Raw genomic sequence first — 233,862 nt, 5'->3', positions numbered from 1 at the left:
TTTGCTTTCAAATCTATGTTAACATTAAAAAATCTTCAATTTTACTTATTGTTGTTATGACATCATTTTTGAATCCTTTAATTTTCAATCTGACTCTTGTCTCTTGTAGGTGGCATAGAATTAGGTTTTTTGTTTCAATAATCCTTGTCCTTCAATTTGAGTATTTACAGTTAATGTATTTTCTTATAGACCGTTTACTCCTCGTTTACTATTTGTCTCACCTTGTTATGTTCCTTCTGCTCTTCTTTCTTCCTTTTAGATTTCTTCAAATTCCATTTTCCCTTGTATTAGCTTGTTATTTTTACATAAGTAGCAGTTACACATGTACCATGACTTATTAGCTCTTTTACTGCTTCTCAAGCAATGCTGAGATCTTAAATTTCTTTTACTACTTTTTCCTCTTCCATTTGTTTGAATGCATTCTAATTTTTGATATACCTTTATTACTCTTTTGTGCAGTTAGATTTTATTTAGGTTTATCCACTTATTTATCCTTTCTGTTATACATAATTCTTTATAAAGTCCTTATTTTCATCTGTGATAATCTTCCTTCTGCCTGCGGGTATCCCTTTATAATTTAATTCAGTCAGTTCTGATGAGAACATATTTTCTAAATTTTGTTTGTCTGCAAATTTCCTTATTTCATCTTTCCTTCCAAACAACATTTTCTCTGCCTCTAGAATTCCCAATGGGCAGTTCTTTTCTTTAGCACTTAAAAATGTTATTCCATTATTTTCTAGTATCCAGTCAGTTTCATTGAGTAGAAAGCTGTAATCTTAATCCTATTATTCCTTTGAAAGTAATCTCTCTCTTTTTCCTCAGGCTTCTTTTAAGATGTCACGATTTTCTTTACTATTCATGAATTGTACTGTGGTGATCTTAGGTGTGGTTTTCTTTGTATTTGTTCTTGTTGCATTTTGTAGTGCTTACTGAATTTATGGCTCCATATATTCTTTTTAGTTTTAGAGAACTCTCAGCTGTTAATATTTCTGAAATATTGTTTTCATCCCAATCTCTCTCTCCTTTTTTCTTTGGACTCCAGTTTACACATATGATAAAAATGTTTACTGTGGCCCATATGTCTCAAATGCGCTCTTGTGTACTTTTTATTCTTTTCGTTTCCCATGCTTTAGTCTTAATATTGTTACTATTCTATCTTCAGTTCACCTACCTCTCTTTACCTGTGTCCAATCCACTACCGAGTTTTAAATTTCATATAATTTTTAATTCCATCAGTTCAACTTCAATCAGTTTCTAGTTTCTAGTTGTCAAGTTAAGTTGTCCACCTTGTCATCTATTTTCTTGAACTTGATAATATTTACCAAAATATGTATGAACTTTAATGTTTAGGTCATCTATGATTCTGATTCTGTTTTGTTTTTTATTCTAATTCTCCTTTTCTTGGTAGTCTTGGTGGTTCTTCAGTGAATACCAGACTTGGGATATGACAAGTCGTAGAGAATCTGAATGACATTACAGTTGCCCTTTGAACAACCTGGATTTGAACTGCACAGGTCCACATATATATGGATTTTTTTTCAATAAGTAATACAGTACTACATGATCTGTGGTTGGCTGAATCCTCACATTCGGAACCACAGATAAGAAGGGCCGACCATAAAGTTATATGTGGATTTTTGACTGTACAGGGAGTCAGCGTCTCTAACCCCTACCTTGTTCATGGGTCAACTGTATTTTCTTGAGGAGAGAATTTCCTATTCTTAGGTAGGGAGCAGAGGGGAAGATCACCTCAGTCACTGGACCAACTTCATACTCATTTTCCTTCTTTATAAGGTTCAGTGTAGATGTTGCATCAACCTTCCTAACACACAGACACACACACAAACACAAACACAGACACACATACACACACATATGTAGAGACTTTCAATGTCCTAATTCATATCATTAGCTTTCCATTGGCCCACCAATCTTTCATAGGTTCTGAACCCCAATTTTGTCTCTTCAGCATTTTGAGCCAACTAAGTCTTTGCTTTGAGTTCAGTTAGCTTTTGTTTGACTTCTTAGCATCTTGCCTTGTATACCTATTATGCATGGAAAATACTGCAAGGGAACACTGTTGCTGAATCCAGCTCCGTTCACTGAATCTTTACTCTCTTTGTGATTTTGGTCCTTAAAATTCTAGCTGCCTTGTTATTTCTCAATTCCAACTCTGGTTTCCTTAGTCCTATGACATTGTCCTAAGATCTACTGGCTTTTCTATCTCTTAGGAGCCACATTTGGTTTCTCAGACTTTTGCTCTTCATCAGTAGTTTCTAAATGACTGGGCTAGAAAAGCATGTGCAGAATATTGTTCTCACTTCAGTGAGTTTCTTTCTCTATTTTACTTTTCTAGGTAATGGCTACCTCAGTAGCTTTCTAACGCTCACAGTCCAACGTTGCTTATGATTTATCTGGCCTAATGTAAACGGATATAGTTGGAAACAGAAGTTCATACCCACCATTTTAACAATTCTGTTTTGTCTTTCTATGAATTCTTTTTGTCCCATCTTCTGTCACTTTTTCCTACCCAAACTTCCCATTCTCACAGATAGATTATTTTAAGATTAAAAATTATTATTAAGCTAATATGTTAATTTTGAAAGGAATTAACTTTGCTTTCAACAAGAACACAGATTGGTGAATGGAATACGGAAGATTCCTTAAGACCTTTTTCATCTCTAAGAGTAGTATCCAACCGTCGGTACCATCATAAGTTTGTCAAGTATGGAAGAAAGCAGTCTTTATAAAATCAGCATTATTCAATAATCTCAAAAACTGCTTCACTTTCCTGCTCATGCCACCAATTTCCAAATGTTCAATAGGAGCAGAGAATCATGGTATGGGACGTGGAGAAATGGCCTGTCTTAGTAACTATAAATATTGGAAGAATGAAATTACAAATAAAGAGGGTTTTCTATGAATATATTTGAAGTGTTTGTTCCTAAAGAACTTCTAGAATAAGACTCAGAAGTTTAACATAGAAACACCTCTTGATAAGTATGAAACTCAGTAAAATTTATTTCATCATAGTTTTTTCTTTTGTGTTATGTGATTGTCAGAGTCACACAAAACTGTGTTTTTCTGGACTTCACAGATCTTCTTATTTTTACTATGGGATCAGTGACCCTACATTTTTGAAACGTGGTAAAATCATTAAAATTGGAACATTTCCCCAGAATCCAGGGCATATGACTTAATTTCTGTAGAAGGCAATATTATATTTCTGTCTAGTTCTGGGGTAAACATTTTCATACCTGCCAATCCAATTTGACTAATGTATCGTTTTTACAGTGCATTAGTGTAAATTAAATGGTAAATTCAGTCAAACAGTCATTTCATACATCAAAAAGGAAAATCAGTCAACACAACTGTCTGACTGAAATGAATGAAGAAAACAATTCAAGGCAAACAACTGTCCCAGTAGACTTGTATAAATACAGTAGTGGTGTCATGTGCAGAATTAATCTTCCCTCACCCTTAACTGGAGAACACTCTGCCAGCCAATTCAGTCACTCAAATGATACTGAATTATAATATTCCAGTTTCATTTACTCTCACTTACTGGTGACTGCCCTTCCTTCTCCTTCATCTGTCCATCAGTGGAGAATGTCAGAGCAGGAGAATAGTAATATTGGCCTATTGTAATGTACTGTCTTGAATTCTACAGCTTCAAAATTCTTAGGCTAACTCAATGATCTTAAAGAGTCTGGTGCAGAAAGGATATGTGAATTAAATCGCAGACCACTGGCTGACCCTTGCAGCACTAACACCCCTTATTCCTGGTTCTAATATATCACAGAATACTCAAGAGGAAGGTTTTGAGTGGTCAGCATAAACATGGCTCCAAAGCAGGCACATGGAAAAGAAATGTTGTCATCTCTGATCCACTTTAAAGTTGACTTGTCTTTTACTCATAAACCAGATTCAGTGTGAATTCTGTTCTGCTAAAGGTTAGAGAATCTGTTGGAGGAGTGTGGCTAATTCTTTTGAATTTTTTTACTCTCTAACTTTTTGGTTTTTTAACATCTTTATTGGAATATAATTGCTTTACAATGCTGTGTTAGTTCCTGCTTTATAACAAAGTGAATCAGCTATACATATACATATATCCCCATATCTCCTCCCTCTTGTGTCTCCCTCCCACCCTCCCTACCCCACCCCTCTAGGTGGTCACAAAGCACCGAGCTGATCTCCCTGTGCTATGTGGCTGCTTCCCACTAGTTTGTATTTTACATTTGGGAGTGTATATATGTCCAAGCCACTCTGTCACTTCATCCCAGCTTACCCTTCCCCCTCCCCGTGTCCTCAAGTCCATTCTCTACGTCTGCATCTTTATTCCTGTCCTGCCCCTAGGTTCTTCAGAAGAATTTTTTTTTTCAGATTCCATATATCTGTGTTAGCATACGGTATTTGTTTTTCTCTTTCTGACTTACTTCATTCTGTATGACAGTCTCTAGGTCCATCCACCTCACTGCAAATAACTGAATTGCATTTCTTTTTATGGCTGAGTAAGATTCTACTGTATATATGTGCCACATCTTCTTTATCATTCATCTGTCGATGGACACTGAGGTTGTTTCCATGTCCTGGCGATTGTAAATACTGCCACAGTGGACATGGTGGTACATATCTCTTTTTGAATTATGGTTTTATTAGGGTATATGCCCAGTAGTGGGATTGCTGGGTCATACAGTAGTTCTATTTTTAGTTTTTTAGGGAACCTCCATACTGTACTCAATAGTGGCTGTATCAATGTACATTGCCACCAACCGTGCAAGAGGGTTCCCTTTTCTCCACACCCTCCCCAGCATTTATTGTTTGTAGATTTTTTGATGATGGCCATTCTGACTGGTCACAGAAAGAACTTTGGCATGGTGTTCATCATCTAACTTATCCTAACATGCAGACATTTATGAGAGTAAAGTCAGGTCTTTGCCAGAGTGGGTTGCTTATTTGGGCAACTGGGTCAAATCAAGAAGGGCAAATGTAGGCTGCCAGGGTAAATAAGGAGAGGATAAACAAAAAGAACTAGCCATATCATTCATCAGTGATTTTTCCCCCAATATTCTTAGACTCCACCTATCTCCAACTCACTGGTAACACAGGAACTAGACTGAACAATCAGGTAAAAGGTCTCTACAGAAACTGAGGTAATATACAAAATTTAAAAAACATAAAATTGTACATTTTCTTCCTAGGAATAATTGAGATGATACTTGAATAATAACATAAGATCAGGTGAAGTCTAAAGAAATTTTAGAAAACCTGGATAAAGCAAGAAAACATCTGTCCGCCAGCATCTGAGTGTTAGAGAGACACCAAGACATGTGGGCCAAGTTCTGGAGAGAAGGGAAACACAGACGCAAGCTTGACATTTGGTGCAGCTTTTCTCCTTGGGGCATTTGCTGATTCAACTCATACAGCCTAGGAGCTGAAAAGCCAAGGAGTTCAAAAGACCGTAACCAGAGAAGCCAAACGGCAAGAGCTCAAGCTAAAAGCAACAACTACTGGAATGACAAGCTACACGTATCCTTAGTCTCAGAGGGCTGGGGGAACCATTACATTTAAAGCCTAACAAATACAAGGGTAGTTGGGAATAGGGAGAATCCAGACTTTCACATGGTAATCCCAGAGGGCAACACCCGTAGAGGAAGGACAAGACAGAAATAGAGCACCCTTCACACAGACTGAAAAACAGCTTTGAATGAGCTCAAACTGAGAATGGACTAAGGTTTCCAGTCCCTATAGTAACTGTGTGCCATGGGCAAAAGGAAATCTTTTCAAGAGAACGATAACAACATCCAGAATACGGAGGTATCTTTACAGTTTCCTAAAATAAGCCCAATTTTAATATACAAAATAATTGGACATACCAGGAAAAAGACTAAATGATCAAAAGCTCGAAAGAAAGAAAGAAAAAAGACAATATAAATAGACACAGGAGGACAAGAGTTAGTAGGCGCTGGTTAAAAAACAAAACAAAACAGACACATGGCAAATAAGCATATGAAAAGATGCTACACATTCCATGTCATCAGTGAATTTTGAATTAGAACGATAATGAGATACCACTACACACCTATTTAAATGGCTAAAATCCCAAAACTGAAATACCGAAGTTGGTGATGATGCAGAACAATTGGAATTCTCATTTGTGGCTAGTGGGATACTTGGCAGTTTCTTACAAAATAAACGTACTTTTACCATACAGTGATCTAGTAATCCTGCTCTTTGGTATTTACCCATAGGAACTGAAAAGTTATGTCTGCATAAAAACCTGCACATGGATGTTTATAACAGTTTCTTTCATAATTGCCAAAACTTGAAATCAACCAAGATGTTTTTCAGTAGGTGAATGGATAAACAAACTATGGTATATCGGTACAAAAGAATAGCATTGAGCAATAAAGAGAAAAGGCTATGAAGCCATGAAAAGACATGGAAGAAGCTTAAATGCATATTGCTAAGTGAAAAAAAGCCAATCTGCAAAGGCTATATGCATATTATATGATTGCAGCTATATGAAATTTAGGAAAAGGCCAAAGTGTGGAGACAGTCAAAAGATCAGTGGTTGCCAGAGGTTGTGGGGAGGGAGAAAAGGATGGGTGAAGCATGGAATTGTAAAGGCAAAGAAATTCCTGTGTATGGTTTTGTAATGGTGGATACAGGTTATTGCACATTTGTCAAAAATCATATAATGTACAAAACAAAGAGTGAAGTCTAAAGTAAACCATGGACATTAGTTAGTAATAATGTATCAATATTGGTTCATTAACTATAACAAATGTCTTACGCTAATGTAAGATGTTAATAATAGGGGAAACTGGCTAGAGAGGTAAGGAGGTATGAGAACTCTGTCCTTTCTGCTTAATTTTTCTGTAAACCAGAAACTTCTCCTAACTAGTCTGTTAATTTAAAAAACAAATCTAGACCTGCATACAAAACTTGCACATAAATCCAACCACAGCAGCATTATTATTCATAAGAGCCCCAAAGTGGAAATAACCAAATGGCCATTTACTGTGAATGGATAAATGAAACATAGTAATATCCACACCATGGAATATTATTCAGCCATAAAAAGACATCAAGTACTGATGCATGCTACAACATGGATGAACCTTGAAAACATGCTAAGTAATTGTATGATTCCATTTGTATGCAATGTCCAGTCTAGACAAATCTGTAGAGACAAAGTTTATTAGTGGCTGCCTAGGGTTTGGAGAAATGGGGGAGTGAGTGACCTATAATAGATTCTTTTTCTTTTTGAGGGTGGATGAAAGTTCTAAAATTGATTGTGGTGGTAGATGCATACACATTAAATTGTACACTTTAAATAATATGGAAAGTAAATTATATCTCAATGAAACTATTATTTAAAATTATGATTAATTATTAAAAAAAGGAGAACATGTACAGTTTAAGCAAAAAATTATCTGAAATGCAACCAAAAGAAACTTCTAGAATTAAAAAAGTTGAAATTAAGCACTCAGAAGATAGGTTGAAGAGTACCTTAGTCAAACAAAAGAAAGGAATACAAATGTCAATTAAAAAATAACTACACAGAAATTTGGAGGGAAAATGATGGAAAACAGAGAAGTAGGTACTTAAGACATATAGAGTATATGTGAAACACTGTGTCTAGCCAGCCGCAAGTCACACAGCCTAGGGAGGAGACACACAGCCTACCTGAATCACGAAGACTTCTCCAAAGTAAAAATAAGGTTCTGATGCCAGAAGTGGAAGGAATGAATTACAAAGAAAAAGAACAATGGTAAACTATAATGTAGATACACATCGGTAAATACATAGGTTCCCTGGGGTTGTGATCTGGTACAAACAATAAAAAAAAAGATAAGACTCATAATAGAGGCTGCTAGATTCTGCTGAGGAAAATGTCCAGGGAGGGAAGAGTTGATTTATTTCATTATTTTTTTAGAGTCCGCATATAAGTGACATCATGCACTACTTGTCTTTGTCTTATTTCACTTAGCCTAGTGTCCTCCAGTTTTATCCATTTTGACTTAAATGATAGGATTTTCTTCTTTCTTAAGGTTGAATAATATTCTATTGTATATCTATACCATATTTCCTTTATCCATTAATCTACTATGGACACTTAGGTTGTTTCCATACCTTGGCTCTTGTGCATAATGCTACAATGAACATGGGAGTACAGATATCTCTTCAAATCATGATGATGTTTCCTTTGGATATATACTCAGAAGTGGGAGTGAGGAGGAACTTATGACACAAATCGACCATGTGTAAAAGATGTTGTAGGAATGAAAAAGTCTGAACACCTAGGAAGAGTGTGGAGTATCTGGAAAGGTCATTGTTCCAGGTCATACATAGTTTAAAATTATGACATTTCAGTGAGCCTGTGTGCATGAAGGCTTGCTTATATTTTGGGATTTGAATACAGTGCAAAGAAGTGTTGCTAAATTTTCGATCAACATCAAAAAAAGGGTGGAAATGTTTTTTCTTTGATTATGAAACTGCAGGAAAGGCAAGCCTAGAATTCTAGGCCCACTAGAATTTTCCCTAATGATAGTGCTAATTTAGGAGAAGAAGAAGGATCCAAGGCCATAGAACAATTTTGAAAACAAAATAAGACTGCTGAGTCTTCACCCAGTGTATGAGATTAAGTTTTAATGGCGTATGATGAAGTGGCCATGACACAGCCGGCAGAGCTCGTTGAGTTGTTGAAAATGGCTCTTGAAGCTACAGGAAATGGACAGTAGACACAGAAAAAGAACAAGGTAAATCCCAAAGAGTGGAAGGACAAAATTAATCAAGAGGAAAGTCAAAAATAGAGAAGAAAAGCAGTAAACTTGACAAATAAAACCAAAAGCTTGTTCTTTACAAAGATCAATAAAATAAGCAATATTTGGCAAATATGATAGAGATGGGACTAGCTATAAAACAGAGTTTTTTTTAATTATAAAAGAATACTATGGTAGCTTTATACCAACACATTTGAAAATCTGGACAAAATGGCTGATTATTGATTAGTTATATGCAGCCATTATTTATACCTGTTTTGAGTAGAGAATACAAGAAGCTTTATGAAAATAGAAAATATAATCAAAGATATACACCTTAGAAAGACAAGAGTTATTTTCCAATGTATATAAAAAATTAGACGAGTCCTAATACAAAAATCAGATATGGGGCTTCCCTGGTGGCGCAGTGGTTGAGAGTCTGCCTGCCGATGCAGGGGACACGGGTTCGTGCCCCGGTCCGGGAAGATCCCACATGCCACGGAGCGGCTAGGCCAGTGAGCCATGGCCGCTAAGCCTGCATGTCCGGAGCCTGTGCTCCACAGCGGGAGAGGCCACAACACTGAGAGGCCCGCGTACCACACACACAAAAAAAACTGAGTGACAACTTAAATGATAAATGAAATATTTTGCTGACTTACAAGAACATGCAGAATTAAGTATGACCCAGTTGAAATGTTAATTTTATTTTAATGTGTATGTTGGGGTGGAGTCTTCAAGGTGCCAGAAAACAAGCATTCACCCATCCTGTTTGGAACTGCAGCACACAGACACCTTCAGTTACCAGTTCTGTTCATTCCACAGAATCATCTTGAGAAAACATACTGTTTTTTATGGACCTGGTATATATCTTAATTAGTTTGAAGAATTTCCCAAATACCTGTTAATATGTAGTTCTCCAATTCCAATCTTGTCACGTCCTGTACCAGTGACACAGCACATAGGAGTTTTATTTCTCTTTCTTTCTCTGGGTTGTTCACAACCCAACGAAAGAACGATGGAATGGCATCAAAGAGATCAGGGTTCTTGACTCAGATTTACCATAAAATAATAGTGTCCTCTTGGGAGAATTATAGTTATTCTAGGCCCCTTTCCTTTTCTTTCCTTTGACAGAGCTGCACTAGGTGACCCCAAGGAACACTGCACTCTTTGCAGTCGTAGCTTAGATGTTACTGGTTTTTCTGAAACAAATGAGGACGATGACACGTGAAACTGTGCAGCATCTGTGTAACTATGTGTTCTTAGAGTTGCCTCCATTTTACAGGTGATAAGATGGCTGAGCACAGAAGTAGATGTCTTGACCAGAGGTTCCAGAGTAGACGGAACTGAACCTCAAGTTTCCTTCTTTCCTGAAGCTCACTTAGCCAAAACATAGGCTTCTGAATATTAAGCTGTAAAGCATATTATCAGTATGCTTTAAAAGAAGCGGTTCTTCTAGGATTTCCAATTAATAGCAGGAGGTTTTGAAATTCTTCAAAGATGATCTAATTTTGTGAGATTTACAGCTCTATTTTCCTGTCAAGCAAGTTGTATTAGTGCCAGATAATCACGTGAGCTTCCGGATGCTTCTCTGAACCTCTTGAAGTTTTCTTCTTGCTATCTGAAATTCATGCCAGATAAGCCTTTTTCTAGAGCGTATGTACAGACTTGTGTGTTTTTATACAGAAAAGCGATGCAGTGAGTCAGGACGGGGGTTAAGCCCTCATTCTCAGAGTGGTATTGAGCTCCTGGTGAAATATAATCATCATTTCCTCAGAATCGAAAAGCAGTTATCTCTAGTTTTCAATCCCATTCACTATTTATACATTTATGTATGATACATGTATTTATTGTACCTACTAGGTGTGTTCTCTTTGGGAAGTACAAAGCTCTTTGAGACATAGGTTGTTCATTTTTTTGTTTTCCCACAAATACTGTGACCTTTTGAGCAGGAAGGTCTATATTTTACTAACATCTAGAACCAGCAGTTAACACGGTGTCTAAGATGTAGTCAATAAATATGAAATACATAAATGAACAGATTTTTAAGGAAGGGCCAGGACATGAACAAATAGAAATTTTTCATTTTCAGTCACAAAGCAACCAGAGACATAAAAATGATACAGACAACAAGTGCTGTGGTCATTCAAAGAAGGCGTAGAATAGATACAACAAGGATCTCCTCTATGGCACAGGGAACTCTACTCAATATTCTGTGATAACTTATAAGGGAAAAGAATGTGAAAAAGGAATCACTGTGCTGTACACCTGAAAGTAACACAACATTTTAAATCAACTATACTTAAATTAAAAAACAAACAAACAGACAACAACAACAAAAAAACCCGAAAGAGGTCATAGAAGTTTTTATGAGATTCCATAAGAGAAGCCAAATGAGGACGGGAGAGACGGCTTTTGAATCAATTCGGAGGAGAAGTTACAGAGAAACTTGTCTTTGACCTGAACTTGAGTTTCCATTAAAATTGCATCGCAGAGATATTACAGATGAAGGTAATCACATAAACTTACTACACTGAGACTTGCAGAGGTTATGAGTGTTGTTCAAGATCCCAAAGCAAACGCATTGTGGAATCAGAATTTTAAGTGAGGCCTAATGAACTAAAAACAAACAAAAAAACAAACCCTTTCTGTGATACCATGTTGCCTTTGAAGTCGTTATTTTGGTGGGTTGGTAGAAACTGGTTCCAGTGTTTCTTGCAGGAATGACTAGTTCTGTCCCCACCGCGGCCCCCCACCCCCGAGTTGATCCTCAAAGTTTCCTTTAGAATGGACTTGCTAAAATGCAGACCTGCAAGTATTCATGACGCCTGTGTCCAATCATTTCTCCTGCCATTGCCTACTTCACTTCTGGATTATATGAACAATTCACTGTCTTCATTTATGCTTTTCCCTCCTCCAAGAATTCCTTTCTCCCTATGGGGTACCTGGGCAACCCACTTCATTTTTCAAACCTCAGTTTACATATTATGTCTTTTGTGCAGTCTTCTTTTGAGTGTTGTGATCACACGCTCCTTTTTGCTACCCTTGCACTTCTTCATTCCTGGTTGTTGCACTCGCTACACTGTATTGTGATTGTATTTTTTACATATCTCTGTGTTCTCCTGGGCAACATTCCTTGGGGCCAGGGACTACCTTTTTTCATCTATTGATGTTGCCTTAGCGTGTTACTTGTTGCGAAGTAGTTAGTTATAAAAATAAGATTTGATTAAATTGAAAATTGTTATGCACATATTAGTTATTATCATTTACAGATATAACAGGAAAAAATATTAATGTTGGTGCTGAAAGTCCACTTCTAGTAAATGGTGGTGGTACATGACTTCACTTATATTATTTTCCCCACTATTTTATATCTTTCTACCTAATATCTCTTCTTTATTTCCATCTCTTTCTTTATTACTAAACCAAGAAAAACAGGGATGAGGGTAGGGCTAGGCCATACTTGGCTGGAATAGTAAAGAAATTGTGTGGGGTTTTGGTGAGAAAATCCTGAAGCATACAGGTCTGCATCTTCCCTTTTTTTTTTTTTTGCTGTACGCGGGCCTCTCACTGTTGTGGCCTCTTCCGTTGTGGAGCACAAGCTCCGGACGTGCAGGCTCAGCGGCCATGGCTCACGGGCCTAGCCGCTACGCGGCATGTGGGATCTTCCCGGACCAGGGCACGAACCCGTGTCCCCTGCATCGGCAGGTGGACTTTCAGCCACTGCGCCACCAGGGAAGCCCCTGTTTGAAGTTTTTTGATAAATAAGACTTGATAACACCGTTTTATAGAAACTTAGTTTGGACATTTCTGAACCTCTTTTCTTGTTTCCTTATGGAAGAAAGCTGCTTGTTTAGGGTTAATACTAATTCAATGGGGGTAAGATTTACACAGGACCAACCCTAGCATTCATAGTGTGTGGCACAGGAAACAACTTTGAATGGCCATTTCAAGGAACAATATACTTAAGTGTGTACAATGAATAAAATGGATGAACTACACAAATTTATGAGTTGAAAACCATAGAATCATAGAATTTTCTCACTGTAAAGGCTCTTCCTTTTCCAACTGCTTAACTTCAACCTCTGTTAAAGCACTTCAGTAACAGGGAGTTCTTGAGTTTAAAATGCAGTCGGTCCATTTTAGAGTTGAAAGGTTCTACTTGTCAAAATATTCATCCTTTTATCAACCTAAACCTGTCTACTTGGTCTAAAATCTTCAGTGTGGGACAGTCTAAACCCTTTTTCATAGGACAACTCCTAAAATAGTTTAGAGCGACCACCTACTTCTCTCCTGGTCTTGCTTCATGTCATCTATTCCCAGTTCCTTCAATTACTTCTTCTATAACAATATTTTAGATTGCAGACACTTTACTGAATTCATCACTTTCTTCAGTATAATAGCTCATTTGCTGAATGTGATATTTTGATCCTAAAGGGATTTGTTTACTGTTTTCTGAAAAGAATTAAAACATAAAATGTCCAATCAACCAATAATTCTTCACCTAACATGATTCATATACACCAATTGATAAGGAAAAGTTAAAAATTCAAATTACTTCATTCTTAAAGAGTGATCATAGTATGTCCTTATTTATAATGTGCAGGAAATATGAATTTTCTTTCTGTGCATCTGTAACAGTGCCCTCTTGCAGGGTACAGAGGATACTCCATTGATGCTGCCTAATGATGTGTATGTGATATCCTGATATTTACTAAGAAGTTAGACATTCAAGAGGATTTTTTGTTCCCAACAGACATACATATATGAATTTTTATTCTCTATGTTTTGTGTGTTTCTAACTTTTATTATTCATCTATTGGCACTTAAGTGCATTCACCAAACTGCATCATAAACATCAAAGCAGATTACTTCACTTTACCTTTTATGAGATTATTATACTTATCAACCAATATCTGAGCCCTTAATATGGGCAAATCATCCTAGCCTGTTAAGCACAGAGGTACAGAGCATGGAGTTGAAAGGGCACACACCAAGATTTGAACAAATTACTTAATCTCTCTGAGTCTTCATTTTTGTATGTGAAAAATGAGAATAATTACAACGATTGAACTCATAAGGTGGATCGTAGAAAACATCTAGGTGCTACATGTAAAGAGCTTGTTTGACTACCTGACAAAAATATCCATTCTTTATTAACATGATGGTGATGATGATGATGATGAAGCTACCAGCAGGTGTCCTTCTTAGGTCGGTAAGAATGGTGAATAAGCCACAAGATCATGTCTGTGAACATTTGCATTCTAAGGCTACACTGCCTTTGCCTTCCCAACTCCGGCTCCACTCCTCATCTGTCTAAACATCTCCCAAGATAGCTCAGGTCTTCTCCTCTATGAAGCTATTCTGAACTCCTCCTCTAGAATGAACTTAAAATACATTGCTTGCACTTCTATTAATTTATATCAAGTACAAACTTCTGCAGTGGAATTGATTACACTTTATTGCAATTTTTGGCTCTATATCAACTTGCAACTCTTTTGAGGAAAGAAACTGGGTCTTATTCCTAGAAACGAAAACAGTGACAAGCAAATAAGTCATAAATGTCTAAATCAGCACATTGAAGTTATTTTTTCTAGAATGTTAGGGAAAACACTTAAGGGAAAGTCAGATTCATTGTTGTTCCCACAGTCCTAAGAATGGACTTTCTCATAACTTGTATAATTCTATATGTAGCAAGTGAAGATTAATCAATGGCAGGTTTTCCTTCATTTATATTTATATAATCTTAAACTAATTTAAGAAAAGCCATCTCATCCTTCTGAGTTAAGTTACAAACATTAAGCATTTTAATATTTAAATAAGAGTGAGACTAGCTTTCTTCACAATTCTGTGTTCTCATATTTTAAAAGGGTGTCAAAATTTAAACTTTTTTGTCTATCATCTTCTTCCAGATTCACTTAAAGTGTGGTTCTTAACATAATCCCAAGTTCTGAAACTAATTGAAAGTTAAACATCTAGTGATTTCAACCTCTTTTGGTCAGCCTCAACATTTCCTTCAAAAATAATTCCCATTGACCACAATATCTATACTTTCAGTCTATTTTTCCCTATAAAAACAAGAAAAAGTTCACGGTGACAGTTCCAGATTCATCCATGAGGGGGCAAACATGTCTCATACACACAATGAAGGGAAAACTAGTTACACTGGGGAAAAAATGGACATGGTGTCAATAGCAAGATTTGGCCCATATTAGAAAGAAAACAGTGATCCATATCTGTTTGAAGATAAGATGTTTGTTTAATTGTTACATTTTACTCCTATTTTCAATGCCAGAGGAAGAACACCTGAAGGATGGTGCTCGGTGTAATAGTCAAACAAATGTCTCTTTAGAGAAAAGAAAAGCACTTGAAAACATTGCAAGTTCTGTTAAACTTATTTCTAGTCTAACAACTTTAAAATTAAAAGTAGTCTTGTAAAATGCATTTCTGAAAGACTTTATCAAAAATGCATACCTCCCCTCAGATAATGTCACTGAATTAAGGATCAAGAAATGAGAGACAGGAATTCAGCTGAAAGAAACATGGAGAATTCCTGTGTAACAGAGTGAAATGTGGAGGTTCTAGCTGTGTTTGCCCTTACCATACCATTATCAGTCAAGATTTTCAGTTTTGTGTTCCAACCTGCAGTTAAAATCAAGTGTAGCGCTCAAGGCGTAATTCCTCAGTTCTCTGCTTACCCTGATTTAGAGCCCATGGTCTGTCATTAGAATCACTCTTTTGCAGAGACACTGTGAAGTCCCTTGGCCCTCACTCTTAGTCATATTGGCAGTGCAAAATGCCAGCCCTAGTGAAATAGAACTTATGCCAATTCAGCGTCTGGGCCAAACAACTAAACATGGCTGGAGAAAAAAATGAGCAACCTTTCTAATTTGCCTCATTTAAATTCATAATCATTTTACCCCATGTGAACTCTTAGTACTTACTAGAAAACTGATTGCTGAATCAATTCTCTTTTCTTCTGTCCTAGAGAACAATTTCATAACTCCTCTTTCTTTACGTCTATAACATGTCTTCCTCTAAATTCTCAGCTGCTTCCTAATTCACTGAGAATATAGGAGGGATCAAAATAGAATATCCGTGAACTCCAAACACCAAGTCTACCATCCTACCTGGATCTATCTGAAACCACGTGTGCTGCCTTCCTTCTTCCTTTGGCAGAAGAAATGTTTGTCCTCTGTTCTAAGGCCGAACCCTCTACTCTGCACTGGATCCCTCCCTTCTGGCCGAATCAGGGATTTCTCTTCTACTGTGTCTCCTCTTCCCTGTATCTTCCATTATTTGCTCTCTACCAGATGCTTTCATTAGCATGCAAAGGTCTAATACCTCTCCTCTTAAAGGGAAAAAGTCTTTCTCTCTTCCCATGTCCAATTCTAACCATTGCCCCATTGCTCTGCTCCTCTTTAGAGCAAAACGACTCAAACAACACAGCTCTACTTAACGTTTCATTTCCTTATCTCCCACTTACCTATTTTTGTCCTCTCCACTACACAGAAGCTACTCTTCTTAAGGTTATTAGTGATATCTATTATATGTTGCCAAGTCCTAGATTAAGTGATCAGTTCTCATCTTAATCTACCAGTAGGATTAATAATAACTCCCTCTTCCTTCTAACACCTACCACTTGGCTCATGAGACAGTTCGTCTTATCTCCCTGCTCACTTCTTATATCCTTTGCCGAATCCTCTAGAGGATGGAGTGTCTCCTGGCTCAGTCCTTCAACATCATGTATTCTCTGCCTATGCCTACTTATAAAGTGATTTCATCTGTAAATCTAGAGACTTTAAATACCATGATGATTTACCAATTTTCATCTACAGCCATGATAATCTCTTGCTGCTGAAATTCAGACTAGTATATCCAGTTGTCTACTTCACATGTCCACACATGCCATCACAAACTTAGTATGTCCAAAAACAAATTCTTAATCCTCTAAAGTTCTCTCTTGACCATCGCCTAAAAGACCCTAAGTGATTTTTCGCTAACCTAGCTTTCTAACCTTATCTTCTAACAATTTCCCCTTTGATCATTTCACTACAAACCAACTAACCTCCTAGTCTTTGGAACACATAAAGTATAAGCCCACCCACCTGCATACACCAAGCCTCTCTTTCAGTGTATTCATACGGTTTGCTCCCATACTTCTTTCAAATCTCTGCTCAAATGTTCCCTGACCACCCTATATACTTGCCCTAAACCTTGCATCATTACGCTGCTCCTTCATGGTCCTTCCACTAACATGCTATATTTATGTATTTATGGTGGTCTCCTTCCACTGGAACATAAGATCCATAAAGAAGAGATTTATTTGTTCACTCCTAGAGCCTACTGCTCTAGTGCCTAGAACAGCGGCACATATTAGACACTCCATCAATATCTGCTGAATGGATGAACATCCACTTGCCTGATGACCAAACACAGTTCATTGAAACTTACTTTTTAATCAGATTTCAATTTCCTCTTCTTATAAGCTTAAATTTGATTTGAAAAGTTGAATATTCATTTTTGTTAAAAAATGAATAGTTATAGAGACATAATTCTTTATAAATACTATTTAATAATCTATTCATAACAATGCAAAAGTTTTATTCAAAGTATACCTTTCTCCAGAAGGGATTTTTTGGTTTTCTTAGATTCTTTAAAAACTTAAGGTTAAAAAATTTAAAGAGCAATGCCTAAGTACATTGTTTTATTTCATGACTTCTACATGATGATTTATTTTTAAAAGGGTTTATTTGAGAATTACTTACACCACACTATTGAATGTATCATATGCCATTTACCAAGCATCTCACTTAAGTACACATATATTTCTCAATTAAATCTAGGCTTCCAATTATAGAATACTACCTGTATTATATAGGTCTGGTATTATATGTGAACTCCTCACCAGTAAAAACAAGGTGAATTCTTAGCGATGTCTAAAGAAACAGTTACTGTTCTGTTTGTAGTCATTTCCCTTCTTCCATTTTCCTATTTCTGTTACAGATATTCAATATGAAATATCAATCTTCATATGAATGATCATTTTCTTGTACTCTTGTATCCGTGCTTTCATATTAATGCAGGAAATTTTTAGTCCAGCTATAATTACTTGAACGCAATTCTATTTCTATTACTATAGCTTTGCCATCCCTAGACTACATTTGTGCATATTTTACATGATATAATTTCTGGCCTCATTGAAAGGGTAGATGATTATCATAAAATTTTAAGATTTCTGTAGAGTATGATTAATCAACCTAAGCTGAGCAGCTACCACACACACACACACACACACACACACATACACACACACACACAAAGGTACTATTATTATAGAAATTCTCCTCCTACCCTTTCTCATAAGTCAAAATTATGTAAAACAATATTGATTGTCATGCGGTGAGTGCCCAATTCTTTCCTAGTAAACTAAATTCCCAGCTTTAGGCAGATCCCTATGTAGTGAAGAGGGCAGGAGACCTGGCAGTCAGTGGATGACAGATGCCTGGGCCAAATCACCCTGACAACTCCTCTCCATAATAAATCTGAGAAGCTAATCTCTGCTAAATTGTTAATGGCTGCTAATCAGATACTGGATACATGGTTACCCCTCTTGATAGTATATTTGCATTTAAATGAGTCCTTTCTGGAAGGACTCCTTAAACCAAAGGAGTGGTTCTAATGCTGACAGCTTCAGGCACCCAGGGCCTCTGGCTCAGGTTTTCATATTGTCCTTTGCGGAGACGCATGATATCATGAGGCCATTTGATCTGTAATTCCAGAATATCAGAAAGGAATTACTGCAGGCCTCAAAGTCATGATCCGAAGATTGTTTTTTAAAAAAGGGTTCTTCAATGAAAAGTCATAGATTAAAAAACTGATCTATTTCACCTCACCCTAGCCACTATTCATTAAATTAAATTATCTGGCATACTGGTGTATGTCAAGTTCCAAGCAGATAGATTCAAACCGTACATGTTGACGTAAGACATTTCTCATTTCATTTCTTTTCTTTCTCTTTCCCCTATGTCTCTCGCCATGGTATAGCATCTGAAGCAGTTAATTCCTGCCATTTAATATCTTTAATTTTTGTTTTATCCCAAGCACCATCAACATTGATTGTCTTCTATGAGTAAAAAGCACCTGGCAAGAGTACTTTCATGGATGAAGGAGCCTGAATTATCATGAGAAACTATCTATACCTCCAGTGAGTCTGGCTTCACAGAGTGAAAACTATACAAGGAAGGACAATCCGATATGTTATGTAACTGTCCCAAATCGCCACACTTAATCCCCACTGTCTCAAACAAATTGAAAGAAAAGATTAAACATCTACTTTCACTCTTAAGGACAAGCCTATGTAATAGCCATTGTTCTCCTTATTTCAAAAATGAGACAAAGTCAGGCTGTGAATGGAACGATCCAATCCCCAGTCTGTTCAACTACAAAACCCCTGACCTTCAGGGTCATCCTTGTCTTCTTCTCATCCTCTGTCAACCTTATATGGACCTTTACCTCCAACACTGATACCTAGCAAATCCTTCCACTACATTATAAATTATTAACCATAAGGTTTAGCATGTTCTCTCTTCCAAGGTATTTAGAACTTTAAAGGAGAAAGAAGCCTGCCCAAGTGGACAAAGCTAACACTTATCACGCATGAGCTCCCAACATTTGCACCAGACAATTTCACATCATCTCCTTATAAACTGACAATAATCTTTGTGAGGTTGAGATCCTCACCTTCTTTTTACTGTGGATCCTTTGACAATATGGAGTAGCCCATTTAAATAGTCTTAAAATAACACTTTTAAATTCATAAAATATAATACATAGAATCTCAAAAGAAACTAGTTACTATGTTTTAAATGCAGTGATTAGAATATTTTAAAAACCAAATTTGTGATATAGAAACGAATGGGTATTTAAACTCATTAAATAGCAAGATATAACAGAGACTCTACTAACTACTATACTTAAAAATAGTGATGTTGGGGTGATGGGTTAACAATTCTGATACATGTGTACTGAAATTGAACAATTAAATAAATAGATGGTGGATGGTGGTAGCCACATTTCTCAATATTGAAGTATGAATTTACAGATAAACGAGGAGAAAGCTAAACTAATCTCAGCATTAATGGATTATAGTTGCAGACATCAGTATACACTCAGCTCAATATAGATATAGATAGTTATATATAGAAATGTTTACTGATATGTGTATATACATGGGTTACTATACATATCTATTTCTTTGTTCTCTCAGTTAAGAGAGCCTAATCAAATAATGCCCCATTAGCAACAGCACATCTAGAGCCCAGCTCTTGGTTTCTATTACTACTCTCCAATAGAAGGAACCAGGGCTCCTCAGAGAAATGACTGATTCTAGGACTGGGGCAGGAAATACACAAAATGAGCCTGGAGCACCTTGTGGTACCAGAAAGTCAGGAAGTGTTAAACACACACACACACATGCATGCTAAACACATATACACACAGATACACAGACACACACAAACTCACACACCCCAAAGGGAGTATGTCAAAGGAGCACAGGCGCCAAAAGCAAAAGCTCCCAATGGCCAGAGCTGGAACAATTCAAACAACAAAATAAAGTAGTATTGGATTATAACCCAAAGGATAAAATAGATATCCACGAGTCTATACTGATATAAATAAATATCAATAATTGAATAAATTCATATTTGGGGGGAAATAGACAACTCTGTGTGGAAGAATTCCAAATATTTTATGTACATACTCTGTCCTCAAGGAGGTGGATCATAACTCTCCACTCTTTGGGTTTGTGCTTCACATAGTGACTTCCTTCCAACAAGTGTAGTGTGGAAGGGGTGGAGGAGTGACTTTCCAGTGGAGAAATCTGAGACACGACCTCAGCCAGGTTATCAAGGTCAACATCAACAGTCAAATCACGTGGATAGCATGGACCCTTGATAAGATGTTATAAAAAAGGCACTTTATCTGGTTGTCCTCCCAATAAACCATAATCCCAGCCTTACCATGAGAAAAGCATTGGACAGTTTACATTAGTGAGGTATGCTACAAAACACTTGATCACTGCTCCTCAAAACCGTCAAGGTTGGGGCTTCCCTGGTGGCGCAGTGGTTGAGAGTCCACCTGCCAATGCAGGGGACACGGGTTCGAGCACTGGCCTGGGAAGATCCCACATGCCAGGGAGCAACTAAACCCGTGAGCCACAACTACTGAGCCCATGTGCTGCAACTATGGAGGCCCAGGCGCCTACAGCCCGTGCTCCACAACGAGAGAGGCCACTTCAATGAGAGGCCGGCGCACTGCAACAAAGAGTAACCCCCGCTCTCTGCAACTAGAGAAAGCCCGCGCGCAGCAACGAACACCCAACACAGCCATAAATAAATAAATAAATAAATAAATAAATAAATAAATAAATAAATAAATAAAAAGTGTCAAGGTTATCAAAAACAAGAAAAGCCTGAGAAACTACCACAGCCCAGAGGAGCCTAAGAGGGCACTAGGCAAAAGCCAAGGAAATCTGAATAAAGTACAGACTCTGGTTAATATTATTTTATTAATATTGGCTCATTAATTGTAAAAAAGGAACCACACTAGTGTACGGTGTCAATAATAGAGGAAATTGGGAATGAGATATATAAGAACTCTGTATTATCCCCTTAATTTTTCTGTATATCTAAAACCATTCTAAAATAGATATAGTCTATTAGATAAAACAAAAAAGGTAATGATGATTTGATTGTGACATCAGAGTAGTGATACTTTGAGATATCTATAAAACTGCCTTAGGAAATTGTCTGTGATATCTGCTGGGGATATAGGCACAGGTACTCCTAATATTATTGTGGTTTGTTGTCTGCATTTAGATTTAAAGGACATGCTAAATACTAAATTGCAGTTAGAGGTTAGTGAAATTAAAGATGTAATATTCCCATCCAGATTCCACATACACTTTGATACATATTAAGAATCCCCTGCTCTTTGGTGAGGTCTAATTTTATGAAAGTGAAACACAGAGAGATGAATTAGGTTGTTCCAGCTTTTAAAAAGCCCGCATTCTAGGGTCAAGAATTCTTGCTGAGCCTTGTTGAAACTGTTTGCTACACTACCTCCTAATTTTGGAACTGCTAAACAGAGAGTTGGGAAGGCTTCCTAGAGTAAAAGTACTGCCTTGGCCTTGTGCAATTATACTGTTTAGGTTGCTGGACAAATCCAAGGATAAAACTGGCCTGGACCTAGTGATGGGCAATTCCAAAAGCAAGCTGAATGTGAGAAGTTCACTCACAGAGAACCCTAGTGTCAAAGAGCCTCTCTACTTGGGAATGGCTCAACACTGGGAAAATAAACCCTGGTTCAGCTGTAAAGAGAGCACATCCTTGGCCTTTTTCCCCCCTTAAATCCGGAAACTGATGATCTGGTCAGTTTAGGAGAGGGAGGGAGGGAAAGAGGGAGGGAGGAAGATGAGAGAGAGAGAGAAACCTGTTAATAGCTGGTGCCAATTTAAAGAGAGAAGGAAAGGGCTTATTATATACGTATATGCTAATATGATTCTTAAAGCCAATTCTGATCAATCCTTCGGGAAAGAAAGAGATGCAGCCATCTGTTAATGTGGCTTCAGCTTCTTTGTTTTCAAATGTTACAGCTGTCACCAGACCAGCCATTCCACTTGGGGCGAGGCCAGGGGGTTAGAGGGGGAACATCTGTCCACTAAGGACCCCACAAAACAGCAACAAAATCTTGGGGCGACCCCTCTCTCTTTCCTCGAGTGCTTTCGCTAGCCGGTCCTACTTCCCCACTCCTTTGGGAGTTTCCTGTTCCATTACGTAAGCAAGAGGGCGAGAGGTCCCAGCTTTCCTAATTGTGAGTGGTTTGGCTGGGTGTGTACGTGCGAGTAACTGTGTGTGTGTGGGGGGAGTGGAGCTCGCTACAAGGGGCTTAGAAAAACTAGTCGCCAATTTAAAATATTTTCGGAGTGTCTGAATATCTTAAGAGCTAATCCCACTCTCAAATTCAGCGAAATGAACAATACAGATAAGGCAGATGAAGAGGGTGGAAAACCCACACAGCGGAATGGAGCCGTCCATGCCGCGGGAGTGACAGGGGAGCGCTCAGAGGAAAGGCGCTCTGCAGGGAAAGTCACTCTGGCTCTTCTCTCTCGGTCCACCAGCCGGCGATGCTTCTTCTGTAAAAGCATTCCTAGAAAATAACCCTACAACCGGGAAGGGTAGCGATCGTTGAGCGCAGTTTGCAGGAGCCGGTGCCGGGAGAGGCCCCTCTCCCCCCGCGGCTGGCGCCGCGGAATGTGGCGATCCGGCCAGGGGCGGGGGATGACTTCCGGCGGCCGGAGCTCAGCGCCGGGAGCAGGTGCTGCAGGTGGCAGGTGGGGTGGGGGCCGGCCGAGCTGGCCACACACAGACGCGGCGCGGCGGCACTGCGGCCCCCGGGCAGCCGGCGCCGGGGACATGCGCTGATTCGATCCCTCCGGAGAAGGTAAGCAGCCCGGCTATTATTAGCCTCGGCCACACTGCGCGGTGCTTTCTGCTTGGTTAGTAATGGGGTTTGTAATACAGAGGGAAGAAGGGGAATATCCCTGCCGCCTTCTGCAATGGGAAAAGGAGCAACAACTGAAATCGAAATGTTAATCAGCCAAGTGCTTGAGATTATTGGAGGAGCGGTGTTACTGGGCAAACAAAGAAGGCGGTCAGCCTCTGTAATCTTAAGATAATCAACCATTGCTGTGCTACACTCGCTTAGATATTGAAGAGGATTCCGACGTTGCTACCTTCAACTTTCGCTTGGTTAATTTGTGGTTTGCGAGCAGCAGGTTCTTGTCAGCAGCCTGGGGAAGTAATCGGAAATCTTCCTTCTCCTTTTGCGTTCCTCAGCCTCCTCCCTTTCCAGTTATCAGAATGGGTCTGCACATTTCAACGTCAAACATCCACTTCAATACTGAACCTTTAGAAAGAATCTCAAATTAGAGGAGAAATTTACCTCCTGGAGTTCAGCTTGGGTTGAGCAGCACTTGTCCCCACTTCTCCCTTCATTTACCATCTTCTCTTGTCAATCATTTCATTGATTCCCCGCCCCCCCCCCCGCCGGGGATGCTGTGCTCATTAACAAACCAGCTCTTGTCAGCTCCTGTCCACCACCTGTGTTCCGTGACTGATTTTTCAAGGACCCAGAAAGGGCATTGCCTTATACCACGTTTGGACTGTTATCTGTGTCCTTCCCCAAAATGCATGACATGAAAAATCCTTTAAGCCCAGTACCAATATGGTTTCCGATAACTCCCTTCATTGTAGTCACTGCAGCTACCAGATGGGTTTCAAGGACAGCAGAATCTATTGGGGTGTGAGAAAGAGGGCTCTACCTACATATTTTGTGCATAAGAATAGGTGGAAGTAGAAATGCAAATGTCAGTCTATCCCGTTTTTCTTGAAGGTTTTTTAGTCCAGCTAGGTTGTGAGACAGCTAGCTGGGTAGGGTATGGGGCAAGTCCTCCTGCAAAAGCAAGCAGTGTGTTTGTCCTAGGATTCCCCCAATAACCTCAAAAGAGTTTCCAGAGAGACTTTTCCCCCAGGCAGTCAGAAAGCCAGGGGAGGTGGCCAAGGTAAACCTCAGGTTATTTGGGCATCCTCAAGTTAGTCTCCCCTTTTAGGGGTTCTGACCTAGGATTTCCCCACAAACGCTTTGCTCCTGAGCTCAAGTGCCCATTCTTGTTGCTCACCTAGGGATGTACAATTGAATGATATTCTGTGAAATGGTGAAGATTGCTATGGTGGGGATTGCAAATGTGCCACTTCACCAACAGAGAACAGTTGTAATAAGCCAGACTGTGTGGTGTCTGTGTGCCAATATTCCATTTAAAAAGAGGCTTGTTATCTTTAAATCTGAAATTAAAGAGACGGTTTGACTCAAAAGGCCATGGATTTTATTTTAACAAATTAAAATAGGAGATCAATAAAAAAGAGGGCCAGGGTTTATAGCTAACCTTCTTAGGTTTTTTTTTTTTTTTTTTTTTTTTTTTTTCTCGGTATGCGGGCCTCTCCCTGTTGTGGCCTCTCCCGTTGCGGAGCCCAGGCTCCGGACGCGCAGGCTCAGCGGCCATGGCTCACGGGCCCAGTCGCTCCGCGGCATGTGGGATTTCCCCGGACTGGGGCCCGAACCCGTGTCCCCTGCATCGGCAGACGGACTCTCAACCACTACGCCACCAGGGAAGCCCCTTACCTTCTTTTTTAAATATTGCTTTAGAACAAGATACTGGTTCTGAAGAATCATGTTACTTCTATTATATATCGTTATTGTTTTTCTGATTACAAATTCTCTATTTATAAATACACTTTGGAAAGACTTGAGTTGGTTTCTTTGTCTCTCTCTTCAGTATATGAGGCAGAAGGAGTGGAGGCGGGTGGGCAAATCCCGCTCCAAATGGCCCACTCAGAGAACTGTTCCCCGGACCATGCAAAGCTCTGGACCGAAATTGTTTTGGCTGGTTGTTATTATTATCTTTAAATGTGGTTTGGGTTTGAAAGATTAAATTTTCAATATTCTAAAATTTTGACTCAGGCACACCAAGTAGAAGAGAGAACAAAGAACAAGAATAGCAAAACTATTTTCCACCTTTCTTACCTAATTGTAAAATATTTAATTATATGAATAATTATTCTGAATAATAAGTGAAAAACATATTAAAATAATAATTCATTTTTAAGAAAGTAGCCCAAGGTTTATGAAATACAGGTTAGTGCAATTGATCTTAAGTACAGTAAAAATTTCTGTAATTTTAAAAGGTGTTTTTATGTTGAGTATTAGTACATGAAAATATGCTAATGATGGTTAGAAATTGAAATGTCTGTTACTTGGTTTCTGAAGAAACTGAATTCTTTGGCAAGAAATGGGTCAGGATTAGGGGACTGGAGCCGCCAAAGCCGGCATCATACCTGCCAGTGATTTTATAGGTGAGATGAATGCATTAAGTTATGGATTAGGGTTGGAGAAGCCTTCTGGGGAAGAAAGAAAACAAGATAGAAAATAGAATTTGTTATTTGAGTGCAACTAAGATAATTAAATTTAAGTTATTTCTGAGTTTGGATTTTGTTATATTTCAACAGTTTCTGAGGAAAGTTTCTAAATTCAAAGCCCTAGGTAGAAATAGTTGTATGATTTCCTATCCGAAACTGATTTATGACTCTATTTCCTTTGTTAAAAACGTTTCCCAGAGAAAGGCAAAATTAATTGCCCGGTGTTAAGGAGGAGGAGTAATACCAAATAGAAGGATGTACGCTATTAGTTGCTAAATGAACTGTGGGAACTTTTTTGTAGATTTGACAAGATAGAATTGAAATCAATCTGTTGCTTTCCAATCACGTAAAAAAAAAACATTTAGTCTGGTGGGTGGTCAGTGTTATCAGTAATTTAAGACTTGAGTACCGATTTAGGATTCAAAGTTGCTTCTCCTTACAAAAGGCATTTTCTGGTGCTGCATTACTGCCATTAGCTACAATTGAAATAGACTTATCCTGAGATTTTGAAAAACAGAAAAAGAGACAGTAGGATTAATAAGGCTTTGCCTCCACTGAGAATGGGTAGAAAAAGTGCTATTTTGAAAGTTATCAATGGCCTCTTAATTGCCAGATTTCTGCGCTGTTTCAACCTGCTCTTTATGTCTTTATTTTTAAGTTCTCTTCTAAGTTCTTTTTTAAAAATTTTACTGCTTAGTGTTTTATTCACTAAAATAGCATTTTTAATTGAAGTAGAGTTGATGTGTAATATTATATAAGTTACAGGTGTAAAATATAGTGACTCACAATGTTTAAAGGTTATACTCCATTTATAGTTATTCTAAAATATTGGCTATATTTTCTGTGCTATGCAATATATCCTTATAGCTCATTTTATAATAATAGTTTGTACCTCCTAATCTCCTATCCCTATATTGTTCTTTTTTTAAAATTAAATACTTGTGTTCAAAAGTATTGTTAATAAGTAATATATAAAGAGATATCTCTTTATCTAGTTTCTCACTAATCCCCTTAAATTACCTCATGACCAGCCTAAAACAAGTGCTGTTTATTTCTAGTTTGTGCCTCATGATATCACGACTATATGTCTTCATTTGTTCCTTTCACTCACCCTGCTACACGTTGAAACCTTGCTCACAGCATACACTGCCTCTTCCATGAACCCTTCCCCATACCCACCTTCCTTCTCATTTCAGATGTGTTTCTCCCTTGTCTAAATTCCTATGGCACTTCCTATTTTGGTCTATCCTTTAGTTTGAACATGATTTGCTGTTGTAAAATAACCCTAGAGAGCAGAGTCTTTGACTAACGACTTTTTATTACCTGCAACTCATAATACAGTGCCTAGCTATGTATATGCAAAGTAGATGTTCAGCAGTTTGATGTTAGTGAAGAAATTAGCTATTATTTTCCAGGGGTGTATATCCACCTACTCTGATATCCAAGTTAGGCTCTAAATAATGTGTGCAAGTACATTTTAGTTTAAAATCCCTATATAATAATATAGTGAAAGTACATTCAAACAGTTATATTCAACAAAAGTTATTGTGAGCTTACTTGCCCTTAAGTGGATATTGGCTCATCCGTATCAAAAAGCATAGTAAGCATTACAAAAGAAAACTTCAAAGAAGACATTGTACCAGCTTTCAGTATGCTTTCATTCTACTGAAAACAAGTAAGCAGGGGAAGATGTCTTGCATAAGTAAGTACTAGTCTTAAAGCGCTCTGCTAGGTACTTTCATCTATGGTGTATAATTTCATCCTGCTACTATATGCTAATTTTATGCTGAGACTCAGAGATCTTACCTAAATGGCAGAGATTCTTTCCACATTCACATGCTGTTCTTTGAAGTGTTAACGAGTGAAGGAAAACTATAAAACATAATCAGAGTAGTTTAAAATGGTTTCGTGATCAGGCTTTCCAGTGCTTTTTAAACTTTTGGGTCTTAACATCCCCTTTAATAATTCAATAAAGGCTATGCATCCACTCCCCAAGTACATACACAACACACATACACAGAATTTTGCCTGTAATTGCAGGTGTTTGCGGACCTAATAAAGCCCTCCTTTGCAAATGCTTTAAGGACATCTACGCTGGGCTCAGTTTTTCTTTTTGCTTGTTCTATGCTTAACATTTATTTTTGTACCTATTAAAATTAAACAAATTATTATCTGTTATAGTTGAGGTATAAACCTAAGCAGCTTCGTACTTTACAACTTTTCTTTTTGCATTTTTGTATTCTGTCCTCTCTCACACAAACACACACATTTATATAAATGAGATCAAATAATACTTTTCTGTGAAGAGAATGCTTAGAATTTATTCTTAACAATTTTTCTATATATCACACGTCAGTGTTAGCTATAGTCATCATGTTGTACATTATGTCCATAGTATGTATTTATCTTACAATTGGAAGCTTGTACCTTTGACCGTCTTCCTCCAACTTCCCCTCCCCTGACCCTCTGTCTCCTGTAACCACAGGTCTGATCTCTTTTTCTATGATTGTTTTCTTTTTTTTTAGGTTCCACTCATAAGTGAGATCATATAGTGTTTGCCTTTCTTTCTCTGACTTATTTAACTTAGCATAAAGCCTTCAAGGTCCATTTCTGTTGTCTCAAATGGTAGCATTTCTTTGTTTTCTTACAGATGAATAATATTTCAGTGTGTGTGTGTGTGTGTATACCTATAATATGTATATACCTATAAATATATAAAACAACCTCTTTACCCACTTGTCCATCAATGGGCACTTAGATTGTTTCCATGTCTTGGCTATTATAAATAATGCTGCTATGAACATGGGGGTGCAGATATCTTTTTGAGTTAGTGTTTTCATTTTCTTTGGATATATTCCTAGAAGTGGAGTTGCTAGATATATGTAGTTCTAGTGTTAATTTTTGAGGCTCCTCCATACTGTTTTCCATACTGGCTTTACCAATTTACAATCCCACCAACAGCACAAGGGTTCCCTTTTCTCCACATCCTCACGAGCATTTGTTATCTCTTGACATTTTTGAGGATGACCGTTCTAACAGGTGTGAAGTAATATCTCAATGTGGTTTTAATGTGCATTTCCCTAATGACTAGTGGTATTGAGCATCTTTTCATGTACCTGTTGGCTTTTCGTGTGTCTTCTTTGGAGGAATGTCTATTCGGGTCCTTTGCTCATTTTTTTAATTGGGTAATTTTTTTTTTTTTTGCTATTGATTTGTATGAATTTTTAATTTATTTTGGATATTAACCATTATCAGATATATGGTTTACAAATACGTTTTTCCCATTCTATAGGTTGTCTTTTCAATCAGTTTGTTGATTTGTTTTTGTTTTTGTTTGCTGTGCAGAAGCTTTTTAGTTTGATGTAGTTCCATTTGTTTATTTTTTATTTTGTCGTTTGTGTTTTCAGTGTCATATCCAAAAAGTCATTACCAAACCCATGTAATGAGCTTTATTCCTATGTTTTCTTCTGGCAGTTGCATAGTTTCAGGTCTTACATTTGAGTCTTTAATCCAATTCAAGTTAGTTTTGTGAGTGGTATAAGATATTGGTCCAATTTCATTCTTTTACATGTGAATATCCAATTATCCCAGGGTTCCCTCGTATGTAACTTCTCTCTTTTCTCTTGCTGGTCTTAAAATTCTTTCTTTGTTTTTGACTTTTGGTGATTTAATTGCAATGTGTCTCAGAGTAGCCCTATTTGAGTTCAACATGTTTGGGCTTGTTTGGGCTTCATGGATATGGATGTCCATTTCTCATCCTAGGTTTGGGAAGGTTTCATCCATTATTGCTTTAAATATACTTTTTTTCCCTTTCTCTCTCTCTTTTCTTTTTCTGGAATTCCCATAACATGAACATTGTTTACTTTGTTGTGTCCCATAATTTCCATAGGCTTTCTTCACTCTTTTTATTCTTTTCCTTTTTGTTCCTTTCACTGGGTAATTTCTAAAGTTCTATCCTCCAGTTTGCTGATTCTTTCTTCTGCATGGTCGAATCTACCTTTGAAACTTTTTATTGAATTCTTCAGTTCAGTTATTGTATTTTTAAAATCTAGTGCTCCTGTTTTTTTGATGTTGCTATTTCCTTGTCAAACTTCTTGTCTTGTTCATGCATTGTTTTCCTAATTTCACTTAGCTGTCTGTGCTTTCTTGTAGTTCACTAAACTTCCTTAGGAGGATTATTCTGAATTCTTTGACAGTTCATAGATACTCTTTTTTTTTTTTTTTTTGCGGTGTGTGGGCCTCTCACTGTTGTGGCCTCTCCCGTTGCGGAGCACAGGCTCCGGACGTGCAGGCTCAGCGGCCATGGCTCACGGGTCCAGCCCGCTCTGTGGCATGTGGGATCCTCCCGGACCGGGGCACGAACCCGCGTCCCCTGCATCAGCAAGCAGACTCTCAACCACTGCGCCACCAGGGAAGCCCAGATCTTTATTTTTTTAAGGTCAGTTATTGGAGTTTTATTAGTTTCCTTTGGTGGTGTCATATTTGCCTAATTTTTGTGATCCTTGATTCCTTACTTTGGTATCTGCATATCTGAGTAATTGGGCTCTTCCTCCAGACTTTACTGGGTATTATATTCAGTAGTAGTAGTAGATGGGGCTATGAAGTAGTTTCCTGGCAGAGAATCAGAGCTTGTATAGGACCTGGCTCTGGACAGGACCCAGAGCCTGTATAGTTCATTGTTTGGGAACCCAAATCAGGCCAGAGTGTGCACTTAATTCCCTGGTCAGGTGAGGGCACTGGTTTTGCCCTGCAGATGGGGGAGGCCACAGGCTGTGCTGTGTGTTCAAGTGCCACTGTATCTAGGGCTGTTTAGTGGTCTGTACAGCTTCCCATGTTCTCTGGTTAGGTTCCCCAGTTGGACATGCTGAAGGCTGTATTCAGTGATGAGTAGGGCTATGAATTAGATTTCCTGCCTGGGTGCAGCAGGAGAAGCAGCTCTAAAGCCAGTAAAGCTCTTTGTTGTCTTAACTCAAGCTGATCCACACTCCACGTTCTGTGGCTGAACAAGGCCACTGGCTTTGCTTTGCAGACTGTCAGCTCTGCCTACCCTTCTCTAGGCTTGAGCACTGCTGGGCTGCACAGTTTCTAGGAGTTGTCACCAATCCTTCTAGTCAGATGGGCCAGGAAGACACTCTCCACAGCAGATGGGATGGGGCTAGTCCCAGTTCCTTTGCCTGGGTGGGATGAGGAGGGGCCGCTCTAGGCTACTCTTAATTTCTCAAACAGGCTCCCCAGTTGGGAGGAGCTGGGAGCTCCTCTCAGCCTTGGATATGAATTAATCTCTGTGCCTGTGCATGGTACCGGATCCCTCCACACCTGATACTGGCTCTGCTTTGTACCAGAGCCAGTGATGAGCTCTGGCTGCCTGCCTCTTGGCTGGAGCACGACTGGGCCAAATAGCTTCCAGGATTTATTGCCAGCCCTTTTGGTCAGATGGCCAGAAGACACTGTCCACAGTGGGTGGGCTGTGACTCTGCTCTTTCCCTGGCTATGGGCAAACCAGGTTCAAGGGCCAGATGCGTATCAGGTGGATCTGTAGCCTGAGTTCCCTGGTTGTAGTGCCCCGCCAACCTGGCTCTGTAGATAAGCAAAGGTGCCCGTTGTGATCCCTACTTGGGCACTGCAGGTATGAATTCCATCGGTCACAATCCACGTGCTGGCTGCTGCATGCCCCTTCCCCCTTCATCACAGCCCGACTTGTAGTGGTCAAGCCCTGCAGACTCCCCTGCAGCCCCAGTGGAGCAGGTTAGAGCAGCGGCTCCCACAAAGCAGCCCCGATGCTAGTGGTGGAGCTTGCCGTCCCCCAGTTCTCTTCTCCTACTGGAGGAGCCAGAGGTTCACGGGAGGCCTCACCCATGGTGCTCCACTGGCCTGGGGGAGGGGCAGCGTGGTCAACGCGTAGCTCCTTCTCTCACCCTTCGAATGCAGTCTGTCTTGGTCTCTGTGGTGCACGGGGGTGCTTCAGCCTCACCTCCACGTTCTAGGATTCTCTCAAATAGTGTCCTGTTTGCAAATAATTGTTAGTTGTTCCTCCTGGGGTGGGGGGACGCGGAGCCAGGAATGACCTTGGTGATGTCACCCCACTCTGGGCTTACCTTGACAATATGTGTGTTCTTTATAGCCCAGACATTTCTGGTACTTGAAATGAGGTTCTCCTTTTATTGTTCTCCCTGCTTTAGGACCTAAAATGGGAGCTCTTCCTTAGCACTGGCACAAAGGCTGCTGAGATGACTAGGAAGCAAGTGCCAAGGAGGATAGTGAATCAAAGAACCTTGATTCATGGAAAAGGAATCCCAGAAGGAGCTCTAAACGTTACACATTCCAAAGGATTTATTCAGGGTTTTCCAATCAAAATCATTTTTACAAAAAAGAAACAGTTCTCAGACTTAGAGTAGTATACTGCCAAGTACATGGAAGAACATTGCCAGCAGTTGAGTGGTGTGGTCTGCTTTGAAATATATTCAGTTTTCTTAGGATGGACATATGTCTACTTCAAAGTTACTATTTCTTTCTAGTAATGCTGTCTACAGTAATATATTTGCTTTTGCCAAGTTAAGAAAACAATGACATCCCTCCCAGGTTCTAAAACAATTACCAGCATAAAAATACATTAAAATTTTTCGCTGATACTTAAGGAAACCAGTACTAGCTAGCATTCCTACTGATGCTGGTATTCAAAGAGAGGCGTGACAAAACCATTAATCTGGAAGAAACTGGGTTGGAAAGATGGAGAGAAAGAACTCAAGAGGACTACTTAAGCTGTTGCTTTCTTTACATGTCCCCAAATATGATAATAACCATATAAGCTCCTAAAATAAGTGCAATTTTATGCAAACTTCATAGTATGCCTAGTAGGAGGTAAATTTTTACTTTATTTTATAGTATATTTTTATTTTTTATTTTGGTAAAATGTCCCATAATGTAAAATTTACCATTTTAACCATTTTTAAGTGTATCATTTATTGGTATTAAGTACATTCACAATGTTGAGCAACCATTATCATTATGCATTTTAAGACCTTTCTTATTATCCCCAACAGAAACTGTACTCACTAAACAATAACCCCTTATTTCTCCCCTCCCCTTAGCCTCTGGTTAACTCTATTCTGTTTTCTGGGTTTATAATTTGCCTATTCTCACTACCTCATATAAGTGGAATCATACAATAGTTGTCCTTTTGTGTCTGGCTTCTTTCACTTAACATAGTGTTTTCAAAGTGTATCCATGTTATAGCATGTAGCAGCATTTCATTCCTTTTTAAAGCCATACAATGTATAGTGATTTTTAGTTGCAAAACACTTTTAGTACATTGTGTTTCTATTATATTAATGGTATCTAGCATATATCACTACCATATTACCTTTAGTAGATGCCCAGTAATGTGTACTATGAGTGAGCCATAATTTCATTCAGTCAAAACCCATTGATAAACATTTATTAAGTTCCAAACAGTTTTATGATTTCAAGAAATGTGGTAATGGACATAGAGGTTCATGTCTTTATGTGCTGGAGCTTTTACTTTTGACGGAAGAATTCTTGGAGTGGCATGGAATGGTATTGTTAGGTCAGAGATTATGCAGAAACATTTATCATTTGAATACATACATTTACTATAAAAACCATCAACTTCTTCAACAGATAATATTCCTGTAATTTATGTAACCATTTATGACCATCTTAAAAATGAATGCAAGTAATATAAGGGAATCCACTTCATGTGATTTGAGCAAGGAAACATTCTCACTTTTTTCATTTCTAGTTCATGGAAGAAAATTCCTATACACAAGTATTGAAATATTTCAAGTCTCTGGATCACACATTTCATCATTTCAAAAATATTACGGAGTACATCACGGATGTCAGTCAAGTCTTGTAACAACAGTGTAGAAAACTAGTAACATTTATAGCTAGTTTTTTTTTAAGCTTCAGCAATGGATCATTTCTATCCAGCCTAATCTGAAATTTTAATTAGATTAATTTTTAAAATAAAAAAGATTAATTTTTAATCTAAAACTATTTTTAGTTCATATTTATGTACCTGCATTATGGTAAATCTTTTATCTTGTTGTTTTTTTTTCTTAGTTTCTCTTTAGAGTATCTTTTAAAATTTATTTTTAAACAGAATAATTAAAGCCCAAAGATGAGAATGTCTCATTTAAGCTAAACTAAAGAATGTTGGAATAGCTGAAGTAGGAACACAATTGGCACAACTTTTCACTACCCTCCATAGAAGAAGACTGTTTTGATTTGCATGGTCCAAGAAAGGAGAAACAGATAACTTGCTGGGGATTGCATCCTGCTTTACTTAAATTAGACATTAACAGGCTAAAAGGGCAAGGATGAAGCAACATGTTTATAACATATTTTTGCAAAGCTACTTAAAGGTGAAGGGTTGCAAGAACACAGACAGACACACCCTCGACATTTCACAACAATATTTTAAGGTATGCCTTTTCTTTGATTGATAGGGATGGAGGGACCTATTAATAAACATTTCTCCTATTTACTTTTGTCTTTATTGCTGTCTCATCAAACCCTCATTAAAAAACAGACATAAAACAAATAAGCATTCTGACTTTTGCCGAATAAGCACCAACAAGCTCACATCTTAAACGATGGACTGCAATGGCTGTGAGACTGAGGATGCTTGGTCATTGCAACAGTGGCAGCAACACGACCCGCTTTGTTCCCTCTGTTGTGCACTGCGGAGTCTGAGTATAGAGAGAAGCCAGTGATACCGTTAGGCCATTCCTTACACTCCTCTCCATGCTCTTTCACACTCAGGTTCTCTGGTCATCTCAGTGTAGTGAAACACCACCAGGATGCTAATACCCTCTATCCATTCACACAACTTAATGCTTCTGACACTTGCAGAAATAACGTCGAATCTGAATTGGTGGTACCCAATAGAGTCACTAAGAATAATCCGTCAGACTCACCAAATCCAAATTCAGATTTAAAGGCCATCAAATTTTAAAGATAACGAAGATTTTAAGATCTCAATATTTATTATATATGGTCATATGTAAAAATTTAGAAATGTAAAATTATATGTTTAGCTTTTTAATTATAAGCTATGTTCACTGGAGAATTAATGCATTCTTAAAAGAATTCATTCTGAAAAGATTACATTAGCACTTTTTTTAAACCACTACCCTCAAAAATAAATTGTGACAAATCATTGTTCACCCAAGTTTATCTATCTCTCATCTCAAGGAAGTGAGTTGTTCTTGGGGAAATTGCTTTCATCTAATTTGTGGTTTTCTGCAGTGGATCAAGCTGAAATGAAATGGGGCTGACATTCTTAACTATTATTTCGGGCCCACATTTACCAGAACTACCTAATGATCAGTACCGAAGAGTTTTATAATAAATAAATATGTATGTATTGAGAGTCTCCACTGATAAAAGTTAGTTGAGACATGGCTGGTGATCCCGTAGAAGAGATTTCTAGCTTATATTTCTTACATCATCTCCCTAGGAGAAAGCAATCCAGGATTGCAAAGCAAGGCATGAGACAGTAGCATTTGGTGTATTCTATAAACGTTTAGATTTCTAGGGAGCTCATTGGTATTATATATTGTGGTGAGCACTCAAATGTAAACTGTGACTTTAAAATAGTAAAATATCAAGACCGTAAAAATTCCTGCAACTTAAATGGTCAGTTTGGTATTTGGCTTTATTATAGGCATTTTCAAGATATTTATTAAACAACCAAATGAACCAATACCAGTTAATTTTGAAAACTGCCTTCCTAATACAAAAGAATTGGTATTCTACACAAGTTCCTTGTGACTATTTTTGTAAGTGTGGTGGGAATGAATTATGGATGGCACTACCCTTTTTCCTGTTTCTTGTCTGAGGTTTTGGTAAGGTGCAAATTAGAGGTGATGGACCTTAAAGTTTGAGCAGTTCAAGACACTCAACCAGTAAGTCAGAAAGAGAAAGACAAATACCATACGCTAACACATATATATGGAATCTAAGAAAAAAAAATGTCATGAAGAACTTAGGGGTAAGACGGGAATAAAGACACAGACCTACTAGAGAATGGCCTTGAGGATATGGAGAGGGAGAAGGGTAAGCTGTGACAAAGTGAGAGAGTGGCATGGACATATATACCAAACGTAAAATAGAAGCTAGTGGGAAGCAGCCGCATAGCACAGGGAGATCAGCTCAGTGCTTTGTGACCACCTAGAGGCGTTGGAAAAGGAGGGTGGGAGGGAGGGAGATGCAAGAGGGAAGAGATATGGGAACATATGTATCACTGATTCATTTTGTTATAAACCAGAAACTAACACACCATTGTAAAGCAATTGTATTCCAACAAAGATGAAAAAAAAAAAACAGTGAGTAGAATTCAAATAAGTACTAGTAGATATAAAAATAATAAAAAATAAATTTTGGCAATAAAATAAATAAATAAATAAACACACTCAACCAAGCACAGTCCATTTTCCCAGGACAAGAAAACATATGACATTACTCTTCTTTTTTCAACCACAATGGATTTGAACTTTTAGAAAATTGAAAATGCAAGATACAGATTTTATTGTTTTTAAGTAATTTATTTATTTATTTATTCCTGGTGGTGTTGGTTCTTCGTTGCTGTGCATGGGCTTTGTCTAGTTGTGGGGAGCTGGGGCTACTCTTCATTGCGGCGCGGGCTTCACATTGCGGTGGCTTCTCTTGTTGCAGAACATGGGCTCTAGGGCACACCGGCTGCAGTAGTTGCGACGCACGGTCTCAGTAGTTGTGGCTTGCGGGCTCTAGAGCACAGGGTCAGTAGTTGTGGCGCATGGGCTTAGTTGCTTTGCGGCATGTGGGATCTTCCCAGACCAGGGTTCGAACCCATGTCTCCTGCATTGGCAGGTAGATTCTTAACCGCTGCGCCACCAGGGAAGCCCAAGATACAGATTTTCATAAGAAAATATTAGTCAACAGTTCTCTTATCTCTATGTCTTTTCCTATCTCATTGATTGTGAAGAATACACTCATAGAGAAAGCAAAATCTACATCAGTTGAAAATTCTTTCCACCTACATGCATGTTATAGTGGATGTGTAACATCTTCACAGGGTTTGTGAAATCACTATTTCACCACAAAAATTAAATATGACCCTAAAATGATCTGACACTAATTAGTCCATTGAATAAGGGGAGGAGGATTGGCATCTTGGTCATTGTTTAGAAGAAAAAAAAATCATTAACCTGTTAGGCAAAATACTTGTCTTTAAAATAGCCCTTAATAAATATAATAGAAAATGAAATAAAATGGCAGTACAGTGTTATGAAAGGAAAGCAATTGGGTTGATCTCAAAGTGAGTATAAAAATCAATGTTTTTTGTTTAGTTTGTTAATAATTTTATTCTTAGAGCTCTCAGGCAGCTAGCTTTTGGTCATTTTTAAGATCAATCGAAAAGTCTAAACATTATTTTTAAGGTATGCAGCTCACAAGGCCCTCCTCTCCTCCTTTCTCTCTTTCTTTTAATCTTTTAGTTTATTTTGGGGAGTTTTGGCTACCATTTATGTTCTAATCATGTTTTTCAGGAAGTGAATTTGAACTTTGAACCTCACCTAGTTTGAATCCTACCTCTATTGTTTTCTATCTCTATGACTTAGGGTAAGTTACTTAACCACTGTGAATTGTTTCTGGATATTTAAAACAGGAAAATCACAGGGTTGTTGCGAAGATTAAAGAAGATAACATAAAAGGGAACTTATTGCAGTGTTTGAGACATAGTAAGGGTTAGTAAACATTTCCAGTTTTTATCTTTCTAATTCTCGTGAGCAGTTTACGATGAGATCTCATTACCACAGATTTTCCCTAAAATTATGAACCTTTTCCCACCCCTCTCCATTTTAAAGCAAACCTTGAAATGACTGAACCTCATAGGAAGATGTCTCAATGCAGGTAATCCCAGTAGCAGGAGAGGTTGAAGCTACCACAATGCAAAGTTGTCAGGCTCTGATCTGGCAGTAGCTGTGGGAATTAGTCTTAGCTTCTATTTTTAACTCTTCCAGGAGTTGATTGGATGACCCAGGAGAACTCACGTGGCATCTTATTTTCTTTCTGAATTTCTTTCTGCATCTTATTTTCTTTCTGAATTGTACCATTTGTCTAATCACTCTTTTCACTGACTCATTATCAGAAATGATATCAAGGTTGTTGAATAAGGGTGTTGATTTCAGAAGTAATGTTATAGAAAATGGGAATTGTTCCCTTTCTTCAAAGCAATAGTTGAGAATTTTATTTTATTTTTTTCTGATACAGTATTGAAGTTCCTGGGAGAGGGCAACTTTAATTTATAAAGAGTTGTTAACATTCACTTCCTCTAACAAAAGCCTTTAAAGGTAATACTACTAATTATCTGCCTTGTACCCCAGTCTTTTTTTTAAAATATGTAACTGTTGAAGTTTTTGTTTTTTTTTTTTTTTTTCTTTTTGCGGTATGCGGGCCTCTCACTGTTGTGGCCCCTCCCGTTGCGGAGCACAGGCTCCGGACGCGCAGGCCCAGCGGCCACGGCTCACAGGCCCAGCCGCTCCGCGGCATATGGGATCCTCCCAGACCGGGGCACGAACCCGTATCCCCTGCATCGGCAGGCGGACTCTCAACCACTGCGCCACCAGGGAGGCCCTGAAGTTTTTTAATGTTAATCAGTATCATTAAGTTGTCCAGAAAGGAAAGTTAATCTGTTACTCCATTGTACATCATATACAAAGGAATCTTCTTGGTATATGATATCTTTCTATTTGACTGAATCTCAATGAATTTAGAGAGTACATGTAAGAATTTTAATATTCAGAGTCTTATTCATAACCGTGCACTACTGAGTAGATTCAATCACTAGCAACACCTTTAAACTGAAATCAAAAATAGAGCCTCAGTTAACGTGAAAACTTTAGTACCAGGAACACCTGCCTATGGAAACTGCACTGTTAGCACACGGATGAGCTTTAGTATGAGAACAGTTTTGGGGCCTCCCTGGTGGCACAGTGGTTGAGAGTCCGCCTGCCGATGCAGGGGACGCGGGTTCGTGCCCCTGTCCGGGAGGATCCCACATGCCGCGGAGCGGCTGGGCCCGTGAGCCATGGCCGCTGAGCCTGCGCGTCCAGAGCCTGTGCTCCGCAACGGGAGAGGCCCCAACAGTGAGAGGCCCGCGTACCGCAAAAAAAAAAAAAAAACTATTTTGTTGGGCTTGAAAAGCACATAATTTTACATTTTTTTCTTATTTGGCTTTTTATCATTATGTGGACCATTTAGGTCTAAGGAAACAAGTACAAAAACTGCCTAAAGCCTTCCATTTAATATGTAAGCCATAGTTGTCCACAAGAGAGAATTTTGTGGTGATCAATAACTCTAGCCAAATCGGCAATAATTTATTTCAGTTGGTAGAGTCTAATCATGTGTACCTAACTATGTTCTTTTAAGTAAAAAGTGTAAAACATTTTTAGTAGTAAGTTTGTCCTGAATTTCCAAGTCAATATTTTTAATCCCTGTTTGAATACTGAATTCATTAGCTATTCACCAAAGGCTTGAGGCATAGATTTGGGGCATAGTCTGCTTCTAAGAAGAGATGTAGCAAACAGTCTAAATTCCTGTTTGAAATATACATGTGCATACACGTATACACATATATTATACAAAAATTTATAGACAGACATTCCCCGAATTACAATGGTTCGACTTAGCGATTTTTCAACTTTACCATGGTGTGAAAGTGATACTCGTTTAGTAGAAACTATAGTTTGAATTTTTTCATTTTTTCAAAGTCTACTTTGAATTTAGAGTAGAAACTATACTTTTCCCAGACTACTGATATGCAGCATGATGTTCTCTTGTGATGCTGGGCAGCAGCAGCAAGCCACTCCTCCCACTCAGCGACTCGATCACAACTGACACACTTACAACCGTTCTGGTTTTCACCTTCAGTACAGTATTCAATAAAACAAATGAGATATTCAACAGATTATTATAAAATAGGCTTTGTGTTAGATGATTTTGCCCAACTTTAGGCTAATGTGAGTGTTCTGAGCACATTTAAGGTAGACTAGGCTAAACTATGACAGTTGGTAGATGGGGTGTACTATAAGCATTTACAATTTATGATATTTTCAATTGATGATGGGTTTATCAGGATGCAATGCCATAGTAAGTTAAGGAAGATGTGTGTTTTATGTGTATTATATATATTAATTATATTATCCAATTATGTGTATAAATATATATATGCATATATGTGCATGTATATATGTCTGCTTTCATGAACATTTGCCTTCTATTTCACATATTTGATTATATTTTTAATTTTTTTATTTGGTTATATTTAAAATAAAGAGACAAGTTCTTGGAGAAGCATTTGAAGAATCTTTGTTTCCAGAGTCAAGTTTTGCAAAGAAAACTTATTTTTTCACTAGCTGTTTATTTTTCAATAGTTAAAAAAATATTTTTAAATTTCAAAGTGATTCTTTAATATATGAATACGAATATGTATTTACTTCAGGTGCTATATATGTTATTTATACATATGTGTATTTATATATATTTAAATGTTTTTAAACCTGATCTTACTGGGTTATGTCTACTATCCAATTATGTGAGAAGAGTGATATTGTTGCCTTTCAGCTTGGAACATGCTTCTGTTTCATTTGATTATATTTTATCCATTAAGTGCTCTGGCCTTCCATTAGCTCTTTTGCTTTGAGGAATACATTTTATAGTGCATTAGAAATATTCTTCTCTTTTTCATGCCATAATTTTCCAGTGTCTCGCAAAATCGTAATTTGGAATGTTCTGCCTTGAATAGTGTTTCAGAATAGAGACTTGTCCCTTTTGGAATCATCAGATCTGTTGGTTAGGTACAGTATTTCTTATTTTTTCTGTTGGGGAAAGGGAGGAAGGAAACTGCACTATGGAATGTTCCAGTTTTTTTTTTTTTTTCTTACGCTTATATCAAAAAAATGCACTCTTCTAGTAAAACTAGAAACATGAGAGTGGCAGTTACATAGTTCCAAATTAGGACAACCTAATATACTGTAATTTTTTTCAAGTAAGAGAATAACCCAGGTAGTATACTATTAACTAGATTTTTTAAAATAGCCATTTGTTGATGAATAATTCTATTCTTTTTCCATTCTTAGTTTCATAACATTTTTACACAAAGGTTTATATTAACAAATGCCATCAGTTGTATTGTTGGTTTCCTCCTGCTTTCTGATTAGTTCTATAATTTAAAAATGCTTAAAGTCCAGACTTCTCAACTAGAAAACATAAGCACAGTAAAAGCAGTGTTTTTTTTTTTTTTTTTTGCGGTATGCGGGCCTCTCACTGTTGTGGCCTCCCCCGTTGCGGAGCACAGGCTCCGGATGCGCAGGCCCAGCGGCCATGGCTCACGGGCCCAGCCGCTCCGCGGCATATGGGATCCTCCCAGACCGGGGCACGAACCCGTATCCCCTGCATCGGCAGGCGGACTCTCAACCACTGCGCCACCAGGGAGGCCCTAAAGCAGTGTTTTTAAAATTAATTCTGGAATATATTTCTCTTGATGGTAAAGACATATAAGATTACAGATGTGTATGTTTGGATGCTTTATAAATAAAAGTAATATGATTAATAATAATAATCATGTATTAATTTATACTACCAGAAATTCCCTCTAAATACTTTCTAGGACACAAACATTTATGACATTTCTATATTGTTCTCATTTTATTATTTTAATGAAATATTATACAGGTAGTATTTCATAAAAACATTGCATCAATTGTAATACAAGTTTAGGAATTTTAATTTGTATGTAAATATACTAACTTCTGTTGAAATTGCTACAGCTTAGGGTCAAAATTAATTTGAAGGTTATTACTGTTATTATTCTGGTTTTTCTTAGCTGCTGTCTCAAATTAATTATAAAGATAAAAATATCCCTGGCTTCGAGTTTCTGCACTATTAATGACATACCGAGATGTCTCTTGGGTATCAGTAAATGATATATTTTAGAGCATAACTTACTAAATGACTTGCCAGTTGGCAGACCACCTTTGACAATAAAATATATTTGATAGTCTACCTTTGCAAATTCATTGTACCACACAGATGTGATCTTGGTAATTGACATATGACTATTAAGCTTCAATCATTCTCCATAATATTCCTATTACCAATTATTAACAGAATAAAGGGGAGATAACAATTCTATAGTATTTATTCAGATTTTTGTTTAAAGTCAAGTATAATCTATATTTCTATAGCGCTTTTTTAATCTAACACCTCACTTAAGTAGAAGGAAGTGTTCTAGAGGTTTGTTATTAGCTTTTAAATGAAGTAATCTTTAACTATCTTTTATTTAAAAATACTAAAAAAAAGTTTCATGGTCTTTAATTAAATATAAATATTGGAATTGTCTATGAAACTTTTGAAATGGTCAATCACATAAAAACATAGGGATATCCTTTAAAGCAGGGGTCCCCAACCCCCTGGCTGTGTTAGGAACTGGGCCGCACAGCAGAAGGTGGGCGGCGGGCGAGCGAGCGAAGTTTCATCTGCTGCTCCCCATGGCTCGCCATCGCTCCCATTACAGCTTGAACCAACTATCCTCCCCCGCCCACCCTGTTGGTGGAAAAATTGTCTTCCAGGAAACCGGTCCCTTGTTCCAAAACAGTTGGGGATCACTGCTTTAAAGCATATGAATTTCTAATATATTTATTTAGGTTATATATGCTGAACTTTTTTTTGCATAATAGCTCATAGGTAACCTTCACTATTAAGTATTTTATGATGCTTAGAATCGGAAACAATACAGAAACTAACAAATTAAAATTGTTTTTTGTAAAATGTCAAGTGAGAAGAGAAGAATGTTAAATAATAAATATAGCATATTCACAACTTGGTTCTGAATATCACACACATAGAGAAAAAAGACCCAAAGAAAATTTAAAAATTATTTATCAATGGTTAACTCAAGAAATGAGAGAGTCAGGGTGACCTTTACTTCCTCCCGTTCTCATTCTGTATTTCCAAATTCATTGCAATATATATGTATTACTTTTAGAACCGTTTAAGAAGAAATGTCCCAGTTTGGATAATTTTTTTTAGATGTTGGGGGTAGGAGTTTATTGATTTATTTATTTATTTTTGCTGTGTTGGGTCTTCGTTTCTGTGCGAGGGCTTTCTCTAGTTGTGGCAAGCGGGGGCCACTCTTCATCGCGGTGCGCAGGCCTCTCACTATGGCGGCCTCTCTTTTTGCGGAGTACAGGCTCCAGACGCACAGGCTCAGTAGTTGTGGTTCACGGGCCTAGTTGCTCTGCGGCATGTGGGATCTTCCCAGATCAGGGCTCGAACCCGTGTCCCCTGCATTAGCAGGCAGATTCTCAACCACTGCGCCACCAGGGAAGCCCGATAATTTTTTTTTAACATCTAAACATTGCCGAGTATTGTTAAAATGTTCAGTTTTTATGTAGCTTTCTGGAAGATCTAGCTGGCCATAAAAAACTGAATATATTAGAGGAGGGGGAGTTTTCCCTCATCTTGAAATAATAATGATAAATAATATTTTTAAAGCATTAAATAATTTTCAAAGCACTTTTATGTACATTTTCTCCTTAGACCATCCTAACTCTCTAGAGTCGGTAGAAAAAGGATTATACTCATTTTGCCCAGGGTGGGCGTTGGAGGGTGGGAATTGAAATTCATGAAGTTTAGCAAATTGCCCATTTAAGCCGTACACAGTTATTAAGTGGCAGGGCCAGAATTCTAACCTGTTTCATGCCATGGCCAATCTAGTGCTTTCCTCTATGCTCTAGGAACTGGACATATTTAAGACGTAAGCACAAAAATGGAAATAGGTCTGAATCTTGCTCTAGTTGCAAATTTGCCTATAGACCTCACTGGAGCCTGAACCAGGAAAATCTATATGAATTTCTTTCTTCAACCCAAAGAAATGGCCATGTTAAATAATTCCTAGGTTTAATTTAAAAAAATCTATACTGTGTGTTTTTTCACCATATTCCAGTTTGTGTATCTTGTGTCTATCAACTTCTCCAAAGAACCATGCTTCCTACCTAAAGGATTGCATTGCTTAATAAACAAACATTGACAGTTCTGATGCTAACCTGAATTAAATAATATACCAATCATTTATGAGATCCGCCTTAGTATTTTTACACTCCTGAAATATCATCTCTATAACCTGCTTTTTAAAATAGTCTGACACCTACCAAGTACTCTTTCACTTCCTACAAGAAATCAAGAAAAAGAAAGCATTTGTGTTTTTAATTTTAGTGAAGGGTTCTTGATTTAAGACTTAGTCATTTAGTGTCATTTGAATTTCAAGTGTGCCTCAAGTACTTGAGGTTCTCTCTGTATGACTTCTCCAGAGTTTCCACATATATATCATCATTAATTTCATCTTTCACTTGGGATTAGCACAAGAAAAGTTTTATTTACTACTATTTCTTAGTTTTCTTCATTTCAAATATTCAGTGCCTTGTCAAAAATAATATTATAGTCTTATACTGTTCATTGATAACAGATAATAACAAGAAATTGTGATTCTGGTTTTCAGTTAAAAAAACAAAATGAGAAACTAAAGAAATAATTACTATAACAATGTTTTTCTCCATTTAGCTAATCAGATATTCACATCAGTGAGTGTTAGATTTTGAGACTATGAATCCCAATACTAAATGTTATATATTCAGAGAAGTGAAAAATAATAATTATTATGCTTCCTCTGTGCTAAATACTATTTTAAAGCCAGTTGGAATCCCCCCTCACAACAATCCTAAGAGGTAGGTACTGTTTGCACCTATTTTACAGCCAGACAAACTGAGGCACAGAATGATTAAATTATTCATGGTCACACAGCTAGTAAGGCACAGATACAGTATTTAAAATCAAGTCTGTTTTTGTGAGAGTCCACATTCCCAAGCCCTGTGATGAAAGCGTGTGATCCCTACTATTTGCTATATACCCATTTCCTTGCTTTGTGGAAAGAAAGGGAGTGAGGGAAGAGGAGGGAAAGGGAGGGAGGGAAAGAGGAAAAGCAGGCGGAATGGAGGGAGGCAGGAGAATTGTCAAAATTCTGCCAGCGTGTTGATACTGTGTGTTATTTCTTATAATAAGGTTGAAATTAAGGACTTGTAGAGATTTACATAGAATAAATAATTTTAAATTTCCTTAAGGGAAGTCTCTGGTAATATTATCAGATGGTGACAGCAAGTGAATTTCTGTTTAATTCTATTCCTAATTAAAATGCTACAGCAGGCTCGTATTTGGAACAAACACAGTTCTGGTAATTCTCATAGTAATAATTCTACATTTTCTTAAATTTGTTATCATTTTTTTCACCCTCAACACTCTCAGCTTATTTAATTTTAGTACCTACTCTTTTTCAAAAGTCCATAAATTTTAGTTAGGCTTAAATCATAGGAAAATTGAAGAAAGTTTAGAGCTTGTAACAGAAGGAAACCACCCCCTTCCCACCCCGAGCCCAGCTCTGTCCATTTCTATCAGAGCTACTCCACCAAGAATGGAGGAATTATTCTAATTGGTCAGATTTAGGACACATTCTATTACATAGGGTGACTGTATTTGTTTAGAGGTACACAGCAACAGTTGCACATTTCTTCTTGTCCGTTGCCTGGTCCTGTGAAAGCAGGTAAGTGGAGTGAAGATCCTCAAAACCTAGACCTCAGTCTCTTGTTTCTGTTCCATTCCGTTCCACCAGGGTGAGCTTAATCCAGCAGAAGAGTGAGCTCTTCTGTGTTTCGCCGGATGGTTCCATGCAGATGAGTCAAGTTCCATTTTGAGCCTGGAAAATCTTGCATGCTCTCTCATCAACTTCTTCCTTTTCTGAGTGTGTACTCAGAAAATGGTAACATGCCCCCAGTAAGCCTTTACCACAGCTCTGACTCAGGGTTATTAGGAAGTAATTCCAAATCTCAGACAGGTTCTGTATTTTAATCAACAGATAATGTGTACTTATAGTTAACATTTTCTCTGGATTATTCACGTGTTCTTATGCAGTTGGAACCTATTTCTGTCTTCATGTGCTTAAAGCTAGGATGAGTATGGATTTTAATCAAGATAATTTAGAAATTTTATGAAGTGTTTCTTATGTGGCAGGCACTGTTCTAGGTACTGGTGATAGAGTGTTAAACAGAGTGGTTACGATCCACACTCTAAGCAAGGGTACTTAACATGAAAATTCCAATAGGAAAGATGTACAGAAATCATACGCAAAAAACAAGAGTCAGTTTAATATGCGTGGTTGGCATCTTGGGGATAGAAGAAATCTAACACAAGGAGTTTTACAAGACTGATGATATTATAGTCACTTCAGTTGAACTTTGTTTTATTTAAAACAAGCAACCTTTTTTCAAACCAAGTAAAAAAATGGACAGTAATTGTGCGACTTTATAGCTCCTTATTTAGTAAAGAGAGGGTGCTTTGACTTGTGATATGAGGCAATTTCAGTATTTTGATAAACTAACCTTCAGCATTTTAGAAATTAAGCTTTTTCATTGATGGAAATTCTAATATTTGCCCATCAGTTTTTATTTCATGCCTCTGAAATTAGATTAAATTTTCCAATTTTAAGTGGAAAACTGGCATATTATCTGTTGACACTACAGTTCCAAGTTTTATCATAAGAAAAGGTGGGTGCGAGGAATCCCCAGCTCAAAATCCTATCCAATTTTGAATTCTGAAAGTCTTTTTTTTGATTGATTAGTAGATGTTGGTATCACATTATTTGCAATGACAGAGGACATTGTCAAGTTGTTATTAGCATTCATTGCAGCACCGGCTTCTGAGAATGTAGTAGTTTTTTTGTTTTTTGTGGTTTTTTTTGCGGTACGCGAGCCTCTCACTGTTGTGGCCCCTCCCGTTGCGGAGCACAGGCTCCGGACGCGCAGGCCCAGTGGCCATGGCTCACGGGCCCAGCTGCTCCGAGGCACGTGGGATCCTCCCGTACTGGGGCACGAACCCGCGTCCCCTGCATCGACAGGCGGACTCTCAACCACTGTGCCACCAGGGAAGCCCTGTAGTAGTTTCTTTTAAACCACGTTTTCTCCTCTTGATCCATGACTCCAACTCTAAAAATATCTTGACTCATTCCTACATCATACATTCAAGAAATAATTACTGATCGCATATACTATTCCACATACCTGGTCACTAGGGAGTCAAAATGACTAAGGCACAGGCTTGGCTGTCAAGGAGACCCCAATGTAGTGAACCTTTGCTTCTTTCTCTTCAAGTGGCATTGATCCTGTGTAATCAGAAGTAATAGGGAATTAAGTAGCATTCATATTGTAATTCAATGTAGATTGAGCCAGATGATTTTCCAAAATCAGGGTTAATCAGAGATAGGGCAAGAGTGTTCTTAGGGATTTTTCCTTGATGAGCATTGTTAACTATCCTTGAGATGCAATAATAGAAGTCAGTGAGTAATTTATCAATTTGGTTTCCTATGGGAACCAAGATGAAGGACGTTTTCTCCTTTAGTGATTGACTTTCTACAGAGATAGCAAAGGCGCTTCAACTTTCCCAGACAAGCAACCACCAGTAAACAGCAGTGATGGTAGATGTGGGTTATTTACTACCATGGGGTTGAGAATATTAGTGAGCTGCATTTTGACCACTTGTCAAACATTTGGACATCTTGGAACAGAAAGTGTTATTTAAATATAAAAAGCATTTTCTGATGAATTGCTGTTAGTCATCCCTATGAGGAAATGACCTAGTAAGTAATAGATCGGGAATAAGATTGATTTCTGCTAAAGAGTCCTTAAAGTAGCTACATGTTTCAATTTGTGGGGTTTTTTTCAACCATTTGTGAGTTACCACAGTAAAAACCCCCTATAAAAAGCTCTCTGAATTTACTTTCCAGCATTCTTTCCTGGGCTTTCTCTATCTTTCCCCCTCTCCCTCTCTCTCAGATCAGAAGGAGAGCAAGGGGTCTCAAGCTTTAGTGAGAATCAGAAGGCTTGTCAAAACAATGCTTTCCGGAGCCTCAGCTGGGAATTTGCATTTCTAACAAGTTTCTAGGAGAAACTTCTGCTGCTGTTACATATTTGATGAACCACTGCTCAAGTAAAAGGAATGGGAATTTAGGAAGTAGAAAGATGGAGAGCTATGAAAAGCTGAAGTCAGCTTCTGATCTTCTTCACCAAGCTGCCCACGCTATTGGGAAGATAATCACTACTGCCCCAGGGAAGCTATTGAAAGTCACACCAATTAGAATGGGCATCATCAGAAAATCTACAAGCAACAAATGCTGGAGAGGGTGTGGAGAAAAGGGAATCCTCTTGCACTGTTGGTGGGAATGTAAATTGATACAACCACTATGGAGAACAGTATGGAGGTTCCTTAAAAAACTAAAAATAGAACTACCATATGACCCAGCAATCCCACTACTGCTGGCACATACCCAAAGAAAACCATAATTCAAAAAGACACGTGCACCCCAATGTTCACTGCAGCACTATTTACAATAGCCAGGTCATGGAAGCAACCTAAATGCCCATTGACAGACGAATGGATAAAAAAGACGTAGTACATATATAAAATGGAATGAACTTGGGTCATTTGTAGAGATGTGGATGGACCTAGAGACTGTCATACAGAGTGAAGTAAGTCAGAAAGAGAAAAACAAATATCGTAAATTAACACATATATGTAGAATCTAGAAAAATGGTACAGATGAACCGGTTTGCAAGGCAGAAATAGAGACATAGATGTAGAGAAAAAACGTATGGACACCACGGGGGGAAAGCGGGGCAAGGGTGGTGGTGGTGGGATGAATTGGGAGATTGGGATTGACATGTATACACTAATATGTAGAAAATAGATACCTAATAAGAACTTGCTGTATAAATAAATAAATTTAATTTAATTAAAAAAATAATAATTGGCCTTCCTCTGAGTAAGTGATTGGCCGAGGGCATCATGTAGAATACTCTTGACTGTCCTACTCTTAAGCCCAGGTTTGCCGTGAATGAGCCATTTAACCTCTCTTTACCCCAGTCTTTCTCAGATTCAAAATAGTAATGGTAATTTCCCTTCCCCCTTGTTAAAAAACAAGACAAAACAAAAACTATGCAAATCCTGATGGTGCTTTTCCTTTGTGGAAAATTCTTTGGATTTATCCATCTATTACTCTGATGTAGTAAAGAAGAAATTTAGCAAAATTTCTCTCTGTGCATAAAGATTTTAGGCTTTTAAGCTTAACTCTTTAGCAAAAACTACCAAATGCCTATTCTCCACTGCCTGGGGCTAGACATTTCCTTGATTCTGTCTAAGAGGTGGGGAGCCACACGGCAACAAGTACTTAAAGAGACTCTAAAAAGCCCTATCTTTTCTGCACCCCCTTCGCCACCACCGGCTCTCCAGTTTATCCACTGCTCTTCTCACTCTTTCCACACCAGGAACACCAGCCTCTTAGTTTGTACTTTCAACACTCAACGTTCTCCCATCCAAAGGCCCTTGCATTTACGATTTCATCTTCTGGAAATGTTCTAGAAAAGTAATCCATACACATATAAATAGAATATGATACTAGAGGTTATGATAATAGATAGGATATGACTACCTTCAAGTCTCTGGTCAAATGTCACCACATCAGTGAGACCTTGATCATCCTATAAAAAACAGCTGTTGTGCATCCCCATGCAGGTGCACACATTAACCTACACATGCTCCATGCCATCTCTGATATAGTTTTCTCCATATGTTTGTGCCCGTCTGCCAAACAATATATCAATATTTTGGTATTGGTTTATTTTCGGTCTCTTCCCTAGGTAGAATGCAAATTCTGTGCAGGTAGAGTCATGATTTTTTCACTGCAGAACCTACAACAATCATTGGCACATAAGAGTCACTCAGTAAGTATTTCTAGAGTGAAAAAAAGAAAGGTGATATATCCTGACCTTAGATTATCCACTGCCAATTTTGGTATCTTTTGCATTACTTGCTCAAATGATCTTATACTCCAGTCATACGTACCTATTGGCAGTTGTTTAGGACCACCATTGCTCTGTATGCCCTCGTGTCTTTTTTTAAATTTTATTTTATTTTTTAACATCTTTATTGGAGTATAATTGCTTTACAATGGTGTGTTAGTTTCTGCTTTATAACAAAGTGAATCAGCTATACATATACATATATCCCCATATCTCTTCCCTCTTGCGTCTCCCTCCCACCCTCCTTATCCCACCCCTCTAGGTGGTCACAGGACATATATGCGCTCACTACCAAATGTGAAATAGATAGCTAGTGGGAAGCAGCCGCATAGCACAGGGAGATCAGCTCTGTGGTTTGTGCCCTCTTGCTTTTTAAATCTTGCTGTAGCCTCTGCCTAGGATGTTCATTTCTGAAACTTTTTTGGTGTCTTTCACACTTCTACATTTCCTTCAAAACACAAATCAGGTGTCCTGTTCTTCAAAAATATTTCATGATAAACTTGTTCTTTCTCTGTGTCTTCCTTCCCACCCTGGCACCCTGTCCTGGCACTTATCTACTCATTATGTTATACTATTCTGTCCAGTTGAAACTCCTCCCAGCTTTACCAGAGACCACTTGAAAGCAGGGACTGCTTCTGACATCAAAAGCACAATGCGCCAATGCCTGGCATATGACAGCTACTCATAAATGATCAATAAATGAACAACAATCCACCTTATTCTTTCTTCTTATCATAAGAAGCTACTCTTCCTTGCTTTAAACTTCTAAAATTGCCCTGAGGGATATAATAGTAATGAGTGTTCCTGAAAATCAAGAGAATGGGCACTTATGATAAGTAGCTTGAAGGTCAGCCAAGTGAAAAGTGGAATAGCTCTCAAACAAGGAAGAGGAGTGAGGCATTCAAGCTCCTTTAGGAGTAGCAAGTAGCAGTGATGCTGGTGTTCACACTGCCATGGAGAAAACCACTGCCATGTGAAGCTCCTAACACGAGTAAGTATGTAGTATCTCTGAGGTGTGTGATAGTATGTGAGAGTAGATCATGACAGAACTCTTCAGCAACCTTGTTTCTGGATTTTACCTCATCCAGCATCACTTGGTGTATGTTGAGGTAATGCTCAAATTTTACTAGGTAATTAGTCTAGGAATTATTCCTCTAGGGTAGGAAGATGCGACCTTACTCCAGTCGTGTTGCTATAACAAAATACCACCAACTGGTAGATTATAACAACAGCAACTATTGCTCACAGTCCTGGAGGCTGGGAAGTCCAAGACTAGCGTGTTTGCCTTCTGGTGAGGACCTTCCTCCTGGTTCATAAGCTGACACCACCTCCCTGTGTCCTCACATGGTAGGAAGGGCAGGGGATCTCTCTGGAGCCTCTTGTAAGGCATTAATTTCATTCATGATGGTTCCACTGTTACGACTCAAGCACTTCCCAAAGGTCCACCTACTAATACTATCACATTGGGCATTAGGGTTTCAACATAGGAATTTCAACATAGGAATTCAATGTATAAAACATTCAGACCATAGCAGATACTTGGGAGTCGAAGCTTGTTCTAAACTTTATAGCTGGGAAGACTCTGTGAAGCTAGTATGTGTGGCTGAGTCATGCATGTTTGAAGATGATAAAAGACCCATCCCAGCAGAAAAACCCTACACACAACTGAGAAACCACTGGGCATTGTGAATGAGTGTATGCCTTGGCAGAAAGATGTTCCAGCTGTTCCTCCTCACATCTGTGAGTGAATTATGCATGATATTGCAAGAGGACTTTTTAAATATGAGCAATTTGGAGCAAAAATGACAGAAAAGAGAAGTGCAAAGAAACAAGGTGAGTGAGTATTGAAAGGCAGAAGTGGTATATTGGTAGGCCTGGAAATCAACTGTCAGTAATTTAAATTGATTAAATGTAGCATAGAAAATGTACAAGAAAAGGTTGAGGGGATCAAATTAACAGGCAAAAGAAACAATTTTCTCAACAGTAACATTTTTGCTGTATCAAAGTGAAAGCAATCCGTAAGAGATTGAGAAAATGAGTATATTTTCTCATTCCTTTGTCATGTGACAAATTATTCCTTTGTCACATGACTAGATCTAAGGTGAAAATTAGAACTTTATCTCAATATAAGGAGGCAGTCATTCTTAGGAAATAACATTTAAATTGAACAAGTAAAAGGAGATCAGAGGCATGAACCAAGAGATAAGAACTTGTCTCACTTATTCGTAAACCATGGGGCCCAACTGTCGAACAATAATCAGTATCGAGGCTGCAGAGAACAGTTTTATTTGGGGTCTTGATAATTGCAATCCTGGAGACACAGATTCAGGTAAAACCCAGAGATGCTCTGTGGAAGAGAAAGAGTCAGGGACTTATAAAGATAAAAGGTACAAGGTTGTTAAAGCTATCTGTCAGGGATTATGATTGACTGTGACGCAGGAAAGGAAATATTTGTCCTTAAGGGATTCTCTGTCACAAGTTATTTTAGGGTAAGAGTCCGGTAAGTATCTTGAGTTTCTGGAACGTGGACAGATGCTCTGGATGCCTGTGTCAAAGCAATAGGTAGTCAAAGTTCAGATTCCATCTCGGCTGAGATGTGCCTAAGTCACACTTCCTCAGTGGCTTCCTCAGAGGCTCCATGTGAGAGAGCTCTCCCTACCAGTAATGACTCCATTTCTATTTTCCTTTCACACAACTTACCTTCACTCCTCAGATGTGTTGGGAACTGATAAGCATATTCTCACCATAGTACTTGTTGTCGCTCACTTGCATTAAAGTGGACCATAGCCAACATGAATAACTGATTATTGAGTTTTGTTGTATTTTTCTCAAATTCAGAGTTATTTATTTTAAAGCATCAGTAAGCAAACTATGGCCTAAAGGTGAAATCTATTCTTGAGCTAAGAATGGTTATTACATTTTGAAAAGGTTGTAAGAAAAGAAAAAGAAAAAAGGAAAAAAAGAAAGAATATGTGTTACAGACCTATGTAGCTCATAAAGACAAAAATATTTATTACCTGGAGGGCTTAAATTTAAGGGGATAAAGTTGATATTCACATTCATTATATATATATATATATGAATATAATAAATATATTATGAATAACAACTGAATATAATAAATGTATATAATGAATGCGAAGGTTTATATATACACAGTTAAGTATAAGAGAACAATTTTGTCTTACACATTGTAGGATTTCACGCCCTAAAGGGTGGATTTCTCGATAAGAGAAAGAGAAGATATATATTTACCAGTTCATAGTTTATTGAGGACAAGAAGGAAGAGGACTGAGGCAAGTTCACTTCATTTTTGCAATGACAACATTACAGAGGAAAATGAAGTAAAAAATGTGAAACAGAAGCCTGATTGTGGAAGATGCATGAAGGGAATGAATAAGGCAATGAAAGGGGATAAACTACTTTGAGAGCTCTGATGCCAGGAGGAAAGTGGCAAGTAGTCATGTATGTCCCTGCAGGTATTTGTAGGTTGTCTTCCACTCTGAGATTTCTCTGCTGCTGACCCTCCCCTAAACAAGTGTCAGAGAGGATTGGAGCTCTGTCTTCACAGCGCTTGCTGACTTTTCAAGAGAAACATTGTACAGATCGACCCACAGACATACTGAAATAGATATCCACAGCTCTGCTGGATGTGTAGTATTTAGCTTCTTCAGTCTGTGTGTGAAACACTTCTAACCTGTTTCCCCTACTCCAGTGCCCACAGGGCCACCAGTTTTCAACCTGTTTTCTCTGTCCTGTTAAACACACCTCTTTTTCTAGCAGCTGAATAGGAAGGAGGACCCCCGTTTCAGTTGTTATCTTCCTCGAAACTGTTCATTCTAAACGCATTCTCACATTTCCCTTCAGAATCTATCTACCATCTCCCTCTATGTCCAAACTCCTCCTGATAGACAAATTTATTGAGCGCTTAAATGTATACCAATTACCGTTTGTCAGTGGCATTTAACCCTCACAAATATTATCCACATTACACAGTTAAATACTGAGACTTAGAGAAAGTTAGAAACTTACCAAAAGTTGCAAACTTAACAAGTGACATGTCTAGGATTCAGGCACAAAAGATTTGAGCCCAGAGGCCATGCTCTTAACCATGAAGTTAAACCCTCTAGGAAGAAGTTAACACCTGTTCAAGGGAAATGGACGGTCCATACTAGCTCCCTTATTTATACCAGCCTCCAGAGGGGAAAGTTTAACAGAAAAGTGCTCCCATTTAATTTTTCTATTTCTTTAACCACTGAATTAAACAATAACACATCCTCCTTAAATGTAATCTCTCTTTGATTCAAGCTTTCTGATTATTTCAGAAGCTTCAGTGAATAGTTGATATCTTCATAATTTTTTTCTTTAATTTCAGAACTTTGTGAGAAGGATAATGCTATTTTCTTTTAAGTGATTAGATAATTTTGTAATTTTCTATGCTAAAAAGTATACTTACAGTATATATAAAATTCGATGTATTTAACGTGTACTTTTGTTAAAGCATTGTAAAATAACAACTGAATTGTACTCAAATAAATACATCGTTTTCCTCAACATTGACTTAATGTGCACTATAGTTCATATTTTTTTCTGATTAGTTCAGAATTATCAAATTAGAGAATTATCATTTTGAGACTGGTTTTTACTAACTCTAACTTCCATGTTCCTAATGAATAAACTAAGCTTTATTTATCCTTAATATTTTCTGACCTCTTCACTTCAATTGAAATCTGGATTGTTTCAAATGATTCCCCTACCATCTCCACCACAAATTTACCTCTCTCTTTCTCTAGTATAAGAAGAGCCAGCCTGCTTCTTACATTTATGCCACTTTCTGATTATTATTCTATGATCTCTGCATTCCCCTAATTTTAACTTACTGTTAGGAAGTAAAGTTGGCCCTCTCTCTATGCAAACCACTCCTGTATTCTCCAGAACCAGTGCCCACTTCTACTTTCCTGAACGAGGTCAACTACAGTTCACCAAGCTTACCATTTTTTAATTTTAATTAATTAATTAAAATACATTAATTTTATTGAAGTATAGTTGATTTACAGTGTGTTAGTTTTAGGTGTACAGCAAAGTGATTCAGTTATACATATACATATATCTATTCTTTTTCAGATTCTTTGCTCATATAGGTTCTCATAGACCAAGCTTACCAATTTTATGGTTTCATTGCCTGTCTGCATCTATGCCATGACCTCATTTCTCATTCACGTCTCAAAATTAAACTTTCAGAACTCTACTGCAACAGCGATCAGTGGTCTAATGAACTTGTATAAGATGACCAGAAGTTGAAGTATTGTAAGCATTAGTAATATAAAAGTCCAACTACTGTCTGTTCTACAAATGAATATATGTTTAATACTAAATATATGTTTAATACTAAAAGTTTCACCATGGTAGTGTGAGTCTTTCCAAAATTTATTACATTCCTATTATATGCCAAGCACTGACTTACTCTTTGATTTCATTTTTCCCCCAATTTTGTTTTCCAAACACAGAATGACAACTTGGTGAAAAAAACCCTGCGGCATATACCAAATACCAAGATGTGCATCCTCTGCCCATCCTCATTTCTGTATTCCCACTCATCCCATCGTAATTAGATTCTGCCACTTTTCTCCTGAGCCCTATAATAGTCTCATGTCTACTCACTTCCCATCTCTTCCCCGTCTTTTAATCTCAAATACAGTTCATACATACAGAACGTCACCTGAATGATGTTCATAACTGATGGCTGCTTGCTTTCTTAAGAATGCTTAAAAGATGCAGTGTTGGAAGAGAAAGCTGTCACCACCTGCTGACTTGTGCCCAAAGTCTCTGAGGCTGAAACTTCTGCTTTCATAAATGGGGAGGCCCAGCACAGAAGAGAAATGAAGAAGTGCCATAAAAGAGCTTATGAGCCTTTTAAAGACTTCCCAGGAGATATACACACACACATACATGTACACAAGATGTTCAGTGTGATTTCAGAGAAATTCTCAGAGACCTCATATGTCTCAAACACTGGGTAAGACCTCTGCTTCCAGACATTCTAAAATTTACTCTTGAATAATGCAACCCAGAGAGCGGTGTACTTGGACCAAATTACTTATATCCCTTATAGTATTATTTCTGGCAAATTACCCCATCTGCTTTTGGCTTGCATAACAGACAATTGCAAGAATTTCTTTTCTATCTATTGGTAGAGGTCCTCTTCCATCACATCCTTTATACAAAGACTATATAAATGCACATAATGTCTTACATATTATTTCATAGGTTTAAGAGATACTTGGTGTCCAATGTAGAATAACATGGACTATGGGCTAACAATGTTCTCTAAAGAATAAAGTAGTTCTTTGTAAACTAGACTGTTTATATATTTCATACACACTCTGTTTCCCAGTTATTCTCTCTTATCACTTAATAAATTCTTTTGATGTCTTTTCTATATCATTTGTACTAAAGTGAAACAAAGCGAGATGTTTTTGATTGCTCCATACCTGGACAAAAGTGTTAGAATGGAAGCCTAGAGGCTGCTATGGCGGTAGCAGTCATAATGAAAATGAGAGAACCCCTAAATGGATGTGGTTTTCCTGCTTCAATTACCTGGAGATTGTTTTCCAGTGCTGACACCAGGATGTTCTGAATTTTGCTTTAGTGAAAGGAATTAGTGTTTCCTCTACAGTTTTAATTATAATTTTGTTTCCTCCAAAATTGCTATGTAATTTCATTGACCATTGAGTTAATACAAAGTGAACTCCTTGGCCTGGCCCTCCAGGCACTCCAACTGTTCTAACCTATCCCTGCTGCTCCATCACCTCCCCTTCTCCTACACATGGGCCTGTGCTGCCATCAAACTGCACAAACCTCTCTTCTCTCAAGTGCTGGGGAGTTTTCTAATCTCTGTGTCACTTTTCATTCTGCTGATTATGTCAGGAATTGGCTTTTCTTAGATGTGATGCATATTAAATCTACTTTACATGTATAACATGTTTATATAGTTAATAAATTTGACAAAAAATTATTAAATGATACCTAATGATGACTACATTATAAAATCATATATATATATGCCTTTTCATATATATCCATGTCTTTCAACACTAACCTCACCCTCTACATTCTCATAATACTTAAAATATGCTTGCCTTATGTTTTCCAGGCCATTGCATGTGGTGCTCTCTTTGCCTGGAGTTCTCTCCTTCCTCCGTTCTTCTACTTGCCACCACTTCCCCATGTAATGACCTGATTTGGAGAAGACTTGTTTCTGCCCCTCTTATGGGTTCCCTTAGTACCCTATTCTAAGTTCTATTAATTCAGACTGCATTGTAACTCCCTGTTCATTGCCTTACTTCATCATTGTGTCCCCAATGCGTATACAGCACCTAAGGTTTGGAAAGTACTCAAATAAATGAAAGTTGGTGACATTGAAATACATGTATAACTGGTTTAGAAGAGTTAAATGATCATTGTTATTGAAAGTCATAAAGATACTTATGCCTTTGACCCAGTAATCCAGGAGTCAAAAATTCACATGCTTTCAGGGTCAAGCAAGTAATCTAAATGTGCCATGTTGGCCTGGGGGGGGAAGGCAATGGGAATACAGGTTACTGTACTTGCCTCACCTAAACACATTCAGATTTACACTTTTATAAATACTGTCGATACAAGCCAAACAACCATAACCCCTGTCTCATTCAAAGAAACAATTCTGTAGAGGAAAAAAATATTCATAATAATGTTATTTGTGAATCTATCTGTAATAAGGAAAAAATGAAGACAAATGGCTAGTAATAGGAATCTGATTAAATTAAATAGATTGTATCCATTAAATATCATGTATTCTTTAACATTAAAATAATCCCCCAATTGTAATATATGAAAAATGCTTTCGTTATTGGAAATAGTGAAGGAATAACACAAAACCCTGTGTTTGCTGTAATTGCAACCATGTAAAAATGTACATCCTTGTTTAAAAAAAAGGATTAATCAAAATGAAGATAACTATGTTAGGGTGCTGAAAATAGAAATGATTTTTGTAAAGTGCAGCATTTAATAATGCCGTCGTTTTTCCAATCCCAGTCTCTGGAGAAAACTTTGGCAATATCTCTTGGAGACTTAGAAGATGATACCTAGCAAGCAGAACCAGTTTACTTTGGGTAAAAGCTGAAGAATATGAATTGTGGGCTGAGCTACAAATAACATTGTCATAGCAACCTCCAAAGACTTCATAGAAAAGGCATGACTTGGATTTCTCTTTTTTTTTTTAAGGAAAATGACTAACAAGATCCCTTTTGAAACAGTTCTGATGCAGTGAGGGATAAGATACAATAAGTTTGATAAAGAGTTTTGTTGAGAACTTGGGATAAACTGGCATAACCTTGAGATCAGAAGTGAGACTCCCTAGTGTAGCCTTAGCACATTATTTTGTGTGTGTGTATTGATTAGTTTTCAGTGCCGTAACACGTATGTGATGCCAATCTGCCTTCCATGCAGATAATATTTATTTAATAATAAAATATTAAGAACAATATAATAACTCTATAATGATAATAATGGTTATTATAAGTAAAAAAGTTCAATTCTCCTTGTTAAGAGACATTTCATATATTTCTCTGATTCTTTATAATGAAGGCTTGATTATCTGTTCTCAGGGTTCTTCTGTGATACTATATATAACCTCCTGGAAACAGGACTGTGGAAATACTGATAGTATCAACGGAAATCATTGTAACTTCTTCCTTGGAAAGGGCGTATTCCATCAGTCTCATTGCCTCATTTGTTAAGCTGAATCGCCATCCTCAGTGAGAGATCATTTCAGTGTCCAAACTTCCTGCAAGGATTTAGGTATTAAGCCCATTCTGTTTGAGTTTAGACCAGGAGTGTCCCTTAGGTTATTTTATGAACCCAGGTTTCCTGTAGTTTGCAAAAGCTGGCCCAGCCCACTGGCAGAAAATCTGCTTCTGATAGCATAGTCCTGTGGTAACAACTTTGGTATCTTGCACAGATAAGCAGACTTGATATAGGTCCATGTGGTTAAGGAGGAAGACATTGTCAGTAATTACCTTTACGGGGGATATTCTAGTTAGCAATTTTTTCCCAGTTCGAGGTAAACATGTAAGTCTGGGCTTATCATAAATAGCAATATATGCAAAGTATCATTCTCAGACTACACACACATTTTTGACTCTAGCTTTCTGTGTAACGTTAGAGAAACAAACAAACCAAAAAGCATAGTCAGATCACCTGTTACCTCAAAATAAGGAGCTGTGTGGCAGCATCAGGAGGCATAACGAGTGAAGCCAGAATTAACAAGCAGCGGGCGGAGTGGGAAACCCCTGCAGTTCAGGCCTGACCATTGAAACTGGCACCTGATTGCCCTTACAAGTACTACCTGTTCGCTCAGTTCTTGAAACAATCAAATATGTACCGTAAATATCATGGTTCTGCTAACACCTTTTGTATGTTTTCTGAAGCCACTGGTAGAGCTAACCTTTTTAACCATCTGCTGAGGACAGAAGTCACGTTATAAGTCAAGTGGAACTTTGAGTTCTATTTCCATTTCTAAACGTTTGACCACAAAATTAAACCTCAGATTCTTAAAGAAGAATTCAGTCTTCTGGGTAAGTGGGTTAAAAGATGTTTGAGGAGATTGCTGTCTCAGTTAGCCATCCAACTAATCATCACTCATGCTGAAGTTTTGAATCAGAAAAAAAAAAAAGAGTTGAACCAATATTTGTTAAATTTTGCACACAAATAGCCCTAGGGAGCACAGAAGGGAAGAGTTTTTCCATTGAAAAAATGTATGACTTTTCTGAATAAATTAATATGTATCTTAATCATGTATGTTTCAAATGAGGAAAAGATTAATTTAATAGAATCATTCTGTAAAACCACTACTGCTTTGAATCCTATGAAAACTTGTTGCTAATTTGAGGCTTTCAGATTTAAAGTCATAAGATAAGTTGAGCAATCAATAACCTTGAAATTTAGGAAAGTGACTGACATGGACTAGCCAGAACGTTTTTTGCAGTAATTTGATATCTAAATCTGCCCTAATCACTCTTAAAAATCAGCTAGACAGTAAAAAGTTCTCTACCTTCAAACCTCTTGATAAAGTTTTGCAGATTAATCTGAATGGGTTTAAAATTTGATGAAAGGATGGAGAGCATCTAAATTTAGTTTTTCTGGATAGCCACGTGCAAAAGAATGAGACTAGACCACTATCTTATACCATACATAGATATCAACTCAAAATGGATTAGAGACTCCAATGTAAGATCTGAAACAATAAAACTCCTAGAAGAAAACATAGGCAGTATTCGCTTTGACTTTGGTTTTGGCAATATCTTTCTGCATAGGCCTCCTCAGGCAAGGAGACAAAAGCATAACTAAACAAATGGGACTATGATCAAACTAAAAAGCTTCTGTACAACAAAGGAAACATCAACAAAATGAAAACCTACCAAATGGGAGAAGATATTTGCAAATCATGTATCTAATATCCAAAATAGATAAAGAATTCATGCAACTCAACAACAAAAAAGCTAACAATCCAATTAAGAAATGAGTAGAGAAACTGAATAGATATTTTTCCAGAGAAGGTATATAGATGGCCAACAAGCATGTAAAAAATGTTCAACATCACTAATTATCAGGGAAATGTAAATCAAAACCACAGGGAGATATCACTTCACACCCATTAGAATGGCTATTATCAAAAAGACAAGAAATAAGTGCTGGAGAGGAAGTGAAGAAAAGGGAACCCTTGTGCACTTTTGGTGGGAATGTAAATTAGTGCAGCCACTATGGTAAATTACATGGAGATTCCTCAAAAAAATTAAGAATAGAACTATCATGTGATGTAGCTATTCCACTTGTGGGTGTTTATCCAAGGAATACAAAAACACTAATCTGAAAAGATATATGCACCCCTGTGTTCATCACAGCATTATTTAGAATAGACAAGATATGGAGACAACCTAAGTGTCCACTGATGGATGAATGGATAAAGAAGATACACACACACTTACAATGGAATAATAGCCATAAAAAGATGAAATCTTGGCATTTGGGACAACATGGATGGACCATGTGGGTATTACGTTAAGTGAAATAAACCAGATGGAGAAAGACCAATACCATATGATTTAACTCATATGTGGCATATAAAAACAAGCAAAACAAAATGAATGAAGAAACCAAACTGAAACAAGTAGATACAGAAAACAGAGTAGTGGTTAGCAGAGGAGAAGGGGGTGGAGGGAGGGCAAGATGGGTAAAGGGGGTCAACAATATGATGACAGTTGACAACCTTTTGGTGGTGAGCACACTGTAGTTTATATAAATGTCAAAATATTATACACATGAACCTTATGTGTTATAAACCCATGAAAATATAAATAAATAAAAATTTAATAAATAAATTTACTTTCATTAACTTATGAAACAGTAACATACTTTGCCCAATTTACTTAGCTTCAGAATTTTCATTTGTACAGTTTGAACCAGAAGAAGTACCTTTATTGGTTTATTTTTTTTTCTAAAATTCTAAGACTAAATTGTTATTACAATGTCTTCAAAAAATTATTAATAGAATGCTTTCATAATTATCTCACGTAAATATTTAGGTAAATAGCTATGTAATAGCTGAATTTTCTCAAACTGTTAAAATATTATTTCTAAAGGTATATTTCAGGTTAAGAAGGATTAAGCTGCAGAGATATAACGTTTAATGATATTTCTCAAGTGATAAGAACTTACTATCAGAAGCATGTAATATATTAGTACCCTCATTATGAAGTTCAGATTCTCCAGCAGAAAATGCTCAGGGCATATGTGAGTGATGATAATTTTTTTTCTATGCCTATATTCCTATAGCATTTCTTATCATGATGTCATTGTGTAACTGCATTTAAAGTGGGCTCTTAGGGACTTCCCTGGTGGCACAGTGGTTAAGAATCCGTCTGTCAATGCAGGGGACACAGGTTCGAGCCCTGGTCCGGGAGGATCCCACATGCCGTGGAGCAACTAAGCCCATGCGCCACAACTACTGATGCCCACGTGCCTAGAGCCCGTGCTCTGCAACAAGAGAAGGCACCGCAATGAGAAGCCCGCGCACCGCAACGAAGAGTAGCCCCCACTCCCCGCAACTAGAGAAAGTCCACGTGCAGCAACGAAGATCCAACACAGCCAAAAATAAATAAATTTTAAAAAAAAGATGATTCTTTAATCAATCAATCAATAAATAAATAAAGTGTGCTCTTAAGCATTTGCCAATTAAAGAAACTCAACATAAAGACCCAAAGACCCCATCTGAGTTTGCTAAGGGATGCAGTGTTAATAAAACTGTGGCTCATTGGAATCTAGTGTGTTACAGGATTTTTTGCACACTTAGCTCTTCAACTGATTTGGTTTGGATTCTAGTCAAATTACTTGGTACCTTGGTTAAGTGGGCTTGTGAAAAATACTGATGTATGCAACCAGTTCCTATGGAGCTAATAGCTATGTGTTTGCTAAGTATTTTGTGAGAAGAAAAGATCAGAGAGCAAAGAAAGCTGGATTTCCTTAAAAGCACTGAACTAACTGTAACATGTATGTAAAGACTGGGTAATTACTGGGCAGAAAGAGGCCTGCCAGTAAAAGCCAACTATATGTAGCTCCCTTCTTTTGCTGAAAATCTGTCCTAGTTTCATGTTAAATTATATATTAAAAGAATACTACATTTTTCTATAATGATGTTTTTATACTATAGAGGGTATGTTTCTGACCAAAGACTCTACATCCACAATATATGATAAAAGCAAAGGTATAATGATAAAATATCATACTCAACTCATTTAAGTAGTAAAGTATATTCTAAACCTCATAATGGACAAATATAGTCACTGTGAGGTGGTTCTATAAGTCTCTAATATATTTTAAAACGGTATATATCATATTCAAACGAATTTCTACTATATCTTAAATTATAACTATATAAAATGAACACATTAACTTTAATGACCACTTATTTACACTAATATAAGTCTGTTCCCCAACAAGAAAGATGTACATATGTATATGGGTGTTTGTATGAGTTAGGTAACTGGCATCTTTTAAAAAAACTGTTCAAGAAAGTTTGAAGTAATGAATTTTCATGTAGCATGAGGAGGTAATCAAAATCATTCTCCCATATTTCCTTAATTCTAAGGTACCGTATGTTGTATATGTCCTTAAGTTAGGGAAACTTTTTTTGGAAATAAAAAGCAAGTACACCAAATGTGCACATTAGAAGGAAAATTCTGGTTTTATAAATTTTATAATGAAAAAAGAAAATGGAATACATATTTTTATTTACCTTAGAATTAAATTTGAATTTAAGCTTAATTTCTACAGTAACCTTTAGAAATTTTTATTATGCAGTCTTTCTTGATGATAATTTGTAATTTGCTATGATTGATTTAGAATTTCCAAATTTCCATCCATTTTTAGAATTCAAAATTTTGGCTAAAACCATCAATTATTTGAAATCCTCTCTCAATCTAGACTGTGCCTGAGGCCAGTACCTGAGCTGATCCTCTAGAGAGCTTCATGGAGAGTATAATAAGGGGAGCCCTTGTTGAGTAATTTATACTTGATTAACATCCTCACGAATTGCTCCCAACTTTATTCATGATTCTGAACACTTGAGATAATTGAAATACCAAAAGAATGAGTATAAAGCTATTAGGACGAGTGGATACTTGAGCCTGCTCAGAGTCTCTTTGAGGCAGAGACTCATTTTGTGCATAAGTGTAAAGAAATATATTTTTGGAAAAATAATTCTAGTTCCAGTTAGAAGATGGTGAACTCAGAGATTTCATTTATCACTGCTCAAAGTGTTTAGAGCCATTGAAAACATTTCCCCCTAGACATTGACATGATGGACTTATTTTAATCAGCAATTACAAAAGTTGACCAAGTGCCAGGCATCAGTGAGTAGATTATTGGGCAAAAATCCGTTTTTTCCCCTTGTACACAACCTGGATGCATCCTGTCCAAGGACAGACTTAAACAGGCAAGGGAAAGTTGATTGAAAACGATTGCAGTTGGAGAGAGAGATTGGACTAAACTCTGCTGAAACAAAAGGTGGGACAGTTTATCAATTCTGGAGTGAGCTAGTGGACTGGTACTGGAGGACATTAGGAGGAGACTGGTTAATGTGATTAGGCCATCTGTGTTTGCTAATCAGCACTTATTGAAGTTAGACTCTTGCCCTCCCACAGAGAATGCGGTGCTATCTTTCTTGATGATTACATTTCGAAAAATGGCTCCCATGTCCGTGAGAAAGACATTCCTGGGTTGTAAATCTGGCAAGATTACTAGAAGAAGATTTACGTGTCAAAGGGGTGAAAAAAGAATTTGCATGTTTTTTAGAGTAAATGTTCTAAATAAGGGGAGGTCAAGGGCCTATAAGTCAGGAAGAAACCTGTCTAAAGTTTTATTAAGCTGAAAGGAATGTTAAGGCTGTCTTGGTCAATCTAAACCTTGAACACAGGTACAGATGTTTGCCAACTCTAGAGAAAAGCCTACAAGTACGACCAGCTCCTTTACCTTTAATTTCCCATCCTCCCTAATCTGATTTAGGTCTTTCACTTGTGTTGTCACAGGCTTACCAATATCACAGAATTTATCGGGTCAAATTGCAATTTTTTGTCTGTTTACTACTCTTGACACTAGACTGTAAGGTACCTGAGAACAGGGATCCTGTTTACATTTGTAACCATAGGACCTACTGTAATTCCCCTTACCTCAATGAATGCCTGCTAAAATAAACTGAATTCTATAAAATTAACAGAAAAGTAGCTGAGATAGGAAATAAAAATGTGGGAATTACAAAAAAATTAAGAGCCTTTAGTTTAGTAAAATGAAGATGGTAAGGGAATATGATCAGAAGCCATATATTCCTAGAAGGTATGAAATTTTCTAGTAAATCCTAGAAAACTAGAAGTTGGCCACACCCAGTGGAGATAGGAAAGAGGGCTCACATTTAATGTACACTATATGGTAGACACTATGTTAGCATGTCAAATTGAATCGTTTATCTGTGAAGAAAGCACTGCAAACCCTATTTTATAAGTAAGAAAACTGATTCCTGGAGTGGCCATATACCACCTACAGAACAGTGAACCAAGATTGAAACACTCACCTTTATGGCCCCAAGTCATAAAGCTATTAAACGTGGCTGCCTTAAACATAAATTATAATAGTTTAAGTTTAGGAGAGAAAAATGATCAATACTTTTAACTTTGCATATGAGATGATATCCCTAGGAAGGGATCACCCTCAAAATATAAATAGAATCAATAAGTATCAGATGTATCTTTAAATACTAGAGACAAGCAAGGGTGTAAAGAAAACGGGTGATGTTTGGGGGTACCTTCCAAAACTTTTGAAGGTGGTGTCACCACAAGGAGACTCTGTCTCTTGGTGGCACCATCAGCTCTGCTTCTGGATTGGATGGATATTGAGATGACATTAGAAGTGCTCTTCTCTTAGAGTTAGGACATTCTCTGATTCTTTAGTAATGAAATACCTTTGATTCTTTGCTTTATCACCAAAAAAGATTGTTTAAAGGAACAACCTTTTTGTTTTTCCAGATACACACTGGGAATGCTATTTACCAACTCTCACTACATGCTAGAGATATGATGGTAGTCCCCTTATATATCCCAGTATACCGTACAGAAAATATTAAGGCTACTGGCATCAGTCCCATATGGTTAAATAAGCTATTTAAAGGAGGATATTCCTGAACTGGAGAGGGATGTCTGGGACAAGAGCAAGCAGGATGGAGAGGATTTAATCAACAATTTAGTTTTATCTGGAAGCCTGATAAAATTCAAATACCCATGTCTCGCTTACATGGGACTTATTTTTCAACATAATATGGCTTGACAATTTTTCTTAAGAATTTGGGATGAGGAGGAAAAACATAATAATTTAATCTAGTCAATAAAAGGAATATTGATGTTCCTCTTATTTCTTTGAAATCCTTTGCTAAATTTCTTGACTTGTCATCTGACTGACTTTTACCCTTTTCTAGAAAAAAAGCATAACAGGAGGAAGTAAGAGCTAGTGCTTTTTAGTGTACTCTTGGCATTCTTCCAACTCTTCTGGAAAACATCATTCTATCACTTATATTCCTGTAGAACTGTAAGTTGAAATGAAGAACCCTCTTACCCAGCCTCTTACACAAAAGTATCACGATATTCTTTAAAAGACCCTATCCAAGCAGACACATTTTAAATAATTATTAGTTCACCATCATGACCCAACAAGACTGCAAGGTTGCTTAGCAACAGAATCAGGCACTCTTAACAGGAACATGCATGGGAACAATGGTGAAAAGTGATGGAGATCTTACAAAGGCAAATTCTTTGAATTAAATCTTTGTGAAACGACATCATAGGGAAAATGAGTTTTTTAACCTAAGAATTGTTTCCTGAGATTGATACATTATTTCATAGCTAAACATCAACCACTTTCCATAGAATAGACAGAACAATGGAACTTTTAGTCTTTACATAATTTAGGGCACTTACAAAACATTATTTATCAGTGTTAGCTTGAAAATGAATATTTCTGTGTCGTCCCATTATCTTTAAAACTGTATAGATATATAAAGAAAGGAAGTTACTTACAAAAATAAATACTGCAAATGTATTTGATTAACGATATTCTGTTTTTGTCATACATAAGTAGACTATAAAAATTGTATTCTTTTAAATTTGAACAAGATATAAGTATATATATATATGTATACATACATACACACAAACATGCATTATCTATCTAATTCCCATTTCCAGTGGAAAAAAAAAAGAAAAGAAAAGAAAAAGCCTGCAAAGCATTGCCTCTTTGGGACTCCTAGATTGACTAATTTTTGGCTGAATGGGCTGATTTTATACAACAATACCTGTAAAGGCACTAACTTCCTTCTATTAGTAAATGGAAGAAAATCCAGTACATTTGGGCTCTGTTGATGCAATATGTAAACACCCAGCAAGTTCAAAGAGTAAGCTCAACATCCTGGCAGAAGACCTCAACTTTGACCCTAGTCCCATCTCTTAACCACCATAGACCTCATATTCCTTATCTCTAAAAGGAGGCCTCCAAGATTATTTTCAGCTCTAAAATTCCTAAAGTTCATGTCCATCAACTCTAAGTAGCATCATTCTTTTTTCTCACAGAAAAATTGTTTGTTTTACTGCATTGGTTATTTGACTACTGTCTTTATGTAAATACTAGAAGTAGCAGGCTTGTTCGCCAGTACATTCAAGTATCAGGCAGAAAATTTTCAATACTGGGTTTTTGTTTGTTTCTTTCTTTCTTCACGGCTGATTGCATGTTGCAGAGGTGATTTTTAGTTTCTGGAAGTTAAAAACATGCAGGTGTAGATATAATATGCTGCAGCCATTTATATCACCAGCCATAATGTTTTAAAACAACTGACTTTTTTGCATAGTCTTTAGAAGAGGGTTAGATGAGCACTTCTGTTTTCCTTTCCTTGAGAAGTTTTATAACAACACCGAAAGGTCATCTTTAAAATGTCAGACAAGATTAACAACAAAATCTTGGAAGACAGCCAGTCCACCAAGGAAACAAACCCAAAGGACTCTTTACAGATGCAAATCTTAAATAAGCAACAGAACCTGAGAGTGGGGTGAGGGCAGGGGAGAGAAATACTTTGTAGCAAAGAAATACATTCAAGAGATGCCTCATGGCCTTGAACTGTTGGAAAGGAGTAGCAGTAAACAAACCTGGCCCCCAGCAATTGCTAAAGGGCACATTCATTAGGAAGTTGGAAGCAAGAAGTCTAAGATCATGAGTCAGAGAAGCAGAATCATGAGCCACACCCACACTGGGTTCTATATGCTATTGTTAAAACCAAGAGAAGTTGATGTAAATATTTTAATTGCAAGGAATTTGAAAAAGTGGTTTTTAATCTCACTAGTTGATGCCAGGCCAGGTTTTTGATTATACAACTGAGGATGTAGCTCTATAGTCCTGACAGCTGAGTAGTAGAGAAGATGCAGTTTTCTTCCCACAAAAATACCACTTCTACTAACAATTCTAAAGGGAGAGAAAGCCTTTAACAGAGAACACATTAAAGGAGAGTCACAGTGATTTAAAACCAGAAACTTAAATATTGATGGAAGAAGCAAGTAGGTTTAGGAAGAGAGCAAGCTACAGAAATTGATAAAAGCTTTGCACTTTTAGTTGAAATTTTTTAAATTATAAACAAAAATGGAGAATTCTCTGCAATTTGTATTTTATCCAGTATTCGACTAAGTGGCCTATTAGTTTAGTAGGATGAAAAGTATCTTGCTGGCAAATGTGGAAACTAATACTGAAACAAAAATAGAAGGCAGAGACATATTTTTGTAGCGAAGGATTTCACCAGCTTTGTCAAGGTTGACACAAGAATCATATTATAGTTATACTTAATATAAATGTTAGATTATGTAATACATAAATGTATATTCAGTAGAAATAGTCAATAAATTGTACATAATGTACTACAGTAGTAAATGTTAGGTTCTTTTCGATGAATACTTTATAGTGTTTTTGCGATCTTTATAAAGAGCCTAGTTTTTAAATAAATACTATTTCAAATTTGGGGAATGAGAAGTTTAAAATAAGATGAACCAGATTTCTACAATCCATTTTCTGATGCTCAAAGTGGGCAGACTACAAAATGGAGCATGGCTGAGGCCATGTGGTAATCTGTGTGTTCCTTGCACTGTTTGAATTATATTATACATCCGTAATATGCAGGGGCACAAATCACTCATAGGTTCTGCTTTTTAGGCAAACTTTTACACACGAATAACAACTAATTAGAATAGACCTTAGCAAAACCGTGATGTTTGCTTGTTTCATCAAGGTCCACTTTCTGAGTTTCCCCTGTGAGTCTATTTATTGCTCTGTCTTCTCTATTCCCTGATACCCTCTGCAGAACACTTATGCCCTCAAGTTCTCTTCCCTCTTGCACATCATCAGTACTTGCTTTTGGATCATTCAGGCTGAGGTAGAAATGACTACGATCTTAAAGCACAACCAGTATTTGAATTTTAATGGGAAAAAAAGATTTAAGCTAAAGGGATGAGATTCCGAGATAAAGGGATGAGAGTTGAGTGCCAACCATCAGTTAGTAGATGAGAAGACATTTTTAGGCATCAAAACTTTTCTGCATCTCTAGTCATAATACTAATTCTGCAAGCTATATAGTTGGAGAGATGCAATCATACGAAAGGCTCAAGATATCAGAAAATAGAAACCAAAACTACTTCCTCTTAGTTCATAAATAGGGTGTAGGTTTACTAAAGAGGACATTAAAATTACTCCCTGTTTCCTGAACCCAATCCAACCAGCAAGGGAAAGGAGTTGAATAATGTGGCATTTGAGTTGGTTAATGGCAGGGAGAATTCAGAGTGGAATTACAGATGTAAAATGGATAGGAGGATGTTATTTGTGTGTATGTGTCCGTTGTGTATGTGTATAGAAGCCACCTCTGTCATCTAGGAAAAGACATTTAAATCTTCCAGAGTTATAAATTCACTGAGAAGAAACGATAAACTTCAGCATCATTTTGTTGCTCAATTGGGTCCTATTTGAGGGATGAATCAATAACAATGATTTCCTTGAATGGTCTCTCAAGGCTATTGTTTTTTTTTTGTTTTTTTTTGTTTTTTGTGGTACGTGGGCCTCTCACTGTTGTGGCCTCTCCCGTTGAGGAGCACAGGCTCCGGACGCGCAGGCTCAGCGGCCATGGCTCACGGGCCCAGCCGCTCCGCGGCATGTGGGATCTTCCCGGACCGGGGCACGAACCCGTGTCCCCTGCATCGGCAGGCGGACTGTCAACCACTGTGCCACCAGGGAAGCCCAAGGCTATTGTTTTTTTATGGCCCTGGTATGCAAGGGGGTTGTTCTGAAAGGACACAAACAGGTAATTCTCTCTTTCAAGGATTTTGGTCGTAGTAGTTGAGCAAAAACTACAGTATGATAGAAAGCAGTTCGTTTTCTTTGTCTCATAAACAGAGTTAAAATTAAAAAGTGAAAAGACCCTACGTTTTATCATTTTATATTCAACACTTATCTACATAAGTGTTAAAACAAATTGATCTTACTACCCATTATGATTATTAAGTTACCAAAAAAAATTCACTTTGAAAACGATTCCTGAATATGGATACATTTTGTATTCAGAATCACATGGAAAAAGAAGCCTCTTAATTTTCATGGGCCAGTGTCCCATAGTTATTGATCATTATTCATGGGAAATAAATTAATTTTCTAACATTCCATCATTTGCTATTTTTTTTAACAAAAGAGGAATTTTATTGTTCAGCACAGGGAAATATAGCCATCATTTTATAATAATTAAATGTAGTATAATCTATAAAAATATTGAATCACTATGTTGTACACCTGAAACTAATATAATATCGTAAATCATCTATACATCAATAAAAAGAGGTATTTTAGTTTTCTTATCAGCTGTTCTGTTCTTTGTTAAGAAGTGAGGAAAAAAACACTTACTGATTCTAAGGAAGTCAGATCCTTGATTTGCCTGATGATTATGAATATGAAAAAAGTGTTCTCTACAGAACAGTAGCTCTTAATCAAAAAAAGGCCGGCTCTAACATATTCTACAAAGAAGAGTGTGCCAAGATATAGCAATCCTTTTTGATTCTTTTGAAGTTTAAACAAATAGTGTACTCCGCATGAATTTTATCTTTCAACTAAATCATTCTACTGTGGAATTTATGATGCTATACTACTAGTTTACGAAGCAAGTGTAGTAGGCTTCACATATCTCCATATCTTATATTGATGGCATTTAAATTCTAATACCAAACTGTTATTGTTTCATAAACTAGGAGAAAATTACGCTTATAACAAGCAGGAGAAGCTGGCAGAAACAATAGATTTTCCATTCTTTGCTTTCTATTGTTTGTAAGCCTAATTACCCTCGTTGACCAATTAATGACAACACATGATGAAATTTTCCTGACTGCTAATTAATTAGCTCTAATTTCACTAGCTTTGTTACTGCTAAGGCTTCCACTAATTCTATGTGTGAATGTCTTCTTACCCTACTCCTCCTACTTTCCTCTTTGAACTTCCTCATATGTAGAGAACCCATTTGATTGACTTAAGCATCAGAAGATACTTATAATCAGAGAAAAAGCAAAAAAGAATGACTATAATGCAAATTAGTATAACTATTAATTAGAAATTATGTTTTGAGGATGTACAGACAGAAGAGGAGTAGAAATGATAATAGTTTAGTTTTAGGAAAGCTGTGGTACACAAATAGAACTCCAAATCACACCACAGAGAATTTTGCAGGAATTTAATATATCTGATATACACTCAATTTGTGCCCATGAATGGTGAGCAACTAGAAGTAAAGGAGAATCACATAGTTACATTTCTGGACAAATCAGGTTATCAGAATGATGTAATAATGGCAGTTTACCGCAATCACTTCTTAGGCTTTCTTATTTACTATGCTAAATGTTAAGTGAGGTTTCTGAGTAAAAGCATTACAATGACTTCAGCATTGTGGGACATGAAACACAGTGAGAACTCAGAGCAAGGAAGGAAATAAGGCAGGTAAGAAGGAAAAAGAATTGAAAGAGCTGAAAGATGTATTACTTGGCTGTCAGGTGTTAGGAGAGTTTATTTGTGCTTTTTCTTAATCTTCATAACGCTCTTGTCAGAATGGTAGTAACATACCCATTTTTTTTTTTTAGATGAGCGACCTTTAACTGTAGGTTGCACTTGATTGTCTGCCAGGTTTTCAAGTCTGTGATGGGGACAGTAATGTCAGAAATTTCAATCCCAGTCAAATCAAGACCTGGTAGAAACACCATTATGGAAGTGCATAGTTTTGACCCAAATTTGACCCCATTAAAATGTTGTTCTTTCTTCTCCAGGATGATAGTCTGTATTTCAAGAAGAATTCTAATTCTTGCCCCATAACAATTTCTCTGAGTTCTTTGTGCCAACTAAAGCCTTTGATTGATTTTCATATTAGCAAAGCCCTGGAATTATATGCAAAATGCTATGAATAGTTAGCAAATAGCAAAAGGATGCAGAGCCGTTATCAGATTCTCAAAACTCAATCAGATTATCTAAGAGTTTACATTAAATGAGGTAATGAATGCCCTTTCTGGATCCAAACATTATAATATTTTTAATCCTTACCGTGGTCCCTGAAATGTCTATTATCTCTAATTATCAGTAAGGGAACTGAGGCGTCGTAAAGTCTAAGTAAGTGAGAGGTCTGGAATTCAAATCCAGGTCAGTTTCAGTCTTGAACACCACTAATTCTATAGCCTACACTGCATTCTATACTCTCACTGTAGATAATCAATAAATGTTCATTTATTTCCTTTACCCCAGTTGGGGACAAAGAACATGGGTGTGTGAAAGAAAGTACAGGTTAGTTTTCATGGAAATGATATAATAATAATGCTGGTCAGCAGTTACAGAATATTCATATTGTGCTAGGAGTTGAGCATCAAGTACTTTACAGGCATTCTTTTATTTAAAATCTCATATATATAATACCTACCTTAGGAAGTAGGTAATATAAATGTGCCAAGGTGATTGAAATAACGTGGTCACGTACAGGCAGTGAAACTGGGAAGGAGTTTTCTGGGCTGATGGTTGAATTTTGGCCAAGACATTAAGGGGAGAAGGGATGAGCACTGGTGGGGAGACTGAAAACTTATTCATCGTAGGGAGAAAGCACTGGTGGAAGGATTGTGCTGCTTGCTTAAGAACTGTTACCCTCATAACCCAAAAACTGAGGTTTTGCTGAAAGCTGAAGGCAGATTTCTTGCAGTGTGAAAAAGAACTTACTGATATCTCTTCATGTTTGAACATGACTGTTTGGCAGATTTGTTGAAATGACTCAAGTTCTCTTTCAGATCTGGACTAAATGTCTGTATCATAGCATTAGGGCCCATGAAGCAGCATTTGCAAGCCCATACTCACCTCCCCCCTTTTTAGTGTTTTGCACTCTGGAAAAGCAAACAACAGCAACAACAATATCTTATTTCCTTTTATCTATAGTTATTATTAATCTTGTCAAGAAACCCATTTGATATATTTATGCTAAACTATAAATGAGATTTTTCCAGTTTTATTGAGATTGAATTGATATATAATATTGTATCTGTCCAAGGTGTACAATGTGATGATTGATATATATATATAGTGTGTGAAATGACTACCACAATAAGTTTAGTTAACCTTAATTCACATAATTACAAATTTTATTTTTGTGATGAGAACTTTCAAGATCTACTCTCTTAGCAACTTTCAAACATAAAATACAGTATTGTTAACTGTAGCGACCAAGCTGTACATGACATCACGATTACTCACTTATCTTATAACTAGAAGTTTTTATCTTTTGATCATCTTCACTCATTTTCCTCACCTCCAACCCCCAGCTCTGGCAACCATCATTCCATTCTTTCTATCGTGAGTTCAGTATTTTAGATTTCACATATGAGATCCTAAAGTATTTATCTTTCTCTGTCTGACATTTCATTTAGCATAATGCCCCCCAAATCCACCCATGTGGTCACAAATAGCCAGATTTCCTTCTTTATCACGGCTGAATAATAGTAGGTTGTATGCACCCCATTTTCTTCATCCATTCATCCACAAAAATCACTGAGGTTGTTTCCATGTCTTGGCTACTGTATTGGGTTGGCCACAAAGTTCATACAGTTAATGAATACACTGTTCAATAAAACTTGGTGAAAATGAAAAATGTGTCTTTCATTTTTACTGAAAATAAATCTTTGACAAAGCCAGCTAGGCATCCCTTTGAGTAATGACTTATATCGCATTGAAATATTTTAAACATATGAACAGTAATAGCTTAAATGACAAATGTTACTAATATTGACACAATTGATCAAGGAGAATATGTTAGAATATGTTAAAATGCAGATGGACAGTGAAAGAACAAATATAACTTTTAACTAAATATTGTCTTGATATTTAGACCATTGGTTAAGAACATGATAACAGGTTTCATCCATTTCAAGAAAGCAGAATATTTGCAGATCACTTAACATTTACTAGGTATGTTCTCAGTCTGGAAGGATATATTTCATTTACATGTGTCATTTAATTTAACCACATCCCTCTGTAATAGATAGTGTTATCCCTATTTGCAGATAGGAAACAGGTTCAGAAAGATTAAGAATGTTACCTAATTCTAGTAAGTAGCCAAGCCTAAACTGATCTAATTCCAGGGCAAAGCTCTTTCTGACACATCAGTGTGGGTCTTTATCTCTTTGAGAATTGTTGAACATTAAAAGCCTTCTTCCAGGTAAATGCATAAAGAAACAACATGAGCAATGGTATAACCATATAAGTCTCACTAAATAATTGGTGTGTTTGGCCTTGCTTTTGCTGATAGATCTTTTGCAAAATTGCTTTTCTCTGAGATAGTGGACTTTAAATATTTTCTTTGAAGACTTTCCTAAATTATACCTATCAGAAAGCTACTTTGCTTTAAGGCTAAAGAAAAATGAAAGCTTACTTAACTACACTTAGGTGCCAGGGTCATACTATGAACTCTACACCTGCCAGGATTCACGCTAAGATAGGGTGGCTCTGCAAACTGTCCATAGTACTGTGATTTCTTTCTGATATTTTGAAGTAGAAATAATTTAATAACTATTCACAAAAGAGAAAAACACTGTTTCTTCGTCCTCAATATCATACTGCTGTAGGCTAATTCTTTTTCTCTTCTGTTGCCCCTTAGTATAGAGAGTGTGTTTTGGGGACCCTCCTTCACGATCTTCTCCATTCCAAGAGCATCTTACATAAATCCAGGACTTCTCAAGCAGCCAGTTTTGCCAGATGGTCTTAGGGTTGGTTGTACCCATATATGTATAATCCTGAACTTCTCAAGTAAGGTCCTTATAGAGCATAATGGCTAAGAGAATTGGTGCTGATACCAGACCTGAGTTCAAATCCTGCCTATGCCCCTAAATAGCTGTGTAACCTTGGAGAAGTAACTTAATCCTTAAAGGGATTAGATTTCTCACCCGGAAAATGGTATAATAAATGCATCTACCCCATATGGTTAGTGTGTAAATTAATGTAACTTGAGATGGTGCATGTTAAGCATTAGCACAGTGCCTGTCTCTTGTTAGTAATACCTGCTTTTATTATTAATTATTCTCTTTATATTCCCAGTTTCAGCTAGGTGCCTAACATATAATAGTTGTTCAGCAAATATTTACTGGATTGAACTAGCTCTGAAATTTAAGCATTGGGTCAACAGCAAAGTAGTCACCCCATCAATATTTCTCCCACAGAAAGGGAGAATAGATGGAAGCCAGCCATCATACTTTCTTTTCTTATTCTAAACTTCCCATCCAGGCCCAGCAATAAAATAATCTTCCTGAACCCCAACAATTTCGAGAATTTTTCAAATCACACTATTTGAAAATAGTTGGGTTTCCCTAATCTAATATGTCCCAGGGCCTCAAGGTCACCAAGCTTATATTAATGAAGTCTAGTTAAGATAAATGATTACACTTAGTAAACCAACTGCTTATGAGCTCATTGGGCTTTGTAAAATTTACTATCTGCACTTCATAGAGACACAAGTGTTTTGCTTTTGTAGGACACTCAGCAGTCAAAGTAGTCTTTTAAAAAGCACAGATCAGATGCTATTATCGCACTGCTTCTGACCTCTAAAGGCTGTCTATTGTAAAGAGATTAAATTTTCAGCTACTTAGCCAGGCTCACAGGGACCATGGGCTCTGGTCACTTACTACATCTTTCCCTGAGCTTCATGGCGTTCGAGGCACAGTTGTCTTTTTCAGTCCCTCAGATGCAACAAGCTCTACTTCTTGCTCTCCCAGCTTTAGGTTGGCTAATCCTTCTACCCAGACCAATTTCCCTCTGATCATTAAGGTCTCGGTTCAAACGCCACCACTACTATCTTGACCAAAGAGACCTGCCTCCTCACTGCCTCTCCGTCCCATTGTCCAGTCGTATTTCTGTCTCTGTACAAAATTTATTTACATGTTTACTCTGTCTTCCTCCACCACTGGACATTTGCTTAAGAGCAAGGACTTTGTAATTTTTTGCTCACCGCTGAATCTTCCAAGGCTTGCAGCAGACACTGGCACATAGAAGGTGTGTAGGAAATGTGTGTCTAATAAATGAATAAATATGTGAATAAAAAAAACTGAAACACTAACACGAGAATATTCTCCTTTCAAAAGAATAATGAAAAATAATTTCATTCAATAAGAGTCCTTCTTAGTTACTGATACATGACTTAGTAGTTCCCAATCAATTTAAAATGTTCCATTATTTTCTGATACTTCACAAGTCATTAATTAAATGTTGCTCACATTTAAGGCCAATCTGTGAGACATTATGAACTTGTCAACTCTAAAGTTCCAGCATTAACTCAGGCGGGGCTTCACCAAGTACTGATCCTGTGACCTTGGCCTCTCATTGCCTCAGTTTTCTGATTTGTAACATGGGTATAATAATAGGCTTATTTCATAGGCCTCATATATATGTGTGTGTGTGTGTGTGTATCTATATATATGGATTTAAACGGTGTCTTAGGATAGTGTCTGGCACGTGATAAGCATCACAGAGCATTGACTGCTGCTACTAGAACCGTTATTATGAGAACTACCTGTTGAGAATAATCCTTCATATACTGGTTTATTCCACTGGAGATAAAGGAAACTAATAGAATGTTAGAAAGCAGATGAAACACAGAAAGCCAATAAAATATACCAAGACAGAAGATGATGAGAGTGTAAAAGCATAGAAGAAAAAAATGGTTTTTGTGTTTCTTATTCTTTTTCTTTTTTAAAGAAGGAAAGAGCCTAGAAATAGGACAAAAACTATTCATTGGCTATACTGACATGGGGATCGCTGGTGACCTTCATAAGTAAAATTTCAGGACAGTGGGCAGTGAGATTACGGTGAGAGACGTCAGATGGATGGAAATCATAGAGTAAATGGGACGTGAGGAAATGGAAACAATATATGAAGATAACAATTTTGAGAAGTTCAGACATGAATTGGCTAAAGAAGATATGCAGGGATTAGGGGAGGAGGGAGGCTTTCATGTCACACGTATAGTTTTTAACATTTTAAGGTGGAGTTACTAGTCTAGAATGAGGTTGAACTTTGGCAAGAATCCTTCCTAAGGAGTAGATGGGCTGTAGAAGATGCAGGGCTGTGAAGTACTTGAGAAGATGAGGGAGAATGAAATGCTCTCTGTAGTGCACATGGCCTTTTAACTTTCACTCCTGTAGTAAAAGGGAATACAAAGGTCAACGCAGGGGCCTCCCTGGTGGCGCAGTGGTTGAGAGTCCGCCTGCCGATGCAGGGGATACGGGTTCGTGCCCCGGTCTGGGAGGATCCGGAATATGCCGCGGAGCGGCTGGGCCCGTGAGCCATGGCCGCTGGGCCTGCGCGTCCGGAGCCTGTGCTCCGCAACGGGAGAGGCCACAACAGTGAGAGGCCCGCGTACCGCAAAAAAAAAAAAAAAGGTCAACGCAAATGCTAATGAAGTAATGGATTTGGCAGTGGACTGTTTACTGACCTCTGTGTTCTTAATGAGTTATGAAGCACCTCACCGGCTCAGAGTGAAGGAAGTAGAGAGGATGGAGGTTAAGTAAAGCTTCTAAGAAAATAGTCCTTAAGGAGAATTAGAAAGAGCTTACTGTAAGTCAGAGCAATATTTCCAGTCTTGAAAATCCATTTGAAGCTGGTGATTATTAATTTATTGGAATACCAATTTGCCCTGCCACATGATTTTTCTCCAGCTACCTGGATATAAGTTACACAGAGGCAGAAGAGAGTGAGAGATAACAATGGAGGGAAAATACAATTCGTATATTTTTTTTACCTTTTTCCACTTCCCCGCTCCAACTCTGGGGAGCCTTCACGGACATGGCTGCCCTCCCAGTCTCCAGCAGCACTCTGTTATCAAAGCATTCAAAGAAATGGAACATAGGTTTCCAACTTATTAATTTAGCAAAATCAAAAATTATATATAATGTCTTCCGTTGGCAAAGATTTTTGCAATATAATTTGGTTCCATCTTTTGACAAGTAATTTGGCAATGTCTAGCAAGATAAAAATGTTAATAGCTTTTTACACATTAATTCTAATTCTGGAAGCTTATGCCAATAAATAATTTATAATCCAGAAAATTATTATATAAAGATGCTCATTGTCATGTCATTTGTAATAACAAAAAATTGGAAACACCTTTAATTGTTAACAATAGGAAAACAGTTTAGGAAATATCCACTTAGTAGAAAGTTACACAGTTACTATATTATAATTACAAGATGATGGAGCAAAATAGAATAATGCTTAATAAAGAACGAATGAAGAAAGTTGACCTACAGTTGTGTCTTCCTTATGACAGTAATTATGTAAACATATAAATATTTATTAAAACTTAAAACCAAAATAAAGTTTTAAAAGCTCTGTACCAGTAATGGGGATTTTATGTTTGTTTCAAAATATTTTTTAACATAACTCTTATAATTTTGTTTTTTCTACTCCTTTTCTTAAGAATTTCTGATTATTACCTCATTTTTCATTCCATAGTTTCAAATAAAGTCAGCAATTTTATCATCAGAGAAGAATAGACTTATTTGACAGTTCATAATTCCGAGTTATTTGGTGTAAAAAGACCATATACACTTGTAGGTGCTTTCAAAATAATATTTTGAGAATTTTTTTTTTTCCTTAGTCTTTCCTAGTATGGAGATTCAGCAAACTACCTAAAATTGCTAGCCATTCTTTTTTCACTTTTCTCATTTTATTCATTTATCTTGCCCTTCACAGAAATGATAACAAATGAGTCTGCAGTCGCATCTGCCAATTTCTTAAATCCTCTATTATCTACATTATGAAATCATACTTATATGAATGCTTCCAGTATTTTCAGAGCTCTTTAGTTATTATACTTGAGCATTCTGTATGAAGTATCTTATGTAAGTGTAAAATTTAGACTCAACTTCTGGAAGCTTTTGATTTCTTAGTTCAAAAGTGAGAGATCCTTAGTTCAGCCATATGATTAACAATTACTTGTATAGTAAGAAGCTCCTAAATTATTGTTTTATGGATACCTGGCAGTTTTCTTGCCATTTCTCAGAGGTTCTCTATTAAACACATTCTCTCTCTTTCTCTCTCTCTCTCTCTCTCTCTCACACACACACACACATTGTGATTAAAAGCACAGACTTTGGCATTATGAAGTCTAAGGTTCAATTTCCAGTTCTGTAGTTTCTGGGCCACTTCACTTTAGGCAAGTAACCTAATGTCTCTGAACCTTGTTATTTTCATCTGTAAAATGGAGATTACAATTATATCAGACAATCATCAGAACATCCGTAATGATTTTAGAGTTTCAGAGTCAGGTACAAGCAGGCACTCAGTAAATGGCTAGTGCTTTTATTACTTTATTATTATTTAGGTCTTGGTTTTCCTTGAGTCTGTGAGTCCCCATAATGAAATGTAATTTCCAGTAGATTGAGTAATACCTATTTTCACCAAAAATTTTAACTGAGTTCATTACTTTCTGTGCAACCCAGATTAGTTTTCTGCCTTTTTTTCTGTGCCGTCTGTAGGTCTTCAATAGATTTATTTAATAAATGTATGAATGCATGAACACGTAGATGAAATTTTAAATCCTTCTTTTTGAGAAGGTAGAACAAATGTGACACCGTAAAACAGATAAGAAAATAGTCCATGGAAAAAATGGCAAAGTCACATATGTGCCCAGGGCCAGCCTAAGGAGAATTGCTTTTTTTTTTTTTTTTTTTTTAAGGAAAAATGTGTTGAATAGCGTATTTTAATTATTTTTAAAAGTTAAGTACAGGGGGCTTCCCTGGTTGCGCAGTGATTGAGAGTCCGCCCGCCGATGCAGGGGAAACGGGTTCGTGCTCCGGTCCGGGAAGATCCCACATGCCGCAGAGCGGCTGGGCCCGTGAGCCATGGCCGCTGAGCCTGCGCGTCCGGAGCCTGTGCTCCGCAACGGGAGAGGCCACAACACTGAGAGGCCCGCGTACCGCAAAAAAAAAAAAAAAAAAAGAATAGAGTGGAGATTGCAAAGCTGAACTTAGAAGAGATGAACTTAGAAGAGATCAATACAATGTACCAAATGTACAGAGAAAAATAGACTGAGGGGTAAAGATGGGAGAAAGAACAGGATCTCAAGAACCTGTGAACAGTAACAAAAGCACTAACATTCATATCATCAAAGTTCCAGAATGAAAAAAGAGAGCAAGTAGGACTGACAAAGTATTCAAAGAAATCATGGCTAAAAAGCTCCCAATTTTTTAGAAGACATAAACACAAATTCAAGAATCTGAACAAACCCAAAGAGGAAAAACGCAAAGATATCCTTACCAAGACGTGTCATAACTAAACTTCTGAAAAGTAGAGACAAAAAAAATCTCGAAAGTGCACAGGAAGAAACGATGCATTGCTTATTGAGAAACACCAATTCCAGTGACAGCATATTTCTTGTCTAAAACTCTGGAGTCAGAAGCATTGACGTAACATTTTTCAAGTGCTAAAAGAAAAGAACTCTCAGCCACAGATTCACACTTTTTATATCCACTTTCTTGTTTGACTTACATTAATGGACTACTAACTCATCTTTCTATATCCGGGACTGCCATCACCCTTCTCCAAAAATCTAGTCACAGTATTTCCAGAGTGATCTTTCTGAAAATGAAACAAATGTTTCTTATAAAAATACCTGATTGTGTTATGAAACTTGTCTCTCTTCTAAGTTACCAGTTAAAATCCTTCAATGGATTCCCATCTTTCTTGGAGTAAAATCTCACATCCCAACTCTCTTTGTCCTTTTGGGCTGCTGTAAGATTATACTGCAGGTTGGGTGGCTCATAAACAACAGGAATTTTTTTCTCACAGTTCTGGAGGCTGCAAGTTCAAGAATAGGGTGCCAGTATGGTCAGATGAGGGCCCTCTTCTGAGTCACAGACTTCTCATTGTAACCTCACATGGCAGAAGAGCTTAGGGAGCTCTGTGGGGTCTCTTTTATAAGAGCACTAATACCTTTATCATTTCCCAAAGGCCCCACCTACTACTACTATGACCTCCGGAAATTAAGATTTCAACGTATAAATTTGGAGGGGAACACAAAGACTAGACCATAGCACTTAGTATATATACATGGACCATTCATGGTCTGGCTTCTACCACCCTCTCCATTGTCTTCTTTTCTTACACTCCAGTGAGCATTTCTTTCTTTTTTTTTTTTTTGCGGTACACAGGCCTCTCCCTGTTGTGGCCTCTCCCGTTGCGGAGCACAGGCTCCGGACGCGCAGGCTCAGCGGCCGTGGCTCACGGGCCCAGCCGCTCCGTGGCATGTGGGATCTTCCCGGACCGGGGCACGAACCCGTGTCCCCAGCGTCGGCAGGCGGACTCTCAACCGCTTCGCCACCAGGGAAGCCCCAGTGACATTTCTTATACTGATTATGAATGGAACTCCTTTCTGGACTGATCCTTAACCATTCATTTTCTGGCAAACATGAATTTATCTTCTCTTTTCCTCAAAAACTCACCCTTCCTTCATGTTACATATCCATTTCAATTGCCTTCTACAGGAAGCCCTACTGATATCCCCCATATACTACTGTCCACAGCATGAATTAAGGTCTTACCGTGTCTTCCTATATCACTCTGTAATAATTTTTACGGTAACTATGGATTTTCTTATTTGAGTGTCACAATACATTGACTTCTAGGTGGCACGATAATGATTTTAGTAACAGTAACACTGGTGCCTAGTTTAACCCATGGCATACTTTAGGTGTTCAATAAATGTTTGTTGAATGAGTGAATGAATGAATGAATGAATGGATGGTCAGTTTGAAATCTTAATCATGTTACTTTTCAAAAATCTGTTAAAAAGATACCCACAGTTTTCCAGAAGATTAGGGACTTAGGATCTTCAACTTGATTTAATAGAGGAAATTTTTACTCGTACATCATGCTTAAATACCTCAAAGTAAAACCATTAACGCAGGAATTTAAGGTTACCCATTTGGACTTGCAAGCCAATAATTAATATCTCCTGCCCCGACTGTATTAGATGGTTTCAATGCTCCACTCATATCTCCCCAGCACTCATCATTCCAGTATATGCTGATAGACTCATGTTACCACCTGCAATTATCCACCTTAGGGCAGGCCAGAAATGTACAGGAGTTAATGTATCTGGGTGTAGCTTTCAACCAAGGACAGAGGGGACTGGAAGATAAGTACTTCAAGTTTCTCACCAATTCTTGGGATAACTCTGAGACATGTTCTATAGAGTTTCACAGAACTCCCCTGAAATACTGGCAGCAGTTCCCTGCAGGAGTAATTTATTCAGTAATGCACCTCTGTTGGCTTCCTTCCATGCCTCCATTCTCAATTCCCACTCCACTTCTGAGTCTTCTGGAAGCACCTCTCAGATGAACAGTTTGCATTCAAATTATTGCCTCAGGTTCTGCTTCTAGGGGAATTCAATTTATAGCCTCCTAACAATCCAGTGCTCCTTACAGAGCCATCACTGGTACAAGTACCAAGGCATGGCACATTATGTATCACCCCTCCTAAATCCTAATATTTTTAAACAGATAGGAAAGAGCATGACCTTGAAGAGAAAAATCGTTTATATGAGAATGGCCAATGGATAAAGGGAAGGAGAGACAGTGCCATTTGTTTTCCATTAATGATAGTGTGAAATTTATGGGCAGATGGTCTAACAGGTGTGACTGTAATTTGAGGAGCCTGCTCCCTTGGTTACAGAAGACTGCTATTGTTATTATTATGGAGGCACAACCTCATGACTTTATTGCTTTACTTGATGTAGCCTTTTCCTTTACCCTTAAATCTTTCTACATCGCTGAATTGCAGCCAGTAGATTTATTTTCTCCCTATGGCTCCATCACAAAAAAAGACACACATGTGTGCTCACACACACACACACACACACAGAGTTTTGTGTATGCCAGTGCTAGAAAAGACAAGCTCATGGTGCATGTATGCAATGGGTATTGTACATTACAGGTCTCTGTGAAATAGTCTTCTGCAGGTTCCTATGTTTATTTTATGAATAATTAACTTTAATAAAGTTAATTTCCTGAAGATCTTGATGAAGACTGAAGAAAGGAAGTAAATTTTAAAGAAAAAGACTTGGAAACTTGCCCTTTTTGCCCTTTCTTTGTGTCTTAATGAACAAAGGATAACTGGGACTTTTTTGAAGTCTTTGCTTGAGTTGAAGACACAAAATGCAACCTGTACTCTTATCATAATATGTTCAGTTTATGAGTACACAAACTTATAAACTGTGAATTTCCCTCAAGTTATTATACCATTTAGAAGATGTTTGCTGGGACGTTTACTTAAAACCAAACAATTGAGGTCTATATGTCCAAATAATTTCCTTCTCTCTTTCTGTCTCCATTTCAGTTTCCTGAGTTTCTGGGAAGGCCTGGTTTCCCCAAAGGAACGATTTCTGGTAGAAGTCTGAAGGTCTGACCCAAGAAAAATAATCCAGTATAGCCAATGAATTGAGGACAAGAAGTTTTCCAATCAGGTAGGAACATTTAATCTCATACATTACAATCACCTTAAGTAAGGTGTGCTAATAGCTGGATATGATTTAACTTCTTGGAAAAAGATGCATATATAACCTGCCCCACAAGGAAGCTGTTCTCAATTCCCTTAGTGGTTGTGGTGTTTATCAGAGAGTGCCTTGGGGGAAGATGAATACAACAACAGTATGATGCTTTTCTTTTCATTTTTAGCTCATTGTTGCCACGTACACTTGGTGATCTTGGTGCCTGTGGTTTAATCCCAGGAGGTTAGACATGTGGAACAGCACATTAACCCTTTTTAGTATTTTCTCCCAAGACAAATCATTTTTATAGGTTGTCTCCATGGTCTTCTAGTTGCTTATCAAACTTAAGCATCAAGTCTTCTAAGTGAGCAATAGCCCCTGTCAGTGTGAGGAAATCAGCTTGGTTCTTATTGGGGCACATCTTCTTGGTCTTGGCACAAAGTGAGTTCACATAGGGAGTTAGAAGGAGGAGAATGGGGCATGCGAAAGGGGAGTTCTGTGTTCTCATTTACCTATGCATGTTGAAACTCCACTAACAGTTTTATTTTCATTAGCAATTTGTGATAAAAATTTAGGGTAGGGCTTCCCTGGTGGCGCAGTGGTTGAGAGTCTGCCTGCCGATGCAGGGGACACGGGTTCGTGCCCCCGTCTGGGAAGATCCCACATACCGCGGAGCGGCTGGGCCCATGAGCCATGGCCGCTGAGCCTGCGCGTCCAGAGCCTGTGCTCCGCAACAGGAGAGGCCACAACAGTGAGAGGCCCGCGTACCGCAAAAAAACCAAAACTTACGGTAAAGGGAATAATGAAGCTGTCCCACTATATGGCACGACAAAAGATAGTAGTGACATCAAAATCAGGGCCTATCCATCTCATTTGCAGTTATATACTCAGTGTTTAGCATAGCATTTGATCCCTCATCAGTATTCAATAAGAAGATGCGTGTTGAATGACTTAAGGATGAATGAATGAATGAAAAAAGTTAATATGGTAGAAAATGTGTTTTATCCTTGTATTTTCGTGTGTTGACTTCTGTATTTCAAGACCCAGCACTGTAACTGACACATAGAATATAAGCAGTAAAATTTGTTGAAAGAATGAATGAGTCCCCACAATTCTAAGAATAATTTTAAGACCAACACAGACCCCATATCTGCCAAGGTCTATGACAGAAGTATCCAGAGAAGAAAGCCTGATCTCAGCTAGTGGTAGAGCTGACAGAATTTATCTAGTTTTAATAATTTACAGCTCATCCCATTACATGTAGGCATAGTACCTACATGAGCCATACAATTAAATGTTGACTGAAAAAAAATGCACAACGAAAAAGTTGAGAATTATGTTTTATTTGGAGGACATACTGAGGACTTAAGTCAGGAGACAGCCTCTCAGATAGCTCTGAGGGACTGTTCTGAAGAGGTAAGGGAGGGCACAGGATATTTAGGGGTTTTTGCAAAAAAAAAAACAAACCCGGTAGTTGGAACATCAACATCAAGCTCCCCCAAGGTAGACTGCAGTGTGTTACCCTTCCCTCGGCCTACCCTGGGGCACCCTGAAGGGCCTACGGGTCTGAGTGTGGCCCAGCAAGCCCAGGGGAGCCGGCGGGTCCTCAGAGTTCTTGTCCTGAAACTGGTGCTGACGCGACGGGGCCACGAGTCTCTAGACACTTACTGCTGTTAAACGAATGCAGAACTGCGACTAAGGCCTCAGGGAACCTGCTTCACGCCTACCCTTCTGGATGCCAAATCAAGACCTTACGTCGAGGCTAGGGCCCCCGTTGAGATTCCCCTTAGCTCTAGAGCAGGGCAGGAAGAGCTCCTACCCAGGACCTGGAAGTACCCTCTTTCTTTCGAGAAAACTCTTTTTTTTCTCAGAGCCATGCCTGCAGGGACTAGAAACACGGCAACAACAGTGTTTTTCAGGTTTTTTCTGGCTGCAAGAATGGAGCTTTCAAAATGGGAAAACCAGGCTTTTCGCTATAGACGCCATGTGTAGATTGACACGCAGCCTAAATACGTGTGTTTTCTAACAAGTAAAAGAGACACAAGCTACCCACTGTGCCCTAAACTGAATCAACTTTTTAAAGCAGGGTGTTCTGCGACTAGCGAACGGCCTCAATGAAGGAATGCCTTCGGTCGGCCGAGGGGCCAGTGTATCTTCCAGTATCCGGCAGTGTTACACGAAGAACTGTTCTTCAGTTGAAGTTGCAGTGCAAGCTGAATTTCCCCTTGAGGTATGGTGACCTCATGTATGAGGGCCGGGGAAGAATTGCCTTCCTCCCCTTTGAAGTCCCAAACCACTACACCCAACATGTTTGTCTTTAGTTGAAAGTGGTATTTAAGGTGAAGATTTCAGCCATTTGGGAGATTTACTGAGTTCTCCTGGGTCTCTTCCATGTATACATATTATTAAATTTTGTTTGATTTTCTCCTGCTAATCTTAATCTGTTTCATGTCAATTTAATTCCTAGACTAACCAGAAAAATCTAGAAGGGTACAGGAAACTTTCTTCCTGCCCAACAGGCATTATAGTGCAGGGCACATTGCCTGCCTTTGAAAGCATCTGAACTTCTACACATTGAGAACCCTCTCCTTTCCATGCCCCTTTACCATAGGCATAAAGATTTCTGTGCACATCGAGGCTGAGAAGAACTCCTGAGTCCATCATTGTTTCTCCAGGCAGTCATGAAGACTGTCAGAGAGGAAGAACTTTTCCTCTGCCCTTCTGTAGGCAAATGGAGCAGGGGGTCCCCAAAGAAAAAGAATCAAATATAACTTTTTGACATAAGAGAAGCCATTTTAAGCCTAAATCATTTGTGATCTCAGCCTGGTCATGATGCTTGCTCTAGAACAGGTCTCAGTAATTAATGATCTTGTGAAATAAAATTGTCCCTTACCATCTGGTTCTATAAGAATGAAGTCACTAGCCACTGTAGTCTCTGACCTTGACAAAAAAGTAATCACTTGATCGAAAAGAGAACTGGAAATTTTTCTTTGAGCCAAATTTGAGGATTATAACCTGGGAAGAGCATCTCAGAAAACTCTGAAAGCTGTTCTGCCCATTAGAAACCCAGGGAGGTGTATAAGTTTTTTTTGAGACCGAGGGCTGTACATCAAATGACATGTTATTGAACGTTTACATAATTCAGATCTAAGTGCCATCCTGCTGGTCATGTAACCCCTTACAAGGTCAAGAAGAAATGTTATCTCTTAAGGAGGGAGTTGTCTTGTTGATGTTAGGAGAATGTTGCTCTTTATGGTTGAGCAAGTGTCCCTGCCTATGGGGGAGGTTTGGTCAATGTATAATGCAGATGCACAATGCACAGTGTGGGGAGAGAGGAGACCAAAGGGCAGAGAAGAATTTATGTTTAAATTTCTCTTGTCTTGCCATAAAATATAAATTTTGTTTCACAACCTTCAACACACCCTGAATGAAATTCAGGACAGAGATCAGGAATGAGGCAGTCTATGCTCTGGGAAAACCCGGCAGAACAGGCCTTCAGATAGTTAGATATTTTCAGAAGATTTTATGAGCCCAGTTTCTTTTATCTTCTCATATCTAGAAAAGCACTAAAATCATTAATGGAGACATCTGCTCCTTGTGACTAGCAGCCACCATTTCGTGACTAGCAGCAAATTTCTGCCAAAATGTGTCCCTTATTCCATGTGTCCCCCTTCACCAAAATCACATACATGCTGACCTTCCCCCTAACTCTTTCGAGCAGTTCCTCAGAGCTATCTGAGAGGCTGTTTCCTTGGCTATAGTCCTCATTTTGCCCCAAATAAAACTTAACTCACAACTCTCAGTTTGTGCTTTTTTTTTTTTTTCAGTTGACAGTTTAAAACTTTCCCAATTTGGCTGTTCAAGGAGCCACCATTTTGGGAAAATCCCTGGTGTTCTCCTTACTTGCTGCAAGTAATAAAGCCTTCCTTCTCCTGCCCTTTGGCTTGGTTGTGTCTTTTGGCTCAACAAAAGAAGTGTTTCAGGTAACACTTTTAGCTGGTCTAAGAATTAAATTGACGTGAGACTGATTAACAGGAGAAAATAAAACAAAAGTTTAATAATATGTATATCTAGGAGTCATTTTTGGCCTAAGCCATTTTGCAATGTAAGCCTGGCCAGGATGCTTGCCGTTGAAAGGGTCTCAGTAATTAATGATCTTAAGGGAACAAAATAATGCAGAATCAAAGGACTGTTTTCAGGTAAAAGAAGTAACAATAACAAAGATAATTGTAAAGACTCCCAGTTCTCTTTCAATGGTAAAGATTAGCCTGATCAGCTGGGAACATAAGGAATGATGATATTGACCTTTTCTGACCCTCATGACTTCAGTCCACTAAAGCTTGGACTCTGTGGACCACCCAAACCCCTTCATGAATATGCATATACCCTTAGCTTAAAAATTCCCCAATTTTGCTGTTCAGGAAGACACTGCTTTGGGAAAGACCCCCGGTGTTCTCTTTACTTGCTGCAAGTAACAAATCCTTTCTTCTCCCAATCTTTGTTTTTGTTGTGCCTTTCAGCTTGACACCCACCAAGAGGCAAACCCAGGTTTTTGGGTAACATTAGCTCTTTGGCTGGCAATGAAAATGACATAAGGCAGATTAACAAGAGACAATTAAATTATTATGTGCACATGGGGAATTCACATAAGTATGAAGAATTCCAAAGACAGCAAGACAAGGTGGCATATATATATTCTTGACTAAAGAGAAGTGAAACTGAGCAGGACCCTGTGGGGCTCCTGGGCACTAAAGTCTTTCTGTGTCCCCCATTTCTTGTTTGCAGGGACTAGGCTTCAGCCTCCACAACCTTCCCTGAATTCCAAAGGGTAGGGTCAAATAGTTGCTAATCGGGGAAGGGAGGGGCTGCAGAGACAAGGGAGGAACTGTCAAGAAACAATAGTGCAGCTTTGGGACAAGATCCTGGTTCTGCCTCAAGGGAAACATATACCAATAACTGAGCTCTTCTACAGAACTAAAACCCCCAACAAATGGAAGATGTTAACTACTTGATGAAGCATCCTTCATTCTAGAGAGAAGGTCACGGTTTGATAACCTTGAGAAGCATAGAAGCTCATCAGGAGACCACCTGAGGCCAGCTTAAAGGATTGCAGGCCCTGAACACACCATAATCCTTATCAGCAACCCTGACCTTGAACCATTGCTATAAAACTCCTCACCAAATCCCCCCAGGTTGGGACACACAGTTTTGAGGGCATTAGCCTGCTGTGTCCCCCTTTGCCTGGCAACACAATAAACCTATTCTTTTCTACTTCACCCAAACTCTGCCCCCGAATTCGATTCCATACCAGTGCACAGAGGCCAAATTTCGGCATCAGAAGGAGGTATGGGTCTGAAATTTCAAGGGGAAGTAAGGTAATTCACAGGAAGTTAAAAAGAGTTAATGTTTGGTAAACAAATGTTTGCTGATCCATCCAAAGACAATGAGCCACAGAGAGAATTTTTTTTTTGCGGTACGCGTGCCTCTCACTGTTGTGGCCTCTCCCCTTGCAGAGCACAGGCTCCGGACGCACAGGCCCAGCAGCCATGGGTCATGGGCCCAGCTGCTCCGCGGCACGTGGGATCTTCCCGGACCGGGGCACGAACCCGTGTCCCCGGCATCGGCAGGCGGGCTCTCAACCACTGCGCCACCAGGGAAGCCCTACAGAGAGGATTTTGATCAAATGGGCTTTTCAATGTTCCTCCTGTTCTACCACACCTAATATTATACTACATTTATCTCTAGTGATAGCTTCTTCCTGGGACAGGCCTCCTGTCTTAAATTATTTTAGGCAGTAAGGGGGAAGTTCAAAGGCTCTTCCTGAGTCTTTTGGGCCTGATTGTTTTCAGCTCAAAATAATCCACATGCCATAGTGGCACATCCTGTGGTGGCCTGCACTTAGACCCATTGGCTCCCACGTGCAAATGAGAACCATGCAATGACTCAGGGAGAGCCCTGAGCACATTATTCAGATAGACACCAACATGATGCAATTTTTCTTCGGTGTGTTCAGTGAGAGAAAGCAATCCAAGAGGCACTGCCCTTTTACTTTGGGGGAGGTTGAAAGTCCCTTCTTGGAAAGGAAAAATAAGTACTTTTAGAGCATTGAGAAAACCTAAAACCTGTGAGTCAGTTTTTTTAAGTGCAGAGTTAATTTTACCCAAATGTGTTTTCTTAAAAATTGCAACCAGTCAAGATCAGTCTCTTCGAGGGGTGTACCAGCTGTGATATTTGCTGACTTTACACTGTTCTGAAGTTGAGGACACCTGCCCTCTACTCAGTTAATGTCTATTTTTATTAACTTTTAAAGCTGTTTTAAGTAGGAGATCTTTTACTGGAGCCTGAGGATTGATAACGTTAACCCCTGTGACACTGCTCTGTTACCTCACATCAACCAAAGAATTGTGCAGGAGCTGATCACATACCCTGTGATTCCCCTCTCTCACCTGGTATTTAAAAATGCTTTCATGAAACCCATCAGGAAAGGGGGTTCAGGGGTTTTGAGCACTAGCTGACCTGAACTCCCTGCCTGGCACCTGCAATAAACGCTGCACTTTCCTTCACCATAACCTGGTGTCAGTAGATTTGCTTTACTGCACATGGGAGAGCAGACCCACGTTTTTGTCATCAGCATATTTATATATATTATTATATATTGTAGGCAATGGAGATATTTTACTTCTTTCCTATTGTGCTGTTTTATTTTTTAACTGAGTTAACCATGAAAGTCAATTTTTGTTGATAGAGGAGAAAAGGTACAAATTCATGAGCTATAGTTAAAAATTTAAAGCTTTTAAAATGCTTGTTATTTATAATGAGATTTATATAATAGAGAATTAGGAAATAATTCTGTATTTAAATGGTTCGATTGTGATTGTGGAACATGAAATTGGTAGTCCACAGGACATATACTAAATTTTCACCCTTAGTGATACTGTATTTGTACTGTCCATGTCAAGCTAAAATGTTGTTTTTCAACAATCTTTAGCAAACATATCTTAGTTTTATTATTCAGAGGGAATATAGGAGCTCAATTTGATATAGGGAACTTGAGCATTCCATCAACATGAATTTGAAGAATACACTAAGAATATCTTCTACATTACATTGGAGTAGTGAATTCCTGGTAATTATTTAGGGAATTCTTTTGAAAAATATAGTCACCAGGGGCCAATAATTGAATTCTATTGAAATATAGAGATAGATATTAATAAGAATGGAAAATCATATTTTCATTTTATATTGCCCATATCTTCATTTTATTTGTAGGTTTTGAAAGTTTGCAAGAGAAAGATATCAGAATTTATACTTCATTCAGCAGAATCCCTTGGACCAAATGATCACACACTCAGAATACATAAGTGGAGACATTACTGACTGTGGCCCAGGAGACAAGGACAAGACCTAGAAAAGACACAGTAAATAATGGAGGGAAAGAAAGATTGGAATAGACAGGCATTTCTCTTAATGAAAAATGTTAACAGTAGAATCCTTGAGGGAGAATCTTTGAAAACATTGGATTTCTATAACAATAAAAAATTGAGTCCCAAAGTACAATGAGAAATAACAATAATGAATAAATAGGATAAAGAAATTATATGTTAACTGGCATACATTCCAGGCGATGATCAGACTCCTGCAGAAACCAGGGCTTTCTGGCCTTTAATTCCCCTCGGGCAGAACCGCAGCGCCCCTGTCCCCAGCCCTCAGCCATCACCTCCAGGACTACAGAGGCAGAGTCCTGGCCCTCAAGTCAGGCTGCCTCACTGACTTGAATGCCCATGGAAAAGGGAACATTGATCCTGACCTGAGACACAGCCCTCAGATGTTTGTAAGCTGGAAAGTCTGCATCAGACTTCCTCCTTGCATCTCTCTAGGGTGAACTAGGGAAAACAAAACGTCCCAAAACCCTTTCCCACAGAAGAAGTCTGGGAAAAAACACATGACGATCTTGGCCTTGGTGCCAGGTGAGGCTGATATAACTAGAGCACACCTTCTCCTGGGTTTGGTACCAGAATCCAGGGCCCTGGTGGGAGGACCTGGGCTCTGCCCTGGGTTCCATGGACACAGACAAGCAAGTGTGATCTCAGCAACCTTCAAGGACCCAGATGTGAGAAAGAGGCAATGAAGACACGATGGCTGCTTCAGGGTGGCTTGGTGTCAGCCTAGAACAGCTGGACTTCATAAGGAATAACACACTGTGGAGGGAAATAATAAAGAATTTATAATAGGAACAGAAAATCGTTTTATTTGAGCCAAGCTGAGGGCTATAATCTGGGAGGCAGCCCCTCAAAAGGCTCTAAGGAGCTTCTCCACTGAAGCATGGTAGTCTTATACTTTATCAGAACAAAGAACATACATCCAACATGACAGGGGTCTATTCCTTGAAGATTTCAAAAGAGACAGATTGAGGACATGTGTAGTGAGACAGTAGGATCCTGGCACGTGGGAAAGGAGCCTCGTCTTCGAGAGGGTGTGAACACGGGCATCGTAAGAAGGGAGTCACTTATCCTTCTTTTTGAATCAGACATTTCTTTTCCTTAATGGTTAAAGCAGATGTGCTGTGTGCTTGACAAGCTCTTTCAGTTCACACAGAGTTTACACTGAACCATGTATAAGCCTAAATGACTTCCCCATACCTCATTACGTGAAAAATTTCTCCCTCAACACTATAATTTGGGGCTTGACTGATCTTGGCGATAAACCAGACACATAATACCCTCAGCTCTCTAGGCCTCTCCACCTGCAGATCCTGCTGTATCCTCCCCCCAGGGCACAGCACCACAAGAGGGTGTCAGGTGAGGGGTTTGGGACTCAGAAAACTGACTCCCGAAAGTGTTTCTGTTTTCCAAGATAAATAACAATACAGTTTGGATTCTAAAAATCATCCAAATAAGTGAAAAAAAAAAAATGCTAGACCAACAGTGAATCACAGCGTTTTTCATAAGATAAATGAATGTTATATAATGAAAGAGTAAATAGAGCCCAGAGGCTTTACTATGTAAAATTAAAATGGAGTTCAGTAGTGTTTAAAACACATCCAAAGGTCACATTTATGAGCTGCAAGTCCAGCTGTATTCCACAAGAATTTAGGCAAATGCATGAAAGATGAGTTATGAGTAAAGCACTATCCCCAAACTGTGGGTGTGGGGAAACTCATCCTAGCACTTTGTGCAGAACTAATACATGGCAACCATATCTGGTTTCAAAACTGATATTTTCTGCAACTAAAAAGGCAGAAATAAGCTAAATAAGCTACCTATCCCCCCTTTGTCCTTCAGTTATTAATTAAGACTCCTATTTCTTCCTCTCTTATCTATTTTTTAAATTCCAATTTCAAATGCCAAAATATTCAGCTATTATATATGATATTGTTCTCTTAATTTAGTCTCTACACAGCCTGAAATTTCTTTTTAATTTCCCTATTATATAATTAGTTTTATATTCATCAATTATGTGATATTTCCAGCAGGTACTGAGCTTTTATGCTCCAAATGTATGCCCTTGCATACTTTAATGCACATAAATATACTTTATACTTTTACATCAATTTAAAAGGTAATCTATTGAGCGCAAATTCTGTCTTCAGCATTTTGTTGGGGTCAGCAGTGGGGAGAGAAAATGTAGAAGAAGGAAAAGACATGGCTTATTGTTCTCAAAAGAAGTTACAGAGAAACCTCTGACTTCCTTATCAAAAGGAGGCCCATTTCTTTTTCAATGTCTTCTTTTTTTTTTAAATTTATTATTTATTTATTTATTTATGTATGGCTGCATTGGGTTTTCGTTGCTGCGCGTGGGCTTTCTCTAGTTGCGGCAAGCAGGGGATTCTGTTCGTTGCGGTGTGAGGGCTTCTCATTGTGGTGGCTCCTCTTGTTGCGCAGCACGGGCTCTAGGCTCATGGGCTTCAGTAGTTGCAACATGCGGGCTCAGTAGTTGTGGCTCGCGGACTTAGTTGCTCCACGACATGTGGGATCTTCCTGGACCAGGGCTTGAACCCGTGTCCCCTGCACTGGCAGGCGGATTCTTAACCACTGTGCCACCAGGGAGACCCTCAATGTCTTTTCTATTAACTTCAAATCTATCGGGCTTTAAAATTATTTGTGTGTGTGTGTGCTCATATTCTGACTGTCTCTCACAGCAGATTGTGAGTTCTGTGAAAGTGAGGCAGGAGATAGATGGGCCCCAGGGTAAGCAGCAGGAGTTCATTCCCTCTGGACAGAAACTCCAAAATATCAATAACAGGGCAATCGAGAAAGGAGGCTGTGCCCTGCCCAGATAAGAGATAAAAGACTAGATGTTCCTCATTCTCGTAGTCAAGGAGACCTTCCCAGCTACACATGTGCAGAAGGGTTCCTTGGAGGTCAAAAAGGGAGAGGGCACCACCCCATAGTAAGTGATGTCAACTACCCATAGGCCTCTTCGCTAGAATCCATCTTGGCTAAGAGATGCACATGAACACGGGAGGACCCTGAGGTATACCAAATATGGACTCAGAACCAGGCAAAGCAAGATGATTGGTCAAAGGAAACCTGGAAGAAATTCCCCATAAAAGTGATTCAAACTACCCTGCGAGCGCAGCTCTCTCTCTGAGCCCGCCCATGTGTCTATCCACATGTATTCTTTGTCCTCCTAATAAACACTTTACTTGTTTCACTACTTTCCATCTCTGTGGAAATTCATTTCTACACAGCAGACAGGCCAGGACCTTGTCACTGGCCACTAGTCCCTGGTGGTCTAGTGGCTAGGATTTAGTGCTTTCACTGCCCCGGCCTGACTTCAATCTCTGGCCAGGAACCAAAATCCTGCTTCAAGCAGCTGCAGGCTGAGGCCACCTGAGATGAAAACAGGGGCAATGTTTATCTTGTTTAAGGTCATGTCTTGTTAAAAAACAAAATTCAACTGAGTAAATTTGAAAATCTGATTGGCCTTATTTGATGCTTTATGAATTGGGCAGCATCTCATCTAGTAAATAGAAGAGCACTTTGAGAAGTTACACAGAGTGGAAGGTTTTTATAGAAAGGAGGGTGGGCAAGAAAGTCATTAGCAAAAGAAAAAAAGGTTATTTGGGACCAGTACTATCTTCTCTTTGTAGGGAAGGGAAGCCTTGAGTTTTATCTTGCAGATTGCCTCTTCTTCTTGGGTTGGGGGAGATGGAGAGGGCCCCTGTGATAGATTACCACATTGGTGCTGACCAGAAGATTCCAGATTTCAGAATTAAGATAACATTTCTGGTGAAGGTTGAAATTGCAAGTAGGTTAGGTATTAAATATATGCGTGGTATCGTGGGCTTCAGCACAAATGAAACCATTTTGTGTCAGTGGTTTTCCTCCTTAATAGTCCCTAATGCAGAACTGGCAGAAACACAACAAAGATTTGTGAAAAAGTAAATGAGTGCCTAACTCAGTTGGTCAACTGGTGTAAAGAATGTGGCATAAGAATAAAAAGATCTAGAGAGCAGATGAAAGCAGCTTTTGTTTATATTTTTAAAAGGAATGTCTTCTGTGTTTTCAAATTACTGCAAATCTAATCAGCAATGTTGATGTGACTATTAAAAATGATGCTTTTTGAAAGGTTAGAGAAAGGAAAAACAAGAAAAAAATAAGGATGTTTGGCATTCTGGATGTTGGCTAAATGGCAATTTAATCACTAAGAACATGTTTTATTCTATTGTCATGATGTATATGTAATATATGTAAACATATATTTATATGTCATACATAATATATATTTCCTTTTAATCACCCCTACTGGGGTACAATTTACATACAACTGATAGCACTCATGTTAAGTGTATGGCACAGTTAGATAAATTTTGACAAATATATACAGTTGTGTAATCACTACCACAATCATGATACAGAAAATTTCCATTACCCAGAAAGTTTCCTTAGGCTCCTTTGTGGTCAATCCTCACCTTCCTACAAAAGTGATATGATGATTTGCTTTCAGTGACTATAGTTTTCCCATTCTCAAATTTACATAAATAGAATCTAACAGTGTGTATTTGGTTCCTGTTTTCTTTCACTCAGCATGTTTTGAGATTCATCCATGTTATGTATATTAATATTTCATTCCCCTTTATTGCTGATGTGAATTACTCATTCACTTGATGATGAACATTTGAGCTGTTTACAGTTTGCAGCCTTAACCTTTATGAAACCATCGGGATTTCCATTAGAATTCTTTAATTTCTTACCCAATTCAATGGTATGATTTGAAAGTTATCAGAAACCTGCACTTGTCAGAAAGTCTTTAGTATGAATCTTCCTGAAGATGAAGCATTTTTGCAAAAGCATCTATGAATGATAAAAAAGACTTAAAAAGACACAGTTAAAGAGCTGGTTAAAATGCAATTGACAAAAAAAAATTTGTTTACTTCTGTAACATACAAATTTGACATATTCAAATTTTAGAAATTTTATTTAATTTCATATAACATAAGAATATCTATATTAATGATATTTAGTATAATCTAAATGTATAACCTAAGAAGGTTGGAGATACATTTATCTCTAATCAATTGACAGTGCCTCCCATAACATACCAAATAATCCTAATTAGTTTAATATCTCTCTTTGAGATGACTTAGGGGTCCTCTGAAACATCCCAAAGCTATCTAGAGGTCAAAATATCTTTAATTAGGATTCTATCCTTGAGAAGTTTATCCAAAATGTTAAAAAGTTTCAAGACACTTGGTCAAATAGGATTACAGTTCACTGTGAAACAATGCTTATCCATTTAACCAAAGTTACAATGAAAGATTTTAAAAGCAAGTACAGAAAGTTATAACAGATTATTTAAAAGGTAAAGAAAATTTACCATCTGTAATCAAAAGCAAATCAATATTCCAAGAAAACTTTTTTCTCTTAACAGAGAGAGAAAAAAATTTTAAGTTTTTGTACCACTTTACTTTTAATCTTAAAATTCATTTACTCAATTAAATTCATTCTAATCTTAGTGAGTCCTGACAACACATAGAATTTCTTTCTAAAGATTACTTTTTCCCCAGAAATCTACAACTTTCTATATTCATATTAACTTGCCCTTTATTTTATTTCCTATTTAGAAATAACCAGCTTTAAGACAAAATTACTTCCTTTTTCTTTTACAAAATAAATTCCTATTCTTCATACCTTCTTTTAATGAAAACACACATCCTATTACCCTGTATACTAAAATGTTCTCCTTATTTCTAGTGGCTTTAATTACATATTTAATTAGAATTCTCAAGTCTTAAAAACCTAAATTCCTAGTGAAAATTAAGAAGTAAGCAATTATGAGCTGTTCTTTACATTAGCATTCTGTAGATTGGCAAATTTATAAATAAATGCTATTTATAATTTCTAAAAATATGTGCTTTCTTATGGAAAATGACTCAGTGTGACACCAAACATATTTATTAATAGTCTTAAATATCTTTACTTTCTCTGTAAAAGGAAGCCAATGTTTAGTAATTAATATTTCAGTATATTATTTTATTTGGAAAAGACCTCAATATTCAATGAATTCTCATCATTTAGCTTAATTTAGTTAAACTCTAAAATTTCAAGTTACTAAAACGTCCAGAAAAGCTATTTTTAAGTAGACATTCCTAAAACATAATTATTCCCAGAGTTCACCTAAAAACTCGTCTCATTTACCTCTATTTTATTCACTTGTTCTCAAAAATTATGTTTAGATTACCCAAGAAAACTTTATGAGACATTAGACCAAGTCAGCCATTATCCCAAATTTAATATTGAATATTTTTCAGATCACATGAATCTGAAATTCTTTCAAGTTAGTTTCTTTTATATTTCTGAGAATTTCTGTAAGTGCTTAATTTCCTTTAAGTCAATTAAATAGAGCTCATTTACAAACTAACTTTGATAATACCATCCAAAGGAAAAGAGATATATTTATAATGTACACATGGACATACATACATTCCAGACAAACAGAGATCTCACAGTTTTCCTGCCTGAGTTTAAAAAGGACTCTTCTCCCTTTTTTTCCCCCCTCAGTCTCAGGAATTGGCGATGGTATAGACAAGAGTGAGTGAGAGTACATTAGAGCCCAGGGTAGAACATTTACATTTCAAAGGCACAGGGGGAAAAATGTAAGTTCCTCCTAGTAAGATTTGTTTCCTTCTGGTCAGAATAGTGAAGAGATACTTTTAACAAGCCAGCTTTTTCATTCGCAAAAACAAGTTTTAGAATGTCAAAAAGTGCCCCATCTGGGTCATTATTCTCCAGAGCCTAAAGAATACCGTGACCACATGATTTTAGAAAAATATCACCTTCTCCTTTTCATGGGTACGAGCCCATGAAACTAAGAGCTAAGAATTTCCCGATTCTGCAAAATACACCGTAGGGAATATAAGATGAAACAGAGCTCTGATTACCCATTCTCAGTTGTTTATGGCTGGTAATCTTAAAATCTCAAACAAACAAACAAATGTAGTCTCTCAGGGTTTCAAACTCCTCAGCCCAAAAGGGAAAATCCCAACAAATGGTTAGCCACTGACAGACCCAAATGGCTAAGAGAATGAATACCCTGGTATTATCACACACAAGTTCCACTACTTACTAGAGAAATCTCAACCAGCAAAGCATGTGTCTTTTTCCCTTTACCACAGAAATCAAAAGTGCCATGGGCCAATGATGCCTGGTCAGTGGCAAGTGTTCAGGGCCATCTCTGAGACAAAGGTGCTCAAGCAGCTGCTGAGTAGTATCCATGAGCTGCCACTGGTCAGGGGCCAGTGTGCTATGGCTGAGATGCCCACTAGGGATGGTGGCCCCTTCATGGTTGCCCAAATTATTGCCAAACCAAACACAGATTCACTCACCCAATGCAGAGCAAAGCCAATCTACTGATACCAGTTGTGGTGAAGGAAAGTACAGTGTTTATTTGCAGGATGCGAAGCAAGGATAACAAGCAGCTAATGCTCAAAAGACCCAAACTCCCTGAAGACTTTTGGGCAAGTGTTTCTAAAGACAACATTAGGAGTGAGGGTCTCAGGGTGAATTATCAGTTCATGGACATTCTTTTGATTAGTTGGTGGAGAGGTGACAGGGTGATATTTTGGGAACCTTAATCATCAGCCTTCTTGTTCCCACCAATCTGGGACCTACATGCTTGTGATCAGCATGTAGTCAAATCCTCCATCAGGTGGAGAGCCTTAGTGTCTACAAAAAACGCTCAAGTGTCGTGGTCCATACGTGGGTTGGAAAAGAATTTCCAGGCACAAGGCAGAATGTAAAGAAGATAGAATTTATTAGAGGAAAGTGTCTCTGCCAGAACAGCAGGCTGACTTCCTAGTAGTCTGGCGGAGTGGACGCCAAACATGTGCTACTGATCAGTTTTTATAGCCAGAAAACAAAGGAATGCTCCAAGGTGAAAATTTCGTTTACTAATTGGTCGAGGCACATATACTTTCCTTCTATAGGGTGGCAGTGGGACAGGGAAGATGCCTTTTCTTATTTGGGACAGGTCTCATGGCCCAGCTGGGCTCAGGAATTTCATAAGCATCACAACATGGTGGGGAGGGCAATTAAGGGTCTGATAAGGGGTGTAACGCTGACACTTTTTCAGAGAGGGTTGTCCTTTGTCCTTGAAGCACCATTGTCCTTGGAGCACCACATCAAGGATATGTGTCAGACTGTTATCTATATCCCTTGAGGAGAAAGGGATATAGACAACACTGTTTTTCAATCTATTGTTACTTTTCTTGCTTGACTGCTTTTCCTTTGTTTCTGAATTTTGTCAGTTCTGTAATCATTAACTGCTCTCTGGAAATCAAGGGAGGCCTAGGAGGCTAAAGCTTTGTTCTACAAACAAGAAGCAGGGAACACTGGGAGTCTGTCACTGGGAAGGCCCCACAGGATCCTACTCAGTTTCACAATCATGAATAAAGTTGTTTCTATGAATGTTCATGTACAAATTTTGTGTGGACATATTTTTCTAACTTAAATTCCTAGGGGGTGAAATTAGGGGGTTGTATTAATGCCGAACTGTTTTCCAAAGTAGTACATCATTTCACATCTTCTTCAGGAATGTATGAGACTTCTGGTTGTTCTCCATCCTTACTAACATTTGATGCTATCAATCTTTTTAATTTTAGTCATTCTAGTAGATGTGAAGTTATTTGCATTGTGGTTTTAATTTTTCTTTGATGACTGATAATGCTGAACATTTTAAAATGTTGCTTATTTACCATTCCTGTATCTTCTTTGGTTAAGTGTCTTATTAAATTTTTTGCCCAATTTAAATTAAATTGTTTGTCTACTAAGTAGTGTTTTAGTAAAAGCTGGAGAAGAAGCAAGTTTGGCTGGATTACAGAAAACAAGGGGGAGAGTGGTAGGAATGAGGCCAAGAGAGACATGGGAGAAGGGGAGAACAGATCAAAAAGGACTTTGAGGCCTTGGTGAGAACTTTGGATTTATTGTAATTAAATTGAATTCACTGGATGATTTTGAGTATAGAGTGGCACAATCAGGCTTAAATTTTAAGGGACCACTTTGGCAGCTCTGTGAACAGGCCAGAGGAATGGGAGTAAACACAGGATAGACCAGGAGGTTATTGCAGCAGTCAGAAAGAGAGAAACTGGTTAGTTGCAGTTCTGAATGACCTTTCCCCTCACTCTTGTTCCTGACATTCCAAACTGCATAATTTCAGATGTGGAAGACTGAGAAATGTCCTGGATTTTCTCAACAGAATAGTGACTTACTCAAGGCCTTTATTGGAACACACTCTACTGAGGGTTGAGAGAAAGCTGACAATAGTGGCTTGCTTAGCTTAACTCAGTGGTTATGGTTGTTCGTTGTGGTTGCAGTATTATGGTTGTGTGACTCTTTGGTTAGTATTCACTTTCTCCATCTTGGAATATACGTTTGATGAGGATGGAAAAATTATCTCTGTTTTTAACTCACCACTGTAGCCTCAGTTTGAGCACAGTGCCTGCCAATTATCATTTAGTCAATGGGTTTTTTTGTAGGGGAGTGAATGTGTGTATGTGTGAGGGAGAGAGAGAAGAGGGGCAGAAACAGAGAGGGGAAGAGACAGACATAGGGACAGGGGAACAAGTGCATATTGCAAAAGAACAGGACAATATTTTCTGTGAGTAGAATGCTCAGAGCCTGTGTACTGTGTTCTTTTCTACTTTCTCAGGTTAGATTTATCACTTCATAAATTTTCTTTATCTTATCCAAAATGAATCTACATTTTTTTTTCTTATAAGTATAAAGAAAAAGATTTTTTGGGGGGGGAATTTTTAATGTCTCACTACAATTCAAGTGCCATACATGTCTCTTTCTATTATTTGTATATCTTGAAAATATACCAGCATTATTGTCTAACACAAAGGAGGCACTAAATAAAATTTTTTCTTTGAAACATTGGTACTATAAATTATAAGAGACGGGAGCCATGTTTTCACAGCTCTGTTTCTTGAGCACCCAGCCCAATGGTATTGTGGAGATGGAATAACAATCACCATGAGCACAGGTCAGTGCTGACAAAGGGACTTGCTTTCTCTCTAAACCATTTGACTTTGTTGGTGCCCAGGGCAGGATGCTCCAAAATATGCCTCAGTGGAATATTACTTTGAATTAAAGTTACTGAAGAAATGACTGATGCAAGAGAGACACACTGACCTTCCTATCTGTCTCCATGAAAGCAGGAAATTAGTATCTCATGTGAATGGTGCCCTCCCTGTACCAGGAGGTAGAAAGACATCATTAGCACCAGAGATAGGGAATGCAGGGTCAAGAAGGCTGTATAAACCTTGTTACTTCTTTAACTCAAGAAGGTTGGCAGGGACATTTCTTCCTCCTCAACAGCTGACAAGACAACCAGGAGGCTGGCTAAACCCTGCTTCCCACCACAAGACTGCTGCAGCTGAGAGATCCTAGGACACATGACAAAGGCCAGCAGGAGGTAAAATTTCTTCTCTCCTCAACTTCCCAGGCCTGTAAGGTCTGGTGGGAGGGAAAGTGCTTAAGAGTCTCCTTTTCTCTATCTCTAAATTTAGATTAGCAGAAGAAAATACTTATGGAGCAAGATCCTTGTGACATAGAAAATCTGGTTTTGGAAACGAGTAATCTCGTCTCAGTTTTTCTTAATCCTTTCCTCCCAGAGACAGTCACTGTTTTTCTTTGTCTCTGTCTCCTGAGTCGTGTTTCATAAGAAGAAAGAACCATAGGGCAGAATACAGGCATAGGCCCTATAAGCCTGCTGTTTGAGACAGCCTCACAGACTGGTGAGTTACCAGTTCTCTCCAGTCCAGTGCCTATTAAGACAAACTTTGCTGTCAGTCCTCTATATAAAAACTGAATGAGATTTTTCCTTCTGTATTTTTCTGTGTCCTGAGAGTTTGACTTTTTGTCCAGTGAGAATATTCTCTCTGGTCTCCACCATCTGGATGGTGTATTTACTGGGGTGCATCTGGTAACCAGTTGAATTGACTGGGGTTCTGAGACACAAAGTCATAAACAGCACACTCTAGTCTTGTTGTGCCAGCTGCCAGAGGAGTTTGTCCTAAGGGGACCCAGTCCATAAGGGGCCTTTGTTGTTTCAACCTTCATTGCCTTGTTAGTGTTGGAAAAGTCCCATTCCAGCAGCATGTGCCTGATGTCACAGATTAGTAGGTTTGGGATCAGAGGTGCCTCAAATTCCCAGGAGAGACCAGGGACACAGTTTGCATTATACCACCCTTACTGCCTGTGCAATGAAGGCCTTTGCTTTCTTAGATTATCCTTGGAAATGAATTTTCACATTATAGGGGCTATATCATCCGTGCCCTCTCCATCTGAAAGTGTGCTTATTTCATCCATGGTAAGGATTTATTCTAAGCCTGAAAAGTTACCTCTGGGTCGTTCCATAAAAAGGCTTACTGATTTGAGTCACTATTTGAAATTAATGAAAGGTCTTACTCCTCAATGGCCAGATGATGGATCCTTTAAATTTGCTGTATTTAAAAGATTCCTTTCTTGAGAGCTCTCATCATAAACAGCTGTCATATTGATATTTATGGAAGGATCAAATTGAAAGGAAAAATCATGTATAACAGCTAGCCTTAGGGAATCGTTATTAAGATGAAATAACAGAAATTAAAGATCCAACATGAATTCCCCTTTTTAAGAAAAATTTTAAAAATTGCCCCATCTCCTCAGCAATTCCTTAGGCCCTCCTACAAATAATTAGGAAAAGATCAGTTGGAAGCCAATATTCAAGAGCTAATAGAAACAATTATCTTTGTCTTCCAAATCTCTACAAAACCAGAAATGCAACTTAGGAACAAGTCAAGGCCCATTTATCTTCACCAACCCTGAAACCTATTCCTCTCAAATTCTTGTAGATATTATAAAAGTTGAGGATAATTGGAGCAAAATTGTCCTGTACTTAAGAAGAAAAAGTTTTTAAAATAATAATTACCCTGAGACTTATGATAATAGAAAAATACACTCCAAAACTCACAGAAGAAAATTTACACTTTTTTCTCTGTCCCTTAAAGTTATAAATCTTACCATGTCTTTGAAATGTAAACACAGCCACATTGCCTGAGACTGAGCCCAGATTATCTCAATTGTTAGAACCTGAAACTAAAATTTAAAGAAAAAAAAGGAAAGAGGTTTTTTTTAAAACAAAAACCACCAGAAAAACCCTCTCTTGCTCAAACTCTAAATCACAGTCTCCTTAAAATTGTTTATCAAGGGCAAGTACACTTAAAGGGCAAGAAGACTTAAAAGTCTTCTCCATAAATAATAAAAGACTGTAGCTATCTGAGTGAGTAAACTTAATTTATTCCAACAAGCAATATAAAAATTCTCAAAAATATAACAAAAACGAATACAAATATTTTTCAAATTCACATGATCTAGGATAATTTTTGGTAAGTAAAATCTAGTTCAGGTTTAATGGTTTAATTAATACAGACATATCTTAAGAGTTATCAGCATTAAGTATAATAGCTTTATGCTATGTAGTTTTACTAAAAGTCAAATAAGCTCATGTTATCTCTTTTACAAAATTTCTCAGAAAAAAGTAATAATAATAATAATTTAAGATGATGGCTAACACTACTTTAACATCTTATGAAATTGTCATGAGTAATCTGAGTGATTGTTAAGAACAAATTAATTAAATAGACATAAGATAAGAATTCTTTTAGGTAAACTTTTTTTAGCAATAATTGTTTTTGCTATGTCAACTTAAATAGTTTTCTAAATGTCTTTGAAAAATTGTACCCTTAGAGTTTTGCTAAGTTAAATTAAATGAATTGAATGTCTAGATCATTTCCAACTAAGACAAAATACTGAAATATTAATTGCTGAACGAGTCTAAGTTTACCTACTTTTGACCTCTTATTACACACTAAATATGTTTGGTTCTATTAGTAAACATGTCTTGTGCTTCATTAAAAGCTTGTACTATGAAGTAGAATATGTTTCTAGAAATTATGAAATGTATTTATAAGTTTGCCAAGCCACAAAATACTTACACAGTTCATAATTTTTAACTTTATCTTTACAAAAAAATTAAAGCTTCAAAGGATTAAGAATTGTAAATAATAGATGTGGTTAAAGCTACTAGGAATTATAAGGAAATTAGAATATATTTTGGGGTAAGAAAAAGTGTAAGGTATGGAGATGTTTTTGTTAATGTAAAAACTTTGTTAAGTGATTTTTGTCCTAAAGCTGATAACTTCTAAATGGGAAAGAGAACAAGGGACAAATCAAAATGGACAGAGAAAGTTGTAAGAGGTTTGTGAAAAAGGAATCTTTAGAAAGGAATTTTATGTGTAGTCAGATCTAAAATTGGAATGAATTTAATAAAGTGATTGAGTTTTAATATCCAAAGTAAGCTGGTAGAAAATTAAAATTTGTTTTCTCTTTTTGCAAAATTTTCTTAATTATTGGTCTGCTCTTAATGAGAAATTGTAAACAAAGACTTTTTTTTACATTCAATGTAATCTGTCTAGCAAAACAAATATTGTACATTTCGTCTTTATGAATCTTTGATAATTTTGAAGAAAAACTGAGTGCTTTCAATATTAAAAGAGCTAAGTCTTTTTACACTATTTAACTATCTGTATTTACATGTGAATCTTTGTCACTTTGATTAAATTGATAACTAAATATTAATTCACAGTGACATATGATCATATTTGACAAAGTGTTTTAAAACATTTTTATTTTTGAAAAAGTAGATTCTCCCCCAAGTCAAATTCTAAATGAAGTTTTATTGACCTGGAAATAACGTTCAGGTTTTCCAGAGGCCCCTTGGAACACCTTAAAAGATTTGTTTTATCTTATTAGAAAAGAGAGCTATGAAACTCATTAGGCTTATTTGGTATGTTACTTACATGGGAAGCATTGCTAAATAAATGATCATAAACTCTAGGTTATATCATAAGGGTGAATGTTATTAATATAAATGTTCTCGAAAGTATATGAAATTCCTAAAATTGGATATGTCCTAGTATAATGTTATCAGTCATAATTCTAGTTATTATCTTTTTTTTTTTTTTTTTTTTTCTTTTTTCTTTTTGCGGTATGCGGGCCTCTCACTGTTGTGGCCTCTCCCGTTGCGGAGCACAGCCTCCGGATGTGCAGGCCCAGCGGCCATGGCTCACGGGCCCAGCCGCTCCGCGGCATATGGGATCCTCCCAGACCGGGGCACGAACCCGTATCCCCTGCATCGGCAGGCGGACTCTCAACCACTGCGCCACCAGGGAGGCCCTCTAGTTATTATCTTAAATGTTTTGTGTCACAGAGATAAATTTTCTTGTCAATTCCATTAGAATGAATCAAATTTTTAGTAATGGATATTTGTCTTTTATTACTTAGACAATGGTTTTACTCAGATGCTTTTACAAAAGCTTCCTGGAAATGTGTTTCATGTTCAGAGAAATTCATGGAAAAGGATCTAACAAGTATTCTAGAACACAAGTTTCTGATGAATTTCAAATCATTACACTGAACTGAGTAAGAATTTACAAAACCCTAATGGAGAAATTGATGGTTTCATAAAACTTCTAACAAAAGATCAAACAAAACAAGAATTAATTACATGGGACTAAGTAAACTGAAGAAGATGGTTATGATATTTTATGGTTTTAAAAATAAATTTATTTATTTTATTTATTTTTGGCTGCATTGGGTCTTTGTTGCTGTGTGTGGGCTTTCTCTAGTTGCGGCGAATGGCAGCTACTCTTTGTTGTGGTGCGTGGGCTTCTCATTGCAGTGGCTTCTCTTGTTGTAGAGCATGGGTTCTAGGTGCATGGGCTTCAGTAGTTGTGGCTCGTGGGCTTTAGTAGTTGTGGCTCAATGGCTCTAGAACGCAGGCTCAGTAGTTGTGGCACGTGGGCTTAGTTGCTCTGCGGCATGTGGGATCTTCCTGGACCAGGGCTTGAACCCATGTCCCCTGCACTGGCAGGCAGATTCTTAAACACTGTGCCACCAGGAAAGCCCCATTTTATGATTTTTTTTTCGTGGTACGCGGGCCTCTCACTGTTGTGGCCTCTCCCGTTGCGGAGCACAGGCTCCGGACGCGCAGGCTCAGCGGCCATGGCTCACAGGCTCATATCAATCAGTGTGATACACCACATCGATGAATTCAGTAAAGTCACAGAATACAAAATTAATACACAGAAATCTCTTTCGTTCCTATACACTAAAAACAAAAGATCAGAAAGAGAAATTATGGAAGGAATCCCATTTACCATCACATCAAAAAGAAAAAATACCTATGAATAAATCTACCTAAGGAGACAAAAGACCTGTACTCTGAAAACTCTAAGACGCTGATGAAAGAAATCGAAAGTGACACAAACAGATGGAGAGATAGACCATGTGCTTGGATTGGAAGAATCAATACTGTCAAAATGACTATACTACTTAAGGCAATCTACAGATTCAATGCAATCCCTATTAAATTACCAGTGGAATTTTTTTTTTAAGATTTTTTTCATGTGGACCATTTTTAAAGTCTTTATTGAATTTGTTACAATATTGCTTCGGTTTTATGTTTTTGTTTTTTGTTTTTTTGTTTTTGTTTTTTTTTGGTTGCATTGCATGTGGGATCCCAACTCCCTGACCAGGGATCAAACCTGCATCCTCCTCATTGGAAGGTGAAGTCCCAGCCACCGGACCACCAGGGAAGCCCCCACCAATGGCATTTTTCACAGAACTGGAACAGAAAAATTTAAAATTTGTATAGAAACACAAACCCCCAAATAGCCAAAGCATACTATGAAAGCAAAAATGGAGTTGGAGGAATCAGGCTCACTCTCTTCAGACTATATTACAAAGCTACAGTAATCAGTATGGTACTTGCACAAAAATAGAAATATAGATCAATGGAACAGAATAGAAAGCCCAGAAATAAACCCACACAACTATGGTCAATTAATCTATGACAAAGGAGGCAGGACTGTACAATGGAGAAAAGACAGTCTCTCCAATAAGTGGTACTGGGAAAACTGGACAGCTACATGTAAAAAAATGAAATTAGAACAATTTTCTAACACCACAGACAAAAATAAACTCAAAATGCATTAAAGACCTAAATGTAAGACTGGATATTATAAAACTCTTAGAGGAAAATCCAGGCAGAACACTCTTTCACAGCAGCAATATCTTTTTGGATCCACCTCCTAGAGGAAAGAAAACAAAAACTAAAATAAACAAATGGGACCTAATAAAACTTAAAAGCTTTTGCACAGCAAAGGAAACCATAAACAAAACAAAAAGACAACCTACAGAATGGGAGAAAATATTTGCAAATGATGAGACTGACAGTGGAATAATCTCCAAAGTATACAAATAGCTCATGCAGCTCAATATCAAAAAAGCAAACAACCCAATCAAAAAATGGACAGAAGATCTAAACAGACATTTCTCCAAAGAAGACATACTGATGGGCAAAAAGCACATGAAAATCTGCTCAACATCGCTAATTATTAGAGAAATGCAAATCAAAACTACAATGAGATATCACCTCACACCAGTCAGAGTAACCATCATCAAAACGTCTACAAACTGTAGACTGCAAAAATGTTGGAGAGGGTGTGGAGAAAAGGAGTCCTCCTACACTGTTGGTGGGAATGTAAATTGGTTCAACCACTATGGAGAATATTATGGGATTCCTTAAAAAACTAAAAATAGAACTACCATATGATCCAGCAGTCCTACTCTTAGGCATGTATCTGGAGAAAATTATCCTTCCAAAAGATACATGCACCCCAGTGTTCAGTGCAGCACTATTCACAATAACCAGGATATGAAAGCAATTTAAATGTCCATTGACAGATGAATGGATAAAGAAGATGTGGTACATATATACAATGGAATATTACTCAGCCATAAAAATGAATGAAATAATGCCATTTGCAGTAACATGAATTGACATAGAGATTATCATACTAAGTGAAGTCATTCAGAGAAAGACAAATATCATATGATATCACTTATCTGTGGAATCTGAAAAAATGATACAAATGAACTTAATTACAAAAGAGAAACAGACTCACAGACTTAAAAAACAAACTTATGGTTACTAAAGGGAAAAGGTATGGGGAGGGATAAATTAGGAGTTTGGATTCACATATACACACTACTATATATAAAATAGATAATCAACAAGACCCTACTGTATAGCAAAGGGAACTCTACTCAATATTCTGTAATAACCTATATGGCAAAAGAATCTGAAAAAGAATGGATATATGTATATGTATAACTGAATCATTTTGCTGTACACCTGAAACTAATTCAACATTGTAAATCAACTATACTTCAATATAAAATTAAAATTAAATTTAAAAAGATTAAAAAAAGAAGTGTCTTCCAATGCAAGGATCAGATCAAAGAACATGAATGGAATATTCCTACTGGGACGATTAGGAGGATAATACATCCTTGGTAGGTGCAGAGCCTATTCACTTACCCTCTGACTTTCCTTGTTCCCTTTCTCTACTACATCCAATTAAGCAGATAAAAACTTTGAGAAAGCTGCCTCTTCCTTCACCAGTGCCAAGCAGGACAAACTCAAAGAGCCATTTGTCTGTCTGTCTTCCTCTGATGTTGCTTCTTCATGTCTGAGCTATTGGGAGGAGAGAGAGGCAATAAATTCTCTTAATAAAAGCAAAAAATAAAAATGAAAAATAAGCCTATATGGTCAGTCACAATCCTTGCTATACTTATATAAATAAGACCAAGTTTTTTTAATCTAGACTTATTTTGCAAACAAATTTGTCTTAATTTGGCTATCTTTGATAGAAATGAGGGTGATTTTAGAGAGAAAAATTATCTTTCGATAGAAACCAAAATACATATTGTGGATATTAGATTCTAGTGCTATTAATTTTCCTTGAAGTTTTGTTAATTACCTGAAAACTGGACTATATCCTGAATTTTTCTAGTTTCCTCCACTACCTGACTACAACTCTCCAAACTAGTGTTTCCAAATTTTCTCCCACCCTTTTGACTTGGAATAATTGAAACTAAAACTGCCTTTTTTTCTGAAGTCCTGCATACTGAAGGTAGATATCTTAATATAAACTTCAGAGAAATCTCCACAGCAGCTCATGTTTAGACAGTCTTCTTCGTTCCTGTTGCTATATGGACCACTCAGAAAGTTTACCTGAACATCTGATGGACATTCAAACTACAAAAGATGCTTTAACCCCGACATTTAGAGATCTTCTCAACTGTCTACCCTCAGAACTCAAAAACTGATATGAAATTTGCCTCAATTATTAACCTTTTTTTTTTTTTGTCTCCATAGCAATGCCTCTTATTAAATACCTGATTGCTTGTACCGTAAGCTTAACTTCTACTTGGAAATACTGCTTTGGAAGAGAAAATTAAGGTAAAATGATCATATGGATGGACTCTAATCCAATATGACTTGTATCTTTATAAGGGGGGAATATTAGAACACAGACATGCACAGACTGAGGGGCAACCATGTGAGGACACAGCGAGAAGGTAGCCATCAAAGGAGAGAGACCTCAAAGAAACTAAACTTGATACTTTGATCTTGGACTTCTAGCCTCTAGATCTATGAGAAAATATATTTTTGTTGTTTAAGCCACCTAGTAGCCAGTGTGGTCTTTTGTTATGGCAGCCCTAGCAAACAAATACAATCACTATTAGGGAAAAAAAATCATGTGCTTTGTTATTCCAGTAGAATGATTTTAACACTGATTACTTCTTACCTTGAGATTATAAAAGACAGTGATAAACATTACTGTAGAGTATATATGAGTTGTGTCCTATGAAACAAAGGTAGTTAACAAACACCTCTCAGCTGTAGATGATGCCATGTGTTCATCTGATCAGCAAGAGGACATGAGTGGAAGGGAGAACCTTTTCTGCTTCAGACAAGCAACTTCCTGGGTTACCCTGAGTATGACAAAGAGGGCCATTGCTTGGGGACCAGGTCTCCAAGCAGTCACAACAGGCCTCAGGAACCCACAAGAAAATTGTGAAGGAAGAATATTACTAGCCAGGCCCATATGAATCTTTTCCTCCCATCACTGCTCTTTTGTGAAAAATTCTTCCAAATACACATTTTTGTCCCAAAATATCATGTTGGACGCTCGCTACTAGGAGCAAATTTTTCTAGCATCTCTGTTGGATGAATTTTCACACTTGCAAAATCACTTAGAAAAGAGTTCATCCTCCCAACACCTCCCCTGCACCAGTGTCCCCCTAAACAGCATCTGACCACAATATGAAGGAACTTACCTCCCAGGTAAACAGGTGCTTGAATGTGATTTAATTATCTCTGCATCCTCTCCCTGGTCTCCCTGTGAAATCCAGTCACCTCTTTGCATTAAAGCATTTCTGTGAGAAGCCCTGTAAGGTGCTGGCTATTCTCAATTCTGTCCTGCTGGTTCCTCTGAAGTGCCTAGAAGCTGTCCTCTCCACACACAAACTGTTCTGACAAACTTCATTTGAATGATTTGGATTTTAATTCTCAGTTTGCTTCTGTTCCTAAGCCTTAAGGCTTTTTTCTTTTTTTTTTTTTTTTAACCAATTCAGAAAAAAGCATCATTAAAAAAAAGACAAGGTTGGGCGTCCCTGGTGACGCAGTGGTTGAGAGTCCGCCTGCCGATGCAGGGGACACGGGTTCGTGCCCTGGTCCGGGAAGATCCCACATGCCGCGGAGCGGCTGCAGCCGTGAGCCATGACCGCTGAGCCTGCGTGTCCGAAGCCTGTGCTCTGCAACGGGAGAGGCCACAACAGTGAGAGGCCTGCGTTCCGAAAAAAAAAAAAAAAAAAAGACAAGGCTACTCGCAGATCTAACATGCTAAGCTTTAACTTAGTACGTTCTTAGGACTGATGTTTTCCAAGGAACAAACTTTCTTGTTTCCTGTGTACAAAAGTGAGAAAAAATAAAAATAGTGGTATCTTCACAGTTGAGTTCTTAACATATTTTCTGATATATGTAAAAAGAGAAAAATTGGCAAAATGAGTACCAACATTTTTAAAAATAATAATTAAGCCTAAATCCCTGGATTTACCAATTTTATAAAATAAGAAAGTAACATTTTATAAAATACAATTTTATGAAATATGATTTTATAAAATTTGTTTAGCTAAGTAACAAATGATTTGCCCAAAAAACAGATTTAGCAGGTGGAGTCCAGGGGGCACATTCTACAAAATAAATTTATTGACACGGTAAAGGGTTACTAGCATAAAATTGTGGTGGGAATGAAAAGGTCAGTGACCTTCGTCCTGAAGTTTAGGAGTGATCCCTGAATTGAGAGATATCTGAGTTGAAGTGGTCACTGGAAACAAATGGTAGAGACAAATCACAGAGAGCAGACTGTATCAATTCCAGCTTCTGGACTCAGAGAAGGAAGGAAGAGCTTCAGATTTCATTGCAGAGAATGAGGCTGAGAAACTTTAAAATCAGATGCTTTTTCCCAGATCCAGGGGGCCAGCTAATGCACAAAAATGCTTAAAGCCACATAGGTATGTCACCTTTATTTCCTAGAGAAGATGTTAGCATTTTCTGAATCCTCATCTACCGTGCCTGGCATGCATTATTTTATAGCTTTCTGGAAGTTTCATCAGCACCACTGGTATATCTGTGGTACGATGTGTGTGTGGAGAGTACAGAATGCAGGTCCGGGCTGGGGGCAACGGACTCTTCTAGCTACCACAGTGAGTGGTGCCCCTGCAAACCTGAGTAAGGAAGACAACTTGCCTTTGGGTGGGTAGTGTTACAATCTGCATGTCTCGGGGCACAAATGTAAAGACCGACCCTGTTCTGGGAATGATTATGATTCTGACTGACCTCAAAGGGGTAATTATGAAACCCCTGGATCATCAGGATCTGGATGTTCCCTACTTTTTCCATGGTGTGATCATGACCGAAAGTGTGGCTGTAGATATCTGGGAACATTTCCAGAAATGTCCTCCTGTAGGAGTTAATTATAAAGTCAATGTGTATAAAAGAGAAAATAATATTGAAACCTATCAAGGGGAGTAGATCTTAAGGGTTAATATTGTAGATGGACTACTTTGGAAAACATCTTTTTCCCTTGGAGTATTAAGAAGTCATCTCATAATTGCCATCTCTCCACATTTTGTTCTAGAGTGCCTGGTTTATTGATATCAGTGTGAGACCTGTTTTAAATAAAAATCTATTTGTAAAAATCCGGATCTGTAATATGTTCTAAATATCATTATAGTGTCTTTTAACTATAGATTAAAAATCACTTCATTTTCAACAAAATATTTTGATGTAAACATCAAATGTTTTGAAAACAAAGGGGATCTGTTTTTGTTGTTTTCTCTTTTATCTAATTTTTATATCCATTTTGTCTGGGCATATTAAATGGTAAAAATATTTATAAGATTTGCACTAGGTGAATCTTCTTAAAAAAAAATACTGAAGGCCACAGAGTCTGGGAATATTAATATCTTTTTAATAGATTGATCCCCCTTGATTTCTTATTCTGGAGTAAAGGTACAAGTTTTTCCATGAAAATTAGACACACAAATCATCTGACAGAATGTATGACAGATGGAAAATGATTGATGGGAATTTTGCTTTAATGCACATTGTTCGTTGTAATTTTGCCCAGCTTAATGAACTGTGAATTAATAATGAGGAGCAACACATTCAATGTATTATAGTAATAAAGTGCTTTTATGGACATTTTTCATGTTTCCAGACTTTCTTGGCCACCCTGAACAATTTTAACTCAAAGGATTAAAAAATAATCGCTTATTTAACTGTGTTAAAATAGTCAACTTTGAAAAGGATATTTTCCTGTATGAACTTTTTCCTAATTGATTCCATTTTGTTCTGATCAGTAAACTTACCTGAGTAAGCTGCACTATTTTAAAAAAAGTGATCTGATAGAGTATTAGATGACATACATGACCATAGTCCATTGTTTTCTGATTCAACGACATAAGGGAGTAAAGTGAAAAATTAATAATTATACATTTTTTAATTAGGAGAATAGAAAAACTAAATTTCTTGTAGAAATAAGCCCAAAGAGTCCTCGTGTCAGCCCTGCTCCTCTTAAAAGACCGTGACGCTGTAATACCAATGGATAATCTGGGAGAGAACCAGCTGTCATTAAAATAGATTTTACCAAGGCAAGGACAATAGGTTGCTTATTAGCAGTGAGAAATCAGTAGTCTTTTAGAAGTGTACCCTTTGGAAAGTGTGAGCTATATAATAAATGAAAGCCTTTCATTATTCATTGTTATAAGCCAAATGTAGATTAAATGTACACTACCTTCAATTCAGATATTAAGATATCCTTCCCTCAGTAATTTTATGAGATAACATGTATAATGTCAAGCATAGGCTAAGTCATATATTTTATAATCTTTCAAAAATTTTTAAAGCAATGTGTTAACCCTATAATGAATATAAAATGGATCCTAACTGCATGTCTTAGAAAATGTGCATTTCATAGAATTATTGAAGAATGAATCCTTAATAGCCCATCTTTTTAAGTATGTTAGCTGAACGTTATGATTGTGTAATATCATTTTAGGGCATTACCACATTTTAAGAAATAAAATAATATTCAGAAGCATACTTTTGCCAGAATGTAAAATTTAAAACCAGAAATTTGACTTGTGAAAAATCCTCACATGATTATTGGCCTGTTAAAAACTAAAGCAAACCCCACAAACCTGATGCAAGCTATTATGTGCAAAATAACGTGCTAGTTACACAGCCCTCTGGGAAGTGAATGTGAGTCCGGATGCTTCTTTCTTGGTTTATTTCATTCCTAGAGTACCTTTGTTGCAGGTTTTTCTTATGTTTCCAAAGGAAACAAGTAAGCCATCTCAAGTTTAAGTTCTGTCCTCAATAAAGGAAAAAATGTGCCAGATACCATTTGACTGGATGATAACTAAACTGGACAAATATTTTCTCTCACTGGAGACTGACAGTGTTTTAGTTGTGCTTAAAATTTGTGATTCTCCTAAAAAAAGAGTACAAATGAAAACTTATGGTTACCAGGAGATAAGGGGGAAGGATAAATTGGGAGATTGGGATTGACATATACACACTACTATATACAAAATAGGTAATAATAACCTACTGTATAGCACGGGGAGCTCTACTCAATACTCTGTAATGGCCTCTATGGGAAAAGAATCTTTAAAAACAGTGGACATATGTACATGTATAACTGGCTCCCTTTGCTGTACACCTGAAACTAACACAAATTTGTAACTCAACTATACTCCAATAAAAATCTTTTAAAATAAAAAAATAGAGTACTACATGCATTTCTAAGAAATAAACATTATTTTCTTCATTCTTCTAAAATAAATAAAAATAAAATAATGTAATATGTGATCTTCAAGCTAATGAACACCTAAGAATGAAATTTGAAAATCTACATTTGGAATGTATAATTCTTTTGTTCAGAGGCAGTGATATTCCAAAAGAACAAAACTTCTCCAACATTTCCCCATTTAGAGTAATGCTGACAGTGAGTGTCTGGTGGATCTCAGAGGGGCACAACTGATAATATATTTATCATGCTGCCAGTTTGCTAAGTGGTTTCATATTCACTAAGAAAGACTTGTCAATGGATACTGAAGAATAGATGTGAGGTCTCTGTGTGTTGTCTCTGGGTGAGATCTCTGTGTGAAGTCTCTGTATGAGGTCCCTTTGGAAGGTATCTCTGGGAAATCTGTTAAATCTGTGCTAGGTTTCTGTCTGAGGGTCTGTGAAGCAACACGAGGTCCCTGTGTGAGGTCTCAGTATGTGATCTCTGAGAAAGGTGTTTGCGTGAGAAGTCTCTCGAGAGGTGTGTCCGTGAAGTCTTTGTGTATTGTCTCTGGGTCTCTCCATTTCTTTTTTTCTTTTGGTCTCTCAATTTCTTGTCTTACTGTACCTTATGGAAGACGGAGCAGCAAGAGAAGGGCAAAGGGACTTGCTTCTTTCTGTTTTCTTGCTGTTCCATCAGCATCACCTGTCTGTGGCACTCTCCCAGCAGGAGCCAGGGGGGTCCAAGTCCAGCTTCCCCATATTCCCAGAACTCACTTCTGGGTGCCCCTGAGAGGACCCAGCAGCAGCCAGGCTCAGGTCCCAGCCCTGTCAACTCTCTCCTCTGGGTACCGACCCCTCCCACAAGTCCTGGCTTCACTCTCACTGCTCTGCCCATTCTGGAGGCTGCCTTGGGAATCGGGGCCCAGAGGTAGGGCCTGGCTCCAGGGAGAAACCAGGGGTGTGAGCAGTCCTGTGCTCACTCTGCCCCCTCCACCCCAGGTCACAGCATTTCCACGTGTTGAGGGGCCTGACAGGTATGGGGGATGGGGTCCATTTCTGTTGTCATCTGGATCAGGGGCATCAGCTGGAACAGAAATCTCCACAATGAGAAAGACACCACCTGGAGCTGTGTCCACCATGCGCCCTGCACATGGCAGAAAACACCAAATCACTCTAGAGAAATTCTTCCTCATCTCCCTGCTTTTCCATATGGATGGGGGTCAGGAGACAAGAAAAGCTGTGCCAGAAGCAGATCAGTGGAACACTCCTGCATTGCACCCTGCCCCATCCACTTTGCACAGGTCACCTCCACACCACCACGAATCCTGTCTGATTGCTTCTTCACCTGCCAGGCTCTGGGGTGATCAAGGACTGGGAGACAGGCAAGGCTTACTACACAATCACAAGCCAGTCCCCACCTCTCCCCTGGAGCAGTCCTTGGGCCATGTGTTTATGTGAAGGTCACCAGACTAGGAGTCACATCCCAAGTTCCCTAGTCCTGGCTTTTACACCTATTGTTAAGTTATCCTTTCTAAAAGTCAAGAGGTGATGATGTGTAAGCTTATTAAATATAGTATTAAGAGATTCACCTTCCCTGATTTGCTTTACTTCTCTAAGTTTGACCTTCTGTTTTGACCTAAAGGTGGTTTCTCTAGGTCTGTGATCTTAGAGTTGGAATAGGGTAGAGACCCTGGCGTGGGGCCATGGTGAGCTACTGGACCCTTAACTTTTCCTCCCCTTTAGGCCTTTAGATGGTGGTTGTATGTCAGGGGGCTGTTCTTTCAGAACTGCAATTTATGGGAGTCTGGTACCACTTTGCCTCCTTCCTTGGATCCAAGGATTTTTCTACACCTACATCCCACCCTAAATTCACAGTGTTTGACCATCAGATAGTTACTACCCACAGTCACACCCCTATTCCATTCATCCAAAACTCCTTCTCTGGGGTTAACATAGAGTGGAAGGTAGGTGACCCATGAACGCAGCCATTCATTTATATGGGACTGGACTCAACACAGCCCTCAGCAGCCTCCCTGATACTCCCCCCACCTACACACACAGAGCTGGAAATGCCATCCTTGCTGCTGCTCTAAAGTGTAGGAAAAACAGAGGTGGGGGAGGGTGATGCTGTACATTTTATTATGGCTAAGCTAAAAGGGGTTCATAGGGCATACCTCAATCCCAACCTTCATCAGAGAGAGAAGGAACTCTTAAGAGCAGATGTTGTATATTCCCTACCAAGAGATCCAGGGGCAAGATTTCTCCTGTTTCTGAACTCAGAGCCCATACTCTATTCCCCCCAAACTTCCATCCACTTGGCTCTGACACTTCCTGGAGCCTGAATTGGAATGTCCGGCCCTATCGTGTAAACCTATCCACTACAGTTGCATAAAGTTCAAAGTAGCATAGAAGGAGGAGAAAGACTGGTTGAACCAGATCCTTGGGTGTGGGTTTCATAGGTTTTTCCCATCTCATTGCTAGAGTAATTTTGGTCTGTGTAATGACAGTATCATAAGGTGCAATGAAGGGACACGAGACAAGGAGCAAGCTTGTGATGCTACCGTCCACCTCCCTCCATGCCCCTCCCTTCTAGAAGACAAAGTGCACGGCACAGACAGCAGCCATTACACTATGCTTTTATTAGAAAAAAAATATATATATATATATATACATGTATTGGGGAACATTAAATACCTTGGACGTGCTAAGGAGAAAATCATTTTCTCTACATGGACTGAATTTTTACTTGGAGACATGTCTTCCTACTAAAGGGAAGACTAAAGAAGGATTTTACTGTCGACCAGGCAAGACACCTCCCCAAAGATGACAATGCCTTGGACAGTGTTGATGGCGGGCTGGGGCACCTGGAATCCTTGGCCCATACTGGCAGGTACTAACTGGAAACAAACTCTTCTTGGGGGGCAAGGATGGGAGGCACCTTAGGCCCAGCTGCTCATCGTCGAACCTTACACTTTTCAAACTATGTTGGTGTCTGACTTCCCTTTCCCTGATAGAACAACTCTGGCCCTTGGAGGTGGCTTTATGACTGCAGGCTGTATAACCCATCATTCTCCGTTGCTCTGGGTAAGAGGTAAGCCTATGGCAGCAGAAACACCCACATACTGGGACTTGGAATTCCAGTTTGTGTTCATTTAACTTTGTGGCATGAAGTCCATGGTGAATTGCTCTTTTTTCTTCTGGGATCTGTCCAACAGCTGTCATGAGTGCCTGACCCTCAGCAGTCTCACTCTTCAAGATTGATCTGCTTTTGACTGATCCGTGACTCTGGGCAGTGGCTGATATGGGCTTGAATTTTTGCAGAGCATCTCGACCATTGACTTTTTTATTGGGGAAAATCCACTTTAAAAATAGCCTCATCCTTTTTCTGAAGAGGCTTTCTGGAGGGCTATGTTTCTTCTCTGGCATGAGCTGGAGACATCTGCTCCCAATAGAGTCTGTTATTCCCCTGACCTGGGCAGGGTGGCTCATACTTCCAGCTTGAGAGGTCCCTAATTCTTTAAACCTTTCTTCATGCTCGCCTGGTTTATGCCTCCTACAGTCCTCTCTTTTGTAAGTAGGGGCAATCATCTTGCTCTGGCTCTTCCATGAGTCTTGGAGTTTTGAAGTTTTGGGCTCCTGCTGCCCTAGGTTGCTCCTTTGGGCTTCCATAAGGCCACTTGGCTCCTGGGAAGCTAACCTGTCTCTGGTGGGGACTCTCTGGGGATGGCACTGAGGCACCTGAGAAGCCAAGTTGTCTGCAGCAAGGAACATGTGTTTGGGAAAGTCCTGAAGCTGGTTGTCTGACTGTACCTTTACTTTGGAGTTAAACTCACTGGCAACCCCCATGTTAAGGCATGGCTCACCTGGATGTTGGAAAACAGACATTCTAGGTAGTAGGAAACGTTTACTGGCCCCTGGCACCTCTAAACTCCTCATATGTACATTTGTGGTTTGGGATTTTGTCAACACTTTGGTTTCCAAGATAACACTAGACTGTGGTTGAAGAGCAGGAGACTCCTTGGCCTCCACAGCCTCCCTGGCCTCTTCACCTCTCAAAGATTGGGATCCTAAGTTCACCTCCATCACTGTTACCCTATGGCAGGGGTCTCCTGAGGCCTGACCACCACTCTCCTCCGTTGGCTCATTCCTGACCATTGCTGAACTTGGACCTGGCTCTAGGCTGTCCCTCTTGACCCATTCCACAGTCTCACTCTTCCAGGTTCTGCCCACAAGGCTGAGTGTGAGGGACTGAGAAGGTGGCCTGCCCTCCTGTCCAGTCAGAGAAGCCTTTGAGGGCCCATGGTAGTCAGCAGATGGAATCGCTCCCAGGGCACTCTGGATTTCCTTACACACAGTTGAGGGGACAAGGAGAGGCCTCTTCAGGGTAGGAACTGACTCTTCTGTTATCACCTTCTCTCCTGAATGAGCCTGAGGAGGTTTCTCCAGGAACTCAGCACACTTGACTGTTGAGTGGGACCCAGACACACAGGTGGCTGAAGGGGAAGAGGCAAACTGCAGAACGGTGGAGGGTTGGAGCTTTTTCCGCTTCAAGAGATTTATGGGCTTGAGGACCTTGAGGGGGAGGGTCCACCTGTGCTTTACCCAAAACCTTCTAATGTGTGCTTCCAGCACCTCTCGAGTGTCTGGATCAAGGAAGGAAACCCTACAGGAGGTGTTCATGCAGGGTTCCCAACCCTTCAAGCAGTATCTTCCACAGGCTCCAGCAGGCACTGCTTTGCACGTCTCACCAGGAGGGTCTTGACATGAGAGCTGATGAAAGTTGCCCTTGCCAGGAAGCCTCCCCAGGCAGCTGTAGGAGAGCAGATGGGGCCAGGATGGCTGGACAGGACAGGCAGGGGTGGGCACCTGCAGCCCAAGAACCCTCCTCTGCCCCCACACTGACTTCATAATGCTCCTGCTCTCCCTCACCCTAGGGCTTTAGCCACGCCCTCCCATGGCTCCCCCTCCCAGGGCTGGGGTCACATTATAGGCTCTGGGAGGAAGGACGACCCAGGAGAGAAGGGGAAAGATTCTTTACCTTTGCAGAAGTGAAACCAGGTTGTGAGTCCCCTCCAGTTCTTCCAGGCAATCTCTGCAAGCTGGAAATCAGGAGACTGGGTCATGGTGGTGAAGGCAGAGGCCTAAGAGTCTTTCAGGAGGCTGAGTGCAATGGCCCTTTAAGGGAAATCTTTGGAGGATTAGACTCTGGAGCCCAAGTATCAGTGTCCAAGGCCACATGTCCCTGACAGTGATGGTAAGTCTCACTTGAAAAGGGTTTGTCCTTTGCAAAGTGCCTTCACGTTAATTAACCCCTGTAGCCCTTACAACTGCCGTGTAGGGGAGAAAGGTCAGTGGTCATCACACAGAGGAATCTGAGCAAAGTTAAACAACTTGTCCACAGTTGGACTTGGAGGTCCCACTTCCCAACCCAGGCACCAATGGTCCACCACAGTCCACACACCCCATTTCTAGGTCCTCATGGCTTCATTCTAAGCACAAATTTCTGGGAAGTATCTGGGCTCTGATCTCCTTCCAACGCGCCTTCCCAAGGCTCTGTTTCCTGAAGAATAAGCTCTGCCACTGGCATCCTCAGAGACCGTGAAGCTGGGCCCTCAGGATTAGGAGAGATGGAAGCTAACTCTCGGGGGCACGCAGGACTGAATGGCAAAGGCTTACCTTTCAAAGATCCACTTTTCTTCCTACTCCTGCTCCTCCCCTTCAGCTCTACTTGATGCTGAGAGAGAAGAAGAAATGAGGGGCTAACACCCAACTCTCACTGTCATCTATCTAGGCAAGCTGTGTTCATGAACAACATGACTTTCTACATTTAACTAAAACTCTGTGGGGTTTTTTCCCCTTTTACTTATTTTTAAAGTGGATAAAAATATTTTCAGTTTTTCTTCTTTGAAGAGTGCAAAGAAGGATTTTTTTTTTTTTTTTTTTTTTTTTTGCGGTACGCGGGCCTCTCACTGTTGTGGCCTCTCCCGTTGTGGAGCACAGGCTCCGGACGCACAGGCCCAGCGGCCATGGCTCATGGGCCCAGCCGCGCCGCGGCATGTGGGATCCTCCCGGACCGGGGCACGAACCCACGTCCCCTGCATTGGCAGGCGGACTCTCAACCACTGCACCACCAGGGTAGCCCAAGAAGGATTTTTTAAGTTTTAATCACCATAGATTTCTTCTGTCACTGTTCCTCTGATCAAGAAACACACACATTCTCAGACCTAAATGCCCACGTGAGCTTTGTCAGATAGGATTCTGCTTCCCAAGGCCAGACCTCCACTCCAGCCTCTTCTCTCAGGCTCTCAGGGGCTCAGCATTGCCCTTAGATCAGCCCCAACACAGAGGAAGGTCTCACTTGAGACACCCGCTGTGGGAAGGTGGCTGGTGAACCAGGGCTCAGGGGTCAGCCTTCCTGCAGAGATTGAACTCTTAGTAATCCAGTCCTTAACCATTAGTCACTGCATTGGGGACTTGCCCTGGAGCCCTCTACCATACCTGAACTCCTGGTCTACGATCTTAGGCTAGAAATCCTCATGCCCACTCTAACCCCTCTCTGGCCTGGCTTTTCCCTAGAAGGATGATGTTCTCTACTTTTCTGAGAGTTCCCATCTCAGGAGTCTCTCTAGGTGGTTTAGAAAAGTGGAAATAAGAATAAGAAAAAAAGAGATAATCTCTGCTGGGATTAAGCCAAAGGTTTCTTACCTTCCTGATGTTTCTATGTTTCCTAGGTGGTGCTAAGAATGGATTACTCTGGAAGCAGGGGAGTAACATTAGGAAGAGCCCCAGTCCACACAGGAACCCAAGGATGATATCAATCACCCAGGAAGTTGGGCTGGATCTCAGCCAGATAGCAACCGTGTTTTTCAAAGAAAAGAGATTCTCCATCTTCTGAACTGCATTGCTGCCCTCAGGCAACAGAGCACTGGGAGTTCACTTGATGGCAGAACCCCAGGCCTGCATCACAGAGCTGTGGCCTTGTCACAAAGGGCTCCTGAGTGTGGGGGAGGGGCAATAAGAGAAAGAGGCTGAATCACTGCCCTTCCTTCCCATCCAGACCCACAGACACCTGCACCCTCCTGGGGCTTCCAGATCCCTCCTTCCAACTACTCTCATCCTGTCAGAGAGACCTTAGTCAATTTTCTGTTCATTCCATCTGGAACCTGGTTCCTTCATCCATTAGAGACCTTTACTTGAGGCCCACCAACTTGATAACTCTTGAACATCTTAAGCTGACCCTGGAAGACTGGCTGTTTCACAGACATTTTTACTCAGGATTTCCTTTGTCCTCAGCTCCAACTTTCCCACGTCATGTTTGTGTCTTGTGTACACCCAGGGATAGAACTTGAATTTCTTTTACACTTATTTAGTTTTGTGAATTTTGAATAGTGTATGTTTTGCCTCATTTTCTATCAGAGGGAACTACACACAAAAATTAAAATAATTTATTTTTCAAAATTCATAAGTATGAAAGAATTATAAATAGTTATATAATAGGGAAGAACAAATCTGACTCCACATCAGATCTTTTTTACTTTAATCTTTATGCTTTGTTGCCTGAGCTAACTCTGTCCATCCCTGTGACCCAGGCTGGCTCTGCACTTTTTGTAAAACAATGTTGCCTAGAGCCTGAAATATACAGGATAGCCTATTTCTAAGGCTCTGACTTTTAAGAGCCCATTCCTGGAGATAAAAAGTTGCAGAACAGAAAATAATAATTGTTTTGTTGGAGGTTTACAGGAACACGTGACCTGACCAGGACCTGACCCATCTGGCCAGCTGCTAGAACAAAGGATCCAACACCAAGATATTTGCAACAATTAGCCATGCCCCTCCCTCACCTTGCCTTTAAAAAGGCTTTGCTGAAAGCCTTCAGGGAGTTTGGGGTTTTTCCTGGGCATGAGCCACGTGTCTTCTTGCATGGCACTGTGTAAACCTTTCTCTGCTCCAAACTCTGATGTTTCAGTATTTAGCCTCACTGTGCATCAGGCACACAGACTTGCATCTGGTAACAGTTAAACCTTCAAATGATATTTTTGTAAGTTTGTAGTGTTTATAACTCTGGAGTTAGTAAATCTTTAAACTGCACAAAAACTTTTGGGACACACTGCAAACACGCACACACACACGTACTCATTTTCCTTAACCAATCTAGTACTTTCAAATCCAATAATCCATAATTTTCTACTTAAAAAAATCTTTCATATGTTGTCTCAACCCAACTTCTTAGTTTGCAACGATAAGACAGTCCCCACTCTCCAGATAAATTTTGAATCCATTAGGGCTGCTATAACAATATACCATAGACTGGGTAGATTAAAGACAACAGACATTTATTATCACAGTTCTGGAGGCTGGGAAGCCCAAGATCAAGTCACCAGTATGGCCACCTCATAGTGAGAGCTCTCTTCTTGGTTCACAGCTGGAGCCTTCTCTCTGTATCCTCATATGATGGGAGGAGGCTAGAGATATCTCTGGAGTCTCTTTTATAAGGCACTAATCCCATTCATGAAAGCTCATAAGCACTTTTGCATGGCCCGGCCTCCTATCTTTAAGAGGTAGGATTTCAACATGTAAATTTTGAGAGAACACTAACATTCAGATATGTGCACTCATTCTATACCCGGAAGCTAGGAATGGGTTAGGGTGAGCCAAGGTCCTGACCCTAAAGGGCTGTAGGGTGAAGAGTAGGACTAGGGGTCAAACCCTTGGGGCTGAGCCAGGTCTTGAGCAGCCTCTTCAGATATCCCTAGTGTGTTATGTATGTATTCTCTTTTCTGAGTGTGCCTTGCCTTTCCTGCCCCATCCTCCCAGGCCCCTGAAGCTTCAAGTCCAGCCTGAACCATATAGAAAGGGAGCTTTGAGTCTTACACAAAACTCCCTTATGACACCACTTCCTACCCCTTAGCAGTAACACAAGATTCACTGAAGGATTCACATGGTAAATATGTCTTAATGCCCCATGAGGGCTTTAAAATAATGTGTATTCTCTGCTTGTTGGTCATAATTTTATACAGTTTTAGTGGGAACGTGGGCATGTGAGTTTATTTGGCTATATTGCCATGAATGTGCACTTTCACAAACATATCTCCTACATCTACTATTTTTCCTACAGTCTTTTCCTCCCATATGATAGTCTCACCTTAATTCCACCTTTTATCAAAATTTAGACTTAGGTCTGTCACCATGTGGACATGCTTTGTAACAAAATAGCTTCAACCGAGGAGGTCAGTGGAAGGCCTGGACCAGCTATCTTGGTTCCATGATAGTAAGCAAAGGATCGCAAACTCCCATGTTAAGCTTAAGCAGAAAGCAAAGTTTAGTTAAGCATAGGTACACTCTCAGAGAGGGAGAGAGAGAAGGAGAGAGAAAGAGCAGGCTGTTTCTGAGAACAGGCTATTTCAGCGAAGTGAAGCAAGCCCAAAGCAAAGTATATCGAAGCAAAGGTACACTCTCGGGGTGGGGGGGGATGGGTGTACTGTTTCTGCAAATTGAAAGCAGCATTCCTATAAAGGCTTACGAGCGCTTTTAAGGAGCATTTTGCAGAGAGGTGGGGGTGAGTGACAAGGATCATTATTTGATTGACAGTCCTGAGCTATGGAACAAGTTTTCTGCTGCGCATGCTCTCATCCTTGAATCCCCAAGAAATGCCTACTGGGTGGGGGGAGGGGCAAAACCACATGTAATTTATTGTAATTATGGTATAATGAGTTTGGATTTACTGTAGGTTATACGCCTGTCTGGTCTGGGCATGCACAGCCTGGAGAAGTCCCTTGTGTTACTGTGCCTCTTTTTAACAGGATAAGCTGCCCACCACCCGACCATAGTTTCTCCCGTTCTGGGTGGAGTCAAGGGAGAGTCCCCAGATGGCTGGGTGTGACTCAATTTCTTCTTCTTGTCTTTCTCACCACTGTCACCTCCTTGCTGCTAATGTCTGACTAACTACCTAACAGGTCTTCCTTGCATTCATATTTGCTCTCTAAATTTTCTCTATTACTTTATTTTCAATATGTTTTGTTTGATGGGGTTTTTTTTTTGAAATTTAAAAATCTTATGATAACATTTACCTTGATTTATTTAATTATTGTTCTACTGTTATTGATTTCTGCCATCTTATTTTATGCTTTATTTTCTACATTTTCTTTATTGTTTCTTTTTTTCCCTTCTTTGGCATCTTCCATTTTACAGGTCAAGGGTACTTATGTTTGTTTGACATTTGGGAATTTTTAGTATTGTAATGGTTTTATATCTTGAATTATGTTAATTTTCTCAATTTCTTACCCGTGGATGAAAAATGTTCCCTGCCATATCAGTAGACAAAAGATGTTGCAGTCATCAAGTCAGACGTCAAAGCAGGAACCCTCAACTGTGCACCTTGAGGGGATTCGGGATGGAGAAAAACAGGGTACTGGTTCTAGAGTTAAGGTGCATATCAAAGGAATGATTTCACGGAGCCCAGATTCTTTCATCTTCTCATACATAGAAAAATGCTAAAGTCCTTAACTTGAGAGGTCTAGTTTTCTTTAATTAATAGTAATCTTTTGATGTTCTGACTACCTGGTTTTTCTTGACTGCTCCCTTAGGTCTTCTGAGCAGTTCCTCAGAGTGATCTGACAGGCTGTGTTCTGGGCTTAAGTCCTCAGAAAATCTGCCAAATAAAACATAATTCTCCTTTTGGGTTGTGCATATTTTTCAGTCAGCAGTCTTGGCAACCAATGAAGGGGCCCAGAGCAGACTTTTCTTCTTTGCCTGAACTCTATGAGGATCCAGAGTCCTGGCACCAGCAGAGGCTTCTTGGGCCTGTCCGCTTTCTCAGAGAGTCCAGACGAATTTGGGTGAGTATCTCCTGGTTCTTGGATCTCCAGTTTTGGTTGATGATCCTAAGTTTTATTCAGTGGTGTTAAACTCTTCTCTTGAGTAGTAGGTTATCCTTGAAACTTGGTTTCAAGAAGAAGTACCTGGGTCATCCTCAGTGAAAGACACTGGGAAGATTTTTACTCAGTTTAAACACTGAGAGCTTAACCTCGGTAGAAAAACACTGGGAAGACTTTTGCTCAAGTGGGTTAGCCTCACTTAAAAGACACTGGGAAGATCTTGCTCAGTTTAGACACTGCGTGGTTTATCCTCAGTTGAAAGACTCTGAGGTGAAAGGTGCTCAGGTGAAAGACACTGAGTAAAAGTTGGACTGGGTAATTAGGTGGAAGACTAACCTGTCTTCCTTGAATTGGCTACTTTAATAGAGTTTGTCAAAATAAAAGTGATCTTCACAAATTGAACTCAGAATGGGGAACTTAGCTTTCAATACAAAAGGAAAAGGAACAACAACAGATTTCCAGCTTCCAACGGATATCCTGGCCAGGTTTATGTCCATACAAAATTTACATTTACAAGTGCTTACTTTCTTGGGACTTAAAGAAAATCTTGCCCTAAAAATGACTAAGATAGGACTCTTTTATTGCATATGCAGTTAAGTTATAAAAAGCTGGCTTGATAAAAACATCTTTTCAGAATTCTGACTTCAAAAAAACAAAAGGCTTTCTAGGGGAAACTTGCATTTCTCTTCCTGTGTCTTTGAAACGTTAAGTGTTCTGATATTCTTCAGTGTGTGTGTGTGTGTGTGTGTGTGTGTGTGTGTGTGTGTGTCTTGAGAACTTGGTCACTACCATCCAAAAGTACTTATATGGTGTACATTTGCCAATTTCCTCACGTCCATTGTGAAAGGAGTTCCCTATTCCTAAGAAAACGGACCTATGTCCAACTGACACAGAAGATGGAGATTTATCCCAGTGCATTTATATATGTATATCTATTAAATTTATGTATATATATATAATGCCTAATGGAAACATCTCAGATGTTCTATTTGGTATTTTTCTATAATTTTACTTATAAAATTGTGACCATTTTTTAACTCAAAAAAGGAGAACCTTAAAAATTAATTAAGAAGACATCCTCAGTAGTCTAAGGTTCAGAGTGACTTGGCAGAGAAAATTGCTGAATGGTTAGATAATAGTGCTGGTATGCTTGGCTATTGTAACACTTTACATTTGAGTTTCTCTTCCTTGAAATTACAAGAACTATATGACTCTAGAGAAAGATTGATAATTAGGAATATTCTGCTTGCTTTATTTTATTTATTTTTTTGTTGTTGTTGTTGCGGTACGCGGGCCTCTCACTGCTGCGGCCTCTCCCGTTGCGGAGCACAGGCTCCGGACGCGCAGGCCCAGCGGCCATGGCCCACGGACCCAGCCGCTCCGCGGCATGTGGGATCCTCCCGGACCGGGGCACGAACCCGTGTCCCCTGCATCGGCAGGCGGACTCCCAACCACTGTGCCACCAGGGAAGCCCCTCTGCTTGCTTTTCATAGAGCCTGTTGAAGAACATTTTAATTATTCGCAGGTCATAGGAAGGAACCTTCATGATCTAAGTTTTGAACAAGTAGTGTGGCAACACAAAGCTATGACTTAAAAAGGAAATTTGAAATGACCTATTTCTTTTGGCACCTCAATCCAGATATCTGTCAGTAAAATGAGTCACTTTTCAGTCAAATGGGTGGTCAGCAATATAATTTTTTATTGGGAAGCTGAAAGACACCATTGCCAAGCAGAGCACCTGCCGTGTTCACATCTATATTTGAGCATCTTTCGTTTTCCCAAGGGGTGCAAGTGAAGAGAAGGCAGGCAGAGAAATGCACTTGAATAAAGCTTTTCAAGATGGATAGAACAGAGAGCATTCCCAGAGGCGGGTCAAGTTCAACCCAAGAACAACTCTCTTAGTGCTTTCACATCTAGGTAAAATACAAGACCAGTAGTAACTCAGCTCTCAAATCAGTGCTGAAATCCAGCAGAAGGTTGTTAATATTGATACAGTTAACATACATCAAATAGGATTACTGAATTTTCTGAATCCAACTGAACTCCCAGGATTGTTTGGTTTCAAAGGCTGTTGGGCTCAAGATGCATTTGGTTTTAAATAATCCTTCCTAAAATGTTCAGCTTTCAGTCTAATATGATTGAAACCCAGCTTGAGTGTGTCTTATAATACACTGGACTGGAAAGACTATGGGCATTGAATTATTCAAGACATGGCAGGCGAAGGAGTGATATGTGGAGAGGATGTGATCATAGAAATGAGTGAGACTTGATATGTCTTGTCATCTCATTTGATTTACCTGTTAGAACTCTTCCAAATATTAGAGGAAAGAAATCAATATCAATTTTCACCTGTCACGTTCCACACTTCAATGATGAATGAATGTCAAATTTGACCACAGTTTTCTGTACCACCTGCTCTGAAATAATATTTCTGGGCCTTTATTAAAAAGGTAAAATTTTCATTGAATTTCCAAATATGATTCTGCAGTGGCTAATTCAGCTTCTTTTATTAGTAAGCAAGTTCTGATGAGTAATACTAATTTAATAAGCCTGCATGTGAGGTTAAAGTGTAAACTATTCCCGCCGAAGGTGATGAGATATGACTGTGATGTGGTGGTAGGGCACTCACCTTCCTGAACGAACCCTGCGAGCGCACAGTTCTTGGGAGAAACCAGTACAAATCTGATATCATTTTGCATGTCTCCTGTAGCAGTGGAATGCACACACATACAAACATGATCATGGGTGAAAAAACACACATGCGCACCTTAGAGGCTTACATTAATTTCTGAATATAGTTCTCTGGAAAGAAAAAGCTTTACTGATGATTTGTATTTTTATAGTTTATTGTTTTATCCATACTAAAACACTTCATGAAATCACTTCCTGTTTTGTTGTCCATGGAATCCTTTCCATTTTGAGATGCTAAATATAAATCGAAATAGTGATTATAGTCCTTGGCCATGAAAGACTAAGTTACAGAGAACCCGGTGACTGGAGGTCAGAGCTGCCACGGAATTATTCTCTGCTCCAGAGACCATCAGAATATCACTGTGTACCCACTTAAGGATAGAATGCTGCTATTGAGAAACGAGCTCTCTTTTATTTCTACTAAAAGGAGAGAACAGTAGGGGACCTTGGCTGCGCCAGTGTATGAGACTTTCTCTGTTTTGGACAATAAGCCAAAAACAATACATGAAATAGCCTCACGCCTTTTATCGTTTGTACCCAGCTCCTTCCTGTATTGCTCCTGATCCATTACACTTACATCAAGAGTTGCTTGAACATTTTGACAGTTATGTTCCCCATACCCTGAAAGGGTTACTGAGATAAAGCTATTTCAAAAATACTCCCTCCAAATTTTTTCAGGGTGGCATCAATGAAAGTAACTTAGAGGAAAAAAACTTGAGTTCCTGGCCTACCACTCTAAGGCCAGGCAAGCATAAACCTTCATAGCAAAACCTAAGTTTGCTCCCAGTTGAGAATTTGGTTTCCACAGTCTTATATAAAAAGTATATGGAGACTTTAATTCCCTATAAGCCCTTTCCAAAGAGTGAATACAGTTCATCACTCGTAAGAGATGATGAAAGTTACAATTTTGTTGAATAGGTGGAATATATATTACATATAATATACATATTTATTTTATATATATATATATAATATATATATAAAGTTACTATTCAGAGTCCTAAAACATGGATTTTTCTTACTTACCAAGAATGAACAGTAACTTGATCTCTAAACAATAAAGCACCTGGTCATAACAGAATCATAACAAATATTTGATATCAGAATGAATTCACTGTTCAGGTGTAAAGAGGGAATAGCTTCAGTTTTCCTCTTTCGTGCACCCCATTATTGCATCCTGGACAGAGGGGATTTTCTTGATTTTAATCTAAAGGAGAAATGGTCACTTTTGTTGAGCTGGAAATTGACCACCTCAGTAGGCAGAGGCACTGTTTTTATTTGGCTGAATTCATGTTTCTAGTGATAATTCAAGGTGTAATAGGGTTTTCTCAGCCACTCCAAAATCTGAAAATGATAAGCATCTCACCTGAGTTTCAGGATGGCCCATTACCTATTCTGTGGAAAGGATATTCAAAATACCATGCTTCATCAATGTCTTCTTTGACTTATTAATGAATGGACAACTACTGAGTTAAGACAGTGTCTTATCCTTGCTTCAAAAAAATAAAAACAAAAAACCCCCACAAACACAAAAAAACTGTTAACAATGAAAACTTATTATGCCAGGCCTTAGTATGGCCTGACTTGGAAATTTAGTTTCAGAGGCTTTTGTGAATATACCAAGGAAAGAGGACCTAGGTGTATCTTACTCCCACAGGCCGCCAATAAATATTTGCTTAAGGGACAAAAAATTAATATATAGTATAGGAGAGAACCTGACAGATGCTTAACATGATTGAGTGATAGCAATGCCCAAACTCATCTGTGATCAAACACTATGAAAGTATCCTCCTAAGGATAAACTTATTACAAATAAGAAGTGAAAATTCAATTATGCAGATACTTTCAGTGTCAGCTCTGATATGCAAAAAGCATGGAAGTTGTCACTGTATCTTGTCCTTACAAGATAATGCTGTACAAAATGAAAATCAGTGACTTTTCTCAGACGTGATTAATAAAACATGTAACTATGAAAGAATTTTCAAACGGTAATTATGTATGTGTATATATGTGTCTCTGAAAAATCTGTGTCAAAGAAAACTGAGGCTATCAGTATAAACTTCTTTAACTTCTATCTCTTCTTACCTTTATTTCCTCCCAAACTTACCAGTATCCATCCAGCTCGAAGGATACAAGTGATTTTTATATACTGTGCAAGGGTTTTTCTTCTTATTCATATGTCCATGTTTCCCCAATTCTCTAAATTATTATCTACATCTTCAGGATCTCCTTTATTGGTTCCTTCATTTCAACATATAAAATAGAAGTCCTCATTCTAAAAAATTCTTTTTTGCTAATTATTTTCTCTTTTCATCCAAACTCCTTGAGAGTAGCCTATTCCCACTGTCCTCACGAGCCCCGCCTGGCCCCGACAGGCAGCCCTACACCCTCAGTTTATTGCCATCTGGCTTTTTGTCCACCACTTCACTGAACTGCTCTAAGGTCACTGGGGACCTAACTGCCCAAATCCAATGGACATTCACATTCTCTGAAGGATGACACTGTCATCTACTTCCTCCTTCTTGAAACTCTATCACCTCTCTCCTTCCCAGAATTCTTTCTCTGCTTATTACTTAAACGTTGTCAGTACTCACAATTCTCTGAAATCTCATCCATTTTCATGATTTTAATGACTGCTATGTGCTGGTGACATTCAAATTTTTATCTTTCCATGTCTTCACGTGCATGTCCAGTTATCTACCAGTTTGTCTTCGGAATTCTACAGGTGCTTTCAAATTCTACATGTCCAGAACTAAAGTCTTTTCCCCACTTCAGTTCTTTATCCCCTATTTCCAAACTCAATGATACCACCACCCAACCTTAGTCACACAGATGGGGGTTCAGCCTCCGCCTCCTACTTCTTCCTTACTTCCCAAGGTCAAGTCTTGCTGGTAATTTCCTAAATACAATTAGAACTTATTTCCTCCCTTCATCTATACCTTATTTCAGACCCCTTTCTTCTTGCTATTACCTGGTCTAGAAGTTACGAAATTGCTGTTTGGTGGAACCAGTTGTTAGACATTCTATTGAAAAAGGACTCTAGGGTCAAATAGCTTTGAGGATGGCTGTGTACCATACGCCTGCTGTGACGATCCAGAATGAACATTAGCCTACAGCAGCCCCGAGAAGCTGTACAGTAAAGGAACCTGATTAACTTTACTTAAGCCAGGTTCTCCCTTCTGCCGGCCTATAAACCTTTCAGTAGGGACAGGAGAGGAGGTGGCAGCGTGAAAATCCCACTTGAAAATATAAAGCACTGCTCCTCAGAAGAGTGGGGCATAATTATCTCCAGGCTTCTTCAGAGTCCTCATCCATACTGACGTCAGTGGTCTAAAATGCCACCTGAACTTGTCCTTTCCATTCTTAGCTATTTTCTGAGGAAACCAGCTCCCCACACATGGATGGTTAAGACCTGCTCTCCTCCTCCTCGCTGCCTCCTTTAGGGGCACTTGCCGCTGCCTGGGGACACTGCACTGATCCTCCAGAGCCTGTGCCTGTGGCTCTGTGACACACCCCTCGCACACTCACGGCTCTGGACTTCCGCTGTCCACTCTGCCTTGAGTATCCTTGCCTTTCACCGGCTGACTCACCAGTTTCTCACGAGTCCTTTAAGACTTAGCTTAGGGACTGCCTCTTTTGATGACTTTTCTTTGCCTCACGGCTCCCCCTCTTCTTCCACAAACACTGACTAAACGCCCTGAATATGCCCGTCACAGCAGGTCACGTGCAGGATGAGACATCTGCTGTGCGTCTTCCCCTCTCACTCCACTGCTAAAGGGCCAACACTACATCTTGCTCGTTGTTTCACTCCTCTAACACTCAACCCATGACTAAGGAACTAACTAGTACTGTAGTAGCCCTCTTAGTAACAATCAGGCAGGACCTTCTACCAGAAATCTGACACTCCAGCTTTTCTCTGATCTCACCTTTCACTCTGATTGAACTAAAGACTTATCTGTGCATGTTTTACCAGGGAGACATCATTTAATCCAGAGATGTGTCATCACATACTCTTACATACTCTGCCATTTAAAAGTTCTGCTCAGATGGGGGAAGGAGACAGGTGTGCTTTCTGACAGCCCCACTGTTTTTGCACTTCTACTGGTCACTGGCTTCTCTCAGTGCCTTCCTTAAACCCTTCTTCTCTTAACAAGGAAACAGGATAACAAAGTAATTAAGAGCCTGGGTACAGCCTATGTGTGAACAGAAACATAGCCAAGGACATAGAGAATAGACTGGCGGTTGCCAAGGAGGAGGGGGTGGGAGAGGGTTGGATTGGGAGTTTGGGATCAGCAGATGCAAACTGGTGTATATACAGGATGGATAAACAAAAAGGTCCTACATGCGACTTCCCTGGTGGCGCAGTGGTTAAGAATACGCCTGCCAATGCAGGGGACATGGGTTCAAGCCCTGGTCCGGGAAGATCCCACATGCCAGAGAGCAACTAAGCCGGATGTCACAACTACTGAAGTCCAGGCACCTAGAGCCCGTGCTCTGCAACAAGAGAAGCCACCACAATGAGAAGCATGTGCACCTCAACTAGAGGAAGCCCGCGTGCAGCAACAAAGGCCAAACACAGCCAAAAATAAATACATACATGCATTTATTTTTAAAAAGTGCATGTATTTAAAAAAACCCCAAAAAGGTCCTACTGTAGAGCACAGGGAACTATATTCTATATCCTGTGATAAACCATAATGGAAAAGAATATGAAAAAGAATGTACATAAATGTGTAACTGAGTCACTTTCCTGTACAGCAGTAATTAACACAACACTGTAATTCAAGTGTATGTCAATAAAAAATAAAATTTAAAAAAATTGCCAGAAAAATAGTCACGTAAGGGGAACTTCCCTGGTGGTCCAGTGGTTAAGACTTTGCCTTCCAATGGAGGGGGTGAGGGTTCAATCCCTGGTCGGGGAGCTAAGATCCCACATGCCTTGAGGCCAAAAAACCAAAATATAAAACAGAAGCAATACTGTAACAAATGCAATAAACACTTTAAAAATGCTTGACATCAGAAAAAATCTTTAAAGAAAAAATTCACATAAATCAGAAACAAATGAAAGATAATAAAGTCCATACATTAAAAAAAAAAAAAGAGCATGGGTTCGGGTCACATTGCAACTTCCCACTTACTTATAGCTGTGTAATTCTGGGCAACTCACATAATGTCTCCTCAGACTGTTCATCTATAAAATGGGGATGGTAAGAGTTCCCTACCTCAGAGCGTTGCTGTAATCCATAAACACGCTTAAGTGCCTTGGTAAATGTTTGAGGCTCTCTGGTTATTATGAATTAAAATATGTCAATGGCTTCTGGCCGTGTGATTTATATAATAGTTTGATGTTTAACCAAATGGTAAAATTATTCCATTTATTATTCCCATCTCTTTTTAACCCTTAGCCTGCTTTGTTGTTTATGTTTTCTGCCACCACAGAGTGCTAGTTCCAGGAGAGTAAAGGCTTTATTTTGTTCACTGCTGAAAGCAACAGCACCCAGAAAAGTACTGTACATATGAAGCCCTCAGTAAACACTAGCTGAATGAATGGTGCAAAGTGTTACAAGGAAAAGTACACCCAAACTTTCATTATAATAAAAAAGTATAGATAAAAAAATCTTTCTCTAATGGCTTCCAGTCAAGTAACTGAAAACACCATATGCTATAATAATAACATAAGTAATTTATGAAAATTTGAAGGCAAAAACATAATTTTAAAAGATTTAGACCTACGTTAGGCGTGATAGAGTATGGATGCTTTCTTGAAATTCACAATCAGATCCAAGAGTATCACTTTCAGACTGTTCTAGTAGACTGAGTTTACTTTTAGTTGTCTTTGATGAAACAGTCACTATTCTACTCTCTTTCTTAACAGAAATGTGTTTTTTCGAAGACTCACTTTTTTTTTTTTTTTTTTTTTCTTTTTGCGGTATGCGGGCCTCTCACTGTTGTGGCCTCCCCCGTTGCGGAGCACAGGCTCCGGACGCGCAGGCCCAGCGGCCATGGCTCACGGGCCCAGCCGCTCCGCGGCATATGGGATCCTCCCAGACCGGGGCACGAACCCGTATCCCCTGCATCGGCAGGCGGACTCTCAACCACTGCGCCACCAGGGAGGCCCTCGAAGACTCACTTTTAATTGGTTTATTAACCAAAGAATTATTTTGCCCAATTCCTTTGCTTTTCTGCTTTACAGGTGAGTCAGAGCAGGAATGCAGGTCCTTCCCAGGTTGTTTCTTAGCAGAGTAGTTTTTGGTCTATTCACCTGCTTTGCTCATTTTCTCTGAAGAAGACCTGCTATTTCTAGATAATTCCTCTTCTTTTCTTTGACTTCCAGTTCCAGAAATGACGTCTGCTGAAGGAGAACATGTCCTAGCAATGAAATCTTCAAAAGACTCCTGCCGCTGCTCTGTGACTGGCACCCCCAGGTTGTCTTTGGAAGTTTCTAAGGCCTCCTGAGTAGACGCTGGGACACGGAAGGAGTCGAGAGGCAAAGGAATCCTAGCATCACCTGTAATTATCGGAAAGTGGAGGGGAAGACAAAAGACAAGACAAAAGTTCAGTGATGAACAAAGCCAACCATTAAAAAGTAGAGTTCAAAACTTCAATGTTACTCTGTAATCTTATTATTAACACAGTCCATTGATTAATCAGAAGATTTCAGAGCCAGTTTTTTTTGTAATTATATCTTGCCAAGTGATTCTCAGCTTAACCTAGCTATATCCAAGGCTATGTCCGCTACGTTTTCACACTTTGGTGATTGGGGTAGTTATTACCCATTTCCTTTCCCTCACTAAAAATAAAACCCTATTCTGTAAGATAATTAATTTCTTTGCTATCCTCCAGGCACATGTAAACCGTATATAGTTTGTGACCAGACTGTGTTCTCAAGCTGTCAGTTCCCAAGGCCACTCTGAGATTGGCTGATGGGGGCTCCAAGTAAGGCTAGAGGAAAAGCTGACAGGTTTTCCCCTCCCATTCCCATAACCAGGTGATTCACTCTAATATGTTACGTATCAGCTATGTCTGGATTACTTATTTTAAAAATTATATCAGTATGTGTACCTTCATTAGTGTTCCTTCATTGTAAGCTGACTGAATACAAATAGAAACCTAGATAAAATATGAACAGAACAGACATTTATACAATTTAAAATCTGGAATATTTTCTCTAATGTCTTCTTTCTTCATTAAGGATAGTTTGCTTTAACTCATAAATTTTCTCAAGAACTTCCAGTCTCCTTATTTACAAAAGTACAGTATCATGAAATGGGCACACATTTACTAATCTCAGATTTGGAAAGGACTCCAGAGTCTTCTAGCTCCCGAGCATGTGAACTATTAGAGACTGATCATTATTGTTTTCTCCCTGACTTGGTCATTTCCTTTTTGCTAATCACTCTTAGAATCATTAAGTGCTGTTCTGTCCATTTACTTGGCTATTTTGCATTTGTTATGGGGCACTCTGTTTTGATTCTGATTTTCCTTCTTCAAGTGCCTTCTTTTCTTCTTTACGTGGACTACTAACAGTAGAATTCATCGAGGGACGACCTAGTAAATGAAAATCTGACTGATCTATACCAGCCATTTTGGCCAACTGCCCAAGCCTAGACGAGAGGAGGAAAGGAGAAAAGACAAAGGTTATTATAATCACAGAAGAGCAGTTTAGATTTCCCCAGACCTACAATCATGAAATACTTCTAAAATCTTTTTTTTTTTTTTTTTTTCCTGCGGTACGCAGGCCTCTCACTCCTGTGGCCTCTCCCGTTGCGGAGCACAGCCTCCGGACGCGCAGGCTCAGCGGCCATGGCTCACGGGCCCAGCCGCTCCGCGCCATGCGGGATCCTCCCAGACTGGGGCACGAACCCGTAGCCCCTGCATCGGCAGGCGGACTCTCAACCACTCCGCCACCAGGGAAGCCCTACTTCTAAAATCTTAAAAGCCAACATCCTACTCCAGACTACAAGCCTCTCTCTCCCCCAAATCCTCAGCCCTTTCCAGATTCATCCTCTAGGAGACATCCCACTGTCTCACTAGCAGCTTCAATATGTACCATGCACCCTGTCCACTGCCTGTCACACCTCCATTCCCACACTTCTTTACCACCTTTCCTCCAGTTTCCAAGAATGTGTTTGTTCCTTCCTTCCCAACACCAACACCAATTCATTCACTGACAAAACACCGCTCCATCAACTATCAATCTCCACTTCCCTCTTTCAGCAAAATTGCTCCTGGTTGAGAACCACTGACCTATATCTCCCCTGCAGATTAATAATCATTTTTATGTCTAAGGCAAAGATAACTTTAATTCAAACTTATCAAACAAGCAAAAGAAGTGAAAGGAAAATTCTTATGCATTCCCGACTATTTTCAATGAAAACTGCCTTTAATTTAGTCTTTACAAAACAACTATACCTACTAATTACTCTGTCTACAGGTTACTCTTTTATAATGGGCTCCCCACTCTACCAAAGCAGGCTTCCCTATTTGCATTTCTTAAAAAATTTAATTCCTCATTTTAAAACGTCAACTATATTACCTATAATTACACTAAATTTGGCTAAATATAGCCACGTAAGTGATGAAAATTGCTCCAGTTCCTCAGCAAACTACCATTAGAGTGGCAAAGAGAAGAATGCCATGAAGAGAAATGAACTAACCCAGCATCTTTAAGGAGAACCAGGAAAGCATGGAACTTCTGAAAAGAATTCTCAGTGCTGCCCAAAACACCTTCATCATCCAGGATCATGCTTGTCAATGAGTGGGCATGAAGGGCTTCAGACAAAGAGAAAGTTGTGTTTCTTAACTGGGCATTTTCATGTTCCAGCTATACAAGAAGACTGAAAACGTCTGACATGATTTTTTCTCATTGTCATCAAAAGTAGTCTTGCCTTGGGCTTCCCTGGTGGCGCAGTGGTTGCGAGTCCGCCTGCCGATGCAGGGGACACGGGTTCGTGCCCCAGTCCGGGAAGATCCCACATGCTGCGTAGTGGCTGGGCCCGTGAGCCATGGCCGCTGAGCCTGTGCGTCTGGAGTCTGTGCTCCGCAACGGGAGAGGCCACAACAGTGAGAGGCTCACATACCGCAAAAAAACCCAAAAAAAACAACAAACAAACAAACAAAAAGTAGTCTTGCCTAGTTTCAAGGAACAAAACTAAAACACTCAAAATGTAATTAATTTATAATTAATGTAACCCTCCGCCAGTAAAGACAGAGACCTTATCACATAATAACCAAAGCTCACAGGCACCCAACAAAGTTTCCTATATAACACTTAGGTGGTATATAAATAAACCCAAGCTACCGTTTTATTAATGATCTTTCACAAAAGATCACATTTCTAACTGGTTCAATTCATAATGGAGCCTCATTCCACATTAGAAAATGACCTGCTTTAAGTTTCCCTTAAATTAGAAAGTGAGTTATAGAATCTGATTTGAACAAAACATATTACAACTCTGCTGAATGTTAAGAATTAACTTTAGTGAGTAAAATATCTAATGCTTACGTTTAAAAGTCCTAAATCATACCCAACCCGATTTATTAAATGTACCATCACCAATATTTTCTTTGGCTTCTTCAACATATTCACCCCCGTGCACTCTTCCCCTTCTGCTCATCATCTACGCACTTAAAACCCCCTGTAAGCTCAACTCTCGTATTTCTCAGAAAGGCCGTTAATGTTCATGATGCCCCTTTTGCCTTACATGAGCAGGTGCTCAACATTTATTGAATGAGTGTCTGCCAATCCAATGGATGCACTTTCAAAAATTCCTCCCTACACTCACCCTGTGATAAATTATATTTAGATAGAACTTTTTAGATTATGCCCTGCTTTCATGCACATTACCTAATGTAATTCTCATAGTATATATTTTTATCTTTCATTGCATTCTTAGAAGTTTTCCAATATCTTAAATTTATTTCAATGATTCACTTTCCTAATTCATTGCCAGGAGAGTCTCATCATGTCTTTTATGTTACTGTATATACAGTACATGCACAGAAGGTGCCTTCTTGAATCAAAGAATCATGAACAGGAAATAAGCTAATGTCATATAAAAGCACACACAAACACACACACATACACAAAACCAGATTTTCACATCTTTAAAAACATGCTTTCTGGAATATAGATCATATGATCACTAAATACCAGTACATGCAAAAGTCCATATGATACCACCAATTTGCAACATATTACAGTTCTAAAGCTTACAAAATATGTGTATATGGCTTAAAATCAAATCAAAATAAAACCAAAACACTCTCAAAAGCAGATGAAACGTGTTTACCTCACTGACTCGTCTATCAGCCTTCAGTCTTATTACTCTTTCCTCCTTTAACTGCTTTAGGCACTGCTCCAGGGTTTCCTAAGCAAACAGAGTCAATATTATAACTAATTCATAGTATAATATCCAAAAGCCTTTCCAGCTATTGGTCTCATCAGGATTTAGGGGCAGAGCCAGAAGTGAACTCAGATTTTAGTCTGCTACTGGTCATATCATACCATGCCAGTGAAATGAATGATCAAAATCTATCAAATTTGCAAAGATTTATTTAAATTCCACTCTTTCCAACATAAATTTGTGGCAGCCCACCATAAAAGGCATATGCATATAACATAGTAAGTCAGAAATAAGAAGTTACGACCAAGAAAGAAAAATTCTATTTTTATTTGTGGGTCTCTTTATAGCAGGAAGTCCTATTAACGAACCTGCTTAGCATACCTGAATTGCATAATTGCAGTTTCAAAAGCATGTTTTAAAAAAGTAATCACTTTTAAAGCAATTTACAGTCAAGCACTGTTCCTGGAGTTCCCTGGGTATTAAATAATCGAATCATCAAAACCCTAAGAGGGGACTTCCCTACTGGCACAGTGGTTAAGAATCCGCCTGCCAGTGCAGGGGACACGGGTTCGAGCCCTAGTCTAGGAAGAACCCACATGCCGCAGAGCAACTAAGCCTGTGCGTCACGACTACTGAGCCTACGCTCTAGAACCCACGTGCCACAACTCCTGAAGCCTGCGCGCCTAGAGCCTGTGCTCCGCAATAAGAGAAGCCACCGCACCGCAACGAAGAGTAGCCCCCCGCTCGACGCAACTGGAGAAAGCTGGCGAGCAGCAACGAAGACCCAATGCAGCCAAAAATAAATTTATAAAACAAAAAACCCTACGAGGAAAGAACGATCACTAACTCCATGTTATTTTACAGATGAGGGAAACAGAGGCAGAGAAGTAGAGTAAGTAGAGCAGCACAGCCGAGGTCACACCACTAAGTAGCAGAGCCACACTGTGGACTCAGGAAGCTGGCTGCCATTCCTGCTCACGGAGGTGGTAGTCTTCCCTTCACCAAGGTCACTGAAATAAAATGAACACTGATAAACTATCTTAGGAGTTTTAGGAACTAAGACACTTCGGTCCTTGAAGTGGGGACACTGCTTGCAATAGGCAGAATTCTGACAGAGCCCCCAAGATGACCACTTACTGAAGTACACAAACCTTCCACTTATCCAATCAAACTCTAAATGTAGGTGCTGTAGTGAAGGGATTTTGCACATGGAATTAAGGTTCAACATCAGTTGATCTTTTAAGATAGGGAGATTATTTTAGGTGGATGTGGCCTACTCAGGCACCCCATGAAAAGGACCTGAACTCTTCCTGAATTGAAGTACAAAAGGGACAAGAGGGAGACTCTCCATTGCTGGCTCTGAAGAGGTCCAATGCTGCGGCAGGGAAGGCAAGCGAGAGGCCTCTAGGAGCTGAAACTCTCCCCCGACTGACAGCCAGCAAGGAAATGGGGACCTCTGTCCTGCAACTGCAGAATCTGAATTATGCCAACAAGCCGGAAGAAGCCTGTAGGCATTCTTTCCCAGAGCCTCTGGACGCTAACACAGCCAGACTGACATCTTCATTTCAGCTCTGTGGCCCACACAAACTATGGTGAACATCCAACGTTTGGGGCTCAATATCTTACACTTAAATTTCACGTGCTTTAACACTCTCAGGAGGGAACCCACATGTTCCCATGTGTATCTGAGCAGGAAGCCCAGTCACGCTGTGCCTGGACTTCTGACCTACAGAACTCTGAGCTAGTCAAATAGGTATTGTTTTCAGTCAGTAAGAGTGTAGTAAAAGAATTAATATTCTACTCAACCTCCAGGTTCATGAGCAAAATAAATGATTGTCATTGTTTTAGGCCACTGTTTTGGGGTGGTTTCTTATGCAGTGATAAACAATCATAATACCTATACTTATGAAAACAGTAAGGTATATTTATACATGTTAACTGCTTTGAACAATCATTTAAAGAATGAGGAACTCTATTATATGCCATCATTGGGAGAGGAGCTGGTATCACTTTCTGGACAGTAGCTTTTGGTACCTAACAACAATCCTACATCAGGAGTTTACCCTAAGGAAATCAAAGATGTGGGCAAAGATTTATCTACCAACATGATTTCATAAGATTGTTTATAACCAAACCCTAGAAGAAAGCTAAGAGCCTCCGAATTGGGACTGGTTTAAATAAAAACAGCTCATCGTCTGAAGGAATGCGCTATGAAGCCACTAAGAATGACAAGAGGTCTCAACCAGAGTTCATGAATGGGCTTCAGGAGTGCTACATTCAAAATATATCTGTGCGTTTTTCCTGGGAGATGATGCATAAGCTTAATCAAATTCTCTGATGTAGAAGAGTAGTTAGTGACATGGCAAAATATTTCGGATACTTTTTTAAGACAAAAGAGCAGATTAGGTGTGTGTACATGCAGAGGTGGCTTTTATTTCCTTCAAGAAGTTCATTGTTTTCAAACATTTGCTCAATGAACATATATTTTTATATTCAGAACATGTTTAAAAAATTGAGAGTCTAAGAACTTCAAATTCTTTAATGGTTCATTACTAAAGCCAGTCAAATTTTCAATGGGGAAAAAGGGAAAAAAATTGCAGAATTCCTCTACTTTTAATATAATGGTTTAATCAATCTTCTAAAACTGATTTCAAAGAAATTCTAAACAAATAAACAAAAAAACAAAAAACCCTCAGCACGGTCAGAGGAAGGTAGATTAAAATTCCTGACTGGTTCTAAATAGCACATCAAAGTGCAATTACATGCAACAGTTTCTCCCTCTAATGGAGGGAATTAGAACACAGTGTTCAATTTTTGTGAAAAAGTGTACCCTCCTCCTACAAAGTATTCAGAATTCATGTCCCTTACATGGAAATATGGAACCAAAAAAGTTAGAAAGTAAAATTGCTTGATATTCTATTACTTAAGTAAGACTAATGATAAGGCTTTGGAATAATTTTCCTTCCTGCCATCTGCTCTCCATTCTACCCTTCTGTACACCAGCTAGGGTGATTTTTCTGGGACAAAGCTCCCATCATATTGGATATCAAATTTTATGTTCAACTTTTCTCCATTTAACATTGAAATCAATCATTTCTCATATAATCAGGGGATTCATAACCTTGATTTTTTTGTGTGGGCTACAAAATATTCCACTGAGTGGGTTTACTGGTTAACCATTTTACACATTTAAATTCTTTCCAACTTTTCAGTATTATCAGACAAAATAACCGTTTTTATGCATGAAGGCCTTTTTCCATATTGAGAATAACATTCTTACAATAAATCCATAAAAATGAGTTTGAGATCAAAGCAAATGAACATTTTTAAGGCTCTGAGGTACCTACCTCCAGACTTCTTTCCAAAAGATTTCTGAGATTTTACACTGCCATCAGCGATGTATCACTTGGTATATAACCTCTACTATAACTGTTGGCTTACTTCCTCACTTAGAGTGCAAGTTATTTGAAGATAGGGGGTGTATTTTATTAAGTGTTTATCCCCAGCACCTGTGCCTAGCACAACGTAGACGGTCAATAAATAATTGCTTAATAAGGAAAATCCCTGCCACACACGTACATATAAGATGTACGAGTGTGAAAGACAGACTGTGTGTTTTTCTCTAACTGGATAGATGAAAACTTGTCATCTCTTTAGTGTGCAACTTTTTTGCTTATAATTAGTCATTAAATTTCTCTTTTAGATTATATTGTAAATATTCAGATTCTCTGAGGCAAATGGGCCTGGCACTACCCATTAGCTACAGAACCTTGGACAAGTTCTATAACTCTAGGCCTCAACTTCCTCATCTATAAAATGGAGATAAGCTCCCATATTACAGAGCTCTTGTGAGAATTACATGAGTTAAAACACATATAAAATTAGAAGAGTGCTTGGTACATAGAATATGTGCAATTAATGCTGAATGAATGAACATGCGAATGCAAACAGTAGTGAAGGGCTTAAAATGAAACGGTCTCATCCCACTCCCACATCCAGCACTCAAGAAGCGACCGATTCTTTACGCAGTTTTTAATTGTAAAATACGATATGTGCACTGAGAAGTGCACAGAACAAAACTGTGAATGTGACAAATAAAAAGAGAATACTTACATAAGCACTACTCGAATCTGAAAGTATTGATACTTGTCAGCATCGCAAAAACCCCCCATATCCTTTTCTCATCACAAGCTCCTTCCTTCCCTCTTCCCGGTTAAACACCAACCTCACTTCTTGACAGTCATTTCCTTTAACCTGCATGCATCCCTAACAAAAGAGTTTAGTTGTGTCAACATCTAACTTTATGTACAGGATCATAGTATATGAAGTCTTTTCTATCTTATTTCTTTCTCTCAACATTGGTTTAAAAAATTCATCCACATTGCTGCCTGTAGCTCTAGTTCATTCAATTTTATTGCTGGATAGTTTTCCCACTGTACAAATACACATCATTTATTTTTGACTCTTAATGGACATTTGGTTTGTTTTCAGTTTGTGCTAATGCAAATCATGGACAGGAATCCTGCTGTGCCCGTTATTCTGGTGCATTTACACAGGGCGGGGGTGAGGGCTGCTGGCTCACAGGCTATTTATATACCTTCAGTTGATGGAGAGGGCTAAATGCTTTCCAAAGTAGTTGTGTCGGTTTATACTCCAGTATAAACAGGGTAGAAGATTCCCATAGTACTTCAGGCCTACAATACCTGATACTACCAGACTTTTTATTTATGTATTTGTCAATCTGATTGACATGTAGTTTCCTTGGTTTTGACTCACTTTTCACTTATTACTTAATGAAGTTGTACACTTTTCTCTGTTTACTGGCTGTATGGATTTCCTTTTTTATGAGGTTTACGTCAAATATTGTTATTTTTTATTATTTTATTATTATTATTTACTTTTGGCTGTATTGGGTCTTCGTTGCTGCGTGCAGGTTTTCTCTAGTTGCGGCGAGTGGGGGCTACTCTTCATCGCGGTGGCTTCTCTTGTTATGAAGCACAGGATCTAGGTGCGCAGGCTTCAGTAGTTGTGGCACATGGGCTCAGTAGTTGTGGCTCACGGGCTCTAGAGCACAGGCTCCGTAGTTCTGGTGCACGGGCTTCGCTGCTCCGTGGTATGTGGGATCTTCCCAGACCAGGGCTCGAACCCATGTCCCCTGCCTTGGCAGGCAGTTTCTTAACCACTGCGCCACCTGGGAGATCCAACTATTGTCATTTTGAATTCTTCTGCATTTCCAAGTAATATTCTCACATGACTATTTTCTCACTAAATTGGAGGCATTATCTGTTCACTTTCTGAATTACTAACAAGTAAGGGTTTAGTTCCTCTACATTCTTTCCTATGTCCACACTGCTCAGTAAAGTTATGTCATCATGAGTTATTCCACTGCTCATGATCTCTTTGACATGTAGTGATATACTTAAAAACCTACATTGTTGATCAACTAGAAACTCTCTCAACGTCACGCTTTGTAAAATGAGGACATTCATACCATCTTCCCTTTTTTCTACCTCCTGTCTACCTTCCAAACCTAGCTCTTACATTGTCAAAGTTGAAATTTATATTCTATTCTATGTGCAGTTAATTCTTCTGTTATTTGAGAGTCAGTACGGAGTAAGGTTTAAGAGAACAGGCAGAGAGCCTAAACTCAAAGCCTCGATCCAACCTTAAATTAGGTACAGCCTGGGCAAGTTCCTTCCCTGTCTTAGCTTCCTGTTCTCAAAAGTAGGAATGATATTAGCACCAACCTCATAAGGCTATTCAGAGGATTAAATGAGTTAATATATGCAAAAACACTTAGAGCCTAATATATACTAAGTACATACTACTACACAATACATTTCAGTACATACCAAGTTAATACTAACACATACTAAGTATTGTTTACTTTAGTTATTTGTGATTACATGCACGTTGACAATAAAAGCTGCAAACCAAGACAGTATTGCCATTATTACAATGAAATTAATATTGCCCACTGCAGATGTACTGTGTCTCTGTGTATAGACTACACCTCGTTCCATACTGTGCCAGTGTCACTGCCCTTGTGCAGGGTGACCACATACCCCAAGCCGCCTTGGGCTGTTCCAGTTTATACCTGTTGTCCTGATGTTACAGCATTAGAGTGCCTCCTTACACTGTTGAAGTGTAAGGAGTTTGGACAAGTTCCGGTTTGGACAACAAATTAGATAGGTGGTCATTACCCCTGTGTGTCACTGAAAAGGGGACATCTATAGTGTCAAGCTGAAGTGGATTCTTCCCTTCCTCACCAATAGTAGGTTAAAAATCAACCATAGTCTAGTGTGCTTCAGGTTTATGTCCGTAGAGCCTTTTCTCCTCTGGAGTTCAAGTTCCTTCTCCTCTTCCTCTCCTTCCTCCCTTCCAACAGTGCCTAACACCTAGTAAGTACGATATGCCTCAAGGTGTTTCGAAGCTCTCAATCACACAATCAATAGAAGCCTCTCCATTCTAGACTAGCTGCAATCTGCACTGAATCCCCTATTACCTTCCTTCTTGGTTTATTGACTCATTTTGCTGGATTATTTCTATAAATAGCTTAAGGTGTAGCACAGGAGGTCAATTCTTCAAATTTCTTTGGGTACAAAATATCTTCTTCAGCCTCCACGTATGACGGATAGTTTGGCTGGATACAAACCCCTAGGGTGAAAATTATGTGCCTGAAAAACTTTGGAGGTATCTTTCTAATGCCTTCCAGGATCCATGGTGCTCATGACAAGTATGATAAAGTCAGATTTTAACCTTTTTTTTTAGGTGACCAGTATTTTTCTCTCTGGAATGGATGTATCCTCTCAGTATTTTATTCTATTTTAATTTATTTTTTCAGTATTTGAAAGTTTCACAAGGAAGGGTGCCTAGGTATGAGTCTATTCTTGCTCATCTTGCATAACTATTTTCAATCTGAGGCCTGATGTCTACTTTCAGCTGTGGGGAATTTTGTTGCCCTTTGACAGCTTCCCTCCATTTTTTTTCTGGGTCTGGACTTTCTAATAGTAACATGTGGGATCTCCCAGATGCAGCCTCTCTAACATATTTCTATCACATTTTCCATTGTGTCTTTCTTTTTTATATACTGAGAAATTTTTTAAATTCCTACTGAATTTATTTCAGCAACCATATTTTCATTTCCAGGAGAACTCTTTTGCTTTCTGACCATTCTCCTTTTCATTAATACCCTAGTCTTATTTTATAGTTGCTAGCTCTTTTTAAACCTCTCTCAGGATACTAATTAGGGTTTTTTCTTAAATTATTCTGTTCCCTAAATTGTCCCTGGTCCTACTAGGATATGCTTTCACTCTTTTTCCCCCTCTCTCATGTTGTAAGCTTTACTCAACTAACAGGCAAATGACAGTTATTTTCTATTTAAGAATGAGCGCAGAAAGCTCCCTGAAGTCAACGATTGATAGGCTTCTTATGCAGGAAGAAGCGGGCAGTAACTGTAATAGGATCTCCCCCAAACACAATTTTCTAGAGTGTAAAAACTCACACTAGCTGCCCCAGTTCTCGCCAGTTTCACTGTTTTCAAAATGAAATCATCTCATTTCAGGAGGGTGAGGGCGGGGCTGGGAGTCCACTCCTCGAAACACAACCCTTCAATGAGCTCCCCTATTTCAGTCACACTTTTAACTAACTCCACACTCTCTCCTACATGCGCATCAAAGCACGGAGCTACTTCTGCAGGTGGGGTCAGAATCCTCCTCAGTTGCACGTGGTCCCTGTGCATATTCTAGGTGATGCTTTTCCTCTGTTCTACTGCTTCAGTTTCACACTCTTCCACCTGTCTTCTCTCTTTCAAAACTATGTTGAAATCTCTTGATTGTTGTGGGCATATATACTTAAACACTTTGATACCATCATTGTAGTGTCTTGTCAAAACAGAGAAGAGCTAAAAGGGTTCTCAGTGCATTCTGAATCTGCTATTCTGTGGTCCCAGTGTTTAAACTTCTTGGACTTCCCCACTGTCTATTACTGCTTTTACAAATACAATCTCGTGGTCTATTCGTGAAGGAAATGAATACACCACAACTAAAAGGACAAGGAATGCGGGTTAGATGCTCTAGGGTCTTGTCATACTCTGCCATTTACTAATAAACCACTTACGTTCTACAAATTGTAGGTGCTCATTTATAAAACGAAAGGGAGTAACTCTACATGAACTATAGATTTCTCCTACTCTAACATTTCATAATTTTCTAAGTTCTTTTCTTAAAATTTCTCTATACTATCATTAATTTTAATTAAAAAATAAAAAACTAACTCTTTTCAAAATCAAAGAGTAATTCCCGTAGTCCTACAATAATGGGATAATTAGTTCTGAAACCTGTCAAGTGTCATGTTTCATATGAAGAGAAAATCATATTAAATAATTTAAAAAAATTAAACGTGGACTTTGTAGCACAAAGACAAGGTCCCCCCGAAATGGTGTTCCTTTATTTACTAGAAATGTTCAGCTCTGCATTAAGGTTGAAATAAAATAAATATATTAACTTTGAGGTGCAAAAATTTCTTATAAAAATCAATTTTTCTTTTCTGTCCATACAAACAAAAGTATGGAATGACATTAGAGGTCAGGTTTATTTGGTAATAGAACGTAGCTTCTTGATATTTTTTGATTTTAGGAAAGGAGAATATCAACATCAAAACTTTTTTCAACTTTATTTTTATTTAAAATGAGGCCATATTTTCCTCTTATAAAAAGAGAGTTCAACTAGAACTGTCAATTTTCTCATCTGTAAAACAAGAGCACTGAATCAGCTGACTGTATTCATTCAGAACTCAATTTCCTTATCTTATGATCACTAAGGTTCACCCTAAATCTAATATACTAAGGTTCTAAGGAAAGGAAAATATATTACTAACGACATGTTTTGATTTTAGTTTCTTAGAGTTCAAATGTCCACCATTCACCTTGGTCTAAGCTTAAGGAACCATTCAAGGGGATACAATGCAGGTGGGAGGAGAAAACAGAACCCTCACACAAGCTGTGCTGTGTTGCAATCAGCCTTCCGTTTGAAAAATAATCTTCTCTATAGCTTTAAAGTGATAACTTTGTACCTGCAATGCTTCTTGTTTCAAACGGATTTTCTCTGGCTCCTCCTGAACACGTTCTGAGGAATCATCGACCTCTTCGATTTCTGAGGAGGAAGGACTCTCTACTGTCACAGTCACAGGAAATTCTGATGGACCTGAGTGGCACAAGAAGAAGATAGGAAACCACAGAGTTGTTACACTAAAGTGCAAAGAAAGAAGACAAGATTGTATAAAAGACAACACAAGCCAGATACCAAATATCCAAATATTAGAGGACATTTAACAAAAGTGATCTGAGGTATCATTATTTATAAATGTCTCTCACTGCTCTTTAGTGTAAAACAGGCAATGACTAAGTAAAAGTACAGGAACTTATTTTCGCTATGTTACTGTACAGACCTCTGTTGTACGTGGTTAGGATTAGTAATGGGAATTGCCCATATTATTTTATTAAGTTTCTTTCACAGAAGCCAAGTGAAGATCCAAGGTAAACATTTCTTCTCAGATCAACTTTATACTGCAAATGAAAAATTTATTCTTCACCATCAGACAAAAACAGTCTGGAAGAAAATGTAGTTTTTCAGAGGAAAATACATCAGTAAAGGGACTGATGAATAATCAGGAAGTCAACATATCTAAGCTGTGAATAACAGACATTAGAATTTTAAAAGATAAATCACATACACACACACAACTAAAACTGACCCATCAAAAACTTCATCTTCTCACCACCCTTAAGCCAAAACTAGGGCAACGATTCTCCCAGCAAGCTTCACTGCCACTGCAGTGTTGTTCAAGAGGACATTTCCAAACATTTAAAACTGACCTGGCCACAACCCCATAAAAGTCTACACATCATAAAGAGCTGTGCTGGGATTATATAACCACGCAGAGGACAAGTCACTAGGACATCATGTTGACAACAAGCAGCAAACCCTGCAGCCTAGGAAAACCCTAACAGGAGAACGAGGTGCACACCCCTCTCTCCGGGAACGCAAGGCCAGGACTGACACCCAAGATGCTCTTCTCTCAACCTCAGCAGTGGTGCCTTTCACAGAGCAACTAGGCAGTCTCCCAAGACCACTGGGAAGGAGAATCTGATACTGACAGTATTCGCTTGCCACGAGGCCATAAGCGAGGGAATGTGTGTGGCCTTGGTGAGAGAGCAGAGGTTTGGGAGGTGTTGCTTTATATTGGCTTTCAGATCAGGAATTTGTACATATAGCCCGCAAACAACGTTTCTTGAAAACATGCGAATATTCTTGAGTATGACAGCTCCATGTGAGGGGTCAGAAATGGCAGTCAAGTTCGTTTCACTGGGTAACAGCTGATTTGCGGACTGGAAAACAGGCTTCCTTGTTTACAGACATAGCCACAAGGCTGCCCGTTGTGTGCCAAATCCACACAACTACACAGTTGCCTTGGGAGAGCGACCAAACATGTTTTACATGGATTTATTTCAGAGAGGGAAATGCTTCATGTAAGGCTCTGTCAATTTAAAAAGCAAGAAGAATGACCATCCACCTTTCCCAATTCAAGCCCTATATATCATAAATATGATAGCTACACACCACCAACTGATTACATACATCACGAGCTTTGATGAATGGAAAGCCCCTAAAAAGATAGCAACAAAACGAAGTTAGATCTTCATGTAAATACATCACCAGTTAAACCCAGTTAATACAACTATTTAGTAGTATGAACAGTATCCATACAGAATTGTGTATAAAAATAAATAAGCTCAAAACAAGGACCTGGAGGGCTCTGCTACGGAGAAAACACAACAGAATTCAGCCTACTGGCTTGCTAATAACTCTCTGAACTGCTGAGAGGCCCCTTCAGCTCCTATGTTCAGGATGGTTGAGATGTCAGTCTCTCTTCTTTAAATGGTGATATTAATCGTTCTCTAATTTACCCCCCTGTGTGACGAGGATGGACCTGCGATTAAGTGTCTCAGGAAGAAGACAGGAAACCACAGAGCTGTGAAACTCAAGTGCAAACACTGGGGATTCAACACTATAGTTTATGCAACAGCAATTCACATTACCATTTGCAAAAAAGTAGTCGGTTGTCCAGTGGGGATTAGAAACATCCATTTAACATGAGCAACTGAACAGATATTTTACACAGGAACTACTTCAAGTACTATTTAAAATCAATTCTCTTTGTTTTCTTAAGCAATTGTTAATCCCCAATTTCGTGATTACTACCAAGTAAGTCACCTGAAGATCATCTAGAGCCATCTATTTCACTTAGCAAGCCTAAAGCTATAATTCAACCATTTTATTTACTGTTCTGTGACAAAAATTACTATGAACAGCTATCCCCTGGATAAGAAATCAGGTAATGCTAGTTTGACTCACTAAATCTGATTTACTGAGTTAATAAGCCAGTTCATTTAGAATAGCTCTAATGCATATTTTTCATCCATTCTGCATTAAACTATTTCCCATGCCTAAAATGTCTTTTTTCCCATTCGTACGTATCCAAATTCCTACTTCTGTGCTGTAGGGCTTCGCTCAACTACACCTGCCTTTAATCAAACTTTTCTCACATGCACAATTGGTGATCATTTTAGTCTCCTCAAGACTCCCACGGAGTTACCTCTGTTGTGACACTTGAGAAACAACTTGAAACTCCCAATTACTTTTAATTTTTCTTCCTTAGAGGGCTCATTAGGCAGAAGCCAAGCCATGTGTGAGTTACCTTTTTTCCTCTACACAAAGCACCAGAGACCACCCACATAATACAAGTTCCAAAATAAAGAACTCTAAATGACTGAAAAAGACAGGGAATGCAAACAGCTTACCTGTTGCTTTTTGCACTTTCTGCAGGACACAATGGCCGGAAACCAGACACTCCAGGTGGTAGCGCTTCAGGAGGGTAGCATTCTTTACCAGCAGAGTGTTTCCTTCCATTACTTACAGGCTTCTTTGCGGCCAAGACTACGTTTGACAAAGCATGAAAACAAGGAATCAAGATGCACCAAAGGTCTACAGAGCAACTGTCACACGTGCACACGTCGAAAGGAATCAAAAAGGCACTTGACAATGATGCCAAGCCCATTTAAAAAGAGGATCGGTTTTGTACAAAGGTTTTACATAAGCCAGCATTTTTTTTTTTTTTTTTTTTTTGCGGTACGCGGGCTTCTCACTGTTGTGGCCTCTCCCGTTGCGGAGCACAGGCTCCGGACGCGCAGGCTCAGCGGCCATGGCTCACGGGCCCAGCCGCTCCGCGGCATGTGGGATCTTCCCAGACCGGGGCACGAACCCGTGTCCCCTGCATCAGCAGGCGGACTCTCAACCACTGCGCCACCAGGGAAGCCCTAAGCCAGCATTTTTAAAAAATATAAGTTCTCTACAGTAACAAGTTATTTTAACTAAAACAAAAGTATTGACATGTGCAGAAATGCAAAAATAAAGTTTAAAAAAAGATCCCAAAGTATGATACATTTTATGTATCATGCAGAAACACTCAAGTTTCCTGAATCGTAGAACACCTTTGGCATTTCTGAATCTCAAGGACACAGAAACACAGATATACCCATGACTTCTGCCAAACAGAATCTTCAGAAGTAGACCAAAAGTTAAATTTAAGATGAGTTTTTCTATGTAAAAACAATACAAGTTATAAGGCTGCAAGTTGCTGGGGGGTAGGTGAGTCAATTTTACCTTCCTATAAGCCTGTCAACCTTCACTGCTCCTTTGATTTCATATAGAAAACACAAAAAAACCAAATGAAACCCACTGGATGAAAGAGTGAAATGTGGAGACTTACCCTATATTTCAGTAGTAAAGAGGCAAGTATCTTTATATGAAACATTTGGTTGCAAAAACTAGACCTACGTGTTAATATTTTACTTAGAACAAGCCATATATTAAAATTCACATTTAAATATTTAACTTGAATTTACTGAAAACAAACATCATAGGTTAAAATGGTTATATTTATCCTTCAAAGCTACTATATTTTATGTTATTTTATTTATTTATTTTAATAGATCTTGATTGGAGTATAATTGCTTCACAATTCTGTGTTAGTTTCTGTTACACAACAAAGCGAATCAGCCATATGCATACACATGTCCCCATATCCCACCCTCTTGAGCCTCCCTCCCACCCTCCCTATCCCACCCTCCCTATCCCACCCCTCTAGGTCATCGCAAAGCACCAAGCTGATCTCCCTGTGCTATGCTGCTGCTTTCTACTATATTTTAGCAGCATTAGGATGCAGGGTAAAATGGAGTGTATGTGGTAATATAGGACAAATATTTCATAGAGTGTAGCTTATTGATAATCACCACACGATCCTGTGTGATTTACATGCCTCTTAAAAATATATAGGAGCTCAGTTCATTTTGTGCTATTTTATTGTGTTTTTTAACTTCATTGCCATCAAAAAAAATGTTTGTATGCATACGGTTTGTATGTGTATACCCTTCCTTTACTTTCAGAAACTAATGCAAATACATTTGTATTAAAATTTTTTTAAATTACACTTTTCTTGTTAGGAGATTAAAAAATTTCTAATAAAAGTTCCCATCTTTTATTAGGCATACATAAGTACAATACAAATGTGACACAATTCACACCATTATTTCACTCCTATACTCACCTGGATCTAGGTATATACCCAGATACTGATTTGGCTTACCTCTATGTCTCCAAATAACTGAGGCAAATACAAAAAAAAGCCCAAGAAATAAAATTACTCTTAAAAGAGCTCAATGAGCTTGTATACTTCAGTTACATTTCCACTTTGTTTAATCATGTTAACTAAAAAAAAATGTTTAACTGTTCTCATTCCATGATGCCCTATTATTCTGTACTAATTTTACAGAATTCCTAATATGTTTTACATATACATGTTTTATTTATATATCTTTCCATTTCTAATATCATAGCAAAAGTCAATGTAGCTATTTTAAGAATGCTTTACATAGGATATAAATTTTTAATAATAATATCTAATTAGTGTGATATCACAAATCTTAACTTCTTTGAATGTACTATTTGATTATTAAAATATCACTCTCTTGAAATAACAATTGGCAGACGATCATAAGTTTTTTGACTTCATAAACACTCTTAACAACTTATTTAATACACTATTGTCCAAGCAAGTTAATAGAGAATCAAAAACATACAACTTGAAGTATAAAAAAAAAAAGCTGTATTTATGAAGATGTTTACAATAGTTTATTTGAGGTTATTTCCAATTTTTCACCAATTTAAGAAATTGACCTACTCAATGAAACCTTGTGAATGCAATGTTAAAAAGTATAACTATGAATCACAGAATTTAAATTTAGTATGAAAAGAATGGCAAATTATATTGAAGCTATGTGGAATTATGTTTATAGACAGCAGGAAGAGAAAATTAAAATGTAAATATTGCTTGATAGGATAATGGGATTAGAGGTGGTCTTTTAAATTTTTCATTTTTATGCTAATACAATACCTTTATAAAACTCAAAAATCTTCAAACAACACATTTTTTTAAAATTGTGGTAGACTACACAAAACAGAAAATTTATAATTTTAACCATTTTAAAGTGGACCGTTCTGTGATATGAAGTCAACAAATTTTTAAAACTTTCAGAGGGCACCTGAATAAAAGATGTGCTGTCCACTGGTGATTTTAATGTATCTGGTATATAACTAAAGTCACCACAAAACTCTTTCTGGGAAATTGGCAGATCATAAAAATAAAAAATTTATTTTGCTTTTTATTAAACCTTATTGTTTTGCTGTTTCAAAATTCAAATTTACTCACAAGAAACAGTTTCATATTAGATTTGGTTTCACAAATGCTGCTCCTGCTATTCATTCTTATCACCAAAAAAAAAAGACTATTTGTGACTAACGATAATATGTTACAGAAAATAAAAAGTTAAAAGGTTTTCAATCTGCATATCTGGGAACCTAAATTAAAGCATCACACAACATTTTCAAAAACAGAAAAGCCATTTGATTTGACTCAAATCTTAGTTTTAAGATGGCAGAAAGTACCTTGATAATTTTCTTTTAAGAAAGAAAGAAAACCAAGCCATTAAAGAGAAATTCTTCCGAGAGAACTGAAACATGTTATATACCTCTGACTTGGCACTCCTTCCATCTGGAGAACTTTTTTGGTAACTGTTTTCATCACAGAATGATCTAAAGTAAAATGAATTGAAATTAGAGTAATTATTTTCCAGTGAGTGGCTATTTCCATTTAAAACCAAAAGCCAACTAATTATTGCTTTTCCCATACATTTAAATATGAAATCTACATTATATAATTATACACTTATTTCCCCTTGTGTATTCTAATTTCTTCCTCAGAAACCTAAGATGCCATCTTGCAGACTGCCCACAGTGGCTACTATTTTGGCAGCAGCAAAGGTCAACTTGAAACATTTTGCATCTAAAGTGGCTTTGGCTACCTTTGGATACAAAGTACAGTCTGAGCACCGTCCAGACGCTTAGATACCTAAAGAGCATCTAAGATATCAAACCAGGGCATCCAAGGTAACAAACCAAGTCCTGATATTCCCTCAAAAGCTGCTCCTCCCATCAGCCCCCTTCTTCTAAGGGATACTACCCAGTTGCACACATAATCATCAACGACTTGTCTCCTTGGTACTATTTCTTTCATACCTCACATCTATCTGCAGGTCTTGATAGCTACACCCTCAAAACACAACCTGAATTCAACCACTTTTCACTTGCTGCAAACTTCCAACCTAACCTAGGCCATAAACATCTCTTATTTGGAGCACTGGGATAGTCTCCTAACTGGTCACCCTGTTCCTCTTTTTTTTTTTTTTTTTTTTTTTTTTGAGGTACACGGGCCTCTCACTGTTGTGGCCTCTCCCGTTGCGGAGCACAGGCTCAGGACGCGCAGGCTCAGCGGCCATGGCTCACGGGCCTAGCCGTTCCGCGGCACGTGGGATCTTCCCGGACCGGGGCACGAACCCGCGTCCCATGCATTGGCAGGCGGATTCTCAACCACTGCGCCACCAGGAAAGCCCCCTGTTCCTCTTCTTTATCCTCCCAAGTCCCTTCTCTATACCAGGTCACATTATTCAGATACGATTTGCATCATGCCTTTTTCCAGTTCAAACCCCTCTACTCATTTAGAATAATCCACATCTTTACTCTGGCCTTCAAGACTTTACAAGAGCAGACCCCTGGCTAGCTCCTTGACCTCATGTCATACCACACTCTTCTTCACTCGGTACTCTGCCCAGATTGGTCTCCTTGCTTTTCCTTAAATACTCCACCCACCTACATGCCTACATACTCATTGCCTCCTTGTCCTGGAATGTGCTTACTCCACATCTTCCATGGCTTGCTCCTCTCTTCATTCAGGTCTCCGTTCAAATGCCACTTCTCCAGTGAAGCTGTCCCCTAACAAACCTATCCAATGGAGTCCTACCTGCTCTCCCTCACTCTCCTTACATTAAGATAGTTTTGCACTTCCTACTCTCTAAAATTATATGACTTATCTATTTACTCATTTCTATCTGATCTCCTTCACTAGAATGTAAGCTCCATGAGGGCAAGACTTTTGTCTGTCTGGTTCACTGCTTTATCCCTAGTCCCTAAACCCGTCTCTGGCACACAGAAGATGATTACAAAATTACTTGTGAATCTGACAAATGAATAAAGTACTCCTGGCAAGAATTCAGAGGTTGCACAGGAAAGAAAGAATGCTCTTGGTGGAAGCAGGCTTAGTATCTAGGTTCACCTCTATTCAGAGTAGAGATAAGAAAAATTGACAAGTATAATTCACTTTAATTAGTACCTTAGCTGCTAAAAACATAAGGGAAGTGCAACACTAGAAAAGTACAGTTGAAGCTTGAACAACATGGGTTTGAACCTCACGGGTCCACTGACACACGCATAGTTTTCAATACATATGTACTATCGTCCTACATGATCCAAGGTTGGTTGAATCCACACATGTGGAACCACTGACTATAAACTTATACCCAGATCTTCAACTGCGTAGGGGTCGACACCCCTAAGCCCACGTTGTTCAAGGGCCCACTGTATATGATGAGGAAAGTTAAACACATTAAGTTTTAAAAAACTGTCAATACCTGAACAAATTTTTTGTTTTGCTATGTGTTTATCAATTTAAAAAAAGTGACCACATACCAACAAGCAGATTTTTTCTTATATCCAGAACGAGCAGAGTTCTGTTGGTTTCAAGGGCCTTTAGGAAAGCCTTTGCTCCTTCACTGGTGAGGCCGCACTGCTGCAGGTCAAGTGCTTTTCGATGAAAGACAAAAGGTCACTTGCTAACTCTACAGATTTAACATATAGACAACTCTCATTTTCTCACGTGTGGAAGAGTCCTGCACAAGACAAGTCATGGCAGGTTTGTAATTTTGGCTATGGAAAAAAACAGAGACATATACGCACACACATAATGCATAATCCAATTTAAAAACCTCTTCTTGGATGTGCAATAACCCTGGCTTTAGTACCAATAAATCAGACAACATATTTTACAATTACAGAACTGAAGAATAACTGTATATAACCTATGAGCAAAAAGCATCACAAAATGAATCTCAGTTCATAATTAGCAAGGGCGGCAGGGGCGTGTAAACCTCACAAGCAAAACCTGGTGGAGCTCAGAAATGCACTGCATTGTTTTGATCATGATCTTCAGCTCCAAATCACACTTGAAACTAGTTCAAAGGGGAAAACAAAATAGAAGAAATGTAATAACTGTTAGTTTTAGAGGAAAAAAAGACAAGTCTAAGAGGATACAAATAATAAAAACTTTCAACAATGTGTGAATACAGAATACATACTAAAAACCTATCATGAAAGTATGATGGTCAAGAACCCTCGCAGTAAAAGGTCAGACAAAAACCAGAAAAACGGATCATGAATTCTAGTAGTTCTGGGGCTGAACAACCTACTACTCATTTAAACCAAAGGGATCATCACTAAAGCACAGGGATTAAAAAATATTACATGAAAGGAAACTATCATGAGTCTTTTGTTTAAGTGTTGTGTGGACCATCACATTAAAATAACTGGAGTCTTTCAACACCCCCATGACACACAGAAATAGCAAGTCAGACATACGGATCTGACAGGATATGATACAACCCTTACAAGCTCTCACTACAGAAGAATGGACACAGGGTATAATTAACCAAATAGCCAAATTAATACAAACAGCCAGTAAACCTCACCAGTCAATCAAATGAATACAAAATAAAACACAATGTGGTTATTCTCCTATCAGATGAAGCCAAGATTCTGTAAGAAAAGCCTTTAAATAATGTCTATACCCTTTGGATCCAACAACTCTCTTTCTAAGAATTTAACCAAAAGAAATAGTCAGAGATATAGGTAAGGATATATATCAGAGTACTATTTGTAACTGAAAAACTGGGCAAAGCTTATATACAAGAATGGATAAGCTATGTGCACTGTGGCATATTCATATAATGGAATACTGAACAATCACAAAAAATGATGTAGGAGATGCAAATTTACTGACTTGCTAAAATGCTCATACTAAATTAATTGAAAAAAGTTATAAAATTGGGAGTAATCCCACTTGCATAGAAAATGGAGAGGTACTCATTTTTGTAGTTTTACATTTTTTTACAAGTGCTACAGGCCAGTGTTTGTGAGAGGCAGGCTTCGCATCTACTGTTGGGGTGGACTACAAATTGGCATAGCCTTTCTGGGTGGTAATTTGGCCATGTGTATCAAATGTCTTAAAAATAGGTCACACTTAGTCATTCCACTTGTAGTACCTTATTTTACAGAAGTAATCCCGATGGACACAGAGATGTATATACAACGTATTCACATTGTTTCTGACAGGGAAAAGCAAACTGTCTAAATAGAATTGCAAAGAACTGATTAAACTATGGGACATCAATACGACGCAATACTACATGATACATCATTAAGTGAAAAAAGCAGGAATATGAAATAGCAAGTATACTACAATTCTATTTTTGTAATCCCTAAGTGTACATATATATTTGTAGAAAAAAAAAGACTGAAAGTATATACACCAAAATGAACAGTGATTATATCTGGGTATTAAAATGATAGGTAATTGTTCTCTTGTTACTCTGTATTTTCTATAAAGGATATATGCAACTCTTAGAGAAAGTGTAAAAGCAAAATAAAAGCTATGAGTAAAATGAGGCTTAAAAAAACCTATCACAATAGTATCATGCCAAAAGCTAAGCATATTAAAAATTCAATATTTTCAATTTTAGAATTTCCCTCTAAGCCATAAATCCTCACTAAGAGATTCTGCCAAAGCACTTGCACCCAGGTCACCAATGAGCGGGTTGCAGTTCAGAGTGATGCGCCTCAAACCAGCCATGCAGTCAAGATCACGTCTCCTGGAATGAAGACTCTCAGCCCAGGTTTCTTCATGCCTTCTGGTAGTCTGATACTTCAAAGATTTAATGGGATGAAATTAAGATGCTTGAATAAGGAAACAGGGTGTGCCTGAGTATGGCTTATTATGTCAGAGAGTTACACACACACACAGATCAAGCATATATGCCAGGAGCATCAACCTGAGAAATTCAACAGTCACTTCTGGTTTACGAGTCCAGTGACCCAGATTCTGCTCGGTCAGTGATTAGATTCTAGCCACTGTTTTTCCTGTTTCTGAACACTTACATAAAGTTGGACAACTCAATTACAGTCTATGAATTATTTTCCTTATCTTCTAAGTCAGGGAATTGGTTCTAAATTCTATCTTTGCTGAGGCCCTATATTTCATCATCCTGTCCTCCAATGGCCTCCAAACACCTCACTGGGCAAACCATAAGAAAACTTTTTAATATGCATCTTATTTATTAACAAATTATATACACAAAGTTCCATACATAGTATTTATGTACATGATAAACTACACAGATTTTTTAAAATAATACAAAGGTAAAAATGTTCTAATATTTTCTTTTCCTAACTCCTAAGGCATTATTTTATTTTACTTATTTTTTTATAAAGATTTATTTATTTGTTTGTTTGTTTGTTTGGCTGTGCCGGGTCTTTAGTTGCAGCATGCCGGATCTTTTAGTTGTGGCATGTGGGCTCTTAGTTATGGCAGGCACGTGGGATCTAGTTCCTTGAGCAGGGATCGAACCCAAGCCCCCTACATTGGGAGCACATAGTGTTAACTGCTGGACCGCCAGGGAAGTCTCAAGCATTATTTAAAAAACTATATTTACAAAATGTATCTCACATGCTACCTAGGGTGTGCACACAAGCTTTAGAGGCCTGGACTATGCAGAGCCAGTTTGATGTGCCTTGGGGAAATAATGGTTTGACATTTAAGCAAAAGTACTGTCTTGAAGACATTCAATTCTTTATATTCATAAAGTAAATTTTGGTAACAGGGAACACTGACTGTCAATGAAAAAAGTCTTATTACATTCCTGAAAAAGTAAAAGACTCAAAGTGCCTTTGTTACTCTAAAAGGAAAATCATTAGTGTCATTTTTCTATTAACAATAACTTATTAAAGCTCCAAGCAGAAACAACAGCAATCACTTACACAGTGCTTAGTATGTGCCAGGCACTATTTATACAAATAAGTGCATTTAAACCTCATAATGAGGCATAGAGGTTAAGTGATTTGCCCATGGTCACTAGCTATGAAATGGGAGAAAGGGACTTTGAACCTAGGCCATTTGGCTTCCGCACCCAAGTTCCTGACTGTTTTCTACCTCAGGGGTCAATGGACTTGCCCTGTATAGGCTCAAAGAATTTTTCAATTTTTAAAATCTAAATTTAAACATTTCCAGATTTGTGGGCTATACAGTTTCTGTTGCAACTACTCTGCCCCACTGGTGTAGGGTGAAAGGAGCCACAACTACCATGTAAACAATGGGTGCGACTCTGTTCCAGAAAAACTTCCTTTACAAAGCCAGGCGACGGGCTGGATCTGGCCCACCAGCCAGAGTTTACCTATCCCTGATCTGCACCATCAAACTATTAAAAAGCCTTCATGTCAAATTATTAACTAACTTTAGGCCTAAATACAGTCATTATAACCACTGTAAAGTTGTTAAGGCATTATTTTAAAAACTGTATTTACAAATTGCTGATGTACTGACTTTTATTAGTTTAAAAACTACAACAGCTAATAAACACTTGATTCATTTAAGTCTTGAAGACTAAAATGGCATAGTTTCTTCACAGTATTACAATAAAGGTTTTCAGTAAAAAAACATACATAAAAGTATTATTAGGTATTATATATTAAATCTCTTATTTCTAAAATTAAGTGGACTATCTTTACTAAATGGTAGAATCCCAAACTGAAAACTGGTCATATTCTTTCAGCAAAATGAAAGCTGCGCTCACATGTATTAAAAGACAAAAATTAGGGCTTCCCTGGTGGCGCAGTGGTTGAGAGTCTGCCTGCCAATGCAGGGGACATGGGTTCGTGCCCCGGTCCGGGAAGATCCCACATGCCGCGGAGCGGCTAGGCCCGTGAGCCATGGCCACTGAGCCTGCGTGTCCAGAGCCTGTGCTCCGCAACGGGAGAGGCCACAACAGTACCACACACACACACAAAAAAGACAAAAATTAACTGCCCTCTGTATCAATATATTAATGTGTTTCAATCACATATGTTTTCATGAAAGTTTAAACATAAAATCACCTTTAAGATCTAGGCCATGTGATCTGCTCCATGCCATGTCAGAACACACCCCGTGAAGTTTACGTAACTTGTCTTAAGTGTGATAGAATTCTTTATACCTTGACAAATAACTAAAAGGAAAAAAAAAAAAACCCACACACACAATAAGATGAAGAGCCTATACATTTGTCAATCTTGACTTATTTGCTTTTCTTGAGTCAGTTGGAGGTTTATAGCCACATTCTCAAAATCATTAACTACAATCTTTCCAAACAGGTAATTGACGAACAGATGCATTCTAAAACTTGTCAGTAACAAAGTGCTATTCCAGTTTACAGCAACAATTTAATTCTATTTAGATACTAAAACTGAATACACTGAATACTGCAAACGTTATTCCCAACCACTCAGCAAAGTACTACATACCTTTTCAGATATAGGAAAAAAAAGAAAAAAAAGAAAAAGCATACGATTCTTCCTATTTTCATTTCCAAAGATACATCCCAATCTTAATGATCAATCAGCGATTTCAACGTCAACTATAAACCCAGTATACTGCTGCTGTGCAGTGTACTAGAGCAATGGAAGAGAGAGGACCTCAAACCCTCTGTTCCCTCAAATTCAAAGGCAGGCTTCCTGACCCCTCCAGACCACTACTGGACACAGGGAAGGCACACTAATGTTTCAGGACCCCAACCAACAGTCACCTGCTTTGTGATTACTTCCATGACACACCCTCACCAACACCACTGAGTTTGCTGCTCCTACAGGACGTTACATGTATTTCCTATTTTAACACATACCACAGTGCATCATAATTATGATTGCAGATAGATATTCTAACAATTGAAAGAGAATGATGACTTTTTTGCTCTTTACATCTTGCTATTTCCCTTCCCATAATATTTCTTGAAGCAAAACCATAAAATATAGACAAACACAAAAAACAGAAAATATACAAAACGTGTGCTTTGCACTTTAACGCAAACTTAAGTAAAATTAGTTCTGACAGTATCCAGCATGACAAACTTCCATGGTACAAATGAGAATGGACCAAGGTTTGAGCAGGTACAGGAGACAATCCAGGCATGAACAACACCAAGGAAAGGTAGACAGGAAGTAACATGGTGTGTAGGAAATCACGAGACCAGTCTGATGGGAAGAGACTTAAACAAGACTGAAACTCACTTTCTAAACCTCCATCTCCAACTGGACAATTTGCAGGACACAGGTGCACCAAAGTGGCCAATTTATTCAATCCCTTTAATATGGAGGAAGAGTTTAAAATTTTACTGGTTTAATTTGCCCCAAAAGCAACTCTCAACAGTTATGGCCTCTGTCGTCGGAGCTTTGTATGAAATTAAGTCAAAGTGTGGAGCTCCTTTGCCTTTTTTTTTTCTCCTTAAAAAAGAAAAGAAACAATTGTTCCGAGTAAAATCAAACATATTCCAAAGCATGTGTACATTGAAAAGTAAAGAAACTTTATTAACAACTTCATAAAAACTGACTTCAAATTTAAAAAAAAAAAAACATGTTTTGAAGTCCTTCCGACTGGAGTCGTGTCTCATAGTGTCCTTTCTTTACAGAAATAGTCGTATTAGGACACATATGCACAAGGATTAACACCATGACACACTGTACACGGCGGGCCCCGGCGAGCTCACCAGTCGTCGTCTGAGTCCAGGTCTCTGGGGAGGATCCACTCCACGGATGAGCCCAGCAGAGTCTGAAGCTCGTTCATGAACTCCACCAGATCTAAGAGCTCCTTACTTTCTGGATTAAAGGACTCTAGGTCCTTGGGGCAAGAGAATAAGAGACTTGCTGACACTTGCCGGTAGATCTCGGCCTCCGCGATGGTGACAATTTCCACATTTGGGAAATTGCAGCGGAATATGCAGGAGGACATTTGCAGTTTCTTGAGCAGGTCTGAGAGCAACAGCCAGTTATGAGGCCTACACCAGAGAAAGGACAGTGGTTTGAGTTTCCGGCAAAATTAGAGGCGCTCCCAACTATGAACTACCCGTCTCCTGGCGGTGAAAGGGCCTGCTACTTCCACTTTGATTACCCCACCCCCACCCCACTTCTCACTGTCCTTAGAAGATCTACTTCTTCTTTTTTTTTTTTTAATTTTATTTATTTATTTATTTTTGGCTGCGTTGGGCCTGTTGCTGCGCACGGGCTTAGTTGCTCCGTGGCATGTGGGATCTTCCCCGACCAGGGCTCGAACCTGTGTCCCCTGCACTGGCAGGCGGATTCTTAACCACTGTGCCACCAGGGAAGCCCGGAAGATCTACTTCTAGCAGGGGAACTCTGGACTCATGTGCATGTGTTAAGAGACCACCTAGGGCGGATCAGCCAACTTAGACAAAAGCAGGAGCAGCGCCCCTGAATGAGCCTCGTTGCAGGCCACCCCAGTGCTGCCTTGGCTCTGGCCACAACTCAGGTCACCCCTCTCCAAGTAAGTGTACCCCGTTCTAGTCACTGGGGAAAACCAGTCTGTATGCCAACCCAATGGAGATGGCAAACACCTCTTTGACCTCTCCTCTCCTCCGGCCCTCACGGAGAGAGCATGAGAAACACTCGAGGTCACCTGGCTTTCCTTTCCTTTCCCACACCTCCAAGCCGCCCCTCAATGCTGCCGGGATTGAGGCTTTTTCGAGAAGGGAGGTGGTAAAATCCTTCCTGATACCCTGCCATGCTTTATGATCTCTATCCCAAATAGAATGTCACCACAAAGGCAGACACGTTCCCAGCCTCAGAGTCCAAGGGGGATGCTACTCCTTAAGCACCAGGGTCAACACACAGCAGAGAAAGGTCTCCTGATGTGTTCACTCCGAAGGGTTGGTCATGGGGCACAGTGGCCCGACCGTGGGGACAAGACTCGATCTAAGCAAATCTGAAGACACATAAGATCCCAGGTGCCACATACGGCTTTCTCTAATCTTATACGAGAAGAGGGTACACATCAGTATCGTCCCGTGGACCTCACGCGCCTTGGAAGGCCCCTATGGTAGCCGTTTGGGGAGGATCCCTTCCCCAAAAGTTTACTGAAACTGTGCAATTGCAGTCGCTGACTCCCGTGTCCTTTGGGCTCTAGGGGTGTGTTCCAATGAGGGCAGTTGGCTGGGGAACCCTCCCACACCCCAAACTTTTCTGGAAAAGTTCCACTGCATTATGTGAGGTCGGTGGACACTTGGTGAGGAATTCACTCACCCCCCAACCCAGCCACCCTCATCTGCTGAAGGGGATTTCTAACTCCTGCCACCCCACAGAGCAGCTGGGCTGGCTCTCGACCACACGCTGGCCACGCTCACCCCTGAGCGACGGACACCTGGACGTTATAACACGGCAAAAGGGGGTCTTCGGAAAATTCAGATTCCAATAGGTCACCATAGGCCTCGTTGCTGTCATCCTGGTCCTCCGGTCCTGGGGGATTTGCTAAAACATCGTAACCACTTTCATCATCTGGTTCTAACCGGGGGGGCAAACAAGAGAGAGGTCAGTAAGCTGGAGCAAGATTCCAGCTGTTCGCCAAAAAGGACCCTGGAAAAATTCTTTCCCAAGCAAGTCCTGCTCACAGCACCACCCCCACCCCCACCCCCACAAGCCCAACTGAAACGAACAAGCCTGCTCACCACACACAGAGCTGCCAGAGAACTCCGAAGAGCAACCGGGGCTACCGTCGTCAGGAGCCTGCAGGTTATTTAAACAGTCTGCAGAGAGAGGGGGAGAGAGAGAGAGAGAAACAGAAACAAGGACAAGATAACGCCTGCTGGTAAGAGGCAAATGCTGCTGGAGTTCGGGAACATCTCACGCTGGGGCTGATGTCACCTCCTGATAAGTCCCACTGCACACGCCTCCAGGTATCTGACTGAAACCTCCCCACGCGTCCACCCCCCTTCCTGAGGGACTGCCCGCCTCACCGCCCCAGCCTGCCAAACAAAAGCTAGCCTGGCTAGCTAAGAGTTTTCCAGCCCCCCACCTTGCAAAACTCAAAGTATGTATCTCTTCTTTGACAGACTAACATTGGGCCGCTTTTCCCAGTAAAGGGTCACTTACAGTAAACGGGGGGTGGGGGTAGGGGGAACCCAGGTGAAAGGCTGTGAAGTCACCGTCTAGATGCTTGAACAAGACCGTGTCTTGACCTCTGCCATACCTGTTAAGAACTTCTCCAGAAGTTCGCTGTGGCTCACTTTCTTGATGGTTCTACCTGAGTACGTAGCCAGGGTAGGATCAGCACCGTAGGAGAGGAGCAAGCGGACAATTTCGAGATGATCATTCTTGACAGCATCGTGGAGAGGCCTAGGAGAGGTGCGGGGGATTACACCTGTGCACGAGACGCTTGCTTCTAAGGACACGGGGCAAAATCGAGCGTGTGCGGCCAAGGCTCGTAGGCGCGCTATTTCACTGAGGAGGTGAGTTTACGGTCGCTGCGACAAATTACTCTGTTATTTCAACACATAACCCTTTACGGGACAGGTGAAGGGACCATCTCAGGCCTAATTCTTCAATGCAAATCTCTCTTAATGCATGGCCCAAGGAGGAACTCAGACAACGATGAAAACGTTTCCAATGAACTTAAATAGTGACAGACTGTAAGAAGGTAACATACGGCGGGGTGGGGGGAAGAACCCCAGCATCAAGGAAGCAGATACGAGAAGCCATTGTTACACCATTACAAACAAAACCCAAAAAGTGCAGTTTGTAAAAGAAACTAGGGGCAAAGTGGAACCTCTCCTGAAACCAACTTGGAGATGAGTGATCAACCCTCTCGCCCAGAAGCAGTCGACAGGCAGGGCGAGTTCTCAGGAGGATACAGAGTCCTCCTGCCCGTGTCCGCTGGGGTCAGGAACACTGTCCGCAGTCCCATCCAGAAAGGATGCTATTTGGAAACCACGAACCACCAAATACCTTACGGTTTTGCTCATTTTATGACTGTCAGGAAAGCCCCAGTGCCCTGCCTCGTGGTGGCATCCCAGGTACAACCGGGAAGATGCTTGGGCTGACTCAGACCTGGGCCTCTGGCCAATAAACCGAGGTCAAGGACAGAGTGGGGGCCAGGCCCGGGGATGTGGGTGGACACGGCAGGTCCTATCAAGCCAGTTGCCACTGGACCTGTCTGTACTCCTGCAACTTTCAACTCACATATATGTTCAAGATTGAGATTCAACAGACGCTGGTGAAGAGTCCAGGGTCTTAAAAGAGAACACCCCTGATTATTCATGCAGGCTCAACATTTTCAGGGACTTCTGTCCATAAGAGCGTCACAGACTTTTAAAGTTCTATGTAAATTTGCCAGAAAGATCTGTCCGGTTCCATTCTAGAGGACTCCGCCATCAGTGTGCTTACATGGCACTCACTCTCCATCTTTCCTTCTGGGGTTCCCCGCACACCCTGAGAACCACTGCCTATGCCCCAGCAGGGCCAGGCCAAGAGCGCAAGACCGCCACTGACCCGGTTCCATCCTGGGCACTGCAGTTGACATCGGCGCCATATTCAAGGAGGTGTCGTACGATGTTGAGCCAACCTCTTGCACAAGCCTCGTGCAGGGCACAGTAACCCGCGTTGTCGCAGTGGTTCACATCACAAATCTTGTTCTCCAGGCAGTACAAGACCACTTCCTACGGGGAGAGGAGAGGAGAGGAGAGGAGATACCATCAGACCACCATACAGTGAACCTTGTAAGGGTGACCTCCCCATAGCTTGGCGGTGCCCACTTTCAAAGGCATACATCCTTGGGGCCAAAAGCCCACCATGGCGCGGGCAGGCGGCAGGCATCCTGCTGGGGGGCGAGAGTGTGTGAGAAGGGCTTGGAGATGCAGACAGTGTTGTCTAAGGCTCTGCTGCACCAGTGGCCTGGCCATGGACAAGTTACCCTTGAACTTCTCCAAGCTTCCACAGGGCTGCTGAGAGGACGCATTCGGATAACGATGAGAGCCCTCAGCCCAGGGGCCGACGTGACCAGTACAGAGGTGTCACGGCTGCTAACATCTTAGATGACACATTGCCAAGCACAGACCATTCTCACTTGATGGGTCTGTTCGGTCAGTGGCAGTGGACGATAACACAAGTTTAGATCAAAGTATGGATGACCAACACTTAAAGAGAGCTTAAATCACCCAGAGAACATTCCCCAGCTTAGAGAAGCAGGGACACGCAGGTCAGCTACATCCTCGCGCCCCTTGTTAAGACCCCAAATCAGAACCTGGGCCTCAGATGCTCTTGTCTGTACGTTAAGTAGAGTTAAAGAGAAGCTCTCTCCCTCCATTCTCGAGGAATGACCCAAAATGCCTCCAATAACCCCACCCTCTATTTTGCCTCACTCCACCCTCTCGGGGCAGAATCAGTCTTAATATTCTCATATTTACTCAAGTTAATGACAGGAACCTGATACACCACGCTGCAACCTCCACATTTCAAGAATCAAATAAAACGTTCACCACCCACCCCCCCCAGAGATGTTCTGTGTCAACACTGTGCATTAGAATCACTGTTATTAACCTTCTTTCTTTGGCTTGTTAAAATATTAATATGAACCACTCCCAGTAAGCAGAGCAGGAATTTATTCAATGTTTTATTACCTTAAGAAAGTTTTCAGACACATCGAAAGCATTTGCCACCAGAAAACACGTTATACTGTTTATACTGGGTAAGTTGTGCCCAGCAGAGAGCTGTCAGGTTCTGAGAGCTGGGAGTAGGCAGAACATGCATGTGGCCCAACACATGGTCTGCTGGTAAGGGGGGATGGGATGGGGTCAGAACAGGCCTCCTTGTGACATCTCTCAGGTAACTCATCTGTTAAACCTAAAACGGGGGTCATTCTAGCCGCCCATAAGTGCGAGATGGGTTCTGTAAAACCTTTTATGCCCTTTGGAGGACACGCCAATCAAAGGTGACCACTCACTTGGGAGAGAACTAGAATGTTCCATTTGCTTACCACGTGAACCCAATGGGGCATGCTGGTAAACCTGGCCATCAGTGCCCTGTTACTTCGGGTCACTGCAGCAGCTCCCTTCCAAAACAAGAGGAGGAAGAGAAAAGGCACGCCCACGAATGCGTTTCTCCGTTTACATCCCAACCTGCCAGAAAGCCCACAATCCTCTGGGCTCCCAGGCCACCTGCCCCGAGCCCTGGTATCCAGGATACCGCATGAAGCTGCTGCTCTTTTAGCAGGCCCTCACTAGCCAGACTTGAGTGGACGGCTGCAAGCTAATGAGTTGTGTGCCCCAGCCAGGGAGAGGCCCTGTCACGTGGCTCTGGGATCAGGTCTGAACGCCACCAACTGCTGTGCACACATCAATTTACTCAACCCAGGGTTTATTTGCTGTGACAATCATGGCCTTCACCTGGAAACCTTCATCACTACTAGGGCAGATTCAAGGGTACCTAGAAATGAAAGGCCGTCCAAGCTGGTGGGTAAGTCAACTCTCTTCTCCTGGAAGATGGCAGCAAAGGCAGCAGTAGCCCCACGGCCAGGTCAGACTTTTTGCCACGGGCTGTCCTAACTCAACCACGTTGATCCCACTGTTTACACAGTGGTTCCCATTCCCCCAGATGAGGACGTCTTCTGTCACCCACAGGAACCCAGGAGATAGCAGGAAAGGAAGGTAGTACTATCCTCATTCAACACTTGGAAACTGAGGCCCAGAGATATTAAACCCCAAGTTCAATTAACATGAAGTACTAGACCTATAACTCAGGTCTTTGGTACCTGGTCAGCTGGGAAGGTTCAAAAGGCCCAAGAGGGCCCCAGTTAGAGGGATGCAATCCAGCTGTGACGAGCATCCCACAGGCCTTCTCTGTTGGGGGTCAAGTGGGCTAACTACACTCTCCTAGCTAGGAGGGTGATGGCCTCTAAATGGATGGCAACCATCGCCACCGACACTTTCTCTAACTGAAAGGTGAAGAGGCGGGGCGAGTCTGTCGACGCAACACATTCCTTGGTTTATTTTCTCCGCTAGAAATAAACGGGAGTGTCTGAAGGGCAGCCCAGCCATTCCCGAGCAAAGTCAAACTGCTTTTGTCGGACAGCTCTCTGTTCAGCGGCTATAAGCCGAATGCCATTACCCGCAAAATGTAACCATAAAGGCCATAAGCCCGACGTTGTTAGTTAATTAGATGCCTCATTAACTTTTTAAAAAACATGACTTATTCAATTCATAGAAAATTTAACCATCACCGCTAAAGGCACAAGCATGTGGTTGCACACTGGCGTTTTAGCCTAAGAAATAGAAGCCTTTTTCCCAGGAGGGAAAGGTTTGAGGTCTTTGGCCACACAAGTGATCTATTTAACGCGGATCTGAAGCCAGAGTGTGTTTCTAAACTTCCAGAACCAGATTATCATGACATAAAGCTCAGACAGCCTTTATACTGCACATGGTATCTTTGGCTAAGCAGAAGAAAATAATCAAGAATGCTAAAGACAAAACTTCAGGAAAACCCTCCCAAACCACACCCTTATCTGCTTAAGCAAACTGTCCTTCAATTTTAAAAGGTTTAAGCTGCCACATCTCCCAACTGGGCCATCATCCCAACATTTAAAATTCTGCCCAGAGAAATCCCAGAAAGTTGGATTCAAAGTTGAAAGCGTTCATCTACTTGTCACAATGTTCAGCATCAACACTGGTGATCTGTGGAATCTACATATTGAAATTTACATTTGAAGAAAAAAACAAATCCCACCGTAAACATTCCCAAGGCTTCCTGTGCAATCAAAGGCCAGGTAGCCTAAAAAAGTATGGATCAAGTGCCCCTTGGTCCAGGCCTCAGAGCCACCAAACCAAAATGGAAACTGTCTTAGAGGACCAACGAGGGTCTTTTGACGTCTCTGGTCCCAAAGGGAGGCTGCTGGAAATGATGCCAAGTTCACAGGTGGGGCTCGGAGCCCCGCCCTCCACGGCGGGTGCAGCAGCACCCCGCCACCCCCATCTCCAGCATTTGCTGGAAGCGGGAGCCTACTTTCTCAACCCTAACCCAAAAGTTGGGGTTAGGGGTCTCCCCCCCACCTCCAGCGTTTGCTGGAAGCAAGGAGACTATTTTCTCAACCACGGGGGGTCTAGCTCAACACTATGTGCAACATCTGCTCTGTCCTCCTAGGCGCCCGCTCTCAGCTCTTGGGAAACCAACTGGGTGCTCCTTGGACTTCACCTGCAAGTAACTGCGCTAACTACCACAAAGTGCTCTCTAGCTAATGGAGAGGTATCCAAGAGACGTGTAGATATAAACAACAGCACATTCAACCCACAACAACAACAAAAAACACCCCCAAACTAAGCATAGCCCTAGTGCTTCCAACTTCCCACCCACAGTCAGGCCTTAGGGCCAAGGCAGGCACACTTCCAAGGGCTCACGGCACTATGGACCGGGGTGGGGGGACACGACGGGAGACGGGGGACAGGGGCACAGAGCTGGCTGAGGGTGTGGGCGCCAGGGCTCCGGGCCAGCCTGGGTCCTGCCACCCCAGTGCTCAGCCACACCTCCACGCTCAGCCTGCTGAACCGCGTTTTACTGTCACCATTCAACTCCCAGAGGGCTGATGCCAGCACAGAAAAATGCCTTTGCCCTGTGGGCTATCACATCACAATTGCTACTGACGAGTATGGTGGGGGAACTGCACAGGGCATGGAGAGGCATCTGTCTCACAGAGGTTTTGAACTGTAAAAAGGGCAATTCCAGTGTGAGCCAGTCTTGCTGAGGAGCGTGGTGGGCTGTGGAGCACTGCTGGATTGCTACCTGTACGGGGATCAGCTAACCCCTCTGAGGCTCAGTTTCCTCATCCGAGAGTGGGCTAGTACTCGTTACTCCCAAGTGAAGATGTTAACAGGGTGAAAGGAGTTACTACAGATCACACGGGCTTAGGCAGGTATCAGCTCTCTTTCTATGTTGCTCTAGCAATAGAGGCTGTCACTGTCATCAGCCGTGCTGGGTTGGGATACAGCAGTGTGGACAGGGAGTTTTGTGCAAGGCTCAACCCCTGCTCCCCGCCCATCAGCCCTCGGCTCCCGTGCCCTCTCAGAAAGAGACTGCTCAGGTCTGCCCCACTCCCACCCCTACTCTGCACAGACACTTCCCACCCGCTACCCCACAGGGGCATCACTCTGCCCCAAACAGCACAAGTTAGTAGAGCTAATAACTACTCTCCTTCTTGCTATTCAGAATCCAAAAGGGCTCATTAAAATTCCCCTGGTCGCCAAGCCCTGGGTTAGGTCAGATTTTGTATCAGAGATAAGTGAGCCGGACTGGCCGAAGCAGCCTACCTGCCTGAACGGGAACGGAACATCAGAGAGGCCTGCCTTTCTTTTCACACCACGACTGAACAAGCCACCAAAGAGCCCGCAGTGTGAGCGGGGCCAACGCAAACACCCTGCTGGAACACCCAGCCCAGTCCGCCACGTGGAGGGGGCTGGGCTCTGAGACCCGCCCCCCATCCCCAGCCAGTGTGTCCCCCACCCAAGGAGCAGCAGCCGGCGGATCCTGATCCGGGGCACCCACAAGGATGCTCACCTCGTAGCCAAGCCGGGAGGCCTGCTGTAGGAGGGTCTCGCCTGCGTTCTTATTGACAATAAGTCTCCGCGCTTCCGGTGGCATCGGGCGGGACTGGGTGGTCTCTGGAGGGGAGCTTGAGCATGTCAGCTGCGAGGCCTGGGAAGCTGGTAACAATTGCTGCAAACGGTCCAAGGGCTTCTGGTCCTGCTTGGCCGGCGAAAGATCATAGTCGGAACTGGGCTCAGGCCGCTCCTGAGTGGAGGAAAGCACTTTTCCTCCTCTCTGTCTGAGGGAGGCGGGGCGCGAGGAAGGGGCTGCATTTTTACTCGCTGGAAACTTCACCGCCACCCAGGAGACAGGTCCCCTAGGAAGGGGCAGTGACATTTTTGGGGGAGGGGTTCAGGAAAAGGAAAGCTTTGTCCCCAGAAGCAGAGAAGTAGGCAGGCGGGATGTGCCTGCACAGGCCCGGGGGGCGGGGGAGAGCCAGGGGCAAGAGGTACCTTGCCATCCGCATTGTCCACGTAGGAGTCCCCTGGCAGCGGCAAGCCCCGCCTGGGCTCCTGAGGGATCAAATGCTTGGTTTTGCACGGTCGCTTCCCGGATGGTTTCTCGCTGTTGTCAGTGTATTTCTGCGGCAGGGGCGAAGGCTGCCGATCCATTTCTCCGTCCATGCACAGCACATCTGTCAGGGGGAGAAGCAGCGGGCGTTACACAGTTGTAGCCGGTGAGGAAAGAAAAGCCCATTGTTAGCACTGATCGTTGGAGCAGCTTCAGTTTTTAAAGATATACCGATTATGTTTTCAAAGCACTAATATTTTAATCATCCCACATTCAACCGGCAAATAGGCTAACCCGCGAAACGCCAAATGGCAAGTTGCTTCAAAGGGCCGCACGAGAGGGCAGAAGCCAGCCCTTCGTGCGCTCCCGTCCCCACCCGTGGGGGGCCTGGGTGCTCGGGACAGGGCGACTGGGGACAGCCTGAGGCTGGAATGAGGGCACTGACAAGCGCCCGGGGTCACCCAAGACTTCCCTTCCTGCCCAGCTGCGGGCTGGGTGATGAGGAGCAGCCCAGGAAGTCGAGCTCCCGCCTCACTGTCCATTCCATAAGGAAGTGTGCAGGCTGAAAGGACCTCATGAAGAAAACTCCCTGCTCGCCACACGCTACTCTTGTCAACTTGGATGGCGCTCAGGTCCCCTCCAGGGCCGTTTCCCACAGAGGGCGAGTGATCCACCCTCCAGGAGCGCCCCCCGCCCCGTGTGTACCTTGTTCATTGTCACTGCATTTAAGGGACTCCTCCAACCAGCTGCTGTTGCTTTTGGCCTCTGCCCTTTTCCTGCCAGGTTTCTCTTTGGAGATGCTATTGCCCTGGGGGGTGACCGTAGGGTGAACCGCCTGGGTCACTTCCTTCCTGCCCTGCCGGCCAGGTTTGCTCTCTGCTCCCCCCGTTCTCTAAGGTGCAGCAAGCGGCGCTGCTTTCTGGGATGGAGCCCTGTTAATTCAATGCACACCTCAGGTTGGTCAGCTCACTATAATGTGGCTCTTCTAAGCGGTTAGAGGAACTGTTTGTCATTTCCCTCTCAGGCCAGTCAGCTAATGGAGAAATAACTACAAATTAATGAAGAAGCCCCCCGGGGCAGGGGTGGGGGTGGGGAACAAACTGTCTTACACATCACTAACAGGGGTGGGGGAAGGGACGGGTGTGGTCACTGTGTTGGCTGGAACTTGTCACCAAGTCTCGGGAGGGGGCCTATTTGCCTTTGGCCACCTTTGGGCTCCAGCCCCGCCACCTGGCTTTGGGGGGGTGGGGGGTGGGATGGGGGTGGGGGGTGGGGAGGTGTGAGTGGCTCCCCCCAGGGATCCAGGGTGGGACTGGAACTTTCCACTGCTCCGCTCCAGGACTTCCGTAGGGTGCCCTGCGGGCCCGAAGCCAAACCGAGCTCACCTTTGGAGACCCGTCTCCGCTTGGCTTTCAGCAGAGAGTCCTTCGGGAGCACAGTGGTCTCAGTGTGGTTCCTATCGCCAGACACCTTGCGCTTTCTGTTCAGCCGGAGGGTGGGGCTGCGTGACGCGTCCGGGGCCGCCTGGTCGGCGGGGGACTCTCTGGGGGGCTCCGTGTCCATGTCCTCAGGAAGATCACTGTCTTCTGGGGCTTCAAAGTGGTCAGCTTTGCTTCCATCATAACACTTCCCTAGGGGAGGGGAGACAACCCGGAAAGGAGGGAACAAAGGTCACCAGGAGCAGGCAGGACCCCCATGCCCAAGGCAATCTGCTACCAACAGACCACCCCCCTTTGGAGACCAGGGGCCTCACACGCCGGAAGCACAAAACCCTCAGAAAGACGTCCCAAAGGAAGGACAGCTGAACACAACCAGCAAAGAAAGCAGAAAATGAGGTGCGTAGCCCACTCACAATCCATCCTTCAAGGGTCAAGGTGAGGCATCTACACCATCCCTCTATAGGCATGTGAGATCACTCCCTAACTGCTTAACTCTCCAAGGTGGCTTACTTTTAAAGGGGGGTGAGTGACCTCACAGTAAGAGCCAACCAATCAGGGCAGAGCTACAAATGACTATGGAAACAGCTGCTAGTCAACAAAAAAGGCTGATGTCATCAAGAGACCAAATAGCCCCCAACTGCCATCTACACAGACATAGCACCCATGTTCACTTGGGTCAGCAGGGGCGAGGGTGAAGAAAAAGGGTAGGGAAAGAATGGTGGGAGGCTGGGAAGCTGGGGAGACCAAGGCAAGAGGAGCCTGGCAAAGGGAAAGGAAAGGCTTCCTGGTGCACACACAAGGGTCAAGGGCAATTTCAAAGAACTCAACCAGATTGCTACAAGTCCGTCTGTCCTCTTTCCACACCCGTGGGGGGAAAAGCATTTCACTGCCATCGAGGGGCTGCTCCTACTTCCTGTCTAGGAAGAAGGCCCTCAGTGACACCAGTCACCCACCTGGCACGTCTCCACGCCTTCCTTCCCAGGCAACAAGCATCTAAGGACATTTCAAAGACAAGACTCCAACCCCCTTCATGGGGGTTGGAGGGGTGGGGGGGTGGGGGGGCGGCGGGCAGGGCTGAACTGCTCACACCCCAGCTCCGCCTGTGTTCCTCCTGCCCCCCTGCTCAATCTAGCATCCACTTGGGGCTTTTCCTCCAATCACCCCAGCCTAACATCACTCCTCACTTTTGCTCTAGCCAAAGAAACAGTTCAACTGCTTTGCTAGTCACATTGTTTCTAACACACAAATAATTCCATAATGATCACTGTGCTGTTAAAGAGTTCCCCGGGGCCTCCCTGGTGGCGCAGTGGTTGAGAGTCCGCCTGCCGATGCAGGGGATACGGGTTCGTGCCCCGGTCTGGGAGGATCCCATATGCCGCGGAGCGGCTGGGCCCGTGAGCCATGGCCGCTGGGCCTGCGCGTCCGGAGCCTGTGCTCCGCAACGGGAGAGGCCACAACAGTGAGAGGCCCGCATACCGCAAAAAGAAAAAAAAAAAAAAAAAAAAAAAAAGAGTTCCCCGAAGATGACCCTGTGTCCATCACCGGCCGGGGGTGGGGGTGGGTGTATGAGTTTGGTATTTCGTTAACACCTGAGCTAAGCTCCCACAGCCCGTTTTTCTAGATGAAATCATGGACACACCCCTCACATGCTGCTCGCATATTCCTCCTCCTCTCCCTAGACCACTTCAAGTATCACTCCCACTTCTGCCCAGCTGGCTGGTCCCCTGATCAGCCTCTCTTGGGGGCATTCCCAGCATTTAATGGCAGCCAGTTGTGGGGATGAACCTCACCCTGGCCTGGGCTAGCCTGACCTGTGTTCTCAATGGTGGAACACACTTAGCTTTTCTCCAAGGGTATCCCAAGGTGGGAGAGATCCCCATCTACTCTTGCCGGAATGGTGGAATCACCCCAACCGCGAGGGTCTCCTGTCATGGCAGCAGGAGAAACCCCAAACTCCTGGCCTGTGCTTACGGGTGATGCAGCCCAGGCTACCGCAGGCCCGGTGAAGACGGCGTGCTGCAACTCTCACTCCGGCTGCTCTGTGACCCTCTTAAACACTCGGGCAGGAATGGCGCCGCTTTACAACTCGGCCCCCTTCACTTGTAAAGTGGGAATGTTACTGCTAGCCTCCCTCCAGAGTGGGCTTCATAATCACGGGCCGGGCTCAGCACAGAGAAAGGCTGGAAAAATCCCTTTAACCAAAAGATGCCAAGACTTTCAGACCAGCCTGAATCTCAGGCCTGAAATGTAGGAAATTTTAAGAGGTGAGCCCTGCTGGTTACACCATTGGACTTCTCGGGTCCAATCTGGTCCAATCAGCCTTCCCTAAAAGCTCCGTGGGAGGGCATCCATGGAGGAATGGAAGGGCTACCTTAAGAACCCCCATGTCCAATTTGAAAGTTTCTTTTTCCAAACTAGGTCCATCCACCCTTCCCCCAACCCCGGAGCCTTTTAGGGCAAAGATCTCAATTCCCCTCAGCTAAGGCCCCCCAAGACCTTACGCTAGTGTGACCTTACCCAGGCCACTAATAACCCTGAAGGACACCCACCCCGACTGCCCAAGATGCCCATGGCCACCAGCTATGGGGTAGAGGCTCCGTGTCACGTGGAGCTTCTCAAAGACTGTTCTAACCACGACCCACAGGAGGATGACCCTTGAGGGCAAAGGAGATGGGGAGATAAATAGATACCCAGGGATCCTAACCATCAGGCTTTGCCATCATTGCTACCTTTGGCCCTTCTAAAAGTGGGAAGCCATGTGCCCTTGGTCACCTAGTCTAAGCAAGATGTGAACGTGGTCCCTGCAGCATGGTCCTATGACTCACAGCACGTATATCCCAAATGCATTATGGTTGTACCATAGCATCACCTCACAGAAGCATCACCACAGCAACATTTACAAGTCACTGTGGCAGCAAAGCACCCTCACCACGGTTGAGCCATGCCCAGTGAGGCCTAAACAAGGTGAGAGGGTTCTGAGTCGCTGGAAGGCTCCCCAGGATTAAAATCCCCTTCTCTGTAGCTTAACTATAGCACCTCCAGTCAGGGCTAACCTTGTTCAAAGTTACACCCGCTACAGAAGGAGTGCAGGGGATCTCTGTTCCAAAGTAGTTTACAAACGTGCAGGTGCTCAGCTGGAAGAGAAGTTCCCTGAGCAAAGAAGTTTCATGAAGCCCCTCGACTGAGGCTTCCTCCAGCTCCTGGCCAGGCACTGCCACTGAGCAGGTCCTAGGCCTGTCCCAGCCAAGTGGTTGGCAAGGGAGATGGTTACTCCAAGTTTGAGAAGGAAGGGACCAATGCCTCCTTGCCCCGCCCCATCTTCAAATGCCACTGAGGGTTCCTAGTGATGAACTTCCAAGTCTGAGGAACCTCCCAACTCATTTGGTGAACTTCCAAAATAAAAATTTCACTCAGCCACCCATGTGATCATAAAGAATAAATGAGTATCTCGGCCACTGTGTTTTCAAGTTAATTCCTTTCTTTAAACAAGCCCATAGCAACAAGATGCACCCGCACCAGGACAACCAGGGCCACGCAAACAGCACCCACCACCTTGGAAGCTCCTGGTCCCTCCATGGGTAGGGGCTGCCTCAGAAGGGGGAAGGCATCTTGAAGGCGTCCTGGACCCTCTCTGGGACCCCTGCCCACCCCAAATCCCCGCCCCAGCTCCCATGTGCTCACAGCTCGGCTCTCGGCCACACCGACACCCATGAGAAGGACCTGAGCCCATATCAGCTCAAGACATGATGGCCCAAGAACAAGAAGGCCCATTCATATCTAGCTGAATGGAATGAACACCTGCTGGGCCTTGGACGTGGAGGCCGCAGTAAGAACAGTGGCCCCTTCAGGTGACCTTTCCTGACCAGCTATTTACAAACCCCACGTCTCTACAAGACAGAGGGTGGGTGGGGAACCCACCTCCATTGCCCCAACCTTTCAAACGGAGCCCCTCACCTTCCCCAACCCTTCTCCTGCCCTCCCATGGTGGCGATTCATGGCTCACTGGGCCATGTCCCGGGTGCTCCAGGAAGAGACCCGTCGGTCGGTCTGAGATTGGAAGCAGGCGGTGGGGGGAGGTGGCTTTCGGAATCATCTGGGGCTCAGGCCCTGCTCCCCATCAGCCACACCGAGTTCTTGTCTCCACGCTCAGCAGGAAAGACTGGGAAGGACGCACGCAAACGTCTCTGGGAAGAAGGGCGGGTGAGGCCACTGAGACGTGAAGGGCAGCGGCCACCCTGGGTTTGGCCACGTTGCTGGAGAAAAGGGCGAGAAGACTCGAGGCCAGTTAACTGCCCGTTCCCTTCCTCCAGCCTCCCTCACCGTCCACCCGGAACAGGCAGATCCCCTCCTCAGAAAAGTGCATCCCCGTGAACTTGGCCTTGCCCACTTTTATCACATCTCTCTGAGAAACTTCCCCAAGAGCTGAGTTATGAGGCCACTCAGGAGGGTAAGGGCTGCGTGTCAGCTGTGAGCACAGGCAAGGAGGGAGGCCTTCTTGCTGCTTCACTCCAGGGTGGCCTGGACCCTCCGTTTTTCATTCCAATCCCGAGGGGGAGGAGGTCGGAATCGTCTACTCCAGGCACATCAAGAGCCCCATCCCTCGGGTAAGGCCGCCACTGACTAGCCCCAGAAATCCCCTTCTACGGGAGCCACGTAGGACAAACCGGTCCCGGTGTGGCTTACCCAGAACCCTGGCCACAGGCCTTTGTCTGACCCTAAAGATGAGCTGGGGGAGGGCAGTGCTCCAAGCAGCAGAGAGAAGCACACGCTGTGGCTGACCACAATTTTCCCGAACTGCATCAGGCACCCACGACCTAAGCGTGCGGGCGAACGCCAACCCTACGACTGGGTCCAAGGGCCTGGGCCTCCCAAACGTGTCCACCACCCCCAACTGTCCCATCTCAGGAGGATTTCACGCCCACCCTGTCCTCGACGTTCACCTAGGTGCCCTCACTCACCATCACCGGTGAGGTTTCTGGGGTCCGGAGCAGGCTGCAGGCCACAGGCCACAAGCACGCACACTGAAGAAAGCGGCAGAAAGACCTCCACTTGCTGCCAACACATCTCATTAGCCCAGGAAGTCTCGAGGGCAAAGCCCGAAGTCAACCCCAGTGGGGGAGCAGCTGATGGGACCGCAGAGTGTGACTCGAGGCAAACACTAGCTTTCTCTCCAATTTGGCCTCCAAAACAGAATACACCCCGTCTGGTAGGAAGAACGCCCTCGTTGATCCCACGCCCTTGGAGCGTGCTGTCAACTCCTAATGACTGCAAACAAGCCTGCCACAGAAAATAATTATGCTCGTCTTTCTGGTGCCTTCATCAGCCCTCATCTCATTTGAACGAAACCTCTGCCTTTGGAGGGAGAATCCGAGTACTCTCCACTCCCTCCCACAGGAGACTGTCACCCTGGAGGGTCTGGCTCTGGCTGCAAGTGTCATTCCACTGCTACCAAAAACCCGTATCCGTACCTGCTACAAAACAGAACACATACCTGCTACGCTGGAGGTCTTGCACCGCCATTCCTCTGCTCTACTGTATCAGACTATTACTAACTACAGGACTAGCATTTCTCCGGAAAAAGGAGATGCGTGCCAGGAAACATTTCATAGGTGCTTCACTCCTGGATGCCGCAACGCTCAAAAGGACAACCAGCCTTGCAATCCACAGCTGGGAAGGGTGGCCAGAGCAGCCCGTTCTCCGAACAGCCAGCACCCAGACGTTGGGCCGTCGGAAATGTATTGTTTCCTCTCACCTCCCTCGGCACTGGGGGAGGAACCGCCCCGTTCCCACCGACGTGGTACCACAAACGAGCCGCCTGGGTTCACTTACATCTCTCACTGTCGTTCTGGTCGGCAATGGCCTCCTCCGGGGCGACCGACTTTGGCTTTTTGTCCTGACTTCCTTTCAGCCTTTCCCAGTCAGCGGGGCTGAATTTGCGCACCTCGGAGTCTTTGGTCGTGGGGTGGCCACCTTCTCGCTCTTTCATCTCCAACTCTGAGAAGCGCATCACTGCACGCTAGAAAGAGAACGGAGATGGAAAAAAGATACACCTTACCACCAAAGCTATTTCACTGCCCTTACCTTAAAGGAAAGTATCTTCAAAGAAAAGTTTGCCCAAAACCAACCACAATTTATGATACAACTGAGATATTTTAAAATTGAACGATAAAAATGTAAGAGTGTCTATGTGTAACTAGTCACACACTCTTTCTTCGTAAAGCCATATGTATGTAGAGATATATGTGGTGTGTATGTATAGCCATACATACACTGTGGCATACAGACATTCTCTTTCGAAGGTAAATAAAACAAAACAAAAACACAACGCAAAGAAAGCAAAACAAAAACACAAGAGAAAAGAAAACAAATGCACAATGAATAAAGACGACCATGGCCCACAAACTTCCCTTTGTATATTTGGAAATGAAATTTAACTCAAAAGGTTTATGGAAGATTCTAGTAATAAAAATTTGAAGAACTGACCTCACAGTAAGCAGCGGGTAGACATAAAATACTGTCCTCTTGTAATCCTTCCATCTATGTCATTAAAATGGGCACTCAATGGATCATTTAGATAACTTCATCCATTTTTATAAGCATAAACCAATTTTTTTCTTAACATTGCAAAACAATTTGGCTTTATTTGTCTTTTAATTAAAAGTAAAATATCTTAAGGAAATTCCTATACAACATCTATCATTCACTAGCAAGTTAAATACATACTCTATCCCTTTAAGCAAGGTTTGTGTTTTTGTTTTGTTTGTTTGTTTGCTTTTTGGTGGAAAAAAAATTGCACGAATCTCACAGACATGCGGCCGCTACACACCTCCACCAAGTATCACGTAAGGCATTCTAAGCAGCGCTTTTAGGTATATTTGTTAACGTACAGTAACGGCAGAGAAATCAAAGCGATTGATAGGTAAATGTCATGCAGTCTTTTAGACATCCTTCGCAATAATTAAAACTTCCGTTATCAGCATTTGAGTGGAGTTTGCTTAAAATCTACAGAATAACTTAAAGTATCCACTTACGTCCCCTTACTGGACACATTTCAAACATTTAAATTATCCTAAGCTTCATTAACCAAATCAGCCCGGTGTCCTGCCCTATCATACCCCCGGCCCCCTCCTCTTCACACATTAAAAAAACCTGACAACTGCTCAGGCTCCTGAAATTCGGGTGGGGGGGGGCTCACCTGCAATGCCCGCTGGTCCCGGCCGAGCTGACTGGAGTCTGCGTACAGTCCGGTAGCGACACGCTTGAACTGGTCACCCACGTAACCAGTGGAGTTTGCGATTCTCTTTGCCAGCTTAGATGGCTTCGGGTTCAGAACTTTGCCATCGGTTGATCCTGCCTCGTCAGCTCCGTCTTTGGTGTAGGTGGGGGTGACATCCACACTCGGTGGGGCACTGCCCACGCAAAATGGTTTGGGATCCTCTTGGGTTTTCCCGAAAGTGACCGCAGAGCCGTCGCTCCCCAGGGTCGGCTCCAGGAATGGAGTCGAGACCGGCGTCGCCAGGTTCTCCTTGTTGGTTACCGCTGGAACATTCTCCTTGCTTAAGCCGGAAACTGGCTGGCCCGGAGCCTGTTGGAAAGTATAGGCTTCGTGGAAGTCACTGATGCGCCCCAACTCCTCTCTCAGGGCAATGAAATCCCGGTGTGGCTGTAAGGCCACATTTTACTTTTTATTTTTAATATATGTTCACATGTTTCCATAAAGGATCCAAGGTGGCCCATAATGTAAGGACACACAATATTAGCTTTAAAAAAACATGAAAAAAAAAAAAAAAAGGTAAATCATGATCCTGGAAATGGGTTGCATCCTTTTAAGGGGTGAGAATAACAGAATGAGTGAGCCAAAGATTTGGGAAAGGATCTGACATTTCCAAATGTCCAAATCTTAAAATTGCACCAAGTGGGAATGTAGCTGTGGCAGTATTAACCTGAGAGAGCTCTATGATCGTTGTCTTGACTCATCACTTGCTTGCAAGGTTATAAATGACAGGGTAAGTGAAGGAGGGCAAGTAGACAGATAAGAGTCATTTCCTCATTCTCAAAAGAAGGGGCATCACCTAGGGAAGGGGACTCCAAAATCCTACAGGAATCCTCTGGATATACTAAATTTTCTAGGCGGCAAAAAGTATCTCATTTGACCCTAGCAGCCAGATGGAACTTAGAAAAGTAGTGAAAAGCTACTCAACTGAATGCACGTCATATGACTACGAGCACGTCAGTGAAAAGTTCAAGGGAAGATGCTGTAGAAGAGCAGTTCACCTTGTGGTTGAGCGTCCTCAGAACGTGCAATGGGAGGTGCAGCACCTGCTCTGTCTCACAGGGACCCTCCAACCTCTAAACGCATCTTTCCTGGGAAGCTGAATTCAAAGAGTCAATTTAAAAAGAAGATAGGGCTTCCCTGGTGGCGCAGTGGTTGAGAGTCCACCTGCCGATGCAGGGGACACGGGTTCGTGCCCCGGTCCGGGAAGATCCCACATGCCGCGGAGCGGCTGGGCCCGTGAGCCACGGCCGCCGAGCCTGCGTGTCCGGAGCCTGTGCTCCGCAATGGGAGAGGCCACAACAGTGAGAGGCCCGCGTACCACAAAAAATTAATTAATTAATTAATTAATTTAAAAAAGATAAAAGTCTCTCATAGAGAAATTTTATCAGAGCCTAGTATTAACAGCTGTAGAGCCACAAGTTTCCCACGATACAGCCTTAGCAGAGCCTGTTAAGGCAGTGACAGAAAATTTGTACCGAGGGAAATAGCAGAAGAGTTTGCCTACAATTCACGAAAATGATCCCTGCACTTGGCCTGAAGGAAATCAGCAAAATTTATAACAGCTTGTGTATTTGTATGCGGGATTGAGAATGAATTTCATTTTTTAATTTCTCTGAATTATCACATAAGATTCAGAAGATGCTCTCTCTGCCTAGAAGCCACCCCACTGGGATAACTATGCCTACGGAGTTCCTTTGCCTATGACTCCTACTTGCTAACAGACTGGCAGCCTGGCCCCAGGGCCTGGTCGCTGCTCCCAGTGCAATGGTGGATATGGTGTCAACGCTTGCAAAATCAAAGCCCCTTACATCCTCTCCATGCCTCGGTCCCACCCCCCACCCCACTCACCATTGATGTTCAGGAAGGGGAAGGTGTCCTGGATGGGAACGTGGTGCTGTGACTAGTCCAGCTCATCTTCCTCATCTTCTTCATCCACATCATTATCTTTCTCATCCCAAGGAGCAGATCCAGTGGATCCTACCCGAGAAACACACACACACACACACAAAGGTCAAAAGTGAGGCGCTCACGTTGCACTGTCATCCCTGCAGCTGACCCACTGTTCAAGCTAGGCACTGCCAGCACAGAGGTTCCTTGGGTTCAGTGTGCACCCTCAATGCCAAAGAGTGGGAACCAAGGGTGTTCACCCCACTCCCAGCTCCTCCTACGGAGCCCCAGTGCAAGCTCTCATCCCCTCCCCTATCCAGGAGCTGCAGACCCTGCTCCCTTCTCCTAGAAATCTTTTAATTCCTACTCTAAACCCCTTTCCACACATTCGCATCCCTTCTAAGGGCCCAAGGAGCACAGCTTCTCTCCTTTATAAGCTTACTGTGAAGACAGACCCTTCCCTCATGGCAGAGCCTCACTAGATGCACTGGAGGTCAAGTCTAAATTATCTGGCTCTTAGTCGGAACTGGCTAAACATTGAGTAAATATAGGGATCAGGTGGTATTCTCCTAGGAAAAATACCATACAAATTAAATGATCACTTACCCATCATTTATAAAGAGAACTTAATAGCCTTCATGATGTCATGGCAATTGATTCTTAGAACAGCCTTTGAAATACGCAGGAAAGATGAGAACCCAGATTTTATAGTGCAAAAAGCTGAGGCTCAAAACGTTGAATGACTTGTTTCAATGTCCCACAAGTAGTGAAATGGAAAGACCGAGGTTTATAACTCAGACCTTCTAAGTTTTAAGCCCTCCTTCTTCTAAACTACCTGGCCTCTCTTCTCAGTGTTGAGTCCCAAGAGGTTATTTTTTATAGAACTCAATACCCCCTCTTCTTTCTAATGCTTTACTGTTCCACTGGGTGGGCAGGAAGACTGTGCTGAGTTTATATCTTTTGTTCTCTGGGTTCTCTCTAGGGACAGCATTTCTTGCTTTATTTACCAGTCTTCAACTTTGTAAGCGAGGCGACTTTCAAGTCGACTATCGCTTTAAGGGTCCAGCCCAGAACCTGGCACACTGTCCACCTTCTCCCCAGCAGCTGGGGCCTCACCTGGGTTAATGATAGAGCCCTGGGGCTGGGGGATGTCACACACTTGATATATCTTCACTGGGTTCATGGGCACCTCCTTGGTGCCGTCGTACATCAGGTTGAATTCCCTGCTCTTGTTGACGCACAGCGGAGCTGGGCCTTCCATTTAGCTGGGTCGGGGTCGTCCACCCCTTCCTGGTACTTCCCCTGTCTCCACAGCCCAGGCCTGAGGCATAGGAAACTGCAGTGAGTGCCTGCTTGTTGCCCAGAAACACTGGAAAGTGTGCCCGCCCTCCCTCGTACAGACACAGATACACACAGCCCTGCCTGACCGCCCCATCACCCCAACTCCAATTTACAGAGACTGCAGCAGAAAACACCACGCTGGGGACCAGGCAAGGCAGGGCCCGAGAGAAATTAAACCAAATGCAAATACAGTATTTTAAAAAGAGGAGCCTCATCTCAAGTGCTTGTGCCAGCATCATCTGTCAACACTACAATGGCCTTAATGAAGGGTTGAAAATAAAGAAAAATCTGGAACAAGTATACACCAAAATACTAATGGTAACTTTTGGATAGCAAGATTTCAGGTAATTTTGTTTTGTTTTGTTTGCCTTATTTGTTTTTCACATGAATTGCTTATATAATAAGAAGAGAAAGGGAGGTGGCGTATGATATGAAGAATTTAGGCTTGCAGTTCCCTCTCCCTTCAGTCTTTAATCTGATGCACAAATAACTGTTGAAACCAAGTACCTTTAGGAGTAGCAGCCCACAGGAGGGCAGGAAGCACGCTCTGGGGGTTCAGCTGGCCTCAGTGCGAGGCTGAGGGCCTCAAGTCCTAATAAACTCACACCACCTGCCTTTCCCTGCTTCCCCAAACTCCCACATTGGGAACATTTTGCTGGGAACACCAGGGGCTGGTGGCCTGGGCCAAAACCAGTGGGGCCCCGCCTCTCTGGTTTTCAATTTCCAGGTCTAACAGGCATTTATGTGTCTGTTCACGGGATATCAGCCCTCCCCCACTGTTAACGTATCTCAGATGTCTACACTTTCTTCAGGGCTGTGACGTATGTGCTGGTGCAGAAAAGGGGGAGGTCTTTGGCAGAGGACTCAAGATCAAGAGAACAAGATGGACCGGCCAGACTGCTCCCACTTGATGTTAGGAAGATAAGGTGGCCATGTAGTTAGAATTCTGCAGGGGAACATAGCCTATATAGTCTATGGGTTTGCAGATCCACAACTTTTATTTTTTCAGTAATGCCAACCAACCTCATAAGAGACTGACATATAATCCAGAATGCCAGTCTACTCGTTTTCAATGGGGGATAAAGCTGGTCAGTGACCAGCATGGTTAAGTCCAATAACCTGGACATAACCATGTATGATCTCAACCAGTAACTCCTGTATCTGGTTTCTAATGACAATTCCAAGAACATAAGACCCACTCAACATTTAAATCCAAATTTTCAGATGACTCCAAAGCTAAATGGAAATGATTTGATATTGAACTCTAAATTTGCATTATCTAGACTATCTCTTACCCAGTTGGGTAACCCAGAATCGACAGTAAAAGGCTCCTGCTTTCCCAAAAATCACAGGGCATAAAAATGAAAAGCACTGGAAAGGCAAGACCCCCAGTGAATTTGCAAAGCTGCTTTTGTGTCTTTTTCTTTTTGACCTTGAAGCCAGGAGAAATTCTAAAAATACAAATGTATTAATTTTTAAAACTTGACTTTACTGAATATTGTTCAGATCCCCAAGCCTACAAAAATAATTTTATTTTTTAAAAAATGCTCCCTCTTCAGACTATACTACAAAGCTACAGTAATCAAGACAGTGTGGTACTGGCACAAAAACAGAAAGATAGATCAATGGAACAGGATAGAAAGCCCAGAGATAAACCCACGCACATATGGTCAACTTATCTTTGATAAAGGAGGCAGGAATGTACAGTGGAGAAAGGACAGCCTCTTCAATAAGTGGTGCTGGGAAAACTGGATAGGGACATGTAGAAGTATGAGATTAGATCATTCCCTAACACCATACACAAAAAGAAGCTCAAAATGGATTAAAGACCTAAATGTAAGGCCAGAAACTATCAAACTCTTAGAGGAAAACATAGGCAGAACACTCTATGACATAAATCACAGCAAGATCCTTTTGGACCCACCTCCTAGAGAAATGGAAATAAAAACAAAGATAAACAAATGGGACCTAATGAAACTTCAAAGCTTTTGCACAGCAAAGGAAACCATAAACAAGACCAAAAGGCAACCCTCAGAATGGGAGAAAATATTTGCAAATGAAGCAACTGACAAAGGATTAATCTCCAAAATTTATAAACAGCTCATGCAGCTCAATAGCAAAAAAACAAACAACCCAATCCAAAAATGGGCAGAAGACTTAAATAGGCATTTCTCCACAGAAGATATACAGACTGCCAACAAACACATGAAAGAATGCTCAGCATCATTAATCATTAGAGAAATGCAAATCAAAACTACAATGAGATATCATCTCACACCAATCAGAATGGCCATCATCAAGAAATCTAGAAACAATAAATGCTGGAGAGGGTGTGGAGAAAAGGGAACCCTCTTGCACTGCTGGTGGGAATGTGAATTGGTACAGCCACTATGGAGAACAGTATGGAGGTTCCTTAAAAAACTACAAATAGAACTACCATATGACCCAGCAATCCCACTACTAGGCATATACCCTGAGAAAACCATAATTCAAAAAGAGACATGTACCAAAATGTTCATTGCAGCTCTATTCACAATAGCCCGGAGATGGAAAGAACCTAAGTGTCCATCATCGGATGAATGGATAAAGAAGATGTGGCACATATATACAATAGAATATTACTCAGCCATAAAAAGAAACGAAACTGAGCTATTTGTAATGAGGTGGAGAGACCTAGAGTCTGTCATACGGTGTGAAGTAAGTCAGAAAGAGAAAGACAAATACCGTATGCTAACACATATATATGGAATTTTAAAAAAAAATGTCATGAAGAACCTAGGGGTAAAACGGGAATAAAGACACAGACCTACTTGAGAATGGACTTGAGGATGTGGGGAGGGGGAAGGGTAAGCTGTGACAAAGCGAAAGAGAGGCATGGACATATATACACTACCAAATGTAAGGTAGATAGATAGTGGGAAGCAGCCGCAGAGCACAGGGAGATCAGCTCTGTGCTTTGTGACCGCCTGGAGGGGTGGGATGGGGAGGGTGGGAGGGAGGGAGATGCATGAGGGAAGGGATGTGGGAACAGACGTATATGTATAACTGATTCACTTTGTTATAAAGCAGAAGCTAATAAAAAATAAATAAATAAATAAATAAATAAATAAAACACAAAAAATACAAAAATAAAAATGCTCCCTGCCTCAAAGGAGTTTACAATCCCTTAAAGGAGACAGATGATTCAATAGATCAGAAATACAGATACTATGTGAACACCAGTAAAACTGCCTAATCCATAAAGAGTCGGGGGGTAGGTATGGTTGGCCAAGTTTATCAGAATTTATGATTCTAGGGCTGAATCTTGAACATGGGTAGAAGTTAACCAGGTGAGAAGCGTGGGTCACGATACTCTAAGCAGAAGAAGCTTTATGGGCAAAGGCAGAGGCTGAAAAGCACAGTGCTTAGGGGACCTACAAGCAGTTCAGCTTGCGTGGAGGCAGCATGAGATCAAAGTCTGGGCTTGTAAGTAGGAACCATGCCAAGGAGTTTGGACCTGATTCTTAGAATACTGAGAACCACTGAGAGATTTAAGCAGGTTGTGATGGGATCAGATGTAAGTTTTAGAAAGAACCCTCTAGCTGCAGGACTGAAAAGGGTTTGAAGGGAGGCAAGGCATGAAGATAACACATAGTCTCTATATAATCCATATAATAGTGTCACCAGGGTCTGAACTAAGGAGGTGGCGGTAGGGATAGAGGATACAGGTAATGAACGAGCCGTTAAAGACGCTGACGTGAGAAAGCTTGATGAGGAACTGATTCCTTGAAGAAGGTGAGAGAAAAATCAAGGATGATTCCCTGGTTTAGGGTTTGGGAGACTGGGTGGGGGGTGATGCTGACCACTGAGCTAGGAGCAGGTTTAGAAAGATGATTTCCCTTTGGAAATGTCGGATTTCAAATGCCTGTGGAAGGCCTAGGGGAGAATGCCCAGCATGCCCAGGGCAGTTTTTTATCCCCACTCACCTCTCACATCACCTGAGGGACTCTCCCTGCCTGCCTCCAGCCTGGAAGAAGGTCCACCAGATTACGGACATCTCTGCCCTGTGGGCAAGGACCAATTTCTTTTCATTTCTGTATCCCTGCTCAGGCTTTAGCACACAGTAGGTCAATGTGTATTTGTTGAATTGCCTCAAATTTACAGAAATACACTTCTTGGGGAATGAATAAGTTGCTTTTACAGATGGAAGACCAGAAAAACAGCTATGAGCAGAAGGCCAAGGAGACACCGCAGAAAGTGCTGGAGGAGAAAATGCGTGCAGGACAGCAACTGCAGAGCAAACAGGTGTGGGGATGCTCCATAATCCTTGGGGCTGGGAACCCTGGGGCAGTCTGGGTGGCAAGGGAGCCAGCTGCACAACCCCCTGGAACCCCCAAGGCACCACCCTCTCCTCTGATCTCCCTCAGCGGTCCCTGGCCCTGGCCGAGCACAAGTGTGAAGAGTGGAAGAGCCAGTACGAGAGCCACCCCCAGCATGCAACTGTCCCCTACCCTGCCAGCCCAGTAATCATGAATGCCGTCTTCCTTCTCTTTTTTACAATGTGGTACATATGGATTTTTTAAAAATGAGATTTAACCAGCTTTTAAACCTTTCTTCTTTCTAACAATATCAGTACTCTCTGACTCTCCAAATGCGCCTTTTCAAGTGGATTTAATTTATGGAAAAATCACCCTTCATACTTTCCCTTTCTTTTTTAAACCTCCCCATGGTAGTGTAATGTAGTAGAAGGAGATTTGGCCTGGGAGTTTGGACACCAGGGTTCTAGCGGCAGTAACCCACAGTTACACACGTTATATTATTAAAGAAAAAAGTAACTTACAGAAGTGTATGAGGCCATTATGCACGTACACACAAATATATATTCACTCATATATCCATAAAAAAGTACTCTGGAAGGTTCTATAAAATGTTAAAGGTGTTCATCCCAGGGTGGAGGAGATATACGTTAACTATATTACCCTCTTAAATTTTTACAGTAAATATATATTACTTTTATAATTTAAAAAGCCAAACTTTTCATTTTTAAAAACCTAAAACATGAAAGAAAACTGGAAAACCAACAAAATTAAAACAATCCCTAAGTCTGAGGCAATGATTTTTGTATCCGAGTACAAGTGATGAATGAAAATACTAAGAATGGTGTGTGACACCTTAAAGTATAGAAAAAAATACAGTAAGGCAAGTAGGCATTAAGATAATAGAATATAAAAAGTTACCCAGATATATGCAGACAATGGACTACTATTCCAGTAATAAAAAGAAATGAATTACTAATATGAGCTACACGGATGAGTCACAACAACATGAGGAGCCAAAGAAGCCACGTGCAACAGGGTACTTATTGTATGCTTCCATTCATATGAATTTCTAGAATAGGAAACACTAATACATAGTGAAAGAAAGCATGTCAGTGGTTGCCTGATGCCAGGCCTGGGAAACTGACTGTAAAAGGACAAGAAGGAACTTTTTGCAGGTATTGGAAGTGTTCTGTATCTTGACTTTGGCGATGACAATATAGATATACACATTTGTCAAAACTTATCAAATTACATGCTTAAAATGGGTACACCTTGTTGAATGTAATTCATACTTCAATAAAGTTGATTTTAAAGTTAAATTAAAAGTCACCTATGGGGACTTCCCTGGTGTCACAGTGGTTAAGAATTCGCCTGCTAATGCAGGGGACGTGGTTTCAAGCCCTAGTCTGGGGAGATCCCACATGCCGCCGAGCAACTAAGCCCGTGCGCCACAACTACAGAGCCTGTGCTCTACAGCCCGTGAGCCACAACTACTGAGCCCGTGTGCCACAACTACCGAAGCCCACGTGCCTAGAGCCCATGCTCCACAACAAGAGAAGCCACCACAGTGAGAAGCCGGCGCACTGCAACAAAGACACAATGCAGCCAAAAATAAATAAATTAATAATAATTTTTAAAAAAATAGTCCCCTAGACGTCTGAGTGAGACAGAGTTCCTTTAAGCTTTCAGTCCCAGCTCTTCTCTGAAGCCTCCCCTCATTCACCCTGGCAGCATGTGACCACTGTGCATCTCTTTAACACCTTATATTTATCGGTTCCATTCAGATTTGATGCTTGAAAAGTTTTGTATATTTTATGTCTATCTTCCATTCAACTTGGTTCCTCTAAGGCAGGAACAATAATCTCTTTCATAAATTGAGACCATTACAAAAACAGAATTATGTTCCCTTTCCTCCCAATCAGGGGAATTTGAAGTAGGATTGATGAAATCCTGGAAATCATAAGCAAAAATGTCATTTCTGCATTTTTATGGCCACAGGGTCCTGTGTTTTCATCAGATTCTTGAAGATATCACAGAGCCCAACAATGTTAAGAACCTCTGCTTTGAATCCATGTGCTTTCACCCAGCTCTGTGGTACAAGGCACCCTGCCCCTGGGGCAATCTGTCTGTGGTCCCTGCAAAGAGGATAAACCCACATCAAAGACACTTACTCTTCTGCATGTCAGTGGACTCTACTGCCATCTCTTCCTCCACAATGACGTCACTATCGCCATCTTCAAGATTCATTTCTGTCTCATCTAGAACACTGTCTTCTTCCTCTTCCTCCTCCTCATCTTCCTTGGAGACATCCTTTAATGTGGCAAGTAGTCTGTTGTAACCAGAAACTTGTTCTGGTTCACTCTATGCTTCACTTTCAGAACTTGAAGTATCTATAAACTCTCTGACTAAAAGGAAAATGGGGATTTTAAAAACAAAACTTATACTGTTCTTGTTGCTACCCCACGACTATCATCAGGCCCACAGTGGAACCAAGTTCAGACTTTTCTAAATAAAAACTAGCTTTTCTGCAAATATGCAACCCTATCTATTCAACCAGACCTAGCACCAAATTTGTTTAAAACAGCTAATCTAGCTATGATTCTAGAAGCGCTTCCTCTTCTTTGAACTGCTCATGTTCCACATGGGAAGACAGCAAACTAAACACATGGAGCTTTAGGTTATAAGGCGATCTAACCTATGTGTCAGACATTTGGCACCTTTAAAGGAGCAACAGGAAAACTTACAACAAAAAAGTGTACTTTATTTCTGAGTCTGTGGTAATGAAATAAGACCTTTGATGATTTTGCACTCTATTTTATGTTAAGCAAACATGACATTCCCTCTGAGGATTCACCAAGAGCCCTCTGGTAAGCCTCCTTAACAGGTTCTAACAGGCTAATCTCTCAGGACAGTTTCATACTTTATACGATATTAGTTATCACAATGGCATTTTAACAGACATCTGCACTTAAAACTAAGCAATATTACTAAAATATAGCTTACATCTAAAATCAAAGAGAGTGGAAATGTAGCCAAACTTTAGTACCATATATAATCTTAAAAGTAACAGTCCAGAATCTACTATCATAAAGAAGGTATAAAGCATTACCAGTTGACAAGTCTGTGGTTTTGCTTCCTTTCTGGAAACCCTGAGAAGAAACAGGCAATGTTAAACTTTAACTACTAGTATGTAGCAATTAGGAAAAGTCTAATGATACAACTTTAAATGAACGTGGCAGACTATACCGTTATAAATACATTATATCTATTGTCAAGTAAAAACTCCATATGCATTTGGACAGGTTTTGGAAGGATATGCCAAATAGATAATAAGAGACGAATGAAAAAGTCTAACAAGACCACATGACAAATACTACAGTCACACAGTAACAGGCTCTCATCCAAAAGATGGGAAATTTTGGCAAATAAAAGCCCTCGGGGTTCACCTTTTCTAGCAAGTTTCTTAAGTAGACTATCCCTCTAACTGTTGATAAAGCAGCCCAAAGGGGTGGGATGAGCACTAAGATCATAACTGAGAGTCTGGACACTTAGAGAGGAACCCACAACTACCCAAACATTAGTTTCCTCATGGTCATTGAATAGATAGGTGATGTCGAGGGTCCCAAGCAATTCTTTTTTTTTTTTTTTTTTTTTTTTTTTGCGCTACGCGGGCCTCTTGTTGTGGCCTCTCCCGTTGCGGAGCACAGGCTCCGGACGCGCAGGCTCAGCGGCCATGGCCCACGGGCCCAGCCGCTCCGCGGCATGTGGGATCCTCCCAGACCGGGGCACGAACCCGTGTCCCCTGCATTGGCAGGTAGACTCTCAACCACTGCGCCACCAGGGAAGCCCCCAAGCAATTCTTTTTTTATTTTTTTTAACTTCTTTAATTTATTTATTTTGGCCTGCTATGGGTCTTCGTTGCTGCGCCCGGGCTTTCTCTAGTTGCGGCGAGAGGTGGCTTCTCTTGTTGCGGAGCAGGGGCTCTAGGCTCGCGGGCATCAGTAGTTGCACCACCCTGGCTCAGTAGTTGTGGCTCGCGGGCTCTGGAGTGCAGGCTCAATAGTTGTGGCGCACGGGCTTACTTGCACCGCGGCATGTGGGATCTTCCCGGACCAGGGCTCGAACCCCTGTCCCCTCCGTTGGCAGGCGGATTCTTAACCACTGCGCCACCAGGGAAGCCCCCAAGCAATTCTTTAAAAACATAGAAAACGAACACAAGCTTATAAAATCTCTGCCCAGTCGCCACACAGGAGGCGTGCCGTCTAGCATCAAACTACAGGCTCAACAAAGGGTAGGAAGACTGGCGAAGAACCCCATCTCAGGCGGGAAGCCGCCAGGATCCCCGGGCGAGCTAGGCCGGCGCTGGGGCAGCGTGGCACGCGGCGGGAGCTGCCCTGTCACTACCCCCGGGGCACCGGCGGACCAAACGCGGGGACACGCGGGCTCCCACCGGGAAAGGACGCCGGCAGCGCCGGTCCCAGCCTCGCCTCTCCATACCTGTCATAGAAGGGATGCTCCTCGCCGAAATCCCTTAGATGCTTCTGTTGCTTTTTAGTTAGGGAGTCGAGCAGCTGGCTCTGGCTCCGGCGCCGGCGCCGGCTCCCGCGTTTGCCCATGGGGAAGACGTCAAGTCAGCCAACCTCCAAGAATCGCGTTTTTCACCTGGAAGTCGTCTCGTCAACCCACTCACGCGGGCTTGCCAACGGCGCTTTACGGCGGAAGCAGGGTGCCATAAAGCAGACCCGCTTTACGTCGCGCTTGTACAACAGGCGTGGCTGTGAGAATCAGCCTGCATAAACTGAGATGGTTGAATGCAGTGCCTTTCTATTATGCCATAATACAAATACCAACTAACATTTAAGGCTGCCGGTGCATCTCAACTCATCCTCACAACAGTAAACAAATAGGCCTTGTTAATAAGCCTGATATCGGAGATGAGAAAGCTGATGCTTACAAAAAGTTACATACACACTAGCAAGAGAGGAGATGGAAACCTAATTCTCTCTGATGCGACCACAGGCTTTTCCCACTAGGATCTGCCACGTGCGTGTGCTGTGTGAAGAATGAGGACGCAAGGCTGAGATTCCCGCCCTTACCCTACCCCCTCATTTTCTGAAAGTATTGCAAGGGCCCTTGGTAACACATCTGTTCTGGCATTTTTCATGTTATAAAAGCAAAAACACATCCAGAGAGGTAAAGTGACTTTCCTAAATCACCCGGAGAGTCGATGTTAGAGAAAGCAGTCAAACTCAATAAAGTGTCTCAAAACTGAATTGGGGCAAATTGGGATGGAAAACTTTTAAAGGGTAAGTAACTTTTCTATATCTGGGTCGTGGTGGTGGTTACACCTGGTATACAATTACCAAAATTAATCAAACTGTACCTTTGAAATTGGTACATTTTAATGCAAGTAAATAATAATCTCAATAAACAAAGAGGTCAAAACAGCGCAACTGGACTTAATACTCTAGAGACAGGCAGAGTGTGCAGGGATACTTAAAAACCACAGGATAGGGCTTCCCTGGTGGCGCAGTGGTTGAGAGTCCGCCTGCCGATGCAGGGGACGCAGATTCGTGCCCCAGGTCTGGGAAGGTCCCCCGTGCCGCGGAGCGGCTAAGCTCGTGAGCCATGGCCGCTGAGCCTGCGCGTCCGGAGCCTGTGCTCCGCAACGGGAGAGGCCACAACAGTGAGAGGCCTGCGTACCGAAAACAAATAAACAAACAAACAAAACATGAAAAAGTCTCCAAAGTCTTTTGGAGGTGGGCAGCATCAGTAGCGAATCGGCTGCTCCAGGAAGTCGTCGGAAAGGAAGATTTAATGTCCTTGTCACCCATACAGACATCACTGTGATTTCGCTGAAGTCCAAATCGGTTCACATAACCCCCTTGCTTGAAATCCTTTAAGGGTTCCTCACCTTACATGGGATTGGGCCTCAATGCCCCAACAAGGCATGCAAGGCCTTTAGTGGGCTGAATCCTCACCTGTCCGTCTCTCCAACCTCTCTACTCCCACCCACCCACCTCAGCAACAGGGTCCACAGACAGTTCTCCAAACACATCTTTCCACCTTGCTCATGCTATTCCCTCTCCCTGGAACCTTCTTTCCCAGGAAACCCTGACTCAGTGCATCCTCTGTGCAACTCCCCATGACCTTTCCTCTCTCCTCCACAGCAAGAGGAGCTTCTTTATCTTCTGGGTTCCTAAAACCCTTTGTAGACACCCTTCTAATCTAGCCCATGACAACATAATTATTTGTTAATTGCTTGTCTCCCCCAACTAGACTATGAGGTCTTTCAAGGGGAAAGCCTGAGGTCTGAGCTTTTTAAATCATTAATGCCTAACATTATGACAGGAACATGGTAACTGTTTAGAAAATGTTTGATAAATGAATGAAGGTTTGCCTGCTAAGCCTCTGCCAGAAAAATGTGAAAAACAGAATGTAGTTACACCAACATTCCACTAGAGAGAGGGAGGTAAAACTTTATCCCCTCTAGTGTAGCATTTTAGCCTTGTTCTCAGTCAGGTGAATATAATCTGATAAAATATTTCAGTTTTAGGCTAGGCCTAATATAAAACAACCTCTGATAAGCTTGAGGAAACATAATTATTACAGGTCACTCTATGCCAGGCTCTGGGTTTGACAATGGATAGTTCTTCTGGGTACAGATGAATAGAAAGTGTAGGCACTATATATAATAGTGTTTTGCATTTTCAAGTTATGTAGAGTGCATTGAAATACATTACAAAGCTTTTCTCTTTTCAGACATAATCTCGTTATCTAAAACATGTTCCACCTAGAAAACTCATTGCTCCTTACACAATAAACGCTGTGGAATCCGATGACTACCCAGCTCTCTAATTTCCTGTTGCCCTATATCCCTCATACCCTGTCTTGAACACACACACATGCTGTTCATGAAGTCAGCTGAAACAACTCATACAGCCTAAAATCTAGAATCTAGATTAATCTCAAGTTCAATACCGATGTTCAATGAGCGTGACAGGCTGACAAACGCTCAAAGGCAGCAGATGACCCTCCCCCACCGGCCCCCAACCCCCAGCAGCACCAAAACTCTGACTGAGCTGCTTCCTTAGCACCCAGCATCTATCAGTTTAGCATTTATCACAGTGTATCGTAAGAGTCTGCATACTTATCCATACTTGGATGAGGCTGAGGGCTCCTTGAAGAGGCTGGAATGGATCTTATTCTTTCCCCCAGCCTCAGCTACTAGCACAGCACCTGGCACGTGGTGTTTAGTACATTTTTTTTAATGAATAAACAAGCTCATTTCATTATACAGGTAGCGAGAGACTGATTTCTGCCAGCACGCTCAGGAAGAGGCTGGATGGCTTTGGGGTGTATACAGACATGTATGCTTACATGTGGTGGAGGAGACTGTCTGATTTGAGGCATCTAGGAGGAGACAGATGTGTGGGTGCACACACACCTTCCCCAGAATCTTCCCAAATCAGTAGCTGAGGTGTCGGAGCTTTCATAATTAGAGAGTCATACCTTTGGATTATTTATGGCTCCCTGTCAACATATCTTGAACACATGTGCCCTTGTTACCACTTATATTATCACATAAATTTCAAAACTCAAACTTCCCCAGCATCTGATCTGTATCCTCAAATTGTGCTCCTTCCCCACCTTCCCATTCCTGCTCTGTTGAGAATCTCAGATAGACTCCTGTTTACTTCCTGTGGTTTGTATTAGGACATAGTTTGTCTTTTCAAATACATCACTATATGTCAAATAAGCTCTTTCAAATCATGTACACCATAATACTTGCAAGGGATTAAAACACATCAATTTGTATAATTCCATGAGTTCATAATGATACTAAAAATTAAAAAAAAAACTTGATTGGTCAACCTGAGAAGATCCAGTGAATTGACTCCTTGTGTTGAAAATTAGTAAATGAAGGGAGAGAATCAAGCATTTCTTCTGCTTTTCCTATACAAACAGTACCACTGGGTAAGCAAAATTTAGGGGAAGGAAAAGCTTGCTTTCATAGAAATAGTCCAGCAAGTAAGTGAAGAAGAAATGATAGAATTAGAATATCACCTCATGAGAGAATTAGAATGTGACCTCTAATGAATTCACGAATTTAGACATTGACTACCAATGACTGGTAACATCACAAAATGAAAGACAACCAGACGGTATACGCCTCCTGATGGAAGTCTAAAATATCAGCTATAATGAAATCTGATCAAAGTTCTAAATCCCACAATGTATTCGCGAGAGACACAGAGAACAGCAGAACATGTTCAACTAACAGTGTAAAAAAAAAAAAAAAAGACATTTATGAGACAATCAGAAATCTGAATACTGACTGGTTACATGATGATATTAAATAATTGTTATCATCTTTTTTTTTTTAGGTGAAATAGTGCCATTGTAGCTATGTTAAAGAAAGAACCCTTATCTTTTAGATATTTAGAAATAAATATTTACAGATAAAATAATACAATGTCTGGGATTTGCTTCAAAAATAATACAGGGGGGGGAGTTAGGGGTAGTGGGTGGGCATACCTTGCATTGAAGCCGAGGGATGGGAACATGGGAGTGTATTATACTGTTTTGTCTACTTTTGTATATACTTGAAATTTTCCAAAGAAAAAGTTTTTAATAAAGAAAAACTAACACTTTTCTGAATATTCTGACCATCTTGTCTTAAGGGACAGCCACCCCCCTCCCACCCCTTGAGATCGTTATCCTAGGGAGTCTCCCCGAATTGAAAATACCCAAGTAACATTAATTCATCAGCCTCTCTTTACAAACTAGTATAAAAGATTATTTCCTGGATTGTTTTTACCCCTGAAAATACTGAGTCCCTGAGGGCAAAGGGCAAAGAAAACCCTGCAGGAGGGAAAAGGAAGGGCTGAGCGTGAGAAGAAGAAAGGGAAGAACAAATTTTGCCTTTATTACAATTTTCCCAGGGCCTTCACTAGTTGGCACATGCATCTTCTTTGTGTGGGTTTTACTAAGAGAACTTTCACTGGAGGCATGAAAAATATGTTTCAATTCCGAACTCTCAGGTTAAAATTTCACAAAGCATCCCCTTTTATGTTGTCAAAGGCTAATATAAATATTTTCAGAAGCGGGCTCAGTGAGCCAATGATGAGAGCACTTGGGTGGAGCTAGGGCACAGTTGTGTCTGAACCTGGGAACAGTCTAGACCTGTCCATAGGACTACAATGACATGGAAAGCAGGAGAGAGTAAAGAGTCACATCAAGTGCTCAAGAGTATAGCTTTTTATAGCAGATCTCTGGAAGAACACCAAGAAACTGGTTGCCTCTGGGGAGGGAAGCTGGGGCACTTGGAATAGGGTGGGAGGAGAAAAAACATTGTATGACTTTATTGTCATAGCCAGGTTATACTGTGGATGGTGCCTTAGAATGTATGATGACATTTGCAAACAGCCTTTTGTTTACGTAAGTGACTGTACTTTTTATCTTGAAATGAGACAGAAGACACATGTCTGTTTGTTTCTGGGTTCCTTGGCTGGGCCATCTGCTGGCACTACCTGCTGTTTGCATATTTTCTTGATACTCCCTCCCCTTGCCTCCGTACGCCACCCTAAGCTCCCAGAATCTAATTAGGAGTAGATGGTCCCCAGAACGACAAAACTAGGATTTTAAGAGTTGTAGTGCGACTTCTATAGGTGTGACATGGTATTGGACAAAGCTCCAATTCTCTCACAGACACTCCTCTAAGAGCAGAGGCAGTGAACACTATCTTTGATGGCTCCTATTTTACCTTAAATATTCAGGTGAATTCTGTGGTTTATGATTGACATTGTAAGTTACTATTAGAAAAAAAGTGTCTCTGTGTTTATCCTGTGGTTTTTGTTTTGTTTGTTTGTTTTCGGTACGCGGGCCTCTCACTGTTGTGGCCTCTCCCGTTGCGGAGCGGAGCACAGGCTCCGGACGCGCAGGCTCAGTGGCCATGGCTCACGGGCCCAGCCGCTTCGCGGCACGTGGGACCTTCCCAGACCTGGGGCACGAACCTGCGTCCCCTGCATCGGCAGGCGGACTCTCAGCCACTGCGCCACCAGGGAAGCCCTATCCTGTGGTTTTTAAGTATCCCTGCACACTCTGCCTGTCTCTAGAGTATTAAGTCCAGTTGCGCTGTTTTGACCTGTTTATTGAGATTATTATTTACTTGCATTAAAATGTACCAATTTCAAAGGTACAGTTTGATTAATTTTGGTAATTGTATACCAGGTGTAACCACCACCACGACCCAGATATAGAAAAGTTACTTACCCTTTAAAAGTTTTCCATCCCAATTTGCCCCAATTCAGTTTTGAGACACTTTATTGAGTTTGACTGCTTTCTCTAACATCGACTCTCCGGGTGATTTAGGAAAGTCACTTTACCTCTCTGGATGTGTTTTTGCTTTTATAACATGAAAAATGCCAGAACAGATGTGTTACCAAGGGCCCTTGCAATACTTTCAGAAAATGAGGGGGTAGGGTAAGGGCGGGAATCTCAGCCTTGCGTCCTCATTCTTCACACAGCACACGCATGTGGCAGATCCTAGTGGGAAAAGCCTGTGGTCGCATCAGAGAGAATTAGGTTTCCATCTCCTCTCTTGCTAGTGTGTGTGTAACCTTTTGTAAGCATCAGCTTTCTCATCTCCGATATCAGGCTTATTAACAAGGCCTATTTGTTTACTGTTGTGAGGATGAGTTGAGATGCACCGGCAGCCTTAAATGTTAGTTGGTATTTGTATTATGGCATAATAGAAAGGCACTGCATTCAACCATCTCAGTTACTACACGTTTATGCAGGCTGATTCTCACAGCCAAAACAGACGCACAAAGTACACCCACCCATTTACCCACCTGGGGAAGCTCGAAGCCTCCCTGCCTGCCTGCCTTACGGGGCTCAGAGAAAAGCTGCGCATGCGTGCGCGTGCTTCCAAAGAGCCTCGCTCGGGGGCGGAATGGGAAACAGGAAGTTCTAACGCCTGTCGTACAAGCGCGGCGTAAAGCGGGTCTGCTTTACGGCACCCTGCTTCCGCCGTAAAGCGCCGTTGGCAAGCCCGCGTGAGTGGGTTGACGAGACGACTTCCAGGTGAAAAACGCGATTCTTGGAGGTTGGCTGACTTGACGTCTTCCCCATGGGCAAACGCGGGAGCCGGCGCCGGCGCCGGAGCCAGAGCCAGCTGCTCGACTCCCTAACTAAAAAGCAGAAGAAGCATCTAAGGGATTTCGGCGAGGAGCATCCCTTCTATGACAGGTATGGAGAGGCAAGGCTGGGACCGGCCCTGCCGGCGTCCTTTCCCGGTGGGAGCCCGCGTGTCCCCGCGTTTGGTCCGCCGGTGCCCCGGGGGTAGTGACAGGGCAGCTCCCGCCGCGTGCCACGCTGCCCCAGCGCCGGCCTAGCTCGCCCGGGGATCCTGGCGGCTTCCCGCCTGAGATGGGGTTCTTCGCCGGTCTTCCTACCCTTTGTTGAGCCTGTAGTTTGATGCTAGACGGCACGCCTCCTGTGTGGCGACTGGGCAGAGATTTTATAAGCTTGTGTTCGTTTTATATGTTTTTTTTTTTAATTTTTATTTATTTATTCATGGCTATGTTGGGTCTTCGTTTCTGTGCGAGGGCTTTCTCTAGTTGCGGCAAGTGGGGGCCACTCCTCATCGCGGTGCGCGGGCCTCTCACTATCGCGGCCTCTCTTGTTGCGGAGCACAGGCTCAGTAATTGTGGCTCACGGGGCCAGTTGCTCCGCGGCATGTGGGATCCTCCCAGACCAGGGCTCGAACCCGTGTGCCCTGCATTGGCAGGCAGACTCTCAACCACTGCGCCACCAGGGGAGCCCCGTTTTATATGTTTTTAAAGAATTGCTTGGGGGCTTCCCTGGTGGTGCAGTGGTTAAGAATCCGCCTGCCAACGGAGGGGACAGGGGTTCGAGCCCTGGTCCGGGAAGATCCCACATGCCGCGGTGCAAGTAAGCCCGTGCGCCACAACTATTGAGGCTGCACTCCAGAGCCCGCGAGCCACAACTACTGAGCCAGGGTGGTGCAACTACTGATGCCCGCGAGCCTAGAGCCCCTGCTCCGCAACAAGAGAAGCCACCTCTCGCCGCAACTAGAGAAAGCCCGGGCGCAGCAACGAAGACCCATAGCAGGCAAAAATAAATAAATTAAATAAGTTTAAAAAAATGAAAAAAAAATTGCTTGGGACCCTCGACATCACCTATCTATTCAATGACCATGAGGAAACTAATGTTTGGGTAGTTGTGGGTTCCTCTCTAAGTGTCCAGACTCTCAGTTATGATCTTAGTGCTCAACCCACCCCTTTGGGCTGCTTTATCAACAGTTAGAGGGATAGTCTACTTAAGAAACTTGCTAGAAAAGGTGAACCCCGAGGGCTTTTATTTGCCAAAATTTCCCATCTTTTGGATGAGAGCCTGTTACTGTGTGACTGTAGTATTTGTCATGTGGTCTTGTTAGACTTTTTCATTCGTCTCTTATTATCTATTTGGCATATCCTTCCAAAACCTGTCCAAATGCATATGGAGTTTTTACTTGACAATAGATATAATGTATTTATAACGGTATAGTCTGCCACGTTCATTTAAAGTTGTATCATTAGACTTTTCCTAATTGCTACATACTAGTAGTTAAAGTTTAACATTGCCTGTTTCTTCTCAGGGTTTCCAGAAAGGAAGCAAAACCACAGACTTGTCAACTGGTAATGCTTTATACCTTCTTTATGATAGTAGATTCTGGACTGTTACTTCTAAGATTATATATGGTACTAAAGTTTGGCTACATTTCCACTCTCTTTGATTTTAGATGTAAGCTATATTTTAGTAATATTGCTTAGTTTTAAGTGCAGATGTCTGTTAAAATGCCATTGTGATAACTAATATCGTATAAAGTATGAAACTGTCCTGAGAGATTAGCCTGTTAGAACCTGTTAAGGAGGCTTACCAGAGGGCTCTTGGTGAATCCTCAGAGGGAATGTCATGTTTGCTTAACATAAAATAGAGTGCAAAATCATCAAAGGTCTTATTTCATTACCACAGACTCAGAAATAAAGTACACTTTTTTGTTGTAAGTTTTCCTGTTGCTCCTTTAAAGGTGCCAAATGTCTGACACATAGGTTAGATCGCCTTATAACCTAAAGCTCCATGTGTTTAGTTTGCTGTCTTCCCATGTGGAACATGAGCAGTTCAAAGAAGAGGAAGCGCTTCTAGAATCATAGCTAGATTAGCTGTTTTAAACAAATTTGGTGCTAGGTCTGGTTGAATAGATAGGGTTGCATATTTGCAGAAAAGCTAGTTTTTATTTAGAAAAGTCTGAACTTGGTTCCACTGTGGGCCTGATGATAGTCGTGGGGTAGCAACAAGAACAGTATAAGTTTTGTTTTTAAAATCCCCATTTTCCTTTTAGTCAGAGAGTTTATAGATACTTCAAGTTCTGAAAGTGAAGCATAGAGTGAACCAGAACAAGTTTCTGGTTACAACAGACTACTTGCCACATTAAAGGATGTCTCCAAGGAAGATGAGGAGGAGGAAGAGGAAGAAGACAGTGTTCTAGATGAGACAGAAATGAATCTTGAAGATGGCGATAGTGACGTCATTGTGGAGGAAGAGATGGCAGTAGAGTCCACTGACATGCAGAAGAGTAAGTGTCTTTGATGTGGGTTTATCCTCTTTGCAGGGACCACAGACAGATTGCCCCAGGGGCAGGGTGCCTTGTACCACAGAGCTGGGTGAAAGCACATGGATTCAAAGCAGAGGTTCTTAACATTGTTGGGCTCTGTGATATCTTCAAGAATCTGATGAAAACACAGGATCCTGTGGCCATAAAAATGCAGAAATGACATTTTTGCTTATGATTTCCAGGATTTCATCAATCCTACTTCAAATTCCCCTGATTGGGAGGAAAGGGAACATAATTCTGTTTTTGTAATGGTCTCAATTTATGAAAGAGATTATTGTTCCTGCCTTAGAGGAACCAAGTTGAATGGAAGATAGACATAAAATATACAAAACTTTTCAAGCATCAAATCTGAATGGAACCGATAAATATAAGGTGTTAAAGAGATGCACAGTGGTCACATGCTGCCAGGGTGAATGAGGGGAGGCTTCAGAGAAGAGCTGGGACTGAAAGCTTAAAGGAACTCTGTCTCACTCAGACGTCTAGGGGACTATTTTTTTAAAAATTATTATTAATTTATTTATTTTTGGCTGCATTGTGTCTTTGTTGCAGTGCGCCGGCTTCTCACTGTGGTGGCTTCTCTTGTTGTGGAGCATGGGCTCTAGGCACGTGGGCTTCGGTAGTTGTGGCACACGGGCTCAGTAGTTGTGGCTCACGGGCTGTAGAGCACAGGCTCTGTAGTTGTGGCGCACGGGCTTAGTTGCTCGGCGGCATGTGGGATCTCCCCAGACTAGGGCTTGAAACCACGTCCCCTGCATTAGCAGGCGAATTCTTAACCACTGTGACACCAGGGAAGTCCCCATAGGTGACTTTTAATTTAACTTTAAAATCAACTTTATTGAAGTATGAATTACATTCAACAAGGTGTACCCATTTTAAGCATGTAATTTGATAAGTTTTGACAAATGTGTATATCTATATTGTCATCGCCAAAGTCAAGATACAGAACACTTCCAATACCTGCAAAAAGTTCCTTCTTGTCCTTTTACAGTCAGTTTCCCAGGCCTGGCATCAGGCAACCACTGACATGCTTTCTTTCACTATGTATTAGTGTTTCCTATTCTAGAAATTCATATGAATGGAAGCATACAATAAGTACCCTGTTGCACGTGGCTTCTTTGGCTCCTCATGTTGTTGTGACTCATCCGTGTAGCTCATATTAGTAATTCATTTCTTTTTATTACTGGAATAGTAGTCCATTGTCTGCATATATCTGGGTAACTTTTTATATTCTATTATCTTAATGCCTACTTGCCTTACTGTATTTTTTTCTATACTTTAAGGTGTCACACACCATTCTTAGTATTTTCATTCATCACTTGTACTCGGATACAAAAATCATTGCCTCAGACTTAGGGATTGTTTTAATTTTGTTGGTTTTCCAGTTTTCTTTCATGTTTTAGGTTTTTAAAAATGAAAAGTTTGGCTTTTTAAATTATAAAAGTAATATATATTTACTGTAAAAATTTAAGAGGGTAATATAGTTAACGTATATCTCCTCCACCCTGGGATGAACACCTTTAACATTTTATAGAACCTTCCAGAGTACTTTTTTATGGATATATGAGTGAATATATATTTGTGTGTACGTGCATAATGGCCTCATACACTTCTGTAAGTTACTTTTTTCTTTAATAATATAACGTGTGTAACTGTGGGTTACTGCCGCTAGAACCCTGGTGTCCAAACTCCCAGGCCAAATCTCCTTCTACTACATTACACTACCATGGGGAGGTTTAAAAAAGAAAGGGAAAGTATGAAGGGTGATTTTTCCATAAATTAAATCCACTTGAAAAGGCGCATTTGGAGAGTCAGAGAGTACTGATATTGTTAGAAAGAAGAAAGGTTTAAAAGCTGGTTAAATCTCATTTTTAAAAAATCCATATGTACCACATTGTAAAAAAGAGAAGGAAGACGGCATTCATGATTACTGGGCTGGCAGGGTAGGGGACAGTTGCATGCTGGGGGTGGCTCTCGTACTGGCTCTTCCACTCTTCACACTTGTGCTCGGCCAGGGCCAGGGACCGCTGAGGGAGATCAGAGGAGAGGGTGGTGCCTTGGGGGTTCCAGGGGGTTGTGCAGCTGGCTCCCTTGCCACCCAGACTGCCCCAGGGTTCCCAGCCCCAAGGATTATGGAGCATCCCCACACCTGTTTGCTCTGCAGTTGCTGTCCTGCACGCATTTTCTCCTCCAGCACTTTCTGCGGTGTCTCCTTGGCCTTCTGCTCATAGCTGTTTTTCTGGTCTTCCATCTGTAAAAGCAACTTATTCATTCCCCAAGAAGTGTATTTCTGTAAATTTGAGGCAATTCAACAAATACACGTTGACCTACTGTGTGCTAAAGCCTGAGCAGGGATACAGAAATGAAAAGAAATTGGTCCTTGCCCACAGGGCAGAGATGTCAGTAATCTGGTGGACCTTCTTCCAGGCTGGAGGCAGGCAGGGAGAGTCCCTCAGGTGATGTGAGAGGTGAGTGGGGATAAAAAACTGCCCTGGGCATGCTGGGCATTCTCCCCTAGGCCTTCCACAGGCATTTGAAATCCGACATTTCCAAAGGGAAATCATCTTTCTAAACCTGCTCCTAGCTCAGTGGTCAGCATCACCCCCCACCCAGTCTCCCAAACCCTAAACCAGGGAATCATCCTTGATTTCTCTCTCACCTTCTTCAAGGAATCAGTTCCTCATCAAGCTTTCTCACGTCAGCGTCTTTAACGGCTCGTTCATTACCTGTATCCTCTATCCCTACCGCCACCTCCTTAGTTCAGACCCTAGTGACACTATTATATGGATTATATAGAGACTATGTGTTATCTTCATGCCTTGCCTCCCTTCAAACCCTTTTCAGTCCTGCAGCTAGAGGGTTCTTTCTAAAACTTACATCTGATCCCATCACAACCTGCTTACATCTCTCAGTGGTTCTCAGTGTTCTAAGAATCAGGTCCAAACTCCTTGGCATGGTTCCTACTTACAAGCCCAGACTTTGATCTCATGCTGCCTCCACGCAAGCTGAACTGCTTGTAGGTCCCCTAAGCACTGTGCTTTTCAGCCTCTGCCTTTGCCCATAAAGCTTCTTCTGCTTAGAGTATCGTGACCCACGCTTCTCACCTGGTTAACTTCTACCCATGTTCAAGATTCAGCCCTAGAATCATAAATTCTGATAAACTTGGCCAACCATACCTACCCCCCGACTCTTTATGGATTAGGCAGTTTTACTGGTGTTCACATAGTATCTGTATTTCTGATCTATTGAATCATCTGTCTCCTTTAAGGGATTGTAAACTCCTTTGAGACAGGGAGCATTTTTATTTTTGTATTTTTTGTGTTTTATTTATTTATTTATTTATTTATTTATTTTTTATTAGCTTCTGCTTTATAACAAAGTGAATCAGTTATACATATACGTCTGTTCCCACATCCCTTCCCTCATGCATCTCCCTCCCTCCCACCCTCCCCATCCCACCCCTCCAGGCGGTCACAAAGCACAGAGCTGATCTCCCTGTGCTCTGCGGCTGCTTCCCACTATCTATCTACCTTACATTTGGTAGTGTATATATGTCCATGCCTCTCTTTCGCTTTGTCACAGCTTACCCTTCCCCCTCCCCACATCCTCAAGTCCATTCTCAAGTAGGTCTGTGTCTTTATTCCCGTTTTACCCCTAGGTTCTTCATGACATTTTTTTTTTAATTCCATATATATGTGTTAGCATACGGTATTTGTCTTTCTCTTTCTGACTTACTTCACACCGTATGACAGACTCTAGGTCTCTCCACCTCATTACAAATAGCTCAGTTTCGTTTCTTTTTATGGCTGAGTAATATTCTATTGTATATATGTGCCACATCTTCTTTATCCATTCATCCGATGATGGACACTTAGGTTCTTTCCATCTCCGGGCTATTGTGAATAGAGCTGCAATGAACATTTTGGTACATGTCTCTTTTTGAATTATGGTTTTCTCAGGGTATATGCCCAGTAGTGGGATTGCTGGGTCATATGGTAGTTCTATTTGTAGTTTTTTAAGGAACCTCCATACTGTTCTCCATAGTGGCTGTACCAATTCACATTCCCACCAGCAGTGCAAGAGGGTTCCCTTTTCTCCACACCCTCTCCAGCATTTATTGTTTCTAGATTTCTTGATGATGGCCATTCTGATTGGTGTGAGATGATATCTCATTGTAGTTTTGATTTGCATTTCTCTAATGATTAATGATGCTGAGCATTCTTTCATGTGTTTGTTGGCAGTCTGTATATCTTCTGTGGAGAAATGCCTATTTAAGTCTTCTGCCCATTTTTGGATTGGGTTGTTTGTTTTTTTGCTATTGAGCTGCATGAGCTGTTTATAAATTTTGGAGATTAATCCTTTGTCAGTTGCTTCATTTGCAAATATTTTCTCCCATTCTGAGGGTTGCCTTTTGGTCTTGTTTATGGTTTCCTTTGCTGTGCAAAAGCTTTGAAGTTTCATTAGGTCCCATTTGTTTATCTTTGTTTTTATTTCCATTTCTCTAGGAGGTGGGTCCAAAAGGATCTTGCTGTGATTTATGTCATAGAGTGTTCTGCCTATGTTTTCCTCTAAGAGTTTGATAGTTTCTGGCCTTACATTTAGGTCTTTAATCCATTTTGAGCTTCTTTTTGTGTATGGTGTTAGGGAATGATCTAATCTCATACTTCTACATGTCCTGGTCCAGTTTTCCCAGCACCACTTATTGAAGAGGCTTTCCTTTCTCCACTGTACATTCCTGCCTCCTTTATCAAAGATAAGTTGACCATATGTGCGTGGGTTTATCTCTGGGCTTTCTATCCTGTTCCATTGATCTATCTTTCTGTTTTTGTGCCAGTACCACACTGTCTTGATTACTGTAGCTTTGTAGTATAGTCTGAAGAGGGAGCATTTTTTAAAAAATAAAATTATTTTTGTAGGCTTGGGGATCTGAACAATATTCAGTAAAGTCAAGTTTTAAAAATTAATACATTTGTATTTTTAGAATTTCTCCTGGCTTCAAGGTCAAAAAGAAAAAGACACAAAAGCAGCTTTGCAAATTCACTGGGGGTCTTGCCTTTCCAGTGCTTTTCATTTTTATGCCCTGTGATTTTTGGGAAAGCAGGAGCCTTTTACTGTCGATTCTGGGTTACCCAACTGGGTAAGAGATAGTCTAGATAATGCAAATTTAGAGTTCAATATCAAATCATTTCCATTTAGCTTTGGAGTCATCTGAAAATTTGGATTTAAATGTTGAGTGGGTCTTATGTTCTTGGAATTGTCATTAGAAACCAGATACAGGAGTTACTGGTTGAGATCATACATGGTTATGTCCAGGTTATTGGACTTAACCATGCTGGTCACTGACCAGCTTTATCCCCCATTGAAAACGAGTAGACTGGCATTCTGGATTATATGTCAGTCTCTTATGAGGTTGGTTGGCATTACTGAAAAAATAAAAGTTGTGGATCCGCAAACCCATAGACTATATAGGCTATGTTCCCCTGCAGAATTCTAACTACATGGCCACCTTATCTTCCTAACATCAAGTGGGAGCAGTCTGGCCGGTCCATCTTGTTCTCTTGATCTTGAGTCCTCTGCCAAAGACCTCCCCCTTTTCTGCACCAGCACATACGTCACAGCCCTGAAGAAAGTGTAGACATCTGAGATACGTTAACAGTGGGGGAGGGCTGATATCCCGTGAACAGACACATAAATGCCTGTTAGACCTGGAAATTGAAAACCAGAGAGGCGGGGCCCCACTGGTTTTGGCCCAGGCCACCAGCCCCTGGTGTTCCCAGCAAAATGTTCCCAATGTGGGAGTTTGAGGAAGCAGGGAAAGGCAGGTGGTGTGAGTTTATTAGGACTTGAGGCCCTCAGCCTCGCACTGAGGCCAGCTGAACCCCCAGAGCGTGCTTCCTGCCCTCCTGTGGGCTGCTACTCCTAAAGGTACTTGGTTTCAACGGTTATTTGTGCATCAGATTAAAGACTGAAGGGAGAGGGAACTGCAAGCCTAAATTCTTCATATCATACGCCACCTCCCTTTCTCTTCTTATTATATAAGCAATTCATGTGAAAAACAAATAAGGCAAACAAAACAAAACAAAATTACCTGAAATCTTGCTATCCAAAAGTTACCATTAGTATTTTGGTGTATACTTGTTCCAGATTTTTCTTTATTTTCAACCCTTCATTAAGGCCATTGTAGTGTTGACAGATGATGCTGGCACAAGCACTTGAGATGAGGCTCCTCTTTTTAAAATACTGTATTTGCATTTGGTTTAATTTCTCTCGGGCCCTGCCTTGCCTGGTCCCCAGCGTGGTGTTTTCTGCTGCAGTCTCTGTAAATTGGAGTTGGGGTGATGGGGCGGTCAGGCAGGGCTGTGTGTATCTGTGTCTGTACGAGGGAGGGCGGGCACACTTTCCAGTGTTTCTGGGCAACAAGCAGGCACTCACTGCAGTTTCCTATGCCTCAGGCCTGGGCTGTGGAGACAGGGGAAGTACCAGGAAGGGGTGGACGACCCCGACCCAGCTAAATGGAAGGCCCAGCTCCGCTGTGCGTCAACAAGAGCAGGGAATTCAACCTGATGTACGACGGCACCAAGGAGGTGCCCATGAACCCAGTGAAGATATATCAAGTGTGTGACATCCCCCAGCCCCAGGGCTCTATCATTAACCCAGGTGAGGCCCCAGCTGCTGGGGAGAAGGTGGACAGTGTGCCAGGTTCTGGGCTGGACCCTTAAAGCGATAGTCGACTTGAAAGTCGCCTCGCTTACAAAGTTAAAGACTGGTAAATAAAGCAAGAAATGCTGTCCCTAGAAAGAACCCAGAGAACAAAAGATATAAACTCAGCACAGTCTTCCTGCCCACCCAGTGGAACAGTAAAGCATTAGAAAGAAGAGGGGGTATTGAGTTCTATAAAAAATAACTTCTCTTGGGACTCAACACTGAGAAGAGAGGCCAGGTAGTTTAGAAGAAGGAGGGCTTAAAACTTAGAAGGTCTGAGTTATAAACCTCGGTCTTTCCATTTCACTACTTGTGGGACATTGAAACAAGTCATTCAACGTTTTGAGCCTCAGCTTTTTCCACTATAAAATCTGGGTTCTCATCTTTCCTGCGTATTTCAAAGGCTGTTCTAAGAATCAATTGCCATGACATCATGAAGGCTATTAAGTTCTCTTTATAAATGATGGGTAAGTGATCATTTAATTTGTATGGTATTTTTCCTAGGAGAATACCACCTGATCCCTATATTTACTCAATGTTTAGCCAGTTCCGACTAAGAGCCAGATAATTTAGACTTGACCTCCAGTGAATCTAGTGAGGCTCTGCCATGAGGGAAGGGTCTGTCTTCACAGTAAGCTTATAAAGGAGAGAAGCTGTGCTCCTTGGGTCCTTAGAAGGGATGCGAATGTGTAGAAAGGGGTTTAGAGTAGGAATTAAAAGATTTCTAGGAGAAGGGAGCAGGGTCTGCAGCTCCTGGATAGGGGAGGGGATGAGAGCTTGCACTGGGGCTCCGTAGGAGGAGCTGGGAGTGGGGTGAACACCCTTGGTTCCCACTCTTTGGCATTGAGGGTGCACACTGAACCCAAGGAACCTCTGTGCTGGCAGTGCCTAGCTTGAACAGTGGGTCAGCTGCAGGGATGACAGTGCAACGTGAGCGCCTCACTTTTGACCTTTGTGTGTGTGTGTGTGTGTTTCTCGGGTAGGATCCACTGGATCTGCTCCTTGGGATGAGAAAGATAATGATGTGGATGAAGAAGATGAGGAAGATGAGCTGGACCAGTCACAGCACCACGTTCCCATCCAGGACACCTTCCCCTTCCTGAACATCAATGGTGAGTGGGGTGGGGGGTGGGACCGAGGCATGGAGAGGATGTAAGGGGCTTTGATTTTGCAAGCGTTGACACCATATCCACCATTGCACTGGGAGCAGCGACCAGGCCCTGGGGCCAGGCTGCCAGTCTGTTAGCAAGTCGGAGTCATAGGCAAAGGAACTCCGTAGGCATAGTTATCCCAGTGGGGTGGCTTCTAGGCAGAGAGAGCATCTTCTGAATCTTATGTGATAATTCAGAGAAATTAAAAAATGAAATTCATTCTCAATCCCGCATACAAATACACAAGCTGTTACAAATTTTGCTGATTTCCTTCAGGCCAAGTGCAGGGATCCTTTTCGTGAATTGTAGGCAAACTCTTCTGCTATTTCCCTCGGTACAAATTTTCTGTCACTGCCTTAACAGCCTCTGCTAAGGCTGTATCGTGGGAAACTTGTGGCTCTACAGCTGTTAATACTAGGCTCTGATAAAATTTCTCTATGAGAGACTTTTATCTTTTTTAAATTAATTAATTAATTAATTAATTTTTTGTGGTACGCGGGCCTCTCACTGTTGTGGCCTCTCCCATTGCGGAGCACAGGCTCCGGACACGCAGGCTCGGCGGCCGTGGCTCACGGGCCCAGCCGCTCCGCGGCATGTGGGATCTTCCCGGACCGGGGCACGAACCCGTGTCCCCTGCATCGGCAGGTGGACTCTCAACCACTGCGCCACCAGGGAAGCCCTATCTTCTTTTTAAATTGACTCTATGAATTCGGCTTCCCAGGAAAGATGCGTTTAGAGGTTGGAGGGTCCCTGTGAGACAGAGCAGGTGCTGCACCTCCCATTGCACGTTCTGAGGACGCTCAACCACAAGGTGAACTACTCTTCCACAGCATCTTCCCTTGAACTTTTCACTGACATGCTCCTAGTCATATGACTTGCATTCAATTGAGTAGCTTTTCACTACTTTTCTAAGTTCCATCTGGCTGCTAGGGTCAAATGAGATACTTTTTGCCACCTAGAAAATTTAGTATATCCAGAGGATTCCTGTAGGATTTTGGAGTCCCCTTCCCTAGGTGATGCCCCTTCTTTTGAGAATGAGGAAATGACTCTTATCTGTCTACTTGCCCTCCTTCACTTACCCTGTCATTTATAACCTTGCAAGCAAGTGATGAGTCAAGACAACGATCATAGAGCTCTCTCAGGTTAATACTGCCACAGCTACATTCCCACTTGGTGCAATTTTAAGATTTGGACATTTGGAAATGTCAGATCCTTTCCCAAATCTTTGGCTCACTCATTCTGTTATTCTCACCCCTTAAAAGGATGCAACCCATTTCCAGGATCATGATTTACCTTTTTTTTTTTTTTTCATGTTTTTTTAAAGCTAATATTGTGTGTCCTTACATTATGGGCCACCTTGGATCCTTTATGGAAACATGTGAACATATATTAAAAATAAAAAGTAAAATGTGGCCCTACAGCCACACCGGGATTTCATTGCCCTGAGAGAGGAGTTGGGGCGCATCAGTGACTTCCACGAAGCCTATACTTTCAAACAGGCTCCGGGCCAGCCAGTTTCCGGCTTAAGCAAGGAGAATGTTCCAGCGGTAACCAACAAGGAGAACCTGGCGACGCCGGTCTCGACTCCATTCCTGGAGCTGACCCTGAGGAGCGACGGCTCTGCGGTCACTTTCGGGAAAACCCAAGAGGATCCCAAACCATTTTGCGTGGGCAGTGCCCCACCGAGTGTGGATGTCACCCCCACCTACACCAAAGACGGAGCTGACGAGGCAGGATCAACCGATGGCAAAGTTCTGAACCCGAAGCCATCTAAGCTGGCAAAGAGAATCGCAAACTCCGCTGGTTACGTGGGTGACCGGTTCAAGCGTGTCGCTACCGGACTGTACGCAGACTCCAGTCAGCTCGGCCGGGACCAGCGGGCATTGCAGGTGAGCCCCCCCCACCCGAATTTCAGGAGCCTGACCAGTTGTCAGGTTTTTTTAATGTGTGAAGAGGAGGGGGCCGGGGGTATGATAGGGCAGGACACCGGGCTGATTTGGTTAATGAAGCTTAGGATAATTTAAATGTTTGAAATGTGTCCAGTAAGGGGACGTAAGTGGATACTTTAAGTTATTCTGTAGATTTTAAGCAAACTCCACTCAAATGCTGATAACGGAAGTTTTAATTATTGCGAAGGATGTCTAAAAGACTGCATGACATTTACCTATCAATCGCTTTGATTTCTCTGCCGTTACTGTACGTTAACAAATATACCTAAAAGCGCTGCTTAGAATGCCTTACGTGATACTTGGTGGAGGTGTGTAGCGGCCGCATGTCTGTGAGATTCGTGCAATTTTTTTTTCCACCCAAAAAACAAACAAACAAACAAAACAAAAACACAAACCTTGCTTAAAGGGATAGAGTATGTATTTAACTTGCTAGTGAATGATAGATGTTGTATAGGAATTTCCTTAAGATATTTTACTTTTAATTAAAAGACAAATAAAGCCAAATTGTTTTGCAATGTTAAGAAAAAAATTGGTTTATGCTTATAAAAATGGATGAAGTTATCTAAATGATCCATTGAGTGCTGATTTTAATTACATAGATGGAAGGATTACAAGAGGACAGTATTTTATGTCTACCCGCTGCTTACTGTGAGGTCAGTTCTTCAAATTTTTATTACTGGAATCTTCCATAAACCTTTTGAGTTAAATTTCATTTCCAAATATACAAAGGGAAGTTTGTGGGCCATGGTCGTCTTTATTCACTGTGCATTTGTTTTCTTTTCTGTTGTGTTTTTGTTTTGCTTTCTTTGCGTTGTGTTTTTGTTTTGTTTTATTTACCTTCGAAAGAGAATGTCTGTCTCTATGCCACAGTGTATGTATGGCTATACATACACACCACATATATCTCTACATACATATGGCTTTACGAAGAAAGAGTGTGTGACTAGTTACACATAGACACACTTACGTTTTTATCGTTCAATTTTAAAATATCTCAGTTGTATCATAAATTGTGGTTGGTTTGGGGCAAACTTTTCTCTGAAGATACTTTCCTTTAAGGTAAGGGCAGTGAAATAGCTTTGGTGGTAAGGTGTGTCTTTTTACCATCTCCCTTCTCTTTGTAGCGTGCAGTGATGCGCTTCTCCGAGTTGGAGATGAAAGTGCGAGAAGGTGGCCACCCCACGACCAAAGACTCCGAGGTGCGCAAATTCAGCCCCGCTGACTGGGAAAGGCTGAAAGGAAGTCAGGACAAAAAGCCAAAGTCGGTCGCCCTGGAGGAGGCCATTGCCGACCAGAACGACAGTGAGAGATGTAAGTGAACCCAGGCGGCTCGCGTGTGGTACCACGTCGGTGGGAACGGGGCGGTTCCGCTCCCAGTGCCGAGGGAGGTGAGAGGAAACAATACGCTTCCGACGGCCCAGCGTCTGGGTGCTGGCTGTTCGGAGAACGGGCTGCTCTGGCCACCCTTCCCAGCTGTGGATAGCAAGGCTGGTTGTCCTTTTGAGCGTTGCGGCATCCAGGAGTGAAGCACCTATGAAATGTTGTTTCCTGGCACGCATCTCCTTTTTCCGGAGCAATGCTAGTCCTGTAGTTGGTAATAGTCTGATACAGTAGAGCAGAGGAATGGCGGTGCAAGACCTCCAGCATAGCAGGTATGTGTTCTGTTTTGGAGCAGGTACGGATACGGGTTTTTGGTAGCAGTGGAATGACACTTGCAGCCAGAGCCAGACCCTCCAGAGTGACAGTCTCCTGTGGGAGGGAGTGGAGAGTACTCGGATTCTCCCTCCAAAGGCAGAGGTTTCGTTAAAGTGAGATGAGGGCTGATGAAGGCACCAGAAAGACGAGCATAATTATTTTCTGTGGCAGGCTTGTTTGCAGTCATTAGGAGTTGACAGCACGCTCCAAGGGCGTGGGATCAACGAGGGCGTTCTTCCTACCAGACGGGGTGTATTCTGTTTTGGAGGCCAAATTGGAGAGAAAGCTAGTGTTTGCCTCGAGTCACACTCTGCGGTCCCATCAGCTGCTCCCCCACTGGGGTTGACTTCGGGCTTTGCCCTCGAGACTTCCTGGGCTAATGAGATGTGTTGGCAGCAAGTGGAGGTCTTTCTCCCGCTTTCTTCAGTGTGCGTGCTTGTGGCCTGTGGCCTGCAGCCTGCTCCGGACCCCAGAAACCTCACCGGTGATGGTGAGTGAGGGCACCTAGGTGAACGTCGAGGACAGGGTGGGCGTGAAATCCTCCTGAGACAGGACAGTCGGGGGTGGTGGGCACGTTTGGGAGGCCCAGGCCCTTGGACCCAGTCGTAGGGTCAGCGTTCGCCCGCACGCTTAGGTCGTGGGTGCCTGATGCAGTTTGGGAAAATTGTGGTCAGCCACAGCGTGTGCTTCTCTCTGCTGCTTGGAGCACTGCCCTCCCCCAGCTCATCTTTGGGGTCAGACAAAGGCCTGTGGCCAGGGTTCTGGGTAAGCCACACCGGGACCGGTTTGTCCTACGTGGCTCCCGTAGAAGGGGATTTCTGGGGCTAGTCAGTGGCGGCCTTACCCGAGGGATGGGGCTCTTGATGTGCCTGGAGTAGCCGATTCCGAGCTCCTCCCCCTCGGGATTGGAATGAAAAACGGAGGGTCCAGGCCTCCCTCCTTGCCTGTGCTCACAGCTGACACGCAGCCCTTACCCTCCCGAGTGGCCTCATAACTCAGCTCTTGGGGAAGTTTCTCAGAGAGATGTGATAAAAGTGGGCAAGGCCAAGTTCACGGGGCTGCACTTTTCTGAGGAGGGGATCTGCCTGTTGTGGGTGGACGGTGAGGGAGGCTGGAGGAAGGGAGCGGGCAGTTAACCGGCCTCGAGTCTTCTCGCCCTTTTCTCCAGCAACGTGGCCAAACCCAGGGTGGCCGCTGCCCTTCACGTCTCAGTGGCCTCACCCGCCCTTCTTCCCAGAGACGTTTGTGTGCGTCCTTCCCAGTCTTTCCTGCTGAGCGTGGAGACGAGAACTCGGTGTGGCTGATGGGGAGCAGGGCCTGAGCCCCAGATGATTCCGAAAGCCCCCTCCCCCCACCGCCTGCCTCCAATCTCAGACCGACCGACGGGTCTCTTCCTGGAGCACCCGGGACATGGCCCAGTGAGCCATGAATCGCCACCATGGGAGGGCAGGAGAAGGGGTGGGGAAGGTGAGGGGCTCCGTTTGAAAGGTTGGGGCAACGGAGGTGGGTTCCCCACCCACCCTCTGTCTTGTAGAGACGTGGGGTTTGTAAATAGCTGGTCAGGAAAGGTCACCTGAAGGGGCCACTGTTCTTACCGCGGCCTCCACGTCCAAGGCCCAGCAGGTGTTCATTCCATTCAGCTGGATATGAATGGGCCTTCTTGTTCTTGGGCCATCATGTCTTGAGCTGATATGGGCTCAGGTCCTTCTCATGGGTGTCGGTGTGGCCGAGAGCCGAGCTGTGAGCACATGGGAGCTGGGGCGGGGATTTGGGGCGGGCAGGGGTCCCAGAGAGGGTCCAGGACGCCTTCAAGATGCCTTCCCCCTTCTGAGGCAGCCCCTACCCATGGAGGGCCCAGGAGCTTCTAAGGTGGTGGGTGCTGTTTGCGCGGCCTTGGTTGTCCTGGTGCGGGTGCATCTTGTTGCTAGGGGCTTGTTTAAAAAAAGGAATTAACTTGAAAACACAGTGGCCGAGATACTCATTTATTCTTTATGATCACATGGGTGGCTGAGTGAAATTTTTATTTTGGAAGTTCACCAAATGAGTTGGGAGGTTCCTCAGACTTGGAAGTTCATCACTAGGAACCCTCAGTGGCATTTGAAGATGGGGCGGGGCAAGGAGGCATTGGTCCCTTCCTTCTCAAACTTGGAGTAACCATCTCCCTTGCCAACCACTTGGCTGGGACAGGCCTAGGACCTGCTCAGTGGCAGTGCCTGGCCAGGAGCTGGAGGAAGCCTCAGTCGAGGGGCTTCATGAAACTTCTTTGCTCAGGGAACTTCTCTTCCAGCTGAGCACCTGCACGTTTGTAAACTACTTTGGAACAGAGATCCCCTGCACTCCTTCTGTAGCGGGTGTAACTTTGATCAAGGTTAGCCCTGACTGGAGGTGCTATAGTTAAGCTACAGAGAAGGGGATTTTAATCCTGGGGAGCCTTCCAGCGACTCAGAACCCTCTCACCTCGTTTAGGCCTCACTGGGCATGGCTCAACAGTGGTGAGGGTGCTTTGCTGCCACAGTGACTTGTAAATGTTGCTGTGGTGATGCTTCTGTGAGGTGATGCTATGGTACAACCATAATGCATTTGGGATATACGTGCTGTGAGTCATAGGACCATGCTGCAGGGACCACGTTCACATCTTGCTTAGACTGGGTGACCAAGGGCACATGGCTTCCCACTTTTAGAAGGGCCAAAAGTAGCAATGATGGCAAAGCCTGATGGTTAGGATCCCCGTGTATCTATTTATCTCCCCATCTCCTTTGCCCTCAAGGGTCATCCTCCTGTGGGTCGTGGTTAGAACAGTCTTTGAGAAGCTCCAAGTGACACGGAGCCTCTACCCCATAGCTGGTGGCCATGGGCATCTTGGGCAGTCGGGGTGGGTGTCCTTCAGGGTTATTAGTGGCCTGGGTAAGGTCACACTAGCGTAAGGTCTTGGGGGGCCTTAGCTGAGGGGAATTGAGATCTTTGCCCTAAAAGGCTCCGGGGTTGGGGGAAGGGTGGATGGACCTAGTTTGGAAAAAGAAACTTTCAAATTGGACATGGGGGTTCTTAAGGTAGCCCTTCCATTCCTCCATGGATGCCCTCCCACGGAGCTTTTAGGGAAGGCTGATTGGACCAGATTGGACCCGAGAAGTCCAATGGTGTAACCAGCAGGGCTCACCTCTTAAAATTTCCTACATTTCAGGCCTGAGATTCAGGCTGGTCTGAAAGTCTTGGCATCTTTTGGTTAAAGGGATTTTTCCAGCCTTTCTCTGTGCTGAGCCCGGCCCGTGATTATGAAGCCCACTCTGGAGGGAGGCTAGCAGTAACATTCCCACTTTACAAGTGAAGGGGGCCGAGTTGTAAAGCGGCGCCATTCCTGCCCGAGTGTTTAAGAGGGTCACAGAGCAGCCGGAGTGAGAGTTGCAGCACGCCGTCTTCACCGGGCCTGCGGTAGCCTGGGCTGCATCACCCGTAAGCACAGGCCAGGAGTTTGGGGTTTCTCCTGCTGCCATGACAGGAGACCCTCGCGGTTGGGGTGATTCCACCATTCCGGCAAGAGTAGATGGGGATCTCTCCCACCTTGGGATACCCTTGGAGAAAAGCTAAGTGTGTTCCACCATTGAGAGCACAGGTCAGGCTAGCCCAGGCCAGGGTGAGGTTCATCCCCACAACTGGCTGCCATTAAATGCTGGGAATGCCCCCAAGAGAGGCTGATCAGGGGACCAGCCGGCTGGGCAGAAGTGGGAGTGATACTTGAAGTGGTCTAGGGAGAGGAGGAGGAATGCGAGCAGCATGTGAGGGGTGTGTCCATTTCATCTAGAAAAACGGGCTGTGGGAGCTTAGCTCAGGTGTTAACGAAATACCAAACTCATACACCCACCCCCACCCCCGGCCGGTGATGGACACAGGGTCATCTTCGGGGAACTCTTTAACAGCACAGTGATCATTATGGAATTCTTTGTGTGTTAGAAACAATGTGACTAGCAAAGCAGTTGAACTGTTTCTTTGGCTAGAGCAAAAGTGAGGAGTGATGTTAGGCTGGGGTGATTGGAGGAAAATCCCCAAGTGGATGCTAGATTGAGCAGAGGGGGCAGGAGCAACACAGGCGGAGCTGGGGTGTGAGCAGTTCAGCCCTGCCCGCCACATCCCCCCACCCCACCCCCATGAAGGGGGTTGGAGTCTTGTCTTTGAAATGTCCTTAGATGCTTGTTGCCTGGGAAGGAAGGCGTGGAGACGTGCCAGGTGGGTGACTGGTGTCACTGAGGGCCTTCTTCCTAGACAGGAAATAGGAGCAGCCCCTCGATGGCAGTGAAATGCTTTTCCCCCCACGGGTGTGGAAAGAGGACAGACGGACTTGTAGCAATCTGGTTGAGTTCTTTGAAATTGCCCTTGACCCTTGTGTGTGCACCAGGAAGCCTTTCCTTTCCCTTTGCCAGGCTCCTCTTGCCTTGGTCTCCCCAGCTTCCCAGCCTCCCACCATTCTTTCCCTACCCTTTTTCTTCACCCTCGCCCCTGCTGACCCAAGTGAACATGGGTGCTATGTCTGTGTAGATGGCAGTTGGGGGCTATTTGGTCTCTTGATGACATCAGCCTTTTTTGTTAACTAGCAGCAGTTTCCATAGTCATTTGTAGCTCTGCCCTGATTGGTTGGCTCTTACTGTGAGGTCACTCACCCCCCCTTTAAAAGTAAGCCACCTTGGAGAGTTAAGCAGTTAGGGAGTGATCTCACATGCCTATAGAGGGATGGTGTAGATGCCTCACCTTGACCCTTGAAGGATGGATTGTGAGTGGGCTACGCACCTCATTTTCTGCTTTCTTTGCTGGTTGTGTTCAGCTGTCCTTCCTTTGGGACGTCTTTCTGAGGGTTTTGTGCTTCCGGCGTGTGAGGCCCCTGGTCTCCAAAGGGGGGTGCGTCTGTTGGTAGCAGATTGCCTTGGGCATGGGGGTCCTGCCTGCTCCTGGTGACCTTTGTTCCCTCCTTTCCGGGTTGTCTCCCCTCCCCTAGGGGAGTGTTATGATGGAAGCAAACCTGACCCCTTCGAAGCCCCAGAAGACAGTGATCTTCCTGAGGACATGGACACGGAGCCCCCCAGAGAGTCCCCCGCCGACCAGGCGGCCCCGGACGTGTCACGCAGCCCCACCCTCAGGCTGAACAGAAAGCGCAAGGTGTCTGGCAATAGGAACCACACTGAGACCACTGTGCTCCCGGAGGACTCTCTGCTGAAAGCCAAGCCGAGACGGGTCTCCAAAGGTGGGCTTGGTTTCGCTTCGGGCCCGCAGGGCACCCTACGGAAGTCCTGGAGCGGAGCAGTGGAAAGTTCCAGTCCCACCCTGGATCCCTGGGGGGAGCCACTCACACCTCCCCACCCCCCACCCGCATCCCACCCCCCACCCCCCCCAAGCCAGGTGCCAGGGCTGGAGCCCAAAGGTGGCCAAAGGCAAATAGGCCCCCTCCCGAGACTTGGTGACAAGTTCCAGCCAACACAGTGACCACACCCCTCCCCTCCCCCACTCCTGTTAGTGATGTGTACGACAGTTTGTTCCCCGCCCCGGGGGGCTTCTTCATTAATTTGTAGTTATTTCTCCATTAGCTGACTGGCCTGAGAGGGAAATGACAAACAGTTCCTCTAACCATTTAGAAGAGCCACATTATAGTGAGCTGACCAACCTGAGGTGTGCATTGAATTAACAGGGCTCCATCCCAGAAAGCAGCGCCGCTTGCTGCACCTTAGAGAACGGCGGGAGCAGCAGGTGTCGGCAGCAGAGAGCAAACCTGGCCGGCAGGGCAGGACGGAAGTGACTCAGGCGGTCCAGCCTGCGGTCACCCCCCAGGGCAATAGTATCTCCGAAGAGAAACCTGGCAGGAAAAGGGCAGAGGGCAAAAGCAACAGAAGCTGGTTGGAGGAGTCCCTTAAATGCAGTGACAATGAACAAGGTACGCACGGGGCGGGGGGCGCTCCTGGAGGGTGGATCACCCGCCCTCTGTGGGAAGCGGCCCTGGAGGGGACCTGAGCGCCATCCAAGTTGACAAGAGTAGCGTGTGGCGAGCGGGGAGTTTTCTTCATGAGGTCCTTTCAGCCTGCACACTTCCTTATGGAATGGACAGTGAGGCGGGAGCTCGACTTCCTGGGCTGCTCCTCATCACCCAGCCCGCAGCTGGGCAGGAAGGGAAGTCTTGGGTGACCCCGGGCGCTTGTCAGTGCCCTCATTCCAGCCTCAGGCTGTCCCCAGTCGCCCTGTCCCGAGCACCCAGGCCCCCCATGGGTGGGGACGGGAGCGCACGAAGGGCTGGCTTCTGCCCTGTCTTGCGGCCCTTTGAAGCGACTTGCCATTTGGCGTTTCGTGGGTTAGCCTATTTGCCGGTTGAATGTGGGATAATTAAAATATTAGTGCTTTGAAAACATAATTGGCGTATTTTTAAAAACTGAATCTGCTCCAACGATCAGTGCTAACAATGGGCTTTTCTTTCCTCACCGGCTACAACTGTGTAACGCCCGCTGCTTCTCCCCCTGACAGATGTGCTGTGCATGGACGGAGAAATGGATCGGCAGCCTTCGCCCCTGCCGCAGAAATACACCGACAACAGCGAGAAACCATACGCGAAGCGACCGTGCAAAACCAAGCATTTGATCCCTCAGGAGCCCAGGCGGGGCTTGTCGCTGCCAGGGGACTCCTACGTGGACAATGCGGATGGCAAGGTACCTCTTGCCCCTGGCTCTCCCCCGCCCCCCGGGCCTGTGCAGGCACATCCCGCCTGCCTACTTCTCTGCTTCTGGGGACAAAGCTTTCCTTTTCCTGAACCCCTCCCCCAAAAATGTCACTGCCCCTTCCTAGGGGACCTGTCTCCTGGGTGGCGGTGAAGTTTCCAGCGAGTAAAAATGCAGCCCCTTCCTCGCGCCCCGCCTCCCTCAGACAGAGAGGAGGAAAAGTGCTTTCCTCCACTCAGGAGCGGCCTGAGCCCAGTTCCGACTATGATCTTTCGCCGGCCAAGCAGGACCAGAAGCCCTTGGACCGTTTGCAGCAATTGTTACCATCTTCCCAGGTCTCGCAGCTGACATGCTCAAGCTCCCCTCCAGAGACCACCCAGTCCCGCCCGATGCCACCGGAAGCGCGGAGACTTATTGTCAATAAGAACGCAGGCGAGACCCTCCTACAGCAGGCCTCCCGGCTTGGCTACGAGGTGAGCATCCTTGTGGGTGCCCCGGATTAGGATCCGCCGGCTGCTGCTCCTTGGGTGGGGGACACACTGGCTGGGGATGGGGGGCGGGTCTCAGAGCCCAGCCCCCTCCACGTGGCGGACTGGGCTGGGTGTTCCAACAGGGTGTTTGCGTTGGCCCCACTCACACTGCGGGCTCTTTGGTGGCTTGTTCAGTCGTGGTGTGAAAAGAAAGGCAGGCCTCTCTGATGTTCCGTTCCCGTTCAGGCAGGTAGGCTGCTTCGGCCAGTCCGGCTCACTTATCTCTGATACAAAATCTGACCTAACCCAGGGCTTGGCGACCAGGGGAATTTTAATGAGCCTTTTGGATTCTGAATAGCAAGAAGGAGAGTAGTTATTAGCTCTACTAACTTGTGCTGTTTGGGGCAGAGTGATGCCCCTGTGGGGTAGCGGGTGGGACGTGTCTGTGCAGAGTAGGGGTGGGAGTGGGGCAGACCTGAGCAGTCTCTTTCTGAGAGGGCACGGGAGCCGAGGGCTGATGGGCGGGGAGCAGGGGTTGAGCCTTGCACAAAACTCCCTGTCCACACTGCTGTATCCCAACCCAGCACGGCTGATGACAGTGACGGCCTCTATTGCTAGAGCAACACAGAAAGAGAGCTGGTATCTGCCTAAGCCCGTGTGATCTGTAGTAACTCCTTTCACCCTGTTAACATCTTCACTTGGGAGTAACGAGTACTAGCCCACTCTCGGATGAGGAAACTGAGCCTCAGAGGGGTTAGCTGATCCCCGTACAGGTAGCAATCCAGCAGTGCTCCACAGCCCACCACGCTCCTCAGCAAGACTGGCTCACACTGGAATTGCCCTTTTTACAGTTCAAAACCTCTGTGAGACAGATGCCTCTCCATGCCCTGTGCAGTTCCCCCACCATACTCGTCAGTAGCAATTGTGATGTGATAGCCCACAGGGCAAAGGCATTTTTCTGTGCTGGCATCAGCCCTCTGGGAGTTGAATGGTGACAGTAAAACGCGGTTCAGCAGGCTGAGCGTGGAGGTGTGGCTGAGCACTGGGGTGGCAGGACCCAGGCTGGCCCGGAGCCCTGGCGCCCACACCCTCAGCCAGCTCTGTGCCCCTGTCCCCCGTCTCCCGTCGTGTCCCCCCACCCCGGTCCATAGTGCCGTGAGCCCTTGGAAGTGTGCCTGCCTTGGCCCTAAGGCCTGACTGTGGGTGGGAAGTTGGAAGCACTAGGGCTATGCTTAGTTTGGGGGTGTTTTGTTGTTGTTGTGCGTTGAATGTGCTCTTGTGTATATCTACACGTCTCTTGGAGACCTCTCCATTAGCTAGAGAGCACTTTGTGGTAGTTAGCGCAGTTACTTGCAGGTGAAGTCCAAGGAGCACCCAGTTGGTTTCCCAAGAGCTGAGAGCGGGCGCCTAGGAGGACAGAGCAGATGTTGCACATAGTGTTGAGCTAGACCCCCTGTGGTTGAGAAAATAGTCTCCTTGCTTCCAGCAAACGCTGGAGGTGGGGGGGAGACCCCTAACCCCAACTTTTGGGTTAGGGTTGAGAAAGTAGACTCCCGCTTCCAGCAAATGCTGGAGATGGGGGTGGCGGGGTGCTGCTGCACCCGCCGTGGAGGGCGGGGCTCCGAGCCCCACCTGTGAACTTGGCATCATTTCCAGCAGCCTCCCTTTGGGACCAGAGACGTCAAAAGACCCTCATTGGTCCTCTAAGACAGTTTGCATTTTGGTTTGGTGGCTCTGAGGCCTGGACCAAGGGGCACTTGATCCATACTTTTTTAGGCTACCTGGCCTTTGATTGCACAGGAAGCCTTGGGAATGTTTACAGTGGGATTTGTTTTTTTCTTCAAATGTAAATTTCAATATGTAGATTCCACAGATCACCAGTGTTGATGCTGAACATTGTGACAAGTAGATGAACGCTTTCAGCTTTGAATCCAACTTTCTGGGATTTCTCTGGGCAGAATTTTAAATGTTGGGCTGATGGCCCAGTTGGGAGATGTGGCAGCTTCAACCTTTTAAAATTGAAGGACAGTTTGCTTAAGCAGATAAGGGTGTGGTTTGGGAGGGTTTTCCTGAAGTTTTGTCTTCAGCATTCTTGGTTATTTTCTTCTGCTTAGCCAAAGATACCATGTGCAGTATAAAGGCTGTCTGAGCTTTATGTCATGATAATCTGGTTCTGGAAGTTTAGAAACACACTCTGGCTTCAGATCCGCGTTAAATAGATCACTTGTGTGGCCAAAGACCTCAAACCATTCCCTCCTGGGAAAAAGGCTTCTATTTCTTAGGCTAAAACGCCAGTGTGCAACCACATGCTTGTGCCTTTAGCGGTGATGGTTAAATTTTCTATGAATTGAGTAAGTCATGTTTTTTTAAAAAGTTAATGAGGCATTTAATTAACTAACAACGTCGGGCTTATGGCCTTTATGGTTACATTTTGCAGGTAATGGCATTCGGCTTATAGCCGCTGAACAGAGAGCTGTCCGACAAAAGCAGTTTGACTTTGCTTGGGAATGGCTGGGCTGCCCTTCGGACACTCCCGTTTATTTCTAGCGGAGAAAATAAAACCAAGGAATGTGTTGCGTCGACAGACCCGCCCCGCCTCTTCACCTTTCAGTTAGAGAAAGTGTTGGTGGCGACGGTTGCCATCCATTTAGAGGCCATCACCCTCTTAGCTAGGAGAGTGTAGTTAGCCCACTTGACCCCCAACAGAGAAGGCCTGTGGGATGCTTGTCACAGCTGGATTGCATCCCTCTAACTGGGGCCCTCTTGGGCCTTTTGAATCTTCCCAGCTGACCAGGTACCAAAGACCTGAGTTATAGGTCTAGTACTTCATGTTAATTGAACTTGGGGTTTAATATCTCTGGGCCTCAGTTTCCAAGTGTTGAATGAGGATAGTACTACCTTCCTTTCCTGCTATCTCCTGGGTTCCTGTGGGTGACAGAAGACGTCCTCATCTGGGGGAATGGGAACCACTGTGTAAATAGTGGGATCAACGTGGTTGAGTTAGGACAGCCCGTGGCAAAAAGTCTGACCTGGCCGTGGGGCTACTGCTGCCTTTGCTGCCATCTTCCAGGAGAAGAGAGTTGACTTACCCACCAGCTTGGACGGCCTTTCATTTCTAGGTACCCTTGAATCTGCCCTAGTAGTGATGAAGGTTTCCAGGCGAAGGCCATGATTGTCACAGCAAATAAACCCTGGGTTGAGTAAATTGATGTGTGCACAGCAGTTGGTGGCGTTCAGACCTGATCCCAGAGCCACGTGACAGGGCCTCTCCCTGGCTGGGGCACACAACTCATTAGCTTGCAGCCGTCCACTCAAGTCTGGCTAGTGAGGGCCTGCTAAAAGCGCAGCAGCTTCATGCGGTATCCTGGATACCAGGGCTCGGGGCAGGTGGCCTGGGAGCCCAGAGGATTGTGGACTTTCTGGCAGGTTGGGATGTAAACGGAGAAACGCATTCGTGGGCGTGCCTTTTCTCTTCCTCCTCTTGTTTTGGAAGGGAGCTGCTGCAGTGACCCAAAGTAACAGGGCACCGATGGCCAGGTTTACCAGCATGCCCCATTGGGTTCACGTGGTAAGCAAATGGAACATTCTAGTTCTCTCCCAAGTGAGTGGTCACCTTTGATTGGCGTGTCCTCCAAAGGGCATAAAAGGTTTTACAGAACCCATCTCGCACTTATGGGCGGCTAGGATGACGCCCTTTTTGGGTTTAACAGATGAGTTACCTGAGAGATGTCACAAGGAGGCCTGTTCTGACCCCATCACATCCCCCCTTACCCTGCAGACCATGTGTTGGGCCACATGCACGTTCTGCCTACTCCCAGCTCTCAGAACCTGCCGGCTCTCTGCTGGGCACGACTTACCCAGTATAAACAGTATAACGTGTTTTCTGGTGGCAAATGCTTTCAATGTGTCTGAAAACTTTCTTAAGGTAATAAAACATTGAATAAGTTCCTGCTCTGCTTACTGGGAGTGGTTCATATTAATATTTTAACAAGCCAAAGAAAGAAGGTTAATAACAGTGATTCTAATGCACAGTGTTGACACAGAACATCTCCGGGGTGGGGGGTGGGGCGGTGACCGTTTTATTTGATTCTTGAAATGTGGAGGTTGCAGCCTGTGGTGTATCAGGTTCCTGTCATTAACTTGGGGCAGAATCAGTCTAAAATTTTCATATTTACTCGAGAGGGTGGAGTGAGGCAAAATAGAGGGTGGGGTTATTGGAGGCATTTTGTGTCATTCCTCGAGGATGGAGGGAGAGAGCTTCTCTTTAACTCTACTTAACGTACAGACAAGAGCATCTGAGGCCCAGGTTCTGATTTGGGGTCTTAACAAGGGGCGCGAGGATGTAGCTGACCTGGGTGTCCCTGCTTCTCTAAGCTGGGGAATGTTCTCCGGCTGATTTAAGCTCTCTTTAAGTGTTGGTCATCCATACTTTGATCTAAACTTGTGTTATCGTCCACTGCCACTGACCGAACAGACCCATCAAGTGAGAATGGTCTGTGCTTGGCAATGTGTCATCTAAGATGTTAGCAGCCGTGACACCTCTGTACTGGTCACGTCGGCCCCTGGGCTGAGGGCTTTCATCGCTATCCGAATGCGTCCTCTCAGCAGCCCTGTGGAAGCTTGGAGAAGTTCAAGGGTAACTTGTCCATGGCCAGGCCAGTGGTGCAGCAGAGCCTTAGACAACACTGTCTGCATCTCCAAGCCCTTCTCACGCACTCTCGCCCCCCACCAGGATGCCTGCCGCCTGCCCGTGCCATGGTGGGCTTTTGGCCCCGAGGATGTATGCCTTTGAAAGTGGGCACCGCCAAGCTATGGGGAGGTCACGCTTACAAGGTTCACTGTATCGTGGTCTGATGGTATCTCCTCTCCTCTCCTCTCCTCTCCCCGTAGGAAGTGGTCTTGTACTGCCTGGAGAACAAGATTTGTGATGTGAACCACCGCGACAACGCGGGTTACTGTGCCCTGCACGAGGCTTGTGCAAGAGGTTGGCTCAACATCGTACGACACCTCCTTGAATATGGCGCCGATGTCAACTGCAGTGCCCAGGATGGAACCGGGTCAGTGGCGGTCTTGCTCTTGGCCTGGCCCTGCTGGGGCATAGGCAGTGGTTCTCAGGGTGTGCGGGGAACCCCAGAAGGAAAGATGGAGAGTGAGTGCCATGTAAGCACACTGGTGGCGGAGTCCTCTAGAATGGAATCGGACAGATCTTTCTGGCGAATTTACATAGAACTTTAAAAGTCTGTGACGCTCTTATGGACAGAAGTCCCTGAAAATGTTGAGCCTGCATGAATAATCAGGGGTGTTCTCTTTTAAGACCCTGGACCCTTCACCAGCGTCTGTTGAATCTCAATCTTGAACATATATGTGAGTTGAAAGTTGCAGGAGTACAGACAGGTCCAGTGGCAACTGGCTTGATAGGACCTGCCGTGTCCACCCACATCCCCGGGCCTGGCCCCCACTCTGTCCTTGACCTCGGATTATTGGCCAGAGGCCCAGGTCTGAGTCAGCCCAAGCATCTTCCTGGTTGTACCTGGGATGCCACCACGAGGCAGGGCACTGGGGCTTTCCTGACGGTCATAAAATGAGCAAAACCGTAAGGTATTTGGTGGTTCATGGTTTCCAAATAGCATCCTTTCTGGATGAGACTGTGGACAGTGTTCCTGACCCCAGCGGACACGAGCAGGAGGACTCTGTATCCTCCTGAGAACTCGCCCTGCCTGTCGACTGCTTCTGGGCGAGAGGGTTGATCACTCATCTCCAAATTGGTTTCAGGAGAGGTTCCACTTTGCCCCTAGTTTCTTTTACAAACTGCACTTTTTGGGTTTTGTTTGTAATGGTGTAACAATGGCTTGTCGTATCTGCTTCCGTGGTGCTGGGGTTCTTCCCCCCCAGCCCGCCGTATGTTACCTTCTTACAGTCTGTCACTATTTAAGTTCATTGGAAACGTTTTCATCATGGCCTGAGTTCCTCCTTGGGCCATGCATTAAGAGAGATTTGCATTGAAGAATTAGGCCTGAGATGGTCCCTTCACCTGTCCCGTAAAGGGTTATGTGTTGAAATAACAGAGTAATTTGTCGCAGCGACCGTACACTCACCTCCTCGGTGAAATAGCGCGCCTACGAGGCTTGGCCACACACGCTCGATTTTGCCCCGTGTCCTTAGAAGCAAGCATCGCGTGCACAGGTGTAATCCCCCGCACCTCTCCTAGGCCTCTCCACGATGCTGTCAAGAATGATCATCTCGAAATTGTCCGCTTGCTCCTCTCCTACGGTGCTGATCCTACCCTGGCTACGTACTCAGGTAGAACCATCAAGAAAGTGAACCACAGCGAACTTCTGGAGAAGTTCTTAACAGGTACGGCAGAGGTCAAGACACGGTCTTGTTCAAGCATCTAGACGGTGACTTCACAGCCTTTCACCTGGGTTCCCCCTACCCCCACCCCCCGTTTACTCTAAGTGACCCTTTACTGGGAAAAGCGGCCCAACGTTAGTCTGTCAAAGAAGAGATACATACTTTGAGTTTTGCAAGGTGGGGGGCTGGAAAACTCTTAGCTAGCCAGGCTAGCTTTTGTTTGGCAGGCTGGGGCGGTGAGGCGGGCAGTCCCTCAGGAAGGGGGGTGGACGCGTGGGGAGGTTTCAGTCAGATACCTGGAGGCGTGTGCAGTGGGACTTATCAGGAGGTGACACCAGCCCCAGCGTGAGATGTTCCCGAACTCCAGCAGCATTTGCCTCTTACCAGCAGGCGTTATCTTGTTTCTCTTTCTCTCTCTCTCTCCCCTTCTCTCTCCAGACTGTTTAAATAACCTGCAGGCTCCTGACGACGGTAGCCCCGGTTGCTCTTCGGAGTTCTCTGGCAGCTCTGTGTGTGGTGAGCAGCCTTGTTCGTTTCAGTTGGGCTTGTGGGGGTGGGGGTGGTGCTGTGAGCAGGACTTGCTTGGGAAAGAATTTTTCCAGGGTCCTTTTTGGCGAACAGCTGGAATCTTGCTCCAGCTTACTGACCTCTCTCTTGTTTGTCCCCCCGTTTAGAACCAGATGATGAAAGTGGTTATGATGTTTTAGCAAATCCCCCACGACCAGAGGACCAGGATGACAGCAACGAGGCCTATGGTGACCTATTGGAATCTGAATTTTCCCAAGACCCCCTTTTGCCGTGTTATAACGTCCAGGTGTCCGTCGCTCAGGGGTGAGCGTGGCCAGCGTGTGGTCGAGAGCCAGCCCAGCTGCTCTGTGGGGTGGCAGGAGTTAGAAATCCCCTTCAGCAGATGAGGGTGGCTGGGTTGGGGGGTGAGTGAATTCCTCACCAAGTGTCCACCGACCTCACATAATGCAGTGGAACTTTTCCAGAAAAGTTTGGGGGGTGGGAGGGCTCCCCAGCCAACTGCCCTCATTGGAACACACCCCTAGAGCCCAAAGGACACGGGAGTCAGCGACTGCAATTGCAGTTTCAGTCAGTAAACTCTTGGGGAAGGGATCCTCCCCAAACGGCTACCATAGGGGCCTTCCAAGGCGCGTGAGGTCCACGGGACGATACTGATGTGTACCCTCTTCTCGTATAAGATTAGAGAAAGCCGTATGTGGCACCTGGGATCTTATGTGTCTTCAGATTTGCTTAGATCGAGTCTTGTCCCCACGGTCGGGCCACTGTGCCCCATGACCAACCCTTCGGAGTGAACACATCAGGAGACCTTGCTCTGCTGTGTGTTGACCCCGGTGCTTAAGGAGTAGCATCCTCCTTGGACTCTGAGGCTGGGAACGTGTCTGCCTTTGTGGTGACATTCTATTCGGGATAGAGATGATAAAGCGTGGCAGGGTATCAGGAAGGATTGTACCACCTCCCTTCTCAAAATCCTCACTCCCGGCAGCATTGAGGGGCGGGTTGGAGGTGTGGGAAAGGAAAGGAAAGCCAGGTGACCTCGAGTGTTTCTCATGCTCTCTCCGTGAGGGCCGGAGGAGAGGAGAGGTCAAAGAGGTGTTTGCCATCTCCCTTGGGTTGGCATACAGACTGGTTTTCCCTAGTGACTAGAACGGGGTGCACTTACTTGGAGAGGGGTGACCTGAGTTGTGACCAGAGCCAAGGCAGCACTGGGGTGGCCTGCAACGAGGCTCATTCAGGGGCGCTGCTCCTGCTTTTGTCTAAGTTGGCTGATCCGCCCTAGGTGGTCTCTTAACACATGCACATGAGTCCAGAGTTCCCCCGCTAGAAGTAGATCTTCCGGGCTTCCCTGGTGGCACAGTGGTTAAGAATCCGCCTGCCAGTGCAGGGGACACAGGTTCGAGCCCTGGTCTTGGAACATCCCACATGCCACGGAGCAACTAAGCCCATGCGCCACAGCTACTGAGCCTGCGCTCTAGAGCCCGCGAGCCACAACTAGAGAAAGCCCGTGCGCAGCAACAGGCCCAACGCAGCCAAAAATAAATAAATAAATAAAATTAAAAAAGAAAAAGAAGAAGAAGTAGGCCTTCTAAGGACAGTGAGAAGTGGGGTGGGGGTGGGGTAATCAAAGTGGAAGTAGCAGGCCCTTTCACCGCCAGGAGACGGGTAGTTCGTAGTTGGGAGCGCCTCTAATTTTGCCGGAAACTCAAACCACTGTCCTTTCTCTTGTGTAGGCCTCGTAACTGGCTGTTGCTCTCAGACCTGCTCAAGAAACTGCAAATGTCCTCCTGCATATTCCGCTGCAATTTCCCAAATGTGAAAATCGTCACCATCGCGGAGGCCGAGTTCTGCCGGCAAGTGTCAGCAAGTCTCTTATTCTCTTGCCCCAAAGACCTGGAGTCCTGTAATCCAGAAAGTAAGGAGCTCTTAGATCTGGTGGAGTTCACGAACGAGCTTCAGACTCTGCTGGGCTCATCCGTGGAGTGGATCCTCCCCAGAGACCTGGACTCAGACGACGACTGGTGAGCTCGCCGGGGCCCGCCGTGTACAGTGTGTCATGGTGTTAATCCTTGTGCATATGTGTCCTAATACGACTATTTCTGTAAAGAAAGGACACTATGAGACACGACTCCAGTCGGAAGGACTTCAAAACATGTTTTTTTCTTTTTAAAATTTGAAGTCAGTTTTTATGAAGTTATTAATAAAGTTTCTTTACTTTTCAATGTACACATGCTTCGGAATATGTTTGTTTTTACTCGGAACAATTGTTTCTTTTCTTTTTTAAGGAGGAAAAAAAAAAGGCAAAGGAGCTCCACACTTTGACTTAATTTCATACAAAGCTCCGACGACAGAGGCCATAACTGTTGAGAGTTGCTTTTGGGGCAAATTAAACCAGTAAAATTTTAAACTCTTCCTCCATATTAAAGGGATTGAATAAATTGGCCACTTTGGTGCACCTGTGTCCTGCGAATTGTCCAGTTGGAGATGGAGGTTTAGAAAGTGAGTTTCAGTCTTGTTTAAGTCTCTTCCCATCAGACTGGTCTCTTGATTTCCTACACACCATGTTACTTCCTGTCTACCTTGCCTTGGTGTTGTTCATGCCTGGATTGTCTCCTGTACCTGCTCAAACCTTGGTCTATTCTCGTTTGTACCATGGAATTTTGTCATGCTGGATACTGTCAGAACTAATTTTACTTAAGTTTGCGTTAAGGTGCAAAGCACATGTTTTGTATATTTTCTGTTTTTTGTGTTTGTCTATATTTTATGGTTTTGCTTCAAGAAATATTATGGGAAGGGAAATAGCAAGATGTAAAGAGCAAAAAAGTCATCATTCTCTTTCAATTGTTAGAACATCTATCTGCAATCATAATTATGATGCACTGTGGTATGTGTTAAAATAGTAAATACATGTAACGTCCCGTAGGAGAAGCAAACTCAGTGGTGTTGGTGAGGGTGTGTCATGGAAGTAATCACAAAGCAGGTGACTGTTGGTTGGGGTCCTGAAACATTAGTGTGCCTTCCCTGTGTCCAGTAGTGGTCTGGAGGGGTCAGGAAGCCTGCCTTTGAATTTGAGGGAACAGAGGGTTTGAGGTCCTCTCTCTTCTCTTGCTCTAGTACACTGCATAGCAGCAGTATACTGGGTTTATAGTTGACGTTGAAATCGCTGATTGATCATTAAGATTGGGATGTATCTTTGGAAATGAAAATAGGAAGAATCGTATGCTTTTTCTTTTTTTCCCTATATCTGAAAAGGTATGTAGTACTTTGCTGAGTGGTTGGGAATAAAGTTTGCCGTATTCAGTGTATTCAGTTTTAGTATCTAAGTAGAATTAAACTGTTGCTGTAAACTGGAATAGCGCTTTGTTACTGACAAGTTTTAGAATGCATCTGTTCGTCAATTACCTGTTTGGGAAGATTGTAGTTAATGATTTTGAGAATGTGGCTATAAACTTGCAACTGACTCAAGAAAAGCAAATAAGTCAAGATTGACAAATGTATAGGCTCTTCATCTTATTGTGTGTGTGGGTTTTTTTTTTTTTTTCCTTTTAGTTATTTGTCAAGGTATAAAGAATTCTATCACACGTAAGACAAGTTAAGTAAACTTAACAGGGTGTGTTCTGACATGGCATGGAGCAGATCACATGGCCTAGATCTTAAAGGTGATTTTATGTTTAAACTTTCATGAAAACATATGTGATTGAAACACATTAATATATTGATACAAAGGGCAGTTAATTTTTGTCTTTTGTGTGTGTGTGTGTGGTACTGTTGTGGCCTCTCCCGTTGCGGAGCACAGGCTCTGGACGCGCAGGCTCAGTGGCCATGGCTCACGGGCCTAGCCGCTCCGCGGCATGTGGGATCTTCCCGGACCGGGGCACGAACCCATGTCCCCTGCATTGGCAGGCAGACTCTCAACCACTGCGCCACCAGGGAAGCCCTAATTTTTGTCTTTTGATACATGTGAGCGTAGCTTTCATTTTGCTGAAAGAATATGACCAGTTTTCAGTTTGGGATTCTACCATTTAGTAAAGATAGTCCACTTAATTTTAGAAATAAGAGATTTAATATATAATACCTAATAATACTTTTATGTATGTTTTTTTACTGAAAACTTTTATTGTAATACTGTGAAGAAACTATGCCATTCTAGTCTTCAAGACTTAAATGAATCAAGTGTTTATTAGCTGTTGTAGTTTTTAAACTAATAAAAGTCAGTACATCAGCAATTTGTAAATACAGTTTTTAAAATAATGCCTTAACAACTTTACAGTGGTTATAGTGACTGTATTTAGGCCTAAAGTTAGTTAATAATTTGACATGAAGGCTTTTTAATAGTTTGATGGTGCAGATCAGGGATAGGTAAACTCTGGCTGGTGGGCCAGATCCAGCCCGTCGCCTGGCTTTGTAAAGGAAGTTTTTCTGGAACATAGTCGCACCCATTGTTTACATGGTAGTTGTGGCTCCTTTCACCCTACACCAGTGGGGCAGAGTAGTTGCAACAGAAACTGTATAGCCCACAAATCTGGAAATGTTTAAATTTAGATTTTAAAAATTGAAAAATTCTTTGAGCCTATACAGGGCAAGTCCATTGACCCCTGAGGTAGAAAACAGTCAGGAACTTGGGTGCGGAAGCCAAATGGCCTAGGTTCAAAGTCCCTTTCTCCCATTTCATAGCTAGTGACCATGGGCAAATCACTTAACCTCTATGCCTCATTATGAGGTTTAAATGCACTTATTTGTATAAATAGTGCCTGGCACATACTAAGCACTGTGTAAGTGATTGCTGTTGTTTCTGCTTGGAGCTTTAATAAGTTATTGTTAATAGAAAAACGACACTAATGATTTTCGTTTTAGAGTAACAAAGGCACTTTGAGTCTTTTACTTTTTCAGGAATGTAATAAGACTTTTTTCATTTACAGTCAGTGTTCCCTGTTACCAAAATTTACTTTATGAATATAAAGAATTCAATGTCTTCAAGACAGTACTTTTGCTTAAATGTCAAACCATTATTTCCCCAAGGCACATCAAACTGGCTCTGCATAGTCCAGGCCTCTAAAGCTTGTGTGCACACCCTAGGTAGCATGTGAGATACATTTTGTAAATATAGTTTTTTAAATAATGCTTGAGACTTCCCTGGCGGTCCAGCAGTTAACACTATGTGCTCCCAATGTAGGGGGCTTGGGTTCGATCTCTGCTCAAGGAACTAGATCCCACGTGCCTGCCATAACTAAGAGCCCACATGCCACAACTAAAAGATCCGGCATGCTGCAACTAAAGACCCGGCACAGCCAAACAAACAAACAAACAAATAAATAAATCTTTATTAAAAAAATAAGTAAAATAAAATAATGCCTTAGGAGTTAGGAAAAGAAAATATTAGAACATTTTTACCTTTGTATTATTTTAAAAAATCTGTGTAGTTTATCATGTACATAAATACTATGTATGGAACTTTGTGTATATAATTTGTTAATAAATAAGATGCATATTAAAAAGTTTTCTTATGGTTTGCCCAGTGAGGTGTTTGGAGGCCATTGGAGGACAGGATGATGAAATATAGGGCCTCAGCAAAGATAGAATTTAGAACCAATTCCCTGACTTAGAAGATAAGGAAAATAATTCATAGACTGTAATTGAGTTGTCCAACTTTATGTAAGTGTTCAGAAACAGGAAAAACAGTGGCTAGAATCTAATCACTGACCGAGCAGAATCTGGGTCACTGGACTCGTAAACCAGAAGTGACTGTTGAATTTCTCAGGTTGATGCTCCTGGCATATATGCTTGATCTGTGTGTGTGTGTAACTCTCTGACATAATAAGCCATACTCAGGCACACCCTGTTTCCTTATTCAAGCATCTTAATTTCATCCCATTAAATCTTTGAAGTATCAGACTACCAGAAGGCATGAAGAAACCTGGGCTGAGAGTCTTCATTCCAGGAGACGTGATCTTGACTGCATGGCTGGTTTGAGGCGCATCACTCTGAACTGCAACCCGCTCATTGGTGACCTGGGTGCAAGTGCTTTGGCAGAATCTCTTAGGATTTATGGCTTAGAGGGAAATTCTAAAATTGAAAATATTGAATTTTTAATATGCTTAGCTTTTGGCATGATACTATTGTGATAGGTTTTTTTAAGCCTCATTTTACTCATAGCTTTTATTTTGCTTTTACACTTTCTCTAAGAGTTGCATATATCCTTTATAGAAAATACAGAGTAACAAGAGAACAATTACCTATCATTTTAATACCCAGATATAATCACTGTTCATTTTGGTGTATATACTTTCAGTCTTTTTTTTTCTACAAATATATATGTACACTTAGGGATTACAAAAATAGAATTGTAGTATACTTGCTATTTCATATTCCTGCTTTTTTCACTTAATGATGTATCATGTATGTAGTATTGCGTCGTATTGATGTCCCATAGTTTAATCAATTCTTTGCAATTCTATTTAGACAGTTTGCTTTTCCCTGTCAGAAACAATGTGAATACGTTGTATATACATCTCTGTGTCCATCGGGATTACTTCTGTAGAATAAGGTACTACAAGTGGAATGACTAAGTGTGACATATTTTTAAGACATTTGATACACATGGCCAAATTACCACCCAGAAAGGCTATGCCAATTTGTAGTCCACCCCAACAGTAGATGTGAAGCCTGCCTCTCACAAACACTGGCCTGTAGCACTTGTAAAAAAATGTAAAACTACAAAAATGAGTACCTCTCCATTTTCTATGCAAGTGGGATTACTCCCAATTTTATAACTTTTTTCAATTAATTTAGTATGAGCATTTTAGCAAGTCAGTAAATTTGCATCTCCTACATCATTTTTTGTGATTGTTCAGTATTCCATTATATGAATATGCCACAGTGCACATAGCTTATCCATTCTTGTATATAAGCTTTGCCCAGTTTTTTAGTTACAAATAGTACTCTGATATATATCCTTACCTATATCTCTGACTGTTTCTTTTGGTTAAATTCTTAGAAGAGAGTTGTTGGATCCAAAGGGTATAGACATTATTTAAAGGCTTTTCTTACAGAATCTTGGCTTCATCTGATAGGAGAATAACCACATTGTGTTTTATTTTGTATTCATTTGATTGACTGGTGAGGTTTACTGGCTGTTTGTATTAATTTGGCTATTTGGTTAATTATACCCTGTGTCCATTCTTCTGTAGTGAGAGTTTGTAAGGGTTGTATCATATCCTGTCAGATCCGTATGTCTGACTTGCTATTTCTGTGTGTCATGGGGGTGTTGAAAGACTCCAGTTATTTTAATGTGATGGTCCACACAACACTTAAACAAAAGACTCATGATAGTTTCCTTTCATGTAATATTTTTTAATCCCTGTGCTTTAGTGATGATCCCTTTGGTTTAAATGAGTAGGTTGTTCAGCCCCAGAACTACTAGAATTCATGATCAGTTTTTCTGGCTTTTGTCTGACCTTTTACTGCGAGGGTTCTTGACCATCATACTTTCATGATAGGTTTTTAGTATGTATTCTCTATTCACACATTGTTGAAAGTTTTTATTATTTGTATCCTCTTAGACTTGTC

At 41.5% G+C, this 233,862-nt stretch overlaps 4 protein-coding genes and 1 long non-coding RNA gene across 6 annotated transcripts; 2 read left to right on the top strand and 3 right to left on the bottom strand.

Moving 5' to 3' along the window:
• The first annotated feature begins 23,139 nt into the window (after positions 1–23,139).
• LOC309807106 lies at positions 23,140–134,458 on the top strand. 2 transcript variants are annotated; one of them, XR_014294505.1, is made up of 4 exons: positions 23,140–23,270; positions 83,308–83,434; positions 124,905–125,043; positions 134,108–134,458. It is a non-coding gene; the product is annotated as an uncharacterized lncRNA (long non-coding RNA). The 2 variants fall into 2 exon arrangements; XR_014294506.1 differs by lacking the exons at positions 124,905–125,043; positions 134,108–134,458 and adding exons at positions 109,226–109,309; positions 110,488–112,223.
• Positions 116,883–118,958, bottom strand: LOC309807083 (spermatogenesis-associated protein 31A6-like). The gene has a single exon (XM_082626306.1). The coding sequence runs from the start codon at positions 118,886–118,888 to the stop codon at positions 116,999–117,001; it is 1,890 nt and encodes a 629-aa protein (XP_082482432.1). The 5' UTR covers positions 118,889–118,958; the 3' UTR covers positions 116,883–116,998.
• On the bottom strand, positions 134,216–155,600 carry LOC309807102 (uncharacterized protein; the record flags this gene model as incomplete). Its single annotated transcript, XM_082626342.1, has 5 exons — positions 155,318–155,600; positions 153,265–153,328; positions 149,980–150,115; positions 147,192–147,322; positions 134,216–134,281 (listed from the first exon to the last, which is right to left on the bottom strand). The coding sequence occupies exons 3-5, from the start codon at positions 150,086–150,088 to the stop codon at positions 134,216–134,218; spliced, it is 306 nt and encodes a 101-aa protein (XP_082482468.1). The 5' UTR covers positions 150,089–150,115; positions 153,265–153,328; positions 155,318–155,600.
• A 5,721-nt stretch (positions 155,601–161,321) lies between these two features.
• Positions 161,322–181,475, bottom strand: LOC309808821 (BCL-6 corepressor-like). The gene is made up of 13 exons (XM_082629395.1): positions 181,415–181,475; positions 179,486–179,875; positions 178,774–178,827; positions 178,120–178,306; positions 172,004–172,482; positions 171,557–171,743; positions 170,794–170,975; positions 170,312–170,575; positions 165,263–165,429; positions 163,965–164,110; positions 163,444–163,521; positions 163,123–163,279; positions 161,322–161,760 (listed from the first exon to the last, which is right to left on the bottom strand). Exons 1-13 carry the CDS (start codon positions 181,415–181,417, stop codon positions 161,469–161,471), a joined length of 2,586 nt encoding a protein of 861 aa, XP_082485521.1. The 5' UTR covers positions 181,418–181,475; the 3' UTR covers positions 161,322–161,468.
• A 28,554-nt stretch (positions 181,476–210,029) lies between these two features.
• LOC309807084 (BCL-6 corepressor-like) lies at positions 210,030–228,490 on the top strand (the record flags this gene model as incomplete). Its single annotated transcript, XM_082626307.1, has 13 exons — positions 210,030–210,512; positions 211,172–211,225; positions 211,697–211,883; positions 212,695–212,757; positions 217,252–217,497; positions 217,939–218,181; positions 218,763–218,944; positions 219,289–219,426; positions 224,314–224,480; positions 225,632–225,777; positions 226,213–226,290; positions 226,449–226,605; positions 228,030–228,490. Coding segments are annotated over 13 exons (2,436 nt in total), but the record flags the coding sequence as incomplete, so codon positions are not given.
• Positions 228,491–233,862: the final 5,372 nt, after the last annotated feature.

This window comes from Mesoplodon mirus (genome assembly GCF_964341445.2).
Source record: "Mesoplodon mirus genome assembly, chromosome: 7".
Classification (NCBI taxonomy): domain Eukaryota; kingdom Metazoa; phylum Chordata; class Mammalia; order Artiodactyla; family Ziphiidae; genus Mesoplodon; species Mesoplodon mirus.
This window is presented reverse-complemented; position numbering and strand designations above follow the sequence as displayed.

Excerpts from the sequence above, each read along its gene's own strand:
- LOC309808821 (XM_082629395.1), bottom strand. Across the intron at positions 172,483-178,119 it reads CCAGAACGACAGTGAGAGAT|GGAAGTGTTATGATGGAAGC; the intron begins GTAAGTGAACCC and ends CCCCTCCCCTAG. Across the intron at positions 164,111-165,262 it reads AGTGCCCAGGATGGAACCGG|GCCTCTCCACGATGCTGTCA; the intron begins GTCAGTGGCGGT and ends CACCTCTCCTAG.
- LOC309807083 (XM_082626306.1), bottom strand. The coding sequence starts at position 118,888 with ATGAACACCTCCTGTAGGGTTTCCTTCCTTGATCCAGACACTCGAGAG.